Here is a 211,496-nt window from a genome sequence, read left to right as displayed (position 1 = left end):
TATTGCTTCCGATTCAATTTAAATGTTAGTTTTTGTTTTTAACAATATTCACCAATCAATTTTAGTCTGTGCTTTATTTATAGTAAGTTAAAAACATAGTCAACTGATATGTTTTATCCTTAATAAATTAAATTTGAAGATCAACTTGAGTCTTTCTCATACAATGGAACATACACCATCAAGTTTTCAACAATTGATTATCTTATTTAAAAATGAGTATGATTCATCCGACTAAATGTAACCCTTATATAAAATTTTAAAATTAGATTTTCAAAATATTGACATACTCAGAATAAAAATTACCTGAACTAAAATTTCATGCTTGGAATTCGCCCAAATACTTGAATACACCCATGGAAACTAATATTTAATTTACTCATAAAAAACTCATATTTAAGAGTCATTCATATACTTTGGATTTAATATCATCTATTTATTTTGTCTTTTCCTTTAATATATTTCTCTTCCTACTAATTTAAAAAAAAAATACAAGTAGTGCAGTTTGAGAGGGGTGAAGACAATAGTATATTCAAGTATAGCAACTTATTTGAACTAGAAATGTACAACCTATGTTCCATAAAATTTGCCTTAATTTTTTTTTTCTTTTAAATTTGCCATTTTGATTTTAATTATGTCCCTATGTTCCATGAACACAATAATATAATTTGCTCTGTTTTTTTATTTTCATCCATAAATTTAATATTCCCTTCGATTCATTTGAGTTGTTCCATTTAGTTTTTTGATACTATTTATCGATCACTCTTAATTTGTATTTTATTCTTAATCTAGACGTCAAAATATAGTCATGTGAGATCTTGTTTGATTCGTCTCAATGTAAATTTTATTAATATCAAATTTTTATAATTTTTAATTATGCACAATTAGAGATATTTAGAATTGAATTAGTGCATTGGATAGTGTGCTAAAATTAAATTGGACAACTTAAATGAATTGGAGGGAGTATATATTTTCATAGAAATATTACACATAATTATTGCACTTTTCCGTAAAATACTTCCTCTGTTCCGTTTTAGTCGCTACATTTGCATGGGCACGGGTATTAAGAAAAGTGATTGACCTACACTATAGCTGATTGTTTACTTTATAGAGTATAGTATTTTATTATTGTTAATTGCAAAAGAAAAAGGGAAAATAGGTTGTTAGGTTACTTTATAGAGTATAATATAGTATTTTATTATAGAGTATAGAGTATAGAGTAGGATAAAAATAGGGTAGGTAGAACTTTAAAAGATTGTTTTATTACTAAAAACGGAAATGTAGCAAGTAATATGAAATTGCTAAAAATAGAAAATGTAGCGGGTATTATGGAACGAAGGAAGTATAAATTTTCTTGATTTTGCCTCATTGTCAATGAGATAATGGAGTATATTTGTGGAAAAGAGGGAGTATTATTTATTTTTTTTTTTTTTTAACTAAATGGATGAATTTTATTTATGGGAATAAAAAAATAAAATTTACACAATTTACTCCTATCTTTTAAATGTGGCACTAAGTGCAGCGATGGTGACGTAGGGGTCCCACAAGTTGTCGGGTTGTCGTTTGGAAAATAGCATGGGGTCCATTTGACATTGTGCCAAATATCTCGTGTGAGACTTTGAAAGCTTCATTTCTCATGATATTTTGTGCTTTCAGAACATATCACAACAAATTAGAAATTTAGTGTGTTAATTTTGAAATTTGAAATTAATAATTCAATTTTTAATACATTTGTAAATATTTTTATATTTATATTATTTCTCAAATAATTTAACCTTTGTCATATATTTATCTACAATATATCATATTGCCAATAATAGTGAATAATAGAGTATACTTTTTGCAGACTAAGACAAAAATTGAATTTTTCACAACGAATTAAGTGCAATTTATATGAATAATTAGAAAATAATCTAAAAGTGAGATTATTTACAGCAGACGAGCATAATGTTGAATCATTGATGTCAATTTTTATTTTAATTTAAAGGTCTTACTAACAAGCACTCGGAGTGTTTGTTAATATGAACATATTCTGTATTACCTAATAACACAAATTTTAGAATCTATCACAAAATCACGCTTCAAAATAAGTCCCTCCGTTGCTTTTCAAATGTTATATTTGCTTTTGAGATACCATTCATCAATCATTCTTATTTTGTATTTTAATCTTAATTCATACGCTAAAAACAGTGTCAGATGTTATAATATTTGAATCGTTTCAACATAAATTTATTAATTTTTTATAATTTTTAATTAAATACAATCAATACTATTAAGTCTAAAACCCTTCTAGAATGCAATAATTTCATCCTTAATACCCAAACCAAATACCCTAACAAAACACAAACATATCAACGAGAAAATGAAAAAATCGTAGACAAAAATAAAAAAATGGTGATGGGTCTTATTCTAATCATCCTAGACACCACCATGGACAAGAAAACAAACCAAAACAAACTCCAACCCAAATAAAGCAAAAGAAAAGGACATGGAAAGAACAATTGATGGAAAGTTATAATAAGAGAGAGATAATAAAGCATGAATTTAAGGAGAAGTAGAAATTCCCAATAGCACTAACACTAGACATGTAGGTCCCACCTTCATCACTATCTCCACCCACACCACTCTCTTTCTCTCATTCTTCATTTCTTTTACCTACCCTTTCTCTCCATTTCTCTCATAATCAAGCAAATTACTCTTTTTTCTTCTTGGGTTGTTCCAAAGTTTTAGTCTTTATAAAAATTTTCTCTTTTTTCTTCTTGGTTTGTTTCAAAGTTTCAATCTTTGTATTGTTTTCAATGGAGGCTGTAATGGGTGGTACTGGTAGTGGTTCTTCAGATTCAAGTGTAGTTTCAAAGGAAGAAACTTTGGTTGAACAAGATAATCATAATAATGATAATTTTGAAGTTTCTGATGATTCTGAATTGGAATTAGGACTTGGGTTAAGTCTTGGTGTTGCTAATAATTCTAAAAATCATAAGCAAATTCCAAGGATTTTAACTTCTAAAGACTTGCCTTCTCCTCCTTCTGCTTCTTCTTGCTCTTCTTTGGGCCTTAGAACTCCTTCTTCTGCTAAAACTAACAATGTTTCTGTGGGTTCTAAGCGTGCTGCCTCTCCTACTGCTGTTAGGTATAATTTTTTCTTGTTTTCTCATCTTTTAATGTTTTTTTATTGCATCTTAAATATCGGGTATTTCTGTTTGTTGATAATTTTGTGTTCTTTCCTGTTTTTTGGGGTGTAATTATGTGGTTTACAGGGTTTTTTATCCACCCATTTGCTGATTTTGTTGGCTTTGTTATATGAAATTTAAAGGGGTGTTTGGCAAAATAGATAATTCGGAAATTTTAGCTTATTTTGATACAATTAGAGTCAAACCAGCCAATGTTAATGTTTGGTAATGTTTAGTAAATTAGCTAGTTAGAAACAACTTATTGCAATTTGCAATGAATAATTTATTTTTGAACAAATTGTAACCAATAATCTATTTTTAACAAGCTACTTATATTCAAAATCTAGTCAAACACTTAATAAAATCAGCTAGTTAAATCTGCCACTATAATCAATTATCAGCTACAAGTCGTTCGCCAAACACCCACACCCCCTTTATTTATGTCTTCAAATGATGATGAGTTTTTAATTGTGCTCTTCTAATGTGAATGGGTATTTCTGTTGTTGTCTAATAGTTATGTTGATTTGTGTGCCTTGTTGTATAGATTAGAGGTTGTTGTTTTGGATTTAATTGGTTTTTAAGGGTTATTGCTCATTGTTCTGTGATTGGTTTCTTTTCATTTATTGTTCTGTCGCCTTAACGATCAGTTTAAGTTTTTAGTTGGAGTTAGTTCTTTGACAGGGTATAGAAGCCCATGTTATGAGTTCAAATCACATCCGCCCTCCTTTTAAGTATAATTATTAGCGTCAGAAAGACTTGGGTTGCATCCACACTTGTTGCCCAAAGGATCTCGTGTGAGGGGCGTGATAGATTGTAGTATAACACATATCAGCTTCTTTGACAGTTTGTTGTGCATGGTTTTGTGATTTTGAGATTGTTTTTTGATGTCAATTTTTTGTTTTCTGGTAATGATGGGAAGCAGTCAAGTTGTGGGATGGCCTCCTATAAGGGCATATAGGATGAACAGCATGGCTAACCAAGCCAAATCCGTTGCAACCGGTGAAAACAACTCCCAGTTTGATGATATCAAACGGAATGATGTGAGGTACGGTGCTGATGAGAATGCAAATGCAAAATCTAATGAGAGAGTTCCGAAAAATTGCTTGTTTGTTAAAGTGAATATGGATGGAGTTGCAATCGGAAGGAAGGTTGATCTTAGTGCACACTCAAGCTACGAATCGTTAGCTCAAATGCTGGAGGAAATGTTCACTAATCGGGCTGTTGAAAGTATGTTATTGCCCCTTATTAGCTGTGCTCAACTTTTTATAGATTGATTGATGATTGATGAATTGTTTATATGTGAATCTTTTCTTTGTTTTAGTGCTTAGATTTGTTTGCATTCATTGTTTGAAATTCATTACGGGGCGTTTTCATTCCCATGGTAATGGAGCGTACACCCAAAAACATGTGTTTTTCTTCGTAGATTTCCATTGCTACCTAATAGATCTTTTTAAGTGGTAGTGGGTGAGAATGATTTTTGTGAAGAAAAAGAATGATCAAGTTAACACAAGCTTGATCATAAAAATTGTCACGTTCTAGTTGTGTTACATTAAATTTTCATTATCATTCCGACCACAATAACCATATCAATAACGGAGCGATTCATTAGTGCCATTTGCTAATGATAGATAAAGACCTCTCCAGTGTAATGCTTTATGATTTGGAGTGTTTTTGTTTATCGTTATGTTTTTTCCCATCAGTGGATGCTTTGATGTCTTTACAAAGATAGAATAATGTCATGAAATAGTATAATGTTTAGCAATCAAGAGAAGATAAGAAAGAAAAGGTTTATTGGTATAACTTGGAAGCGAACTTTTGTGATTTGTGTAAACTATAGTATCAACAAGAGCGACTCTTGTCCAAGTTAAGGATGGAAGTCTTGAGCGTTTAGTGCTAGGCACGTCCAGTGTTACATAATTCACTAGTTAATCGCTTTTTGAATTCGCGATTTGCTCAAACTGGCCCAAAAATAGCCCAAAATCGACCATGATTTGCCATTTGTGATTCACAGCTTGCGATAAGATTAGTGAATCATGTGACACTAGGCACGGCTATTCCCTTGAACCAATGTATTCTTGTCTTGACAGTGGACACGATGATTTTAATTTGTTTGTCTAGCCGTTCTTTGATCCTTCTTAACATAATTATTTGATTTTTGCCCCTCAGAATCAAACGGAGAGGAACTCAGTCTGATGCCACAAGTGACGAGACCCTCTAAGCTTTTGGATGGTTCATCTGATTTTGTGCTTACTTATGAAGACAGAGACGGAGACTGGATGCTTGTCGGAGATGTTCCTTGGGGGTATGTACTATCCAATTGATTTAATGTTCACGGTTTTGTGATGCTTGAAACTATTGATTTTCATGCTTCATTTTAGTAGATGTTTCGTGATAAATTAGTAAGTCGAAGTCAGAGGCGGAGCCGTGGAGTTAATAGTAGGCAAAAGTCAACCATCGGCCCACCCTCAAAAATTAGTTAAAATGTAGTATTACTAGTGTATGTAGGGTATCTTAGCCACAAATTATTTTAACTCTACATTTAAGTCACAGTACATGCTAGTCTCGCTAACAATGTAACAACAAAACCGTTTTAAATACCATATATTTCAACCCCTTCTCCTAAAAATCTTTTTTTAACGTCGATATGGAAAATTTTTCGACCTCCTTTCACTCTAGATATGCTAATAATAGAATACGTTTTTGTAAGCGAATGATGTAGCGGGAGACACCTATTAAAATCCTAAATTGATATCATAGTTGCACTTCACTTACTCGAGACTGATTACTTCATCTGTCTTTTGATGTCGCCGTTACAGTATGTTCCTGAGCTCAGTCAAGCGGCTTAGAATTATGAGAACTTCCGAGGCTAATGGACTCGGTAAGCTGTCACCCTTTCAAACTCGCCGTAAAATACGTTTTTTTTATCTATGATTGAAAAACACTAATACGCAATCAACATTTTCAGCTCCAAGATCGGTAGAAAGGAGCGCGAAACAAAGAAGCAGGCCTATATAGTATTTCTTCGTCGTGTTTTACTTACAGGAAAAGAAACAACAAAGCTGAAGCTAAATACTGGAACGGAAGTATGACGGTGAATACATACGTTGCCTAGTAACAACTGATCTTTCGGTTCTCATTGAAATCTCGTTTTTTATTTTTTCCTACAAGTTTTTGATTGTTTATCTTAATTAAATTTAGTACACATGCTTGCATAATTTGTCAAGAGCGGCTTTCAAATAGTGTACATATATATATATATATATGGGGTGCTAGATTGTAAGGGTTATTTGGGTTTCTGAAATACAAATGAACTTGGTTTTTTACCTTTGTTATGGAAAGGTTTTATATTGGTTTCTGCTCATTGAGACCAATTTTTAGTTACTTTCTGCATTAGTGCAACATATTTGTGTACAATATTGCACTGCTTTATATGCTCATGCTATATCATGGGGCATGGCAATTGTGTTGTGCTTGCCTGCTCGGCAACTTGTTTTAAATCATATCGTGTCAAGTTGTTTTGTGCGTGGTCACCTAAAAATGAGGTCTGACTATGAAAATTGTGTCATGTTGAACAGTTTGTGTGTTGTGCCTCGTGTTAATCGTGTCTTGTGCCATGAACGATCTAATGTTGTATTGTGTTGTGTTGATTGAGCTATTTTCGCATGCCTCTTGTGCTACGGGCCTTGGTGCTATTTTCCATTTTATTATCAGCTCACGCTCTCGATTCTCATGTGGTGATGTGCCAACCTTTGGATTGGGCTGGGCCATCGCAAGCCGTGTCATGTGTAGTGCCAGTTAGGCCCACTTCTCTATCTAGTATTAGAGGTGTTCAAAATAGACCCGATGACCTGATATTCACCCAGCCTTATAACCGAATCCGATTTAAAAATGAGTTTATAATTATGTAAAAACTAATGTGGACACAAGACCTAATTCTGAACCGACCCGAAATACCTGATTTGAAATCAATTTGATTACCCAAAATGAACACCTCTATCTAGTATTAATATAAATTAGACGGACTTACGGTGAGACTATTTCTATTGGATTGATTTAATGTATATTTAATGTCTTAAAGTGATTCTTTATAATTTTAAAGTGATTATTTACATTTTTAAGGTGATAACGTCTTAAAATGATTACTTATAAACTAAAAGTGATTAACTTACAATATTAAAATGATCAATTAAAAAAAAAGCTAATTATATGGACTCGTTTAACTTTAATGTAATATCAATCATTGTAAATTTGACCTATTGGCGTACTGCTAATGTTGATCATTTGAAAGTGCAATATTTAAGATGTGACAGGCAGCGAGTTCGTCCTTAGCCCAGAGGTCGGTTTAAGGGGACCCTTGTGTTCCCTTATACTCATTCTATTTTGTTCCACTTATTGTACTCCCTCTCGTTAGGCTCAGCTTGACCTATTAAATTTGTCGTATTTTTTATTTTAATCTGTCTTTTAAATTTATTTTGTTTTTAGCTTTTGTCATGACACAACTTTCTTTAATTCTTTAGTACAATTAGTTTGAATGAATGATTACATTATGACAAATTATTGATGAGTCGTTTTCATTGTAAGACGATCTTCTTATATAAATTAATTCGTTCAATTATACAAATAATAAGATTATGAACTTTATTTTGAAGTTGTCTTATTAAAAGACGATCCCTCTCAAAAGAGTTAATATTGCATTATTTTTTTTCTTATTGGTTTCTTAAACCCAAGATAACACCTCATTTGGCCCCATGCAAAAGAGTTAACTGCACACAAGCCTGATGAGTGTCCATCCTAAAAGCAAATAATGATAGGATAAGTAGCCCATCAAGCTTATTATTTCCTCTGTTTCATTATACTTGATAGATTCGACTTTTTACGTAATCTAATGTATTGTTTTAATCATTTATATAATAAACTATGTACATCTAAAAATTATAAAAAATTAATATTATGAAAGTATGTGATTAGACGATTCAAACAAATTTCCACTTGACTATAATTATTCTTACACATTAGCCGCAATATATAAAATAAGCTTGAACGATGAATAACGCAAATAATCGTGATGGAGCAAGTATATCAGAACAAAGGAAGTAAAAATCAACTTTTCTCTTGTTCTTTGATGTGAGATTCTTCGATGTGAGATTATATGTGTTTTTCTCCGACAACTTTGTGTGTGACAAAAAGTATATTAATGAAGGACAAATTTTCATTTTGAAGAATACCTGTACCCCATAATCTATATTAACACCAAATTTGAAGTGATTACATTTCACATAACAAAATCAAAGTGGAAAGAAGGGAATAAAAATTTGCTACGTACAAAAATTACAACTACGAATGTGTGGGATAACAAAGTTAAGTCTAAAACAGTGTCATCTTACCGCGAATTGCTAATCACAAAAGGTGAATCATGATCGGTTTTGGACTATTTTCGGGCCATTTTGAGCGTATCGCTAGCAAAGCATGTAACACTGGTCTAAAAGAACCAAGTATCTGGTTTGTATTGGGGGTATAGGCTAGGCTATATGATGCCATTTACAGGAGAAGTTGTAAAAACAGGTTTATCCTTGTCAATGTTAGCTGTAGTAACACTATTACTACTGCTTTTCCTCCTAGGCTTTGCTTCTCCGAGCATTGTGATCACGTCTCTCATCGATGGTCGATCTTTTGGTGCTTTCGCGGTGCAAAGGAGAGCGATTCTAAGCACTAATAACATCTCTTCTTGAACATGTTTACAGTCTCCTCCTAAGCTAGGATCTAACACTTCTTCTAATGGCCTGTTGTTTCTTGTTTTGTTTCGTATCCATTCGACTACATCTATTGATTCTCCAAACTCTTTGTCTATCGGTCTCTTCCCCGTTAAAAGCTCCAATAGAACCACCCCGTAACTGTAGATGTCGCTCTTCTCATCGACTTTTAACGAATATCCATACTCTGCATCACACAACATTAAGCAACAGTTCAAAGCTGACAACTATTACACTTCAATGAAGTATTAGACAGTGTTTGGGTGTTTGGCAAATTAGCTCGTTGCGCAATTTTAGCTGATTTTGGTCATATACAAGATGCTCTTACCAACGTGTTCAAAATCACCTGGTCAAATTAGTCAACTAAATCAGTTATCAGTCGTTTGCCAAACACCCATTAGTTTGGATTTTTAGAAAATTAGCTAGTTGCTCAATTTTAGCTGATTTTGATACATATGCAAGATGCTCTCACTAGCGTGTTCAAAATCACCTGGTCAAATTAGTCAATTAAATCAGCTATCAGCCGTTTAACAAACACCCATTAGTTTGGATTTTTGGAAAATTAGCTTGTTGCGCAATTATAGCTGATTTTGATATATATACAAGATACTCTCACCAGCATGTTAAAATCAGCTGGTTAAATCGGTCACCTAAATAAGCTATCAGCCATTTGCCAAAACACCCAATAGTTTGGATTTGAAATCTAGTACTTATCATCATCATACATAAAATAAGACTAGTAGTAGTGATAAAAGGACTTACCAGGAGCTATGTAACCATGAGAACCAGCAATCATAGAGACAGTTTCATTGTTCTTAATCATCATCTTAGCTAATCCAAAATCCGCGATCCTTGCTTCTAGGTTGGTGTCGAGCAATATATTGTTGGACTTAACATCTCGATGAATGACTGGCGGGTGACAATCATGATGAAGGTACGCGAGCCCTTGAGCAACGCCGACTGCAATGTTATATCTAGACACCCAATCCACTAACAACCTTCCTGCTTGTTTTCCATGTAAAGCATCTCCAAGATTTCCATTATGCATGTATTCATATATGATCATGGCCTCCTTATCATTATGTAGAAATCCTAGTAATCGGACAATGTTCCGATGCCTTAACTTTCCTAGAAGGTTCACCTCCCCGGCTAGATCATCACCCCCGTTCCCCGTCTCAATATCCGTCTTTGCTTTCCATAGCTTCTTAACCGCGACAACCATGTTCAACCGTGTTACCTCAGCTTTGTACACTATCCCTGTTGCGCCCATTCCGATCACATTAGACTCCTTTATGCAAGCGAGAATGTCATGGCTAATGAACCCGAGCCTTTGGAAGGCCATTAGCCTCCATGGCCACTCCCCATTGCCTGCATCATCATACCTCTCGAAGCATGTTCCATTCGAGTACCATTTCTTATATATGATGTTGGTTATTAGGACTGCGATCCCAATCGCTAAAACAACCGAAACCCCTATTGCCCATCCGGTTAAGACATGTTTGGTTCGGAGGTTTTGATCATTTGTTGCATCGAGTGAGGATGCAGGGCAAGGGTGAAGGATCCCACCACAGAGGCCTTCGTTTCCTACTAGATCAGTGGGGTTGATGGTTCGAAGAATACCATTTGATGGGACAGGACCGACAAGCTGATTATGTGACACATTGAACGTTTCTAAGGCGGGTGAACTTCCAAAATGTTCAGGGATTTTGCCTGTTAAAGTGTTGTTCGAGAGATCAAGAATCGCTAGTGAAGGCATCAGTGCAAGAGAATCCGGGATTTCACCCCTTAATCGATTGTTTTTGATGTTTAAAGTCACAAGTTTCTGACATGAACCTATGCTTGCTGGGATCATACCAGTAAATCGATTCGATGACAGATCAAGAACAGCAAGTGAAGGGCAATCCTGAAACTGATCCGGGATTTTCCCTCCTAAATTGTTGTTCGAGACAATGAAAGTATTAAGATTCGGAAGGGATAGAATTGTCGAGGGTAAAGAAGATTGAAGGTTATTCCCCGAGAGATCAATGAACGAGAGCGAAGATGAAGAAGCAAGATCAAAAGGAATGCTACCAGTAAGACTATTATTTGCTAGTTCTAACCTCTGCAGTCTAGGCAATTTACCTAAACCTAACGGTATACTACCCGAAAGTCGATTATTATGAACTCGAACACGAACTAACGAGCGACATTTAGACAAACTAGTCGGAATAGAACCATCAAAACCATTATTGAACAAAATGAGCTTTGTGAGATTACCTTTATCACATAGCCCATTCGGGATTTCACCCGTAAATGAATTCGATGAAATATCGAGCCATTGTAAGGGGGAATTCCTACCGAGATCAGTAGGCAAACGCCCAGAAAGCGAGTTGTTCCATAACTCGAGAATCTGTAATCGGGGCAACTTGCCAATCCCGGAAGGGACTGAACCTGATAACTTGTTAAACATCAGATTTAGCAACTGCAAGTTTTTCAATTCACTAATCTCAGATGGAATTTTCCCTGATAATGAATTTTCGGATAAATCGAGATAAATCAAACCCGAAAGATTACCAATTCTTGATGGGATCTTCCCATTCAACCTGTTATGATACAAGTAAAGTGTATCAAGATTAACTAACCCACCCAATTCAGATGGGATTGCACCACTTAGATTAGCAATTGCCAAATCTAAGTACTTTAATTGGGTAAGATTCCCAAATTCTTTAGGAATCCCTCCTTCAAAATCATTATATCCCAAAATCATGGTTTCTAAACAAGAAATCATCCCAAGTTCAGAAGGAATTTTACCTGTCAGATTGTTTCCTGATAACCCTAAAAATTTCAATTTCTGCAAGTTCATATAAGATTTGGGGATGGACCCCACAAAGTAACTTCCCCTAAGATCAAGAATCTCAAGAACAGTAGCATTACTCAAATCATTTGGAAGATTTCCTTCGAAATTGTTCCCAGAAGCATTTAAGTAAGTTAAATCATGAAATTTCCCAAATCCCAATGGGAAATTCCCAGAAAACTGATTCTGGCTTACATCTAAGAACTTCAATGAGGTTAGATTTGTGAAAGAATTTGGCAAAAATGATGAAAACCCATTTGAGCATAAGTTAAGATAAGTAAGGGAATTCAATTTTTGGAATTCATTAGAGAATTTACCACTTAGATTCATCCGAGAAAGATCGAGTTTTTCGACGAATCCAAGCTCATTGCAGGACACACCAGTCCAATTGCAATGAACTGAATTGTTGTTTGTGGTTCTAGTTTGTGGTTTCCAATCGTTTAATCGATCTAATGGATCGATAAAACTCCATTTTATCGATAAAAGAATGGAAGTTTCATTGCAATAACAACAACCAATGTAACAGTATAATAGGAAGAACAACAATAAGAGCTGATTTTTAAGCTGCATTATGGTGTAATTAAGCTGATTTTGTACTAAATTAGGTACACTAATTTGAGTTTAATTATTTTTCATGATTGCACTAATGAAAATAGATTGTGGGCTCTTGTGGGTCAGGGGAAAATGAGTGAAATTTTATGGTGATGATGAAGAACAAGGAAGGTAGAAGAGAAGATTAGTTAATGAATGAGGATCATTTTAACTTTTAAGTACTAGTTCTATATCTAAAAAAATTATTAAAAAAAAGTATTAGATTGATTATTTTAAAAAATTGATTGGATTATGTAATTAGGTTGTTAAATTATAAATATATGAATTTTTTTGGATTTATTTGGAGTATCTCCAACATTAAACATGGAGAGAATGTGTTTCTCTTTGCTTAGTTTCTTACTTTCTAGTTTCTTCTAGTATGGTTAATTTATGTTTGGTCAACAATATTAATATCTTATATTTATCGAGATAACATTTTAACCCTTAATATCTCAAATTATTCTTAATTAAAAATTATAAAAAGTTGATATTAATAATCCTTGTATTGAAATGAATCAAACAAGATCTCACATGACTATGTTTTAACTTATAGATTAAGAGTAAAATACAAATTATGAGTTATAAGTGAATAGTGCCCAAAAAAAATGGAACAATTAAGCTGAATAGGAGCTAGTATAAAAGTAAATAGGTGATTCAATCTTCATCCATTTTTTTCACCGGTAACACTTTGACTTTTGTACTATTTAGTTGTGATGGATCTTAGGCTATAAGTAAAGGTGTTCAAAACAAACCGCATGATTTGACATTGACTTTGTAACTGAATTCGATTTGATCAGAGTTAAAAATGAATTTACAATTATATAAAAAGCAACATCGACTAGAAAACCCAAATTTAAACCGATTCGAAATACTTGACCTAAAATCGACCAAAATGATGTTTCTGACCTTCTTTTTGTTCAGCACAAGCTAATTTTTAAGTTATATATATATATATATATATATATATATATATATATATATTTATATTGCCAATATTTTCTTCATATTTTTTCGGCACTCTTATGTTTTATATTCTGTTTCGCTCCGTATTTTGATAATAAGTTAAGTTTTTATTATTTTTATAATTTATTTATATATAACTAGAGATATTACTAATTAAAACCTACATTTACATGCATATTTTGTGAAGGATTGTAAATTTAAAAAAAAAAAAAGAATTATGGTATTAGTGTACTATATTAAGTAATTGTATAGAAGAATTATGTCTGATTGTAAAATATATTTTATTGAAGCATAATGCAGCACATCTCTAAGCTTTAAACTTTCTTAAAAGGATACATAAATTAATTTAATTTTGGCAGATAAATTGCAGGGTTTGGTGACTGACTCAGTCCATAGTGAAAGTAGCTGCTCAGCTTTAGAACATCTTCTTTTTTTTTAATTTTTTTCTATATTTCTACAAACTACTATTTAGTAAAAAAATATTAATAAATGTAACCGTTCAAATATTAATTGATTTGTTTAGCAAAATAGTCTCATGTGAATAAAATGTGACGCGATAGTATCAACTTTATATTGGATAATACCTTAATTAAATATCAATATATACAGTTTGTTAATTATTATTTATACCTCAACAAGTTTACGAGCAATAAGTACGAGTTTTATGTAATGAGTATGTCATATTAAGGTATCAATAAAAATGTTTCCTATATATTTGAAAAAAAATATATATATATCTTGTAAAAGAAAAAAAATAGGAGTAATATTTCGGTAAATAGTTTTTTAGTTGTGAATTAATTAAAAAGATAAGGAAAAAAGAAAAAAAAAAAAAAAAGTGAAGCCCGTAGATCCCGAAGGTGCATGGCCAAAATGATTAGGATTTTGTCCTAAGTTTTGTCATTAGAAGAGTAACTTTCAAGTTTCAAGTATGACAAAGATTCTAAGAAAGTGTTACTAATACTCAACTTATTTATGCCTCCAACAAACTTATTTTATCTTTTTTTAATTAAATTTAGATACAAAATTTAATGTAAAATATTTTATTATTGAGATAATATAATAGAAGTTTTTCTGGGTACAACGTAGGCTAAAGAAAATGGAGGATTAGAGGAGTGTGCAATAAGAATTAAATTCAAATTCCTCCTAAAAAAATAAACATGTTATAATTAAGATAAGTTTAAATTCTCATGATAATACAAATGATGATTAATAACTAATGAAAAAAACTTTGATATAATAATAAATATATATATATATATATATATATATATATATATATATATATATATATATATTGAGATAAATCAAATTTTAGCTACCTATATATGTCAGGAAGATAAATAAGAGCTTTGGTTTTATAGAAAATTTAGGATCCAACCTTTAAAATTAAGTCGTGAAATATATATATATATATATATATATATATATATATATATATATATATATATAATTTAACTTATATTCTTCTCAAACCCTTTTAACTCTCCTAATATTTATTTAATTTAAAGCAATTATTAAAAATGGAAGATGGTAGATCTTGTTGAGGAGAAAATAATGTGATTTAAAAAAAATAAAATAAAATAAATTTGATTATAAGTAGGAATAGTTAGTAGTAGTTTGATGAAATGGATGATTGAGTTGGACAAGAGGAATCTTTTCATGTTATGGGAATAAGACATTGAAACCAAACAAAATCACTCCCATGTTTTCAACTTGTATTCCTTCATTAGAAAACCACTCAGGTCAAGTCACTTATATAGCTATATAATTCCTCCGTTTTATATTAGTCGCAATATTGGTAAAAATGACACTATTTATTTATGACTTTTAATTTGTGATTAGTTTTTAATCTATAAATTAAAATATAGTTAAATGAGATCTTGTTTAATCCGTCTGATTGCAAAGATTATTAATATTAAATTTTTATAATTTTTTATCATATATAATTAGAGATATTAAGAATTAAATTAGTTCATCAGACAGTATTGTGAAAAAGCAAATATTACAAGTAAATTGAAATAGAGGAAGAACTTTAGTGGCTAAGCCGAAATTTAAGTTAAAAATTGGCTAAAAACCCATAATATAGTTATTCGAGAAGCTAAAATTTATAAGTTTTTTACAGCTATTATCATTAAAAGAATGATTCAAAATTTAAAGGGGGATATATTGTGGCTGATCCGACACTTTTATCTCTGCGTATGCTATACTTAGCTCGATTAACTCACAAACATTTTTTTTTAAAATTCGAAGGAAACTAATCGTATATTTGGCAATTTAGAATTCATTTCTAAATGTTAAATTGGTCCAAATACTATGTTTGATAAATTTTGATTTTGAAAATGTAAAATTTGGTCAATTTCATAAAATTCCAATAATAATATAATATAGACCAAATATCAAAATTTGCAAATTTCAAATATATAAATATAATTTACAATTCTTAAAATACCTATTTTCAAATAAATTCTATATTACCTAACATACCTAATTATAATTCATTTCAACATCACATAACTTACCCTTTCCTCCACTTAACCTATAATAAAAAAATACTGAGATAGTGGAAAGAAATGCAATTAAGACGGGCAGAAAGGCTAGATGTAATAGTCAAGCAACCCAGTATCTTAGAGTATATAACATATTTTGGGGCTCCAACCATTAGCTTAAGCTTTTCGTTGAGTTAGTTTTTTAATATGGTATCAAAAGCCAACGTGATAAGAGGTCACGAATTCGAATCTCAACCACTCTTCGTTTAAGTGAAATATTTAGTATTAGATATGAGGAGAGCCTGTGCTGCATCTACAATTATAGCTCAGGACTCTCATGTGAGGGGGCGTGTTAGAGTATATAACATATTATGAGGTCTCAACCATTAATTTAAACTTTAAGTTGAATTGGTTCCTTAGAAGAGTATTTCAAAAAATTTTGTTCACATACAGATCTTTTTTAAAAGCAAATCATAAAGGTACCTTACTACCTTTTATTTTAACAAAATAAAAGTACTATGCAAAAAAAATATTTGACACTAACAGAATATGCATAAATACTTTACACTAATAGAATATATATCATATTTTAAGCTAAATTATTTATTAAGTTTTTGATTAAAATAGTTTTTTTTATAAATGTTCGATTTCAAGTTGATAAGAAATGTTAAATGGGTGAAGAAGTCAAAATTTTGAGTGAGAGTTAAAAGATCACTAGAATATTCTTGAGGCCAAAATTCACAAAAATTTTTTATAATTATTATCATAAAAGAATAAATTTAAAAATTAAGAATTTCTTTTGTAAATAAGGGGAATTGAAACAAACGATTAAAGTGAATTTCGGTCAAGAGAACCAACTATCAAATGCTAGTACATAATAAATTTTTTTGTGTCATTGTTATGATGTATAATAATTTTAAATATACAATTTATTTAATAATTTTAGTGGAAATTTAGAAATATCATTCTCTTAGTTTCTAACAAATGGCAGCATGTTACTGGCTGGGAATTACACATATGACAAGTGCTGACTGGTGGTCTTATATGTGCCACAAATTAAAAAAATACAATAATATATTTTAATTGAGTAAGAATATTCATGAAACGAAAATATTTTTGACAAGAAAAAGTAATTATGTGGTTGCACAATTATTACTTAACTAGAAGAAGCCTATAAGTGACAAATAAACATAAAATTTTCTTAGAATTTTATTTAGAGGTAAAATTTTGAAAATTTGATCCAAATTCTAATATGTTTTTTCTTTTTAATTCAAAATCCATTTCTAATAGCTAATTAGTTTTTAAAAATTTATTAACATCCAACATTATTATAAAAGCTAATATTGAATGATAATAAAAATTTATGAGCCAAAAAACATATAATTTAATAAGTAGCATCCTTACCGTTGAAATAAAAGAGATTGCTCTATAATTTAATAAGTAGCATCCTTACCGTTGAAATAAAAGAGATTGCTCTTAATTCTACGGAATAAAATATATCGACCTTCTTTGACTATTAATAGTTAGCAAGGCTCTAAGGACTATGTTTCTATCAATTGAACAAGACCAAAAAAGAATATAATGGTAAATAAAGAATAAAAAATAAAAATAAAGTATTTTTTTAGTTGGAGTAAGTGATGCATTTTCTAGACAAGGTCATGGGATCAATGAGTTTACATCATATCTTTACATTATATATCTGTAAAATTATGAGATAAACACATATAAACAGAGAAAGTAATATGTAAAGACTATGATGAATTTTCTGATTACGAGGTTGGGGTAGACTGAGATAGCGGATTAATGAGTTCAAACCTAAATCTTATTAGGAGAATATAATATTTGTCGACTTGTCGTCATTAAGACAAAGTTTGGCTCTTATGGTAAAATATTAGTAAGAAAGATCATAGATGGCTTAGGCTTAGGGGATGGCAAAAAACATGAAAAAATTATGAGGTTTATGAGAAAAAAAGTGTTACTACTCCTATGACTATATGTAGTCTATATAAGTTTTAAAGAAAGGCAAGGAGAAACATGAAGAAATGGGAGAAGAAAATGAACAACATGTTAGTATCAATCATAGCATGGACCCACACCAAAATACCTTAATTCCCATCCTCTAATTAAAACATAAAAATAGATTAAGCCAAATAATCACATGCCCACATGTGTGACCCAGCTAATTATTTTTTTAAAGATGGAATATAAGTATTTATTTATATCAATAATTGGGTAGGTTTAAGAAATAATTAGGTGGTGCTAATATTTAGCTAATTTATGGGTTAGCAAAGTGGTGATGTACATGGGTGCCATGTGATTACACAACTCTTACATTCCATTATTGTGCAAGAGAGAGTGGAAGATTCATGGACTTGTTTGAGAGGCTCTTGGTTGCATGCCATCAGTCATTTTAGTGCTTGGGAATTTTCATGGAAGCCATCATCCATCAACATCTATATTTCTATCTTTAGATAATGACCTACTATTTTTTTATCTTATCCATATATTTAAACTTTTTTTAATTTAATCCACACAATTTATTCTTTATTTTCGTTTATTATCAATATCCACTCTTTTCTTAAAATTACCCATTTCTCATTGGTGCAAATCTATCAAAATAGAGATAATATTTTTTTAGTATTGTTCTTATTTTTTCTTCTCATTTTCTCAAATGAAAATTTCACAAAGTTCGTTTAAATATAAATTTTTCTATTTTGAAATATCTTTTGGAAAAAATTAACTTCATTTGTTAAATAAATTTTTCTGAAAGGGAATTACGTATTTACATTTTTATTTGAATTTGAATATTTTTATTTGACTAGAATAAATCTAATTAGAGTAAAAAAATTCAATCTTTTATTTTAGTTTTTTTCGATTTTAATAGTTTTTATTTTTGTTGTCTCTTTTATTTGAATATTTTGAATTTGTTTCTTTGTCTAATTTTTAAAGTTATTCTGAGCTTAGTCGTATAACTGCTAATATCTTTTACCAGTAATTATTGACATAGAATTTATTCTTTAAGTTATAACCGATGTTATAACTGGTGAATGAATCATGATTTTAAAAGAGGTAAACTCAAAACTATCCGTATGTTAACCGATTTGACCACCAGGCTAAATGTTTCAATACAATAATCAACACCAACCTATTGAGAATCTCTAATCTCCAACTAAACGAGCCTTGTATCGTGCAAATGAGCCATCTAAATTAATTTTATGACAAAAATCCACATGCAACAAATAACATTAACACTAGGGGCGAGATACAATCTTCCATATTTACATTTTTATTCCTAAAATTTACTAGATTTTTTCATATTAATGGTACACCCTTACTTGCAGATTTTCAATTATATATTACTTCACAAATTCTTCTATAAGAGTGAGATAATTTCACCGTGAGACGGTCTTCATACATGGGTTTAATAACTCAATTAATACAATTAATAGTATATGGGCTTCTGTTTTGAAATCGTCTCACCGAGAAACGATCTCTCACAAGAGTAGCTCATATTATTAACTAATATGAATTCGGGCCCACATTGGCCTCTATATATACAAAGACTTTTACAAGAACAAATCACACCCAAATAGTAGTATCCACACAAATTCAAATTTAATTCAAAAATGAGTTATTAAATGTAGCTTTTTTATTCATAATTTTTTTTATTTTAAACAAGAAAAAAGCAAAAATTATTACAAATTAGTTGAAAGGTCTAAGAACAAGCAATTTGAGCATTCTTAATAGTGAAATTAAAAATTTGATCAGCAGCATATTTGAAATTGAGGGTAGAATTGGGAGCAATAGAATTGCCATTATTGAGAGTACAATCTTGACCATCTTGCTTTAAAATGGAAGGATCAATTGGTTCTTGGGTTTGAAATCCACCACAACCTAAAATTACATCTACAAACACACATGTACATGTGTTTTGGACATTCACTTCATACTCATTTTTTCCTCCTACTTGTGATCCTGTTGCCTCTTGTTTTATTTTTAAATCTGCATTTGTGCAACTTTTTCCTGCAAAATTTTCATCATTGATTTTCATAAATAGATAAATTTTTTCAAAAGTTTTTTAAAACGGATATGATGCTTTAAAATTTACCCGACTTTTATAACTGAATCTGATTTAACCCAACTTTAAAAATAATTTACAATTATGTTAAATGAAAATCAACCTGATGACCCAAATAAACACCTTTATAGTTCAAATAACTTATAAGGTGAAACAAAGATTTTAAAATACTCTCTTTGTCCGATGTAATTGGCCATACTTTTTTTAGTTTGTCCTTTTAAATTTGTCTTATTTCTATTATTGACAATGACTTACACGCATAGGACTATCTGAGCATATTCAACATGTTCGACCGCACAAGTCTCCGAAAAATTATGGGTCTTAATATTAAATTACTTAGTATATGTTAGGTGTTTAAAGATACAAATCGTTAGAAAGTTATCGTAATTTTAAAAATTACACATAACTTCATGAAATTTGTCAATTTTTGCTCGCCCGCGCGTACATATATTTATTTTATTATTGACAATGACCCATACGTATATTTCTTTTATTCAATACTTGTATGTAGTCAAATTAGCCGACAACCATTTACTTAATTAATTAACAAATTACATATAATGACACGAAATGATATATGGGGAACTCTAGTCCTGATAAGAAAATTATGTAAAATAATATGGACAATCCTAAATATAAATGAATGCAAATTAAGAGAGTAATAATTTAAAGTATTTTGTAAAATGCAATAATTTATGATTTAAAGATCTATAAAAATTAATGCTTATAATATTTAAAATAATTCACCATCTTGTGTTTTAAAATGGAAGAATCAATTATTAATAAACATAACGATCTCAAAACCTAAAATAAGTGCATATCCAATCGAATTTTACCTAATTCTTTTTTTTCTAGCCTACACAGTAACTCAAAATTAAAACAAATGAATAAATAAAAAAAATTACCTCCATGAATTAAACAAACGAAAAAAAGAAGTGCAACAATAAATCTGCAGAAATCTGCCATTGAAAATAGTTAAGAATAATTTAGATTATAAAGTTTTTTCTCTTTTGATTTTTAGGGCTTGGAGTTCTACTTAAAAATGTGGATTTGCAACCTATAAATATAGCACAAATACGTTACACAAATTAAATGAATAATTTTCTTATTATTTTAATTACTTTCCTTAAAAGATTTTATTTTGCAGAAGATTTTAAAAAAAATATAATGTTGAAGATTAAGCAATCTTCTATATCAATACATTAATATATTTCTATATATATATATATATATAAATACACACAATAATAAAGAATATTCACTAAATAATATCAAAAGATATACTATGAAATATTATTTCAATTAATATGGAGTACTCCATATATATATATATGCATTAATTAATTAATAGGAATAGTTCTATTCTTTTATTTTATTTTTTTTGGCCTGATTATTTGCATTTATTGATTTATACTAACAAGATATAGAAATCTTTGTGAATACTAATACTCTATGTGATTAATTCTTGTTTAAATCTTGTGAACTGAGACGAAGCTAGAAATTTAGATTTAAAGGAGCAAAATTATGAATTAATATTAACTATATATAATTAAAAAATTAATATTAACAATATTATCAATATATAATTAAAAAATTATGAATTAATATTAACAATATATAATTAATATTAACAATATATAATCAAAAAATCTACAAGGGCTCCAACTAAAAAAATAGACCACAAGAACGATATAGGAATCAATACGAATATGTTGTCTTATTTGTTGAGAATCAATGTTAAAAATAGACAAGAATATCATATTCAAGGAAAAAAAATAATAAAATAAAATATAAAATTGAGAGATAAAATAACGAATTGTGTAAACTGACATAATAATTTGAATATTTTTATTTGACAAGAATAAATTTTAATTAGAGTAAAAAAAATTCAATCTTTTATTTTAATTTTTTTCGATTTTAATAGTTTTTATTTTTGTTATCTCTTTTATTTGAATATTTTGAATTTGTTTCTTTGTCTAATTTTTTAAGTTATTTTGAGCTTAGTTGTATAACTGCTAATATTTTTTACTAGTAATTATTGACATAGAAATTATTCTTTAAGTTATAACCGATTTTATAACTGGTGAATGATTCATGATTTTGAGAGAGGTAAACTCAAAACTATCCGAATGTTAACCGATTTGACCACCAGGCTAAATGTTTCAATACAATAATCAAGACCAACCTATTGAGAACTCTAATCTCCAACTAAACGAGCCTTGTATCGTGCAAATGAGCCATCTAAATTAGTTTTATGACAAAAAACCACATGCAACAAATAACATTAACACTAGGGGCGGGATACAATCTTCCTTATGAAGTTTTTAATTAGAGCAGTAAATTCATCATTTATGGCGGATTTCCAATTGGGTCAATAAGGACTTGTTTGGTACGGGATGAGATAGAGGTGGAGATCGAACGAGAGGTTTAGTGGTTTATAAGTGTTAGAGTATATAATATATTATAGGGATTTCAATCATCAGTTTAAGTTGATGATTGTTATATACTCTAATCTAACAGCGATGCTTAAAGATCCCATGTTGGGCTCGAGTCACCATTGGATGGGGGGCCATACTGTTGCTGGGTATGGACGACTGGTAGAAAGATGGTAGGGAAATATGGATTGGGCTAGGGAAAAGTGACCCAAAACTAGTGTGGCTTGGAATAGGCCCAGTGATAGAAGATTAAATTTTTTTTTCGCATTCTTAAAATGAGATGGTCTTATGGTGAGACCACCCTTGTTGAACTGATTTATGTACGTTTAATGTGTTAAAGTGATCACTTATAATTTTAAAGTGATAAATTACGTAAATGGACTAATTATATGGGACCATATCTCATGGTAAGACAATTTCATACTAGACAAGATGATATTTATTTTTTATTATTGCCATTTGATAGGAATATTTGAAAAAAATAAGACATTTTAACAACTTATGTCCTAAAATAAGATCCGTGAAAACTTATTTCTCAAAATAAGCGTCCGTACATCCAAACCACTGGTTTGGATAAGTCGTTGTTAGTAACAGCGAAAGAGGAAAAAAAAAAGAAAAATAAAAACCCCAAAGTCGCTGTTAGTAACAGCGACTTAAAATTTTTCAAGTTTTTAGTTCCCAGTTACTTCCTCATTCCAACCTACGAGATTAAGAAGTTATCAGTTAACCTTAAAGTCGCTGTTACTAACAGCGACTTTGAGGTTTTAATTTTTTTTTTCCTCATTCGCTTTTACTAACAGCGACTTTGGGGTTTTTATTTTTCTTTTTTTTTTTCCTCTTTCGCTGTTACTAACAGCGACTTATCCCGAGGCTAGGCTTGGATGTACAGACGCTTATTTTGGGAAATAAGTTTTCACGAACCTTATTTTTGGAATTAAGTTGTTTATTTATCTTACTTTTTTCAAATTTTCCATTTGATAGCATCTATTCACAAGTTTGTTGGTATTTTGTGTATGTTTGTGGGTTTCGAGTGTTTGCTTAGTAATGGTAATATCTAGAGTTGATAATATGTGCAAGCTTGTGCAAATACCATTCCTCTAAACTAATATCCACCATCTAATCATCAAATATTACAAAAATTTTATATACACGTCTATTCAGGTGAGTATGCATTCAAAATCATCCTCACCTACTATCAATTGTCTATACTCATTATCATGTGTGCCCCATACCCACGTATGCCCCCATAACATCACCATATCAAACATGAAATGTGTATAAAATTAAAGAGTATTTTGCCAACTATGCATTCAAATTCAGTCATTTTAAAAACTACAGCTTCAAAATTTATTTTTTACATACTACAAACTTCAAGTTACAAAAATCGACATTAATACAGTCAAATTACCGAAATTTAGTGACTTGTACCCAAAATACACTTTGACATTTTCTTTTACCTTTGACCTTAACTCAATTCATATACAACTAAACCACATCAAAAATCACACTCATTCACAACCTTCTCATCTCCCTCTCTAGTCTCTACCATTACCACCACCACCCCTCACCATAATGGAAGCACTTACCCGCTTCGATCTTTGCACGACCCTCCCCCATCTACCATCCACCTTCATAACACCACCCATTAGAGTATTGAAAAGGTTGAAGATTTATTTGGGTTTTAAGAATTTTATCATTCCAATCCAATTAAAGTAAATATTGAGCATAAAAAAAACCCTAAAATTAGAAAACCCAATTCAATTTGACAACTGTGCCAAACTGTATGATCCCGAGTTCATCATCTAATGGCTATACAAGTTCTGTCACCCATAAAAGATTCAAAGAGCCAACAAAATAGAAGGCAATGTAATGTTATACTTGTATTTGCATCTACTACATAATGAATATCGTACAGTTCGCCGAAGTATATGTTAAATAAGTAAACAAAATTAATAGGAATAGTTTTATGTACATGATGTGGTAATAGAGAATAGGATTATCCTCCATAGTGAAATTTGGAAGGTTTTTTCTTGAAAACAGATTTGGTAAATAGTAGAATTACCACCACAAATCCTGCTGCTGCTGTTCCTCCCAACACTATGGCCACTGTTTTCGCTGTTCCTTTTTTAGTCCCTGCATATATTTTACCTACATTAGTAAAAATCATGAATACTTGGCAATCACATTTTTTTAAGTATGAGGTGTTATTGAGAATCGGATTTTATCTTTTTTGATCATTTTTTCCAAGTGGATTTTGAGTCTGACTTCCTACTCTCATTTCCTAACCTTTCTTTTCGTTTGGCCTATCATGTTATTATTAGCAAATCACAACTTTAAAGTATAGCTTTAATGTTTTTTTTATAAATTACAATCACCAAAATATCAATATCTACAGCGTTCTGGCCAAATTACAGGATTTTGATCATTTTTTATTTTTACTTACGTTAGTAAAAAAATCAACGATATCTCCCAATCACTTGTATATATGTATGAGGTGGTGAGAATCAGAGTTTATTTCAGTTAAATTATGTATTTTTTTTAAAAGTGGATTCTGAGTTTGACTCTTGCTACCCCTATTTTCTAACCTTCCTTTTCTCTCAGTTTAACATTTACTCAAATCAATAATCAATAAATAATAAATAATAAATAATAAATAATAAATAATAAATAGGGGTGGAGCTAAGATAATTCAAGAGTATATTTTAGACTTTCTTTAATACTATATTCATATACTTTAGATTAATCTTATGCCATGTTTGGAAACGATTTTATTTGGAAATTTTGAATTGATTCAAATTTATAGTTTGACAAATCAAGTTTCACCATTGCTTTTAAAGTAGTTAAAGTTGAGAATTTGAGAATGACTATCCAAACATTGTCATTTTCAAATTTTTCATTTATGATTTCATAATTGAAATCCATAATTTAAAATGAAATACTTGTTCCCAAATGCTATATTAGAGTAGTTCAATGTTGTGGAAATAAGGCCCTGGCAGCTCGCTCTAGTTAGCAAAAAAAAAATTATTGATTGATTGTTGGCTATGATCATAAGAGACAAGGAAGATCGGGATGATAATCAAACACATAATCTGTTCAAAAAAGTCATATTAGCTCTTTAATTGAGACAAAACTTAATCATCAAAAATTGTATAAATGGCATCAAAAGTGAAAAGAAATGTGCGTACGACAGTTTTAGGAAGTAGTAGCACACTAACATAAAAAGAAATGTAGCGTAGTCATTAAAACATCCCAAATTGAAAAAATATAGTAAATTATAGCCATTTTGTGAATTATAGCCTCAACGATTTTTTTGTGAATTACAGTCACCATAACATCAGTGTTTACAGCGTTCAGGCCAAATCACATGATTTCAGTTATTTTAGTAGTCGGAATTTTAGATTAAATAGTCGAAATTTTGTAATTTGGCCTAAAACCGTAAGTATTGATACTATAATAAATGTAATTTGCAAAAAACAAATATTAAAACTATAACAAATTATTTTTAAATTTAAACAAAGTTTGCAATGAAAGAAAAGAACAAACATAAAACAAAGATACACAAATCTTTATTGTGTGGACATACACTCTTTTTATAAGGAGGCAGTGCCACTCATGCTGACTAGTCCAAACAATCGTTTGACATACACAAATCTTTATTGTGTGGACATACACTCTTTTGTATAATATTTATGTTTAAACGGAAGCAAATTTAATAAAAGGAATGAAGTTATTAATACTAAAGAAAAAAAATTAAAAATAACTAAGTTATTATTAAAAAATCAAAATATTTCTTTAAGAAGTTAAAGTACCTATTAAAAATTAGTTAGTCTAAGATTAATTTTTATTCGTTTTTCATGTAATATCAAAGTCATTATGAAAAAAAAAAAAATAACGATTAATGTATCAAAAACACTCACTTGTTATGGTACTACTAGTTTTTATAATATCAACAAAAGCCTTATAAAAAATGGGAAAATATAACGACTAGGGTTTTAAAAACATCCATGTGTTGTAGTATTTTTTTTCATTCATCTTTCAATAGCATACTTTATAACATTGTTAAAGATCTTATACAACAACTTCACTTTTTTATTCGTCTTTCAATAGTTATAATTATACTTTATAATATTCATCTCACTTTGCTATATTTCTAAAATTATTAATTCATCCACAAATTCTCCTACTCGATCTTATTCACAATTTTTCATCCAATTATTAGTTTTTTCATTGACCATCCATTATATTTAAAAAAACATTAAATTCAAAATATACCAATTTTAGCGGGAGAGAGCAGACATCATACCAATACATCATACAAAAGAATTCAAGAAGAAGAATATTAAAGATCAATATAAAGTACCCTAAATGAAATAAAATACTAGTCCTCTATTCCTTTGAATATAATCACTCTGTCCTATTTAATTTGCATTTATTTTATAAAAGTGTAATTGTAAATACTAAACCTATAGTTGTTTAATAAGATGAACAATAAGAGATGTAGAAAAATGAGTGGAAGAGATTAGAAGAGAATTAGATTATGGATAAGATTAAAAGAAAATTCTGCAAAGTAAGCGAGACAATCCAAAATAAAAAAAGTGAATGCAAAATTAAATGAAAAACGGAGTGAGTACTACGTAAAGCAAATCGAAGTAAGAAGTTTTAAGATATCGTGTAGCAAATTCAAAAACACACCTGATGAAGATGAAGGGTTATCTTGATCCACACCATTTGGATAGTAGGTATAACTAACATAACATTGATTCAAATACACTTGCCCTCCAATTGCATCCCCACATTCAACTTTAACTCTTTCTAAAGCTGTCCTTATACAATCTCCACATTCACTTCCCATCAAATCTCCTTCACACTGACCCAAAACATACACAACGGACTCATAACTTGCTGCATAGAACCCATTTCCACTCACTGCTCCACTTTCCACTTCTTGAAACACACTCTCCCTTTTCCCTTCAAATCCTTGATCATTTACTTCCCCTTTTTTACAGTATTTATACAGCAATTCTGTACTTGAAACTTGCTTAAAACCCACTATTTCATACCTCATATAACACCCAATGAGTTGAATTCTTGCTGCAATTGAGTTACTTCCACAGTATTTTCTTGCCATTTTTGGAAACTCACTTACACATTTGGAACAGTCAACTGAATTTAAGTCACCCCTACATTGGTACAGTCCAAAAATGGGTGTTTGAGTGGATTCTCCTGTTGTAAGTTTACTGAAATTTGTGTTAGATGATTGAGAAATGAGAGAATCAAAAAGGGTTTTGAGAGATTGAGCGTATAAATCAGATGGGTTTGGGAAATTTTGATCTGCACATCCTTTGTATACCAAAGCTGTGTAGTCTGTTGAAGCAGAGGAAGAACAGAGGAGGATAGAAAGAAAGATAATGAACAGAATTTGGTGTTGGGTACCCATTTGAGTTGGGAGTGTTATTATTGTTTTTGGGTAATTGTTGAAATAATTTGGTGTGTATGAATTTATGGAGGGTTTTGGGGGTTTATACTTTAAAGTGGTGGGTTTGGGTTAGAAAAGTAAAAGGTTCTGCTTCTGGGTCAATTGGGTGTTCTTTTTGGGAAACCCTTTATTTTAAGGGGTAGAGGAGGTGGATCTTTTTTTTGGGGTTTTGTGTTTTTGCTTTTTTTTGGAGATTTCATGGTATGAATTCTCAAATGTGGTTTTTGGTTTTGATTTGTCTATAATTACTGCTTTTACGCGTTTAAGTAAACTTTGTGAATTGTGATCATATTCTATATACTAATTAGAAGTAACAGAGTGTGAAATTCATATAAATCTGGTTAGAGCTTGAGTTGGGTTAAACTATATTGACTCCACTATCAAGGTCGATAGATTTGAGATGGAAGTGGTTCGGATTGACATTTGTGCGACTTGGGCATGTCCCACTAATGGCCCCACACAATAAATCGAGTTGCATTCCTAATGAACATGGTATTGAATTTTAGTCACGACTCACGAGCATGGTTTTGGTGCACTGGCTAGTGATAGTAGTTCTCAACAGTCATTGAAAACACAAAGACCTTCTATTCGAACACATTTATAGTTCTTATAGCTTACCTCTAATAACTAATATTAGGGGTAAGAGATAGTATTCAAAATGAGTTTAGGATTAATTTGCACTAATCAAATTATTGGAGAATTTTTTGGAATATTGATTTATGATTGCATATATTAAGACAACAATTAAGACTTAGAGTGACTCATTAAAAATTGAAGGATTTATTTATAATTAATTAATGCAAGACATGTATACGGTCTTAAAAGTTAAAACCTAGAGGTGAGTTAAGATAAGATCAATGCGAAAATTTGAATAAAATAAGATGTTTTAACAATTTATTTTCAAAAATAAGTTTCGTGAAAACTTTATTCCCAAAATAAACATCTGTACATTTCAACCTAAACTTGGTGAACATCGCTGTTACTAACAGCGACTTAAAACATCTTATTTTTTTCAAATTTTCAATCAATGCTCCCACTTCCAGGGTTAGGCATTACATATTTGATGAGAAAGCTAAAGTATATTAGCTTTCTAGGCCCCTCACCATAAGCCTGTCAAAAATGCACTAATTACTAATCATCATGATAAAAAAATTGCTGATTTAAATCAACTCAATACAAGCATTTAAAATTTTTATAAAGTATATACATATTTGAATTAACCCCTTTAATCATCATAATTATATAATAATTTATAGTTCAAAAAAACAATTTAAATTTTATAAACTCTAATTTCAAAACTCATTTCTAGAATTTTTTACATAAAAGTATTCTTATTGAAGAATTGCCTTCAACTTCTACATATTCCATTTGTTATACTCCCTTTGTTTCAACTTCACCATCTTATTTACTTTTTTACGCATGTCAATGCACCATTTTAAGTCTTAATATTTTTATTCGTGCATAATTAAAAATGATAAAAAGATAATATTAATAAAATTTACATTAAAACGAATCACATAAAATCTCATTTGACTATGTTTTAACTTAAAGATTAACAATAAAATGTAAATTAATAATGATGAATTAATATAAAAAAAATAATTACGCTTGGATAGGAGGTAGTAAATTTTACTGAGTTGCCTATAGGTGTTAGAAAAGGGTAAATATTCATTCATTATAGAGGCGGACCCAAATGAGGCCTAATAATTAAAATAGATTAACTAAATTAAGTAAATTTTTAACAAGTTCAGCCATATGAAGTACATTTTTAGTTCAATAAAAATTAAGTAAATTTTGAAATTAATTTAAAAGTTAAAAGAACCAACCATGATTGTACAAGTTTATATGTTGCTTAATGATTAAAAAAATTGTTTATTTTGGGCTATTTGACTCAATAGTGAATATTCAGTATATAAGTTTTGAGAGAGTACTTGTAAATGTGATCCCAAGAGAACTTTTCTTTGTTTGTAGTAGTGAATATGCTTTCTCTTTTATTATTGAAAGTGGCTTGAGGTTGAAATATGTTTCCACTATTAAGTACTATGGCATACAGCAATAACAATGTCATATCCTTAATTCTAAAAAATTAAATCGACTACGTTAATCAATATACTCCCTCCTATTCACATTACTTTGACTTTTCACGGATTTTAAGGACGGTCAAAAGTGGAACCCTAAGGGTAGAAAAGAGAGTGGTATTATGGGTTTTTAATATAAGGGAGGAAAATTAGTATGGGTAATGGAGGGTATAATTGAAAATAGGATAAAGTTACTAAGGGCATAAAAGTCAAAAACCCATACCAAATATAGAAATGGAACAATTAAAATGACTTGACCATAAAACAAAAATAGGATACATAAGCTGAATAGGAAGGAGAATTAGTTTTAATAGTCATATCCTTTTTCATTCTAGTCGTTTAAATCATCTTTGATTTTCCTTGTCCTCTTTTTAAATCTTTCGAGCTCTTACCTTTCTAGAAAAAAAATGTCTCCTACTATTACTTCCTGGTTAAGTTATGAAATTATGATTGGAGTGTATGTGTTGTAATTGTAAATTTTTTAATATTTCACTCTTATTCTTTTTCATCAAAAAGTTACTCCTTGGTCCCATGAATTAGCAAAAGTTGTAATGTCACAAAGATTTGGAAATGATAGGATACTTGAATTGTCTCTATAAGATTAAATATAATAGAAAATGATACCATTTTCGTTTCTATTTGATATTTCAATTGTTCATTTTAGGCAGCTTATTTGTTATTAATCTAAAAATTCTTTATATTTATATCACATTTTTTGACATAATTAATCATAATCACCCAAATTTTAAAACTTTTTAATGCTTATAATTCTTGCATATTTTTCAATAACTTTATTTTTTTTAACATTTTTATGATGCTAATGGTCCCCATATATTTCTCACTAACTTTATTTTTATATTTTTCAATGTTTGTGATCCTCAGATTTTTTTTTCCACTAACTATATTTGTTATTTTAAAATGCTAATAGTCTCTCTTTTTGTCCATTAACTTTATTATTTAATAAAATAAAATCTCCAACATCTGAAAGATTTAACTTTTTCAGCCTCTAAACAATCCCTTGCTAGCCCTATACCCTTGTCCTTTGCCCCCTCTTAAACACACATAACCAACCATCGGTCCAACCAAACTTCTTCTACCTTATTGAACACATCTACTCTTGTGAACTGCCTACGAGTATGTCAATGCAAGATAAGTAGGTGTACTGTTGAAGAGCCTTATCCTTGTCCGAATATTTTTTTCTTGTCATAGCCCTTGGACATGCAAATATTCAGCGCACCCCTTACATGTGCTTGCCTGTTTTTTGAAGGTTTTTTATGGTTTTAATGAAGTCCTTTGAATTTGTTTCTCCTTAGTCTTATTGACCTTTTATGATAAAAGAAAGTTTTAATGTGTGGTTCACTTGTTGATAGGCTAAAATGGGTTATTGACCCGATTTGCACATTTCATATTTGTTGTGAGAAGAAAATTCACGACGTTCGAAATTTGTGAAGGAAGCCTTGTAACCTTACCAAAAGATGAGAGGGGTATGAAGTGGTTACTATAACACATGATGGTATCAAAAGATGTGAGGTATAAGTCCATGTTTGATAATAATGTTTCATTTGGTAGACATGAGGAGAAAGAAGTTCATTCAAAGCTAGAGGTAGTATTTTACATATCATAAAGGGGAGCAATGTGCTCAAGATAGGGAAGCAAAGTAAGATCAACTTGTACTAAGTTGCAAAGTGATGGTGGCTACCTAGACCACAGAGCCGGTGACAAAGAATATGGGTCATCAAAGAGAATGGCATTCGATGATAAGGAGAGATTGGATTTTGAAGGGAAGATTGTTGTATGAAGAACCAAACTCTCTGAGAGAAAGTGATTCGACAAAGAGATTATCATGTTAAGGTGCGTCGACTGATAGAAAATGGTGGCTTGATCGATGCTTAAACAATCTATAATGGTCAAGAAAGATATTGGATTGTTGTGGAGTGTGGACAATGTTGAGATAAGGACTACGTAGGCGAGCAAGACACTAGGTCATGCAAGCTATTGAAAGCAAGGAAGCTAGGCATAATTGCTCAGACAAGCAGCCAACAAGTGAAGCAAGGGCAGGAACATAAATCTACTTAGACGAGCAAACTAATGCTCATGCAAGCACCTTAGGAGAGCAAGTTATGATTCTGTGTGGCATAAGCAAGAGATAGGAAGCTAGTGCTAGACATGATTGCTTGAAGGAAAAGAGTGTGTGCTCGGACGTTCTCGGTCAAGCACACTTTGTCAAAACTTCAAATTTTGTGTCTAACATGCATGAAGACCTCAAAGAGTCTGAGGTTTGACTCCTTGAGCCTATAAAGACTTCAAAGGTATGAAACAAAGTATAAGAAATTGTGCAAGTCTCATTCTAGGGGCCGGTAAAACAAGAGAGAACGTATGAGCACAATATAAGCAAATACCATTGAGTGTTCGAGTGTTGAGTTCAAACACTAAAAGAGTATTTGAGAGTTTGCATTGTGTTATAATTTGCTGAAATTACATTAAGACATAAAAACACTCATGTTGTGTTTGTTGATGCATTGCATTGTTGAGTTCTTATTAGTTTAAGCTTTTAATCTCTCTTCTTTTCTTTTAGTGACCAATTTCACAATATCTTTCAATCATTTGTGCCAATGTGAAAATATATGTCTTGCACAATGCCCAAACACAGCCTTTGGAAGCAACTTAGCAAAAGCTCCAAGCTATGTTACTTGCACTCTTCATTTTGCTTCACGTACCCGTGTCCGATCCTTGATGCTCAGACTTTAGTATGACACTTAAACACTTCATTTTAGGCGTAAAATTGAATCTTTAGACGTAACCAACACTTGGAAACGTATCAGATGCCGACATCAATACCCGAGTCCAAGTAACATAGGCTCCAAGTATAGACTACAAGTCTATTGTCAAATAATGCATGTGCTAACAAAAGTTCAAATGAATGGGTCAAAGTGAAGCATGAAACATAAATGACAAGAGAGGGATGGGATACACTTACCTGGTCATGCTATCTCTTACCAAGTACCTACACTTTCATGATGGGTTTGCTACTCTTCCTACGAATATTTGCCACTCAACACTTATTTCCGGGTCCAACTCCGACTAAAGGAGAAAGGTGCTAGCATTCGCTGCTTGATATCCATGGCGAGGCAGGTCCTTGTTGCGTGTTCCTCCTTTCTTGTTCGTTTTCATTTTTTCCTTTTGCGATTATAAGTCTGTAAGCATTATATAATGATCAAAAACGGATTTAGGGCAAGAAATTTTCAGCGGACTTTTTTTTATTGATTATGTCAAATTACAAGATCCCACCTCCGTTATAGTCATAAACTGTATATACACATAAGCACAGAAAAATTACTTTATACACGTAAATAGGCACATTGGATCAATCAACATACACTAGTATGCAAACTTTCATAAGATGATGACAGTAACTCCCTATTGTGAGGTATAGATAGAGCTTCATGCTCACAACCAGATGGCATGATGGGCCGAAGATTGCCTGGATTCAACGGAAACAAGAACTTGTAGTAGCCATCCATCATTGCTTTCAAATTGCAAGTTTCTGCAACCTTTGGAATCTGCCACAATGCATCACATAAAGGATCAGTATACGCTGAATATAACTATCCCTTCGCTAAGAAGCAAGAAAGAAGAACGGAAGATTCGAAAAAGACAACTGAAGTCGAAAGTAAAATGCTTAGCAACAGAAGATGGCTTGACATCAACAACGCCAAAGCCTTAATCTTAACATAAAGCGTATTTCCTAACACTTTCACTTTTCTTTTTACCATTTTTATGTTCTCACTGCCGGTTTCCGCACAACAAAGTTCTCATATCTTTTTGTCCTTATTAAAATTGGATTAGAGTTTAGGTTCTTTTCACTGGCTATCAAAGACTAAACTATAACCTTTCATCAAATAATCACAGCAGCTGCTTGTCCTAAAGTAACTGATGCATACACAAGTGAGTAACATATTGTGCTCTGTGAATAAGATTGTTATATTTTTCCAAAATTAAGAAAACTGAAATCTAAGGGCCCATTCAGTAGTACTGTTTTATGGTTTTTTGATTTTGAAAGTCATATGCTATATATGTCCTATGATGAATAAAAAATTAGTCAAATTCATTGGGAACACGATGATTTTGATATTAAACTATTTTTGGTAGTTTTCAAAAAAACTGAAAATCGAAAACAAAAATGATAATGAACAGGTCCTAAAATAATGGCGATGATCGGCTAATACATGTCTCTATGTCTCTATGTGTTGGCCTATGTTACCCGTACTCTTTATTTTACTTCAGTGTTTGTGTCAGATACTCGACACTTGGAGGTGAGTATGACAATTGAACACTTTATTTGGTACCAAAATATTGTATTATTCCATATTTAGCCGAGTCAAACACTTTAATATGTACTTGTGTCGGATCTGAGTTACTAAGTCCGGGTAATTAACTAGTAACTGAGGTGTTGGAAAAAACTTCAGCAGACTAAAAGTTTCACTAAAACATAAATATCATCACAGCGTCAAAGTTTGCACCAACGTTGAATATATGTACCACTTAAAGGAACGGCACCACATCAGCAACGCGTTTCATGGAGAAATAGAGGAGTTGATGTTTGTGTTCTATTGGGTAATTTAATACTTCATCCCAGACGCCACATGCTTCTTCAGTTACACATGCAAAGAAATCGCAGAAAAGACTCAAGTAGTCTGCATTTTATGGGCCATAGGCAAATTAAACAAATTGGGCCCTCTATGTAGAAAGTCGATTCTGGACTTTAACGGGTGTTTGGCAAAATAATAGAGATAAACCATGTATATTTTAATTATCATTGTATGTAGCTTAGGTGTGTCATATACACTTTCTAATCGATATCATGCAAATTTTATTAGTGTCTACTTCATTAACCAAAATTTTCAAATATTGGGGCCCTTTCTAATTCTCGGGTCCTAGGCAAATGCATATCTTGACTAGGATCAGGAACAGCCCTAAAAAGAATGATTCTTTGAGTATTTCAATGGCACTACTTAGTCATTATGCTCAAGTCTCAACTTATGCTAGAAGCCTATTTGCTCTAACTTGTGCTATATATGTTCCAACATTTGCTAATTATGAGAATACCAAATTCAAAATGCAACATACATATTCATAAATAATGAAAAATAGGAATCAGGAAAGTAATGCTACCTGATAAATATCTCTCATATATGCATAAAGATTTGGATATTCCACTATTTTCTTCTTAGTGCACTTGAACATAACATTGTAAACAAGATCAAATCTGATTAAGGTAGTGAACAAGCAGACATCAGCAATTGTCAACGAATCTCCGCAAAGGTATCGAGAACTCTCCAAATGATCCTCCAACATGTCTAATGTGCCAAACAAGTCACTCACAGCCGCGTCATAAGCCTCTTGGGTTTGAGCAAACCCACACCTAAACCATATCCTAATACCATTATTCAATCTGCCCACTCGAAACGAATAATAACCACAATCCATACAACAACACCAGTGAATCCACAATGTACAATCAAATTATTTATCAACCAAAAAGATTGTGATCTAGTGTCGTTCCTAACATTTTATTGCTCTAGACAAACTGAACAAAATGGACCCTATATATAGAAAGTCGATTCTAAACTTTAACGGGTGTTAGATAAAATAACAAAAACAAATTATATATATTATAATTATCATTATAAAAGTTGCTTAGGTGTATTCAATCGATAAAACTAACCATAAATTGCAAATACCTACTTTGCCTAGAATGGGAAATGGCCCTGTTGAGATCAAATCAAAATTAAAAACAAACAAAAAAGCCTAATTCCATATAGAATATCAATAAATAAAGAATCAATATAGTAATAGTCGCAACAATTATAACATTCAAATTTCACATAACATCAAATTTAATTTCAAGGAGTATCAGCTGATTATGATTACCTATAAACTCCATTATTCACATAAGGGTAAATGATGCGATTCCACTCCTCAATCCTTACCTTCAGCGAATGCGGTTCGAGATCCAAACCCGGATTATTAGCCAATTCATTGAACCCAGAATTCAACAACTGAATAATATCATAACTCTCATTACAAACAACCTCTTTATTCTCCACATCCCACAACATAGGAACAGTAGACCTCCCATCATACCCATCTTTCCTAAGCTTATAAACCTCCTTCAAAGTACTACACCCATTTGCATTATCATCACTACCCATCTCCCCACCAAAAACCCACAACCCATCAATACCCGGTGATGCTATTGACACCGGGATGACCTCCTCAAGACCCTTAAGAGCCCTAACAATGAGAGTCCTATGAGCCCAGGGACAAGGAAGACCCACGTATAGATGGAGGTTGGTTAGGTTGTGGCGGGAAAGTTGGTTGGTTTTGGCGCGAAATTGGGAAGTGGGTCTGGAGTAATTACCAGTGGTGTCAGATGGGGCAAGCTGGGACATCATGAGAAGCCAAGTGGTGGTCCAGGCGGAACGGACGGTGGAGATGAGGAGTTGGGGTGGGAGGGTTTTGGACCATAGGATTTTGGTGAGGGTTGTTAAGATTGTTTGGAGATTGTTTGAGGATTTTGGGGTTTCATTGGATCGATTGAGTGAGTTTATTGGAGAAAATTTGCGGTGGGATGAATTGAAATTGGAATTAAAATTGGAATTCAAGCGTTTAGAGATGGGGATTTTGGTAGTGAGGAATGATGGGGAATGGAGGAAGGAAGTTGACATGGTAGTCTAAGTGATGTTTTTGCAGTTCAATTGGCAACTAACACACAAGTGAAGAAGAAGATCAAAAAACACAGAAAAATAAAATAATAACAATAGAGGCACAAACTATTTAGATATCTCCTGGTCACCCTTCAAATAACGTTACTTTTATTAATAGATTCAACAATACTCTAATAAATCAACCACACACTTGAGAATAAGCTTCAAAATAAAGATCTCACGTTGCAATGGAGATCACCCTTAATACTAATGCGAAGGAAAAGAAAAGCTTTATTGGTATTCATCTTAGCCCCTTTCTATGAGTTATAATGTTTGTCCTTTCACCTTACATTCTAATAAAGTTATGAGCCTGATTAAAACTTCCTATAATTAACCATAACTCGTAGACCTTTTAATGTTCAAAGAAAGCAGAAATAGATTAGCGGTTTTTGGAGATACTAAATATCATGCTCTAACAAGCACAATATTATTGGCATTTTGTGTCAGATGATGTTCATTGTCTTATTTGAGGCATTCTTCTCCCATGCCTTACACTGTATATAGTGATGATTACAAAGACTCATGAAGTAATTTGTAGTAGTTATAATAATTTTCAGGTAGTTCAAATACAAATTATAAAACTATAAATTTTGATAATATAAAAATTAATTCTTCTTCATCCATTGTGAGCATTTTTTTTATTGAAAACCCATTGTGAGCATTCTTTTGATCTCACAATATAATATCAATGCTTAATAAGTTCAAATAAAGATTTGATGTGAAATTTAACCACTACTGTATAAATTCCAATCTAAAAAAATATATGTTTTTATCCAAATCAATAAAATAAATTTAAGTAATATTTAAATTTTTGTCTTGAAGCATATATAGTTTTCTTCAAAAAAAATTAGTTTAATTTCGCTTGCCTCTCTTTCTAACCCTTTCATTTCCTTACCAAAAATAAGTCTCTTAATATGTTTTTAGTTAAGTCTTTAAGTACCTAATCCCTAGTAAGTTTTACTAACCTTGAAAACTATGGAGGGACATAGTAATTGCGAGCTTTTCCTTCTCTCTTATAAGAGGAGGTTCAATTTTCAATATGTAAAAAATAAAATCTATTTTTATTACATGTGAAGATTCTCTAGTATACCATTAAATGAAAGAGGAACTTTTGTAAGAAATCGTTTTACAATGACACAGGTTCAATATAATTATTTTAAAATCAAAGTAAATATTTTAAACGACAAAACAAATCTTGTGAGAGACCGTTTTTCGATGAGACGACTTTAAAAAAGAAACTCATATTATCATAATATGTATTAGATGAACTATTTAACCAATGTATAAAAACGTCTCTCAGTGAGACCGTCTCATACAACAATTTGTATTTGCACTAATTCTTAAATGAGACGGTCTCACAGTGAGACAATCTCTATTGGGCTGGGCCAATATATACTTTTTGTCTTAAAATGATTACTTATAATTTTACTATAATTACTTTTTATGAACTTATAGTGATTATTTATAACCTTAAAATAATTACTTATAATCTTAAAATAATCAATTGAAAAAATAAACTATTATATAGACCTATCTCATGATGAGACGGTCTCATACAAGGCGAGCTGATAAAACCATTTTTTTCAACAATTTGGATTTGGGTTCTAGTAGGAATAAACGCAAATATTATGGGCATGATCCGGCCCGAAAAGCATTCAAGCCCATAACAAACCCCAGAAAAACCCTAACTTATAACGCCGCCTCCTCCTTCTCGATGCATACAAAGCAAACCGAGAGGGAGAGGAAGGGAGGAATCAGTTGCAGGAGCAGCAATGTCGAAGCGAGGTAAACAAAAATCATTGATTCAAAAATCATCGATTCAAAAATCATCATCATTCATCATTACCCATCTTCTAACAATGTGATTGATGTACAGGGCGTGGAGGATCGGCAGGTAACAAGTTCAGGATGTCACTGGGTCTTCCTGTGGCCGCTACAGTCAACTGCGCAGACAATACTGGAGCCAAGAATCTTTACATCATTTCAGTTAAGGGTATCAAAGGTAGACTCAACAGATTGCCTTCTGCTTGTGTTGGTGATATGGTTATGGCTACTGTTAAGAAGGGTAAGCCTGATCTTCGTAAGAAGGTTATGCCTGCTGTTATTGTTAGGCAACGCAAACCTTGGCGCCGAAAGGATGGTGTTTACATGTACTTTGAAGGTTAGTTTGTTTAGATTCTAAATGTTTTTATTGATTTGGTGATTTAGGTTTTGTTTTTAACCTAGAATTTCTTGGTAGATTTATTTTTAATTGTTCAGGGTTTCATATATGAATCGAATTGATCATGGGAACTGAAGTAATTACGATTATTTGCATATGGCTCTTTGTTGTTGTTGGGTTTCTCTTATATTTATTTTATGATTTGATGATTTAGTTTGATTTTGATTGGTAATTCCGTAGTAGTATTCTTTGGAATTGTTTAAGTTTTCAAAAATGGATTGAATTTATCTTGGAAACTTGAACTAATTATCATTACTTTGATACAGCTCTTTGTACTTGTTGGTTTCCCTTCTATCTATTTTGTTCATTTGGTGATTTTGTTTTGTTTTTGATTTGGGAATTTCTTAGTAGTAGTAGTATTTGTAATTAATTAGATTTTCAAAAATGAATTGTATTGATTGTGGAGATTTGAACTAATAATGATAGTTAGTCATGGCTCTTGGTTGTTGTTGGATTTTGTTTTTGATTGGAAGTTTAAGCTAATTATGATCAGCTTGCATGATATATTGTGGAGTATGGCTTTTAGTGGTTGTGGGGTTTTCTGCTATTGATTCACGCTTGTATTAATGTGGAATTTTCATTATTCCTTGGTAAATTTACAATTTTTTTTGTAGAAGCTAGAATAACGATCGACTTTTTTGTCCTAATTCTTGGTGGATCACTTAAATAATGTGCATTTGCTGTAAATATGGACGAATATCAAAGATGTTGGGTAATAGTGGGGTATGACATTAGTTTGGCAATCCTCAATAATAACCAACATACAGACTTGCTCAATATCCGAGATCTAAAGTTTCTCTTTTGGTTCATGTGTTTGTAGTTGAAAATTTAAAACAACTCTCCTGATTATGTTCACTTCTATTGTCAAAGAAATTATGTGCTTCGTCTTAAGTTGCATGACATGCATTTTCTTTATTGTTGTTGTTGCTAGTGGTTCTGTTGCGAGAGTACAGAGGTTCATCGATATGTTGTCTCCGATACTATGGGATGCAATATCCCACTCACCTAAAAAAGACTAATATTGAAGGCTGCATTGTGTGCTTCTTATGTAGGATACACAAAGTATTTGTATGGCGTTCTAGAAACAAAAAATAGAAACTACTGCATCCTCGGTTCTTTGTATCTTGCTTCATTTGACCATCGTCACTATTCATCAGCAGAATTTGACTCTTATATTGTTGTTAATCTATAAGCTAAAACATAGTCATATGAAATCTTGTTTGAATTCTCGATCGATCTAAAATATGTTAATGTGTAGTTTCCATAATTTTTGCTAAACATGAATAGAGATATTAACAATTGAAAACGATTAAAGTTGTGCATTGAGGATGTGAAAGGTCAAATGATGCAAGATTTAAAGAACAGAGGTAGTATGTTTTTGTGGCAGGTTTTGAATTGCAATGTAAATATAAAAGCATTGCACAGGCTTCCGTTACTGATTTGTGTATATGCTATGAACTTGATTGATAGGTCATCTTATTGTTTAACTGAATCATGTTACGTAAATAGTTGGTGCATAAGGTTCTTGTAGATGAGTTCTCGAGACTTTGATGGAAATGTAGGAGAATGTTTCCTGTTTCACTTGGATAGTTGGTTGTTTTGAAAGTAACCGAGACCATATTCCTGTTTATCGCTCTATGCATCTCTCTATGTTGCTTCTAAATCACTTGAATCGAGTGACTGCATATCTGTTGTTCACTTTGTATACGGAAGCATAAATTAATTTCCCGGATTAAACAGCATGATGATTATTGTGGCATTGTGTTACCTGTCTCCTAATAAATTATCGATCCTTCTACAATTAGGATCATACGGTGTCTACACGCTTATGTTTTGTATTATTAGTGCTGATGTCTAGTTACGCTGTGCTTTGTTTTGATCATTGGACATGGGTTGTTTGCAGATAATGCTGGTGTCATCGTGAATCCAAAAGGGGAAATGAAAGGATCTGCTATCACAGGCCCCATCGGAAAGGAATGTGCTGATCTCTGGCCTAGAATTGCAAGTGCCGCGAATGCTATCGTTTAAGAGTGTTTGGGTTCTCCGTATCTTTTATCTACAAGTCCTAGTGATTTCGTGTAATTTTGATCAAATAGTTTGTATTTTGTTAGGTAATAGTACTTGAATCTCTTGGGTGCGTTACTTTGGAAGGATTTAAATAGTACTGTGCTGAAGAAGATTTTGTTATTTTGATCCAATGCTTATGGAATTTTATTTAGAGGTTAATGATCAGGTGTTCAGTAGATTTCTTTCTAGTGTCTGCCTTTGCATGGTGCCCGCCTGCTCGGTGATTGATTCGCATTGGCAGATTGCAGATCTTGCTTTATAGCGGGGGTGCTGGGGCGGGCTCTTTTTTAAAATGTTTTAAGTTTTACTTAATCCCTCGAGATTATTATGTTCATTTAGGTTTATATTTTGTTAGTCGATTTATAAAGATCCATAATTACTCGAAATTTTGCACACACGAATGTTCAAATACACCATATTTCTCACTTTAAGGTTACCTTCCATGTAGGGATTGTATTTTAAACGTATTTTTACTGGTTCTTGCGCTTAAGACTGCTGACATTTTTTGCGGTTTTTTTTTTTTAATAAAAATGCTGACAATGTTGACAGTTCTTACCTCATACTATAATTTTCTTTAATATTGGAGAAAGACATGAATTAACTTGAACCAAAAGTACATTTCCTCTTTTTACATTTGCTCAAGTATACTTGCTTGCATGGTTGCACATGTGTTTTTGTTTGGTTTTCATACTTTCTTGTCTTGTGTTTATGAAATGGATTGCTTAAATTAGTATGAAATAAAGACTTTATTTATTGGTGGGTTAAATAGCAAAATTAAAAACTATTCATATTTTCATAAATAAAATAACTTTTTTTCTAATAAACAAATAATAATTAACATTTAATTTCTACCAAAATTTTTTATAACAATTGACATAAACAAATAGCAAATAAGTCAATACTTTTAACCGATTAAACAAGCTAAATTTTCCTACAAAATTATTTATTTTTGGTAAATGATTTTGGCTTTCTTATGATTAAAAAAAAAAAGAAAATTTGACATGGTAACGTTCAGTTTTCGTTCCCAAGGAACAAAAAACTTTCGATAATCCCGGTGCCCAAAATCCCAATCCCAACCTCAATGCCCACCCTCTATAGAAGTATAGAACTCTTTACCCTCTAATCTTCTAAATTGCTCCATTAACAACTTAGTGCCAAAACTCAGATTGAACTTTGGGGGAATTGAAAGCCATTAAAGAAGATCAAATTGAGCTCCTCCTCTGCAACCCTGTCCAGTGTCTACCGCCCTGCAATTGTAACCTGGCACTCCTTCATTGTGGTCCTCCATGGCTGTGAGGTTTTAAAGGTAAGTTAATACTTCAATTCTCAAACGCCCAATGGAATTCAATTCAGAACCCTAGGACACTGTTATGTAGATTATAAATTTTGCAATTGCTGTACTTCCTTAAGTTTTTCCTCATTTTGTTTGTTTCTAAATTTGCGGCTTCTTAATTTACTTGCAGTGCAACGATTTATTAGGTTTCTTTTAGAATTTAGTGCTTAATTGGTTAACAAATAGCACTAATTCGTCAAATAGAGTTAGATTACGTTTTCCTTTTAATTAGAAACGTTTGTTTGGACATGCTTGCTTAATTATTTGTATTAGTTCATGATGTTCTATACAAAAAATGAATTGCTGAGAGCATTCTATATCTATGGTGAAATATGATCATTCCATTCCGTTTCATTACCCCAATACTTTTAGGTGGTTCCACCTGGTGTGAGATTTTGGAGTCGGTGTACGCAATCTTTCCCTTGTTATGGTCATAAACCAAGATTTTAGTGGTAGATAGAGAGTTATTTACTGCCCTTAACGAAATTGCTATTAAGCCTCTTAAAACTCTATTTTTAGGGCTACCATGTATTTAGTTATGTTATATGATCTTTCAGGATTAATGCTAGATAGTAGATATGAGAGTTTTATTACTTCCCTTAACCAAATTGCAAATAAGCCTCTTAAAGCTCTATTTTTTTTTTCGGACTACAATATATGTAGTTATAAAGTCTATTTATAAACATCAATCAGGAGTACTACATAAAGATACAGACGAGAATTTATCACCAAATCATACAGTAGTCAATATAATTAATATTTATATTTCTATTTTTAGCTCCTTATACATACCTCATCTGTTTTAAGCTCCTTATACATACTCAATATGGAGCTGAAGGCAATCATATCATATACATATTATAATCAAGGAGATTTTGTGTCACGTGTCATTCATGTACAACATAGTTTGCCGCTCAAATTTATACAATTTTCATTTTCATATGTCTTTTTTGCATTGAAACTCTTAAATATCCATTAAATTTAATTATATTGAAACTCTTAGTCTTCATCAATTTAATTTATCTTTCTTTGTATCATATGTTAGAAAATAAAACTCTTTGTCTTCTAAAGTTAATTATATTGAAGATGAAAGGACAAGATTTTAAGATTTATTAGTGCCACATACATAGCTTGCCTTATTTATATGATTGAATTTCAAAGTCTTCATTTAGTGCATCCCACGTACTTAAGAAAGAGTAGATGGTGTTTTAAGAGTTAAGTTTATTGATTATTTCAATTAGTATGAAAATTGAGATAAAACTGGAGAAATATATAGGTTTTTGTTTTGGTGCTATGTGAATATGCAATTTTAGCTCAGAAATTTTATAGGTGTAGATATGGGATAAAATAAGATTTATAAATTGAGATTAAATTTTGAAGAGTTGAGTGGAAATGAAATGGAAGCAAAGAGAAAGAAGATATTGATGAAGATGATGTTTAAATTTTCATGTTTACATGTTGTGTAGTTATGGATGCCATAACAATCAAATATATATTGTTATGATGAAGATCAAGTTTAGTAAGCATATGAGCACCTTTTATTTTAAATATCACTTCTTTTCAAGGGTTAGTAAATATTTTTGATTATAAATACTAATATTAGGTTATTTGATAAACTTAACACAAATTGAAGATATTTTGTATTATAGTTAGTTGATATTTTTTTGGTTATGTTAAAATTTTGTAGATATAATTGTTCAAAATAACATTTGTATTAATTTAACAACAATGTCTAAATTAATATTACATTTTTTTTACAAAATAGTTCTATAATCACGTGCTTAGCACGGGTAAATACCTAGTATTTAGTTATTTACCGATACACAAACTTATATTCAACTCATGAAGAAATGATAGGTTCATAAATTGAGTACTAGTAGCCGTTTCATTTCTATTTTCTCATGCAACTTTTTCTATTATTACTTACTCCCTCTGTCCCATTGAATTTGCATCATTTTCCATTTTGGTTCGTCCCACTTAATTTGCATCATTTCTACTTTTAGACAATGGCCCACTACTTTCTTTTGATCTCATCCATACATTTTAACTCTATTTTAATTTCATTCATACAAATAATTCTCTCTCTTCATTTATTACCATTTTCTTAAAAGTACACTAATTTCTCTTTGATGCAATTCAAAAAGGACAGAATAGTAGATTATAAACCACATTGATCATGACATTGCATTTCATTTAGTCTATATAATTTTTTTTTTGTATATTTGAAAAAGGTATGTTAATTCTGATGGGGTTTATAGTTTTCAAGTGAAGTTTACTTAGTTGCATTTAACTTTCCTGGAGTCACCACATACCAAATCCACTTTTCGGTTGTTTTCATCAAGTATAGGGCTTTTAGTGCTCATTTTCATTCTTTTTGATCACGCAGGATTAAGTTTTAAATTAAACAAGGGGGACTATTGATTCAATTCATTAATAGATAAGCAATTCTCTTGCCTTAACAAATGGAAGCGGTTGCATCTCCACAGTCATATTCATACCTGATTGCTAAGAGTCAGAAATACTTGCCTCTGAAGGACAATTCCAGGTGTAAATTTTATTCCCAAAAGCATCCTCATGTAGTCTCAAAATCAATAGACTTACCAGTGAGCCACCATGTGCTTGATAAGATGCCTAACTCGGATACTTTTGCTTGGAATAATCTTATTCGAACTCATCTTGCGATTGGAGAGATAGATAATGTCATGTACATATATCAACAAATGCTGTTACGAGGTGTTTTTCCTGATAAGCACACGATTCCTCGTATTTTGGCTGCTTCTCACCTATCAGATTCCTTGTTTCTTGGGAGACAGGTTCATGCACATGCTGTTAAACTAGGTATTTCTTCTGAAGATTATGTCATTAGTGCCTTGATGAAAATGTATGGTCATTTAGATGGCGCCAAAACAGTAAGACAAGTCTTCAACACGTTGAGTGTGGGAAAAAGCTCTGTCTTTGGAACCTTGCTCATTTCCATGTACTTGAAGGAACATAAACCCAAGTTAGCGCTTGATGTGTTCTACCAAATGGTAACCTTGAGTGCCGAAATTGATGCCGTGGCAATAATGACTGCAATTGGTGCATGTGGCATGCTTCGATCACTGCAAGATGGAAGAAGAGTGCATAAGATAGCCAAGACTTGTGAATTGGGAACTCATGTCTTGGTGTGTAATTCCTTGCTCAAAATGTATTTGGATTGTGGGAGCATCGAAAGTGCTCGTGAAGTATTTGATGATATGTCATCAAGAGACCCCATCTCTTGGACAGAAATGATCCGCGGTTATGTGAAGAATGGAGGATACAATGAAGGTCTCAAATTGTTCAAGAAGATGATGACGGAGGGCATTCGACCAGATCCACATGCTGTTTCAAGCATTTTACCTGCCTGTGCAAGAATGACATCCCATAAGCAGGGAAAAGAAATTCATTGTTACTTGATTAGGAATGGTGTTGAGATGAACATTACGGTAGAAAATTCTCTTATAGACATGTATGTCAAATCAGGATCGATTGAAGCAGCTTCTAGAATTTTCAGAGAGATGACATCTAGAGATGCCATTTCTTATACAATCATGATTTATGGCTACGCTCTTCATGGACAAGGAGCTAACGGGGTTGACTTGTTTCGTGAGATGAAGAAAAACAATTTTGTAATTGATGAGGTTGCATATTCCTCTTCTCTATATGCTTGTGTGGCGGCAAATTTAGTGGAGGAAGGGATGATGTTCTTCTCTTTCATAAGGAGACCAAATGTCAAACATTATGCTTTTATGGTTTTGCTTTTGGCTCGTGCTGGATTTTTTAACAAGGCAAAGACATTTGTTGAGGAAAATCAAATTGGAAAACATGTAGAGGTGGTAAGAGCTTTATTAGATGGGTGCAGGGTACATCGAAATACTAAAACAGGGAAAAAAATCGTTGAGTGGCTTTGTGAAATGGAGCCACTTAATGCTGATAATTACATTATGTTGTCAAATTGGTATGCTGGGAATGCCAAATGGGATACGGTGTGCAAATTGCGGGAAACAATTAGAGACATGGGTTTGATGCCTAGAAGAGCATATAGTTGGATAGAGTTTCACAATAAGATACATGTATTTGGTACTGGTGATGTATGCCACCCAAGATCTGAGAAACTATACTGGGAACTACAGGTTTTAATGAAGAAGATGGAGGAAGAGGGGTATGTTTTTGATGCAGAATTCCATCTCCATGATGTCGATGAGGAGCGAGAGTGCATCCCAATAGGGCATAGTGAATTGCTTGCTATTTCATTTGGTTTGATTAGCACTGAAAAGAGTACAATTCGAATTACGAAAAACAGCCGTGTCTGCCATAACTGTCATGAAATAGCAAAATTCATATCTCGATTAAAATCTCGCGAGATAATATTAAAAGATCCCAGTTGTTTTCACCATTTTAAAGGTGGACAATGTTCTTGTGGGGACTTTTGGTGATGTTTTAAGTGAAGGTAAACAACTTCATTGTTATGATTATGAAGCTGTAGTGCATTAGTGCGAATGAATGAAGATCAGCACGTACTTTCTGATGGCTGCTGCTTGTTTTCCCAATGTCAGGTAAGTTCGATGAAAAGTAAACCTATATTGTTTGATTCAAAGTTACTTAGCTGTGTAACTGATGGTAGGATGTGAGTTTTAGTGTTTGTGGCTTATAGGCTGTTGAACCTTCAAAAAAATTGTTATCATGACATAGAAAAATAGTTCTGTGAGGGGCATGGGTGGATGTTGTTATATGATCAAGCACGGTTTGTTGCAGCAAATTATAAATTCTGCTAGATCAAGCAAAGTTTGTGCTTCCATATGTGATACCTTGTATGATTTGCTGAATTTTGTTTCTGAATTTGCATTTGCAACAAGTGGCTTGACATTATTGATGTGAACATCCCAACTAGTGTAAATGGCATATAAGCATAGTTACTCGATATGCAGGTCAGACCCCCAATCAGCGTCCCAGTTTGTGTGTCTCAAATCTTTAGGCTAAGTGTGATCTGGATCGTTGTGGGACTTGGCCCAGAATGACGAAGGTCTCTACTCACATTTTTTCTTTGAGTATGCTGTATGCCCATGGATCAGAGAGAAAAGAAGAGAAAATGTTCATCTGCCCTCAACTTTTTCCATGGAGGGTATCATATCGCATTTTTCTTCTGTTAATTTCCATTAATTGCAATCAGATCCAGCAAAACATTCATCTGCAATTTTCACGATTTTCTCCAAATTGAAGTCTCCCAAAAACCTCAAACTTTGATCTTTCAGCTTTAGTGGGAAGCATTACTGTCTCTGCACGAACATGAATAAACAGCATGCATGCATGAAGCGGATGTTTGTATCTGTATGGTTTCATATTTTTGTTTTTGACAATGTTCGAAGATTTGGATTCTTTACGGTTTCATATTTGGATTGTTTTCCTTTGTTCAAAATCTCTTTGTTTGAAACTAAATTGAAGCATTCTCTTTGAGGAAGCATAATGGATTCTTCTTCAAATCTATACCAAAACAATTTAGTGAGTTTGTTATTTTCTTGTTTTTTATGTTTCTTTTTCCAGTTCCATTTCTGTAAACACGACTTTTAATAGAATTTCAAAATCTTAAAGCAGTAGACTACATAATAGCAGGGATGTCAATGCCTCAATGGGTCAGACTCGGCTTGGGTTATCCACCCTCTGACTTTTCTCCAGATGAAACTCGGAATATGTTCTTTAGTCCACCGCCACTCGGAGTCAAATCATGCATATTCCACCTTTGTCATATATTTGTGAATTGGTCGTTATAAGAACACTGTATTAAACAATATCAATACTTAATATTTCTTTTTTGTGCTGCTCTCTTAATCATCTTTTGATTGTGAACAATCGAGTTTCATACCGTTGTCACAACAGGGGTATAGATTTCACAGAAGCATTGAGGATGCAGATGGAAGTTCAAAAACGTTTGCATGAGTAGCTTGAGGTATGGTTTTGCCTCAAAATCTTGTTGGTTTTTTCATACATAAATTTGAGAACATAATTAGATTCATTGCGAATTGTGCATTTGTTTTAAGATGCTTTTGACCTTTTTCTTGCTTTCCAAATGTATTTGGTACAAGAGTCAGGGGCAGGGTTGTGGCCTTTTCTTCAAATTCTTGCTTCACTCTGTAAATGTGTTCCACTCTAAAAATTTCGTGGGACCTTTTGTGTTCCCCTCTACCTCCAAAAAAGAAAAAAGAAACAGCCAGTCTCTTGAGAAACCATCTCTCTGAGAGATGTCTGTCAGGCCCAATCCATTAAAGCTTATTGCCTACTCTTACTCTACATTTTCTTTATGGGCCGACCCAATCAGAGATCGTCTCTCAAAGAGACTGTCTCTTGTAAAAGTTTGTGAATAAGAAAAGGTACAATTGTATGCATAGATGTTTTGCGGAGATGTTAATACAAATGATGAACTTTAAGCAAGAGACGCTGATGCGGCTTTAACTTTAACGCAAGAGAAACGAAAAGGTTAATAATGTCCTTTTGCTTGCTTTTTGTCACAAATTTTATCATTTGATTTGAGGAATTATCATGTCACTCGGAAGAGCAAGAAGTCAAGAAAAACATACGACACTGGAGTTTGGAGTAAACTTTTTAAACTCAGTTTACTTTCACCGTTTCAAGCCCTATTTGGCTGTTGGTATTAAATAATCGGAATAGTAATGGGAAGTTAGTGGTATATTGGTTGGAAAATCTCTTGATAAATTTAATGGTCCTATTTACATTTTAGTATCTTATTTTCTTCATAAAATTCATTGCAATGCATTAGCATTTTGAGAAGTGGTATTAGGTAGCAATGAAAAATTGTGAATTTGTGATCAAAGTTGAATCACTATGGGCAATCTCATTGCTACCATTTGTTACCAACGAGGCTACAACCAAACAGGTCATTAGTGTAAAGAACACTTCACAAGAAATCAGTTTTGAAAATTTTGCCCATTTTGAGCTCTTGGTCTGCAGATAAGTGTTGGAAAACAAACATCGAAGTTTTGAATCATTTGTAAGATATCGTTATGGACATGCTTTTATTCTTGTTTACCCATTGATCTTCAATTCCCGGTTTACGGTGTTACATTGTTTATTCAAGAATGCATATTTTTAGTGCTGGCATATAGATACATTATTGTAACTTCTATCTGCAGATTCAAAGAAATCTGCAGCTACAGATAGAAGAATAAGGGAGATATCCACAGAAGATCCTTGAGCAGCAATCCAAGGCTGCTGGTGCTCCCGAGCTCAAGATTGATTCTTCGACATTTGAAGATCCTTCCTCTTTGACTCTACCAATTGCAGACTCAGAGGATACATCTTCTCAAGATCAAAACAATACCGAAAGGCTAACTGATGCTCCTTCGACCCCCGGGAAGACCACTGAAAGGTCGAGAAGGGGAGAAGGAAAGATACCTACAACCGAAATTGCCAAGTGCCATAACCCTTATGATCAAGACTCGTCGGAACTGCATCCAATGAAGCGCAGTAAAAGGTCCGAGTCAAATATTTTCGTACCTTCATAACGTCCTTAAGATTGATGCAATGAAGGGAACCACCTAATTGCCTTGCGAATCGCAATTGAAAAAGCGATTTGTGGTTGATTTTAAGCTATTTAGAACCATTTTGAGCGAATTGCAAATCCAAAAGGCGAACTAACTAGCGAATTATGTTTCACTGCTGCTGCTGCCTACAGTGGTAGATTTAGTCGAGGCCGAGTGACACGACACAGGATATAATAGCAACTTTAAAAGCCTTGTGTCACTCATATTTGTAAGATAGGGAGTTGCCAAGTTCCATATAGATAAAAGAAACCTTGGAAGTGGTTTCTTTTTAAGTTAATCCAGTCATGGCACCTGATGTTGCATTTGGTTTGTCAGACGTAATATTTCATCATCAAAGTAATTACTGCATAATGCAGTTTGGGTGTCACTTACCTGTTTCTTTTTTTCCGGCACGCCTAAGCTGATGATCTCGACCTAGAAAAGCATAGATTCTGGCTGCAGCCTGGTTTGGCTCGGTTCATGGGCAGATCAGCTCTAGGTCTGTGACCAAAAAAGGTTCGAAATTAAACTCGAAAAAGAAATTGAAGTAGCCTTTCATTGGGGAATTATTAGCTTAGCTTTCAAGTTTTGTCGCCTTGAAATGATCAAGGAAGGGCTCATACTACTCCTTTTTCTAGATTAATGAAAATCATGAGTAATAACCTTTAAAAAAAGTAGTCCTCTTGTCAAATGGATTGCTTTTATTGTCGATCTCCTGACATAAATTTAAATTGGTCTTTTGATATGGTAGTACATCTTATACGTAGTTCTATCGCTATCTCACATAACTTTATAATATGCTTTATGAATTTTATTCTTCGATAGTTAGCAATCTTGTACATTTTTGTAATACGTAGTTCTATAACTATTTCACATAGATTTTTAATGCTTTATGAGTTTATTCTTTGGTAGATAGCAATCTTGTAGATCTTCTAATATGTAGTTCAATCACTATCTCACATAACTTAAATATGTGTCATGAGTTTTACTCTTCGATAATTAGAGTCATCTTTCATATCTCCGATGTTCTTAGAGATGGATAACAATCTATTTGTAATACCCGAATTTCCTCTCGTTCTTTACAGTTTTGATTTCGGTAAGAGGTCGGAAATTCATGGGTGTTACACTATTCCTCCATTAGTCTTTGGAAAACTTATTTTCTTAAAAATCTTGTTGAATCATCATTTGGCTAAATTAGTCTGATAATCTTAAATATCTTAATATCTCAATCGATATACCATCTCAACTTATCACTTTCTTTTTACATCCCAACTTTTTTTCAATGTCATTTAATTTTAATTTTTTGGCAATTAAACCGCTTAGTAGTTTGTCTTTTTCAGCAAATTGCTTGCTTAAACCACTTTAACATCTAACCTTTTCTTTTTAATTTAATGGAATTATTTAACTTTAATAAAAAAAATATATATTTTTAGGAATGAACTGCTACACAAAGTAATGGTTACCAACTTACCATAACTAACACTTATTTTAATTGAAATAATTCCCTCGTTCCTCATTCCCTCAAGCCTCATCCTACCAAATAATAAAAAGTCAATGCTTTTGATAATAATAATAATAATAATAATAATATCTTTATTTCATTTACTTTGTTTCATTTGATTGTTTGGCACTATTCATAGTTCACTCTTAATTTATATTTTATTCTTAATTTATAAGTTAAAACATAGTCAAGTGGGATTTTGTTTGATTCGTCTCAATGCAAGGATTATTAATATCAAGTTTTTATAATTTTTAGTTATGCACAGTTAGAGATATTAAGACTTCAATATATGTCTTGGCAAATATATTTAAATGAAATGAGACAAAGTCATTAAAATGGAGACACTAATAAAGAAATAGAGTAAAGAAAATACAATATTGTACTCCCTCCCAATAATCGTAAGTATAAATGGTAGTATGGAAATAAAAAGTAAGCAAAAGTGATAACAATGTATGTTTTGCGAGAAAGTGGAGACTATAATCATAACTAAAAATAAAAATAGAGCAAATTAAATATAACAAATGATAAAACTAAACAAGGCTAATTTCTAGTGAGAAAGCACCATCAGACGCGAAAAAAGAGCTTAAATATTCGAGTCTGTTAAAAAATCAACTAAACTAAAAGCTTAGCTGATGGTTGAAGCTCCAGAATATGTTATATACTCAGACATAGTCGAATAATGTTTTTTAAGAACCTAGTTAGTACAAAAAGAAAAGGGTGGAAAAAGGGGAGATATGTGAAATATGCGGCAACCGTAGACATCCTTTGAAACAAAGCTATGAACAGAAATCATCTGTTTGGTTGAGGCTTGAGTATCCATCTAACTTATGTCCTACCTTCCATATTCTAATTTCATTACATTTTGTGTAATCTAACGTCTCTTTGAATCAAACCCATGACTTCCCAACCATCAGTTTGGTACACAATCACCCTCCTTCTTCCTTCCTTCACTCCTTTCTTATTTACATCATATATCTTCTTCTTTAAAGCCTTCATTACTGCCTCTTTCTTTCATACCTTTACTTACTTTTGCCATGGCTGCCCTCAATTCTCTTCCTTTTCCTGGCTCTGATGAGGTACTACTTAACATCTTATCTTGCATTGTTGTTTTATATTCATATTTTTAAATTTAGAACCTACCCAACAAATTTTGCTTGCTCTTGGGTTTGTGTTACACTTAACTATATTGGTTTGGTTTCGGATTATAGTGGAGTATATTATAGATCATGTGCACTTCTTATCTATGTGTGTTAGAGTATATAATATATCGGAGTCTCAACCATCAGCTTAAATTTTTGATTGAGTTGTTCCTTGACATGGTATCAGCGCCAGCGTGACAATAAGTCACGAGTTCGAATTTCAATTATTGCGTTAGGTATAAAAATGCCTTGTGGTTCATCTACACTTTTAGCTCAAATGGGTAATTGTCAATGAGGTAACGTGTTAGAGTATATAATATATATTGGGCCTCAAACCTGAAATAAAATTTTTGTTATCACTAATAAGAGTGTGATTGCATACATCTGACCCGTCAAAATCCCATTTAAATAGAAATCACCATTCAACTTGTCTTGTATGAGATCGAATCTCTATGAGATGAGTTCATATAATTAGCCCATTTCTGTAATTGATTACTTTAAATTTATAATTGATCATTTTAACATAGTACATGTACATGGGTTAGCCCAATAAAAATGATACCACTATGAAACCGTCTCACTTAAGAATTTATGACCATTATATGGCGCTGGGGTTACGGAATAGTGTTGTTTGTATAAAGAAAAACAAAGGTTGTTTTCTTGTAACTAATAAAGTATATAATATTTTCAGGCTTAACCACCAAGTTAAACTTTTGATTGAGTTGATATGATACCATATTAAAAGACAAACAATAAAAAATTTTAGATTTGTTATCAGAAATTTTCACCATTTAGCATTAGATATTGGATATTTTGAATTTGACTATTTGATCAATAAATTATATTAAGATGTTTTGTTAATTTTGGACTGCAGAATCCTCCTCCATCAAGGCAATCAGGAGGAAAAATATGCAGGGTTTGTGGAGATGGAATAGAAGTAAGAGATGATGGGGCAGTTTTTGTGGCATGCAATGATTGCAGATTTCCTGTGTGCAGACCATGCTATGAGTATGAAAGGAGTGAAGGCACTCAGTGTTGTCCTCAGTGTAACACTCGCTACAATCACCATAAAGGTTACTTAATTTTTTTTTTCTTGATCTTAACCATGGAGTAAAAATGCGGTAATGAAAGTGGTGCGAGTATTATAACGCCCAAATCTCGATAAATCATAAGAAATCCCTTGACACGGCTCAAAATGCGATTTTTTTACACCTTTACAACTCAGAAAATACCAGTTTGTTATTTTTTGAAAACCTTTATGACGTGGCTGACGCGATTGATGCGGCCTTGTTTTTACTAGGGGTGTTCAAAACCGGATACTGGATAGATTCGGATCTGGAAATCAAAGAACTATCGATTAAGATCATTTTACACTATGATCTTAATTGATAGTTCTTTGGTTTTGGATTATAATAGAGATATTAAAATGGTCAATGATTCAAGTGCACTTCTCAGTTATGTGAGGTTGCACGTCATGTTTACTAGTAAGAGCTACTCGGAACCGACCTCTTTGTTATCAGTAACAAAGGTACGCTTGCGCATATCCTACCCTAAAATCCCGTAGGTGGGAGTCATTTAGACACATTGGGGTAATCAAATGGAATGGAACCAATCAACCAATCCTTTTACTTATAGATGTTGGATTGATTTTCTTCTTTAATTTCACCTTACCCTAAGTGGCTTTCTTACACCCAAAAAAAAGAACCATATGTTTTTTTTTCTATGTTTTGATTAGAGTTTGTTTAATCTTAGCTATCTTTAGAGTGTAAAATCTAAGAGTTTTGTTAATTTGTATGTATCAGGATCTCCAAGGGTTGAGGGTGATGAAGAAGAAAATGATGCTAATGATTTAGATGATGAATTTGAGATTAAGATTAACCCTACAAATGCTACCAATCAATATGTGAGTTAATCTTTGAAGAAATATGTTTTGGCCTTCTTAGATGTCATCAGTATATTTACATATTCTGGAGCTTCAACGAATGTCTCAAGATGTATTATACTCCTTTCATTCCATTGCATTCTTTCCATTTTAATATGCACGGTTTTTAAGAAATCATAAGGACCGCTTAAAAAGTGCCATCCATGTGTATATATTAGGAATTTAATGGGTACGATTAATTGCATACTACATAAAAAAAATCATTGGAGGCTATCTAAAAAGTAAAAAAATATAGGCAAAAATAAAGATGAGAAGATGTTAGTGAACTGCCTTAAAAATAGAAAGGGGAAAGTGTTAGTGGGATGGTATATTTTATCATGCCTTTTCAATGTAGTAGCAAAACTTAAGCAACTAAAATAAGAGGGGCAAAAATTTACAATATAAATTTGAAATAAACATTAAGGGGCAATGTTTGAATCTGTGATCTTTTTATATTATAACATTACTTTACCACTAAACTAACCACTTTTACTTGAATTTATAAGGTGTATGTATATAGTATATTGCAAAAAAAAAGAAGTGGGGGACGTCCCCTTCCACCCCAACTAAGTTTCGCCACTATTCACATGAGATTCCTTTAAACTAAAAGTTTTATAACATATGCTTCCCTCGTATATGGTGTTAAAAATTCCGCTTGACATGAAGAGGCCTGGTACATTATAAAGCATATGCTTAGACTTCAACCATTTGCTTATTGAAGTCCCAAGATATTTTTATATACATCATCGATATATATTAATGTGTCCCATTCAATTTGCCACATTTATAATTTTAACGTGAGAGTATTCTCTAACAAATGTAGCAAAATCGATAAGACGGAGAGTCAATGATTGACAGTGCCATACTAATGAAATCGAAGCTAATATTGCAGGAAAATGGCGAGTATAACCAACAGCAATGGCATCCCAGTAGACATGGTCTTTCTTCTTTTGCTGGAAGTGGTAAGAAACTTCTAATGTCAGCTGCTTGTTTTTCTTTTACATTTTTCTTGGTGGTTGATGGTGGGTGAATTGTGCTATTATGCAACAGTTACCGGTAAGGATTTTGACGCGGAGAAGGAGATGAATGGGAAGGATTTTGAAGACGAAAAGGATGCATATGGTAATAGTGATCAATGGAAGGAAAGAGTAGAGAAATGGAAAAGCAGGCAAGAAAAGAAAGGTTTAGTTAACTCATATGATGCTGAAAATGATCAAGTTGAAGAAGATGATTTCTTGTAAGCACTAGTCCTTACTCTTATATTATCTTTTTCCTATGTTCTTGATATATTTTTTTGTTAAGAAATGTGTTGATTCATCTTAGAATCACCGGTGCTAAGCTATAGTATATTCCACTCATAGAAACTATGTTCTAGGGAGGTTGCGGGCCTTGCGGGTATAGAGCTACTTGGCTCGAGAAAAACCTGCAAATCAAACTAATAGCAAGACAAGGCAAATATATCTTGGATCAAACAAATATATTTTTCTCTAGGCCAAAGGAAAATTTTTCATTCACCTTGGTCAGTGTCATAATCGTGGATCAAAACAAGCGAATTATGGTCAGTTTTTGGCTATTCTTGGGCAAATATGAGCGAATCGCGAATTAGCTAGCAAATCATATTACGCTGACCTTGGGAAAATATCAAGCCGGATGACATGTCAAGTAGGCACACCCGAAAACTGAAAACTAAACAACCGAAAATGTCATATACCTAAAATTCAACTGAACATCCATATGAACACATTGGTAGTTTACTTTGATTAAACTCAGTATTCTGAAATTGAACTTCTGCATTGACCACTGATCAGTTCTGATGTGTGATATGCTTAAGTCCTAAACCAATTTGCTGTCATAGACAATGAATATGTATAAAAGATTTCGTTCTTAACTGCATTCGATACTGACTAAAGTTATTAGTGGCTGTATGATTAACAAGGAGAAGTAGTTAACACACTAAGATGATGATGCTCCGACAGGATTGCAGAAGCAAGGCAACCGTTGTGGAGAAAAGTCCCAATCTCATCAAGCAAAATCAACCCATACCGTATTGTCATTGTTATGCGGCTTATCATCCTAGCCTTCTTCCTAAGGTTCCGAATATTAACCCCAGCAACCGATGCCTACCCATTGTGGCTCATCTCTGTTATCTGCGAGACTTGGTTCGCGTTCTCTTGGATACTTGATCAGTTTCCCAAGTGGTTTCCTATCAACCGTGAAACTTACTTGGATCGTCTTACTTTGAGATTTGAACGCGAGGGGGAGCCTAACCGGCTAGCCCCAGTTGATTTCTTTGTTAGTACGGTTGACCCACTTAAAGAGCCGCCTATTATTACGGCAAACACTGTTTTATCCATCTTGGCGGTTGATTATCCTGTTGAGAAGGTGAGCTGCTATGTATCGGATGATGGTGCTTCGATGCTCCTGTTTGATGCACTATCGGAAACTGCTGAGTTTGCTAGGAGATGGGTTCCATTCTGTAAGAAGTATAGCATTGAGCCTAGGGCTCCCGAGTTTTACTTCTCTCAAAAAATGGACTACTTGAAGGATAAGGTCCAAGCTACATTTGTCAAAGATCGGAGAGCAATGAAAGTAAGGAAACTAGTCCGATTCTTCTCATCTTTTACGATTGTTTGGATTGCTTCAGAATGACTTCTTGACGATCTTGAGTTTGTATATGATTGATTATTAGAGAGAATACGAAGAATTCAAGGTCAGAATCAATGCATTGGTTGCAAAAGCACAAAAGAAACCGGAAGAAGGATGGGTTATGCAAGATGGAAGCCCCTGGCCTGGGAATAACACTCGTGATCATCCTGGAATGATCCAGGTTTAGTTCTTCACTCGTATTTGATTTTCAAAGAATTTTTGTTCGGTGGAATGTATACTAACAACCATGTGTCCAGGTTTATCTAGGAAGTGAAGGAGCACTAGATGTGGAAGGTAAAGAGTTGCCAAAGCTGGTTTACGTGTCACGTGAGAAACGACCTGGATATAATCACCACAAGAAAGCTGGTGCAATGAATGCATTGGTATGGAGCTACAATATTTTCCCTTTTATAACAATTTTCACCGTTTTCAATGAGTTGCTGCTTTCCTTCGCTTTCCAGACCCTCATTTCATAGTTTTATATGGGCGAGATTCACTGGGTATGATGATGATGATATAACAGTTTTCACCGTTATAAAATAAACTAGAGTAACCTAGTTGATTGCAGAAGATATAAGCTACCAAGGGTCAATCAGAAACAACCTCTTTGTTTTCACTAATAAGGGTAAGGTTGCATACATCTGATCCCCAAACACCACCTAGGTGGACCCCAAAATGACATTGGGTTAATGGAATGTTGTAGTAACCTAGCTAATTGCGATATTGTGTACTGTTGGTTAACAGGTTCGTGTTTCAGCCGTTCTTACAAATGCACCATTCATGTTGAATCTCGACTGTGATCATTATCTCAATAACAGTAAGGCTGTAAGAGAAGCTATGTGCTTCTTGATGGATCCTCAATTTGGCAAGAAACTTTGCTATGTTCAGTTTCCTCAGAGATTTGATGGGATTGACAGACATGATAGATATGCTAATCGCAATATCGTGTTTTTCGACGTAAGTTCATCCGTTTCCTAAGATTACCCGGAAAATACAACCCTTTTCCTTACACTTATACTCTTTGTTTTGGTGTAGATTAACATGAGAGGCTTAGACGGAATTCAAGGGCCGGTGTATGTAGGAACCGGATGCGTGTTTAACCGACAGGCTTTATATGGATATGATCCTCCCGCTTCAGAGAAAAGACCGAAGATGACGTGTGACTGCTGGCCTTCATGGTGCTGTTTCTGTTGTGGTAGGAGAAAGAAGACCAAGTCGAAGAATAAGAAAGGAATCAAGAGTTTGCTTAGCAAGTTATACAGTAAAAAGAAGAAGACGATCATGGGGAAAAAATATTCGAGAAAGTCCTCTGTACCCACCTTTGATCTCGAGGACATTGAAGAGGGACTCGAAGGCTATGAAGAGTTGGAGAAGTCATCTCTTATGTCTCAAAAGAACTTTGAGAAGAGGTTCGGTCAGTCACCGGTTTTCATTACTTCTACCCTAATGGAAGATGGAGGTCTTCCTGAAGGGACGAATTCTACCGTATTGATCAAAGAAGCCATTCATGTAATTAGCTGTGGGTATGAAGAAAAAACTGAATGGGGCAAAGAGGTGAGTGCACTAAGCTTCGTATAATTTGAAGAAAAAACCGAATTATATTTTCAAGCAAAGGCTTTCTCTGGGCGCAACCTCCTTATCTCTTTTGATAAGGGTATGGTATGTCGTTAGAGGTGTTCAAAACAGGCCCAATGACCCGATATTTGTCTGACCTTATAACCCAACCTGATTGACCCGACTTTAAAAATAATTTACAATTACATAAAATCAATATGGACACAAGACCCGATTTTAAACCGACCCGAAACATCTAGCCCAATGACTCGAATGAACACCTCTATCTGTCGTGATGCCGTCATCCAACCTTTCCCAGACCTTCATTATAGCTCCAATGAGCGGGATGTACTGGGTAAGATGATGATGATGACGACAATACATTGTAACTATTCTAACTTTGAAATTACCTGCGATTTGTTTTCATTTGCAGATTGGATGGATATATGGGTCTATAACAGAAGATATTTTAACCGGCTTCAAAATGCACTGCAGAGGATGGAAATCAGTGTACTGCATGCCAAAAAGACCAGCCTTTAAGGGATCTGCCCCAATCAATCTATCAGATAGATTGCACCAGGTTCTGAGGTGGGCTCTTGGATCAGTCGAAATTTTCCTCAGTCGACACTGTCCCTTGTGGTATGCTTGGGGAGGGAAGCTAAAGTTGTTAGAACGGCTTGCTTATATTAATACCATCGTTTACCCCTTCACCTCAATTCCACTGCTTGCCTACTGTACGATCCCCGCTGTCTGTCTTCTCACCGGGAAATTCATTATTCCAACCGTGAGTAATCTTTGCTATGTAATTTTTGGAACATAATTGCATTTTTTGCTCGCACATTCTTCAAAAGTAGTCATATATCAGGATTTATCGATCCTTTATTTCTTGCACTTCCTACCAAGATAGAAGAATTAAACGAGGCCGGATTTTTATAAGAAGGCCTTCCAAATTGTCTTTCAATTTGTTCTATATTCCTGCCAATAGTGCAACATAAATCATTCATTTCTCATACTGAACATTGAATTAATTTTCACTCTTGTTCATGCTGTCTTAATCTTTCTCGAGTCGAGGGACCCTTTGGCCGCGCTCTCCTCTATAAGCATGAGTTGCCGCCTCCGCTCCCTCCCCAGTCCCTGATCATAGTTTTCTATGGGCGGGATACACTGGGTATGATGATGATGATGACGACTCTTGTTCTTGTTGTGTTTTACTTCAGCTAACAAACTTGGCAAGTGTATGGTTCTTGGCTCTCTTCCTCTCCATCATAGTAACGGGAGTGCTCGAGCTAAGATGGAGTGGCGTTAGCATTGAGGATTGGTGGAGGAACGAGCAATTTTGGGTAATCGGTGGTGTCTCGGCACACTTATTTGCAGTTTTCCAAGGCCTATTAAAGGTACTTGCAGGAGTAGACACAAACTTCACAGTTACTGCAAAGGCAGCTGATGATACTGAGTTTGGTGAGCTTTACCTCTTCAAGTGGACTACCCTTTTAATTCCACCCACAACTTTGATCATACTCAACATGGTCGGCGTTGTAGCTGGAGTATCGGATGCCATTAACAACGGGTACAACTCATGGGGCCCGTTATTCGGGAAGCTTTTCTTTGCCTTTTGGGTGATTGTTCACCTTTACCCTTTCCTAAAGGGTTTGATGGGAAGACAAAACAGAACACCCACTATTGTAGTTCTATGGTCCATTCTTCTTGCATCAATCTTCTCTTTGTTGTGGGTTCGAATTGATCCGTTCTTGCCCAAACAAACTGGCCCGATTCTCAAGCAATGCGGCGTAGAGTGCTAATATAATCATGTATACCTCTTCCTTTATATTTTGTCTTCCTGCAAGAATGTCTATAATTGCATGTTTAATGCTTAGTAATTTTGTAATTAGGGAGAAAGTGTTCTTGAGTACTCTTGCAAATTACATAATCTCAAATGAAATCTTCTTCTGTATTTGTCAACACAAATATTCTAAGACATTGTAGAAAAACATAGCATCATTACTAGTAAGAACAATAGAAATACAAATAAAGGCATACTAAATTTTTAAGTACTTCTCAATATTTGTAAACAATTTCTGGTTATAAACATCATTATGAAAAATACAGATTAACATAAATGCAAAGTAGTTTTCGAATGTAGGGAAGAGAATGAGCTTGACTAAGATCCAGATCGTCCTCACGAAAATCATATTTGCATAGAACAAAGGATAGTTTGTTTAGGTTTCGTTTTCTGTCAGCAAATTAAGGAGTATTCACTTTGCTGAGAATTATCGTTTCAAAAGGCTCGGTGAGGTAATTGTAGTTTTTAGCAGATACTTCTTGAGCAACATACCGCATCGTGGGTCGTGAGTCGGGTGTTGAGCTTGTGCAAAGTAAAGCTAAAGTGACCACGATCACTACTTCTTCTGCGACATGTCCTCTTGGTGGTGAGAGGCGTTGGTCAAGAACGTCTTTCAAAAGCGTATCAGGCTTCATAGTTGAAGACGATAAAGAAGACATGAATTCTCCGGGATGTTTCCCCATCATAACTTCCATTGCCACCACTCCGAAGCTAAAAACATCACACTTCTCTGTCACTCTCGCTGACAGAGCCAATTCTGCAAAACCCCAAACGATCAAAGCATTAGCCTATATCTCCCGCTCATAGAAGCTATGATCAGGGTTTAGATAGAGTTGGATCATGGTAGACCATAACCTGTATCTCCCGTTCATATAAGTTATGATCAGGATTTACGTAGAGTTGGATGATGATAGAGCATACCCTGTATCTCCCGGTCATAGAAGCTATGACCGGGGTTTAGGTAGAGTTGGATGATGGCGGACCATACCCTGTATCTCCCGCTCATATAAGTTATGATCAGAGTTGGATGAAGGCGGACCATACACTTCTCAAAAGAGATATGGAGGTTCCGGCCAGTGAAACCCTAAACTCGAGACAAAATAGTGTGACTTACCTGGGGCCATGTAGCCGTAGGCACCAGCAATTGTCGTCCATATAGATGCGTCTAACTGAAGAAGTTTTGCAGTACCAAAATCTGAAAGCCGAGGCTCAAATTCATAATCAAGCAAGACATTATTTATGGATATGTCACGATGAACAATAGGTGGGTTGCTATCATGGTGCAAGTACGCGATTGCATGAGCCAATCCTCTGACAATATTCACTCTTTTATCCCACCCTAGTTCAGTTTTAGCTTCCTGACTGTACAGAACGTTTCCCAAACTACCCCGTTCGATGTATTCATAGACCAAGTACATGGACCCTCTTTTGGAACAATACCCGTATAATTTGATGATATTCCGGTGTCTGATCTGCGTTAACGCTTTTATCTCGTTCATGAAACTTTGTTTACTTGTCAACGAAATGTCATCATTATCAGACATATTAAGCTTCTTGACAGCAACTACATAACCCGATAACAAAGACGCCTTATATACACTACCGAATCCTCCCTTTCCAATACAGTAAAAATCATTGAAATTATCAGTGGCCTTCTCGATTTCCCTGAATGTAAAAGTATCTTCTGTCTCCCATATCAAAGACTCCAAATCCCCGATTTCTAAAAGTTCGTTCGCATTACCAGAGTTTTTATCCCTCGAGTTATATATAAAAAACACAATGCATGCTCCAATGGCCAGCAGAGAAACAAGGGGAACCACAACTGCAACAATAAACTTTACTTTGTTGGACGCGGCACAGGCAGTTAGTCCGTCTAAATTCCCACAAAGGCCTGGATTTCCGATATATAACCCCTGTTTATAAAAATCATCGCTAGGGACAGAGCCCGACAATCTGTTATAAGAGAGATCAAAGGACCGTAGACTGATCATCTCCGGCAAGGATCTGGGGATATCTCCGGTAAGATGATTATGGGACAGATTCAAGCTTATTAAAGACGTAAGCTTGGCCAGGCTTTGAGGGATCGGACCTGAAAGAAAGTTGCTACTAAGATCCAGTGTTATCTGTAGATTCATCAAGTTTCCGATCTCCAATGGTATTTTTCCTGATAAATCATTGTAGTTTAAATTCAAGCTCAATAGACGATCACAATTTCCGAGCTCTCTGGGAATTTCTCCGGACATATTGTTCGCTGATAAATCAAGATACTGAAGAAACTTCAAGTTACCCAAACTTTTTGGAATATGCCCTACTAATTGATTACTGCTCAGGCTAAGGTTGAACAATTTGCTCAAATTCCCAAAGTTTTGCGGAATTTTTCCAGTCAATTCATTTGAACCAAGTGTTAGAACACCTAACCGTGGTAGCATCCCCAACTCAGCTGGTATTTCACCGGAAATCTTGTTTCTGTCCAAACGAAAGTCGGTCAGATTCTTACACTTTCCCCACTTTGATGATAACTTGCCCGAAAACTGATTATCGTTCATGCTGAGATAATAAAGATTCGGGTGAATACCAAATGCATCAGATACACTCCCATTGAACCGATTGTTTTCCAACCTGACTCTACTTAATCTTGAGCAGTTCTGCAAGCAATCAGGAAGACTTCCAGTAAAACGGTTATTATTAACTGTCAAGTGCTCCAGTTTATAGCCATTGCATAAGCGAGGCGGAAGGATCCCTGAGAAACTATTGTTTGAAAAGCTAACAGCGGTCAAAAAAAGGCTATTTTCACCAAATTTCTGTGAGATTTCTCCATACAGCTTGTTAGAGTAAACAAACAATACTTTAAGGTTTCGAAGGTTCGACAAGGTATCGGGCAACTCCCCATGCAGGCGATTGGTATTGAGATCAAGAATAGTTAATGATGTGAGATATCCGATTTCTTCTGGGATTGTTCCATTGAGGTTGTTTATAAAAAGATTTAGGACGGAAAGCCTGGTAAGGTTCCCAATTGTTGTAGGAATGGGACCTGAAAGTTTGTTTGACGAAAAGTCGAGTTCGAACAAGACTTTCAGGTTTCCAATCTCTGAGGGGATAGAACCAGTGAAACGATTTTGGTAAAGGTAAAGATACTCGAGTTTTGTCAGTTGGCCGATTTTTGGTGGGATTATGCCATTAAAATTGTTCTTATAAAGTTGCAAGGAAGTTAATCCCGTCCAGTTCGACAGAAAGTATGGCGAGATCTCACCATCCAGCTTATTTGAAAACAATTCAAGGGTTGATAAATTCCTAAGATTGGACAAAGATAAAGGCAACTCCCCCGTTAGTGAATTATTATTCAGAGAAAGATTAATGAGATTACTACATGATCCGAGCTCTAATGGAATCGTATCATTCAATCTATTCGAATAAAGATTAAGGGTCTCAAGGTTCTTAAGTTGGCCTATGGTAGATGGGATTTTCCCGTTCAATGAATTACTGTTCAGGTGGAGTGTTATAAGCCCAGAAATCGATCCTATACTGTCGGGAATTGAACCCAACAGATGGTTTATGCTGAGGTCGATAAAAGCCAGATTCGAAAGCTTGGAGATTGTAGATGATATAGGTCCTGTGAATGAGTTATTACTGAGGTCTAGGTACTGAAGTTCGGGAAGACGGGCGTAAAGGGATTCCGGGATCAAACCACTGAATTCATTGTTTGACAGAAGAAGATTAGTCAGGTTCATGCAGCCGAGAATGAAGCTAGGGAATTCTCCATTTAGCTCATTTGATTGAAAACTTAAGATTTCCAAGGAAGGCATAGGGTTAAAAACAGACCAGTCAGATTTTCGGAGCCTATTTAGTCCTAAGTTTAAGGTTCTTAGCTTCCCTAAATTGGTTAGGTTGACGGGTATTTTGTCACCAATACTGTTGTTAAACAAGATAAGAGACTTGAGCTGCGACAACTGACCTATTTCCGGCGGAATAAAACCATCGAACATGTTAGTACTGAGGTCTAACTCTGTGAGCTTGGACAGGCGACTGATGCTTGGTGGGATTTGACCTTTTAGATTGTTGGTGTTTAGTTTGAAGCTAGTGAGATTAGGAAACACACTGAAATTGAAGCTGGTGAGGGTGCCGTTGAGGCCTCTTTTCGATAGGTCGATGTGCGTGATGGAACTGAGATTGTTGCAGAAGATGCCAGTCCAGTTGCAGACGTTTGGGGTATTGAAAAGAGCCCAAGAGGAGAGATTAGTAGACACGAACAAGGAATCTTTCCATCGTATAAGCGCTTCTGCTTCCGTTATTGTTGCTGCTGATATTGAAGTGATCTGCATCAAAAATAGAAGGCACCAAAGAATTTGATGAAACATACGAAGGTAACGAAGAAAAGCAAAATTTTTGGATTTTCCCATGGCTAATGCACAATACCTTCTCTTGTTGTTTTGGAACAATCCCATTTTAATATTTGCCCATTTCAGATTTTTCTTCATTTCCTTTGACAGTTTCAACATTCAATTTGATGAAGTCACAGATACATATAAAAAAAATAGTCATAATGCTTGGATACTCATATACATGATGGCCTCAATCAGATACTTCCACTTGATCAATTTTTATTACAAAACAGTCGGTCAGAGTCAGAGTTATCATCCCAATATCCCGCACAAGTTAGGTTCCGAGGGGAGGAGGGTAGCGGACAAATCATAAAACGTGCCCCCTCCAAGGAGAGGGCAAAGAGAAATGTGTGCACGCAGTTTATCCCCAAATAGATAGGTTCCTACGAAGAGAAAGGCGAGGGATACATAGCGCGTCTAGGAAGACAACATATAGGAAATAGTATGTTACTAAGTACAATCCTATCTAGCTATTAGATGAAAAAGACTATCTAAATATCATTAAAAACTCCATTTGGGTTAGTGGTGAAGCAATTCTACTGGCTTTCCTCAATAAACTATACACCAATTCAACATATGAGAAGTCACCTAAGTTTTTTTTAATGACTTAATTGTTAATGTCAAATTTAATTTTATTGAAAATCCCACATTTTCTATACAAGTGTGGGAGAAGGGAATTCGTTGAAGTAACAAAATCAAAGAGACAAAGTAACCAATCATAGCAAACAAAGTCCCGAAGACGACCAATTAAGAGAATCATCGATCACCATGTATCGACAATAATTTGAATCACCTATAAAATAGACCATATCAATACTCCATAATTTCAATTGATTAAAATTTTTATTTGCCCGCGTAAAATATGATTTGATGTTTTGATTTATGGTAAGTGATCTCCCCATGAAAATTGTTGAAGATCCGTCGTTGGTTATAAGGTCATACGACCAAGACTTTCATAGAAATACTGAGAAGGAAGTTGCAAGTATTTTTATTAGTAAATCACACAGAATGATCAATAATACAACAGCACCTAAGAAAGCTAAAAGAGACTAATACAGCTAAAAACATATACAATGTTGCATATCTATAAACTTTTCATGGGATTTATCGTTTCTACAACAAATTTTCGACTACATCAAGTAAAAATCCTAGACAAGCAATGACCTATGTTGTCTATAGCTTATCATCATGAACGATTAGCATTCAATTTCCCAAGTGTAACAGTACCAAAGGGCTCAGAAAGATAACTGTGTGTTCGAGCAGATAGTTCTTGAGCCACATACCGCATTGTAGGGCGTGAATCTGGTTCTGTACTCGTGCATAACAAAGCTAGTGTGACTGCAATTACTACATCTTCTGCTACTTGCCTTGAGGGTGGTGAGAGACGTTGGTCTAAAATATCTTTGAGTAGTGTGTCTTGCTTCTCAGCAAACGAAGATAATGTCGACAGAAATTCTCCTGGATGCTGTCCCATCATAACTTCCAATAACACCACTCCGTAGCTATAAACATCACACTTTTCTGTTACTCGCATTGTCAGAGCCAGCTCTGCAGGAAGAAAGTACGACGATGTTAAAAATCAGAGATATGTCCACCAAAATTGAGTATATATGAGATATCAGACAAAAGTGAGGCTTGTTAGGCCATGACAATTCCTCACACAATCACCCATGGGCGTGCCACTCGTGTGGATACACCCATGGGATACCTGTAGGCTCGGACCCACAAACTCACAGGTAATGAGCGTTGATTTGCATACAACACATGATGAGTTTTACCCATCAAGTATTATATACAAGTCTACAGCCCACTTTTTTAGCGGGATCTTCCTTATACGTGCAGTATTTCCAACAAGGCTTACCTGGGGCCATATATCCATAAGAACCAGCAACAGTTGTCCAGCTAGATGCATCTGAACTAAGGAGTTTTGCAGTACCGAAATCTGAAAGTCGAGGTTCAAATTCATTATCAAGCAGGACATTGTTTATGGAAATGTCACGATGAACAATCAGTGGGGTACAATCGTGATGCAGATAGGCGACTGCATGAGCTAACCCTCTTACAATATTCAATCTTCTTTCCCATCCAAGCTCGAGTTTGGCAGCATCACTGTACAGAACTTTCCCCAAACTGCCCCTTTCGACATAGTCATAGACCAAATACATAGAGCCCTTCCTGGAACAATAGCCATATAACTTGATTATATTCCTGTGTCTGACCTCCGTTAATGCCCTTATCTCATTCTCGAAACTCTGTTTATTTGTCGAGGGAATGTCGCTAGAATCCGACATGTTTAGCTTCTTGACAGCAACGATTTGCCCAGACAATAATGAAGCCTTATAAACACTACCAAATCCACCTTTACCAATACAATAAAATTCACTGAAATCATCAGTGGCCTTGACAATTTCTCGGAAGGTAAATTTTCCTTCTGTTGCCCATATCAATGGTTCTGATTCTCCCAAGTCCGATAAAGTTTTACTCTCCAAATCGGGTTTTTTCTTCTTTCTGCAACATAATAGTGCTGCAATTACACATGCAGCGAGGAGGACAACAACAACAATAGGAACAACTATAGCTATAACCTTTTTGTGGCTTTTGTGAGAGTCTATCTGATCACAGAGAGGTATGCCGGTTGCATTTCCACAAAGACCAGCATTTCCCATGAACAACCCATCTCGGAAAATATCATCATTAGGGATTGAACCCGACAAGTTGTTGTAGGAAAGATCGAGAGACTGTAAGCTAGCCATATTTGAGAATGACGATGGGACCTTCCCCGAGAGATGGTTATGTGAAAGATTGAGGGTTTCCAAGTTTATCAGTTTGACAAGACCTTGTGGGATTGGACCAGAAAGATTGTTGCTGCTCAAATCCAACAAGACTTGAATTTCAATTAAGTTGCTAAGTTCTTCTGGTATGTTTCCTGATAAGCCATTGTGACTCAAATTCATGCTTAATAACCTGCTACAATCCCCAAGTGATCTGGGAATTTCACCTGACAAATTGTTAGCCGATAAATCAAGATTCTGAAGAGAGTTCAATTTGCCAATGCTTTTCGGAATGTCTCCTTTCAAGTGATTATCGCTCATGTTAAGGTTAATCAACAAGCTCAAATTTCCTAGTTCAGACGGGATTTTCCCACTAAATTCATTCGAACCAAGAGTTAGAACACGCAACTGATGCAGTTTCCCAAGCTCAGCCGGTACTTCCCCAGAAAGTTTGTTTTCATCCACCTGAAAATTTGTTAGATTTCCATATTCTCCCCACTTGGGCGAGATCTCACCAACAAATCGATTTCCACTCAGGTTGACGTAAGTAAGATTTGGGTAAATACCGAATGCATCCGATATATTTCCATCAAATTTATTTCCATCCAGGCGAAGTCTGACTAACCCAGAGCAGCTCTTCAAACAATCAGGAACATTTCCGGTGAAATTGTTCCCATTAACTGTCAATAACTGAAGCTGTAACCCACTGCACAACCTTGGAGGCAACTCCCCAGAAAAACTATTGTTTGAAAAGCTAACATTGCAAAGAGAATGGATTTTTTCACCAAAGTTTCGTGGGATTTCCCCCGAAAGATCATTGGTAAACACAGAGAATACTTGCAGATTGGTGAGATCTGACAAAGACTCAGGCAACTCACCGATGAGCTGATTACTATTGATATCAAGAACAGTCAACGACGTGAGATTTCCAATTTCCGGTGGGATTTCTCCAGTGAGATTGTTCGAGAATAGCTGTATTAACGAAAGATTACTTAACTTCCCAATTGTTGAAGGAATTGATCCAGAAAGCTGGTTAGATGAAAGATCAATCTCTATCAAATCATGCAATTTTCCTATCTCTAAGGGTATAAAACCAGTAAAACTGTTATTAAAAAGATAAAGCAACTGAAGTTTTGACAAATGTCCAATTTTAGGAGGAATAATACCACTAAAATTATTGTCCTGAAGTTGCAAGGAGATCAACTCAGTCCAATTGGTTAAGAAATATGGAGAAATTTCACCAAACAGATTGTTTTGTGATAACCCAAGTTCTGAAATTTTTCTAAGTTTAGTCAAGGATAAGGGCAATTCCCCAGTTAGTGAATTATCAGCAAGAGCTAGAAAACTAAGCTTAGTACATAACCCAAGTTCAGAAGGAATACTAGAGTTCAATTTATTTTCATTAACATCAAATCTCTGAAGCTCCCTAAGTTGTCCTATAGATGAAGGTATTCTTCCAGAAAGTGAATTACTGCGCAATTCAATGACTTTGAGGCCAGAAATTTTACCTATACTCTCAGGAATTGAACCAGAAAGCATGTTCAAATTTAAATGAAGTTCAGTTAGTTTAGATAGATTAGAAATCTTGGGTGATATTGACCCATTGAACAAATTCACAGATAGTTCAAGGTGTTCAAGATTTGGAAGATTAGAGAATAGAGATTCTGGGATTAACCCAATTAAATTATTGCTTGACAAATCCAGATAAGTCAAATTCTTACACCCAAAAATGAAGCTAGGAAATTCTCCAGTTAGGTCATTATCCCCAAAATTTAAGTGGGTCAATACAGGCATGGAGTTAAACTTAGACCAATTATTAGGGGTTTCAAGGTAATTTGAACCCAAATCTAGGGTTCTTAACTTTCTCAAATTGCTAATTTCGGGAGGAATTATATCAGCAATGTTATTAATTGACAGGTTAAGATTTACAAGTTGAGACAATTGACCAATTTCAGAAGGAATATAGCCTTCAAAATAATTGTTACTAATATCTAACTGAGTGAGTTTAGAGAGATTACCAATGGTTACGGGGATTTTCCCAGAAAGATTGTTGGTGTCAAGAATTAAACTAGATAGATTTGGGAAATCACTGAAACTGAAATTGGTTAGATCACCAGTAAGATTTTGATTGCTTAAATTGATGATGGAGATAGAATTAAGATTGTTACATGAAATTCCAGTCCAATTGCAAAGATTCTGAGCATTGGAAAGCTTCCATGAAGACAGAGAATCGGATGTAGACAGAGAGTTTTTCCAGGTGAGAAGTGATTGTGTTTCAGTGATTGTTGCTGCTGTTGTTAAAGAAGAAAATAGTGCTAAGAATACCAAGTAAAATAACATCATTTTGGGAGGATGAACAGCAGTTGAAGATTTTTGAGCTTCCGCCATTAATGGCTTTTTTCCCACCATTTTCTTCCCCTTTAAAATAAGGTGGGTGGGTAGATGTTACAAATCTTTGTTTTTTTTCTTCTTTAATAACCTAATATTTTATTGATTTTAGGACGTTATTTTATTGATTAAATACAACTCCTTTGTCTCACATAATGTATTTAAAATTCTAAGCACATATCGTCTTTTCTTCCATTATTTTATAATTTTAGGACGTTATTTTTTAGCTTAAAAAGTGCGTACACTTTATATTTTTCTGGTCATATACAAAAATTGAATGATAGGTTCGAAAAGAATAATGTTTCAACCCTATTTGATTACTCCCACATACAAACTTGACGTTGTTCAGTGTTCACGTGTGAGGAGTGTTGGGCACTTCCTCTATTGTAATATGTTTTGAGATGATAATTGTCTATTTTTTTTGATTACATATTTACATTAAAAATAAGTTTAGCCTGATTGAACATAAAAAATAACTTTATTATTATTATTATTATTATTATTATTATTATTATTATTATTACTACGGATATTTTATGATATACTACTAAGTTTCTTCGAAACTCACCATATACCACACAAAATGTTCTAATTCACCATATACCATTGAGTTTTCGTCCGTTAGCACAGAATACCATTAATGACAACTGCCGTCAGTGTGCCGTTTGTGATAAATTAATAATTCACCATGTACCATTTACTATTTTTATTTGCGTCAAATATATTTTTTTTTTAAAAATATAGTCGTTGGAATTATAATAAACAAAAGAAGTGTCATAGAAACTAAGTAGTTAACATTTTGTTCAAAAACAACTTGACAATAAACACTGTTCACCAAAAAAATGACACTAAACAATGCTAAGTAGCAGTCTTTCTCTTCCCCCTTGTGTTGCCTTGCTGTGAAGAGGAAGCTGCATGTGTTGCCTTTTTTGATGATGAAACAGGCCTTAAATTGCAAACTGTCAGTCCATGTAACCAGAGTTTGGAAGAGTTGGATAGGACTCAGCAAACCCACCATGTAAGTGCTCCTTCGCTAAACTCTTCACTTTGTATAACAATCTCAACTTCACATGGAACCTGTACCTTTCCATGCACAGCCTCTGCAATGAATCAATTGGGACATCTAGGTTTGCCTCATGCTGAAGAGACCATAGGATTCTCTTCCAGCCTCCCACAAGTTGCATGCTCTCCTTCTAGCTTCTTTATGGCCCAACTGACTTTGTCTCTTAGAACTGAAGCATGAATCCTCCAAGTGCAATCCCTCATCAAACATTTTGCTATGTACCTCTTACTGTCAACATGGTCAACTGAAACAGAGAAGCGCTCTTGTATGCAGTAATTTCTGAATACATCTAGAAACTGTGTTGGTTTCAAATATCAACCACTCCTCAAGAACAATGGATCCAAATGGTAACTGAGACCAGATTTTACCATTTTTGTACATTTTATCTAACACATGAGACCCATCTAAGTAATCCTCAAAGGTCTTCTCATGTATATTATCACGAACATCTTCTTCTCTCACAATGTACTCATCCTCACTGTCCAACTCCATATCAGAATCAGCCTCAACATCAGAAGCTTCATAATCACCATCTTCACTATCATTAGAAGGCCAAGTATCAGACTCAATATCAATTTCTTCAACCTCTCTTAGGATTTTATTGCTCCTAGTGTTGATATGCCTCCCTGCTGCAGTTTTCTTGCCAACATCAAGGCCAAACTTAACACAGTGCTTCTAGGCACCCTCCACTCTTTGGGTTTAAGTTTGGTTTGTTCTTTGGGCTGGGTTGGTTGCCTAGGCTGCTGTTGGGTTGACTGTGTAGGCAAGGGGTATTATCTTCTTCTTTGGAGTAAGCTTTTTCCTTGGAGGGTTTATTTGGTTGAGATGTTTGTGAGGATGGAGTTTGTGATGGTTGAGGTAGTGAGGGTTGAGGTTGTGAATCTCCTGGAAAAACCTCATCTGCTGCTTGGGTAACAAACACTCTTATATAATCAATCCCATCATCATCAACATTCAAAACAGGGACCTCTACAGCCACAGTATATGCCTGCTGGGCCAAAAGCTGCTCTTCAGCTTCTGCTTCCTCTGCCATCCTTCTATTCTCTTCCTCCATTAGCCTAATATTTTCAGCCCTGTTCTTCAAAGTTTTTGTCCAACTAGCTTCTGCAGACTGAAACACAAGGGATGGTGTTTCTGTCTCTTCTATAAACACTTTAATTTCACTATTCCCTTCATTCCACTCCCACATTTTTAACATTGCCCCATCATCAACTAACTCTAAGTTACGAATTGTTCTAGATTTAGTGACAAAAAGGGTGAAGTATTTAGGGAGATATACATTTTGTTTCACTGGATCCTCAAACATATACTCAATTAACTCCATCAAATTGGTCTTATCAGTTTCATCCACCCTCACATCAAAAGTACCCCCTGGAGCACGAACTAACAACCACAATGAACTCATCCTAACAACAACATTTACCAACAAAACATTACATCACAATCCAAATTATAAATTGCATAAAAAACAAAAACACATCACTTTAGCATAATTCAAATTCGCATGCAACTTATCACACGTAACCCTAACCCTAACTCAATTTTGCAAAAAAAATACAAAATCAAAACTCGAAATACAAATGGATAAGGATAGTAATACCCTGCGTATGCTTAATCCACCGAATTAGGGAACTTTGTGCGAAATTCAGTCACGACCACCTGTGTTTGGGTTCTAAATCACTTCACAAACTTGCAATTCACTTTACACAAATCGATTTTAAGGATTTTAAGGATTTTTGATGGATTTTAAGGGTTCTAGATCAATGAAGATGAATACAAAATTTCTTGAATGGAGAAGAAGATAGATGGAGGATCAATTTTTTGAAGAAATATGTTGTGTTTGGGGAAGTCAAGCCTAACAATGGCGCCAGTTGAATGAGTAAGGGCATACTGGTAATTTACCACAAACGGCACACTGACGGCAGTTGTCATTAATGGTATTTTGTGCTAACGGACGTAAACTCAATGGTATATGGTGAATTAAAACATTTCGTGTGGTATATGGTAAATTTCGAAGAAACTCAGTGGTATATCATGAAATATCCGTTATTATTATGTGTTACATACTTTCTCCATTTCATTATAGTCGTTAATTTCACTTTTTACGCAATTTTATGCGTAACTTTGATCATTTATATTTTAAGTTATGCTTAATTATAAATTATAAAAACTTATTATTATGAAAGTATTTGATTAGACGATTCAAACAAGATCTCATTTGGCTTTTTTTAACACATTAGCCGCAATATATAAAATAAACTTGAAAGATAAATAGTACCAATAATTCTTATATAGCGACTATTTCAGAAAAAAAAAAGTATATTACTTAATTTAATATATTAATAAGATTTGTGGGTCCGAGTCTGATTATTCTTTGTTTACTAATAGTAGAGTATAGCTTTTTCGAAAATTTCATGCATTGACTGCACAATTATTTATTGGTTGACGAATCAACGCTGCATTGCGATTTGTGAATGTTTGACAAAATGACAATTCATGTTCATATTGCCTTTGAATTGCTGAAAATATGGCGGAGAAATTAATGTGAACTTGACAAGATAATATTTACTTTGGTCACACCAAATTTATCTAAAAGACATTTAAAAAATGAATTATAAGTAAAATAATTTTTGGTATGAGAATGAAAAAAATGTATAAAATTACTTAAGCAAATAAAAATTTAAAAAGAATTGAAACAATAAATAAAAAATTGTTGAAAATAATCCAACTATTTCATTTATTCCTTGGGAATAATCTCATTTTTTAATTATTTTCTGATAATACAATTTTTTGTATATTTTTTTCTTCCAATATACCCACTGATCTAAACTACCATAACCCCACCCCTTATAGCGCCACAACCTTGCTCCTCCCCTCATCCATAAGTCATAAGATATATTATATTAAAGATGAGATTATATGAAAATAACTAAAAGATAAAATTATTTACAACAGATAAATAAAAAATTAAATTATTTTCAATAATCTTTCAAAAAAATTGACAAATTCATTAGACCTAACTAAAAAATAAGAGATATTCAAGGCCATAACACTAGTAGTATAATAATTGTGTTCATAGACAGCTTGTAGTATTAATAATAGATATGATATCATCTTTGGTTTGCATTCCAACATTTACTCATATTCATGGTTTGAGTAATTAAGTCTATATTCTACGTAAGTCGAGAAAAGGGGAGAGAGGTAGAAGGCAGATCACACTTTTGTCCCTTTTAATATTTAGTCTATTATATTTTTTATATAGAATTATGTTTGATTAAAATTGTTATATGTTCGATCGATTATTGCTCTGTTGTAGATGTTATATGATATTTTTATCAATGAATTATTAAATTTCTTTAAAAAAGGAAACAAAAAATATTTAGTTTGTTACTTAATTTAATATTAATTTATTTTTAAGTTGTGTATCTTATTTTATACTCTATTATTTTTATTTTTGACAATATCTTAGTATTTTCTTTTAATCTTATTTAGATATTTTTACTCTCTTTAAATTTTTATCCATGCAATTCATTTCGATCTCTTTATTTATTGCTATATATCTATATTTTTCTTTAATAACAATCATATTTGATATTTATCTTTTTTGTATCCTAGAGGAAAAGAGAGACAATAATGATGAAGACTAGCTTAATCTACTACTGACGGCCACGGTTCAGACCAATTCCAATCGGTTTTTGTTCCATGGCCATCATGGTGAACAATAACGGTTCCAACCAAAACGTTTATATTTGATGGTTCAGTTGGTCCAGTTTTAAAGGTTCTAAACCAGTTAATTTTGTTGCACAAATTAGAGCAGTTTTTAGACTTTGATATACCAGTATTATTTCGAATCGATTTAAAATACAGAATAATCAAAGAATGAGGTGGCGTGTTTTGTTTTGGATCAAATTCCTTGTTAATGTGAAGTCAACCTATCAAGCCATTTTCAACAATTACACAAACGAACGTGGAATTTATAGTTCCCACTCTTTAAAGAAAAAAACAATACTCCTAAAAAATGTGTTTTTAATCGATCACTATTAGGAATCCAAACTTTTTTTCAATCTTTTATTTGTCATTATTTTTTTCAATCTTTGATATTTTTATTTTTCTTAAATTTTTAATTTTGTCGTTCGCTTCTAAAAAATGTGTTTAAATATCCATCAAACTAAACTATTATTCAGTATAAATGCAATGTGTATAAATTTTCTTATGTATTTTAGACACAAATTTAAATCTTATTTACAAAAAAATTAAGTATTTTAAATTAATTTATAATTAAATTTTTTATCTAAGTTGATTTTTACATAATAATAAATCCTTTTTTAAAAACCATTCAAATTAAGTCAAAGTCTATTTTTAAACCTACGTAGAGTGTAGTTGTATAATTGTAATACATAAGCAACTTGTAATACAAGCAAATGAATTGTCTGCAGTACACTGCACGTGGGAAAACTAGACTATCTCATTAGTTTATGAATACAATTATAATTTTACTAATTTTTTTAGTCTAAATATTGTTAATGGAAATGATTTGCATTGTAAATTTTGATAAAATATATTATGTTATTTCTATGATAATAAAAAGTTGACTATACAAAGTTTTTTTGTCTATGATTTTTACTTAGCTTATAATATTATTTTTTAAAAGATAATTAATTGGAAATATCCCAAGATTGCAAAAGTTTCTGTTTTGGTATAAGAACAGGTTGCGGCTCGCGAGTTGGCCTGGTCGCGGCTCGCAACTTTTATTGCGACCCGCGACTTTTGCACTGGTTTTTACAATGTTCGTTTTATTCGGTTTTGTTAGTTATGCTATAATTACCTACGATTAATATGATTATATTAACTGAATATATTGGAATGTATTGATTTATGATCGACATTGAATCGTAAATCGATGTTGCGGTTCATAAAGTGACATATTACTTCATGAATAGTTATAAACTCTTCTATAAATATACAAGGCATGTGTAAGTTATTTCTGACATGAGATTTACATGAGGCATACATGTAATTTCTGATTTCTTATCCTCTCTAGCACTTTACATAGATAACTTGCAATCCTCCATTGTAAATTTTCGTTTCTTCTTCCATTTAAGTTTTCTCATGTCGTTCTAAATTCCTTGTGCTAGGAATTTTGTGTAATTCTTTAAATCTCAGAACATATTTCCGATTTATATTCTCAAGCACCGTAGTAGGGAGAAAATGATATTTTAGGAAAAAGTATCTCACCTAGAATTAATATCAAGTTCACATACAAAATTTTCTTGTTACTATGTTCGATATATAGTGTTCCGATGATGAAGTCCACATTTGGTGTTTATTAAGCAAAGGTTTGAACTTGTTATATGTTTTGTAACCTACTAAATTTATGTAACTTTATTTTATATGTTTGATTAATAAAATTAAAGTCACGTTTACAATAGTTTTTTTTTTTTTTTAATATTTTTGGCTGAACTTGGGCTATAGGTCTCATTTGCCCCATTATAAAGTCGATCCTAGAACAAAGGAGGAGACCTTGTACATTTTAAGTTTTTATTCCAATCATTTGACTGCCTATTTTTAATACAAGTACTCCTTTGTACCTTTGATTCAACATCAAAGAGAAAGTATAGTGTTTTTAAGAAAATGTCGATACTTGATAATAAAATAAAAAAATATTAAATTGTGTAAACGAAATCAAAAGAGAATTAAAATATATTTTTAAAAACAAAAGAAAATAGTAATAAATTTATTTTCAAAAATAAAAATAATGCTAAACAGGGAAAACAACTTAAAAATAAAAAACAACATTAAATAAATGAATTGTACAATCATTGGTTAAAATGTCAAGTCTCTATTTTCAATAGATGAAGTCCAAATATGTTAGTGACTTAGTGTTACTGGATTAGTCTTGATTTATATTCACGCTATTTAATCTATCTTTCTTTATTATAAAATAATATATATTATTTACGGATATTTCATGATATACCACTGAGTTTCTTCGAAATTCACCATATACCACATGAAATTTTCTAATTCACCATGTACCATTGAGTTTATGTCCGTTAGCACAGAATACCATTAATGACAACTGCCGTTAGTGTGCCGTTAGTGTGCCGTTTGTGGTAAATTAATAATTCACCATATACCATTTACTTTTTTTATTTTCATCAAATACCATTTTTTTTAAAAATATACTCATTGGAATTATGATAAACAAAAAAGTGTCATACAAACCAAGTAGTTAACATGTTGTTCAAATACAACTTGACAATAAATAATGTTCACCAAAAAAATGACACTAAACAATGCTAAGTAGCAGCCTTTCTCTTCCCCCTAGTGTTGCCTTGCTGTGAAGAGGAAGCTGCATGTGCTGTCTTCTTTGATGATGCCTTTTTTGCCTTGCATGTCACTGCATTGTGGCCTAGTTCTTTGCATAGGCTGCATTTGTTATTCTTATGCCTCTTTCTTTTTTTTGCCTCATGAGCAGCTCTTCTCCTTTGCTTAGGTGGTCTGCCAGCATTTCTTTTCCCTTGGGGTGGTGCAATTTCTGGCACATCTAGTGAAGGCCAGTGAGTTGGATCAGCCATGGGGTGGATGTGGTCTCCATAAGTGAGTTTGTAAGCAGCCCCCTTGTAGAAAGGTGAGACAAAGTCCCTAGGATCAAGTCTCTGGTTGTAAATGACCCTTGGCCCATGCTTGCAAGGGATCCCTGATCCTTGCCATTTCCCACACCCACAAGTCATATTTCCAAGGGTGACAGGGAACTTGACATGGCCATCCCTCACCTCAAACTCTCCACCACCAGCTGCAGTGACATGGCAGAACCTAGAATCATTAGTCCTAGTCGCCAGCACCCCCTTTGCATGCTCTGTTAGATCATTAGGTTCCATACTTACTGCTTTATCGAACCTGGAACCCATCCTTTTCATGCACCAATTCCTGACATCTTAATTATTCAAAAAACCAAAAAAAAAAAAAAAAATCACAGTAAGCAACAACAATTTTTTTGCATTTAAATAAGCAAAACAGGGACACAAATTTACCTTCCAGCAATGTCAACACAGGCATGTCCCTGTTGGCCTTTGTTATTGCATTGAATGACTCCACGAAGTTTGTTGTGTTATGATCACAACAAACTGTCCTGTCAAACATGTGCACACTCCACTGCTCTTCTACATTTTTGAGATAGTCATATGCTGCTGCATCAAAATCTTTTATCTTGGACATAGTTTTTTCAAAAACGTACTCATTGTAGGCATTTGCCGCAATCCAAAACATCTTATGAAATGCTGCCCCACTCCATCCTGCAGCCTTGCAATTTGAGTACAAATGCTGGCAGCATATTCTCCTTGTAGCTCTTGGGAACATCTCAAACAATGCTGATTCAACCCTCTAAAAAATAAGACTAAGTTAATAAACAGCAACATAATCTCAAATCAAAGACAAATAAGAAACTTACCCTCATCCTGTCATTGATAAAAGTCTAGTCATCCTTCTGAGATTCATACAGAGCAAACAAGCACCTCAAGTTTCTGAAAAAATAAGTCCAGGAATCTATGCTCTCTGTGTCAACAATCCCATAGGCTAACACAAAGATCTCATTATTCCCATCTATTGCAACTGCAATGAGCATAACCCCTTTGTAATACCCACTTAAATGTGCACCATCTATTCCTATGATAGGTCATGATAGGTCTACAACCACCTAAGAATCTTTTCACTTGATCTGCAAAAGATATGAAACATGCCTTAAATTGCAAACTGTCAGTCCATGTAACCAAAGCATAAGACCCAGGATTTGTGGACTTTATCATTTCAGCATACTTTGGAAGAGCTGGATATGACTCAGCAAACCCACCATGTAATTGCTCCCTCGCTAAACTCTTCACTTTGTATAACAATCTCAACTTCACATGGATCTTGTACCTTTCCATGCACAGCCTCTGCAATGAATCAACTGGGACATCTAGATTTGCCTCTAAGTCTTGAATCAAATATCTGCAAAGCCATGCTGAAGAGACCATAGGATTCTCTTCCAGCCTCCCACAAGTTGCATGCTCTCCTTCTAGCTTCTTTATGGCCCAACTGATTTTGTCCCTTAGAACTGAAGCATGAATCCTCCAAGTGCAATCCCTCATCAAACACCTTGCTATGTACCTATTACTGTCAACATGGTCAACTGAAACAGAGAAGCCCTCTTGTATGCAGTAATCTCTGAATACATCTAGAAACTGTGTCTTGGTTTCAAATATCAACCACTCCTCAAGCACAATGGATCCAAATGGTAATGGAGACCAGATTTTACCATTTTTGTACATTTTGTCTAACACATGAGACCCATCTAAGTAATCCTCAAAGATCTTCTCATGTATATTATCACGATCATCTTCTTCTCTCACAATGTACTCATCCTCACTGTCCAACTCCATATCAGAATCAGCCTCAACATCAGAAGCTTCATAATCACCATCTTCACTATCATCAGAAGGCCAAGCATCAGACTCAACATCAATTTCTTCAACCTCTCTTTGGGTTTTCTTGCCCCTAGTGTTGATATGTCTCCCTGCTGCAGTTTTCTTGCCAACATCAAGGCCAAACTTAACAGCAGTGCTTCTAGGCACCCTCCACTCTTTGGGTTTAAGCCTAGTTTATTCTTTGGCCTTCGTTGCTTGGCTAGGCTGCTGTTGGGTTGACTGTGCAGGGGGTATTTTCTTCTTCTTTGGAGTAAGCTTTTTCCTTCTTGGAGGGTTACTTGGTTGAGATGGTTGACGTTGTGAGGATTGAGGTTGTGAGGGTTAAGGCTGTGGGGATTGAGGTTGTGAGGGTTGAGGCTGTGGGGATTGAGGTTGTGAGGGTTGAGATTGTGAGGATTGAGGTTGTGAATTTCCCGGGAAAACCTCATCTGCTGCTGGGGTAGCAAACACTCTTACATATTCAATCCCACCATCATCAACATTCAAAACAGGGACCTCTACAGCCACAGTATATGCCTGCTAGGTCAAAAGCTGCTCCTCAGCTTCCGCTTCCTCTGCCATCCTTCTGTTCTCTTCCTCCATTAGCCTAATATTTTCAGCCCTATTCTTCAAAGTTTTTGCCCAACTAGCTTCTGCAGACTGAAACACAAGGGATAGTGTTTCTGTCTCTTCTATAAACACTTCGATTTCACTATTCTCTTCATTCCACTCCCACATTTTTAACATTGCCCCATCATCAACTAACTCTAACTTACGATTTGTTCTAGGTTTAGTGACAAACAGGGTGAAGTATTTAGGGAGATATACATTTTGTTTCACTGAATCCTCAAACATATACTCAATTGACTTCATCAAATTGGTCTTATCAGTATCATCCACCCTCACATCAAAAGTACCCCCTGGAGCACGAACTAACAACCACAATGAACTCATCCTAACAACAACATTTACCAACAAAACATTACATCACAATCCAAATTATAAATTGCATAAAAAACAAAAACACATCACTTTAGCATAATTCAAATTCGCATGCAACTTATCACACTTAACCCTAACCCTAACTCAATTTTGCAAAAAAAATACAAAATCAGAACTCGAAATGCAAATGGATAAGGATAGGTACCTTGCGTATGTTTAATCCACCGAATTAGCGAACTTTGTGCGAAATTCAGTCACGACCACTTGTGTTTGGGTTCTAAATCACTTCACAAACTTGCAATTCACTTTACACAAATCGATTTTAAGGATTTTAAGGATTTTTGATGGATTTTAAGGGTTTTAGATCAATGTAGACGAATACAAAGTTTCTTGAATGGAGAAGAAGAAAGATGGAGGATCAGTTTTTTGAACAAATACGCTGTGTTTGGGGAAGTCAAGCCTAACAATGGCGCCAGTTGAATGCGTAAGGGCATACTGGTAATTTATCACAAACGGCACACTGACGGCAGTTGTCATTAATGGTATCCTGTGCTAACGGACGTAAACTCAATGGTATATGGTGAATTAGAAAATTTCGTGTAGTATATGGTGAATTTCGAAGAAACTCAGTGGTATATCATGAAATATCCGTATTATTTATGTTGGGGAACGATAATTTCATTTAAAAATCAATAATTGACTCTAACTAAGTGCTTGTCAAATCTAATCAATTAAAATATTTATTTGAGCTAATTCCACCATTGTTTTATATTAGATAATGATAATTTCATTTAGAAATCAAAAATTGACTCAAACTAAGTGCTTGGTAAATCTAATTAATTAAAAAATAGATTCAAGCTAATGCCACCATTGTTTTAAAAATAATTAAAATTGATAATTTGTGAATAATTTTTCAAGCATTATCATTATTAAAATTTAGCAAGTGTTGAACGATTGCATGAGACCGTCTTACCATGAGATGAACTCATATAATTAGACTATATTTTCTAATTGATTATTCTAAATCTTTAAGTATATATTGAATCAGCTCAATAGAAATAATCTCACGTAAGACCGTCTCATTTTAGAATTTATAAAAAATCCTTTCACTTTCTCTTTGAAGTTGATTCAAAAGGACCATACTAGTATATCACTACAATATTGATTCAAATCTGATATACCAAGTGTTTAACATAACTTGCACTCTAAATTACTGGCTATATTACAAATGAACAAACCAATAAAGAATTACAACCTAGAATTAGAACTCTACAATCCACACACAACAGTAATATAAAACCTCATCAAAATTCATAATTTGATCTACTTAAAGAATATATATTTAACAAAACAAGAATCACAGCAAATGCAAATCAATACACCATATAACCAAAGATTTTAAGGATCTCTCGATCCTCGTTTCGTGTATACCTCTCAGTTCATGTAATTCAGTACCCTGAAATTCATTTTCAAGAAAATTGGATCCCAATAATCTGAATTCATGTATACCTATTGATATTTGCTTGTAGTATTGGCCTATTGGGTATGCCCTTCAATGAAGAAACTGAGCTAGTACCATCGCCAACATTAGTTCTTTCGTTCCAGTGCACACCGACAGTGCCAAGTAATGGCCTCTTGTGTGGGCTACGACAAGGCGATCTTCTCGGAGAGTAAGTCGAAGCCAATAGGATTAGCCTTACTAGGAGGTGTTGATTGGGAGGAAACCAACCAAGCAGATAAGCTAGCAGCAACTGCTACTTCATGATCATCCCTATGATCATCAAATTTTGATTTAGACTTTGATGAAGATTGCTGAAAACCCAAATCCATTTGAAAATTCTCCTTCTGATCTTTTACAGATGGTGTACCTTTTACTTTCACAGTTTTCCATTGAGCTGTGTTTTCAACAGGATTCAGTACTGAATGTACATAACCAGCCCTATCGCGAGCACCACGATTGAACACTTCCGGGATTTTTCTTCCTCTGTCCGAATATACATCATCAACTACACAAGGCCCGGAACTTTTGGCCCTTGATTCCACGGATGTACAAGACCTAGTATACTCATGGACTAGTCTCGAATTGTATTCATCATCACTGAATCCATCATCATAAACCTCTTCGTCATCATATTCTTCATCATCCAAATCACTTACTTCACAATCTAGTTCTTCATCCTCATCATCACTTTCTCTACAATTTTGATACCTATGATTTGGTGGAAATGAGCCCAAGCTAGACAAGGTTGAATCCTCCCACGGCGAAGATGATTTGGTTGGTTTTAAGTTGTCGTCAATTACCTTTTTCTCAGCTTCCTTTTCACTCTCCTGTATATTCTCATGTACCTCATCCTCATCATAAGAAATATGCTCATATTCTTTAACATTTGAATCAAATGTAACTTTCTTTCGTGTGCCCGAACTCAATTGAATTTGATCCTCCGAGTTATCCCTAAAAACACAAAATCCACAAAAACAAATTGGAAATAGAAAAACCAAGACTATAGAGGAAGTACCCAAATATCAAACACTCAAACAAACATCATTTCAGACTAAATTAGGAGACTTGAACACAAACCCAATACTTACTTATTTAACAAGCTCAAGTGTTCTTTCTCCTCTTGCTTAAAACTACATCAAAAAAGATAATACAAAAATTTTAGATATAATTATATATAACATATTGTATAAATATTGTCTTACCCTAAAAATTAAGAAAAACAGAATAGTTGGTAGATTATTGATGTTGCATAAACCAACACCAAAAATTATGTTCATTACATTGTTTCTTAGGCCTACTCTTTTCTACTCATCTTCGTCAATGGCAAAAATACTTCACCAAAGCAAGACTTTCCTATAATTTGGGTAAAATTTTGATGTATTGGCTACACAAAGACAACAAAAACCTAACTATCGTCGGCCAATAATGGATATTTCAAAGCTCCGGACCTCAATTGGTGTAAGAATACAGCTCAACCTCTCAAAATTACTAAATTTTTGTCCAAAAATAACTTTAAAATTTCCTAACTTCATGAAGAATAATATAAACTCAAAATTTTAATCTACTATAGTAATCAAAAACCTAATCAGCCAAATTGAACGTGATAAAAAACCCTTGCAAACCTAAAGAGTAAAGAGAAACAGAGAACTCACTGAGGTTCAGGAACCAGAAGATTAACAGGCTTTTGTAGAATATCTTGATTTGAAAAAACAGTGGGAATTTGAGTGAGAATAGGAGCGACATTGTTTTGTACGGGATTGTACTGATGCCGTTTATCCTACAAAAAACAAACAAAAGTATTAAATTAAACCTAAATTAGAAGAAAAATTGACAAAAATAAGAGTGAGCTGAAGAAAATGAACCAACCTGATTCCGATAAGAGTGAAATTGGGGATTTCTAGGGTTTATCCTTTCATCTTTAATTTTGGAAGAACCGAAACATCCAAGAAAACAACCCATATTGTAGATGTTAATCAATTAATGAAGAGGATCAGTAGAGATTTTCCATTTTGAAAAAGTCGGTTCGGACAAAGAAGATTAATGGAGGAGAGTTTTAAGAACAGAGAAAGGGAAAAAGGGGGAAACGGTCAAGGAAGAAGGTGGGGAAGATAGTTGCTTTTTGGATAAAAGGAAAAAGCGACCGTTGGGATTAGTGGAGCGAATTTCTAAAGTTCGATTTTTTAAAAAACGATAGTGTGAAATTGTCATGAAAGAGAAATAAAATACTACTACTACACTTTTTCTACAAAACAAAAGTGAATATTTGATTTTTTATTTTTTTTTTGAGATAAGTGGATATTTGATTTTAAATAGATAGAGTGAAAAGAATTAACCTAATACAAATAATTATATCTCCTAAAAATACTTTAAGAGAATAACAAACTTCCTAAATCTTAAATATAAAATTTGTAATTACCTTGAGATTTATTTTTAAATTTAGGAAAATTTACTTTTAAAAATCTAATCATTGGTGATATGGTTTTAGTAGATTTAAATGACTAAACTATTTATCGTACCTTATTTATGATACAATACAATTAAAATAAAAAATTAGTTGTTAACTAAAACTAATCTTATAATTAAAAACTCTTAAATTATGTACTAATATCTAGAATATCGTCTAAATATTCGTCAACTTAATTATTCAGCTAACTTTAATATTTACAAAATAATAACTAAAATCTTATCTAGAATAATTTTACAATGAAAATTATGATAAAGAAAATTATAATTAAAGCATGTCATCCATAAAGTGTTTGTATATAAGTAAACCGCATACTAATTTCATAGAAGAAAGTTTGATATAATATTTGCATAATAATTTATCCTTTGTTTAGTAAACCTTAAATTTATTTGTTTTACTTAGATTAATCAGTTTGATTAGAAAAGAAAATTTTTCATTAGTAAAAATTAATTTTTATCATTTACTAATAATCATTTTAGTTAGTAATATAATTATGTTAATTACAATGGTTAGTTTAGAAAAATTAAAAATTATATTAAAAAAATTTTTATATAAATTAAAATAAACTAACATATTCATACATTGCACGAAATATATACTAATATGCCACTATTTAGCTTGGTAGGGCGATAGGAGGTGAGTCTTAGATTTTGGTCGCGAAGGTGGGGCGATCGGCTTGGTGGTTGGTTGGTCATTGTCGCGCGAGGTGTGAACAATTGTGGGTTGTTGTGGGGGAGGAGAGAGAGGGTGGATTGTTTTATTTTTAGTTTTTTGAATAAAATTATATTAGCAAATAATAAGATGACGCATAGTATTTTTTATTTCTAAGGAAAAAAAACAGCTACCATGAGTAAGGGTTAAAGAAATATCTCTTGAAGAAAATTAATGGTAAATGTCAAATTTTTAAAAATTAAAAAGTAAAATTTCAAAGAAAAATCATTTAAAAGTGAAAATTTTCATAGTAGTATATAATATAACAATTAATTTGAGATTTCTCAACAAAGAAAAAGTCACACTTTTTATGGAAAGTAATTTATAGTTATGTAACTTAAGTTAGAAATTATTGTAATATAGCATATTATATCGCATAAAAAGTAAAATATAATAAGTACTTATAATGAAACACATAATATATATTTTTACCAATCCCAATTAATTTATTATATTTTTATATTTAAAATTAATCTTTATCACTTTCTTGAATTTCAACCCACTTATATTGTTGTCATACTATACACCTATAAACCTAATTCAAACTTAACTAATGTTACCAAATTCACCAAAGAATTAAGTAGTACAAATAACTAAAGTGATACAAATTTAATTTCATTATCTGAAATCGAATATCACTCAACTCGATTCAAAATAACCTAAATATTAGGATAAAGTCAAATATTAAACTGAGAACTACACCCAAATGTATAATTATAGTAGTTATCGTTCGTTTTATTTGATTTGTATCTCTTATATAGAGGTATGAATAGTAATTATAATTACTAATAAAAAACTAAAAAATAACACAATTTATTTTGAATAAGACAAATGAAAAAAATTGTAGAAATCATTATTAAATGAAAAGAGACGAAAGTTAAGTAAATTATAGTTATTTTCTTCCAAATAAATCACTACTTACTTGGCATGATTTAATAGATAAAGAGTTTCATTAAGTTTTTTCATTTTTCTCTTTTTATTTTACTTATTTTTATCTTTATATATTTACTTGTTTGCAAAATGATCATGATTGACTTAGAATTTGTAGAAGAAAAAACATATTTTTATAAGAAATAGTTCCTTTGAAAGATCATTTCTAATTAAATCGACACATAAAAAAATATACAATAAAAATATGTATTAAGCTTTGTTGTGCAGAGTTTAGGCTTAAAAAAAGGGTGTTGCTATTTTTAGCCACCCCTTTTCATTTTTTCGCCACCCCCCCCTCCAAAATTACTTAATTGCCCCTGGATTTAAAAGAATTACAAAAATGCCATTGGAGTTGAAAAATAATTAATAAATGTAAATCACGCTTAATAAATGTAAATCACGCTTAATAACACTATTAAGAATTTAATGAGGATGATTTGTCTATATATATCGAACTCTGAGATGCGTTTGAAATACGAATTGAAACACGGTACTATCTCACTAAAAACTGGTACTATCTCTCTAAAAAGTGTTAATGAAGTTGTAAGGCGTAGTTGGTTGAATATGGCTAACGAAAGCGACTATGAGTCGGATGCGGTACGTAAAATTGCCGTTCGAAGGAAAAAAAAAAAAAAAAAAAAAAAACAAGTTGCACAAATCTGGGCGACTGAACCATGGTCTAGTCGCACAGATCTGGGCGACTGAACCATGGTCCAGTCGCACAAAACTGGGCGACTGAACCATGGTTCAGTCGCCCAGTTTTATGCGACTGGACCATGGTTCAGTCGCCCAGATCTGTGCAACTGCTATTTTTTTTTTTTTTTTTTTTTTTAAAAAAAATTTACGTATTAATGTATTTTTAAATTATTTTTATAATTATTGTTAGTATTATTATTGTTGTTGTCATTATTTTAATTTTTATTGTTGATATTTTTATTTTTTAAATTTTTTAATATTTTAATTTACGTAATTTATTTATTTATTATTGTTATAATTATTATTATTATTGTTGTATTTGTTGTTATTATTATTATTATTATTGTTATTATTATTATTGTTATAACTATTATTTATTTATTTATTTATTATTGTTATAATTATTTATTTATTTATTATTGTTATAACTATTATTATTATTGTTATTATTTTTCTTGTCATTATTTATTTATTTTAAATGTTTTTAAATTTTTTTTGTTAACGTAATGTTTTTATTATTATTAAAATTATTATTATTATTATTATTATTGTTGTTGTTGTTGTTATTATTAATCCAAATATTATTATTGTAGTCATTAATGTACTTAATTTATATCATTTCAAATGTGCAGGAGTTTGAAAATTTTGGAGACAACGTAGACTACTCCGGTCGCTTTGTTACGGATAGGGAATTTATCTCCATAGATGAGTTACATAGTTGGGCCGATGCAATAGCAATTACAATCGGTTTTCTATTTACACGTGCTTCTTATAAAAAGAAAGAAGGACGTTCCAGAGTTAGTTGTTATTTAAGATGTCACCGCTATGGTAAACTTAGGGGTGATGTAGATAATGTAGATAATGCTGCCCGACCTGGTTCTAAAAGTAGGAGTTGTGGGTGTAAATTTATGATTGTAGGAAGTAGTCGTAAACCAGGAGAAAGACCTTGGACGGTAAGGGTGTGTCCTGGTGTAAAGGGAAAACATAACCACCCGTTCTTGGTGTACAGAGATGGTCATGTAAGGGCGAGGATTAATGTAGATATTCGGGAGCACATACGACAGCTTAGTGCAACCGGAATGCAACCGGCCTTTATTATGAATTCTATTAGAGATAATTTTCCTGGTTTTTATGCTAGTATGAATCAGATATATAATATTAGGCAATCAATAAGGAGAGATGAAATGGAGGGCAGGACTCCCCTTCAACACTGTCTTCATATGGCCACAGAACATAATTATGTGGTCTGGACAGAGTTGGATAATGACGGGCACTTGAGCAGACTTTTAATTGCAAATCCTACTTCAATCCAAATGATACGTACGTGGCCGTATGTTGTGCTGATAGATACAACGTACAAAACGAACAAATCAAAGTGGCCACTATGTGAAGTCATCGGAATGACGCTAACAAATCACAACTTCTTGGTTGCGTTTTGTTTGATGCGAGATGAGGCGGCTGTGTCGTACTCGTGGGTGCTGCAGGGATTGAGAGATATTTTCGGCAGTGCTCAGACTCCTAGCGTCATTGTAACCGATCGTGACGAAGGTTTATCTGCAGCTATTCGTGACGTCTTCCCAGGTAAAAACGCTTTGTGAGTTCATTATTGTGGTTATATCTATTGATAATGTCTTAATTACGTTCACTGTTTTGTTTAATGTAGATGTACGTCATTTGTTATGCACCTGGCATATTGGCAACGATGTTGAGAACATGGTGGACAAGTTGTGCGGCGGCAAGAAAAATCAACAAGGGCAGATATTTAGGAAAAGTAGATGGAACCCCTTGGTTGAAAGTGCTACAATCCGGGAATATGAAAAGAGATGGGAAGGGATCGTCAGTACGTGGTCGGTTAGGAACCGAAGGGTCGTTCGGTATTTGACTGGAACATGGATTCCACTTAGAGAGAAATTTGTGCGTGCGTGGACGAATGATTGTTTACACTTGGGTAACCATACTACCAGCAGAGTGGAAAGCCAACACTCGTCTTTTAAGTATTACCTTGGTAGCGGTAATAGCTCATTCGATACCCTTTTCAAAAGGGCGCACGCACAGATTACAAATCAACAAGCTAAAATCCGACAATCGCTACAGGAATCCATGACTTCTGTACCAAGAACGCTACGACAATATTTCTTTAGACCTCTATATCGCCACGTGTCTCTCTATGCCTTGGAGCAGATCCAGAATGAGTTTAACCGCATGTTAGAACTGGGTGATTTTGCATTGAACAAATGCGGTTGTGTACTTCTAAAAACCCATGGATTGCCGTGTGCATGTTATTTACAAATAAAAATTGGATCACATGGTGCTTTGTACTTGGATGACATTCATGAATTCTGGAGTACTTTGAGGTACACAGAGGTAGGAGACGAACCCAATGAAGAAGTACGAAACGCGAACGCCAATGACAAAGAGTACTTTCAATCTCTGGTCGATGAAGTCCTTAAATCTGATCCCGCTTTTGTTCGCCGAATGGCTGAGGTACTTGAATATGAATTACACCCAGATGGTGCGGATATACCTGAGCCTTACGCTAGTCCACCGAGAAAGGGAAGACCAAGCACTAGTAAAACCATGAGAAGGAGAAAAAGTTCATTTGAATATAGCCGATCATCTTCTCGTGGTCGAGGGTCTAGATCTTCTTCCCGCGGGAGATCAAGTGGCAGATCTAGTGGCCGAGAGACGCAATCTTTAGTAGGAATTAAGTTCAGTTTCAACTTATCCGGTAATTGAATTAATTTTTAGTTTTTTTCATTAATTATTTGTTATTGTGGTTATATTAACTTAATTTACATTTATTGTAGATGATCCAGAAGGTCGTGATTTCTCACAGTTTCCATGGCCTGATTACATCCCATTCATGCTTCCTCCTTATTTGTTCGACTGGATTGATGTGTTAGGTGATGGTAACTGTGGATTTAGAGCAATTGCCGTCACAGAGCTGGGAGGCGAGGAAGCATGGCCTATTTTAAGACGTGCTATGAGTATGGAAATGCAAATGAACAGAGCGCAATACCTAACTTTGTATCTATCTCATGAGTCACTAGACGAGTCAATATTCAGAGTAGGTTCACACACCGATGGACCTGCTCCTTTCATGCACTGGTTCGATGCACCGATGGCTTTCTACTCTGCAGCAACGTTTCTTAACATTGCCATTGCTTTTTATGGTTCTGCTAACGGTGATTCATTAAACAACTGTTTGATTCTTCCTTTAAGAAAATCACAGGCCGCGAGAAGTGTAAATAAACTAATACATATACTTTGGGTTAATCGAAATCATTTTGTTCAACTTTTTATGAACGACGATTCATCCCCTCTGCCGCCGATCCACCCACGTTGGAAACAAGCAGCTGACAATTTCGCGAAAGATCTTGACACAAATTTCACTACGAGGATTATGCTGTGGAATAATCTACGCGGGGCACCCCCACCAACAAATAACACCGCTGACGATGCTGTAAATTTAGATACTCCATAGAATTTATACACGACATTCATTAAAAGTTGTATATAATCCATAATTATACTACAGTGTGTGCTGTTAACAATTTATTTATTTCTTTGATTAATAGGAGGAATTTATAATGCTGGTAGACAAATATACATGTATTTGTGTGATGTGGGTTAGTGTGTATATTTATGTAAATTAAATGCAATCATTGACGAAATTAAATGCAATAAATAATGTAAAATAGTTTCAGTACAGACTATTCAGTATGCCATTGATCATATAATTCTCTACAATCATTAAGGTATATTTCTAACGCATGTCGTTGACGGGAGTTCAAATCCGCAAGCCGCGTAGGTAGTCTTGCCACTGGAGAGAATCGACTGGCCCATTCTTTCGCGAACTGAAAACACAACAGTACAATGTGCGTTATTAAATCATTAAATAAAAGAAACTTGAAAAAAAATTTATAATAAAACTCACGTAATCAGATCTGCTCTGACCAGGACCAGGACCGGAAGCCAGCAATTCGTCTCGGGATATGTACGGGTGCGAGCAAACTCTGAACCATTCAACGTAATTAGGTTCAGTCTCTGAAGGAACAGTAGCCCGTCGAAGTCCCTGCTCAACAAGGCGGCCACTGTAGGGGAACCTACTCCACGCCTCCACAAATGCAGCAGCAGAAGAAGGAAAGGTCACGGAGTAGGTTCCGTGTGCCGGTCGAAGAGCCTTGGCTGGTCTCATAGGAGCTGGAGGAATAGACTGCACGAACCCAATCTGTCGCAATGCCCGCTCCGGTAAATACACCTCCACAACATCAAAGCAGGTGATACCCCCGATGACTGTGGTGCGTGGGTGCTCATGCAGCAACGCAGGAGCTCCACAATTGTAGGGAGTCCATTCAACCTGCTTACAGGCCAAGTTAAAAAAAAAAAATTTCCTACACATAAAAAAAAACATGCATGACAAAATGTAATGTAAAATACCTGAGTCTCTGTCATTGAGTCCAGAACCTTGCGGAATGATATCAACCTGTCCAGCTCACGACCTACTTTCTTCGGCGTCCACATCTCCGCCCTAGTCGTGTTTGGCACATCATCTCGGCGAGGATGAGGGCGGAAAGCGGGGAAGTACTCATAGATCCATGTCTGGAGCAATGTGAGGCATCCAGCAATGGTCTTGCAACCAGCCCTAGATGCCATTCCGAGCTGCCTGTACAAGAACGCCAAAGTCACCGCACCCCAAGCCACGTCCTGTTCATCGTCGTTGACGACAACTATCGGGTGAGGTCGCATGCCAGTCCTGGTCTTATCCGCCAACAAGGTAGAGCCAATGACAGCCATGTAGTACGCTGTGGTCTGGGTATCCAAGGCATGCGACCTATGACACAGCCGCATCAGTTCAGCAACGCTTATGCATCCGCTGGTGAATGAACCTTTACGTCGAAGCTCAGACAGAGGCTCGCCGACCAGATTGGTGATACCAACCTCCCACTCCGCCTCCGAAGGCTCAGCCGGCAGAGAACCATCAATAGAAATGCCCAATATGCGTTGCACGTCGTGCAACATAATCGTCATCTCTCCCCAGGGCACGTGAAAGGTGTTCGTATCCGGCTGCCACCTCTCGACGAACGCCGATATCAAAGCAGAGTCGATGTGCTGGTGCATAATGACCGGTAGTCGACCGAGGGAAGTGGAAGGTAGAAAATCGACTAGCTCAACGGACAAATCCCTCAATCCGATGATGGACTCCACCGGTCTCTTCCTAATACGGCACTCCAGAATCGGAGGCGTACGCTCGGATCCGTCATAAATAAGTTTAGCTATGTGCCCGCCATAGCTAGGGATCAGTCGCGTATCTGTCGGCCCCCCGGGCTGGGGTGATGTCACTAACCAGTCTGTGTTAGTGGACTGTGAGGGCCTGCCCCGTGGCGGCTCATTATCGACAAAACTTCCTCCTGCACGCTCAGATGCGGCGGAAGAACTAGGGCCGGGCAAATCTGCCTTGGGGGCCACGAACTATAGTCCAGTCCAATGGGGCAGGCTCAGGACCTTGGAACTGAACATCATCAGCATCATTATCATCATCACTATAAACCCCCCAACTACTCTGGAGGCTATCAGCCTAGTCATCAAAATGAGTGCGCACTTGGTTCAGCGTACTCGACCTTTGGGCCTCACTGTGTCTGGCCGCCTCTTCCTGCCTAGCCCTCCTAGCAGAACCCGTGACCCCTCTCTCATGCGGGTCCCCTCTGAGTAAGGTAGGCCTAGAACTATTACCTCTCAACAATTGCCTAAAAAAACCCTTTCCTTTTCCTTGATTACCAGCCATTTTCTACAATTTTTTACGGTTTCATTCAATATTATAAATAATAATATTTCTAAATACATAATAATCATAAATAAAATATGGAAAAAAATAACAAAAAAAAAACAAAAAATTATTAACATTTAATTAAAAAAAATATATACAAAACATAAACATATATTTAATAATAAATAAAAATAACAATAACAATAATAATAATAAAATTAATAATAACAACATTAACATATATTTAATAATACAAAATTAACAATCACAATAATAATAATAATATTAATAATAATAACATTAACACATATTTAATATTAACAAAAATAACAATACAATAATAATAATAATTAAATTAATAATAATAAAATCAATAAAATACATACGGAAAAAATAAAAAAAAAAAAAAAAAATTAAAGGAGTCGCTCAGATCTGGGCGGCTCGACCCCGGTTCAGTCGCCTAAAATTAGGCGACTGAACCGGGGTCCAGTCGCCCAGATCTGGGCGACTCCTTTAATTTTTTTTTTTTTTCGTGATTAAATTTAATTACAAATAACTTAATTTATTAATAAAAATCAGGTTTTTTTTTTAAATTTCAAACTTTAAATATATTTTTCCTAAATATAAGGAAAAAATTAAAAAACAAAAATTTTTATATATACAAAACATAAACATTTATTTAATAATAAATAAAAATAAAAATAAAAAAAAAAATAATAGGAGTCGCCCAAATCTGGGCGGCTCGACCCCGGTTCAGTCGCCTAAAATTAGGCGACTGAACCGGGGTCCAGTCGCCCAGATCTGGGCGACTCCTATAATATATATTTTTTTTTTCCGTGATTAAATTTAATTACAAATAACTTACCTCGATTGATAAATTCCGGATTGAACTTAATTTTTGCTCCCAAATTTTGCTTTTGTATGTTGGTTTTTAGTTGTAGTGAGAGTATTTTTAGTGTGATTGTGGTTTATATAGAAAATTTTAGCTTCAATGGCATAATTGTAATTTTTTCAAAAACCAAGGGCAATATGGTAATTTACTAGGGGGTGGCGAAAAAATGAAAAGGGTGACGAATTATAAGGATTGGGTAAAAAAATCCGTCCAAAATTAGAGATGGGCTCTCTTAGCCACTTAAACTTACTCAATAATGGGGGAATCCCATAACCATGCATATTTCCTCAATTCATGGGTTCTTCATCTTCAGAAACTAGGGTTTACTTTAACATGTTCTCTTTGGTACTACCCTTGTTTTGTTCTTTTTTAATTTATTTTTTGCTAATTCTGATTTCAGTAACCATTTTGGGGATTTTTAATGTAAAAGTTTTGAAATTTATAATGGGTTTATGTTTGGCAGCCTAAAGGTGTACAATGAGCCTATGCTGTTGCCGTGTGATCATATTTTCTGCAGGTAGTTCGATCAATGATCCATATTTGATATTCCCATGATGAAATTGGTATTTAGTTTGATGATTATGTACTATTTTGATGTACTTTTTCCAATAAATCTCAGTTTTTGCCTACCCAATTCGTATTTATTTGGGTTACAGTGTCCTCTCTGCAAATTTCCCTATCTTGAACAAGGTACTTTCTATCTTTATTCCCCTAATTTTACTCCTTGAACTCACTTTTTTGCTTAATCTTGTTGAAAATGGGTATGCATTGTGTATTTCACACAGTGATGGTTATCGGTCCAAGATCCTGTTGGACCCGCCTATTTTTTTAAGGGTTTGGGTCTTTTTTTTAGGCTCACCGGATTCGGGTCGGATTCGAATCTAAAATATAATTGGCGGGTTTGGGTTCAGGTCCAAGGGTTAGTACCCGGACCCAGACCATACCTCTAGACCCGGACCTTGGACCCGCCCTTCAGACTCGAACCCTTGTAATTATTAAATTGTCTTACACTATTTTGTGACTTTTGTCTATTAATCTTACTTCTACCCCACCTTAATATCCCATTTATTTTCTATATATATATATATATATATATATATGCTAATTAGTGCTAAATTTGTATTATATTGTCTTACATGCTTACTATTTTGCAATTTTTCTATTTATATATATTTATATAATTAGTATTTAATATTTATAAAATTTGCTAATGACTTACAAAAGGTTCAAATGTGACAAATTAAATAGATTTTTTAGATCCATTTAGGATCCATTAAGAACCTTAGACTCATCAGAGTCGAAGGGTCTGGGTCTGAGTCTGAAAATTTTAGACGCTTAGGGTCTGGATCCGGATTTGGATCTATTGAAAGGGTTCGCCAAACCCGCTCCATGACTATCCTTAATTTCACATTTAATCTTGTTGAACTGTACTGGGTATTTACGTAAACTTTGTGGGGTACCCTAAATAAGGTGGGAAAGGTTTTAACTGGGTTGCAACCTCCTTATCTCCTTTGATACGGGAATAGTTTTCCATCTTTCAAAACTCTCTCCAAACCATGATCATAACTTGTATGAGCGAGATATAAATGGTATGATGATGAAGATGACCCAAAATAAGGTGGGTTGTTGGGGTTTTAATCATTTTCCCTTTTAACATGTTATATAAAAAGGGGGGTTTTGTTTAAATGTTGGGTTTCTTTTCATAAAGTATTATGTTTTTTTAGTATAAATTTGCTAAAGTTGGACTTTTGAATCATTATATAAAGAAGTATGAGTTTCTTCTTTTGGTATAGATAATGTCTTTTTTCTTATCTATGCAAACCATTTGCTTGATTTAAACTTGGGTTATTTCTTGATATTACTTGTAGGTTTGAGACAAGCTCCTTTTGTGGAAAATGTGGTCAACATCTACAAGAGTTTGAAACCTTCTTTCTCTATGCACATGCTTAATTCAGGTTCCCTTTTTGCAAACATTAGTCACATTCTTACCTTTACATGAATTAAGGATTTTTTCTTAGTTCTTATGTGTATGTTGAAGTTGCGCATGATGTTTGTTACGAAGAGTCAATTTGGAACAACCTCTTTGTCATCTTATCAAGATAAGATTGCGTACATCTGACCCCCAAACACTCCATAGGTGGGAGCTATTCATAATGGCGCTGGGGTTTATGGAGTCTTGTGGTTGTTGTTGTTGTTCTTACTTCTTATTCATAATGCCTGCAACGTTTTATGATTCGTCATTGTAGATATTGAAGGAGGTTTTGTGCCATGCTCATTTCTAACAGATGCAAAATACTCTAATCAAATTGCTAAGGACCTAACTAAACCTCCTCATGGCAACTCAACCAGTAAAACCCGTGGCAATACAGAGCAACATGAAACTGTTAATGTGGACGTGAACCAGATACAGTTGTTTCCGGACAGTCCATCTTCCAGATTTAGCAAGGGTATCAACGGTCATGATCCAGGAAGCAGTGATGTGAGAATCTGATTTGTTCTATATTTTTGTTGATATTGTTTCTGATATCGAACAAATTTTCTTCTGACTTGCTGCTTTCGAAATTTATTGTTGCAGATTGTAGGAAAATGTTTATCAAATAAACTTGCTAAGCGAACTGCTGATGATTACGGAGCTTATGGTTATAATTCCAAGAAGCAAAAGCAACTAGACCAAGGTTTGCCAGAGATGAACCAGGGAAGTACAACATCAGAAGCTGTGAATCTAGAGAATTCTGTTTGTGCAGGTTCTGACATGACTAATACCAGGAATAATACTGATAACCAGCAAATATTCGATTTCGATTCTGCAACTTTGCTTAACTTCAAATGTGCATTTTGCCGGACATGGAAGATAACAGAGGTGTGTTTCTATCATTTCAGATTGTGTTTGTTTTCATGATTTAACATGAAAATCGAAATGATGGGAGTAGAAACTAGAAAATTGCATGCGGACGACAACTGGAAATGATCCTTTGCCGACCATACTCTTTTGGGTTTAAGGCTTTGGCGATGTTGTGTGATATTATTGTGCATACTATGTGTATTCATCTTCTATGATTATCTCTTTTCTCCTCTAGGGTAGTGGACCCATGCAGCATTTTGCTAATGGTAGGCAAGTCTTTGCCCACGAGGCTAGTCATTCTCATGTCGTACACCTGCACCATAGCTGCTTAGACTGGTGAGTGATCTCTTCAAACTGTATATATATGTTGCCGAAGATTAGATATACAGTACTCCAAAGGATTCAAAATTGAAATATGGTTGATTGAATATGCCCTTCCTTACTTTCAATGTGTTGTCTATTTTTGAGATGCAAGTATCCTTTTTCAAAATTTTCTCTCATAAAGGGAATATTCTACCATTATACTTTTCTCTTGAAATAAGTTTCACACTTCTCTTTTACTCTATTCGATCAGTCCTCGCCATTGATTTCTGTAGAAATTAGAAGAGGAAAAAAATAGGCCGAAGATGACCCAGGTAATAAGAATGAACTGAAGAATGACTTGAAGAATTGAGATTCACAAGAGCATGTATGAATAGATATAATGGAATAGAGGAGGAGAATATTTGGGGATGATCATTTGAATTGGTTTTTTCAGTTGTAGATTTGTATGAAATGGGACAAAATAAAGTATAATCTTTGTTATCGACAATCTCTCATGTTGATTTGTTTTGATTATGTAGCCGACTTTATTTTTCGGGATTAAGACTTTTGACATTATTGTTGCTGTGTCCTTTAGAAATTTAGTTATATACCTGTTCAAACAAAGATGGTTGTTTGCTGTCATCATCTCCTTTGGCTAGTTTTGACCTATCATTTTATCTTATTATGAACATAGTTTTCCTTCACCTAGCTAGATCGATATTACAAATTTGCAAATTCAGTTGCGATTGTTGTAGTGGTTATTATGATGCATAACGGGAATGAAGTAACCGTCGCACCACCAAATATCAACTGAGACGAAGGGGTACCCTTTAACCAACCTAAAATGCGTTTTTTACACCTTTACAATGCAAATAGAATTTGATCACTAGATGTGATCACTTTTTTTGCTCACCCGATAGGCCGATACGATACAATGCGATCTTGTTTTTGCACTATGGTTGGATCTGATGTTGGATTAACTGCTATGCCAATTTTGCTAAACATGTAGACTTTACCAAATAGTTGAACAATATGACTTTGCAATTGCAGGGCGCCTCAAATTTTTTATGTGAATGACACTACGATAAAAAATTTGGATAAAGAACTAGCAAGAGCAGGAAAACTCAAGTGCGCTCAATGTGGGCTCAAAGGAGCAGCCCTAGGTTGCTATGTGAAATCCTGTCGAAAAAGTTATCATGCTCCTTGTGCATTTGAAGTTAAAGAATGTAGATGGGATGACGTGAGTTCTGTATTCGCATCGTTTGGACCCGATACTAATAGAATTGTTTGTAATTCATCATCCAACAGAAGGAAATAATAGGTCTGAAGTCGGATTACTGTTTTGTTGATTTTGTAGGATCATTTTCTAATGCTCTGTCCTGATCATGCTTCACAAAAGTTCCCTAGAGAGAAGTCCAAAAAGCCTGCTCCAAAAAAATATTCTTCAGCTCCAGGGTATGTACTTGTCTTAAATTTCTTTGCATAGAAACATGTTTTTAAGGTTTTCCTTAATAAATAAGCCAAGTGCATGCTGGCTTTTATCTGTCTACACATTTTCCCCTTGTCTGCATGTTGTATGAGTAGTAGACTTGGGAAAATTGATCTGACCCGAAAATTGATCCGAAATCCGACCAAAAAAACTGAGTTGAAACGTGGAAATTTTGACCTGAACCTGAAAAATGACCGAACCCGAGAAACCTGTAGGAAAACAGGTTGGTCAGGTCAGGATTAAATTGGACCCGTTGGGTTGTGCAGTTGTTAAAAAAAGGGGTAAAACTTCTCCATTTAAGCACACACAAAAAACTTATGCTTCTTTATTTAACATATTTTTTACTTTTGTACTCTTAAAAAAAATTGTTGTATTATGTTTGAGTCATTTGGATATCTTTTTTGTAGTATGATGCATTTTAGACTTGTTAATATTTCTTTATGTTGAATTATTATTATTATTTGATCCTTTGAAATTCTGTTATTTTATTGTGATTTGGCTATGTGCTATAGTAAATAATTTTTCCGAAAAAAGGATAATCTATTTTCAAATTCTATGATAAAATAAGAAATTCCACAATTTTTTAAGTTAACCCAGGGAAAAAAAAATGGTAACCCATTGGGTCAATCCGAATTCGCCCATATCCCAGAGTAATCGGACCTGAAGTTGACCCGACCCGAAAATGAACCGACCGAAACTGATCCAATCGAAAATCTGACCGATCAAACGTTTTTCCCATATCTAATGAGTAGCATAAACCTGTGCTTCTTGCTCCAAGCTCCCAACCTCAGACACTAAGCCACAATGACACACAGTATCAATTCCTAAAGATAAACAGTTCTTTTTTTTTCTCACTGGGTCACATTGTGTAAATGAGTTCAATATTCTGCATTTTTTTTCACGATTCAGTCTGGCTTGTTCATTCTCATATAGTCATGAATGCCGTTTTAACTCCGAATGGCCTTTAAAACATTGAATCAAGTAGACAATAGACATCTTCATCAGTTCTGACGAGTGGTTTTCAGGCATAATGAACAGAAAAATTCACGCGATTTAGACTTTTGGGCAACATCTCATTCTGGAGCAAAAAATTGGGTATTCTGTGGATCAGCCCTTTCTGCAGATGAAAAGGTTAGATGTTATAGTATACATACTTCTCCCCCATGTGTATTCTTTATTATAACTCGTGTCGCTGCGAATCGTTTCTGTATCGAACACGTATGAAAGCAGAACATACCTTTTGAGCTTTGGTATATTTTCCGAGTCTTGTTTTCTAAATAACGAATCCATGTGACGCATTTCATTTGATTTCATGTTATGCAGTATATGTTGGTTAAGTTTGCGAACTTGTGTGGAGCCACTGTGACAAAGTCTTGGAACCCAAATGTTACTCATGTGATCGCCACAACTGATGCAAATGGTGCTTGCAGTCGGACATTGAAAGTTCTTATGGCTATACTTAATGGGAGATGGATACTTAAAACTGATTGTAAGTTCCTTCTTCTCCTTTCATGTTGTTTCATTCATAGTGAAAGAATGCAGCAATGGTCATGATTGCGGTAACGACACGGTGGTGTGGTAACGGTATCATCAAAAATCGGTTAAAATCATGAGATATACCTTGAACCGGCCTAAAATCCTTTTTTTACACCTTGACTGTGCGGGACGTGGGCATTATTGGTGTGTTAAATGTAAAAACTTTTAGAACGCGGCCGATGAAAATATTTTCGTTCAGGGCCTCACCACCTACAATGTAAATGATATGATTTCTTTGACATGGTGTTTTACATATTCTGCTATTTGGAGTTTTGGACAACTTATTTTAGTACAGGATAGGCTAAGAGAAGGAGAGGGCTAGAGAAGGGGGACATGGGAATCAAACCCGGGACCTTACCTGATGATAATGATACTTGTTCTAATTGAGACAAGATCCGATTCTTGCTATTTGGATATGATCTAACCTTCCTTGAATGCTTTGTTTAAGGGATTGAAGCATGCATGCAATCAAAACTTCCCATAAATGAGGAACCTTACGAAATTAGCCTTGATAATCACGGATGTTGTAACGGCCCTAAAACTGGCAGGCTCAGGCTTCTGAATAATGTAAGATATTTTTCTCTTGAATATCTGCCGACCCAACCTACTTATTAGGCTCTGGCATTGCTGTTGTTGACAAACTTCAGTTTTCCATCGCACTTAATCAATAATGTTCTCTTGCCAGGAACAAAAGCTTTTCGACAACCTTAAATTCTTCTTCTATGGTGACTTCGTGTCGAGTTTCAAACGTGACCTTCAAAATCTAGTAATGACAGGAGGAGGTACCATCCTTAAAGCCGATGAACTACAACCATCTAGTGGCAAACAATGTTATCAGCCGTCAACTTCAATAATCGTTTATAATGATGATTCAATAGAAGTTAACGAGATCGTGCAACGACAGGTAGAGGCAAAGAAAGTAGCTTTAGAAAGTGGTTCTCAAGTAATTGCTTATACATGGATCTTGGATTCGATCGCTTCAGGTTTATTGAAGCCCTTCGTTCAAAAGATGTGAAAATCGAAGAGATTCCTTGTTATTGTATGTACATACTATATATAGTAAGGTTTAGTAGACTTCTCTTTGAAATGCTAGGATAGTTAGTTATGGAGGGCTATGAGGAATTTTACAACATTATTGCAATATGGTTTGCCCTCCCATTTAGCCATACTTATGCTCTATGTATTTGCCCCTCCCATTTACAACAATATTACAACATTATCAGTAATTCAGTAAAAGAATCATGCGTTAGTCTAATAGTTGAATGTTTTTCCTTTACCAAGCCTTGTAATCGACAAAGGCGTTCGATTTTCACCACCTACAAAAAGGATTAATTCCCTCTTTCACTTGCATGTTCAGTTCTCTAGTCTATTTCCAAATCAATAAAACCATAAATTGTCTTGAACTTTTTATTTTCCATACTTTTTATATTGTTATTCTCAATCTCATTGTTATATTTATATGTGCATAACGTCCATACTATAAAGGGAGTATATCCTACCAAATGATTATGGGCAAATTTGGTAGGATTAAGGGAGTATAAGCCTATTAATGAATAAATAATAGAATTATTAAAATCTTCTTTGTGCTTTGCCTATAAATATGTCTATTTCTTTTAGGATTTTTTTTCTTTTCAAGCACATAGGAGTGGATGTGTTTGATTAAAAACTAGCTTTTTGATTAATATATAATTAACAATTAACTTTTAATTTTTTAGTTACTCAAATAGCAAAATCAAAAGCTACAAGTGGTTTTTTTTAATTGGTTTTTTGCTTTTTAACCCATTTAATCTCTTGAGCTAACAATGAACAAAAAATATTTAAGAGTATCAAAAATCTTCCTAACAATTTGCTTAAACAACTGACGTAACAGATAGTAAACCAACCCTTACATCCAGCTACACAAATCAGCTAACAATCATTTGGCAAACTCGTAAATAATGCAAAATCTTCACTCATTTTAACCGAGTGAAACTTCACCATAACCTGAATTCAATTATTGTTTAACCTTAAAAAAATCAAACCCCTTTTAATTATTAGCCAATTAGCCACAACCCAAGAATAGAAAGAGGAGAAAAGCAGAGTAACTATATACAACAGAAAGAATCATCAGTCTACCAAGCTACATGCCTCTTCCATGTCAATTGTCAAATAATATAGCCATGTTTCTGCTTTCATGCGTGGATGGTCGTAAAGATCAATAACAAATCGGATGCTTACAAAGAAATATCAACGAATATGATGCGTGACTCACCACAGCAAATCTGAGACCTCTCTTAACTGCAGAGCACGTCAATGTGGGTACAACGACACACCCTTTGATCAATTTACGTAAGAATCAAGTTGATCGGTTTTGCAAGTTAATCTGTCATTTGCATAGGGGAAAATGATTATAACAACTAATTTACCAAATACTTCAACAGATTTTTATGTGCGCTAATGTACTAAGTGCTATTAACGTTTACTCCCTCCGTTCCACTTTGATCTTCCTGCTTATTAACTATAACGAGCATATTTAGATGTTCTTCGCATATAAAATCTTTACTATTTATATACATTTGTCGGACATGATTAACTTTGGTCATCTGTTTCACATATTCGCTTCTTGACAACCCGTTTATTCGTATACCCTAAGCTCGCTCACTTCTAGATGGTTTTGTGGGTGCTAACAGTATGAAATAAATTTCCGCAATAATGAGGACTAAATGTACAATCAAATCGAATTACCTTTCCGGGTTTTATATATAATTTAGCAAAAGATCCGCTGAAGAATTTTTCAGCCTACAGCTTTGTCCAAGGTGAACATCACCGAAGGCGTACCTGCATTACAAGAGGATAGATTGGGAAGCATTTCCAAAGTGACGAAGGGAAGAGCGTTGAGATTGAGAGGAGAACGAAGGTCGAGTACAATGAAAAATAAAAGCTCTAAAGAGAAGAAATAACCTATATTCACAATATTCAGGCCAAGCACAGCGAGCTTTTCCATAATCCCAATAACAATCATCATCTCTCAAAGGTCCTCGCTTTTCTGTTGCACATTGACATAATATTTATGAAACACAAATTCTTATATGAGACGGTCTCACCGTGAGACGTGCCCCCATACTTGGGTTAAATAGCCCAATAATAGAAACTTTTAGTATAATAGACCTTTGGTATGGACTTGTCTCACTGTGAGACGATCTCATATAAGAGGGGCCGTTTATGAAATGATATATTCTAAGATACTAAAAATGGAAAGAACGAACAAATGGTTCACCTTTTTTGACAAACTTTGATGTTGCATCAGGATGAATATCATGCCATATCTCAAGCCACAACTCCCTCATCAAAGCGGGGGATCTGACCATATTCCTGTGATTTACTACATGGAAAGCACATAATTTCACATTAAAACAGGGGAAAGTTTCTCTTTAGGGCACACAATGACATGGTGCTCTACATGAAAAAAAAGACGGGCATCTAAGATTCTAAATCCTTCAAAATATTTAATACTTGAGTTTAGCTTATTCATGCTTGATCCAAACTCCAAAGTTCAGCCATGCTACAATATATTATTTTACATTTTTTCTCGGTTTTTGAGTCTGTCTAAAAAGCTTAAAGAATGAAAAACCATTCTAGTATCTTGTGTGGTTGTATCAAGAACCCATCAGTTGGAAGCTTAGGGTCACCATGTTGATTAAATAATATATTTGCCTACCAAGTGGAAAAATCGATACAGGGTTACCACGTGTAAAATCCTTTGTTTTACATTTTTTCTCAGTTTAATTCACCAAAGTGAGGGCTTATTCTAAACCCATTTTATCCAAACTTTCTTAGAGTAGAGATTGGACTTGAATTATTTTTGTACCTTTATCAAGCTCCCACACCGCTGTTCTCCTCCCAGGAATGCTTACAGAATCTTCATAATATGTTATGTATTTAACTTTAGGAGACTTGGTCATATTCGGAATTATGTCAGCTCCAGGTTCATGTATTACATTCAGCTCTACCTGAACATCCGTTCCATCGTGCTCTGACTGCAGTAACAAAATAGGCTTACAAAAATTAAACATTAAACGGTAAAATTTTAGTTTATTGAAGGATTGAGCATACTTGTGGAGCCCTCGTTATGTTAACTCTAGGCCCCAGCCAATTTTTGCACCAAGAAAGGGAATGATAAGCTACCTGTCACAAGTTTCGGCGAATTAAAACAAATGAAGAATCTAAAATCAACAAGAAAAGGGAGTAATCGATTGATAAGATTACAATTAACAAGAAATTGTGCACAAGCTAAAATCAGAAAATAATTTAATCGTAATTTTGGAGGTTTACAGTCTCATCTCCACTAGTAGTTCCTGGGTTCCCTTCAACGAGATTTCCTGACCTATAAAAAATCCTTACAAATTAAACCAGAGTCCATAATTCCTGATAAACATAAGCTAGAACGATTGTTTATAAGATCAAATTAAACCAGATTCCATACTTCTGCATAAAAATTTAAAAAGAACTACGAGAGTAAAATATAAGTACTAAGCATAAGGTAAAAAAACCACAACCTTAAATAAACTCGCACAACTAACCTCTTACCTCGGAATTAAGTTGTGATGTGCATAGTAAAACTTTTCATATTGGGCGATTGGGTTCCAACAAGGTTTGTCATTTTGAAGTGAAAGAACTAATTAATTTGGTTCTTTTTTTGGTTCTTTTTTTGATTCTTTTTTCTCATCATAATGCAGCATATTAACGGCAATAAAATCATTATTGAAAAATAGTGCAAGTAATTTTCCTCGGAAATATTACATAGTTTTGACTATGATTCCCGCTAAAAAACAGAGGAACATGAAAAGAGAACACAAATCTCAGGGGATTTCAAAAGTGTAATCGGCAACAAGCAATAGAAAGAAAACATGTTTTCCGGATAAATGAAAGCATGAAGCATAAAGTTCAAAACTAACCTTGAATACAAAGATCCTTCTAGCTCATAGATGAAATCAGTTATAATCCAATTATCGGGATACAGCTTTCCACTTGGGGCAACATAGTAACCAACCTGTTTTGCAAGTGCCAAGATGCCAGAGCTGTCATTCAGCACCACATGTTTATAAGCTAAAAGCATGATCACTAGAAATAAACAAGCAAAGGTAAGAACTATTGTAGTCCGAACTCAATAGGTCATCATGGTCATGGTCATCAACCCAGCATCCCGCACAAAGTCAGGGTCCGGGGGGAGAGATAGCGGGCAAATCATACCCGTACCCACTCGAGAGAGAGGGCATAGTCCGAACTCAATGACTACGGTAATGGTGGAAATTTATAAGAGGAATCATCCAGAAAATAGAAGAGAAAGATAGAGAGATAGGTGAGGAGGATATGTTACATTAATTGATTCAAAAAATCCACACTATTTATGCGCTAGGACATGCGTACGAATCTATACTACGATCATATGCTAGGCACATGCTTACAAATTTCCACTTCTAAACTATGAAACAAGTTATCCAAAAGATAATTGGTAGTAATATAGTTGAGTTTTAGAAGATAAACTATATTTTTTACTATATTTTTAAGAATATAATTGAGTTAGACATTTAGAAATCATGTGGATAATAAAGTAACAATTAAAGTAGGTAATCAACTTCGTTTAGTCCACGAAGATGGCTTATGAAATACAAAACCACCTGAAATATGTACAAATATCAATACAATACCTCTGTTTTTAATTCTATTCCATAAATGCAGAAAACATTTTTTAAAGGTGGCCTGTCCCAGGGAGTGAGAGGATTCACAACAGGATCTCCATGATATGACCTGAAAGGGAAAACATAAGAAACAATATAAGTCTAGAAAAGGTTTTTTTCTGAATTAAGGTAGGGCCCTTCAATCAGGGACCGACATCATATTGTGTTGGGTCAACAACAAAGTTCTACCCTGATGAAATCGAAAATTTCACTATAGCTTTTAGCATATTGTAAGTTATGTAACCAGATATTCAAAAGGACTTGACACCTTATTAAAGCATATTGTAAGTTATGTATGCCAGCGCTCATCTTGCCACCAATGAGCATGCCAAAAGAAAAAGGAATAGCAAAAAGAGATTAGTATCACATTCATGGCCAACTGACCCAGATTGGTGTGTTACTTAGCATCCCCTTGCCAAATTGGTATAATACTTAACAACTTAATTCTGAATTTCTGACCAATAAGCTTACATCCATGTCTGAGAATGGCACATGGTATGCTACATGTTTTTTTTTGTTTTTTTTTTTTTTTTTTTTGCTTTTTTGAAAGAACTTTCTCATAAGAATTTATAATCAGTTTCCATTAATTGCCAATTAATCCTAAAGCATACTACTTTCACCCATTTCCTCCTAAAGAGTAGTCAGCAGGGAACATGGTTTGATGCTTAAATGTCACAGTAATAAAAAGATTGTTGCTTTTTTAGCTCTAAAACAATTGAACGAAAGATTTATTTCACGATTGGAGCAAGGTAATTTTCCAGTTTTGTAGTAATGTTTTCGATTCTCAAACAGTTTTAAGGGGAAGATTTAAGGGTTGCACTAACTATGGAATCTCCAACCACACATATAGCGGCAGGTGAAACCAACAGGTAGGCCTGTCAAACAGATCAGGATGGTTCGAGTTCGGGTCATATATAAACAGGTCAGAAAACCCTTGACCCAAACCCAACCCATTTAGTTAATTGGGTCGAAAATCACAACCTTGACCCGACCTACAACAGATCAGGTTGACCTGATTTCAACCCACTTAACCCGTTTATAATTTTTTTGTTTTCGTTTTAAGGTTTTTAACGTTGATTAAATCTAATTTTTTAGGCTTTAATTTTAACTTTATGTCTTTTTGTTGTTTATTTTGTATATACTATGAAAAATAAGAAAATATTAAATGAAGTAAGTTTAACTTATACTTATTGATTTAACTCGAAATTAACACATTTAATTAACTGGGTTATACAGGTTTTTTTCAGGTTTAAAATTTTGACCTGAACCTAACCCATTTAATAAACAGATCAGGTCGGGTCGACCCATTTAATTAATTGGGTCAAAAGTCTCAACCCAAACCCACTTATTTCGGATTAAGTTCAGGTCGGGTCAACTTTTGCAAGCCCTACCAACAGGACACTGGCCTAAGCAAATTAAAGCAAGGGCACATACCCATCAATAAAGGTTTTTCACTCTACATTAATTTTTTCATAACCTCCTATAGTGTTATAAGGAAACCTGTTTCTAGAGTTTGAACCTGAATGATCCATAATAAGGTCAACGAAGATGCAAAGCTATAAAGTTCCTGCTTCATGAATTTACCTGAAAAAGAGGACTCCTCACGAACTAACGGGACACTATAACTGAAGTCATTATAAGCTTGAAAACCGTACAGATTACATAAAGGCCTTGAGACATAAAATTCAAATCACCCCAGAAGAAAAAGGATGCTCAAATTTGGTGTGAATGATGTACTGCAGCTCTAAACTTCCGTAAATCAAAAATTACTTGCAACAAGAAACTTACTTTTGTAACTGGTGCAAAAGCCTTTTGCTATCTGGGTCATAATCCTCTATTGCTTTAAAGAAAGTTCCATCTGAGATTTCCCGAGCAGTGAAGGATAATTGAGTTGGAAGACTGCATTCCATACTAGTATTTTCCATAACATCCATAACAGAAGGGTATGCATCAGAACCTGACATAACAGCAAGCAAACACAAATAAACAAAATTTCATAATGATTGCATATGGTTAACTCTATCAGAAATTAATTTGAACGAGTTTTATTAGTCTCACTGTGAATGGAAGGAATTTCAATGTTGACAAGTTTTGTAGGCCACCCTGAATAGTTTCCTTTGAACTCTTCATCTTCACAGTGATATGCATGATGACTTTCCCTACTCTTCTCAGAAAAGTGCTTCAAATATGTATTGTCCGTTTTACAATTTTTTGAAAATGGCAACATCCACATTGACGATCCAAAAGAATTGAACATTAAGCGAGCAGTTCCCTGCATATGATCTTATTCTTAAGTTACAAGCATATATTTGAACCATCAAAGAGTTCGGAAACAAAGAACACTAGAATCACATATAACTTTGAAGTCCAATTTATTGCCAACCTGAATATAATGCTACATCATATAATAGGTAATTGGGGGGGAAATAACAACAAAAATATGCTTGGCATCTTCTCTTAGATAGCTGGCCCTAATAATAAAAGAACATAAATTAAGAGATTGTCTTCGAAATATGATTGGCAGGGAAGAAAATACTATATTTTACCAAACATCATTGTATAGACACCTAAAGCATCTGCATATCAAAGAAGTCTATGAGTTCAACCTCAAAGGTGTCCCAGCATCCTAAGTCCATAACCAAGCCAGAAGATACAACAAGGGTAGATGAGATGAAATGGTGAGTCCAAAAGACATGCAAAAATAGTCCAGAGCCAACTGGTGCATTCGTATCCATAGTGCAAAAACAAGGTCTTATCAACCCATCGCGACCGTATTGCAATATGATCGCATCCCACACATACCCTGATTTTCTGTGTTGTACATATTCCCAAACATGTTCATTAACCTGGAACTTAAATTGAAATGAACTTTCCCTTTTATTATTGTTTTGAATATACAGTAGCTTCATTAATGAACTCTTAAAATTCAAGATCATCAACACCTTTCCAATTGAAAAAAAAGATCTTCATTAATGAAATTACTCGGTTCAACAACAAGATATTTGATTTCACCAATAATTATAGAATACAATACAATCAGTTCCATCACTAGTATTTGATTAAGAAATCATCAAAGAACCTAAAATTATGGTTAAATAGATAATTATACCACAGGAGCATAAGCGAAAAGAAGGAGAATAAACCTCAGAAACTGGAATGCCAAAGGTGCTACCTAAAAGGGCAGCCTTGATGGTTTCAGTAGCACCAAGAAAAGGGCTTCCTGCCAAAAGATAAAAAAATTCACGTATGGGTACATATATATCCGCTTTTTTAGATAAGTTAAAGAAAGCATACCAACAGCAAAATAGGCATGAATGTGTTTATCGAGCCAATTCATGTATTCTTTTGGAGCTATCTCAAACTTCAACCATTCTAAAAAGTACCGGAAAACGTTGTTCCCAAGTGAATGTGCAAAAACTATTGAGGGGCCTCCGCGAAGTTTATAAGCAGTTTCAAAGGTCAGCCTGCCAAAACAGTACAAGTTAAAAGATAAACGAAAAAAAGTGAGGAAATAGAGACCAGATCAACTACCAAACAATGAATATTCTGAAGATAAACGGAAATAATTAAGACCTTGGTAAATATTGGCTTCACACAAAAGAGGGACCACATCAAAAGACCCAATGTAAATTTGAATTCCATGACGTAAGTTAACCCCTTATGAAAGGGGCTGCTGCATTGGTAGGAAAACTACAACAGCACAAATTAAGAGGGATAGCAGTGTGACTTGACATTGGCTGGGAAAGAAGAAAATAAACAAGAAACAACCCACCTTTTTCACTCACAATCAAAATTTACACTGAGATGCATCTCTATCCTCGCTAAAATAAACCAACATATCAACTATTGTCCAATTCTTCATGTCATTCTTCACTCGTGTTATTCATGTCATTTTCGAACCACCTCTTCCTATTATAAACTCCTCAAACTTCAAGCTTCCACTTTTCTTATTGATGCATTTCTCGGTCTTGCAAGTGACCAAACCGACGAAAACACATTTCTCTCATTTTGTCTACAAATATTCGACTCAAAAGTCTAAAACACTGTTTAGTGTCTTCGGTTCGGATTAATCTATATGTTTAGTTATCCATCTTAGCATACACATCACTACTACATTCATCTTTCTATAATGATCTCTTCTAGAAGTCCAATATTCTGACTCGTATAATGTTAGTCTAATGACTCTTTGATACAGTTTTCCCTTTAACCTTAGTGACACTTGGGCCCCTTAAGATTCCGATGACAACTCTCCATTTGAATCATACTTAGTATTTTTATCATTATCTCCATTCAAGAATATGAAATAATAAATTTCTCAACTTTTATTCTCCATAAGAAAAAAACAGTAAGTAATGATCCTTTGAATCATAATTGAACACTAGAAAATGAGAACCTTTTTTTAAAGAGAAAAGGAAACAAAAGAAGGCCATCCAAGTCTAAGACTCTAGTTGTTACAAAATATAATAATAAAAAATCAGGAGTAAGAGGAAATTACATTTCAATACAACATTGCCTATGTTCCTTGATAACAAGGAAAGCAAACACTTAAGGATAGGATTTTTCCATCATTTTTTATTTCTTTCTACAAGTCTACTTAGCAATTTAGGATGGAAAAAGGCAGTCTATTGGTATCAAAGCTTAAAAGACAAAGAACAAAAGCATCTAAGACTGAGATTAAACCAATACCCAGACATAATTTTTTTAACTAGTAACACATTAATACATGATGTGTGCAAGAAATACGAGGAGACGCACATACTTGAGTTTGTGGAAATAAAGGTCACGCTCCTCAAGTTTTGACGGTGACAACCTCCAATCATAAGGAACAGCAATGATTGCATTCGCCTCTATACCAAACTCTATACACCACTTCACCCATTCTTTCCACACAGAAGAGAGAGGACCTGTATAAAGATCATTCAATAGGTGGAACAAGTAGTTTATTTATAAGTTAAGTACAATCATCCAAAAGTAAATCAAACCAGTTTAAACGATCAGATTCTACAAATTTTGGGCGGCTCTAATATTTGCTGAAACTACACAAAACAAGCTGCACTATCTTTTAAACCACCCAAGCTCTATCACCAAACACTAGAGGTGTTCATTCGGGTAATCGGGTCTATTTCGGGTCACATATTTCGAGTCACTTCAAAATCGGATTTTTTGTCCTCATTGATTTTTACATGATTTTAAAATCATTTTAATGTCGGGTTCGATCACAAGATCGGTTAAATAAGGGTCATCGGTTTTGTTTTAAACACCTCAACCAAACAAACACATTTATCAAGAGAGGATAATAGTGATGAAAAGAAAGTAATGTACAAATACGTTTACTGTATACCTGTTATGTATCCAGGATCGAGTTCTGTAATTGCAGACAGTCCACTATCAGGCCTTGACTTGCATTCAGGGTGATCTGTCTGATTGTAAGGCTCTAACATAATACATTTGAGCCAGCAATTTAAACCGGAAAGCAGCTGCAATTCAATATGCGATCTTTAGGGCTGTTTTAAACCATTAATTGGTCCTTATTCGTCAAGAAAATCAAATAAAAGAACCTCATTAATCAAAGCAAAATAAACTAAGTTCATTGATTGCTAGCTAAGACCTTAGTTTATATAGAACATAAAAACGTCGCGCAAACCAGCAACTTAACATTGAGTCTAGTTCGATATAGTAATTGGAGTCTCAACGCGATAAAAGGTGATTGAATAAGTAAACACCAAATCAATAATTCAATATTAACAAGATACTCATTGATTCCAACACTGTTGATCCCCTAAAGCTTTGATAATCAATTTGCCACTTTGCTTCAAAAATACTTCCTCCATGTATTAATACTTGCACCATTTTATGTTTTTACACCATCCAAGACATTGTTTTGATCCTTCGTATATTTGAGTTATGTATAACTAAAAAAGTTAATAATATTAAAAAATATGCGATTAGACAATCAAATAAGATCCCACTTGAATATACTTTTTCATATACATTACCAAACATGAACTAAGATTGGATGATGAATAGTATGACAAAAGTTACTAATATAACAACAAAGTATGAAGCCCGACTTACTAAAACACAAGCAAGCCCAAATTTACACAACACCACATTAGCAAAATGTAGTAAGTATTGCAATCAAAACTTTACAAGGGCATAAAGTCTTGATTAGATTATTGTAGACACATTTCTGAGCCTCAATAAACTATTTCCCTCAGAATGAATACAAAGGGACCAAACAACATATAATAAGTTTCACCACCAAAGAGCATAACCCAATACCCAATAAAGTGCAGTATGTGAATGCAACCTTAAAGCCCACCACTTTCTTTTAGTCTAACTCTCTTTTAATTTCATGTGCAAAATTCATTTTCTCCTCGTTTGTTACCAATATCCACTCTTTTCCTTAAAAATCTCTTCGATGCAAGTCTATCAGGACATTGGAGTATTTCTCTTCCCCGGATCAAAACCTATAATCACCCAACTAAAAGACATAAATTCCTCTCCAACAAAGTTCTAATGATGTTTGCAATAAAAAAAAACCCAGAAATGCATTCATTCATAGAAACATCAAAACAAGAGCAAAAACTATATAGTGCAAAACAAAGAAGGCGATAAAATCTGGAACTTAATTTACCTTAGTGGTATCAAGCCAAACTAAATCAAGAGGGTTAAAATCAAGAGGAGAATAAGGGCAATCAAGAATAGACCAAGCTCTTAACTGGGTAGAAGCGAATCCAGGAATTATAATACCAGATAGTTTCGTATGGTCTCCTTTGAACTCTTGCCCATCTACAAATGTGAATCCTCTTTGAAGAATTCCCAGAATCAGTAATAGTAGAATCAGGCGTCGCATATTGAGCTCCAACAATGGTGGAAATCCAGAGCTTAATCTATAATGGAGTGGTAAATGTAACGAATTAGTAGTTTGGAATGTACCATTGAAGAAGCTGGAAAGGTCCCGTACGCTGTTGGGCGTATTGCACGGTCCCCAAAAGATAATCATCGGTCTCACTTGACACACGGGTGTTCACACACTTCTCATGGTCAAATACTCAATTAGACCCGTCAATTTTTGTACGCAAACCCCACCCCAAACTCATTACTCATGGAACTTTGATTGGTTATCTAAAAATAATCGGGTTAAAATCGTTTCATATAGTCAAATTAAAATCGTTAAATTTTTTGACCCGACTAAAAATGAACAGACCCCACCCCGAACTCAAGCTCATGGAATTTTGAGTGGCTTTTTTATATAAAGATCGGATTAGAAATATTGAGAAAATATTATGTCAAATCGAATCACAATCTAATATAGAGTGGATATAATCTTCGTTATAATAATAAGAATTAATTTCTTCTGTTCCGAAATACTCGCACTCGATTGCAACATATTGCGTGGGTAAATACAACAATCAAAAGCTAGATAATACAAGGAGGAAATATTATTTGTGCCCTAACCATGGCTAGGATCATGTTAGGGTATTACAAGTTATATTTATTTTGGGTAGAGTTTTATTTGTGAATTAAAAATTTTGAGAAGTAATAATTATCATGAGGTTGCGTTGAATTGATATATGATTATATGTAAGTATGTCAATTGATCGTTAGATACAACCAGTATGATGAAATTTTCAATTAGGATAATTTGTTGAACTTGAATTAATACAATTGATATAATGTTTAACATTTTTATGTGTTTTATAGTCTCATAAATTGAGAGGTAGTCTAAGTAAATATTGGTGATTTTTAATATTAATAATATCTTTGTGTAGAAGGGGCTTTTAGGATTTTTAATTAATTTTTTTTACTTTATTAGTAAATATTTTATCATTTTATAGTTGTTCACAAATTTCAGTAATTGATTATAAATTTCTGCTTAAAGTTATGAGAAAAGAAAAAATCATCACAAAATTTTATACATATAACTATGATTTGATTTTTTACCCAAAAAACTGACTTCTCCAAGGGCATTTAAACAAGTAAACATGGCATCGTAAAAACTGGTTTTTTACGTCTTCGTTTCTTTGTTTTCGTTTTCGTTTCCTTTTCGAGTCGGGGGACTCCTTTGGCCGCGCTCTCCTTTATGGGTATGAGTTGTCGCCGTCCTTCCCTCTCCAAATCCCGTGCATATTTTTTTTTTTATGAGCGGAATATACCGAGTAAGATGATGATGATGTATCAATTTTATATTTTTATGGTCAATCAAACAATATCGTTTAATTCATATAAAATTAGAAAGAAAATTCAACTACCCTGTAATTATAAATTTCCATGAAACTTCAATTTCAATGACAATCAAATAACTCCTCAGACGACAACTTACAAACTTGACCAAATCGCAAAATTATAATTTACATTACATTGAGTCCATAATATAAATTACACAAATTTTAAAATGAGATGATCTCATGGTAAGGTCATATCTATTAGGCTAATTCATGTATATTTACTGCGTGTAAGTAATAATTTATAATTATAAAGTAATCAGTTAGAAAAATAGACGAATTATATGAGTCAGTTTCATGATGAAACGGTCTCATACAAGACGAACCGATAAAATTATCACTTAAGACACTTTCACTATAAGATAGTAAATCAACTATATATTCCGATCAATTTACATAAAACATTCATTTTGAATTTTAAAACAATTTTTTTTTATAAAACTAAGCAAATCTTACATGATATCATATAAAAAAAAAACCCCTAAATTTATAAAATAATTACTTTAGTAAAATTATATATTTTAATTAATAAAGCTATACAAGCACAATTTAAAATTCCTCTATATATTAGAATAACTCTAAATGATAAGGGGTGTGCTCCAAAATGTCTTGAAAATAATGATTAAACTGACCATATATAATAATTCGAAAATAATGACCCCACTTGTTTCAAAATTTTAATTTTGTTGACTATCATTTGTTATTAATATTTTCCATTATTAAATGAAAAATTTACGAATTACAATTTTAAAATTAAACACTTATGCGAATTACAATATTTACTTTTTGTGAATTATAGTCACAAAAGTATCAAAGTTTACGTATAGAAGCCAAAGCATTGAAATTCCGACCATTAAAATGGTCGGAACTCTGTGTTATGACCTGAACCTGTAAACTTTAATACTTTAATGATTATAATTCGCAAAAAAAAACATTAATTTGCAAATGTGCCAAACTTTAAAACCATAAGTTCATAACTGACAAATTATTCTATTTAAATATAAAAAAGAGAAAAAAAAAAACTCCCTTTCATAGAGTATTTCCTTTGCCATTGCTTTCTTAATAAAAGCCTCCTTTTTTGCCAATTCAACTGTCTCTCCGTGTTCAACTCCAACAATTTAACTTCCAGGTTCAAGCAGCCAGATGTGACGATTCTTTTTTTTTTTTTTTTGTTCTTCAATGAGAGAAAATATATTATAAAAAGCGTCAAAATTAATCATACACCAATAGCGTTAGAATTACAGATTCATTTTCTTTCTTCCTCCATTGTTGAGTGAAAAAACTATTATTCATACTCACAATTTCTGATTTATTTTTTAAAATTTTTCGAATTTTATTTGTTAGCGAAAATTAGGGTTTCCAGTGAATTAAAAATTTCAATCGTTTATGTTCTTCATTTTAGCGGTGTTTCTACGACCGATCTCATAGTTTTGAAATTGAACAAAAGATTTGAAGAAAAATATTGGAGTTTGGTGGTTGTGAAAAGAAGATGTTGGTATGTTTAAATTATTATGGCCTTGGTTGTTAATTTCTTTAAAGATGTCGCTTTATATCGGTCGCGAAGCTTCAAAGGTTTCTGTCGCTTTCTATTTCCTAATTTGTGTTTGTGTTCTGATTAAGGAGCTTTTTGATTAATTGTGTTGATTTTCTTTTGTTATGAAGCTATGGAAGAGATTTTGTGCAGAAGTATCAACCGAAATCAATCTTCTTGCCGAAAATTGGAAGTACATTCTCGGAGGTCTTATTTTTCAGGTATGATTTTAATCAAAATTTGAGATGTTACTTTAATTTTTCTATTTTTGCAGATGAATTAGTGACTTCATTAGGCTTTGATGAGTTTGTGAATGATTGGTGCCGTTCATCTGTTAATTAACTGCTCTAAATATGTTGGCATGTCGATGACTGTCCGTGTGGTGGATAATGAGACTTTGAAGCTAATGAAAGTTTAAATTTTAACTTTTTTTTTTCTGTTGTGAAGTTGATTTTTCTTTTTGTTTGTTTGAATTTTTTGCTTTGTAGAAGACAATGTAGCATGTTTTTTGGTAGTGTAACTTGTCATACTAGTTTTTTTAGTTGTAGACTTGCCAACTTTTGAGGATTGATTTACTAGAGAAAGATTTATATAAACTTTTATGGAACTTTTTAGTTGGCCTTGCATCAAATCATGTAAACTAACATTGCATTAAATTATGCATATGTTGGGCGGCTAAATTGATGGCAAATTTGGTAGTTAAATGGGTACATAACTGTTAGGAGTCTAATTGCCCTTTTTAATACTAATTTATATTAATTTTTATGAATTGGCTTTCCTGGTGAGTTGCATGTTGGGCAGGGCCTCTGTAAGGGTGGATAGTGATAAATTTTTGGGGTTGATGTTTTTTTCTGTCCATGAACTAATATTGAAACTAATTCTCTTTGACAGTACATACATGGTCTGGCTGCACGAGGCGTTCATTACATACATCGCCCTGGTCCAACACTTCAGGATGCCGGCTTCTTCCTTCTTCCAGTATGCCTGAAACTCAAGACTCATTGATTGGTCATTGGCCTATGGGTCTTAGTTCTTTCATGTTCTTATCGTTATATAATTATGCTTGTAGGAGCTTGGACAAGACAAGGCTTACATTAGTGAAACTGTTTTTACTACCATCTTTTTATCATTTTTCCTGGTAAGGTTCTCATTACACTTTCATTTCATATTTAATTAACTATTGTAGGAGCTTGCTGGTTTTTATCGCATAAAGTCCATATGAAACTTCCTTTGACTTCTAGATTTCCTCTCACCCTCCACTCTTATAATAAGTGTACCTGCCTGCCTTAGTGATATATTTGGTGCTTTCTTTTCAGTTTCTCTTCTTTTATCTAAAATATGTACACCTGCTAGTTTTTCGGCTACACTTGGGGTTTACAATAGAAAATGGAAGATTTTTCCAGATGTTCAAAGGATCTTGATTTAATAGTCCTTGTACGCTTTTGATATTGTTGTTATGAATCACTGATGTGGTTAGAGACAATCAGAGCTGTTCTTATCTTGATGAACCTATTCTATAATATTGCTCTTGAGATATCTCTCACGCCATTTAACTACTTGATATACAATCATGTTTGTCATCTTTTAATTTGTCTTTGAGAGTGAATCATATATTGCAAAACATTTTGAAGTAGACTCCTTTGGAATAGGACATTTAGAAGTAGGTTTACTTTTGTCCAATATTTATTTTTATTTTTATTTTTTAAAAATGTTATCCTTAATTTGTCTTTACTCTTCTATGTGCTATCTATTTGCTGTAGCAAATAGCCAAAAACCAATATCTGGTGTTTATACTTTGAAGTCATGTTTTATGCTTTCAAATACTTGCTCTCTTCATTTAATGTTATTATATTTTATTTTAACTTATTTCCCATCTCTCAATTGTGATTATAATTTGTTTTTCTTGTGTTGCTATACAATTTGTTTGCAGTGGACTTTTCATCCATTCATCCTCAAAAGTAAAAAGATTTACACTGTTCTGGTGTGGTGCAGGGTCCTTGCTTTTCTAGTTGTAAGTGTTCTTTATGTTGACTGGAAATCTGCACTGTCATGCTTATATTGTTTGATTTAATTGTTCTTGTATGAAAATACCTACAATTAATTTCTCAGTTGTTTGTAAGGGTTAATAGTTGTGGTTACGTAGATGTTAATACATCATATTTTTTTGGTATTTGACAAATCGTACATTCATCGTGATATGTTGTGAACACACTTTTGTTTTTCTCATCTGTATTTAGCTTGGTGAAGATAAGCTCCATATTATTTTTTACTTTTAATTTGTGTTGTGGGTTGATCGATTTTTGTAGTTCTAGATTGCCTCTATGGTACATGCTTGTATCCATTTATTATTTCTGTGAAACACACTTCACATTTTTTTGGCATCCATTTGATTTTGTTCTGGAAATAGTTTTGTTGAACACTGTCACATAACTCACAACAACACAACAACTATGCCAAAGCCTTAATATGCTAATAATTTGGGGTTACTTCATGAACCAAAACACCGAACTGGGAAATTCATCGATAAATTAGATATACTATCACATAACTTTTCAAGAATATCTTTACTTCTATGGTTCTTGCTACTATCACAATGTGGATGATAAGCTTTTTATGATATATATTCCCAGGCATCACAATTTCTTAGGATCATCACATTCTATTCAACACAGCTACCTGGTCCAAACTACCACTGTCGTGAGGTAAATTTCTTTGAGATTCTTATTTAAGCAGTTGAGTATTTTCTTTTGTTTGTTTAGTTAGTTACATTTTCTTGTATTTTTGGTTTATATTATGGTTCTGATAAGACACGATTATGCAATGAATGTTGGCTATGGATACACAGGGTTCAAAGCTTGCAACTCTTCCCCCTCCGCACAGAGCAATTGAGGTCTTTTTGATCAACTGTGAGTTTCTATATTTGAAAGTCATAATATCTAAATTGTTTTGTTGTACTTCTTTTGCTCATAAATGTCCAATGTGCAGTTCCTCGTGGGGTTCTCTATGGATGTGGCGACCTGATTTTCTCGTCGCATATGATCTTTACACTTGTTTTCATTAGGACATATCATAAATATGGCACTAAGAGGTAATCTTTGCGATTTGAAATCTTTGTTTTCATTAGGACATACCATGACCTTTTTGATGTTTAGCTAAACTACAAAATGGCTACCTAGAGAGGAACTTTGAGCTCTTTAGCTTTATGCTGTTTCATGTTAGAAAAGTTGTTTCAAGGAAAGTTTTTGCGGTTTGTGATGTAAGTCCCACTTAGGGGTCGTTTGGTTGACATGATTATCAACACTAGTGGGAAGTTCCAATTCATCGGAAGTTATTTCCCCTTCGTGAAATTCATGGGAAGTTCCAATTTTTGAGAAGCTATTTTCCGTTGTTAAATTTTTGGGTAGTGCCAAAATTTGTTTGGTTTCAAGTTGGACAATCGTTAAAAATTAGATTAATTTCACAGATCATGTAGGTGTTTCTGATCCCTAAGAATTCTCAATGCTCCTATCTTGTGCAATTATTGTCATCCGAACAAAAGGTGATTTTTGCTACATAGATTAATGTCAACCAAACGACCTTTTAGTTTTTTTTTGACACATAAAATTTGATCACAGATTCTTTAAAAAGGTCTACCCAAGTTCCAAACTTCCAATAGGTTCAATATAATTTCTGGTATAAAGTACAAAGAGCTCTCTACTTGATTTGAGTATTAAATAGTTCATATGGTAGCTTTTTCATTCATCTTAGGGGCTCAAGGAGTCTCTTTCATTATAAATTAATATTCAACTTATCAGGCTAGACATTTAAAACATTTTTGTGGATCAATCCAGGTGGATTAAGCAATTGGGCTGGCTACTTGCGGTGGTCCAGAGTTTATTGATCATTGCTTCACGCAAACATTATACAGTAGATGTTGTTGTAGCATGGTATGAATTGTCTGGTTTGCCTTTGTTACAATCTCAAATTTCTGTTTTTGTGATAATAATTTGCATAAGTTCAAATTCTTTTTTGGCAATCAGCGTTAGCCTTGTTATTTTACTTGCAGGTATACGGTCAATCTGGTTGTTTTCTTTGTCGATAAAACCCTTCCTGGTTAGTGTTGTAATGGTGATTTGTAAACTCGTACACATTTTACAATCACTGAAGTCCTGTTCACATCTTGTGCTAATTCCTTGTTTTGATGGCATTGCAGAAATTCCCGATCGGTCTAGTGCCGGTGCATCTCTCTTGCTGCCTGTGAGCAACAAAGACAAGGATAGCTGGAACAAAGAGGAAAACCACAAACTCATGAATGGAAACTCCGTCGATCCCATGGATAGGGTATGCATAAATTTCCGTTTTTCTATTGACTTTCAGCTCTCGGTCCATCATATTTGTCGGTTTTCTCACATCGCTTCAAAACTGTACAGAGGCAAAGAAATGGAATGAACGGCAAGATTCTAGAGGATGGACATGCAATTCATAGTGAAAGTAACGGCGCTTAAACTTGCCCGAGGAATCTAGTTTCGAGCTTTGGAGGTTGAATCGTTTTGTTCCTATTGGATAAATTGCATTTTAAAAGAAGAATGAAATTTTGTTTACTGGGTTTAAGCATTAATTAACTCACATTGTAGATTTTATTATGTATAAAGTTTCATTTTTTTTCCAAGCATTTCAGCCTTTTAGATCAGTAAAAGCAAAAAGAAAAGAAATCAAATCCTGTGTTGTGAATACTTTTCAGTTTTCAGTACTTCAGCCAGTGCATAGATCACAGCGTTTCAGTTGGCCTTGTTAGCCATGCATGTGAGCAAGTAGAGTAGATTCCTTTTCCAAGTGACTGGTTGGCTAAAACCCTTCGCCGAGTGAACAAGAGAATATAGGAGTGCTTATCGAGAATCAAACCCAGATCTTTTTCGGGGAAAGTTGTACTTGTACATGTTCTAATTGAAACATTTGATTCTTCTGATTGCTTTGTTCTATTAACGTGATAATTTTTTTTTCTCGAGGTCCAAATTTATTCTACTTCATTTAAATATTTCTTTCATTTCTTATATTTTTCTTTTTTCTCAATATAAACTAATAAAAAAAACTCCAACTTATAATAAAATGAAAAGGATAAAACATATACTCTCTCTAATCCTACTTTCTTTTTGATTTATCCTATTAAAATTTTTTTTATTTTTATTTCAGGTCATGATCCACTTTTTAAAAATTTTTATTCACATGATTCTCTTATTTTCTATTAAATACAAATTCATATGTTTTTATTAATTTTCCTATTAAATATCTCATCATCTTCATACCCAGTGTATCCTGTTATATGAAAACTATAATCAGAATTTGAAGAGGAAAGGAAGATAGTAACTCATACTCATAAAGAAGAGTGCGGTCAAAGATTTTCCGGAACAAATTTAGTTTACTTGGATAATGGATTACAAGTTGCATTTATAAAAGTGAAATATGCTTTAAAAGAAAGTACTAGTAGTTGTAATAGAATAGGAGTTAACTAAAAAATAAATAAAGGGGAGGCAAAAGGGTAACCCATAGAAGCAAATAAATGTGGGTAAGCATGTATGTAAAGTCTATGTAACCATAAATGTGAGCTGTTATGTTTGATTGACCCCCCACAGGCCACAGCATTGTGCGTAAGCGCACATGCACACCCGGCCAATACTCCGCTCAATCTCCTCTGTCTGCACACTGCTATCACTTGTTCTTTATCAGCCTTTCTAACGCTGTTCATTCGAAATATCAGGTCGATTTTAAATTAAGTACTTTAAGTCGATTTAAAATTAAGTCTTGTTTTTACGTTGGTTTTTACATAATTTTAAATATATTATTAAGATGGATTATATCGAATTCGGTTACAAGGTTGGTGAATATCGATCGTCGAATTTATTTTAAACACCTATGCGGCTTTAGATTTACATATTTGATATTATACTAGTATTAGTAATTTAGTATAATTTAAATCTACAAATTATTTACTCTTTTGTTCTCTTAAGATTGTTACATCACATATAACAAAAACGTGAGAGCTTTTGAGATGTAGTAAATATAACACTCTTAATAAGTTAGAGGGAGTAATAATAACGCTAGCATCTTTTGAGTTTGCAAATCATTATTGGTTTTTTAGTTGACTTATTTAAATGTGCAAAAGTATTGTTTTTGTTGGCTTTTAAGCTAGCTAGATAAGTCAGTTGTTAAAATATAATTTTAGTAAAATTAGATTTTATCTATTGATTGTTTATTTGAGAAAAATATGTAAACAAGCTAAACACCAATTAAAATAGCCAACTATAGTAGCTTTTCATTTTGGTCAAAAAATACCTTTTCAACTCAAAAACCATTTTTAATAAAATACTCATTTAGGGGGTGTTTGGTATAGGAACATAACATGTAATCAAAAGGAAAATGATAAAGTGGAGTAAGGGTAAGAGTATGGGTTGTAGTTATATGTTGTTTGGTATGAAAATATAAGGAAAAGACTTACTTGATCTTAGAAAGGAAATTTGTTACATGACATAAATGAGTAGTAACAATATAAGAGTATCCATTACCCTCAAGAAAGAATTGGGTTAACCTAATATCATACCAAACAAAAAATGTAAAGTAATGGTAATTGAATCCTTTACTTGATATTAAAAAGTTCATACCAAACAACTCCTTAATATTTTAACCGATTAATAAATTAAAATCAAAAACTAACTAAAAAGTCAACTCGAACAAACAATAACCAACTAACCCCTAAGCTTACCCTAACCTTTTATTTTCCTTTGGAGATGACGTTGTCTTCTTACAATCACATGTCACCCTCTTGTCAATTGTTTCCAAGGACCAAGTACAAACCTTCCCCCCCCCCCCCCTTTTTTTATGCTTAAAGCCTTCAACCAATTACATTTCTCTTGAAGTACATCTTATGCCCCACAAGGCCACAACTATAAATGCTCATAGGAGTAGCGGATTTAGAAGAAAAAAAAGGTTTTGTTTGCTTGAAAATCAACTGTTTCACTTTAATCTCAACGAAATTTACTCTATTTGATACCACTTTCCTGGTTGTTATAGTCGTTAATATAATTTAAAAATAAGGTCACATTAATGCATCATAATCGTATTGTAAAGATCGTTGAAATTGCTGCAGCCGAATATACATTGATCACAGACTTGTTCTTATTGGCCGTGAAATTTGTTTCACGATTGTAACTGTGATTGAAATCATAATTTTGCACTATAATTGTTACGAAGGTTGAGAATTTTCAAAATTATTTTTGGTTCTAGTTAAACCTATCAAGATGGTTAAGTGGACATATTTTGAATTGAAATACTTTCGTCAGGTTATATTCGAGTTGGATTATTTTGGATTGAATTCATTCGTATTCCAGAATACGCTTTGTCATTAGAGTTTTTCTTATTCACAAATACTTACAATTAGGAAGATTTTCTCTCTCTACAAATAACGAATAGTTTGTCTTTTTGTGCAAATGGCGAAACTCAAGGAATAAGGTTAATTAAGACACGTAAATAACGTTCTTTTATTTTTTGGTGTATTTTGCCGATGTTAGCAAGTTGATCTGATGTTATATGTAGCATGTACTAAAAGTATTTTAATAAATAAAAAAGTAACTAATTAGATAAATTTTTTATTTTAATATAAAGAATTTTTTAAAAAATAAATAGCGTTAATAAACATCTATTGCCCATCCATGAATATAAACCAACCAATTGATTATACTCAAATAAAATCACTTATGACTTTTATTTGTCGGAAAAAAAACTAATCTATATAACTTGTATTTGTTTTAAACAAACCACCCAAGTTAATGATATCCGATTCAAAGGTTGTCATTAAGGTTTTCATTCAGTCTCATGAGAAACCGTCTCTTTGGGAAATCGGCTCTTTGAGAGACGTTTTTCTAGGACAGTCTATTAAATTTTAATGTCCACTTATGGTATTCTTAATACCTACTTACGTACAATATACTTGATGCCCACCGAAAAAGTACTTAAAATGCTTACTTACAATATTGTTAATGCCTATCGAGAAACTTAGCCTACTAGTCTACTTACCATATTCATAACACCTACTTATAATATTTTTAATGCCTACTTACAATATACCCACCGAGTAAGTACTTAAGTACTTAAAACCTTCTAAATGCCTATTTACAATATTTTTAATGCCGACCGAAAAATTTACTCTATAATTTTCTTTTTAGACCAACGTAATTAGAGACGGTCTCTCACAAAAATTTATTTAAGGTTTTTAGGTTCCTTCCATTAAAACAAATTTATAACACCTTAATTACTTCCTAATGAATAGCATAATTGGCAAAGCATGAGATCATATCCATATGGACAATCTTCTTTGTTATTAATTGAGTGGGCTAGGAGTTATATATATTTATGTTTGGTTTTGGATAGTTTGGTTGTATCAAATAAAGGTAAATATAAATAATAGACATAAAAACAAACAATAAAACTCGAAGTCTTTGGGGGGTAAACTCATCAAAAGATCAAGAATTTATAGGCCAAACATATAATTAAGACTAGCTTAGTAAAGCTCACATCTTGAATTAAAGTTATTCTACTTACTCCATTGCATGTCACATTAAAGTATTTTATTTGGTTTTTTTGTGTGTTTTGTGCAATTTAGATTTATTAAGATTTTAATGGGTTTAATGAATGCTATATTTTATTTGAATTTAAATTCAAATGTGATTTTTTTTTTAAGATAATTCGAATGTGATTTTAAGTATTTGTGTAGTTGTTATTTTTGAGTTTTATTTTAAAGTTTATACTATAAGTTTGTTGAAGGTTAGATTTATGTGTATTTTGTAGAAAATGTTTCTTTTAATTCATATGACAAATTTCAACAATGAATTTGGATATTTATTATGTTGGTGGGAAATGTGATATGTTTGTTTGTAATTTGAACATGACCTGAAATGAACTAAAAATTGACGCATCATCATCATATGTCTAGTTACCCGTTCAAGACTTACTCATTAGGAGTAAGTCTTGAATAATCCTTATTTTGAGACTGTTCTTAGATGTATATTGAAAATACACAAATTTTTTTTTTTCTTAATTTGTTCTTTGGGTACATATGTAAATTAAGATAAAGGTTAAAGAAAGTTAACCTAAATACTTGCTCAAGACTTATTCATTATTGGGAGTAAGTCTTGAATAGTCATAATGACAAAATGTTATTTTTAGATGTACGGTAGCATTGAATCGTTAAGATTTGTAGATGGGGTCTTGAAATTTTGTAATATTGTTATCAAAAATCAAGCTAGGATAGAGAAATTGGTTTAAACTGTCCATGTGTTAGCTGTGGCAATATATTAAAGGTGATGTTGTTGACTTTCTTAATCTAAAAAAAGAGACTTTATGCTCCGGCTAATACCATTATATGCTTTGGTTTTCCTAGAATCGCGGTAAAAAGTCTCCTTAATTGCTTTAGTTTGAACTGGAGTAGACAATAAATTCAATATGCTCCTCTTATATGTGTTTGGGATTAAAATCGGAGCATTAAGTCCAAAAATTGGAGCATATAACGTTGTTTCCACTAGTGAGCTCTTGCCATGACTAAAGACTCAACATCCAGACGCCTTTACTTCTCAATATATGTCTTGCACTATATTAATGTATTTTCTCAAGAATGCCCTTCTTTATCATTGCAAATCAAACTCTTTCTTGAAACCTTGTCGTATGCTTTTTCCAAATCACTAAAAATCATGTGCAAGTCTTTTTTTCTAGTCCTGAAGTACTCTATCATTTGTCTCATAAGAGGTATTGTTTCCATTGCAAATCTCCTTGGCATAAATCCATATTGATTCTATGATATGATATGGAGTTACATGTCCTCATTCATATCTCTACACTCTTTCCCATAATATCATAATATTACTCACGAGTCATTTACTTTTCCATAATTAGAGCAATTTTGGGCATTCCCTTTGTTCTTGTAAGCAGGCACTATATTACTTCTCCATTCATTAGACATTTTATTTGTCCTCCAAATCTTATTGAATAGATCAGTAAGCCAAGTCACTCAAACCATCCCTAGGCATCTCCATACGTCAATAGGATAAGGATAAGAACATTCTAGTTCAGGATAAGAACATAAGAATCGATATATAAAGTATTTTGATGAGATATTTAATAGAGAACAAGGAAATATTATAGGTGATACAACAACTATACCCTTAAATGAATATAGACACGGACAGGGTCACTCCTGAGGGTAGTTTTAAGGTGCAACCGCTTAGGGTAGGACCCAACTCATGAAGAGGCCCAAATTGAGTTAGTTCTTATAATTAAAAATTAGGCTCTCTCTTGAGAGACCGTCTTTTCTAAAGACGACTCTCAAGAGCCCAACCCACTTTTCTTCTTTAGTAAATATCTTAATTACAAAAAAATACTGTTTTAAAAAAGCTGCAGTTTTTAAAAATTTTTTGTACGAAACTGCTTTCTTTTTGGAAGATGAAATGTTTTCTGATTAACTGTCTATTCTCAAGCAGAATAAAACATCATTTAGTAATAAATCAGATTTTTTCATTTTTTAAAAAAATTAAAGTTCATCAATGGTGGGAAATAGTGATGTTAAAGATGACAATTATGGCTAAATTTATGATTTGGGGTTAAAATAATATATTTTGGGTTATAACATAATATATTTGGGGTTATAAAATATATTTGGAGTTATAACAGAATATATTTATGATTATAACAAAATATATTTGGGGTTATAACTCAATATATTTGGAATTAAAACTTAATATATTTGAGGTTTTATAACATAGTATATTTGCTTGTATTATTATAATATCAATTTTGTAGTATTATATCACAAATATATACTGTTATAAACCCAAATCTATTACGTTATAACCGGAATTATATATTTTGTTATAATCCCAACTATATTATATATTATGTTATAACTCCCAATATATTATGTTAGAAGCTTAATTTAAAAAAAATCAGAAAATTATAAATCCAACTAATATATAACACAATCAACCTAAAAAAATGAAAAAGAAAGCTTTAAAAATGAAAATAAAGAAGTATAAATACATAACTTTAATGGTTTTGCAAATGTTGAAGAAGATAACCAGAGATTAAACAACAATAAAGTTTGAGAGAGGAAGATGGAGATTGAGAACTACAAATGGAGTTTGAGAGAGGAAGATGAGTAGTTTTGTCAGGAAAGAGAAAAAGGAAAACTGAAAATGGAAGTCAAAAAACATTGTTTAGAAAGTTTAGTTATTTCTTTTTTAAAATTTAAAAATTAGGCTGGTCCAAACTTGAGAAGTCTTTTGTAAAGACGGTTTCAAATAAGAATTTGTGATTAAAAATTAGTATTTGCATAAATATATCTAACATGGATCGAACTAGCAACATTAGGTTTCTCAGTTGAGCGAATGATTACTGAATTACATAGTTGAGAAAATATAACCGAAATTTTACTTATATAAGAACCTTTCCAAAAATTATCAGAAACACACTGAACACGGAAAAAAAATTAACATAGTTCGGTTCGATCTGATCGGTTCGGTTTTGATAGTTGGTGTAGTTGCACCATAGGCATTGCATAAGGCAAATGCTAATAACGTGGCGTTAGTTCGTAGTAGTAGTTAGTAACAAAGAATAGATTCCACCAGATTTCTCTACAAGAAGCCAGAAAAACAACAATTCAGAACCATAATAACATATTCCCTAACAATAAACACCTGTAATCTTCCATTTTCAGCGATCTTCCCTTCATCGTTCGTATACCCATATCTGTTATGCGCAGCTAACAATCTAAATTTCTAAATTACGAACAATCAAATTTTTAAAATGGGTTCTGATTCTACTGCCGAAGATAATGCAGAACAGAAATTAAGGTTGATTGCGAAATGTGTGGTTGCTGGGGTTGCATTAGGGCTTTCAATTTGGGGAATTCATGCTGTGGGATTATCGGAAACCCTAGAATTGTGGGTTAGGAATAAGAAAAAGAAGCCAATTCGTGTTTATATGGATGGATGTTTCGATATGATGCATTATGGACATTGTAATGCTCTTCGCCAAGCTCGTGCTCTTGGTGATCAATTAGTTGTTGGTGTTGTTAGTGATGTTGAAATTACCGCTAATAAAGGGCCTCCTGTTACTCCTCTTCATGAAAGGTTCATATGTTCTCTTCTCTGATCATGATTTTAATTAGTTGGTTGTTATTTTGGTGTTTTAGCTGAATTTGTTGAATTATATTTTTCTTTAACGGTTTGCGTTGAGTACAACATTAGGTTACGCCATTACATTGCTCGATGTCACTGAATTAACTTTGGCCTTGGTGTAGTTAGAGTTCTAAAGTATGCAACCTTACCCTTGTTTTAATCCTGAAGAAACTAGGTGTCTTAAATGAATTAGTATACATATTAATGCACCTAGGATCAATGAGTAGATTTCCAATTCATTTGGAGAAAAATCAGGATTTGAAAACCTAATTAAAGAAAAGGGCATTTTGCATGAATCAAGCATCAAGTAAACAACACACAACAATTTAACGAGGTTTCAGCCAATGTGGGCTACATCCTCCCTAGCCTAGGTGTTTTCATTGATGTCTAAATAAGCTTCTTGAAGCTTTCATGGAGAATTACAGTGGTGATTCAAAGAGGGTTGGAGAAGAGAGAAAAAACAGGTAAGTGTGGATTACATTTTGAGAGAGAGAAATAATTATAAAGGATCAACTACATCTAATCTAGTGTATTAGGGGTATTTTCAACATATACCCACTAACACTTACAATAACATGGGCCTAAAATGGAGCAATGAACAAAACGGCCATATAATAGCCTCAAGCCGACTCGGCGTTTATGGTGATCAGTCATAAAGTCGAGTCGACTTTAACTACTGTCTCCAATCCTCAATTTCTTCTTTTTAGCCGAGTCGACTTTGGTTGCAACAGAAGGTAAAGCTGACTTGACTTTGACCAAACCAAAGCTTTTCTCCTTCTACTTAAATACACTACATTGCTTCCCAAACAATGGTATCTATTTGGACAATTATATGTCCACATTTAAGTCCAAGGCTCAAGGCACATATTATAACAAATTCGAAAGAGGTTGCTTCTAGATATTTGTATTGACAGTTAAGAAAAGAAAAAGAAAGATATCTGAATATGCTCAAAATGTCTTAAGTTATTCGTTGTGGAGTCTTAATGATGGTGGTTGTATAATTGAGTATGTACGTGTATGCTTAAGCTCATTGCAGATGTGTTGCTGAAAAGTTTGATGATTTTACATTCATGGTCTTATGTTGAAGCTATAGTCTACACTGAGATAATTGGTTCCATTATTTTAGGTTTTGGGATCTTTAGGCTTTTGTTTATAGTGTTTTTGGATGTTTTGGTTATGGTGTTTCATTTTTTCTAGGCTGTAAAAGATTTTGTTTTGAGTTTCGAGGATGTAAGGTCTCCTTTGTTGAATGCCATTGAATTGATACCTTAGTGGGAAAAAGGAAGTGAGGATTTGAAGTGTTAATATGGATGATTTAGAATGTTCTTTGATTTGGTTAATTTTTCTTTATGCTTAATTATTGAAGGCATTTGCTTGTGATTGTTCATTATGCATTATAAGAGTACTATATTGAGCTTGCAGATTATTTTGTTTATCTAGTACATTATATTTTGTGGCTTATACTCTCTGCTGGAAAGTAGAAGGGTTCTCAGTATATTACTAGTTGTTAGTTTTTCTGTTCAAATATGTGAATCTAAGTAACATTTTAAGTCCAAATTTTTGACAGGATGATTATGGTTCAAGCTGTAAAATGGGTCGATGAGGTCATTCCTGATGCTCCTTATGCAATTACCGAAGATTTTATGAAGAAGTTATTTGATGAATATAATATTGACTACATCATTCATGGAGATGACCCCTGCCTTCTTCCTGATGGAACTGATGCTTATGCTTTAGCCAAAAGAGCTGGTCGGTTTAAGCAGATTAAACGTACAGAAGGAGTATCTAGCACAGACATTGTTGGTCGTAACTCTATTCTAAAACTTGAATTTGTTATTACATTTTGCATATGATATATCATGGTATTGCTGACTGGTTTTGGTGCTGTCAACAAGAACATCAATCCAAAAGCCTTCAATTCTATATGAAGTCAACTATATAAACCAAAACAAATAAGCGCCATTGCTAATATGGATTGTACTTTAATCACCTATTTATTATAATCTATAACCAAGAAGAATTTCGATGATTTTACACAAATATTCTTCTATTCCATTCATTTTTATCTATAACGATAACGAGTCATCTTCGGCTTAATTATTCCTCTTCTATGCTCTTCAAAGTTTCTAGTGCATTTTATGGCTTTCTTTGCACATGACCAAACCAATGTACATAATTCTTTTTTATTTTGTCTTTAATACTTGGGTGTCACAAACTCCAAGACTCGTTATATATGAATTCTATCCTTAAGGGTATGTTTAGTCATCCATTAAAATATACATCTCACAGCTTCCTTTAATGATCTCTTTCCGAAGTTTCACATTATGACTTGTATAATAGTGTTATTCTATTTTTATTTAGTAGAATTTTCCCTTTAATACCACATTTGAGAGATGTGGTGCACTACTTCCAAGAAATGACCTAGCAACCCTTGCATAATTCGCTAGTTAGTTCGCCTTTTAGAATTCGCGATTCGCGAGATGATTAGCGAATCATGTGACACTGGACTCCACATTCGGGCAATATGATGCAACGCTTTTGGGCGATGATTTCGAAACCCTTGTATACTTGTCACTTCTTGTGGAAAGTACAACAACGCGCTGAGTAAGGAACGCCCCCTTTGTTAATTTGAATATGGCTAATGTCATAAGATGTGATGATGTTTTACGATGTTTTTCATAAAGGTATTGCTACACTCGTCCTTGATCTGAATTTCGTGTTGGATCCTTAGTTTAAAAGGGCATTTTGGCATGCTTGTTTTCTAAAAAATGCATGGAAATATCATTTTGGCCAATGTAAAGCATGGAGGTGCATCTGGGCCTACCAAAAAGTCAAAAATTCCAAAAAAATAACGTTGCATACCTGCTTTTCAAAAAAGTGCTCGTAGGCACACTAAGCCGAGTTGAAGGCCCCCTTACACTTTATTGGGCCTCATACTTTATTACCACTAAGGTTGGACTTGTAATAAATCTGAAGTAGCTTTTAAGTTACTATGTGCACGCTACTTCTTTTGATATTGTATGCCCCCTTTGACTTATTTAATGCGTCTAAGCAGGACGTATGCTTCTTTGTGTCAGAGAAAGATCTCTTAATGAAAATCGCAATCATTCTTCCCTCCAGAGACAGTTCAGTCATGGTCATAGCCAAAAGTTTGATGATGGTGTAACCACCAGTGGGACTCGTATTTCTCACTTCCTTCCAACTTCTCGCAGAATTGTGCAATTTTCAAATGGAAAGGTACATACAATCCTCTATAAACTGCAGAAATCTTTCCATTTCGCATATATTTTTTCTTTAGATTCAATCTCCAACTTTGCATTTGTAGAATCACCTTTTTGTCCCTAGATTTAGCTGTGCCCTCATATTTCATATATGAAGCTATTAAAGGTTGTTAACACAACCATATTGCAGATTGACATTATATAGAAATTTTAAATAAGATAATTCTACGTGGTATTCATCTTAAGGTGGAAACTACATCTTGACTACTAACTAACATTAGATATATGAGGGCCTTAAGCACCTAAACTAGACTTTATGAATCGAGTCTAAAACTAGTTTCATTATGACGCATTGGTGGTTGAAGGAGCTCTTAAATTCACTTCTAGTTCCATTAGCCCAATGCCATTAAGTGGCTCCCACCCAGGGTGAGGTTTGTGGGGTCGGTAGAATGCTACCTTAACCTTTTCTGATAATACTAACTAAGAGGTTTTTCCGATTGACCTTGATAGCAAACATTATGAGCAACTTCACATAAATAAGATACCGGGGAAGTAGGGATTTTAAATCTGTAAATAAATACTCGAGTTCAATTGACCACCTGATTGGAGAAAAGATACGTTACATTGATTGTGGGATTTATTTTGATTATATTTTTCCATTTACATACAGGGTCCCAAACCAGATTCCCGCATTGTTTATATTGACGGTGCTTTTGATCTTTTCCATGCAGGGCATGTAGAGGTATGTATGTTTTTCTTAACGCTTCTTAAAAGTCGATCCCCTCTGGTTCTGTGCTTGCTTTTGTATTATACACAAACTTCCCTCCTTGTGCAAAAGAAATAAGTAATGGCTTCACTAGTGAATAGTATGCAAACCTCTCTCACTCAAGCTGTTTATCAATTATATCATACATGTGCAGTGTTGAGATGACTTAATTTTTAAACTTCATCTTTATGTTATAAAAATGTTTTCCATAATTTTAGCCTTTTCTTGTTAAAGTTTCCAATGGTTATGTAGAGGACAATCAGTACTATGTTGAACACTTGCCTGGCTCTTTGAGAAGTAACTTTTGTCTTACTGTAGTCAAATACTATTTTTTCATAATGTCAATAACACATTATTTTCGTCCTTGGTATATTTTTCATAATGAATTATGAGTCTATGATTATAACTAATCCTTTGCATTTCTTGTCCATGTGAAGTGGTAGATGATGTTTGCAATAAAGAGGCAATCATAAACAACTTCTTTGTTATAACAAGTAAGGTTGCATACTCTCCAAACCCCATGAGCCACACACAAGCATTGGGGTAATGGAATGTTGTTGTAATGTTAAGAGCCTGCCCAGAGTTCAATATTGTGGCCTGTGGGCTCTTTGTCATTGTGTCCATACTAAAATTTCAATTATTATTCTATATTCAATTTTTTTAAAAAAGAAAACTAATGTTTTGGTTTTGAAATATTTACCTTCAACCAAGTCAATGCCTTGACTTAAGTTAATTGCTGTTTGTGTTTCCTAATTCTTTTTGTTGTTGGACTTCTGAAAGTTTGTAAGGTAGGTGTCCCATTGTTTTCACATGGCTGTAGGTAATGAAAATTTGTTATACTTGTTGAAATGTTTGTAGTTTTTGCACCACTAAATTGAACAAAAATGAAATGAGATTTTGCAAAAATGAAAAATTTGAGTTGAACGGAGTACAGCACTGCTCCACTTGTCTTCTTTAGCGTATTGTTGGTGTCCTTATTTTTAACTTGAGTTGGTATAATTCTTTGACTTGCAGATATTACGACTTGCTCGGGAACTTGGAGATTTTCTTCTTGTTGGAATTCATACAGACCAGACTGTCAGGTTGATAGCCATTTCTTTCTCGTGTAACCGTAATACTGCAGTCTTTCTCTTTATTGTTTGTTTGGCCATTAAAACCTGGTGTAGCATGGGAGGAGTTTGTGCATTCTAGACTTATAGATGCCTTTTAAATAACCTCCCTCTATAGCAATTAAGGCTTCGATATTGTTGTTTTGGATGCCTTCTGTAGAGGTGGTAACTATATTGGAAAGCACAATCATATTCAATGGCGTTTCCATACATGCCATACATGAAAATGCCAAAGCCTCAATCCCAACAATATGGGCTGGCTTCATGAACCAAAATAAATTAATGTTATTGTGAGTGATCATCGCTAACAGATTATATACTTTTTTTTGGCATTATTTTTAATACTAATTTACAGCTAAGAAAATTCATATCAATGATAATTAACATATATTCTCTTTCGTTCATTACAATCTATTGTCATGCTCTTACAATTGTAATTCTTATTGACTTTTATCTCTTCCATTATCTATGTCATTTTCGGCCTGCCCCTTTGTCGTCCAGCATCCTTAAAGTTTCTACATTTCACTTTTTAATTGGTGCGATTTTTGGTCATCATTGCACATGACTAGACTAACTTAAACAAAATTTCCTATTTTTAAAGGGTTTTCCACCATGGTGAAAAATATCACCGACATCCTCATATTGTGGTTGTAATTTGTATTGTTAATATTTTGTGCTTACCTAAACCAAAATGTAGGATTGTAGGCTGATTGCGGAAATCGTCCATTCATAGCCTACAATACTACGTTTTGGTTTAGGTAAGCACATGCTTGCGTGGCAGACCTTCCGTTGTCACAACCTACCAATTACCATAGTACTTTTCTTGGTATTTTGTAGCACCTTTAACTCAATAAAAATCATGTGCATTTTTTTCTATACCATATAGCACTCCATTTGTATAGCATGAAATGAAAAGCATCCATGCTATATCTTCCCTTGTCCTTACATAAAACCAAATTTGTTTTCGGGTATGCGAGTGCAACTTCTTAGGCAGCATAGTGCAAAAATGACATTTTGGTTGCGTTAACGATCACAAAACGACTTTTGTTGCCAATACGGACGGTTTTGTGGTCATCATTAGTCATGGTAAGATAAAAGCCTTTATAATACGGTCACTATACGGTAATGCGGACGATACTTTGCACTGTATTAGGGGGTGTTGTATCACCCTCTCCTATAACTTCATGGTGTTACTCATAAGCTTTATTTCGTGGTAGAACGTAGAGTAGTCATTTGTTTTGTAGATAGGTTATGGACCTTTTATTTTTTTGGCATCTTATTTGTCCTTGATATGTTATATCTTATTTAAGAGGCTCGTTAAGAAATTCAATCGTGTTTTCTCTAAACATGTCTTAGACTCGATGCTCAATTTATAAAAAACTAGTCAAAGACAGTAAGATGCTGACTAACCTTCAAGGATGAAGGGTGATGTTAGTTGTGACACAGTATGATAATGCTGATGTTGCAAGACTACTTGGAATATCAATCCATGTTCTAAGAAAGTGTTACTAGCATGCCGATAGGAAAATAGAAACAACATTGACTTGCTCCAATACCGTGAAAATGGTTTTCACCCATGTAAGGGGGTCGAGTGTACGTGACCATTCTCTTGTGAATACAAAGGTTATTTTCTATTGATTCTCAATTTTCTATCATTTGCAGCTTCACTTAAATAATAAATGCACATGTATTTAGACACACTGATGGGAAAAAAAGAAAAGAAGAAAAGGGAAACGAAAAATAGTGAAGCTTTGATTTCTAGTGCTTGTTTTCCCTACCTCTTGAATATGTTATGATTGTAAAGAGGGCTAGTTCTTGAGCAACGATTCGAATTATTGGTTTTAATTTATTTTTGTTTTATGTTGTGTACAGTGCAAAAAAAGGAAGTCATCGTCCAATTATGAATCTTCATGAAAGAAGTTTGAGTGTCTTGGCTTGTCGTTACGTAGATGAGGTGATCATTGGTGCTCCTTTGGAAGTGTCAAAAGATACGGTTAGTTAACTCTTTATTTCAGCAGCTTATGGTTTCTCTCCTTTCATCTCTCAAGTCTATTAAAATCTGTTGTATTTTGCATAATTTCACCCTTATTCTGTTTTTCATTTGAATTCTAGAGAAATGTTTAGATCCTTACTAAATTACTAGAAGCAAGTGTAATGAGAAATATGTTTTTGATAATATTTAAATGTTGGCTTATTTTACTGCTTTGTTTGAAATGATGTAAAGATGGAAGTTATTACATCACATGTCATTCAGTACTGGAACATCTAAATTTGTTGGTGAAATAAGATTGTAGACATGAATAAATCAAATGTACGTGAATAAATTTGGTGAAAAAAATGGAGAATGGGTGTGTATATACATTCTTTCTGCAGGGTAGGGATGGAAACATAATTAATTGGCTTAGTTTATCTTACCTAACTTTAAACAATTAGAAGAAACACGAGTATTTAGCATTCTGTTGGCTACTTTTCTGAAGAATGAGCTAAACCTGATTATAAGTTTTGAAGTAATGCTTCTTTTTTCCTCTTTTTTTTTTGCTTATCATATGATAACAACAATGTCAAAGTCTGAATTTCAAAAGATTAAGGTCAGCAAAATGAACCACATATCAATCTCAATAGTCATCCACATGAATTCTCTTTCACAATTTATTTCTCTTATCTACCATCTCAACCAATAGATCAATTCTAGGTCATCTTTGGTCTCCCTTACCAGTTTGCCAATGTTCCATTGTTGCATATGTCAAAATCATCTTAAAACGATTCTCTTTCATATTCTCAATATTTTGCAACGCCTAAACCTTTGCTTATTTCTTTGTTTCAAATTTTATCTCTCAAAGTATGTCCATTCATCAATATAAGCGCCTATATTTCGAGTATTTCCATCTCCCTACTATGATCGTTCCGAAAAGCTCAATATTCATATCCACGTAGACGTTGGTCTAATGATAGAACTTGCCCTTAAGATTTAGAGACACGTCGGTCACATAATATTATAGTTGGCGCTTTTCATTTTTGTCCCCCACGTTTCGTCCTATGACCTCTTGTTGGATATCCGCATTACTTTGACATTTGAATCCAAGGTGTTTAAAGATTCACTTAAAATGATTCCTTACTCTTCCAGCTTTATAGTGGCTCTACTCATATCTTAAGTTGCTAAATGACACTTCATGTACTCCATTTACTCCTACTTTAAGCCCTCGTGATTCCAACTCCAGTGTCTAACTTAATATTGACCGCAAATCTGTTACCACGACTGTACTACACCCGGAAAAATTATTGCTTTTTAAGTTTTTGTCTTACCTTTTTTTGATGTTTGGGGCAGATTACAACTTTTAATATCTCATTGGTGGTCCACGGAACTGTAGCTGAGAGTGATGATTTCCAGCTGGTAAATTGTTGAAACTTGAAATTGTGGCCACTTCAATTTATTATATAGCTTTTTTGGCTGTTACTTAGCCTGAATTTTGCAGGAAAACGATAATCCTTATGCTGTTCCGATAAGTATGGGCATCTTCAAAGTTATAGAAAGTCCGTTGGACATAACTACCACGACAATAATTAGGAGAATTGTTGCAAATCATGAAGCTTATGAGGTCGGCTCTTACTCTTCCCTATAATTTGTCACCTATTGCTTCATTTCCGTTCAGTAACCTATTTACCAACCCCTATATTGATCCCTATGCTACTGGGAGTCGGGTTCTGATGTGGGATACTGGTACGTTTCCAAGTGTTGGATATGTCTAAATATTCAATTTACGCCTAAATTGAAGTGTCTAAGTGCCATACCAATGTCTGAGCATCAAGGATCAGACACGGGTATGTGAAGGAAAACAATAATCCCAATTATGGTCTGATGCCTAAAATATTGTTTTACTGATATTTTTGCAGAAGCGAAATGAGAAAAAAGCAGCCAGCGAGAAGAAGTACTACGAGGAGAAAACTTTTGTGTCTGATGATTGAAACGAAAAAGGATATTAGGGATAGGTAAACAATAATTTCTTTGTTCTATCACAAGTTGAAGTGAGTAGTATGAAATGTGAACTTGATCACGTTTTAAGCTTACTTAAATTTTCGACTGTTATTTTTGTAGAGTCCATTCAATTCCGTTCTTGAGCATTAGATGCGCGTAGATGGCCACAATATCTAGGAGCTGAAGGAGCAGTTTGTAATTTAATTTTATATGTAGAAATAAGATGACGGAAATTGCAATACAAGGAGGAATGGCAACAAAAAGAATGCATAAAAGCCCTTTGATTGCATTAGTTTTGTATCGGACAATCTACAGTTACAAAGGAAACCGTTAGAGGAGGAGAAAATCGCTAGGCGCGTCTTAGCTATAGGTATAATTGTTGGAATTTATTTTGGTTCATGTTTTTGACCCCGTATATTGAAATTAAGGTTTTGACATTATTCTTGTTGCTTTTTAGTTTATAGGCAAACTCCATGAATATAGATGTAATTTTGTGATTTTATTTTAAAATAGTAGTAAATTTATTAATGCCTTAGGTTTCCCCCTTTATAATGCAATATCATAATGTTGAAATTGTCATGCCTCATATTCTTAATTAGTGTTACCCTCATTCTTAGTTCTCTTTGTTATGTTTATTGTTTTTCCTTTATACAACATACTATTGGGATACTTGTGGCTGTCAGCGAGAAAAATAGAGAAAACTAAATGTAATTAAAGTAGAAAAATTAATTGACTAATTTTTTATGTTTGTGGGCTAATTAATTTCTCCTTCAAAAATTGATTATCATCTATTGTCATTTGTCATGGTATTAGCTACTAGTAATGATAAATTGTGAAGAAAAAACATTTACAAACTAGAATTTAATTAGCATAGAATGATGTAGAATACTCCCTTCGTATTCTAGTTAAGTATTCTTTTTGGTTGATACTCATTTTAAGAGAAACGGGAGAACCGGTATTGGAAAAAAATAATTATTTGTTATTATACAAATAATTGGATCAAATGAGGACAAAAATTGTTTCTAAAATAAGAAAATAAGAGAATTAATGTAAAATATATCAAAAGAAAAAAAACATTTGATTAGAAAAGGAGGAAGTAGTAGCTATTTGATTAAATTGGAAAATATTGAGAAATCTGAGTAAAGCTGCATGCCTACTAACGAAGTTGTGAGGGAAAACGTGCAAAGTTTATGCAAAATGGAGTTAGGTTCATCCACAATGATTTAAAGTACACTGGAAAGGGGAAGCTGAGGTAGATTTGCTTCATGGAGCTTATCCAAAGTTATGGGATTTGCATTTTATAGATGAAAACAATGTGCAAGTAGAACAAGTCTACTTACCACTTACCATGTTTTAAGTCTCAGTCTTAAGTCTAACTCCAATAAATAGTTCATAACTTCGTCCGGAGAGCTGCAAAACATACTTTTATACAAGTCTTTTATACTAGTAATCAAAGTGATAAAAGGTCTGAATTTGACACCATGAAAAAGTCCTATGAGAAGACTTAGAAAGAGGACCATAGAGAACTTCAAATGACATTTTCACGTTATCGATACTCTGTAAGCTTAACACCATCCAACAAATCACGTACTTCAGCACAACCAGGTTTTATCAGTATACGAAACTTCTTTAGTCCTGTCAGTTCAACAGGCCAAAACACACCCTCTCAACGTCATCACCTCATATTTTCCCTTCTCCTTTGATACCGAGTCCTATCATTGTATCTTGGTCTATCTTGATTCCGTTGAGGCACTGGTTCCACTCTTCTTTGCCTTTCTGGAGTTCTCTGGACAATTTCACCATTCACAAATAGCTCCGCTGAAAAATAAAAAACATGCGGCACATCAGTACTCTTCCTGGAAACTAGAAGGAATAATTTTGTGTTGATAGGTTAAAAACCATGTACAAAAGCAACAAATTGTACCATTACGATTTTAAGACATTTGGAAAGTGAAAACAGCAGACGTGACAAGTAAGTGAAATGGTAGTCAGAAACTGATGTAACATGACTGAAAGCACATGCACATCAAAGGAATTCTATGCAAAGAAGGATAAGCAGGCCTCTCTCTTCAAGTCAAACAGAACTTATGAATCAAAACCAATAAGCCATTTGGGCAACATTTCAAAGTGCTTCAGGAACTAAAAAAATAAAAACTGGTCTCCAATTTTGAGTTCTTTTTCATTCAGCTAAGCCCAAACTAACCAAACTCGAAAAATTAACCACTAATATGGAGCTTCTCCAAAATATTTTCTCAGGGAGCCATTTTCCCCATCAAAAATCATTTTTAAGTACCATGATGCCCTAATTTTAGGAAATGACCCTTCTCCCATCTAAAATTCTGTTCCGTATACTCTACATGAGTCACATTTTTAAGAATGAGTGAATAGTCTTGCTTGTCGACCATTGCTTTTTCCCTGCACATACATGAGTCACGTGACCATAACTACCGCCAAATTACATGGAAGATCAAAATTTATCCTACCCCACCTGATACTCCAACTTGGCATCTCTTTTACTCGACTCCAGCGATTATTCCCTATATCATTTTGACTATGGTAATTCTAGTTCGGTGAACTCATGTCTTAGCCAAGGCAATTCTAAAGGTAAAAAAGACAATGAAAGCAATATACTTTCCAATGTTCAATCATAAAGGTAAATGGTAATTGGTGAAATTAACAGAGAACATAATTTTTTTTTTGTTTTTTTTTGTTTGAATAACTATAGCATGTAGGATTATTTGATTGGAAACTTCAAATCTACAAAGGATCCTTAGTACATACTTGACACAAACCCAAAAGATGTCTTACAATCATTACCATGACGGGTTCTGCATCCAAGATTTTGCACTATGGACTAAACAATTCACATTTTTTGTGGACGCAACTAATAAAGGAAGTGTTCTAAGAAACATAAGTTCTTCACAAAAAGCTTGGGCTAAAAAAGCCTAAAGGGGTGTCGGGCAATTGTTGTCACCGGTTAGTTGCTTCAAGCAGCTTGTTTAACAAGCTCGAAGCATTGGATGTTAAGCTGGTTATTTATACGCTAGTCGTTAATGGAGATGCGTAGTAAAATTACTTATTGGCCGTTGTTTGAGAATAAATAGGCCAATGAAAAAAATTGTCATTAAATTTTTTTTATTTTACTTGAAAATTGTTTCTTAAGTTGCGTTAAGTCATTTTACCAAACAAGTATTTTAGATGTTTGACCAACTAACAAGTCAAAAGCCAAAAGGAAAAGATCCTTATTTCGTAACTAATTAAGTAGGTTGTACTGTTGTAAGAGTCATATCCTTTTAGAACTTTAATAGCTTGATATGAGAAAAGAAAAGAAAGAAAAGATGGCAAAGCATCACCAAACTCCCAAGTCAACAACATAGCGATGTCAAGAAAGTACGATTGTATGAGAAGCAAAAGCAATTAAACCAAAACACAGCTGAAGATAATTGTGATAATTTATATTTCACAATTTTTTTTGTGGGGAAATTTGAAGAGCAGAGGCATGAAAGTCATGAAACCATGGATTGAAGCAATCTTGTTCTTGATAGAGGGTTCCAGTCAATTACAAGGTTCAATTTCAATTTTCAACTCTATTCATTAATTTGGGCAATGAGCATCAATATATATTTAGAAAAGCATTTTGACAATAATAGCTTGCTTAGAAAAAAACTTTACCTCCATAATCTTTGTATTCAGCGTCCACATAAGAATCAGGAAGCACAAAAAGAACTCCAGGAAGACCTACACCAGCACTTCAAAATTAATGAAACAAACAAACAAAAGAAAACTCCAGCAATTAAATGAGAATTATTCTAGTCACATACCTTCCATTTTATTTGCGGTTTCTTCATCAACTTCACAACCAAACCCAAAGTACCTCTCACAGGAAACATTGTAAATTTTCCTTTTGGCTTCCTCTTCACTGAATTATCATCAAAGAACTACATATAAGTAATTACAAAGATAACCATTGAACACAGCTACACTGGACAAGCTAACTTGTAAGTTGTAACAAACAAACTTATTATTCTGTCCAAAGACAAAGAGAAACAAAGGGGTGGAGAGCGCCCTAAAAAAGGTACCCAAAGTTATAGGATTCACACAAAATGAAATGCAATCAGCAATAACTGAGTATGCACAGCCGTCAGCATCACATAATATGAGCTTAAAGACAACTATTAGACAAAGTAAAAGTCATGAAATTAAAGAAACAATCAAATATTCATAACTTCATTCACCTAAGCAAAGAATTCAGGGAAAGTGCTGAAAGAAGTTCTTATCAGTAGATGAAATATTTGTCTCAACTTGCACAGCCTGTTTCCGAACAAAAAAGGATATTGAGCTCATCCGTACTCAAACTAGTATCTTTTTACAAACAAACCCATGATTGATGCAAATTCTTGCAAATTTTACAAAACCTCCCTTATTTACAGTATCCATTACCTCAAATGTGGCAAACAGAAGGAGCAATCTAGTTCAGAAAATTCAATTATTAACTATCAATGTCCCCAATTATCCATACACTACACTAGTTAAAAAGGTCTAACAGTATGCTCTCTTCTTAGTAAAAGTAATGATCTTCCAAGATACACAACAACAATGCAAAAAACTTACTCTTAACAATATGGGGTTCGACTACATGACCAAAACTATGTAACATGTACTTTATTCAATTTTAACTAAATACTAATCTACAACTAAGAAAACCAATTATAATGATTATCCATACATATCCTTTTCCCCATTCTTCAGCCTACCTCTTCGGTAACCTAATTTTCAAAAAAATTAAAATCCATTCTACCACTATTTATACTTGTATAAAACAACACATTTCAAAAATTTACACTGAAATTCAAAGAAAATTCACAAGATTTAACAAAAAGACCACCAAAAGAAAATTAAACATTCAAAACAATGCAATAAAAAAAGAAAATCATTGCAAAAACTAAATTATTAAACAGTGAACACCTCCCGAGAACTTTAGCTAGGGTTTGGATATAAGCATCAATCATCTGTTGCTTCGTAGCACCTTCACCACCAGGTTTATCCATAACAATCAACCAATGTTCATAATCGCACCCTGGAAACAACGGCGCAATTTCTGTCGGAGGACGGTCACTAAAATTTGACCCGGACGAGTTGTTGAGTGGCGAGTAAGGACCAGAACGGTTGACTCGGCAACGAAGCGAATTGAATCGAGCTGAGGGTTCGACGACTCGGACTGAGTGAGAAATGAGAAGGGAAGGACGAGTAGGGGAAGGGAAAGTGGGGACTGAAGGAGGACAAGTTATGGAAGGAGAGGAGAAAGAAGAGATGAAGCGTTTGAAGGAGGAGAGAGAAAGGGAGTTTGAATGTGATGGACGGAGAGAGATGAGAGAGCGTGTTAAGGTTGACGCCATTGTTATGGAGGAGAGAGAAACAACGATGAGAAGAGAGCAAATGAAACGAGGGTTTTAGGTTGAGAATGCGGAAATAAGGATAATAAAGGGTTTTTTTTGGGCAAACTAAATATTTTTATTTTTTATCTGATCAGTTGATTTTATTAATTATTATGATCATTCATTTTAAATATGCTATTTATTTAAAATAGTAAATTCATAGAAGTAACAACAAGATAATTTATCGTATATTTTTATTATGTGGTTTCATCACTTAATCCTTAATTATGTTAAAATAAGCTAATTGTCGTGTATACTTTCTTACCAAACGCTTTCATATGACTTTGATGTGGAGTATTTTTTTTTTAAAAAATTGATTCATTTTGTTGTTGAGAAGCTTTTAGACATTTTGCATATATTTTAAAGTAAAATTGTTTTAGTTAGGTTTACTTTAAAGCTCTTTGAGTTGAACTTGAATTATTACAAACGTTAGTTCCACTTTAAGGTCGGTTTGTGTTATCATGTAGTTTTGTACTTTAATTCTCTTAAAGTCTAAATTCTGATAAATAACCCTAAAGAATTGTATTTGGTAGTATTATTATTGATTTTATAACTCATAGATTTCAAGATACCAAAAACTAGTAGAAATAGATATAGAATACTATTTTGGTATCAAATATCAACTAATAAATTATGCCTTTACAAGTTTAGGGTTACAGGCTAAAAACATATGTGATCAAATGAGATAACACTTTTGGATATTAAAATTTTATCAGTCACACAAAAACAATTTCAAGTTTTTAGGATCGTTATATACAACTTTAATTTTTTTTTTCTTTACAAACCACATTGTCATTTATTGTTTACACCACACGTTTTTTGATTGTATAATTCTGTAGAACATTGTTTGTGTCAAATTGAGCATATGACATATTTTTCCGCTAAATTATTTGATTGAATTGGGACTTTCGAGATTATAGTATGAGATTTAAATTCATGTGTTGAACTTTTAATATCATGTCAAGAATCAGTTCAACAAAATTTTAGCAAAACACTATCTATTTAAAGCTTTAGAGTATGCTATATAGTCTACACTATCTATTTCAGTATTAGGATCAACATCATTACCATCATATCTAGTATATCCTACTCATAAGTTACAATCAAGGTATGAAGAGGGTTGAAAAATGACACATCATACTCTAATCAAAGGAGACAAGAAGGTAGCAACCAGTGAGACTTAAGCAATCAAAAAACTTGCAAACAAAAACAAAAGACCTAAAACATAGTTATAGATAAGGCAATGCAAGACATATAGAAATACAAACCTTTTGTTTTGGAAATAACGATAGACAAACCTTTGAAAAAGGTTTCAATTTCCAATGATACGTTAGAAAAATTAAAATGTGATTTAAAATAAAAGTAGAAAATAACACAGATAAGCATTTACGATGAATTGATATAATTATTCTTTCAAATCAGTCCATAATGCAAAAAATACAATTTCAGTTATGGTTTGTGGTCGCAGATACGCAGTAACGGTCAATAATGACTTTTTGGGTCAATACTGATAATCTTGCGATTGTATTAGCCTATATTTTGGATGTGTGACAAACTCAAAAACATTCGACATTAAGGTGTGAGATATGGTAGTACAAGCAACATTTTGCAGTGCACTATGGATCAAAACATCCATGATGGTAATTTATGCATAAGATTCATCACATTACGATTTAGGAAAATCTACAAACAGTTATACATGCTAGATTGCTTGCAGAAATTACTACAATTTTGAAGTGCTGATACCTCTATGTTACTATGTAAAGGTGAGCAAGATTGAAGCAGAAAATCAGCTCACAGAATTGTCAAGTATCAGGGCCTTTTTCCGCGAGGAAAAGCTTAAGGCGGCCAGCGGAGTTTAGAAGTGCACTTATTTTTCGATGGGCAGCAATCAACGTCTGGCTGCTCTTGCAGAAAGCAAATCGAATGTACCTTCGTTGGTATCCATCTGGTGGATGCTTTGAATGGAAAAATCCACATCCGGGAACAGCGACTACGCCTGCCTGTTTTATCAATTCTTCAACAAAGTCTATCTGCAGGAAAGCGAACCTGTAATTTGTTAAAACTAAACACCATCATCAAATTCATGATCATCGTCTCAGTGAGTCCCGCGTAGGGGTAGGGTTTGGGGAGGGCGGAAAGGAAGGCAGACCAATACCCTCATCACGAGAAGGTCGTGATTGAAGAGAACCCCTCAACTCGAGTAATCGCCTAGCATATGAGGTTGCCCAAAAAGTTCAATGTTTTGAGATGGTTGTAAAGTTTATGTTGTTCTTGTCATAGTACAAAGTTCATGTCAATGGGAATTAGCATTAGACAGCCCAAATCTAGGGTTCAGAACTCGGGTTGGGCGTGGCATCAAATTGTTGGGATTAAGGTTTCGGCATCACCAAAAAGAGCATGCTTCTTCATCTATTTGGAAGATGCTAATAGCTAAATACTCCCTCCGCTTTTGAGTCCCATTTGCTAGTAAAACTATTTATCAATCACTTTTATTTTGTATTTTATTGTTAAACAAATTAAAAATAGTCAAATATGATTTGGTTTGATTCGTCCCAATGCAGATTTTATCAAGATCAACTTAATATAGTATTTTATCATGCACAATTAGATGATATTAAGAACTGATCAGTGTATTGACAAGTGTGCAAAACTAAATGAGATAATATGCTGAAAGAGGGGGAGTATATATGAAACCATAGAACCGAGGATAGAGAGCTCAGAGACGCCAGAACATACATCACAATGTTCATAATCGTTGGGCAGCTCCGCGAATATGAAAAACGAACCCTGAGGCTTAAACTCGACTTGGAAACCAACGCCACTCAACATTTCAACTACGAAGTCTCGTCTTGATTCGAAGTCCTAGAGAAAGAAAGAATTAATAACATGGAGATGAATTTTAGGCGACTGTAATTCAAACAGCGAGAACTAAGGGTACGAAATCTTACTTCTTTGAGCGATTCATAGTATTTTGGAGGGCTTAGCAAAGCCGTCAAGGCAGCTTCTTGGAAAGGTGCTGGAGCGGAGTCAGTAAGTCTTATATGTATGTTTCTTATAGCATCGGCAATGCATATGGGGGCAATGGCCCATCCGATTCTCCAACCTAACGGAGTCCCAATTACGACATAGAAATTTACATAATCAAATATTGTAAGAATAGAATGGGTAGGAAGTCGAGATCACCTGTCACACAATACGTCTTAGACAAGGATGAGGTGATGATCGTCCGCTCTTGCATTCCTGGAAGTGAAGCAAGGGATATGTGCTTCTCATTATCATAGGTGATATGCTCATAAACCTTCACAATCATGTATACATTTTGGATTATGATATGATATTGATTCGATGATTTCATTACTGTAACTAGAGGTGTCCATTCGAATCATCGGGTCAGTTTCGGGTCAGTTTAATTTTGGGTCTTCTGTCATACTATTGTTAACAATTAGCCGAGTCAAACCGGATTTGGTTACAAGGCCAGGTGAATATCGGGACGTCGAGTCTATTTTGAACACCTCTAACTGTAACCCAGGAAATCAGTAATGTCATGAGAATCGTCAATTCTTTTTTTCCCTTTACTCCTATGCCTTTACGTGACTCCCACCTAAACGAGGTTGGGGGGACGGATATACGCAACCTTACCCTTGTTAATGATAACAACGAGGTTGGATCCGATCGACCCTGGGTAGCAAATATCACGTGCAACTTCACATAAATAAAAGGTGCACATGATTATAGCGAGCCCTTTAATCCGAAACCAAAGAATTATAATCTTTGACCCGATTGAAAGAAAGACAACGTGAAGTAAGCTGCATTTCAATCAACAAACTTTGATTCCAATAGAAGTAAGAAAATTTTCAACCATACTTCATCTGTAACAGCTAGGCAGTCCTGTTTCCGGCAAGTTTCCGCGATTATGTCCAGCTCGTCTAGCCCAAACACTTTGCCTGTTGGATTATGAGGGCTGCGTCAATTTGTATCAGTAATTTGTTCGAGTTATGAGTATCGAAATATATACGTGCTTTGAACCATAGCTGTTACATCCATCAAATAACCTAATGATACAGCTCTAGTATATCAACCCGAGAGCACGAACTTATGCTGTCGTATGAATGTTTGGATAAAACGAAGATTAAAGCAAGTACCGAACCTGTTCAACACTATAGCTTTCGTTTTCGATGTACAAACCTTCATAAGTTTCTCCGGGTTCAGCGTCCAATATGGAGGGTCTAAGGACACAAATACCTAACAAAAGAATAACAGTATTCAAGAATAAAGACGACTAACAACCTATATTACTCGGACTCTTCATTTTGTTTCATGTACCCGTGTCCGATCTTTGATGCTCGAACATTGGTATGACACTTAGACACTTCATTTTCGACACTTTGACGCGTATCAGTATCCGACATAGTACTCGAGTCCAAGTGACATAGCTAACAACATATTATGCTCAAGCCCGATCCTTGATGCTCAGACATTGGTATGACACTTAGACACTTCATTTTAGGCGTAAAATTGAATATTTAGACGTATCCGACACTTTGACACGTATCAGTATCTCACATCAGTACCCGAGTCCAAGTAACAAAGCTAACAACATATTATGCTCAAGTCATCTTCAATTCATTAGGGAGTCAAAAATCGTAAAACTAGGGCTTACCGGGACTCCTCCAGCCATACGGATACAAGATTCGTATGTCTCATACGAAGGATCAATAACAATAACTTCATCACCTTGATCAAGTACTGCACAAGGTAAATTTGGGTATGTTAATGCAAACTGGTGGTGAAAGTACATGGTCTTACAGTATGTACCAAGCATAAGATGAACTTACAGGCAAACATTGCTGCAGCAAATGCTTCTGTTTGACCACAACATATCACTATGTCAGTTATAGGATCAACATCCAAACCATGTATGTTCTTCATATTCTTTGCTACATGATCACATATTCCCTGCACATGCCTACAAAGCAATAGTCCGACTTGACTCCATTTCGCACACAAATTTCAGACATAACATTGTCGCTAGAATTACTCGACTGGGCCGTCCCTATAGAAGGGCAAGAGGGGTCGGGCCCATCCGAAAAATTAAAAAAACTACGCTTTAATATTTAACAGTTAGGGGTCTATAATAGTATATATTGTAATTAGGGGCCCATAATTTATATTTCGCCCAAGACCTCTCAAATCTTAGGGCCGACCCTATTACTCGAGTTAAGCTAGATGCAAGAAATGGTTGAATTAAAACCACAAATTGATGAATTGCACACATTAAATTTCGAAATTCAATTCATGCACCAGTTACATGGCGTTGGGGTTATGGCCCTTATGGGTGTTGTCTTTAAAAGCTAAATGAGTAAATGGGGTAGGTAAACCAATCAAAATATTTAAACATAAGTAAAATATCAAATATCTTATACACTTAACAATAACTATATTGCTAAATGTAAAATAATTAACATAAATTTTTCATTTTGGCTCGTCTCATGAGATTTGATACATTTCTATTTTTAGTCATGACCCACACTTTTCTTTAATTCTAAGTGAAGGGTCTGATCAAGGCCCTTAACGAGCCCCAATCCGTTGCACAAGTCTAGTGAATAGACATAATCAATGTAATCTCTCTAACCCAAAGAATTAACTCCAATTTTCCTTTTAGTCAATTCCATTGAATTTGCTTCACCTCTATCATTGGCTATTACCCACATATTTTTTTAATTTTTCAAAATTTAATTTACATTTTCATTTCATTCATACATTTTTTCCACTTTCAAGTAAAATATAACTTTCTACCATTTTTCTTTATCTTCATCCTATTTATACTTGGGCTATTTTGAGACATAGATTGAGATTAATTACCACTCATTCAAAAATTTTAAAGAGCAAACCCCATAGTGTAAGTTGTACTCAGGATGAATTACGTGTAGTAATTTAATATATGATTGAAGTACAATTTCTTTTTAAGTCCGTGCTATTAAAATTGCTACAATTCTTATCTTTGGCCATGACATATCTCACATAGAAGAATTAGGTTGACGTTGACTTGATGGGTTACTCCTCCAATACCAATTGAAATGTCGTCTTTATGTGTAGGTGTAGCCAACTCTTCTCTTATACGAATGTTGTTGTGGAAGACCGTTAACAAATTTATCAATATACACAGAGGTTCTTACACCTCCCCATAAATTACACTTTTTTGCCCCACCCCTTAACAAACACTAGACAGGTACTAATATAGTAGCATGTTGTTAACTCCTCCTATCACCATTTGATATAAGATTAAGCCCCAATTTGGCATGTTCAAGATTAAGCCCCAATTTCCATTGAGTTATATAATATGATCAATTAAGCATCCCAAGAAAACCCAATAAGAATGAACCCATAAAAGGGAAATTAACCTAAAATTCAACAACTATTTCCAAGCATTTGGCATACAATATTAAAGGAAGAAAAAAAAAGGTGAAACCTGTATTGATTGAAGTCAGAATTAATGGCAGAAACAGCAGCATTTTTGAGGTGGGAAGGAGCAGGAAAATCGGGAAAACCTTCAGCGAGATTGATGGCATTAGAACGTTGAGCGAGATAAGAAAGTTGTTGAATTGGGGAAGGTGTAGTTGACTTTGCAAAGGTTGACAATTTCTCTTCCATTTCTGCAACCAAATTAAACCTTATCTTCTGCTTCTTCTCTTCATGAATATGAATTGGACGAATTGAGGTTCATTACTCATCGGTCATCACTTTCACCGTTGTCACGTCCTTATCAACAGCTGCAAGTGCAGCTACCGTTGGAAAAATAACTCGTATCGAACATCGAATAAATTTATTATGGTACTACAGCCGATGGTTTCCAATCAATAGGAAATAAAAAATCTTAATTTTTCATAAAAATAATGTGCGGGTTTGAAAAGAATGACATTTCTGCCCAATAGAAAAATAAGCTCACGTATAAGGAAAGTATTTGAAAAATAGAAAAATAAGCTCACATTTAAGGGAAGTATTTGAAAAATAACTCACATCGAAACAAATTTACAAATTTATTAGCTACTTGCTATTAAATTTGGCCGCAACTTTGTGCAATTGTCAATTAGTTTGACTAACTGATAGAATAATTAATCCAATTCTTATTTTTTGCCACTTTTTTCATTTTATCGTCACCCCTATTTTAAATTAATTTAATAAAATGACGAAAATATCCTTGGAGTTAAAAATTTTAAAATTTCTATAAAACACTTCAAACTCACCCAATAACACTTTTATCACCTCAAACAACACAAAATCTACACATAAAATTAATCAGAGCTAAAGTGCGATTGAATCTAGGAGGAGTCATCAACAAAAACTCGAGGTAATTTTTATTTTAATGTAATTCAAAATTTTAAAAAAAAATTACGAGTCACACAAAAAGTGCGATTGAACCTAGAACGAGTCGCACAAAAAGTGCGACTGAACCTAGAAACAGTCGCACTTTTTGTGTGACTCCTCCTAGATTCAGTCGCACTTTTAGTGCGACTCCACCTAGGTTCAGTCGCACTTTTTGTGCGACTCGTAATTTTTATTTTTTTTTTTTTGAATTTTGAAATTTCTTTTGTTTATTTAATTTTATTTTTTAAGTTATTATTATTTAATAAATATTGTAATAAATTATTTTATTTTAATATATTATCATATTATGATAATATTATTATAACAATTAGTTTTGAATTTAAATAATTTATTTAAATGTTTAATTATTTTTTAATATAATAATAATATATTAATTAAAATTTAGTTGTTAATTATTTTTTAATATAATAATTGTTAATAAAATTTTATTTTAGTTGTTAATTAAATTTTAGTTGTTTAATTATTTATTAATATAATAATTGTTTATTTTTTTATATGTGTGAATTATTTTAGTTGTGAATAATTTATATGATTGTAAGTGTTTATTAAATTTACTTAAATTTTATTTTAGTTGTTAATTTTATTTTACTTGTTTAATTATTTATTAATATAATAATTGTTTATTTGTTTATTTGTGTGAATTATTTTAGTTGTGAATAATTTATATGATTGTAAGTGTTTATTAAATGTACTTAAATGTTTATTAAATTAATATTGTAAGTGTAATTAAAATGAATATAACTTAATGTATTTTTTTATTCTTTTAATTTTTTATTAATAGTTTATTAAAATATGAAAATTGTAGTAAATGGCTGGAAATCAAGGAAAAGAAAAACGCTTTTTTAGAGGGTTATTGAGCGAGAATAGTTCTAGGCCGAGTTTACTGAGAGGGGATCCCCATAAGAGGGGTTACGGTTTTGGCAAGGCGAGCCAGGCAAGAACAGGCGGCCAGCCATAGTCAGGCCCAACGTTCGAGTACCCTAGACCATGTGCATAGTCGCTTTGAGCGCCGGACAAGCCAGCGTAGTAATACGGTCGGCTCAGGTGATGATGATACTGATTACGACGACTCTGTCAGTCGGGAAGAGTCTGTCGGTCAGGATGAGTCTGTCGGACATCCTGTTGATTGGATGCTCGTCAAAAGTGTGACTTGACTTAGGAGTGGTCGCACAAAAAGTGCGACTCTCCCTAGGTCTGGTTGCACATTTTGTGCGACTGGGGGTTCTGGAATTTTTTTTTTCTTGAAAAATTTTGAATCGATTAATTACTTACTGAATCGTTATCATGCTCGTTTTGGTTCGCCATTGTTATTCGATGTACACTTTTAGCTTGTTTAAGTTAACATAGTGTTTTTAGAGAGTTTTAGAGAGATGTTACAGTTTTTGAGTTCGAAAATTATGTAGTGGCAATCTTGTAAATTCATTATATATAGGGTGGCGATAAAATGAAAAAGGTGGCGATGTGTTACTAAAATTCGCCACCCTTTTTCATTTTATCGTCACCCTCCCTCCTCAAAATTACGTATTTGCCCCTGGAGTTTAAAAAATTACAAAATTGCCACTGGACTTAAAACTTAATTAATAAATGTAAATCACGCTTAATAACACTATTAAGAATTTAATGCGGAAGATTTGTCTATATATATCGAATTCTGAGATGCGTATGAAATACGAATTCAAACACGGTATTATCTCTCTAAAAACTGTTAAAGAAGTTGTAACCCGTAATTGGTTAAATATGGCTAACGAAAGCGACTATGAGTCGGATGCGGTACGTAAAGTTTTCGATTGGAATCGTTGAAAATTAAAAAAAAAAAAAAAAAATAAATCGCACAAAACTGGGCGATTGAACCATAGTTCAATTGCACAAAACTGGGCGATTGGACCATGGTTCAGTCGCACAAAACTGGGCGACTGATCCTAGGTCCAGTCGCCCAATTTTGTGCGACTGAACCATGGTTCAGTCGCCTCATTTTGTGCGATTGTTATTTTTATTTTATTTTTTTAAAATTTTAATTTACGTATTTATGTTTTTTTTAATTATTATTATTATTATTGTTGTTGTTTTAGTTTATGTTATTTTTTTATTATTGTTATTACTATTATTATTATTATTATTATTATTATTATTATTATTATTGTTGTTGTTGTTGTCATTATTATTATTTTTATTGTTGATAATTTTTTTTTTAAGTTTTTTCCATTTTTTTATTTATGTAATTTTTTTATTATTATTAAAATTGTTATTGTTCTTGTCATTATTAATTTGACTTTTCGTTATTTATTTATTTATTTATTATTATTATTATTCTTATTATTATTATTATTATTATTATTATTGTTGTTGTTGTTGTTGTTGTTGTTGTCATTGTTATTATTATTATTGTAGTCATTAATGTACTTAATTTATATTATTTATATTTCAAATTTGCAGGAGTTTGAAAACTTTGGAGACAACGTAGACTACTCCGGTAGCTTTGTTACGGATAGGGAATTTATCTCCGTAGATGAGTTACATAGTTGGGCCGATGCGATAGCAATAACAATCGGTTTTCAATTTACACGTGCTTCTTATAAAAAGAAAGAAGGACGTTCTAGAGTTAGTGTCTATTTAAGATGTCACCGCTATGGTAATATTAGGGGTGATGTACATAATCTAGATAATACTGCCCGACCTGGTTCTAAAAGTAGAAGTTGCGGGTGTAAATTTTTGATTGTAGGAAGTAGTCGTAAACCACCAGAAAGACCTTGGATGGTAAGGGTGTGTCCTGGTGAAAAAGGAAAACATAACCACCCGTTCTTAGTGTACAGAGATGGTCATGTAAGGGCGAATATGATCAATGTAGATATTTGGGAGCACATACGACAGCTTAGTGCAACGGCCTTTATTATGAATTCTATTAGAGATAATTTTCCTGGTTTTTGTGCTAGTATGAATCAGACATATAATATAAGGCAATCAATAAGGAGAGAAGAGATGGAGGGTAGGACTCCCCTTCAACACTGTCTTCATATGGCCACAGAACTTAATTACGTGGTCTGGACAGACTTGGATATCGAAGGGCAATTGAGCAGACTATTAATTGCAAATCCTACCTCTATCCAAATGATACGTACGTGGTCGTATGTTGTGCTGATAGATACAACGTACAAAACGAACAAACAAAAGTGGCCACTATGTGAAGTGATCGGAATGACGCCAACCAATCACAACTTCTTGGTTGCGTTTTATTTGATGCGAGATGAGGCGGTTGTGTCGTATTCGTGGGTGCTGCAGGGATTGAGATATTTTCGGCACTGCTCAGACTCCTAGCGTCATTGTAACCGATCGAGACGAAGGTTTATCAGCAGCTATTCGTGACGTCTTCCCAGGTAAAAAGGCTTTGTTGATTCATTATTGTGGTTATATCTAATGATTATGTCTTAATTACATTCAAAGTTTTGTTTAATGTAGATGTGCGGCATTTGTTATGCATCTGGCATATTGCCAACGACGTTGAGAACATGGTGGACAAGTTGTGCGGCGGCAAGAAAAATCAACAAGGGCAGGTATTCAGGAAAAGTAGATGGAACCCCTTGGTTGAAAGTTCTACAATCGGCGAATTTGAACAGAGATGGCAAGCGATCGTCAGTACGTGGTCGGTTAGGAACAAAAAGGTCGTTCGGTATTTGACTGGAACATGGATTCCACTTAGAGAGAAATTTGTGCGTGCGTGGACGAATGATTGTTTCCACTTGGGTAACCAGACTACCAGCAGAGTTGAAAGCCAACACTCGTCTTTCAAGTATTACCTTGGTAGCGGTAATAGCTCATTCGATACCCTATTCAAAAGGGCTTACGCACAGATTACAAATCAGCAAGCCAGGATCCAACAAGCGCTACAGGAATCCATGACTTCTATACCAAGGTCGATGCGACAGCATTTCTTTAGACCTTTATATCGCCACGTATCTCTCTATGCCTTGGAGCAGCTCCAGCTTGAGTATAACCGCATGTTAGAACTGGGTGATTTTGTATTTAACAAATGCAGTTGTGTACTTCAACAAACCCATGGATTTCCGTGTGCATGTTATTTACATATGTCCATAGGTACACATGGTGCTTTGTATGTGGATGACATTCATGAATTCTAGAGTACTTTGAGGTACACAGAGTTAGGAGACGAGACCAACGAAGGAGTACAATACGCGAACGCCAATGACAAAGAGTACTTTCAATCTCTGGTCGATGAAGTCCTTAAATCTGATCCCGCTGTTGTACGCCGAATGTCTCAGGTACTTGAATATGAACTACACCCAGATGGTGCCGAAATACTTGAGCCTTACGCAAGTCCACCGAGAAAGGGAAAACCAAGCACAAGTAAAACCATGAGAAGGAGAAAAAGTTCATTTGAATATAGCAGATCATCTTCTCGTGGTCGAGGGTCTAGATCTTCTTCCCGCGGGAGATCTAGTGGCAGATCTAGTTGTCGAGAGACGCAATCTTCAGTAGGAATTAAGTTCAGTTTCAACTTATCCGGTACTAGACTTAATTTTTCGTTTTTTTCATTAATTTGTTACAGTTTACGCATATTAACCTTATTTACAATTATTGTAGATGATCCTGGAGGTCGTGATTTCTCACAGTTTTCAAGGCCTAATAACATCCCATTCATCCTTCCTCCTAACTTGTTCAACTGGATTGATGTGTTAGGTGAGGGTAACTGTGGATTTAGAGCAATTGCCGTCACAAAGCTGGGAGGCGAGGAAGCATGGCCTCTTTTAAGACGTGCTATGAGTATGGAAATGCAAATGAACAGAGCGCAATACCTAACTTTGTATCTATCCCAGGAGTTACTAGACGAGGCTATATTCAGAATAGGTTCACACATCAATGGACCTGCTCCTTTCATGCACTGGATGGATGCACCGATGGCTTTGTACTCTGCAGCAACGTTTCTAAACATTGCCATTGCTTATTATGGTTCTGCTGACGGTGATTCGCAATACAACTGTTTGGTTCGTCCGTTAAGGAAAACACCGGGCGTGCATAGTGTAAATAAAGTAATACATATATGTTGGGTTAATGGAAATCATTTTGTTCAACTTTTAATGAACGACGATTCATCCCCACTCCCACCCATCCATGAACGTTGGAAACAAGCAGCTGACAATTTCACAAAACATCTTGACACACATTTCAATACGAGGATTATGCTCTGGAATAATCTACGCGGGCCACGACCACGACCAACTAATAACACCGCTGACGATGCTGTAAATTTAGATACTCCATAGAATTTATACACGACATTCATTAAAAGTTGTATATAATCCATAGTTATACTACTGTGTATACCAACGACATTCATTGACGAAAATAAATGCAATCATTAATGTAAAATAGTTTCAATACAGACTATGAAGGGTCATGCCCTTTAAAAATTTGCCATTCTTCAAATAAATCTCTACAATCATTAAGGTATATTTCTAACGCATGTCGTTGACGGGGGTTCAAATCCGCCAGCTGAGCGGGTAGTCTTGCCACTGGAGCGAATCGACTGGGCCATTCATTGAGGAACTGAAAACACAAAAGGATAACAGGAGTTAATAATTCATAAAACAAAAACTGAAAAAAAAAATAATAAAACTCACGTATTCAGATCTGCTCTGAGAAGGACCAGGACCGGAAGTCGGCCCTTCGTCCGGGGCTATGTACGGGTGCGAGCACACTCTGAACCATTCAACGTAATTAGGTTCAGCCTCTGAAGGAACAAAATCCCGATGAAGTCCCTGCTCAACAAGGCGGGCACTAAAGGGGAACCTACTCCATGCCTCCAAATATACAGCAGAAGAAGGAAAGGTCACGGAGTAGGTACCGTGTGCCGGTCGGAGAGCCTTGGCTGGTCTCATAGGAGCGGGAGGAATAGCCTACACGAACCCGATCTGTCGCAATGTCCGCTCCGGCAAATACACCTCCACAACATCAAAGCACGTGATACCCCCGATGACGGTGGTGCGTGGGTGATCATTCAGCAACGCACCAGGAGCAGAAATGTAGGGAGTCCATTTCACCTGCATACAAGCCAAGTTAACAAAAAAAATACTGTAAATTAAAAAACACATGCATGACAAAATGTAATGTACAATACCTGAGTCTCCGTCATTGAGTCAAGAACCTTGCGGCAGTCCCTCAACCTGTCCACCTCACGACATGGTTTCTTCGGTGTCCACATCTCCGCCCTAGTCATGTTTGGCACATCTTCTCGGCGAGGATGAGGGCGGAAAGCGGGAAAGTACTCATAGATCCATGTCTGGAGCAATGTGAGGCATCCCGCAATGGTCTTACAACCAGCCCTAGATGCCATTCCGAGCTGCCAGTACAAGAACGCCAAGGTCACCGCACCTCAGGCCACGTCCTGCTGATCATCGTTCACGGCAAGTATCGGGTGAGGTCGCATGCCAATTCTGGTCTTATTCGCCAGCAAGGTAGAGCCGACGATAGCCATGTAGTACGCCGTCGTCTGGGTATCCATGGCCTGCGACCTATGACACAGCCGCATCAGTTCAGCAACGCTTACGCAGCCGTTGGTGAATGCACCTTTACGCCGAAGCTCAAACATAGGCTCCCCGAACAGATTGGTGATACCAACCTGCCACTCCGCCTCTGAAGGCTCAGCCGGCAGAGAACTTTCAATAGAAATGCCCAATATGCATTGCATGTCGTGCAACATAATCGTCATTTCCCCCCATGGCATGTGGAAGGTGTTCGTATCCGACTGCCACCTCTCCACGAACGTCGATATCAAAGCACAGTCGATGTACTGGTGCATAATGTCCGGTAGTCGGCCGAGGGAAGTGGCAGGTAGAACATCGTTCAGCGCATCGGACATATCCCTCAGTTGGATGATGGACTCCTCCGGCCTCTTCCTAATACGGCAATCTAGAATCGGAGGCGTACGCTCGGAGCCGTCATAAATAAGTTTAGCTATGTGCCCGCCATGGCTAGGGATCAGTCGCGTATCTGTCGGCCCCCCGGGCTGGGGTGATGTCACTAACCAGTCCGTGTTAGTGGACTGTGAGGGCCTGCTCTCCCGTGGCGGCTCATTATCGACAAAACTACGTCCTGCGCGCTCAGATGCGACAGAAGAACTCGGGCCTCCACGGGCGAATCTGCCATCAGGGCCCCGAACAACAGTCCAGTCCATTGCGTGAGACTCAGGACCTTGGAACTGAACATCATCAGCATCATTATCATCATCACTATAAACCCCCCAACTACTCTGGAGGCTGTCAGCCTGATCATCAAAATGAGTACGCACTTGGTTCAGCGTACTCGACCGTTGGGCCTCACTGTGTCTGGCAGCCTCTTCCTGCCTAGCCCTCCTAGCAGAACCCGTTACCCCCTATCATGCGGGTCCCCTCTGAGTAAGGTAGGCCTAGAACTATTACCTCTCAACAATTGTATAAAAAAACCCTTTTCTTTTCCTTGATTACCAGCCATTTTCTACAATTTTTTACAGTTTCATTAAATATTAAAAATAATAATATTTCTAAACAAAATAATAATCAAAAATTAAAAATGGAAAAAAAAACAAAAAAAACCAAATAATAAATTAATAGTTCAAACATAAATAATAATTTAACAACAAAAAATTTAACAATCAAAATTAAAACAAAAAAAATAAAAAATAATAATCACCTATTTTTTTTTTAATTCCAATAAATTAAATTATTATTAACTATAATATTAAAAACAATATATAAAACTTACTAAAAAAAATATTAAATAAACATTACAACATACAAATTTACATTAATAATTTATAAAACAAAACATAAACATATATTTAATAATAAAAAAATAACAATCACAATAATAATAATAGTAAAATTAATAATAATAACATTAACAACAATTATAACAATAACAATAATAACATACTTCAAAATTTATAATAATTATTCCAAAACATACGAAAAAAAAAATTAATTATGAATCGCCCAGAACTAGGCGACTGGACCCCGGTTAGGCGACTGAACCGGGGTCCAGTCGCCCAAATCTGGGCGATTCATATTTTTTTTTTAAATTTCAATAAATTAAATTATTATTATTAACTATTATATTAAAAACAATATATAAAACTTACTAAAAAAAAATAAATAGACATTACAACATACAAATTTACATTAATAATTTATAAAACAAAACATAAACATATATTTAATAATAAAAAAAATAACAATCACAATAATAATAATAAAATTAATAATAATAACATTAACAACAATTATAACAATAACAATAATAACATACTTCAAAATTTATAATAATTATTCCAAAACATACGAAAAAAAATAATAATAATAATGAATCGCCCAGATATGGGCGACTGGACCGCGGTTCGGTCGCCCAAATCTGGGCGATTCATAGTTTTTTTTTATTTTTTTTTTGCAACTAATTAAATCAAAAATAACTTACCTCGATTAATAATTTGCGGATTGAACTTAATTTTTGCTCCGAAAATTAGCTTTTGTAAGTTGGTTTTTAGTTGTGGTGAGAATAATTTTAGTGGGAGTGTGGTATATGATGTTCAATGGCAAAATCGTAATTTTTTAAAAATTCAAGGGCAAATTGGTAATTTACTCAAGGGGTGGCGATAAAATAAAAGGGGTGGCGATATATAAGAATTGGGATTTAGTAATACCCTAATTAATTTGTTAAATCTTGGCCGATTTGACCGACTAGATGCATTGATTGATTTGGTACTTGTTAAATCAACTATTTGAGTTAAAATAATTGTTATTAGGGGTAAAAGTTATTTGGATTAAGAGTGCAAATCGAATAAAGATATCATATGGTTTGGATTTTCCATGGTTGGGTTTGGATTACAATTTTCCAAACCTAATTATTTTGATTTGGATTATGGACCAAGAAGCAAATGAAGTAGGTAGAAACACAAGAAAAGGTGGGTTTCCAACCTGCCCCGGCCCTTGAGCAGATTCTCCCGCTTGTACAATAGAATTTAGAATATAACTAATCATTTGAAAGTATACATTCAGAAAATTTACCTCAGAAGAGCAAGCCTAGAAAGCATCATCATGTACTACAATTTGTGCACTTATGGACACAAAACTTGCATAATTTATTTTACTGCAAGCATTTAAGTAGACACAACTGATAAACCAGATACAGAAGCTATCTAGTGCAGTATGTTGCTGCATTGGTGTACTGATTGAATAACGTGAACCAACATCCATGTTACTCGAACTCTTCATTTTGCTTCATGGACTTGTGTCCGATACTTGATGCTTGGACATTGGTATGACACTTAGACACTACATTTTAGGTGTTAAATTGAATATTTAGACGTATTCGATAATTGGGCACGTACCAATATCCAACATCAGTACCTAAGTCCAAGTAACATAGATCAGCATAGGAGACACAACAACCATGTTGCACAAAAAAAAGAGAAAAAACTCGCCTACTTTACAATGATCATATAAAAGTGATACGAAAATCTATGATTAGGAAGGACACTGGTTTATTACGGCAAAATAATTCCATAATATTAACTGATAACAAATATAGGAACAAGTATCAACCTGAAAACAGGAAGCCAATGATGAGACACATTTGCTATAAATAGTAACGATAAAATGTTCGTGTTTGGTTAGTAAGCAAGTCCAAATATCTGAATATCTGAATATCTAATCTAAATAGAGTGGAGTGCTGAAAAAACCCTAAATTGGATCCATAGAACAATAAGGACGAAGCTCATTCGTTCACTTCAAACATTACTTAGGTCTAATGACTAGAGTCTTTGGCTTTGAGCAATCTGATTGGAAGCATTTGAATCCTTTCAACCGCTAATTGCAACAAACTTTGCATTGAATCGTAATATAGGGCACTGCTGAATCAAATTGGAACCGTCATATGCTTCCTTAAGAAAGACTGTACTTCTTTCACCCTTATTGGTGATGTAGAAGAGTCCATGATCCTTGATTAAGCAAAGTAATAGCCTAGCAGGTAAAAGTAACTCAGACTGAAAAACACCCATCTGCATGGATGTCATTCGCTTCTCAACAGTCAAGCTTAGAAGTTCATGGAGTACTCCGACACTCTTTTTCGTGCCTTAGGATCAGCAGGGTCAAACCTCCTTGCATTTAAGTAAGGAGAAGGAAACTCCATGTTCTGCCATCTTTCGACTTCCTCTAGAAAACCCGTATTAGGCCTGAAACCAGCAGCATAGCAAATGCGAAACGCATGAGGACCAGGATAATTACCGTCTCTTGATATCTTAGCTTTCATTTGCTTCCCACCATGGGCACCATCCTTTAACAATCCTTCCTGCATCATTTTCTCTTCGCGGGCAGTTTACCAAGAGAAGAATCCCAACTCTCCAAATGCAAATAAGCCTTTTCATTAACTTCTTTCACACAAAAGAATTCCGGGTACTTTAGAATCAGTGACTCCATATAATCAGTTGGCAAACCCAATACACTTTTTATAAATTCAGTCTTCTCCAATGGAGGTCTACAATCAACTGTCAACATCAACAATTTCCTCAAGCTCTTAACCAGGAATAGGGTCCATAAGCATCCGAGCTTCATTTTCTTCGGCAGCAATACTTTTCGCCTTTTCAGTAAGCCGAACTGAGATGGGTGTTCTGCTTCCACCACTAACATGAAAGATCATAGGGTACTTTTCAATAACAACCATACAATTCCATTTTTGCACAAACCCCACTTACTTTTCAAGGTCCATATGGAGAATACATTTATTTTTCTAGGATTGAATTATGAAGTATTATAGCAGGTTTCTTTTGCAAGTCCATGACTTTGTTGTTGTTAATGGTGACTCAAACTAGCTAGCACCATTGAAGAAGATGAGTATGGGTCAAAGAGGCAGTCCGCGGGGCGCGGAGAGCGTTCTGTCTCCCTTTCGCGGCTCGCATAGTTTTACACGGCTCGCGAAATGACGGTTTCTTTTCACGGGAAGTGTCCTTTGGGACAGTTACCTTTATTTGTGGTCGGTTATTTGTGGATACTTAGACCCCAAGTTGTCTTTTAAGATGGTCTTATTATATTTACCCCTCTTGTTAGTACTAGAAGATTATGATTCACAAATTGAGAGAGATCACAAGAGAGCCATTATAATTTGTGAGTGTGATTGTAATTCATCTTGTAAATTCTCTGCGATCATAGTGAAATAATTTGTTCTCGGTGCCGGTGGGCGTAGCTATCACATCGACAGTGAACCACGTTAAATCTCTTGTGTCATTTTCTTATTGTTTGTATTGAATTTCTTATTGTTTCATTATTGTTCATCGACCTTGCTTCCGCTTTTGCACAACATTTGTCAAGTTCATGAACCCTATGATAGAGCTTCTTTTTGGGTTTTCTGCCTCCACTTGCTTTATGCTTGATTTCCACTAACATATGACCTGAATTCTAAAATGGGTTCGAATCTAATATTGCCAAATTGTTTGCCAGAAATCGTTTGAGACGCATTAGAAAAAGTTAAGACTTATTGACGGAAAACGTCGAGCACCTTGTGTGCAATTGCATTCAAGTCCACTCCAACGACTTGTTCTATGTTCTACACATCAAGAACTTCTTATGTGTATGTATTAAAATGGCATATGGAGATTTTGACCACAAATTGTAGAAACTTTGAATAACAAAATTACATAGATTAGGTAGCAGTAGTAAAAATGTCTTTCAACCTGAAATTGGTGAGTAGACTAGAAGCGTTTAAAATAGATTTAATGAGTCGATATTCATATAACTTTATAATCGAATTTTATTTAATTCGACTTAAAAATAAATTTAAAAATTATGTTTGTTTCGGTAATGAAACGAGGAAGTGCGAGACACTTGGAATACCGCAGATGGAGGCGTTATCGGAAGTAGCAACTCGTGGGAGGAAGCGACCTGAATTCCTGCAACACAACACGTTAGCCTTGTCCGGGGGTGATCTCCCGGAAAACCCCTCCGACACTCAAGTCAGAACGTAGATCGGAAATTAATGAATGACAGATTGTAGAATGAATGCAAGAAGGAAGGTCGGGATTGGGATTGCTAGTGCTAGTGCTAGTGTTTGGGAAGGCTAAGGAAGTAATGTAAGCAAGGATACTAGGAAAGCTATTTCAGATGATCCTCCCTCCTTGATGGTAGCCCCTATTTATAATGGTGAGGAAGGGAAGTTGCAGAAGAAGTGAACTATCATGGGAGTAGTGGGAGTAATGGGAGGTGGACTGGTCATGGGAAGAATGGACAGTTATTCTTCTTGAAACAAGGAGAGCCTTTCATTGTGGGAAAGTGGAGAGTTAGGGTTTTTTAGAGGTAACTGGCCCATGGGCCATTCAAGGAAAATGGTAATTCCAGAAAAAGCCCATTGACTGAAAGTCAAGGTCAACTGAAAAGGTCAAAGGGTATTTTAGTAATATGATGCTAATAATTTAAAATAAATAAGTAAATTAGATAAATGATACCATGACATTTAGCCCCACACATGAAGGATGATGTGAGGAGAGAGCCCCAGCGACTTGAAATATCTTCCTTTTATGCGGAAACAATAAGCGTCTACCAAAACACCTTAGTGTCAATGAAGGGATGTGATTATAGAGAACGTTCGGACCTTCAAGAAGATGAATATGTTCCCAATTTGGCAGATCTTTGGGAGGATTCCGAAAATTGAGTTCGTAAGCTTCGAACCGACTGTTCATATGCCGAATTCCGAGTTGTAACGAAAAAGTTATGACCTTTTCAAAATATCCGTGTGAGACATACAAAGTCCAAGAAAGCAAGGAAAGAGAATCGAGCCGCGGCTTGTGATATGCCGTGGGATAGCCCCAACCGTCGATACCATCCAGCAGATAAAAAATGTTGTTGTGGAGGTTTGATTCCGCAACCTCTCCGACTGCGTGTAGCCCTTGGAACCAACTGAGACAGCCGTTTAGTTGTGTAGTATGTCCCACGAATTTCATATATTTCCATTAAGTTAAGCTCCTAAAGTCGCGGCTTGTAGCATGCCGTGGGGTAATCCCAGCTGTTTATACCTTCCAGCAGCAAAAATGTAACTACAAGGGTTCGATCCTGCTACCCAAGACGCGTGGTAACAACACTCAAACCAGCTGAGACATCCTTGCCTTTGAGAAGCATTTCACGCGGATGTTTTATATTCTAATACTTCCAGCTATACTACACGTATGTCACGGATATTCAATGACTTAGAATATTTTTTAGAGTTTGCTTACCAAAAGGGGGCCGACTTATCTACCCCACGGACAGGATCATAATATTTCTTTATTTTCTATTTATTATTATTATTATTATTATTATTATTATATTTTTTATAAATCCAAGGGGAAAGCGAATAGAATAACTCAAGCCGCGGAGTACCCTCAGCTAGCAGCAAAAATGCAAATAGGGGGGTTTGATACTGCGACCTCTGGGATAGTGTGCAGCACTTCAGACCAGCTGAGACAACCTTGCTATTATGTAGTAGCTCAAGCCGTGGATTATATCATGTCGCGGAGTAGCTCCAGTCAACAGCAAAAATGTAAATAGGAGGGTTTGATCCTGCGACCTCCGAGATGGCGTGCAACACATGGAACCAACTGAGACACCTATCTACATGTGTAGCATATCGCGCGGATTTTTTATAAAATTGATGCTTCCAGCCTAGTTTGTGCTATTTTAATGCCGCGGAAGCTCCAACACTTAGAATATTTTTGGAACACGACCCCCCCAAGGGGGTCCGACTTTTCTACCACACGGATGAAATCACAATAATTTTTATTTTTTATTTATTTTATTTATTATTATTACATACCGTGGAGTCTTAGGAGGATAATATGCCGCAGAACGAGTAAATCACGCGAGTTGATGACGCGGCTTAGATTTATACTTAGATTTTTAAACCTTCACTGAAGAACTTAGGGGAGTCCGACTTATCGACATCGCGGGACGATAAAAATACGTGAACAATTTTTCTCGTCTTAACAAGCCCCTTATTCTTCTATGACACGGGATGAGCACAAAGGTCCGTGTCTTCGATTATACGGACAATACGAGAATTCTTCCATACTTAGAATTTTTACAAAATTATTAGGGGCACCTGGGAGTCCGACTTATCGACTCTACGGACACCTTCCATACTTCGAAAAATTATAAGGTGGTCATTCGATGGTTTGCAACAAGGAGGATGACGCGGCCTCATTAATTTCCGCGGCTATCATGGGTGATGCGGCAAGAGAGCCGCCACGTCTACAAGTCGGATGGTGGAATGAGTGATCTCAGACTTGGAATTTTTTCCATGTTTTTCTTGGAGTGCAATTTAGGGTCCGACTTATTGATATCACGGGAGGATAAGAATACTTAGAATAATTTCTCGTCTCAGCGAGCCCTTCATATCTTCTACGCCGCGGAATGAAGGTAAGGGTCCGCGTCTTCGATCATATGGTCGGCACGGGAATCCTTCCATACTTAGAATATTTCAAAAATGGTAGGGAGCACCTGGGTGTGCGACTTATCAATATCGCGGATTGATAAGAATGCTTCGAAAGATTGGAAGTTGCTCCTATGACGCTAACGAGGATGACGCGGCCTTGTTGCATTCCGCGGCTATGTTGGATGACGCGGAATAAAGAATCACCAAATTAGCAAGCCGGACTGTAGAATGGGTAATTTCTATACTTAGAATTTCTGTTCTCCTTAGAGTTTAATTCTAAGTCCGACTTATCGACCTCACGCAACGATAAGAATACCAGCCACTTCTCTTATCATACCCCTTGCTCTTCCATGACGCGGAATGGGCATAAAGGCCCGTGTCTTCGATCATACGGAAATATGGGAATTCTCCCATACTTAGAATTTTTACACCATGACTGAGCGCACCAGGGAGTCCGACTTATTGATCATACGGACTTCCTTTGTACTTGGAATATTTTTCATACTTTATTCATACGATGGTTTAGAGCGATGAAGAAGATGGCGCGGCATAACATCCGTCGTATCTATAAGTCGGACAGAATGTGTAATTTTTCTATACTTAGAATAATTTTCGTTTCTGGGGGTGCAGTTTAGGGTCCGACTTGTTGATTCCCCAGGCGCATTCGAGTGTTGAAGGACTTAGAATAATTTTCTATATTCTACCCCTCCCTGGGGGTCCGACTTATCGAAGTTACGGGAACTTTCCTGACTTACGAGATTGATTTTTCTGAATCATTGAACCCGAGTTTACGGATCCCACTTATGAATATCGAAGATAGTTGAGATTTTACTTAGAATTTTATTCGGGATCTCATTCTAAAGGTCCATCTTTTCAATGTTGCGAACAGGCAGTATCATGGGCAACCTTGGAATATTTTCGATTTTGGGACCCAATCTAAGGGTCCGACTTTTCGATATCACCGATTCATAGTGACTTAGAATAATTTGATTATGGGACCCCTCTCAAGGGGTCCGACTTATGGATATTACTGAATTTAATAAAATTTGCAATAGATTTTAGTCAAGTACTTACGAATATAAGAGCCGGATAATCTGAAAATAAAACTTCTGATGTTATAAATGAATTTTGATGATCACTAAGAATACAAATGACAACGCGAGCATGCCGCGGGATGAGTGCTGATAAAACAGAATACAAATGACAACGCGACTACGTCGCGGGATGCGATGATAAAACTGATTTCGAATGACAACGCGAATACTTTGCGGGATGAAACAATTTCGCGGAGTTAAGCTGATAAGACTGATAAGACTGATAATCACTGATTGCCCCTTGCAAATCTTGTTAAATGAAGAATTTCTTCAAATGGTCTTCATTTCACGGGCGGGGTAGTTTTTTTCCCTTTCTCTTTTGGCGGGTGTCGCGGAAGGTCCGCGCTTCATGGTGTTGATGAGGCATTGGCGGGCCATTACCTGGTCTCCCTTGAGGATGCCAACTTGTCCATCATCCCGCTCGAATTGCAGCAAGAGTTGATGAGGAAAGATTGCTGCTTTGATCTTGTTAATAAGTGGAAGCCCCATGATGGCGTTGTAGGGGAATACGAGATCCACCACCGTGAATCGTATGGGCATAGTTCTGCTTCCGCTTCTTTCCCCTACTCGCACAGGGAGTATGATTGTTCCCATTGGAATGACCTGGTTTCCTCCAAACCCAATCAAAGGTTTATCAAGGGGTTGCAGGTGCTTTTCTTCGAATTTCATTTTTCTTAGGCATTCCATCGTTATAAGATCGGCTGTGCTTCCGGTATCCACCAATACTCGCCTCACCATCATTTGCCCAATCTTGATGGTAACCACTAAAGGATCAGTGTGTGGTTGTTGCAACGGTTGGGAAGTAGTGGCATCAAATCTCATGATCGACCCACTTGAGGTGGTTTTTGGGGGTCCTTTGAACAGAGTATGGACGCTGCCTTTCGCAGCGCGGATTGTGGGATATTCCTCGGTGTAGCCGCTGAAAATCATATTGATGGTTCCTTGTGTGTTGGAACTTTCACGCCTAGCCTCGTTTCTTTTCTGGTTCCAAGGCCTTCTTTCCGCGTCGCCTCTCGTGCCATAGTCCTTTCGATTGATGAACCTTGATAGCTCCCCCTCGTCGGCTAGTTGATGTAGGATACGTTTGAGTTCGCGGCATTGGGCCAAAGTGTGGCCGTGCTCTTTGTGGTAATCACACCACAGATTGTAGTTGCGTCGATCGGAGGGAGTGGTAATAGGAGGTGGAGTTGGCAACTCATCCCGAACAGCGAAGAAAATGTCCTTCCTGTTCCAATTGAACCTCGGGTCATTACCTCCATCAAGCAAATTCCGCGTCCTGGACTCCCCTTCAACGGCATATACGTGCCGGGATCGTGGAGGTCCCATGTCTGATGGAGGCTCTGGACGATGCGACATGTAATTTTTATCCCTCCTAGATGGATGTTCCTCTACGCTCCTTGAGGAGCGATTGGATATTGGATCCTTCTTTTCTGATTTACGCCTCTTTGGGTCATGTGCTTGACATATCTCGGAGGCCGTGACATAGCTTTGACATTGCTTCATGGCCTCCGCGTATGTCTTCACTTGACTCTCGACCAACTGGAACTTGAGCCTTTGAGCTTTCATTCCGTTGATTAGGGCGTTTAAGGCGACTGATTCTTCCAAATCCGTTACCTCCAGCACTGCCTCATGGAATTTCCTCAGATACGATGATATGGATTCCCCTTCCAGTTGCGTTATGCTAAGCAAATGGAAGTTTGATTTCTCCTGCCTTCTGGATGCCACAAAGTGACCCAGGAATTTGCTCTCTAATTGGGCAAAGGTGTGGATACTTCTCCCTGGAAGAGAGGTGTACCACGTCAAGGCTACTCCTGTGAGAGTAGTTGGGAAGAATTTGCACCACAATGCCGGGTTGGTGGTGTACAGCGACATCAAGTTTTTGTATGCCATCAAGTGTTCCTCGGGGCAGGATGTTCCATCGAAGGCCGCCATATTTGGGATCTTTATTTTTCCTTGGTTGGGAGTATTCAGTATCTCCGGAGCCAACGGAGAGATTATTGGCATAAGATCTTCGGGGAGGCTACTCTTGCCGGTCTCATTCCGCGGCATTATGACGGGGCTGGTGGGATGGCTAGATCCCGTGAGTTGCGCTTTCTTCCTTTCTTCCCTCCTCTTGTCCACCAATGATTGAACACTTTCGAACGCCCTCTGCTTCTTGTTTTCAAGGTAAGTACGGGCATCTCGAGAGGCGGTTTTGGATTCCCCGTTTTGGGATTCGCTTCTGTTGAGGCTTGTATGTGTCCTCGATCTTTCCCTCCTCTTCTTATTGCGTCTACTGGAATGTGACATCCTTGAGTTCCCCTCCTGAGATTCATGGGATTTTGATAGCTCCTGGTGGGGTTCGATTCTCTCTCGCAGATTTTTTATCTGCTCCGCCATTTCTTCCAATACTTGCTGTTGAGGGGGGTTATTGTTATTATTCATGACAGTGCGGAGTTGTTCGAAAAAAGCGGCAGTGAGGTTTCGTGCTAGCATGTCCAGATCACGACGAGTCACGGCTTGGTTATTAGCGTGACCTACGGAAGTGTCTGTATCTGTGCTATGCACGGTTGCGGTTTGTGTTGGATTTCTTTTGGGAGCCATGACTTTTTGTAACACTCCCCACAGACGGCGCCAAACTGTTTCGGTAATGAAACGAGGAAGTGCGAGACACTTGGAATACCGCAGATGGAGGCGTTATCGGAAGTAGCAACTCGTGGGAGGAAGCGACCTGAATTCCTGCAACACAACACGTTAGCCTTGTCCGGGGGTGATCTCCCGGAAAACCCCTCCGACACTCAAGTCAGAACGTAGATCGGAAATTAATGAATGACAGATTGTAGAATGAATGCAAGAAGGAAGGTCGGGATTGGGATTGCTAGTGCTAGTGCTAGTGTTTGGGAAGGCTAAGGAAGTAATGTAAGCAAGGATACTAGGAAAGCTATTTCAGATGATCCTCCCTCCTTGATGGTAGCCCCTATTTATAATGGTGAGGAAGGGAAGTTGCAGAAGAAGTGAACTATCATGGGAGTAGTGGGAGTAATGGGAGGTGGACTGGTCATGGGAAGAATGGACAGTTATTCTTCTTGAAACAAGGAGAGCCTTTCATTGTGGGAAAGTGGAGAGTTAGGGTTTTTTAGAGGTAACTGGCCCATGGGCCATTCAAGGAAAATGGTAATTCCAGAAAAAGCCCATTGACTGAAAGTCAAGGTCAACTGAAAAGGTCAAAGGGTATTTTAGTAATATGATGCTAATAATTTAAAATAAATAAGTAAAATAGATAAGTGATACCATGACAATGTTAAAATTAATATAAACATAAAATTCGATTTTAAACTGAGGTAAAATATTTGACCCCAAATCAACCTAATTACCTAAATAAACACCTCTATATTAGAGTTATTTTCATATGTAACTAATATTACTTCGTCTCTTTGTTTTATTTAATATAGCTAGAAATTTTGTATAGTTTTATTTAATTATAGTATTTATAATCAAAATTATCTTTTATGTTTAATTTATTATTAAGAAGATTTTTAAAAATTAATGATATGTTTTAATTTTTTAAATTTATGAAAAATAAACAAGGTCTCGATTATCTTTGCTCCGAAGTTGTCCTTCTTTGGGTAATGATAGGACAACTTCATTAGTTTCACCCCCTATGGCCCTAACCTTTCGTATTCTTACTCTAACCACACTTAAACACACATGGTCGATCCTGGGCAAGAGGAGCCTACACCATAAACCTATCTAAAAATATTAGAAAAACGATATTTTAATAGTTGATAGGTAAGGATCCATATTATTTTGAGTATTTAATAGTTAAGAACTCATGATTAACGTTTAGAGCTGTTCAAATTTAGGGCTGACCAAAAATTTATTTCAAAATTCTCCAAACATCTCTCATAATTTCTAGTTTACCTCAATGTAATCTCTCAAATTTCATTAAAAAAAAATGAAATCTCTCAAATTTCATGTTTGATTTTATTTTATGGAAAATGATATATACACAAGGGGTTGTATATAACAAAAGAGTGTTGTATTTTTATGTAATTATATTTAATTATTTTAATATTTATTCTTTCTTGAGAAGTTAAAGTCATTATATAAAAATTATTTAATTATTTTAGATTAGATTTTCTTAAAAATTTAAAATTATTAATGATATAGAGAATTTGTTAATTTTTATCTAAAGCCCTAAGAACTTATCATTACCCTTATTTTATTATATACATTAAGTAAACGAATTAATGATCATAATTACACATTATCAATCCTGAGGGAAAATAAAGTTGGTCATATAAATATGGATTGAAAAATTAATAGTAGCACATGTATATTGTATAGTATTCATATATATATATATATATGTATATATATATATATATATGTATATATATATATATATATATATATATATATATATATATATATATATATATATATATATATATATATATATATATATATATATATATATATATATATATATATATATATATATATGTATGTATATATATGTATGTATATATATGTATGTATATATATATATATATATATATATATATATATATATATATATATATATATATATATATATATATATATATATATATATATGTATGTATGTATGTATGTATATGTATGTATGTATGTATGTATGTATATATATATATATATATATATACACACACACACACGTATATGCAAATGAGTTAGGAGTAGTATTCATCATTAACAAAACTGTTTAGAAACTTGAAAGTTTTAATACTTCCTCTTTCTCTATGAATTACTAAGGTTTTTCATTTTAATTTGCGCTACTTAATTTTACCTTTTTTAAGTAATAGTCTCACTCTATCTTTCAATCTAGTCCATAATTTTTTATTTTTTTATTTTTTTTTGACTATTTTAAGGTGAATTCATTTTTAAAATCTACTTGCATTTTCTTATTGATCCACTTCTCTTGTCCACTAAAAATACAAAAAAATGTCAATTTTAAAGAGACAAAATGAGTACAAAATGTTTAAAATTTTAGCGTTGCAGAAGAATTAGTCGTACATAATACTTTAAAATTATAGTACTAACTAATGGTAATATAAATAATTTATTATGTAAATTTTTATGAAATATCCCTTTTATTCACATTGTTATAAAACTTTGGTTATAAAAACTTTTTTGTTTTGCAATTGTTTATTACCATGTAATATTACTTCTTTAAATAATAATTAATTGTCAAAAAAATTTCCTATTATATTACATTAACTTTCTATTATCATTCCATAAATTAGTATTGATAGTGAAATGGGTCATAAAAGTCATGGTTTTGAATCGTAAGGAATTAATCGAAGCAAAAAACTCCTCTCAAGTGTATTGAAGTAGTGTATCAAATATAGACCTTAAAAGTCATTGGGCTGATTCAATGTATATCTTTTGTCTTAAAATAATCACATACAACCTTAAAACGTTAAATTAGAGAAATAAACTTATTGTATACACATGTCTTGACACAATCTCATACGAGCTGTAAATAATTATACCCTTAGTACTACCTTAAGTGATTAATTTATCCGATGGGTAAATAAATTCTTACAATAAATGTGAGATGATGAAATTTTAAAGCTCTCAATTGAAAAAGCATCTAATTAATTAAATTTTTTTTTCCAAGAAAATAAAAGAAGGAATTAAGGATTAATGGAAGAATTAAATGATATAATTAATAGTCCGCGGCTAGAACATGTGGTAGCATGTGGTACAGATATAGCAAACTATACCAACTTCAATGCTGCATGTGCTTTTCTTGATTTCTGTAATACACCCTTCTATTCCTATTCCAATTTGTCTCTCTGTAATTCTCCATTTTTTTTTTCTTAATTAATATCATCACCATGCATATTATCGTTGGAAGATTGTGCTCATGCACACCAGGTTACACTCAATTTGCACTATTTTTTATTTTAGTCTGTTTTAATAATTTTATTTTTTATTTTTTTTCTTATTTTAAAAATATCTTACTACTTTAACCCATTACACTCATCTATTTATTTTCCGTGCCAAAAGTTAATAGAATGAAATGACTAGAATTAAATAGTATATTATTGTTCTACAAATAATAGTAAAATATACTCCCTCCTATTCACCTTAAGAGTCTCATTTAACTTTTTACGGATTTTAAGGAGAGTCAAAAGTGGGACCCTAAGGATAGGAAAGAGAGTAGTATTATGGTTTTTTAATGTAAGGGAGGAAAATTAGTATAGGTAATGAAGGGTATATTTGAAAATAGGATAAAACTATTTAGGGCATAAAAGTCAAAAACACATACTAAAAATAAAAATGGGACAATTAAAGTGACTTGACCATAAAAGAAAATGGGACACATAAGCTGAATAGGAGGAAGTATAATATATTTATAAAATATATAATATATAATATATTTATAAACTTTTAATAAAACTTTTAATTAAATTGCTTCCTAAAGAGTTTGTGCGACCCTCTTAGCCCAAAAGAATTAAAACTTTTGAGTGTAATTAAGATCATTTGAAAGGAAAAACGATGGCAGCTATGAGCCTGTCACCAGTGATAGTATCAATTATACATATTATTGTTCTACAAACAAAGCATAAAATAATAAAACAAAATCTTTTTTAGAGGGAAAAAAAATAAAAAAATAGAAATGATAAAAATCATGATGATTAATCTTAATCTTATAATCAAAGTAGTTTTCAGAGATATTTCATCATGCCTGCTATAAGGTGGTATAGTGTTAATCTACGTTATTGCTCCCTCTTATGATTTTACCAAATATGATCGTTTTAGTTGGTCTCTTTTATTTTGCAAAATTTTTATTTTAATTTGAACAAAATTCTCATCTCTTTATATTATATTTTCTTTTATATTATTTTTATTTTTATTTGATCCACATTAATTTATTTGTCTCACCTAGAGGTGTTCAAAAAGATTCGATAATTCGATATTGACTCGACCTTATAACCGAATCCGAATTGACTCGACTTAAAAATAAATTTAAAATTACGTAAAAATCAATGTAAACACAAAATCAGGTTTTGAACCAACCAGAAACACCAAATCTAAAATTGATTCGATGACCAAAATGAACCCTTTTTAAGTCTGACCAGTATAATAATTTCATAGGGACAGGTAAAGTATACAATAGTCAAGACAAGAATTTTCAAGATATTGGATAGGAATCAGCCTAACGAGGGCGGAGGGACCCGCAGTTGATTAGCTTGTTGGGGGGTCAATATAGACAATATTGTTTACCTATTTGAGCTATGAATTAGGGTTTGAAGCCGAGAAGATGATCAGATACGAATAGATTTGCATGATACTTACTTTCTCTCTAATTGCCATAAATTATTTTTTAAATTAATTCATGTTATAATATTTTATTTTAAATTGTATTCCAATCGTTTAATTTTTTATCCGTATATTTTTATTAATTTCTTTAATAATTTTAATCATAATTTTTATTAATTGCCATAAAGTATTTATATTAATTATTGGTATTACAATTTCTTAGATTCGAATAGAGTATTTAACATTCCAAATTCCAACCACCTATCCGCCCTAATTTTTCCCCCATTTAGATATGGCCGAACAATTTCATTCCCATTATGTTATTTCAATATTTTGCACAAAACAAAACACATGTTAGTTTTAGAGATATTTGACCCGATTAATAAATATGAGTTTAGTTAAAATTAAATTCGATTGTCTAGATATACACATACATAAAAGCAGAAATTGACCCGACGATATCTATTTAAAACCCGCTCAAACATCTGAATTTACACTTCTAGTTAATTATATATATATATATATATATATATATATATATATATATATATATATATATATATATATATTGATATTTATTTACTATACACATATAATATGACATATTTTGAAGCTTAGCTTCTAGGTTTAACTAAATGATTAGATTAATTTTTTTACTCATATGCTTCTTTTCTGGAATTTAAGTTGATAGTATAGATTAGAAGCAATGCGATGTTCTAAGCTTAATATATGAGCCTCTATCTATATCAAATCACAATTTTAATAAATTTATTTTAAAATACTTTTAAATCAAAAATCATTAATTTATTGCAATAGTAAATTATAATTCAATACAATTAATTATAATAAGAATCTTTTTTTTTTATAATATAAATTGAGCCCTAAAAAAGTTAAGAGCCCTTTAATTTAGCTTAGCTAGCCATGTTGCACACATACATGTAGGGAGTGGAGTCTATAAGTAACTGTATTTAGTACTTAAAACTTGTTTTAACATATTCGTTAGTGTTTTTATATATAAGATACATGAAAGTCTTAACAATAGTTTAAATTTTTGTTTGATTTGATTACTTGAAATGGTTTTAAAAGCGCAGATTATGAGTTCAAATCTCATCAATTTGATCCATCTAAATGAAACTATTAGCACCAAGTATGAGGAAAAATGTTATAATGTAGTATAGAATATAAATCGAACGTCTGAGCCTCACTTATCAACTTAAATTTAGGATTGAATTAATTACCTTAATATATGTCAACTTAATATAGAATTAATTATCGAATTATATCTCATTGATGAACTTTAGATAAAATATATTTGGAGACTAATACTCCTAATAGTTTGTTAGAAGATGATTATGTGTTTGTTTGTAGTTCAAATTACGTAGAACATGACGTAAAAAAGTCCATGGTTGAAGAATAAGATTGCAATGTGACGTTATTATCAAGATTTTAGAAGATAAGTCTAAATCTTTTTAACATATTATATATATCATTTAAACTTACAATTTTCTCTCTATGATAATGACCTTTATACTATAACTCATGTTCCCTATCTATGATTATTTTGAAGATTTTCCCCTTGAAATATAGACCGTGGGAATTTTTTTAAACTTCACCCGGTTTAATTACGTTAAAAGTGAATATTATTACCAATATCTGAGTTGTCTAATTTCGGAGAAAAAAAAAAGAATACTTCAAATTTATAAATTTGAGATGTAACTTTAACTACTACTATTTATAAAACTTGGTTGTAGTAGAGAACCTTTTTGTTTGGGTTGTCTAGACCCATTTTCTAAATAGCAAGTCATGTATAAAACTGTCTTACCGTGAGACAGGCCCATACAGGCAACCCAAATCATTTATGTTTAAAATAAATTAATTGAATTAAACTTACATAGTAGATAACTAAATAATTTTTTTTATTAATTTTACAAAAATAAAATTGAATCAGCCCATATTAAGTCGTATCATAGTTAGACTGTCTTAATAAAGAATTTGTCTTTCCTAAATTCTCAAAAGTAGCTAATATCAAGGGTTGGAGGAGTTTCAGATATGACATTTTGAGTCAAGTTATTTTAATTTGTGTGTGTAAATATCTTGACAATTTTATTTTTTTTTTATATTTGATTTTTTATATCCGAGTTACTTCGAATTGAATTTTTGACAATTTTTATGGGTAAAAAGAGTTGATTTTCTTCCTTGCAAGTACAAAATGGATCAATCTCCTTTTCTTTTCTTGTTTTTCTAATAGTTTGATTTTGACAATCTAATTTATTGTATAGCATCAAAATAAACTTTGAATTGATGGGTTTTCTAATTTAATTATTGCTGATCTCATAATAAAACTTAAATTATATTAATAATAAATATAAATTAAACAAAAAAAGAAAATCAAAGAAATCTCAACAATGGAATAGGAATCAAGTAGCTACCAATAGGAAAGAAGAAGAGATTTAAAAAAAATGTAAAATAAGCATCTTGTGACACATAGGAATAGGGAGAATCTATTAATGTCCATGTCATTAAGATATTAATATTTTCTTAAAATTAAATTCAACCATTAATTATGTTTTGATTCCTACTTATGTCAATACATTATTATCTCCATATCATTAGAAAGTCCATTTTCATATATCAAATTAGTGTAGTGACCTACAACTAAGTTGATATTTGATGTTTATATGATGACTAAAATGTAAGTCTCCTTTTATTTTATATTTTTCAATTCTATTTTTCCTCCTCTAATTGAATACATGAAAACATATCATATATGTAATGTGTTTGTTCAATTCAAATGTTTGACATATCATATAAGTCTAATTTGTATTTTTTTATTTTCATTTCATTTTTAATAAATCTGTTAGGAAGATAAAAAGTTACAGTTTAGGAGACTAAAAAGGTGGAAGATGACTTAGAGGATAGGAGTTGAGAATGATATAAAAGATTTAGAATTACAAATTAAGATCGTAGAAAATCCGAATGAATGGAAAATATTAGAAACGATATATATTTAATTCATGTAGCCGACGCTAATTAAAAGTGTTATTTAATCCACTAATTTCCTTGAAAATAATAATTAAAATAACATAAGCAAGTTAAGGCTAATTTGCTAGCATGTTGATATATATTTTTTAATACCCTCATTTATTACCAAATTTTCATATATGTTGCTTCAATTTAGATTTGTATGTTCTTTATAACTTATCTTTATTTTTGTTTTCTATTTTTACCATGATATTACTGATCTTATTTTACAACATTTTTATTAGTTAATTGTTAAATGAAATTCAGTTGGAAATTAGTAGAAAATTAGTTAGAAATAGAGGGTGGGAGCTTTTCCTCCCTTTTCTATGCATTTTGAATTTCGCAAAAAAAAAAGTAGTCTAATATAATTCTTGTGAAAATTAGCCAAAAAATCCAACAAACCCCACATAGTAGGGACTTCGGTGGAATTTTTTTGATTTTTTAATCGTAGTCAAAATATTCAATCGATATACCAACTTTTTTTATAATACTATCTATATATATGAGTATTTGAAGGAAAAAAATATATTCTCTATAGCTCTCTCCCTCTCATCCTCAACTCTCAAGCCTTGTGTACACTAATAAAATTTCTACTGTCCCATATATTAGGATAATACGTATTATATACGTATTCACTTACATTTAAAATTTTGAAACCACCAACTAATTAATTGTAAGACATATATATGATAGAATAATCAATGGATCACATTAGTTCCTTTGCCTTGAAACAACCTCTAAATATATAATTATATTTCCTACAATTAAGAAACAAATATAGTTTTTATATTTTCTCACTTAGGAGTATTTTTCAAAATCTTGCACAATTGTTTGTATTATGTTTTCTTTTGGTGCATGGGATTTAATTTAATTTTTTTTACAGTAATATATATAACTTTATTGACTCATCTCACGTTATGTATCATATCAAATTAATATATTATAATTATATACCCTTATGAGATAATTTAAGAGTAAATAAACCCTAGCATTGCAAGATTTGTAAACCTAATTATATGAATAGGAATGCATACAAAAATTAAATATTTGAAAATTATTGAGAACCCAAAAAAATGATGCTAAATCCTAGTTGGGACATAAAAAATGAAGAAAATAATCAAGGCCAAATTCTCTAATTACTATCTCTTTCCAAGTTGCATTACCTTAATTAATTTAAGAATTAAGAACTTTCTTATTCTATGGCTCACACTTTTCATCCTCATCCCAATCTTTTACCCTTTCAACATGTACATAATACACCTCTATATATACACCTAACCTCCTTACAACTCTTCTTCACAAATCAATACCTCAAACTATACTAAAAAAAAAAAAAACCTTTCTTCTTTTATCATCAGCATCATCATACCCGGTATATTCCGTTAAAAATTTTCTCCTATCATCAGCATCATCATACATAGTATATCCCGGAATTGCAAAAATGGCATACTCTATGATGAGTGCTACAAATCACAAGAGAAAATCAACCTCATATGAACATGAAAATACTTGTTTTAAAGATAGTGATTGGATAAGTTTAGACCTTGAAGATTTTATATCTAGTAGTGAAGAGATTGATGAGGAGGGTTCTTTTGTTTCTTCTTTCCAAAGTTATTCAATAGAATATGATGGAGTTTCTAATATTGATCTATTGTATAGAACACCCAAAAAAGTGGGGTTTAAGAAGAGAAAAACCATGGAGCCTTTTGTAGATCAAGAGTTGGAGGATACTGCTTCTTCACCTGTTCAAAGTCCCAAGGTATATATTTTTAGGTTTAAGTATCATATACAATTCTTTTAGTACTATCAGGTGCAACCTCTTTATCTCTTTTGATAAGGGTATAGTCTACTGTCATCCAAACGCTTTCCATGTTAGGTTTGTTATTGGACTTATACACGATAAGACCCACACAAGAGAAGAGTTGACTACACACAAACCCGATGAGATTCTTTTTTAAAACCAATTGGTATTAGAGGAAGTAACCATCAAGTATATATGTTAGTCAACCTCTCTTTAATTCTTCAATATGGGATTATATGTGGGTATTTTTTTTCAACATTCCACACCATCTTATAAGTTAGATATACATGATAGGTATTATTATGATGATAGCGAATTAACGATCATATATACTAGCTAGTAGCCTAGTACCTTCATATAGTATAGCTATTTCATATATGTTGCTTATGATTATTTTTTTATTATGTATTTCTCAAGAAAATAAAGTCAATTAAAAGTTTAATTTGATAGATATATTATATATAATTTATCATATATCATTATCGTAACCTTATATATATTGATTTGCAAAATAATTTTTTTTTTTATGGAAAACTCTACGTTAATATTGTTTTCTATTTTAAATATCTTGTGAAACTAGATTAAACAACGTAAAATTATGAAAAAAATACAAAAGCCATTTTCCCTTAATTTATATAATAAATGTCAATTTATCTCAAATTCTTCTTTATATTTGATATTTTCATTATGTACTCTTTGACCCTTATTCTTAATCTTTGTTAATTAATTGACAGGTTAATGATTTTGATCTCTTCTTCGCGAAGTCAAAGGAGATAGATAATAAAGATGTTATTAGCAAGGTAAAATCACTTGAACCAGACTATAATTATATATATTATTATGTTAGAGATAATAATAATAATAATAATAATAATAATAATAATAATAATAATAATAATAATAATAATAATAATAATAATAATAATAATAATAATAATTGCATGAAGATTTAAAAGGGTAGAATTTGATGCGAGTAAATTTGATGTTAAATAATATATATGCAAAAAGATTTATTTAAAATAAAAAATAAATAATTTTACGATAATATATATAGAGGTAGTTGGAGGTGCCATATCCATGTTTTGGACTACTGATTTCCTCTTAGATTACCTTTTGGGGTTCTTGTCCTCTAGCTTCTCATTTCTTTTTATTATTAGTATTATTGTTTTCTTTTTATTTTGTAGTGGTTTTACTTTTTTATCTTATTTATAGACATTTAATTTATTTTTTCCGTGTAGATACGTCTCTTTATCTTCTCGAGCCGAGGGACTCCTTTGACCGCGCTCTCCTTTATGGGTATGAGTTGCCGCCGTCCTTCCCTCTCCAGACCTTGTCCATGGTTTTTCTATGAACGGGATACACTGAGTAGGATGATGATGATATATTGTATCAAAATTGTGGTGTTAACAAATTGATATTTTTAATTTTATTGCAGGAAAATCGATATAATTCTGAAGAAGAGCAAGATCATACAAACATGAGTTTAATTGAATCAGAACTAAGGAAAAAAGGACTTTGTTTGATCCCAACTTCTATGTTACTAAATTACCTCACTGCAAATGTATAAAAATTAATTAGCTCTAGTTTATTATTAAACTAGTGTAGCCCATATTAATTCATGTGATTATTATTTATTAATTAATTTAGCAAATGTAAAAATGTATATTTTGTTATAAATTAAACATGCTTAGGATATACATAATTCATTACATTCCATTTTCTCAATTTTATTACATCAATTATATTAATGTTAAAATTTTGAACATGCAATGAAAATTGTTTATATTAGAAGTTTGAGCTTATTACTAGTATTAGTTGCTTAAAAATAAGTATAAAATTTAATAGATAAATTTTTAGAATTTGCTATTTATAATATTTTATTTACATTTTAATTATTTTTTTCATTAATAAGAAAAATTAACAATTCAAATATTTTAAGAGATTAATAAACGCTTGATATTGTATAATATTGATTGGCTTTTAAAGTCAATGTTTGCACAATTACTCTTTTTTAGTGCGATATTGATTTGTTTTGATTTATGTGATCCACTTCATATAATTTGTGATTATATTGCACATTAATTGCCGTAGTTTTTAATCTTTTGATAGTAATTTTTGCATTTTATATATTTCTAGGTTATGCAAAAATACAGTTATAAGAACAAAGAAACAACAAATCAAAGAAGTAATAAGTTAAAGTCAAAAATCTAAAGTATAAAGTATGGTCAAATTATAGTTCTTAAAATAGATCAATCTTAAAATTTATATATTTTTTTATTTGGATTATAATGATTTATAATAAAACGGTTTTTGAATTATGTACACTTCTTATTTATTTAAAGTTTCAAATGATTTATGCTACCAATAAGAGTTATTGGAAACAATCTATTTGTTATTGTATAATTAACAAGAATAAGTTTACCTACATCCGACCATCAAACCCCATCCTAAGAGAAAGCCACGTAATTACATTGGGGTAATAGAATGTACGTTGTTTTTGACTTTTTGTTGTTACTCCTTTCCCACAAAATTTCCCACTTTTCTTTATTGTCAATCCCACCAAATTTGTCTCATTTCTATTTTTAGCCATGAGCCACGCTCTTTTTTTCATTCTTATTCATACATTTAACTTATATTTTCATCTTATTTACACATTTCTTCTACTTTTCTATAAAATACCACGTTGGTATATTTCGTTTCTTACCACCATGAGGCGAACATTCAATTTCCACCCCTTCACATGAGAGCCCTTTGGGCTAGAAGTGTGGATGCAGCACATTCTCTCCTCATACATGCCGCTAAATATTTCACTTTAAATGAGCAGTGGTTGAGATTTGAACCCGTGACCTTTTGTCACGTTGGCTTCTGATACCATGTCAAGGAACCAATGTGAGAGATTTTAAGACCCATACCATCACCGACGAGCAGTTCATTAGTACCTTCATATGGAGCATGGAGTGAAAGATTGTTGAGATCGTTGGTTACATGGTGAGACGCACCACTATCAAGCATCCAAGAGAAGGATGAATTGAAGTTTCCTAAGGTGGCAGAATGTGCCAATGGTTTGGAGATTGTGGGTTTTAGATTGATGGATAGAAAAGGGTTGTTTAGTTTGACTACATTTGGAGTGCGAATTACAGATGAGACAGTGACCATTGCTGTTATGACAGTGTTTAGAAGGTTTATTTATTTATTTTTTTTATTTATTTTTTTGAGGATCAAATAAGTGATACCATATAAGAGATTATAATATTAGAGTATATAACATATCTTGGGGCTTCAACCAAAAGTTTAAGTTGATAGTTAAGACCCCAACATATGTTCTCTAACAATAAATATATAATTTTCCAAAAACAATTAGTCACTAAACCATTGGATAGTTTGGTATCAAATTAGCCATGCAACGTAAGAGAGATTAAGCCTATATGTGGCTCCTTAAACATTTTTTATAATAGCTTAATTATTAGGGTTTCTAATACATATGGATTCAAAGGTAGAGAAGCCATTTATTTTTTAAAAAAAATCCAATAACAATCATTTGATTGTCCTTTATAAGGAAGCATAAATGTTTTAGAAAATTAGCAACTTGTTTAAACATTTCATTTATTTTTTTATATGTTTTGCCAATCTTTCCAAGTTGATCAATTAGGAGCAACAATAATGCAACCTACCTCTACTTAGCTAATATTCTTATGTTTGATCGAGATTACTACATCACGAATAACAATATGAAAACTTTTGAGATACAACTGTTTTAAATGAGACCGTCTCATCATGACATAAGCATATATAATTAGTTTATTTTTCTAATTGATCAGTTTAAAATTGTAAGTGATCACTTTAAAACACTAAATATATGAGCCAGTCCAATAAAGATCTCACTGGCCATAAAACCGTCTCAATTAAGAATTTGTGTTTGAGATCATATGTACTCCTTCCGTTTTAGTTTGTTTGTTACACTTTGACCAAATTAAATCAGAAGATTCTTTTATCGAAGTGTAATAAACAAATTAAAATGAAAAGAATAGCAATCTCAATAAGACTGAAGAAGTATATTGTAATTTTTTGAAATTTATTATGTTGGAGCACTTCCTTATATTATTTGCAAATTGTGATTGCTTGTTTTAGTATCCAAAGAACCATGGAGAAATAATTAATTAACAATCATTTTTGGATTTAAATATAAATATTGATAATTTGAATATAGAGTCTATGTAACTATGTTACATACCTAGCTAGCAATTATTTATTAAGAAAATACAAGATGGGAAAAATATTTATTATTCTATAATGATCTAATTGCCTTTGTTTTAGTATATGTTTTCTAAAGTAGTATATTTTATGAATTTTTCTAACCTATGCACTTAATAGGTTAAATTACTCCCTCTTTTCTTTTTTCTTCCCATTACTTTTACACAATTTTCAACGTATTATCTTTAATTGCGCATCATAAAAATTTATAAAAATTATATGATTAAAAAGTACACATTAAGATGAATCCACCGAAATTCCATATGAATATATTTTATCTTCTATATATCTCTTAGAATTTTAGTTGAATTTTTTTTTCATTAAAATAAAATATTTTAAATGAGTAGAATATTAAAAAATAGTGAAACAAAATATTATTATATTAACATAATTTTTCTTTTGTAGGGCCCTGATGGACGAGCCAAGGGGTCTGAGGTTGCTTGTATGATTTATCCTTCTATAAAAAAATTCTATTGTGAATTCAAAAATCTATAATTACATAATATTGGAGTTGGTTAATTGGCTAATGGTGTAATTGGAACAGTTGATTGAAGTTATTGACTGGTTTAATTGATTAAAAGTATTAAATGTCATTTAATGATGGTAGTTGTTATAAAAGTATTTGGTAAAAGAAAAAAAATTGATTGTTTATTAAAGAAAAAATAGAACAAAAAAGCCAAAAACTAAAATATTATTATGCATGGCTTTTAGATGTTAGCTTAAAACTCAGCTTTTCAGCTAATTTAAAAACTAATTGTTAAATACTTTTTTAACCATTTGATCAACTAAAAATCAAAAAACCCAGAAAATCAACCAAAAAGCCAAGTCAAAAATCAATTACTACCAAACACCCAAAGTATTAAACAAATTAAAATTCCAAATATATACTCCATTAAAAAATATAAATAAATCTCTATAGATAAAATCTAGCTATGAGAATTCCCTTGGGATAAATTTTTAAAAGAAGGAAGTAGATGTAGTCAAAGTGTTATTAACAATATAAAACATAGAGAGTATTTCTAACTATTTAATGCAAAACTTACTCAAAATTCAAAGTATTTTAAATGTTAACATTAATTAAAGCCAACTTGGAATTTGCCTCCAAAAATTTAAAATTATTTAGCGCCTTAATTCTTGTAAACATGACTTGAATAATTGATTACTAGATGACTAACAGCCATTTAATAGACTATTAAATAGAATTATTAAATATTAACTTTGTTTTAAAATACCGGCCATAGTAATATATTGTGTGGGTAATATCATTATTAGTCGTAAATATAATAAAACATAAAGTAATTTTGATAAGACAGATGGAGTATTACGGAAAACCGGACAAATTTTAGTCATACATCACCAAATTAAAGAGTTAAAAAAATGGTGAAGCTTTAATGAACACTTATTAAAGCTTTAAAGACCCTTTGTCTTGGACCAAAAAAAAAATGAGAAAGGGAATAATATTCATTAAGGAATAGCTGGCTTGCATTGAAACCCATCACTCAATTATGTATGATTATGAGTCATTATGACTTAATGCAAGTCATTAAAGCTTGTATTGATTATTTTTCTGTCTCACATAATTTGCATTATTTAGGTAAAAAAAACCTCTTATGATTTGCTCATATTAACAGGTATGATTACCCTTCTAACTTGAATTGTTGAATCTAAAATAAAAAAATTCTTATATCATAATTCAATATGACGCAAAGTAAGCCGAACAGCGAATATAATTTTAGTCAACTTTTTCATTTATAACAAACTCCTCAAATTTTCAAAAGATCAAAATATAGAAAATAACTTAAAATTACAATATGTAAAAGTAAGGCTGACTAACAATGATAAATAGGAGTGTAATATTGTATGTGATAGACTATAAAATTTACTTATATATAATAATATAATATAGTGTGTAGCTTCAACTATGGTTCAATTTTTTGGTTGAAATGATTCATTGACATGATATGCTTAGGCTGATGGGTCTAAGCCCTTGAATATATTCTATTATAACGCTAATTTAAATAATGGGAATAAATGATATTCGAACACATGTCTTTCCGTCTCATTGGCTTTCGATACAATGTCATCAAACCCACTCAATCAAAAGTTTAAACTGATCGTTGAAATCTCGAAATATGTTATATACTCGGAAAGATATGTTTTTTAAGGCCCTTAAAAGTCGACAAAAAAACATCGGCACAAGCTTAAGTTGAAGAAAGAACTCTGAGCTTCTCCCTTTGTGAAAGCATTATAAGCAACTCCAACATGAGTTAATAGAGGCCACTATGCAGTCTTTTACCAGATTACCAGCCACCTGCAGAACACAAAGCCCAGTAAACTTCGCCTTTCCAAAGAAGAAAAAACGAAAACAAAGAACAAAGCGAGATAACTACGCATCACTATATTTTGTGTCGAGTATGGAATCTTGTTCGTACATCATGCGCATTTCAACAAAATAGAACTCCGGGTTTTTCAAGAAATATGCACCAAGATTGGTTTAAACAAACCGAAGAAAATATACCTCACGGTGTTACGACTCGTTTCACATACATTGTAAAGTGAATTGTTAACTTGGAAAATATTTATTTATCATAGTAATTCTCGTTTTCTCGAGTATATATATTAAACTTGAACCTTATAATAGACCATTTAGAACCTAATGCATATTTTTAAAAGATTATAATGGCTAGTATGTCAAAATAAAAACATACAATGGTTGTTACTCTGATTTTAACCATAGGTTACGTAACGGGATTTTGTGTAAGAAAATCAAAATCGAAATTTTTTACCAGTTTGCTTTGTAACACCAAGAAAAAGGACCTAAAATTAAAGAAAAATGGAATATTGGCAGTCAAAATTGTCATTGCCTCACCTGCGAAGCCGACGCAATCCCGCTTCAACCGCATGAAAAGTTTTACGAACTAACAGAGCACGTCCTGAAGATGAAACAATTTGCACATTCCATAACTCTGGCCGCTCTGCATCTTGAAGGCAACGCCTTGCACGTCTACATATTAGAATGATAACAACAAATCAGCTGCCATCTGAGGTCTTGAGCCAACACAAAGCGTTATCTGCAAATTCAGAGTAATCAATTAAATTAAAGACTTTCTAGCAACCAAAGGCTCTTTTAACAGAATACTTGATCTGTCGTCAATATTTCTGCTGAAAAATGAAAAGGGTCATAGCAAAACATCTAAACAGAACGCTGGCAGAGACGTATATGATTAACATATAGACATTAACCTGAGAGATAAGGGGCAGATTCAAGGTTAGTCAATGATGTCAACTGACGGCATTCTACTTATGCATAAAATCATATACCTAGAGATACTAATATATGTGTTGGTTAAGTTGGTAGAAGATTTGCTATGCGAGTGTATTCACCTGGTTTAAAACCTCCTTTAAGTACATTTTTTAAATATTATTGACATTATTTGATTTTGTTCTAGATTCTCATTGGCCCCAGCAGGGGTGGAGCAAAGATTTTAGGCCGTGTTTATTTTTGCGATGTCTTTCAAAATGGGACCCTTCATTATATCAAAAAATAACTAGTGAAAGAAAAATTATTCTAGACAAAATGTATTGTAATATTATATTCTAAAATTACTTTAAATTTTAAAAAAATTAATAAACAAATCACTTAAAAGGTGTTGCTCAGAACCAGGCCTGAATAGCACCATTTAATATTAGAGGCCCTTTATTTCCGGGGCCCTAGGAGGTCGGCTACCTCACTTGTGCTTAGCACCGGCACCAGGCACCAGGCACCAGGCCCCATCTCTGATCTCAATGGCCAATAGAACGAGATGACGGGTAATGATGGTCGACATTGGAAAAGCACAAACAGTAACCAACAAATCCATAATATGAGCATGAATTGAGCTGTCAAGTCAATGAACTAACAAATCCCTTGGGCATAATAAATTGTGGGGATGAAGTTAATTCACAATCTGAAAAAAGTCTTTTAGCACATTTCATAACAGAAATTTTAATGAGCAGGGAAGAAGGGGCTTATACCTCCAGGTCATTGAGATCTAGATATCTCAATTACATCAGTGATTGAAGAAGCCTCTAAACGTGCGGTCGCATGTGGGCCCTGGCAACAGATTTGTAGTTGAACATGAATGATTACAGCATGATTATGACCATCACAGGCTTTAGCCAACGCCAAAAGCTAACTCGCACCTTCAATCATCCAAATCAGTTACCAGAACCTGACACATAAAAACAAGATAGGAAGTCAGAACCGTACAGCACTGACCAATTAACAAAAGTTTTCATAGCACCTAATGCAAAACCCGCGATAATAAAACAATGCGAAGCCTTAATCTCAAAAGATTGGGGATGACTATAGCCTGCGTGGACCACTAGATCAATCCAATGGTCGTACACATCATCATCATCATACCCAGTGCATCCTGCTCATAGGAACTATGATCAAGGTTTGGGGAGGGAAGGCGGCAACTCCTACCCATAAAGGAGAGTGTGGCCAAAGAGTCCCTCGACTCGAGAAAGATGCACAGATACCTCAGAGAAAAAACTTCAGTAGCCAAAAACATAAATAAATAAAATACGCAAGATTGTAAACATTCATATTCCTTGTAAACATGTAAAGGATAAGCTTTTTTGAAGCTTTTCTCCCAAAGGCCGATTTCCTACAAAATCAGCAGCCATTTAAGGTCTTGATTTTGAACCCATCCAGTGTTACCTAATTCATTAATCACCCAGCAAATTAATAATTGAAACAAGAAAATTTGAGATCATTTCGAGCTACTTGCAGATTATATAGCAAGGTAGGCAACACTGATGATTGGACGAGTTTTACAAGTGAAGTTCAGTTAGGTGTGGGATTCGGATATGCCCTCTTAAAATTAAGCATTTCTTGTGGAAGATTTGAAATGATAAGTTGCCATCTAATGTGTACCTCCAAATAAAGGAATGTTAATGTCCCTTTTTTTTGCCTCTTTGATTTTCACGAGTTTTTTTTGGAATTAAAGAAGTAGTTTAAGAGTACGGGAAATCCAAAATCACACAAGTCATTAATGAAACCTTCAGATGGGGTTAAATAGTAACAGTGGAGCTGATTACCACACCGAAACAAATTTAGACAACTACAGTTCACAAAATCATATACCAAACAAACTAAAGACTATATTTCAGCACAGAGGATGAAAAATAGTAGCTGAATATACGCAATAACAATACTATAAAACAATAATCCATTATCCCAATGCCATTAAGTGGCTCCCGCTAGGTTTGATTTAGAGTGATCATATGTATGCAACACCAGAGGTTGTTTCCAGTTGACCCCTAATTGCAAACATCATCAACAACTTCACATAATTCTAAATGCACGTGATTCAACAAGTTATTTACTATACTCCACCGTAATCTAAAAATAGAATAACAATAACAATGAAATTATGAAATCAACTCTCACCATCAACATCAGTGGAATAAGTCACTCCAACATTTTTCCAGAGCAGCTACAATCTTTCTTTGTTTGCAACAAAGCTGTAGAACTTCTCTCCATGTAGAGGCTTCCGGTGGCAAAAACTTTTGCAGCATGAATTGCAGGATGTTTGAAGCACCGAGCCCTCTCTGCCACTTGCATAATCGCAAAATAAGCTCATCAAGGAACTCTTTCCCGTCTTGAGGTGGATCCATTTTCTCTCTTAGAATCCTCAGAAAAATGTCACAGGTATAAAGATCAGGATCACAACCATGATCCAACATACCATTTAAGAGGTCAATGGCCCGAGATAAACGATTGCCGTTGCATAAACCTGTGAAAAGTATATTATAAGTCACTACATCGGGCTGGGAATCGACCCCCTGAAAGAACATCTCATTAAAAACTCTCAATCCCTGCTCAACCAAGCCAGCCTTGCAGAAGCCATTGATCAATGAGCTATAAGCGACAACGTCGGGTTTTAATCCTCTTCCCAACATCTTTCTCCAAACTGCCATAGCTTCCTTAAGCTTCCCTTCCTCACATAGACCATTGATAAGTACACTATAACAAACCACATTAAGGAAACAATTACTAGCTTCCATCTCTTTCCATGTAAGTATTGCCTCTTGGCTATTACCCGACTTAAAAAAACCTTTGATCAAGGAACTATACGTAAAAGCGTTGGGAGTAAGTCCCAAGTGAATCATCTCGGATAGAATTTCTTTAGCATCGTTAGGTCGTTGCACACGGCATAAACCATCAACTAAAACACTATAAAGGATAACATTAGGACAAAATCCTTTTCCAATCATATCCTTCCAGAATCTCATTGCTTCTTCTGCCCTCCCTTCCTTGAACAACCCACTAAGTAGAGAAGAGTATACATACTCATTCGCTCGAAATCCCCTCTCTTCTATTGAAATCAACAATGCGGCTCCATCAACCGCTCTTCCTTGCTTAACTAGTCCGTTGACAAGAGTTCCAAAAGTGACACCATTCGGCAAGCACTTGTTTGACACCATATGATTCAAAAGACTCAATGCCTTATCCAACTTCCCTACCGAGCACAACCCATGAATAAGCGTGTTGTATGTCACTTCATTGGGCATACAACCCTTTAAAAGCATGTTATCAACAAGCTTAGCAGCTCTAGACATATTACCCTTCTTACAAAGTCCATTAATTAGTACATTAAAGGTCATAGGAGTAGGAGAACACCCCTCTATATGCATCTCATCAAGCAACAAAATCGCTTCTTCAATTCTACCATTCTTGCATAATCCATCCATCAATGTGTTATAAGTAAAACCATCAGGAACACATTGCTGAACCGGCATTTCTCGAAACAATTCAATAGCATTATCAACCTTCCCTAACTTACACAAAGCTTTAATAACCAAATTGAAAGTAAGAACATTAGGCATCATATTCCAACATTCAACAACACTTTCATAAAAGTTCAAGGCCTTCTCAAACTGACCCACTTGAACAATAACATTCAAAATCGAGTTAAACGATCGAATAGTCGGTTTACAATTGAATTCATCATCCATTCGATTAAACAAGTCAATGGCTTTCTCATGTAAAAATGCTTTACCATAAGCTTTAAACACTAAAATGAAATCTTTTTCTCTAAAAACTCTACATTCACATTTCATTCTATCAAAAACCCTCTCCAATGACTTAAAATCCCCAGAATTAGCATAAGTATCAATGAGAGAATAAAAGGTGGAATCACCCAATTGGTAAGAACCCATTTTCTTGGATGAATTGAAAATATCATTGTTAATAGGAGATTCAATATCACTACAAGTTTCATCATCAATTTGTGACAGATTTTGAGCTGGAATATTAGATACCCAACAAGATGAACAGAAAGAGTAATTCACCAACTTACTTGAAATAATAAACAACCTGGTATTAAGGTTCTTTGAGATGAACCCAGTAATGGGCATTACTAGAAAAATCCAATCTTTGAAATCCAACACCCTTTTACCCTTTTCACCAAAAATTACACAGATGATGAGAGAAATGCACGAATTCTCTCTTTTATTGAACTAAGTAAATAAGGTAAGATCAAGGAAGTACGGTAGATTAGTTCCATACACAGCACAGATTAAGGCTACAACTCGCTTCTTCGCTACGCTTTACTTGCGCCTATCGGCGGACTCTATTGCCCGCCGGTTAGTGAAACTTTTCTGGTAGTACGAATCGCTACGCTTCACTTCTTTCTATATGATAATATGCACCTTGGTAATTCAGTGGCGGATCCAGGGTTCAGAGTCTCATGGGGCACCAACAATTGGACAAAATTTCAGTAGAGTTTCGTTTGTAAAATTAACAATTAAAATACTTCTATTTGTTTATTTCTACAAAATGACATCAAAAGGAAGCAACTTTAATTTTTACAGATCAAAAAAATGAACAAAAAGAAGGCAACTTTTAAAGATTAGAACAAGATTAATATTAGGATTTAGGATAAAGAGTGAAAATACCTTAAACAAAATCAAAAATTTCGATTTTTAGGGATTAGGGTTTGAAAACCTTCGACTCTTCGAGTTCGACTGTGTTCGAATCGAGGCTTCGAGCAAACCACAGCAGCACCGACAACGTCAAAGCACCAGGCAGCAGCGGCGGAATGCGTCTGTGATGGAGCAGCAGCCGGCGGTGGCCCGGTGCGGGAGTGCGGCAGCGACAGTGGAGTGGAGGAAGAGTTTGCGTAGAGTTTTTAGGTTTAGAGTGAAAGAGAGCTGAGAGCCAGAGAGGGAGTAATTGAGTAAATGAGACTGAACTAACAAGCCCCTGCTTTCGATTTTTTTTTTAATTCACGTGGGGCACGTGCCCGGGGGCTCTTTCTAGGGGCACTGGCACAGCAAAAATGGTAGAAAAGTCTACTGTTTGAAAGAGAGTAAAACAACCCGAAATCCCAAGATAGGTTAGTAATCAACAGTTAACAATCTTTCGCGAAAGAATAATTTTCTGGATAAAAAATGGAGGATTCAATATTGCAATCTGTCGAAAATGGATAGTAGATTCTGATATGCTCAAAATTAATACTAAAAGTCAGCTATCTAAATTAATAAATTTTGGCCATCGTTTTCGTTTCTTCTAAAGGGTTAGCAAAATGAAGCCGCCTTTTTTTCTATTGATTTTTAGCCAAAGTGTGTGTCAAATGTATATAGCGGATTGATAAATTGATTTCATCGGTTGATCTTATTAAATGGTTATTCAATTGTTTTTGAATATGTTGTTGGGAGCAATTTCTAATATAAGAGTGTTCGGCAATCGATCAATAATTGGGGCATGATAGTTAATATTTATCGTGAATAAGTTGTTTCAATTAGTTAATGTATTAAAAACCCTGCTCAACAGTCTATTTGTACTTAAATAAACTAAATTTTCTAATAATTAGTTGAAACAAAATTATTAAGAAAGTATGATCCAACTCGAGTTGAAATATAACTTGCATATAAGAATTAAATCAGATAATCAAGATATTCTAAAATAGATAATTTGATTTATTTGAGCATTATTTTGAGCAAAACATAATAACTAGAATTATATTCAAAACATTAAAGGCAAACATGTTTATTTCTCCCCAAACCTTGGTCATAGATCCTATAAGCACGATATATTGAATACGATGATGATATTCAAAACATTAAACGCAAAAATATCCATAATAGTATCTATTGATTTACAAATACATAATAAGAAATATGTATATAAAAAATAAAAAAGTTAAAAAAAAAAAAGATGATTGACATATGATAATTAGTAATACTTCTAGTAATCAACATTTGCATTTCCACTTATTTGTAAAGCTTTGTAATAAGACCACTTCTATTTACATAAAGGCAAGCTATCCATTTTACAAAAAGTGTAAAAGAAATTTACTCCAAACAAAAAAAGAAAAAAGAAAAAAATCATTTTATTGCTCTTCAATCTTCATCTATATGCAACAATCCGGACAATAAAAGAAAGTTGTATGTAAGAGCTATACAGTTACACAACCAGGTCGATCCATCATCGGGTCATCTAAAGGGTTCCACAGGAGCCGTCTCTTCAAGAAACGCCGCAGCTTCAAAGCATTCGGCAGCATCAACATTCGATGATTCATCGTCTGTTTTGCATAGCATGCTCAGGTTATACCAAGCTACATGATTAGTCCTATCGAGTTTGAGAGCGTTCATTAAGTAGCTTCTAATAACCACGTTGTACTTGGTATTAAGCCGTTTGAGCGCAGTAGCTGAGGAGAGTAAACTGGGCACATGACAAGGATCGATATTCAAAGCCATATTAAAAGTATTCAGAGCTTCCTTGTAAAGGCCTTTTGCTTCATAGAATAAACCTGCAAAAAAGGTTATGAATATAAATACTCGGGTTATGTTCTTCGAAACGACAAAGATTTACAAAGTTCTCCCTCACAAGTTACTTTTGGATGTTTGAATAATCTGTCATCATTATCATCGTACCAAGTATATCCCGCTCATAAGATCTATGGTCTGGGGAGGGATGGAAGGCGGCAACCTATACCCATAAAAAAGATTGCGGCCAAAGAGTCCCCGGCTCGAGAAAGACCTCCAAATAGATAAGAGTTCCCTACAATGAGAAGGACCGAGTGCGGAAAAACCCACAGGCCTACATTACCACCCTTAAGGTTTAGACATATGTTTTCATTTGCTGGTTATTATATTCTCGAGCTGAGGGTTTCACTGACTCCAACCTCTTTATTTTATTTGTGATGGGTATGGTCTCCTTCATCTAACTCTCACCCAAGACCCTGATCATAACTTCTATGAGCGGAATATACCGAATATGATATGGTGATGAATGGCTTACACTTCAGAGTTATATTTCCTCAAATTTAACTATCTAAAGCAAGTGTTGGAAGAGGATGAAATGATCCAATATTTGCTTACAAAGAGCCGCAATAACTCAAAAAAAACTCATATAGAGAAATAAAGAAGAAAAAGAAATAAGGAAGAGAAGAGATACATGTGGGTGTCCACATCAAATGGGCTTCGTTTAAGGCTAAGATTAAAAGGCGTTATAAGGTGCTCTAAGACGCTCACTTAAAGAGCTGTCTGCCAACCCTATCAAGGTGTTCATCACCTACCCTACTCAAAAATATTCAAGTAGTGCCGAGTCGGACACTCGAACAAGTATATGACAAGGACACTCTGACATTCGGCTTTGTGTCTTGGTAACAATAACATGGGAATTGAATATGGCATGGAACAGTCAATACAAACTTCTTACTTGGAGTCGAATATATCAACTAATCCTTAGGTTTAAAAATTCTGAGCAAAAGCCCATATCTCTTAGACTGGATGCAATGCGGCTATTTTAACTACTACAAAGTATTCACGGTAAATTAACCAGAATCCATGGCAAGCAATAAAATATCAACCAACTGAACTAGGGTCAGTGTCGAAGAGAAAACATATTTACCTAACGTATGCCATCTCGAAGCACAATTAGGATTGATGTTTTTGGCTTTAGACAGACAAATTTCAGCATCATTCCAGTGTGATATGTTGATATAGATACAAGCTAGATCAAGCCATGTTTGTAGTTCTAACTTCAGATCATGATTCTCAACGCTCTGTCAAAACGAACAAAGTAGTGAGCACAAATGGCTATTTACCCAATTGATTATTGCTATCTAGCACAAGATAAGATTACGATACTTCCAATTTGTAAGCTTTTGGTTGAGATGACTCCTTGACATGGTATCAGAAGCCAGCGTGACAAGAGGCCACGGGTTTGAATTTCAACCACCCCTCATTAAAGTGAAATATACAGCGGCATGTATCAAGAGGGTCTGTGTTGCATCCACACTTCTAGCCCAATGGGTTCTCGCGTGAGGGGGCGTGTTAGAATATATAACATATCTTAGGGCCTCAACCATAAGCTTCACCTTTTAGTTGAATGTATCTTTTGTTATCCGACAAAAATATTTTTCGTGCACTAATGTATAAAAGACCGCAAAGTAATCCATTAATGTTTCGCACACAGAGAAGTTATCAATTGTATTTTACTATTCACCAGCATAAGAAAGTACTATTCAATTTCTATCGTCCATTTACCAAAATAATATGTAGCTACATCAAAGAAAAAGAACTATCAAACCGATAGACCGTAAAAGTACCTTTCCAGAACCAGAGCTCTTCGTTTTAAGTTGTATAACAGCAAGAAGTCGCATATACGTGTCAATGGCCTTTTTCAAAAATCCCTGAGCAACTTGAAGTTTAGCCTTAGTTCTCAACAGCTCTCCCTGATCCCACGTCCCGGTCTGATCTAAAGCGACATCTATGACTGTTTCGGCATCAACAAAACATTTCTGCCCCGACAAAATTCGTGCTAGCAACAGCCATCCTTTAGTGTCGGTTCCACCATCCAACTTTAACAATAGCTTAGAATAATATAATGCAGCATCCAAATTCCTCTGCAAAGCATATTGTAGACTTAGATCGTAAACAGAAATAGAGTCACTACATTCCGTCACACTCACAGCAGATTCCAGTGCCTGGACAGCTTCTAACTGCCGAGTAACCCGCTCAGAATCCGCTACTGCTGATCGAGCATGCTCTGCAAATGACACTCCCAATAACGAGTAAAAGCGCCCAACTGTATAATGGCATCTGTCCTCCTTATTGACTAGGCCTCTTTGAGAATATGCAATCCCCTCCTCAGCCAAGGTCGGGTTTTCACTGCATAATTTCGACGCCATTAGTATGCCGGAACTATGATTAGGATCCTCAGAATGATGCAATAGCTTCTTCAGAAGATTTAAAGCAGCAAAATTGTCACCATGTGCATGATAACAAAGGGCTAGAGTATGGTACATCTCCTTTCTATCAATAATCCCGGGAGGTAAAGCTTCTATAACGCAAGCTAAAGACCGAGGATGATTTGAAACACTTAATACAAATGACAAATGTTCGATAATTGAAGGGTCCCACTCGATCTCTTGCCTGATCACTTTTCCAAATAGAAGCATAAGAAGTAGAGTAGCCTCTTCTAAATTGCTTTTAGGTACAAATGAATTATTCTTTTGATAACGCAAATTCGGAGGACTTGCCTCAGCACCACTGTACAATAGATAAACAGCAAATGCTTTCTGTATTTTGGCAGCAGTTTCAGCATCAAGGTTCCAATGATGTAAAAGGGCCTGCCGGTAAGAAAAAATTGCTTCATGTGGGCAATCAGCGAGCTTCCATAAATCAGGAAGCAACTCCACAGCTTTAGCAAGTGTCTCCTGCAATTTAGGGTCAGCACTAAATTTTTCGGGCAAGCCGCCAGGTAAAGAAGATTCAATGATTTCCAGAATAGTTTTGCATGATAGAGCAGCTTCTGCACATAGATATTTGGAAGGGCATATTAGCTAGGAAATGAAGGAACAATTCCTTTCAAATCCCAAATACTACGTTCCACAAGTGACTGTCTCTAAAAACTCTGAGATTAGAAAAACAACTTCCATCGAACTACTAGCAATAGAACCCGTGTTTAGCCCTCTTCAATATAACAAAAATGTAAGCAACTAAAATGACAGAAAGGCTCCTGAACACATGGAAGGGGAGGTTCTGAGCATGTTCAACATGTTCGACCGCACAAGGCCTTGAAAAATGAAGGGTCTCAATGTTAAATTACGTAATATATTTTAAGTGTTAAAGATACAAAGTTGTTAGAAAATTATCATACTTTTTGAAATTACACAGGACCTTCAAAAAATTTCCCCTGACCCATGGACACCAATTCAAACTCTAAAACACCCTATTATTGCTTAAAACCACCTCAAGCTATCTATTTTTGTGGCTAGCATGACAAAACAAGGTCAATGATTATACTTTATAGGCCTTTGAACAACCCTTTTCTCATTTCTATCCGTCTTCACTGGATTAGAAAAATAGTCCCGAAATATTCACGCAACAGTTTGTCAACAAGTTAACCAATTTTCAAAAACATAATGCTAAGTTACAAGAAGATGAGCAAATGATCTGAAGAAATACCTCTATACCTCCCAAGGGACTGCAAAGATTTTGCTTTAAGCAGCATGGCATCAAACAATAGAGTAACAGTATGTATAGACATGGGTGGACTGGGATCCCCTTGAGAACGCCTTTTCGGACGATCTCTAATTCTTGCAAGGGTAAGTTTCATCCTAGGAGTGACTGAGATAACATCAATCCCTTCAAATACATGTAAAGCTGCCTCTATGTTTCCCTTCTGATACTCGTATTTTCCCAACAAGGCTCTTGCTTCCTGCAAAGTGCATAGTTCACATCAATGTTGCACGAAACAAAATTCAATACGATACGAGAAACTGAAACGGAAACGAGAAACGATAATTTATAAGTTTTGGAAACATAGGAAACGAAATGTAATTATTATTATTATTAGTACAATTAGTACTTCATCCATTTGAAAAACACTTGCTCTAAACACTTGCTCCTATATTAACATGCACCCCTTTCCATAACTAATATGAAATACAATTAACATGTACTTATTATGTAAAGTTGCATATGATAGTTTCTACCAAGGATCGGAAACAATCTCTTTGTTATCGCGAGCAATGATAAGATTGCAGACATCCAATCCCAAACTCTTCCTAGTTGGGAGCCTCTTACTATTGGAGTAATAGAATGTTGATGATCAACTAAACTAAGATAAAACGACGAACAAACATCACATGAATAGAATTCCGAAAAGTTAATCCACAGTGCAAATAAAAACAATTTCACAACGATTTTGAGCCAAAAACTTTGAATTAGATACTATTGATGCCCAAGCCTAACTAAGATATGAAAAAATTGAGTAGAAAAATAAAGCACAATTAACATACTACTTCCTTCGTTCCACTATACTTGCTATATTTTACTTTTACACAATCCAATGTGTTATTTTGATTATTTATATATTGAAATATGCACGTTTAAAAATTATAAAAATTTAATAGTATGAAATTATGCGATTAGACGATTCAAACAAGATCCCACTTGCTAATATTTGTTCTCGCCCATTAGCCACAATATGTAAAATAAGCTGAACGATGAATAGTGTCAATACTCGAAACGTAGCGAATATTTCTGAACAGAGGAAGTATAAAAGAATAAACGGGAAATCAACCTCATAATTCAAACCACCAGTTTCACGAAGAGACGATTCTGCTTCTTCAATATTGACAGTATCAGGCCTAGGCTGGGATTCACCAAGTGTATCAGATAATTTCAACATATCCTCCACTTTCATCTGTTCTCTAGAACTGAAGCATTGCATTATATTCTCACAATTCCAACAACTTCCTCTCCCAGATTCTTTGTTACTCATATTACTCCAAACTACAATAAGTTCTGCCACATGCACAGCAACAAAGATCATTTAGAACCAATAATCACATTTGATCAATTATTAATTGATCACTAACTCAAAAAAGATCAAACTATCAAAGATCAAAATGCCATAGCTAGCACTAGAACAATTGATCTTAGAATAAGTCGTCATCATCATCATCATCATCATAACCATTGTATCCCGATCATACAAGTTATGATCAGGGTATGGGGAATGATGAAAAATGGCAGACCATACCCTTGTTGAAAATGAGACCCTCAGCTCGAGAAACACATACAAACGAAAACAAAATGCAAGAGAAGTCAAGTAGCAAGACAAGAAAGCATATGAACATACACAGCAAGAAATTAGAATAGAACATGCAATATGATCAAAATCACCATTAATAGAAACAAGAAAACAAAACAAAACAACCCATTTCTCATAATTAACAAATCTTACACAAAATATTACCATAAATCCCCAACACATAAAATGGGAAAAACCCCAAACAAATGATGTAACTTTAAAAATCACCACTATTGAAAGCAACAAAACAAGACCCAAAAACCCATTTCTCAGAATCAACAAACCCACTCAAAAAACCATGATAAATCTCCAACGCACAAAAGGGGAAAAACCCAATTGACAAAAATGATGATCAAACCAAATACCCACTAACCCAACAAGAGCAGACAAATTAAAGAGACTGACAAACACAAAATTATACCAAGAAATTGCCAAAAGTACAAATCATACATTAAAAAAAAAACTGAAAAAATCAATTTTTTTACAATAAACTAAAATTAAAGAAAGAACTAACAAGTGGTAGCCAAAAGCAAAAGTGATGGCCAATTTGAAAAGATGATGAGAATAGACAGTGGCAGAAGAAAGGGTTCCCATGTCTTAATTTTTCATTAATCACTGTTTTATTCTTTGAAGGATTCTGTTAACTAGGTGATCAACAACAGAAACGAAGAAGTAAGAATTATTCTCTCTCTTTTTCCCCACACTTTTCAATTATTAAATCTGATTATTAATTTCATTAACTACCCTTTAATCAGGCTGCCTCCTGCCTGGGGTATGTTTCGGGAATTGTGTATTTAGTAGTTGTAATGTAGAGAGATGTAGGCCAGTATATTTGAAAAGTTGAGGTTTTGATTTCACCATTGACAAGAAAAGTTTAAACTTTTTATATAAACACGTCTTATTATAAAACATCTCATATAATTAACTCATTTACGTAATTGGTTGTTAATTAATATATATATATGTCAATCTAATAAAGATAGTCTCATTATGAAATTGTCTCATTAAAAAACTTATGCTTAACTAATAATATGTGCAATAATAATTAATAAGATCATTTATATTTGTTTTTTCAAAATAAGATCAAGCAAAAAAACTCAAATTCTTAATTATTTTTCCTTTTAGAATTATAGCTCATTAAGAAATATAAAATAGTTCCAATCAAAATTTGACCCAAACATAATATAATTGACTTAACCGAAATTCTGAATAATTCGACGTAAAGCTAACTCGAACCCCTAATTGATCTAACCCAAAGTCCAAGTGAACATGATTTAGGTTGGAGTAACAAATTCGGACTTGAATCGTATTGAGATGACCACTATAAATCCGATTTAAATAATCCGATACCAAAATCATTAATCTAACTCGATGAATTATGAACTTGAAAAAACATTAAAAACTTGTTCGAAAACCCAATACCAATAATGTAGTGTTTGGAAACAAGTATTTCATTTCAAATTATGAATTTTAATTATGAAATTATAAATGAAGGATTTGATAATGATAAGGTTTGGATAGTCATTCTCAAATTCTCAATTTTAACTATTTTAAAAACTATGGTGGAATTTGATCCAAATTTAAATTTGAAAATTTTTTATTGCCAAACAATAAATTTAAGCCAATTCCAAAATTTCAAATGAAATTATTATTCCCAAACATAGCATAAATGAATTTACAATTGTATCCAAGATTTTGACTTGGGGCTATAGCAATATATTTCTTTGTCCAAATGATTTTGCTAATTTGTAATTTATAAGATGTAAATTTATGTTTTGATTGGTTGCAGAGGCTGATGAATAACACAAATTAAGTGAATGAAATCAAGAGATTGTTTCAGAATAAGATTAGGAGATTGATTAGAAAATCCTCTTCAAATTTTTTTTTCACTACCATTCCAATGAATTATCTCTACGGTTAAATGGCACGAAACTAAGAAATTTGAATACAATAGATTAAATCTAAAAGATTTAAAAGTTTATAAACAAGAGAGATAATATAGAAAGTAACAGTAATAAGATTATTTAAAAATAGAAATTAGAGAAATTTATTAGAATTTTGAGACTGACTAAAATAAAACTGAGATATATTTACTAACACTAAAAAACAATTATTGTTGGTATTGAAAATCATACTAAAAAAAGATACAATATAATAAAAATCTAAAAATATGTATAGTTAATGTTGATAGATGGCAAAGAGTTACCCAAAATTAAAAATAAAATATGTATACTATTTAAAAAAATATCACTTTCAAAATAATTACTTTAAATATAGTACAGTTTATGACGTTTCAAAATCAAAGTAGAATACTTTCTCTATATTTTTCTCAAAAAATATACTCCAAGAGCTATTATAACAACTAATTAATACTAAACAATAATAATCTACACACTTATTAGATGATTATATATAACCCCAACCCATACACGCCCGAACGCTCTCATCAGAATGTCCGATTCACCATCACAATTGAACTACAATCTCCAGATCATTCAGAATATTCAAGTGAAGGATATCTAGTGTTTTTCAATTCGTGACTCTTGCATTCCAGCAAGTCATTCGCTGCTGGACTCGAATTCATAGATGCATGAGCCGAAGTCCACAACTTCATAAAATGTCGAAGTTACAAAACAAACTATTCTACGATATTTGTAACAACGCGTTAATCTGATATCAATAAAGACCAAGAGAATATACAGAACATACTTCTATTAGCACGATGATATCATTAACTAGAATCCCTATTTTTTGAAGGAAAATATTAAGTTTTGATTAATTAACATAGCAAAAAATAGGATGCAAGTCTTCAGGTTTCATCTAGACTTATGTCTAACACTCTCTTCTACTCGCGTAACTGCGTCCATCAGTACATCAATCGTCCAGTCCTTCACATCCTCCTGCATATAAAATGAAAAAACAAAAGATTAGGATCTTCAACCTTGTGAGGTTTTTCAATGTAAAGTGGTTTTTCACCTTAGCTGGTGAATGGAAAATTCTGAAAACACAGGTTTCAAAGTGTTTGTAAGCTGTGTTTTTGAATTTTACATCAAAATAGCATTAGAACATTCAAATTTACTAATAAAACCAGTGAGATAACAACACTAACTTAAGAACCAAAAGAACTACAATCAGTTGATCATTTAGAAATTTAGTAGGTGTTGTGTTTTTGAATTTTGGATTCTTGCTCTAGAAAGACATTGGCTATTGGACTCTAAATTGTGAAGGCATGAGCGGATGCCCCAAGCAGAAAGATTAAAGATATAGTCAAATCATTTGAGAAATGTTGCTTGAGCAAAAAAGCCTAAAAGCACAAGACCATAGTGTAAAAATAAGACAACATCATATTGTATTGGCCGCATTCTAAAGGTTTTCAAATTTACCAAACAAGATTACCCGCATCGTAAAGGTTTAAAACAAATTGTGTTTAGGCCTTTTCAAACAATATTTCATAGTTTTGGCCGATCTTTGGCAGTACGACAATCGTATCACCCTGTTACCATATCACCATATTTAACTGCAATTGGGACCGTAATCGCATTTTTGCACTATGCTCAAGACTATGATTAAATCCTTCTCTAGGAGTTTTCTCATTTAAGCTTGAGTAGTTGCTCCAATCTATTAGACATAGCACTTCATTTTATCATCCTTGACATATTTCTACTATTATTTTTTCGCATAAGAAAACAAAAGTTTGGAACACAACACAAGTTTGGAACATAACTGGAAGAAGCCTTCAACAGCTTCTAAATACTCTAGAATAAAAAATTTTGGAGGGAAGACAAGGCAAGGAAAAGAAGAGATTCAATTTCAAAAGTTTGGGGAAAAAAAGAGGTAAGGAGCTATTGCTAATGACATGAAGAAGGAATACCGATTTCTGCAAGAACACATAATCGTCATGAGATCTTACTTTTGAAGGAACACCAACAAAAATTACTGCAACCTTGTGACCTTAAATCCTGTGCAGTCACTGGACTGCAGCATATGAAAAAGATTTTCAAATTTGCCTCTAGTGTGTTATCATGGAGATGGTGAGAGCTTAAGTTATTTTTCCTAGAAAGAAAGTGGTTGAGTCTCTGACTACATTCCCTCTTCCATCCTCCAACTTCCCTCTGCTTAGCACATTGATCAAGTATTTTCTTCTTCGGATCTCGTTGTCAGCTAAGACCAATGCAATATATTGCTTCTGTCACCTTTAACTTGGAAAATTAAGCCTCTCAAAATTCATCATATAGAAAATAAATGAGTCCTATATGAAAAAGGCAATAAGTTACGAAAAAGGTTCCATTATTAATTTAGAAAACACAAGGCAAAAATAGTGGAGATTGTAGGTTGTTTCTTTCAGTATGAGGGAATAAAGAGCCCTAGAATCCTATAACTACCTATATATACAAAAATCAAGAAAGGGAATGAGCCCACACAGTCAAGCAATCATGCCTCCAGCCATTAACAAAAATTTGCATCACACACCATATAAGCGAAGTAGCCCACAAAGGCAGTAAAAAAGTGAAAATGACTTTGTCTTGTGAGAGGCACTAATATTATTACTATAAAATACAAGCACTAAAGAACTTTTTCCACAAATAAGGGAGATGTTATAAGAATTTTTTTTCCTATAATATCTTCTCAACAAAAAAACTTGTAACAGATAAATATGGCGTTAGACATTACATAACGGTCAACGCGGCATTTTAACCGTGAAAATTCATGTGCCGTCATAAAAAGGGATTTAAAGTTGCGACAACTCTCAAACAGGTTACATAATGGATGTTATGTTGGCGAGTTTTAATCCATGATCACAAGTTATTGGTATTACCTGGATCTTAGAAAAGCTTAGGAAGCTAAGATATAAAAGAAACCAAGCAGTAAATAACAACACAGCTACCTTTTTGATCGCACCGCCAGTCCTTATTCGTGCGTTAGGCCGAGCAAGCTTTGATTCAAAAGGAGTTCTAGGCCTTACTTCTCGAATTTGCTCCCATTCTTCACGTGTGAGCATCCTAACTGTTCCTTGACCAGGAGGAGCATTCTTTATCTTGCGCTCAATCAGTTCTTGAGATCTGGACTCATCATACTGCAGCAAAAGAATCCATATCTCAAATATTTGAGCACTTAACTAAAATACAAGGCCAATAAAGAAATTGTAAAAGTGAGATGTGGAATGCAATGCTACTGCAATAATGACGTCACAAAATCTGTCAAAATTCAATTTTAGTACCTGATAATGATAATTCATCAACTAAAATGCAAAAATTGTCACAGGACAACAGTTTAACATTCCACAGAACAGATGAAACCCACTACCTGGAATTCCAATGCATCCAAGAGATAGGATATAGACTCAAAACAAAGCAACCATAGATGGAAACAACAGTTAGATTGAATAAACACGTATATATAGGATAGAGAAACTAAAAGATAATTGATACCAAGGTCTGAGATAAATAAACGTGAAGATAGAAGGCTAATAATAAACCAGCCAATACTAAATTAACTCTTTGATTAAGAATTAGTGTGGTTCAAAAGGAAGATGAAATAAAGAATCAGGTGCTTCAAAGAGGCAGTACAAACCCTTACATTTTTAGGCATATCATTAAATAACAACAGAAAAGAAAATTCCATCTTCCCTCGGCGGTGGATGACCTCATTTGGTACGAACTAAGGGACGTCCAAAAAATTTGGAGCAAAAATTTAGGTAACCTAAAAACATATAAAATTTCAATCCACCCTTTGTAAAGGCAGGTATAGCATCTCAGTCAAAGTAGCTTTAGACACTAATAATATTTTTATTTACAACAAATTTCCACATCTATCCAAAATATAAGAAAATGACACATGATGGCTGTTCGTATGGCTTTCACCGCAGTTGCATGTCCATGAGCAGAATAATAAACGCGGAACACATTCTAGACTTGAGTTTCACAGATGGCAAAAATTGCTGGAAATATTTCATTTTTTTGTGGCTCTTTAATTGGTTAGATAACCTGATTGTTCGGTTTCTGCAGAGTGTCTACATTCTTACTTGTGTCTAGCTCATATTCAGGTACCAGTTTAAACCTTTGTGGTTAATTTGGCAGTTACAGGCGAAACAGAGTATTTTATGACACTGATGTACCACCAAGATTATACAGCTGTTTAATACCAACCACAGATATTGATGTAAGGGTAATTGACATTCAAAAAAGAATAAAGAACGTAACATACTGATTACTGATGTATGAGCACAATCTCATTTATTTGCACTATTCTGACAAATGACTCTTAGATCTTTCTACTCATTAAAGGCAAATTATTTGCTCTATAAATTCCTCTAGTCATGTAAATTCATCTTTCAAGTCCCTTTCTAAATTGAATTGAAATACAAGAGTATAGATTAAGTTCTAAGATGTGCAACCTATCAAACTTTACTGAGCAAAATCTTATTTTAAATAACTTGCCCGGTTGCCCCAATGTTCTCATGAAAGAAAGAAAGGGCCCAATGATGCACTACTGCAATTAGTAGAAAATCAATTATGCATGCCAGAAGAGGCAAAAGAAGATAACCATCATAAGAAGTTTTGCAAAAAGTGCAACACCAACAGCTGTAAGCATCATTGGCATGGTGGCTGTGTCCAAAAATGATAAGGACTCCGGAACTTCCACGAAAACCTCATTTTTCTTCAGATTTCTTGTTTTCTTCTTTCGCTGGAAATCAGCAACCAGTCTCTTCAATCTTTCACTAGCTGCTTCATGGGATGTTGTATGCAAGTACTTGGTTTTCCGTAAAAAGAAGAGAGTTTGACGAACATTATGCATGGTCAACTAGAACTAAAAATGTACCTGAGAAATTTGAGATTGAGACGGTCATATTCATAGAGCATCACTTGATCTACCAAGTCAAACTATATTCTGAGAAAAACAAGCAGGTTCCTTTTTTACAAAAAGCTATGGCATAAAACTTTAACTTCCTCATGAAGACAATTTGATATAAAATAGTATAATGACTGAAACACCTTTAAAAAATCTAAAACATGATACACCAGTATCTTGGGAGCCTGGAATCATGAAAAAAAAAAAAAAAAAAAAAGCTAATCGGCACACAATTTAAAAGGAAAGAAAGATGTCAATGAAGATCTCCTCATTTGTTTTTTCATTTACATGTCCTATGCTTACTCTATAGTGGTAGCAGTAAAACAGAGAAAACAAAATGAGACTTCAATATAAAAGAGAAATGTGAAATCATTGAGAACAAGAAGAAGCACTAAGGGTTTGAGGGCAATTGTATGTGAGTCTTTGAGAGACACAAAAGGACAGTTTGAGTTTGAGATCCATACTAAAAAAAATCTTTATATCTCTTTGTAAGAGAGTTAGTGAAGATTCTTGTTCTTGTTAACTTTTGTAAACACTAACACCATTTGAATAGAAAATTAGGAGAGAAAAGAAAGGAAAGAGAGGCAAAGGGAAAGGAAGGGGAGGAGAAGAGAGGAACAATACCCCATTGTTTGTATAAAAAGGAAGGGAAGGAGGAACTTCATTTTCCTTCCAAATCTTTCCTCCTATGAAGATTTGGATATTAACAAAATGAAGGAACTTAATCCCTCCAAATTCTCTTTCTCTCTTTTTGTTATCCAAATAAGGGGATCTCCATCCCTCCAAATCTTTTCCCTTTTGCTCCCTTCATTTTCTTCCATCCAAACAAGGCCTAACCACTATCAATACAATTAATTTTCCTTTTTTGGATGGGTTTTATAGTCCAAGAATACATTAATCTTGGGATTTTTCCCCCTCCCAAATCAGATTGTTCTCTTGTTTTTACTTCTCACTTTTGTTCTTCAATTTCATGCTTTGTTTAAGTTCTCGTATACTTCTTGTTTGCCACGAACTTTGATATATTGAACACTTGGTTGTTAGGCAACCAATCCCTAGTTTAATCGACCCTTAGCCCTAACATCTTTTGGTGTTAACAAGTTAAATCACAGAGAAAAAGAGTAAAATAAACAAGTAATGAAAAAATCCATTCAAAAGATTCAAATCATGAATTTCTATTACACAAAACCGACCTAGAAAAGCTTGGTTGCTGATATCAAAAAGGCAACTGTCTCTGATTTGTTCGCATTCTTTCTGAATTAGTTCAATTAGAATATACTTATATGGCTACTATTATCCAAAATATTTACCATCCAGTATTGCGAACAAACCATCATCAATTCCACATATCAAAGTCAAATATAAAACTATGAACTATACTACATAAACAACAAAACCTAAAGTAATCCAATGTATTTTCATCTCTCAAATTATCATAATCATGATTAAAGCAGCAAAACTTGAGCAGCTATCAGCTATGCAAATCAAACAATTTTTTTGTCAATTTAAACCTAAAATGTGACAAGAAAAATAGAAAATTAGAAATCATCCTTGCACACAAGCACAATAAGCTATATAATTGCTGCATTTGAATAGTAGAGGTAGCAAATTAAATCCAAAAATAGCAAATTCAAAAAATCAGAATGAACAACATAAATGCTTAAATACAGAGTTAGAAACTAGAAAAGGAAAAATTCAACTATAAACTAGGGAAGTAACAACGAGCAAATATCCACAAATGGATACAATTTTCAAATTACCTGGAATTGAAAATTGATCAATTAGGGCAGCTTATTTGTCAATTCTCCTTGTTTCGTTTAATTCAAAGATGAAATGGCTGCACTGAGAACCCGCAGTAGAGAATTGCCGATAGAAGTGATGTTCCTGTCGTGCTGCATGTAGGGATGCAAACGGGACGGGCCGGGGATTGGAATTCCCATCCCCATCCCCATCCCCATCTGTTAATGCAATACCCGTCCCCGTCCCCATCTCCGCGGCGGGTATAATTTTTTTCCCCGTCCCCTCCCCGATAGGTTTGTAACTAAAACCATCCCCGCCCCACCACCCATCTGGGTATCCATCCCCGTCTAATACCTATTTTTCCCGCCCCACCACCCGTCAAATCCCCGCTTAATACCCATCTGTGCCACATATTTATATTCAATCATTTGGGCCTTAAAACCCATAATACATATCCAAACTCCAAAGTCACAAACAAACACACATCCAAAGTCTCAAACAATTACATATCCAAAGTCTCAAACAAACACATATCCAAAGTCTCAAACAAACACATAACCAAAGTCTCCAACAAATAATCACACACTTTAAAAACATAAAACTCATATAAAATGCAAACAAGTACCAAATAAACAACATGAGTATTTAAAAATAGTCATACAAACCAAATCAAAGAAAACCAAATAAATAGGTAAATTTAAGTTTGATCAAGAAACAACTTTCTAACAAAATTATTACTAAAATTTCAACATTTTCAAATGTTGGTTAAAATTTTCAATAGCTTAGAAACAATTTGAATTCACAAATAGAATTCTTATCATCATCATAACATCAAATTAACAAAAGCTACGACAACAAGATTCTCCAGGAAGAAGCTTCGAAGAATAGAATCAAATTCAGGAAGCTTCGAAGAATGGAATCAAATTCAGGAAGCTACGACAACATTTTCAAATTTTCAATAGCTTAGAAACAATTATGTTTCCAGATTTTTAAACCCAATTACTTAGATTATAAAATCAAAGATAAAGATAGTAATCAAATTCAATGGTCGAAAGAGCACATTACAAGAAATTAAGATTAAGAATTTAAGATTAACACTAAGATTAAAGATTAGAACAAGATTAATATTAAGATTTAGGATAAAGAGTGAAAATACCTTAAGCAAAATCAAAAATTTCGATTTTTAGGGATTCTTCGATTCGATTCGAACAACCCACAGCCCACGAGAAGCAGCAGCCAGCAGTGCAGCACCGAGTTCGAGTGTTCGTCTGTGATGGAGGAGCAGCCGGCGGTGGCGTGGTGCGAGAGTGCGGCAGCGAAGGTGGAGGAAGAGGTGTGTAGAGTTTTTATGGTTAGAGTTCTTTCACTGAGAGGAGAGCAAGAGAGGGAATTGGGAATTCGAGTGTTCCTGTGAGGCTGTGACTCTGTTTTACAATTTCTTTTTTTTTTTTAGAAAAAAAAAAATTTGAAAATAAATTTTGGGGTTCCCAAAATTTGTACATATCTTGATGCGGAGCGGGGATGGGGCAGGTATCACCTAAAATCCATTCCCATCCCCATCCCTACCCCGCGGTGGGTATGAATATTATACCTGTACTCGCCCCATGACCCATCAAACTGGCGGGGATGGGACATGTCTCCTATTAGACCCGCCCCGCTTGCATCCCTAGTTGCGTGAATCAAGAACGAGTGGAGTATTTAAAATTGTTTTTTAGAAAATTTGTAAATGATTGACTTCAAATATCCGATGATTGCCAATTGACTCAAATATCCAAATAGTAGGTTGAAAATAAATTGCATGATGTTCTAAGGTTAAATATCTCAATGCTGGGAGATATATAAATTTAAATAATATTTCAGTCTCGGATATTCTGAGTTGATAAATAATAGTTAAAAGTATTATTTACTAATTTGATCACTTACAACCTTAAAAATATCACTTATTTTAAATTAACCAATTATATCCTGACAATGGTGGCCTAGCATGGTGGCATATCAATAAATTGATTGTAGTTACAAACTATGGCATCTAGGCAGCAGGCGGTGGTGGCCGACTGTGAGGAGGGCTCGAGATGAGCTATGGTTGGACTTTAGAGGAACTGGCCGCCAAAGCAAGGGAAGATGGGAGAAATGATGACGATTGTTAGTGTTATGGTGGATCTAAATGCAAAACGATGTTGAGAAAATAAATAAGTAATACTTTTTTAAATTTAAATTTTTGACTAATTAGAAAATAAATTAATATATAGGTCTGTCTCGTACAATACTTAATGAAGTTAAAATGGATTGTGTTTTGTTAAGAATTATTATTTGATATAAAATTTTAAATTCCAATGGAAGGTAAATTCTACTATATGTAGGATTTAGGAGTTTAATCACTATGATACCACTTGATTGCAACTTCTAATATGCTATCAAACATAAAACTTGATCTCTAAGAAATTTTACTTGGAAAATTAATTTCTAATAAAAAAGTACTTTTTGTGAGAATTAAATTCCAATGTCAACCCATTACCCAATGTCATGAGTAATCAGTAATCACAGTGAAAATCTGAATGTTAATATGAAAATGCTGATTGCAATATATGCACAGTAAAAATTTTCTTGCAAGTGTTTTTTTATGCTAATAAAGCATATCTTCTGCTTAAAGATAGGTTTTTTAATTCTCAGGAAAAAACCCTCCTCGATTTTCTTTAAATCGCAAATAATTGGTTGTAATCCAAAACAATCCCATGTAAAGATCATCAAACAATCAAAACTTTAATCCCAAACGATCAGATCAAACAACAAATATCGTGATGTAAGAAAAAAAATGCCTGCCTTGAGTAGCTAAAAAAAATTCATATCATATAATGCCAGGTCCAAAATTTATTTCAACAATGGATACCAAGGCTAATGTCAGCTACAAGAGCTAAGGGTCCTACTTTTCTTCCTTGTTCCCCTCATCCTTGAGCTCGTCCTGCTGATAACGACGCTTGAACTTGGCAATCTGCCCCAAGCTTTGAGCCATCTGACGCTTGGCTCTGAAGTGATAAACCTTTGGTTCTCGGTGAATTTTGCTCATCATCACATTTATCAATCTACCACTCTGGGTTACATAGGATATCCATTGCATCTGAGGGTGCAATCCTTTCTTCATTTTCTGAATTCTACAGGGGAAATGTGAAGGAAAAATTAACAAAACAAGATTGAACTTAGATAGTGGAAAAGGAAAAAAATGGAAGCATAAAGAGCTGCAGCTCATTTGGATCAAGTACTGAACTTAACAGGTACACCAATAGAGCAGTAATAACTAACAACCTATTTGGTAATCGGTACTAAATGGTGGGAGTGAGAATAATTTATAGTGTACAATTTCATGATATGTATCATGTCATTCCCGTGATTAATGAAAGTTTGATCATAAAAAAAAAATTTTCATCACAATATTCCATTACCACCTAATACCACATGTTCAAATGGCCCAAGCATTGAAAACTTCCTAAACCTTCAATTTTCCTTTCCTATCCATTATTTAACGGCGCCTACATTTTCCACAAAGGCTATTAGAGTGAAGGTGGGTCATTGGTTTGATACTACAACTACTAGAAGCAGGTTTGGACACAATTAAGTCTTGCATAGAAAAGTATGCAAAAACATATGAAATATGAGACAGTTTTTGAACGCAAACTTTATGCAATGGAGGTGACTTATTGTAGGGTTTAAAGTGACTTGATCATTTTAACATCTTAATTCTTACATGTATAGCTACAGAAATTCATAAGATACACGAATTTGTACAGAAATAACAATTCCAAAGCCTTAATGCCATTGCGGTTTTATAAGTGTTTAAGATTGCTCGAATCCTAGCTGATCATGAACAATCACTGGAAGTGTTTTGTAATTTTGTTATACTCCTACTCATAGCGGGATGCATATTGCCTACTGGACTAAACATGTTTGGAATCACGCCTTGAAAATAGTGCAGTAGATAATAAAGCACTCGATTCAAACCATACATTTAAGTATCAATAACAATAGGAGACAAAGACAACAAGTTGGATCCAGGCAAAGGTCGAACAGAGCGTGGGAAAGCAGGATGAGATGACCCAAAAAGAAAACATCTGTGCAAAACGAGACTTGAGGGAGCATTAAGAATCACGACACAAGCAAATATTTTTGTAACTCTTAACACTCTTTGAAGCTTTCTTATATCGGATTAGGAAAATGAAACAAAACCAGCAAAGGAAGGAAAAGGAAGTAAAATGGAATGTACTTTCTATCATCCAATACCAATAGCCAATTGTCTCAAAAATGGGATCTAGCTACTTTTACTTTCTTGGAGTGCTCAATTAATTATCAACAACACAACGAATGAGGACATATTTTAAGTGGCGGATCTAGAAAATAATCAAGTGTTGTCAATCAGTAATACAATATTAATCTATCAAACATTCAAACTTAATCAAAATTCACTATTATTCCTATTTTCACAAATACCCAACCATTTTACGGTTTAATCAAATCAAAAAAATGAAAACACCTAATTAAAACTATTATAATGCAATTATTCAGCACAATTATGAAATATCTATCAACAAAATAAATTAAAGACATTTAACCAAATTCAGACAATCAAAGAAAACAAATCCATATATTCAAAGAAAATAAATTCATACATTCAAAGAAAACAAATTCCTATACTATTAGGAGAAATTTAAACAAATTCAAACATTTAGAAGAAAACAAATTCAAACATATAGAAGAAATCAAGAAAATGCTATTATCTATGAACATGAGCACTTTTGGTTGTCATAATTAAAGCTCTACCAACTCATCCAAGTTCTTACCCTAGTCCTATACTCTTAGTTTTTGTTTTATATTTAAAGTGGTATTCCTGGGCTACCCGGATACCCCTGTAAATCGGCCTATCACCAGTGCCACATAATTTGATTTAAACCTCAACTAAATTCAATATTGAGACAGTAAAGTAAAACAACCAGAGTAACAAATCAGAAATTAGAATTAAGAATTGAAGATATTCGTTAGAGAAAATGTTAACCTGAGAAAAATAAATGGAATGATAAACGCAGGCAGCAAGTCCGATGGGCAATGACGGGTGTGTAGAATTAAATTACTAATCAACCATCTGAAAATATATAAATCCTAAATTAATTGTGGAATTGAATTACTAATCAATAAAACTCTAATAAATTCCAAGAAATTAAATATGAAACTCTATATTTTATAAATTTACCACCAATTAAACCAAAAACCCTTAATTGATTAACAAAAACCCTAGAAATTAAATTTGAAACTCTAAATTTATAAATTTACTACCAATTAAACCAAAAACCCTAAATTGATTAATAAAAATCCTAAATTTAACAAATTGATTAAAAAAAATGTTTGACAGTAAACATTCAAAGAAATGAAAAATCTATGACAATGGCACAAATTATTAAATTTTATGGAAAGAAAGAAAAAGAAAAAAATGATATACATGATGGTGGATGGGGCTGGGTGCGGCCTGCGGCAGCTGGTGTTGACGCCGGATGACAGGTAGAGTTGACGTCTGGGCGGCTGGGGCTACGTGAGGATGTAAGGGTTCTGAAGGAGGAAGGTTTAGGTCGGAAAAATGGAGTGGAGATGTGTGTGCAACAACTTAAGGGTTGAAAAAAAATAGGTTCAAAATGCTGTTGTTGAGGCATGAACCAAGCGATATTTATAGACTAATGTTAATAATATATATAATTTCACACTGAATCACCTAAAAAAACATTATAAAACTTAAAATTGTCTTCAAAATATCCATAAACACATTCAAAATAACTTCGTCAATCATTCATGTTCTTAATCATCCAATGAACTCAACATAAATCAAAAATTACCATTGAACTCAACATAAATCAACCACTAAACTCAAATAAATCAACATAAATCAACCACTAAACTCAAATAAATCAACATAAATCAACCACTAAACTCAAATAAATAAAAAAATACTCAACATAAATCAAAAATTACCACTAAACTCAACATAAATCAACCACTAAACTCAAATAAATCAACATAAATCAACCATTAAACTCAAATAAATAAAAAATTACTCAACATAAATCAAAAATTACCACTAAACTCAACATAAATCAACCACTAAACTCAAATAAATCAACATATATCTACTACTCAACATAAATCAAAAGTATTGTAGGAAAAAAAAAATTAGGGTTCATTACCTTCAATGGCGCTGAGGAGGAGTAGGGAGGGAGTGAGGAGGCTGGGCCGGTCGACTGTCGAGGCTCGAGGAGTCGAGGGTGATGATTGATGAATGGCGCTGGGCCGTTGGCAGAGGGAGGGAGTCTGGGAGGGAGACTGTGCGACTGTGGGAGTTGGGATGGGAGTTGGGAGTTTGGGACTTGGGAGGGAGACGGGCAGACGGCAGAGGCTGGTAGTGGTAGTGTACTGTGTGTAATGTGTTAATATATTTTAGATATAAAAAAAAAAATTAAAACGGGTCCTCCAAATCTGCGGGTCTGGGTCTGGGTATTTTTCTCAAATCTGGATCCGGACCCGTGAAATTTAACAGGATCCGAATCCGACCCAGATCCAATGGGTCTATATTTTTTAGACCCAGATCCGTGAAAACGGATACGGATCCACGGATTCGGGTCGGGTCTAGTACCCATTGCCATCACTATATATGGATTTGTATGGTAACTCAAATGTTGTGGGTTAACGGTATTGATTTAATGTACATTCGCTTCTGCTTTATAATTGTTGGTCAAATACTTGCGATATTTTTTATCACGCTCAAAATAAGGAATAATAATCACTGTCATAGTT

At 33.9% G+C, this 211,496-nt stretch overlaps 26 protein-coding genes, 2 non-coding genes and 1 pseudogene across 47 annotated transcripts; 11 read left to right on the top strand and 18 right to left on the bottom strand.

The window, feature by feature from the left end:
* The first annotated feature begins 2,519 nt into the window (after positions 1-2,519).
* LOC130827592 (auxin-responsive protein IAA12-like) lies at positions 2,520-7,286 on the top strand. The gene is made up of 5 exons (XM_057693349.1): positions 2,520-3,127; positions 4,090-4,394; positions 5,334-5,469; positions 5,984-6,045; positions 6,133-7,286. Exons 1-5 carry the CDS (start codon positions 2,796-2,798, stop codon positions 6,180-6,182), a joined length of 885 nt encoding a protein of 294 aa, XP_057549332.1. The 5' UTR covers positions 2,520-2,795; the 3' UTR covers positions 6,183-7,286.
* Positions 7,287-8,379: 1,093 nt separating this feature from the next.
* LOC130827591 (MDIS1-interacting receptor like kinase 1) lies at positions 8,380-12,565 on the bottom strand. Its single transcript, XM_057693348.1, has 2 exons — positions 9,680-12,565; positions 8,380-9,104 (listed from the first exon to the last, which is right to left on the bottom strand). Exons 1-2 carry the CDS (start codon positions 12,318-12,320, stop codon positions 8,692-8,694), a joined length of 3,054 nt encoding a protein of 1,017 aa, XP_057549331.1. The 5' UTR covers positions 12,321-12,565; the 3' UTR covers positions 8,380-8,691.
* A 6,940-nt stretch (positions 12,566-19,505) lies between these two features.
* On the bottom strand, positions 19,506-20,881 carry LOC130826681 (TPD1 protein homolog 1-like). The gene is made up of 2 exons (XM_057692248.1): positions 20,774-20,881; positions 19,506-19,813 (listed from the first exon to the last, which is right to left on the bottom strand). Exons 1-2 carry the CDS (start codon positions 20,832-20,834, stop codon positions 19,506-19,508), a joined length of 369 nt encoding a protein of 122 aa, XP_057548231.1. The 5' UTR covers positions 20,835-20,881.
* Positions 20,882-24,160: 3,279 nt separating this feature from the next.
* LOC130826844 (plasmodesmata-located protein 3-like) lies at positions 24,161-27,749 on the bottom strand. 2 transcript variants are annotated; one of them, XM_057692439.1, is made up of 2 exons: positions 26,996-27,749; positions 24,161-24,436 (listed from the first exon to the last, which is right to left on the bottom strand). In XM_057692439.1, exons 1-2 carry the CDS (start codon positions 27,738-27,740, stop codon positions 24,300-24,302), a joined length of 882 nt encoding a protein of 293 aa, XP_057548422.1. In that variant the 5' UTR covers positions 27,741-27,749; the 3' UTR covers positions 24,161-24,299. The 2 variants fall into 2 exon arrangements, with proteins under 2 accessions (XP_057548422.1, XP_057548423.1); XM_057692440.1 differs by lacking the exon at positions 24,161-24,436 and adding an exon at positions 24,446-25,392.
* Positions 27,750-32,909: 5,160 nt separating this feature from the next.
* Positions 32,910-36,755, bottom strand: LOC130826843 (uncharacterized). Its single transcript, XM_057692438.1, has 4 exons — positions 35,789-36,755; positions 35,030-35,279; positions 33,235-33,417; positions 32,910-33,051 (listed from the first exon to the last, which is right to left on the bottom strand). Exons 1-4 carry the CDS (start codon positions 36,583-36,585, stop codon positions 33,025-33,027), a joined length of 1,257 nt encoding a protein of 418 aa, XP_057548421.1. The 5' UTR covers positions 36,586-36,755; the 3' UTR covers positions 32,910-33,024.
* Positions 36,756-38,242: 1,487 nt separating this feature from the next.
* On the top strand, positions 38,243-41,071 carry LOC130826755 (60S ribosomal protein L23). The gene is made up of 3 exons (XM_057692328.1): positions 38,243-38,409; positions 38,501-38,785; positions 40,749-41,071. The coding sequence occupies exons 1-3, from the start codon at positions 38,397-38,399 to the stop codon at positions 40,871-40,873; spliced, it is 423 nt and encodes a 140-aa protein (XP_057548311.1). The 5' UTR covers positions 38,243-38,396; the 3' UTR covers positions 40,874-41,071.
* On the top strand, positions 39,508-39,614 carry LOC130828001 (small nucleolar RNA snoR103). The gene has a single exon (XR_009047312.1). It is a non-coding gene; the product is annotated as a small nucleolar RNA snoR103 (small nucleolar RNA).
* Positions 40,497-40,631, top strand: LOC130828002 (small nucleolar RNA snoR137). The gene has a single exon (XR_009047313.1). It is a non-coding gene; the product is annotated as a small nucleolar RNA snoR137 (small nucleolar RNA).
* Positions 41,072-41,916: 845 nt separating the features above from the next.
* On the top strand, positions 41,917-51,134 carry LOC130826754 (pentatricopeptide repeat-containing protein DOT4, chloroplastic-like). Of its 3 annotated transcripts, none has more exons than XM_057692326.1 (4): positions 41,917-42,218; positions 44,632-46,822; positions 47,195-48,210; positions 49,412-51,132. In XM_057692326.1, the coding sequence occupies exon 2, from the start codon at positions 44,708-44,710 to the stop codon at positions 46,700-46,702; it is 1,995 nt and encodes a 664-aa protein (XP_057548309.1). In that variant the 5' UTR covers positions 41,917-42,218; positions 44,632-44,707; the 3' UTR covers positions 46,703-46,822; positions 47,195-48,210; positions 49,412-51,132. The 3 variants fall into 3 exon arrangements, with proteins under 3 accessions (XP_057548309.1, XP_057548310.1, XP_057548308.1); XM_057692327.1 differs by having other exon boundaries at positions 48,141-48,210; positions 49,412-51,124; XM_057692325.1 differs by having other exon boundaries at positions 44,632-48,210; positions 49,412-51,134.
* Positions 51,135-52,076: 942 nt separating this feature from the next.
* LOC130827868 (cellulose synthase A catalytic subunit 4 [UDP-forming]) lies at positions 52,077-60,679 on the top strand. Its single transcript, XM_057693742.1, has 12 exons — positions 52,077-52,378; positions 53,316-53,514; positions 54,244-54,344; positions 55,255-55,324; positions 55,413-55,599; positions 56,339-56,951; positions 57,052-57,189; positions 57,266-57,391; positions 57,753-57,965; positions 58,044-58,562; positions 58,996-59,346; positions 59,780-60,679. The coding sequence occupies exons 1-12, from the start codon at positions 52,337-52,339 to the stop codon at positions 60,359-60,361; spliced, it is 3,141 nt and encodes a 1,046-aa protein (XP_057549725.1). The 5' UTR covers positions 52,077-52,336; the 3' UTR covers positions 60,362-60,679.
* On the bottom strand, positions 60,585-64,815 carry LOC130827867 (MDIS1-interacting receptor like kinase 2-like). The gene is made up of 2 exons (XM_057693741.1): positions 61,517-64,815; positions 60,585-61,159 (listed from the first exon to the last, which is right to left on the bottom strand). The coding sequence occupies exons 1-2, from the start codon at positions 64,797-64,799 to the stop codon at positions 60,804-60,806; spliced, it is 3,639 nt and encodes a 1,212-aa protein (XP_057549724.1). The 5' UTR covers positions 64,800-64,815; the 3' UTR covers positions 60,585-60,803.
* A 930-nt stretch (positions 64,816-65,745) lies between these two features.
* On the bottom strand, positions 65,746-70,024 carry LOC130827866 (MDIS1-interacting receptor like kinase 2-like). Its single transcript, XM_057693740.1, has 2 exons — positions 66,643-70,024; positions 65,746-66,329 (listed from the first exon to the last, which is right to left on the bottom strand). Exons 1-2 carry the CDS (start codon positions 69,959-69,961, stop codon positions 65,968-65,970), a joined length of 3,681 nt encoding a protein of 1,226 aa, XP_057549723.1. The 5' UTR covers positions 69,962-70,024; the 3' UTR covers positions 65,746-65,967.
* Positions 70,025-77,302: 7,278 nt separating this feature from the next.
* Positions 77,303-78,459, bottom strand: LOC130826680 (uncharacterized). The gene is made up of 3 exons (XM_057692247.1): positions 78,454-78,459; positions 78,038-78,386; positions 77,303-77,940 (listed from the first exon to the last, which is right to left on the bottom strand). Exons 1-3 carry the CDS (start codon positions 78,457-78,459, stop codon positions 77,303-77,305), a joined length of 993 nt encoding a protein of 330 aa, XP_057548230.1.
* Positions 78,460-81,479: 3,020 nt separating this feature from the next.
* LOC130827522 (uncharacterized) lies at positions 81,480-84,069 on the bottom strand. 2 transcript variants are annotated; one of them, XM_057693260.1, is made up of 4 exons: positions 83,757-84,069; positions 83,543-83,667; positions 82,979-83,020; positions 81,480-82,841 (listed from the first exon to the last, which is right to left on the bottom strand). In XM_057693260.1, exons 1-4 carry the CDS (start codon positions 83,847-83,849, stop codon positions 82,034-82,036), a joined length of 1,068 nt encoding a protein of 355 aa, XP_057549243.1. In that variant the 5' UTR covers positions 83,850-84,069; the 3' UTR covers positions 81,480-82,033. The 2 variants fall into 2 exon arrangements, with proteins under 2 accessions (XP_057549243.1, XP_057549244.1); XM_057693261.1 differs by lacking the exon at positions 82,979-83,020 and having other exon boundaries at positions 83,757-84,039.
* A 4,072-nt stretch (positions 84,070-88,141) lies between these two features.
* On the top strand, positions 88,142-90,175 carry LOC130826679 (uncharacterized). The gene is made up of 4 exons (XM_057692246.1): positions 88,142-88,272; positions 88,355-89,419; positions 89,499-89,594; positions 89,832-90,175. Exons 2-4 carry the CDS (start codon positions 88,405-88,407, stop codon positions 90,173-90,175), a joined length of 1,455 nt encoding a protein of 484 aa, XP_057548229.1. The 5' UTR covers positions 88,142-88,272; positions 88,355-88,404.
* A 48-nt stretch (positions 90,176-90,223) lies between these two features.
* Positions 90,224-92,645, bottom strand: LOC130827590 (protein MAINTENANCE OF MERISTEMS-like). The gene is made up of 3 exons (XM_057693347.1): positions 91,132-92,645; positions 90,629-91,051; positions 90,224-90,548 (listed from the first exon to the last, which is right to left on the bottom strand). The coding sequence occupies exons 1-3, from the start codon at positions 91,810-91,812 to the stop codon at positions 90,405-90,407; spliced, it is 1,248 nt and encodes a 415-aa protein (XP_057549330.1). The 5' UTR covers positions 91,813-92,645; the 3' UTR covers positions 90,224-90,404.
* An 805-nt stretch (positions 92,646-93,450) lies between these two features.
* LOC130827554 (BRCA1-associated RING domain protein 1-like) lies at positions 93,451-100,775 on the top strand. 5 transcript variants are annotated; one of them, XM_057693302.1, is made up of 13 exons: positions 93,451-93,695; positions 93,814-93,867; positions 93,970-94,040; positions 95,219-95,305; positions 95,636-95,829; positions 95,926-96,210; positions 96,428-96,528; positions 97,546-97,735; positions 97,853-97,950; positions 99,010-99,115; positions 99,308-99,473; positions 99,969-100,087; positions 100,206-100,775. In XM_057693302.1, the coding sequence occupies exons 1-13, from the start codon at positions 93,607-93,609 to the stop codon at positions 100,533-100,535; spliced, it is 1,890 nt and encodes a 629-aa protein (XP_057549285.1). In that variant the 5' UTR covers positions 93,451-93,606; the 3' UTR covers positions 100,536-100,775. The 5 variants fall into 5 exon arrangements, with proteins under 5 accessions (XP_057549285.1, XP_057549284.1, XP_057549283.1 ...); XM_057693301.1 differs by having other exon boundaries at positions 95,597-95,829; positions 99,978-100,087; XM_057693300.1 differs by having other exon boundaries at positions 95,597-95,829.
* On the bottom strand, positions 97,941-112,271 carry LOC130827553 (phospholipid--sterol O-acyltransferase). 6 transcript variants are annotated; one of them, XR_009047212.1, is made up of 17 exons: positions 111,875-112,271; positions 110,579-110,714; positions 109,997-110,141; positions 108,532-108,701; positions 108,381-108,457; positions 107,296-107,509; positions 107,026-107,194; positions 105,208-105,307; positions 104,455-104,549; positions 103,832-103,883; positions 103,613-103,684; positions 103,368-103,536; positions 102,777-102,881; positions 102,461-102,545; positions 102,245-102,337; positions 101,772-101,882; positions 97,941-98,193 (listed from the first exon to the last, which is right to left on the bottom strand). XR_009047212.1 is itself a non-coding variant. In XM_057693298.1 (17 exons), exons 3-16 carry the CDS (start codon positions 110,676-110,678, stop codon positions 102,256-102,258), a joined length of 1,635 nt encoding a protein of 544 aa, XP_057549281.1. In that variant the 5' UTR covers positions 110,679-110,714; positions 111,520-111,707; positions 111,875-112,013; the 3' UTR covers positions 101,458-101,882; positions 102,245-102,255. The 6 variants fall into 6 exon arrangements, 3 of the variants coding, with proteins under 3 accessions (XP_057549281.1, XP_057549279.1, XP_057549280.1); XM_057693298.1 differs by lacking the exon at positions 97,941-98,193 and adding an exon at positions 111,520-111,707 and having other exon boundaries at positions 101,458-101,882; positions 111,875-112,013; XM_057693296.1 differs by lacking the exon at positions 97,941-98,193 and having other exon boundaries at positions 101,458-101,882.
* A 2,266-nt stretch (positions 112,272-114,537) lies between these two features.
* LOC130827233 (phosphatidylinositol:ceramide inositolphosphotransferase 1-like) lies at positions 114,538-119,988 on the top strand. Of its 2 annotated transcripts, none has more exons than XM_057692896.1 (12): positions 114,538-115,037; positions 115,128-115,217; positions 115,888-115,974; positions 116,066-116,134; positions 116,927-117,007; positions 117,627-117,698; positions 117,842-117,902; positions 117,982-118,084; positions 118,827-118,922; positions 119,042-119,088; positions 119,189-119,316; positions 119,406-119,988. In XM_057692896.1, the coding sequence occupies exons 1-12, from the start codon at positions 114,963-114,965 to the stop codon at positions 119,478-119,480; spliced, it is 984 nt and encodes a 327-aa protein (XP_057548879.1). In that variant the 5' UTR covers positions 114,538-114,962; the 3' UTR covers positions 119,481-119,988. The 2 variants fall into 2 exon arrangements, with proteins under 2 accessions (XP_057548879.1, XP_057548880.1); XM_057692897.1 differs by having other exon boundaries at positions 114,539-114,960.
* Positions 119,989-126,525: 6,537 nt separating this feature from the next.
* LOC130826765 (ethanolamine-phosphate cytidylyltransferase) lies at positions 126,526-136,858 on the top strand. The gene is made up of 10 exons (XM_057692339.1): positions 126,526-127,145; positions 128,761-128,996; positions 130,249-130,430; positions 131,085-131,156; positions 132,195-132,262; positions 134,162-134,282; positions 135,615-135,680; positions 135,763-135,885; positions 136,181-136,276; positions 136,383-136,858. Exons 1-9 carry the CDS (start codon positions 126,820-126,822, stop codon positions 136,250-136,252), a joined length of 1,266 nt encoding a protein of 421 aa, XP_057548322.1. The 5' UTR covers positions 126,526-126,819; the 3' UTR covers positions 136,253-136,276; positions 136,383-136,858.
* A 672-nt stretch (positions 136,859-137,530) lies between these two features.
* On the bottom strand, positions 137,531-141,720 carry LOC130826766 (multiple organellar RNA editing factor 2, chloroplastic-like). Its single transcript, XM_057692340.1, has 4 exons — positions 141,228-141,720; positions 140,084-140,181; positions 139,935-140,000; positions 137,531-138,080 (listed from the first exon to the last, which is right to left on the bottom strand). The coding sequence occupies exons 1-4, from the start codon at positions 141,656-141,658 to the stop codon at positions 137,938-137,940; spliced, it is 738 nt and encodes a 245-aa protein (XP_057548323.1). The 5' UTR covers positions 141,659-141,720; the 3' UTR covers positions 137,531-137,937.
* A 1,618-nt stretch (positions 141,721-143,338) lies between these two features.
* LOC130827156 (uncharacterized) lies at positions 143,339-148,682 on the bottom strand. 2 transcript variants are annotated; one of them, XM_057692802.1, is made up of 9 exons: positions 148,170-148,682; positions 146,536-146,666; positions 146,361-146,446; positions 145,848-145,942; positions 145,565-145,661; positions 144,884-144,998; positions 144,649-144,803; positions 144,437-144,562; positions 143,339-143,730 (listed from the first exon to the last, which is right to left on the bottom strand). In XM_057692802.1, exons 1-9 carry the CDS (start codon positions 148,349-148,351, stop codon positions 143,503-143,505), a joined length of 1,215 nt encoding a protein of 404 aa, XP_057548785.1. In that variant the 5' UTR covers positions 148,352-148,682; the 3' UTR covers positions 143,339-143,502. The 2 variants fall into 2 exon arrangements, with proteins under 2 accessions (XP_057548785.1, XP_057548786.1); XM_057692803.1 differs by lacking the exons at positions 145,565-145,661; positions 145,848-145,942 and having other exon boundaries at positions 148,170-148,635.
* Positions 148,683-158,908: 10,226 nt separating this feature from the next.
* On the bottom strand, positions 158,909-160,638 carry LOC130827272 (protein WHAT'S THIS FACTOR 1 homolog, chloroplastic-like; annotated as a pseudogene).
* A 3,218-nt stretch (positions 160,639-163,856) lies between these two features.
* On the bottom strand, positions 163,857-167,094 carry LOC130826678 (uncharacterized). Its single transcript, XM_057692245.1, has 5 exons — positions 166,234-167,094; positions 165,758-166,062; positions 165,142-165,661; positions 165,001-165,084; positions 163,857-163,961 (listed from the first exon to the last, which is right to left on the bottom strand). The coding sequence occupies exons 1-5, from the start codon at positions 167,092-167,094 to the stop codon at positions 163,857-163,859; spliced, it is 1,875 nt and encodes a 624-aa protein (XP_057548228.1).
* A 9,154-nt stretch (positions 167,095-176,248) lies between these two features.
* On the top strand, positions 176,249-178,421 carry LOC130827257 (vascular-related unknown protein 4-like). The gene is made up of 3 exons (XM_057692924.1): positions 176,249-176,692; positions 177,469-177,534; positions 178,170-178,421. The coding sequence occupies exons 1-3, from the start codon at positions 176,375-176,377 to the stop codon at positions 178,299-178,301; spliced, it is 516 nt and encodes a 171-aa protein (XP_057548907.1). The 5' UTR covers positions 176,249-176,374; the 3' UTR covers positions 178,302-178,421.
* A 4,529-nt stretch (positions 178,422-182,950) lies between these two features.
* On the bottom strand, positions 182,951-189,458 carry LOC130827370 (pentatricopeptide repeat-containing protein At4g20090). 2 transcript variants are annotated; one of them, XM_057693069.1, is made up of 5 exons: positions 188,933-189,458; positions 186,423-188,806; positions 185,000-185,196; positions 183,855-184,056; positions 182,951-183,296 (listed from the first exon to the last, which is right to left on the bottom strand). In XM_057693069.1, the coding sequence occupies exon 2, from the start codon at positions 188,390-188,392 to the stop codon at positions 186,431-186,433; it is 1,962 nt and encodes a 653-aa protein (XP_057549052.1). In that variant the 5' UTR covers positions 188,393-188,806; positions 188,933-189,458; the 3' UTR covers positions 182,951-183,296; positions 183,855-184,056; positions 185,000-185,196; positions 186,423-186,430. The 2 variants fall into 2 exon arrangements, with proteins under 2 accessions (XP_057549052.1, XP_057549051.1); XM_057693068.1 differs by having other exon boundaries at positions 186,423-188,721.
* A 611-nt stretch (positions 189,459-190,069) lies between these two features.
* LOC130827369 (protein NPGR2-like) lies at positions 190,070-196,941 on the bottom strand. Of its 2 annotated transcripts, none has more exons than XM_057693066.1 (6): positions 196,600-196,941; positions 195,573-195,796; positions 194,453-194,705; positions 192,592-193,796; positions 191,892-192,045; positions 190,070-190,788 (listed from the first exon to the last, which is right to left on the bottom strand). In XM_057693066.1, the coding sequence occupies exons 2-6, from the start codon at positions 195,771-195,773 to the stop codon at positions 190,472-190,474; spliced, it is 2,130 nt and encodes a 709-aa protein (XP_057549049.1). In that variant the 5' UTR covers positions 195,774-195,796; positions 196,600-196,941; the 3' UTR covers positions 190,070-190,471. The 2 variants fall into 2 exon arrangements, with proteins under 2 accessions (XP_057549049.1, XP_057549050.1); XM_057693067.1 differs by lacking the exon at positions 196,600-196,941 and adding an exon at positions 196,251-196,579.
* A 1,376-nt stretch (positions 196,942-198,317) lies between these two features.
* LOC130827368 (uncharacterized) lies at positions 198,318-206,096 on the bottom strand. Of its 2 annotated transcripts, none has more exons than XM_057693064.1 (4): positions 204,692-206,096; positions 202,629-202,904; positions 200,971-201,159; positions 198,318-198,985 (listed from the first exon to the last, which is right to left on the bottom strand). In XM_057693064.1, the coding sequence occupies exons 2-4, from the start codon at positions 202,878-202,880 to the stop codon at positions 198,902-198,904; spliced, it is 525 nt and encodes a 174-aa protein (XP_057549047.1). In that variant the 5' UTR covers positions 202,881-202,904; positions 204,692-206,096; the 3' UTR covers positions 198,318-198,901. The 2 variants fall into 2 exon arrangements, with proteins under 2 accessions (XP_057549047.1, XP_057549046.1); XM_057693063.1 differs by having other exon boundaries at positions 205,828-206,095.
* Positions 206,097-207,498: 1,402 nt separating this feature from the next.
* LOC130827533 (uncharacterized) lies at positions 207,499-211,106 on the bottom strand. 2 transcript variants are annotated; one of them, XM_057693272.1, is made up of 3 exons: positions 210,890-211,106; positions 209,713-209,799; positions 207,499-207,820 (listed from the first exon to the last, which is right to left on the bottom strand). In XM_057693272.1, exon 3 carries the CDS (start codon positions 207,808-207,810, stop codon positions 207,592-207,594), a length of 219 nt encoding a protein of 72 aa, XP_057549255.1. In that variant the 5' UTR covers positions 207,811-207,820; positions 209,713-209,799; positions 210,890-211,106; the 3' UTR covers positions 207,499-207,591. The 2 variants fall into 2 exon arrangements, with proteins under 2 accessions (XP_057549255.1, XP_057549254.1); XM_057693271.1 differs by lacking the exon at positions 209,713-209,799.
* Positions 211,107-211,496: the final 390 nt, after the last annotated feature.

Source organism: Amaranthus tricolor, chromosome 11 (assembly GCF_026212465.1).
Source record: "Amaranthus tricolor cultivar Red isolate AtriRed21 chromosome 11, ASM2621246v1, whole genome shotgun sequence".
In the NCBI taxonomy this organism is placed as follows: domain Eukaryota; kingdom Viridiplantae; phylum Streptophyta; class Magnoliopsida; order Caryophyllales; family Amaranthaceae; genus Amaranthus; species Amaranthus tricolor.
The sequence above is the reverse complement of the archived record's forward strand: the minus strand, read 5'-3'. Positions and strand labels throughout refer to the sequence as shown.

Excerpts from the sequence above, each read along its gene's own strand:
- LOC130827590 (XM_057693347.1), bottom strand. The coding sequence starts at position 91,812 with ATGCACCAGCACATCGACTCTGCTTTGATATCGGCGTTCGTCGAGAGG. Across the intron at positions 91,052-91,131 it reads ACTCAATGACAGAGACTCAG|GTTGAATGGACTCCCTACAA; the intron begins GTATTTTACATT and ends GCCTGTAAGCAG. Across the intron at positions 90,549-90,628 it reads GTCAGAGCAGATCTGATTAC|TTCGCGAAAGAATGGGCCAG; the intron begins GTGAGTTTTATT and ends TTGTGTTTTCAG.
- LOC130827156 (XM_057692802.1), bottom strand. The coding sequence starts at position 148,351 with ATGGAAGAGAAATTGTCAACCTTTGCAAAGTCAACTACACCTTCCCCA. Across the intron at positions 145,662-145,847 it reads AAAGCTATAGTGTTGAACAG|CCCTCATAATCCAACAGGCA; the intron begins GTTCGGTACTTG and ends AAATTGACGCAG. Across the intron at positions 144,999-145,564 it reads GCCTAGCTGTTACAGATGAA|GTTTATGAGCATATCACCTA; the intron begins GTATGGTTGAAA and ends ATGATTGTGAAG.
- LOC130826679 (XM_057692246.1), top strand. The coding sequence starts at position 88,405 with ATGGTGGACAAGTTGTGCGGCGGCAAGAAAAATCAACAAGGGCAGATA. Across the intron at positions 89,420-89,498 it reads GTTCAGTTTCAACTTATCCG|ATGATCCAGAAGGTCGTGAT; the intron begins GTAATTGAATTA and ends CATTTATTGTAG. Across the intron at positions 89,595-89,831 it reads CGACTGGATTGATGTGTTAG|CAACGTTTCTTAACATTGCC; the intron begins GTGATGGTAACT and ends TCTACTCTGCAG.
- LOC130827369 (XM_057693066.1), bottom strand. The coding sequence starts at position 195,773 with ATGAGTAACAAAGAATCTGGGAGAGGAAGTTGTTGGAATTGTGAGAAT. Across the intron at positions 194,706-195,572 it reads CTGGTGGTTTGAATTATGAG|GAAGCAAGAGCCTTGTTGGG; the intron begins GTTGATTTCCCG and ends TGCACTTTGCAG. Across the intron at positions 190,789-191,891 it reads TTCGAGATGGCATACGTTAG|GTTTATTCTATGAAGCAAAA; the intron begins GTAAATATGTTT and ends CCTTTTTTGCAG.
- LOC130826766 (XM_057692340.1), bottom strand. The coding sequence starts at position 141,658 with ATGGCGTCAACCTTAACACGCTCTCTCATCTCTCTCCGTCCATCACAT. Across the intron at positions 140,182-141,227 it reads CTAGCTAAAGTTCTCGGGAG|TGAAGAGGAAGCCAAAAGGA; the intron begins GTGTTCACTGTT and ends ATGATAATTCAG. Across the intron at positions 140,001-140,083 it reads AACCGCAAATAAAATGGAAG|GTCTTCCTGGAGTTCTTTTT; the intron begins GTATGTGACTAG and ends GTGCTGGTGTAG.
- LOC130826678 (XM_057692245.1), bottom strand. The coding sequence starts at position 167,094 with ATGCTAGCACGAAACCTCACTGCCGCTTTTTTCGAACAACTCCGCACT. Across the intron at positions 165,085-165,141 it reads CTATGCCCATACGATTCACG|ATCAAAGCAGCAATCTTTCC; the intron begins GTGGTGGATCTC and ends CTTATTAACAAG. Across the intron at positions 163,962-165,000 it reads GCATCCTCAAGGGAGACCAG|TCATGGTGTAAAAATTCTAA; the intron begins GTAATGGCCCGC and ends TGGTGCGCTCAG.
- LOC130827554 (XM_057693300.1), top strand. The coding sequence starts at position 93,607 with ATGGGGGAATCCCATAACCATGCATATTTCCTCAATTCATGGGTTCTT. Across the intron at positions 93,696-93,813 it reads ACTTTAACATGTTCTCTTTG|CCTAAAGGTGTACAATGAGC; the intron begins GTACTACCCTTG and ends TATGTTTGGCAG. Across the intron at positions 99,116-99,307 it reads CCCTTTCTGCAGATGAAAAG|TATATGTTGGTTAAGTTTGC; the intron begins GTTAGATGTTAT and ends CATGTTATGCAG.
- LOC130826755 (XM_057692328.1), top strand. Across the intron at positions 38,786-40,748 it reads TGTTTACATGTACTTTGAAG|ATAATGCTGGTGTCATCGTG; the intron begins GTTAGTTTGTTT and ends GGTTGTTTGCAG.
- LOC130826680 (XM_057692247.1), bottom strand. Across the intron at positions 77,941-78,037 it reads TGTGTTGACATTGCTGGAAG|ATGTCAGGAATTGGTGCATG; the intron begins GTAAATTTGTGT and ends TGAATAATTAAG.
- LOC130826681 (XM_057692248.1), bottom strand. The coding sequence starts at position 20,834 with ATGGCAGATTTCTGCAGATTTATTGTTGCACTTCTTTTTTTCGTTTGT. Across the intron at positions 19,814-20,773 it reads CGTTTGTTTAATTCATGGAG|GAAAAAGTTGCACAAATGCA; the intron begins GTAATTTTTTTT and ends AAAATTTTGCAG.
- LOC130827591 (XM_057693348.1), bottom strand. The coding sequence starts at position 12,320 with ATGCAGCTTAAAAATCAGCTCTTATTGTTGTTCTTCCTATTATACTGT. Across the intron at positions 9,105-9,679 it reads TCATGGTTACATAGCTCCTG|AGTATGGATATTCGTTAAAA; the intron begins GTAAGTCCTTTT and ends TGTGTGATGCAG.
- LOC130827522 (XM_057693260.1), bottom strand. The coding sequence starts at position 83,849 with ATGGGTTGTTTTCTTGGATGTTTCGGTTCTTCCAAAATTAAAGATGAA. Across the intron at positions 83,021-83,542 it reads CTTCTGGTTCCTGAACCTCA|TTTTAAGCAAGAGGAGAAAG; the intron begins GTGAGTTCTCTG and ends TTTTTGATGTAG. Across the intron at positions 82,842-82,978 it reads CACTTGAGCTTGTTAAATAA|GGATAACTCGGAGGATCAAA; the intron begins GTAAGTATTGGG and ends TTGTGTTTTTAG.
- LOC130827257 (XM_057692924.1), top strand. The coding sequence starts at position 176,375 with ATGGCATACTCTATGATGAGTGCTACAAATCACAAGAGAAAATCAACC. Across the intron at positions 176,693-177,468 it reads CACCTGTTCAAAGTCCCAAG|GTTAATGATTTTGATCTCTT; the intron begins GTATATATTTTT and ends ATTAATTGACAG. Across the intron at positions 177,535-178,169 it reads ATAAAGATGTTATTAGCAAG|GAAAATCGATATAATTCTGA; the intron begins GTAAAATCACTT and ends ATTTTATTGCAG.
- LOC130826765 (XM_057692339.1), top strand. The coding sequence starts at position 126,820 with ATGGGTTCTGATTCTACTGCCGAAGATAATGCAGAACAGAAATTAAGG. Across the intron at positions 130,431-131,084 it reads TGCAATTTTCAAATGGAAAG|GGTCCCAAACCAGATTCCCG; the intron begins GTACATACAATC and ends ATTTACATACAG. Across the intron at positions 135,886-136,180 it reads CAAATCATGAAGCTTATGAG|AAGCGAAATGAGAAAAAAGC; the intron begins GTCGGCTCTTAC and ends ATATTTTTGCAG.
- LOC130827867 (XM_057693741.1), bottom strand. The coding sequence starts at position 64,799 with ATGGGAAAATCCAAAAATTTTGCTTTTCTTCGTTACCTTCGTATGTTT. Across the intron at positions 61,160-61,516 it reads CTACGGCTACATGGCCCCAG|AATTGGCTCTGTCAGCGAGA; the intron begins GTAAGTCACACT and ends GGGGTTTTGCAG.
- LOC130827868 (XM_057693742.1), top strand. The coding sequence starts at position 52,337 with ATGGCTGCCCTCAATTCTCTTCCTTTTCCTGGCTCTGATGAG. Across the intron at positions 53,515-54,243 it reads TCGCTACAATCACCATAAAG|GATCTCCAAGGGTTGAGGGT; the intron begins GTTACTTAATTT and ends TGTATGTATCAG. Across the intron at positions 55,600-56,338 it reads GTTGAAGAAGATGATTTCTT|GATTGCAGAAGCAAGGCAAC; the intron begins GTAAGCACTAGT and ends ATGCTCCGACAG.
- LOC130826754 (XM_057692325.1), top strand. The coding sequence starts at position 44,708 with ATGGAAGCGGTTGCATCTCCACAGTCATATTCATACCTGATTGCTAAG.
- LOC130827533 (XM_057693272.1), bottom strand. The coding sequence starts at position 207,810 with ATGAAGAAAGGATTGCACCCTCAGATGCAATGGATATCCTATGTAACC.
- LOC130827370 (XM_057693069.1), bottom strand. The coding sequence starts at position 188,392 with ATGCCCATTACTGGGTTCATCTCAAAGAACCTTAATACCAGGTTGTTT.
- LOC130827553 (XM_057693296.1), bottom strand. The coding sequence starts at position 112,243 with ATGATTATCTTTTGGGGACCGTGCAATACGCCCAACAGCGTACGGGAC. Across the intron at positions 107,195-107,295 it reads TGAAATTCCTTCCATTCACA|GTTCTGATGCATACCCTTCT; the intron begins GTGAGACTAATA and ends CTGTTATGTCAG. Across the intron at positions 102,338-102,460 it reads CCTGAATATTGTGAATATAG|GTACGCCTTCGGTGATGTTC; the intron begins GTTATTTCTTCT and ends CTTGTAATGCAG.
- LOC130827368 (XM_057693064.1), bottom strand. The coding sequence starts at position 202,880 with ATGCATAATGTTCGTCAAACTCTCTTCTTTTTACGGAAAACCAAGTAC. Across the intron at positions 201,160-202,628 it reads TTGCAAAACTTCTTATGATG|TATGATGAGTCCAGATCTCA; the intron begins GTTATCTTCTTT and ends CTTTTGCTGCAG. Across the intron at positions 198,986-200,970 it reads CTGGCGGTGCGATCAAAAAG|GAGGATGTGAAGGACTGGAC; the intron begins GTAGCTGTGTTG and ends TTTTATATGCAG.
- LOC130826844 (XM_057692439.1), bottom strand. The coding sequence starts at position 27,740 with ATGGGTACCCAACACCAAATTCTGTTCATTATCTTTCTTTCTATCCTC. Across the intron at positions 24,437-26,995 it reads TAACCCTTCATCTTCATCAG|GGACTAAAAAAGGAACAGCG; the intron begins GTGTGTTTTTGA and ends AAATATATGCAG.
- LOC130827233 (XM_057692896.1), top strand. The coding sequence starts at position 114,963 with ATGTTTAAATTATTATGGCCTTGGTTGTTAATTTCTTTAAAGATGTCG. Across the intron at positions 115,975-116,065 it reads CCGGCTTCTTCCTTCTTCCA|GAGCTTGGACAAGACAAGGC; the intron begins GTATGCCTGAAA and ends TTATGCTTGTAG. Across the intron at positions 118,923-119,041 it reads GTAGATGTTGTTGTAGCATG|GTATACGGTCAATCTGGTTG; the intron begins GTATGAATTGTC and ends TTTTACTTGCAG.
- LOC130827866 (XM_057693740.1), bottom strand. The coding sequence starts at position 69,961 with ATGGTGGGAAAAAAGCCATTAATGGCGGAAGCTCAAAAATCTTCAACT. Across the intron at positions 66,330-66,642 it reads TTATGGATATATGGCCCCAG|AGCTGGCTCTGACAATGCGA; the intron begins GTAAGCCTTGTT and ends TTCTTCCTGCAG.
- LOC130827592 (XM_057693349.1), top strand. The coding sequence starts at position 2,796 with ATGGAGGCTGTAATGGGTGGTACTGGTAGTGGTTCTTCAGATTCAAGT. Across the intron at positions 3,128-4,089 it reads GCCTCTCCTACTGCTGTTAG|TCAAGTTGTGGGATGGCCTC; the intron begins GTATAATTTTTT and ends GATGGGAAGCAG. Across the intron at positions 6,046-6,132 it reads TTCCGAGGCTAATGGACTCG|CTCCAAGATCGGTAGAAAGG; the intron begins GTAAGCTGTCAC and ends CAACATTTTCAG.
- LOC130826843 (XM_057692438.1), bottom strand. The coding sequence starts at position 36,585 with ATGTCAACTTCCTTCCTCCATTCCCCATCATTCCTCACTACCAAAATC. Across the intron at positions 35,280-35,788 it reads GTGAATAATGGAGTTTATAG|GTGTGGGTTTGCTCAAACCC; the intron begins GTAATCATAATC and ends GATATGGTTTAG. Across the intron at positions 33,418-35,029 it reads ATATGAGAGATATTTATCAG|ATTCCAAAGGTTGCAGAAAC; the intron begins GTAGCATTACTT and ends GCATTGTGGCAG.